Source organism: Hemiscyllium ocellatum, chromosome 28 (assembly GCF_020745735.1).
Source record: "Hemiscyllium ocellatum isolate sHemOce1 chromosome 28, sHemOce1.pat.X.cur, whole genome shotgun sequence".
Lineage (NCBI taxonomy): Eukaryota > Metazoa > Chordata > Chondrichthyes > Orectolobiformes > Hemiscylliidae > Hemiscyllium > Hemiscyllium ocellatum.
The window spans coordinates 13463308-13751665 of record NC_083428.1 but is presented as its reverse complement, the minus strand read 5'-3'; the positions used below and the strand labels follow the sequence as shown (position 1 = coordinate 13751665).

Below are 288358 nucleotides of genomic sequence, written 5' to 3'. Positions count from 1 at the left end.
CATGGTGAAACATTGCATGAATTTGGAGTCATGCTGTGCCAAGAGATCAGTGGGCAAGCACATTGAATCTGAAATATTCTATGGCTTGACTTAGATGATCTCAGCTGGGTTGTGGTGCTGCTGGAGACATTACCATTGGCTTCACACTGATGTGGGGCAAAGTGAGAGGAGAATTTTATAAAGATCTTTGCTCCTGACTGGCCACTCATTGAAAACTGTATGTGAATATCACGTGAGGGTAGGTTTATTGTCTGGAAGCTCCTCATGGTTAACATCCCTAACAATTGTTACTGCCAAGGCTTGCAAAATCCTACCAGGAAAAGTCCTGGAGGATGCTAAAGCTGCTAAAATTGTGTACCAATCCAGATGTTCACCATCTTTGAATGAGCAGGAGCGCAATTTATCTCCTCACCACCAGATGGCAGAAAGAGACAATGATGTTCTTTGTCTTGCTGACAGTCTGCAGTGTCGGAGGACAGTGACTGTGGAGCAAGGACTGAACAGAGATACTACACAGTCCTGCTGCGTCTGACCTCTTTCGCATCCATTTCACTGTGATGCTCGTTTAGTCCATAAGGTCAAATATGCCTTTCAAAAACAGGATCCTCTGGTCTCTTAGTCCATAGAAACATAGAAAAATACACTGCAGTACAGGCCCTTCGGCCCTCGATGTTGCACCGATCCATGCCCACCTAACCCACACTAGCCCACTATCCTCCATATGCCTATCCAGTAGGAAACCAGCCTAGATATATAGCACTGGGAGAGAAAGGGAGAAAGCTTGGCCAGTAATTGTCATACGCTTGTAAAATGCTGAAAGTGCAAGGTCCACATTGCATAAAATTGGACCTAATATTAGAAAATATAAATCTACAATTATATTTGTTCCTATCCTAGATCCACAAACAGTTGATGGCAGATCACACCAACAGTCATGTGCTGATTTTCCCTGACAAGGCAGACTTGTTATTTTCTCCAAATGTGTCTCCAAAAATTTCTCCAGCAAGTAAAGAGTTAAGTAATGTAACTGCTGCATTATATACATTTCCCTCCCTGCAATATTGTTGCCAGCACTTATCAGCAGTCCCAGCACACTGTCAGTCTCTAAAGACCAATTCTTCAAACTGCTGTCTGATTATGTCAGCCATAAACGTCTTTCAACTTAGAGCTATTTTCCGTTTTAATAATCAAATGCAAGCACATTTCTGACAAAAGGTAGGCTGAAGGTTTTATGACAGTGTTGTCATCTAGCTGGAAAATTAGGGGAGCACTAAGTGACACGTGCAATTTTGGTGTCTTACTCTTTTTTTTATGATGAAAGGGAATTCAAAAATTCTGAAATGGAACAAATGCAGAGCTCCAGTTTGAACCTATTGCTTTTATTTCTTCTCCATCACAAGAATGAATAATGGTATCTATTAAAATGGAATGTGGTATGAGACCTACAGGCTACGTGGTTGTGAAACTGGCCACCCACAAGTTCATCTTCAGCATTGACTTCAAATGCCACTCTCCATTGTCATTCTAATGTAGTCTTCCTCCTTGACTAAGGTTACTCAGTTGTCTTCCAGGTAACTAGCCATGCATAGTGCTTCCTCTTGAGGAGGGAGAGGGTCAGAGATTGACAGGGATTTTATTTCTGCTTCACGAAACATGCTGCCTTTTCGTCGATAAGAGGTGATATGAACAAGACTCCAGGGATTTGTATCGCCTCGGCTGCCCTATACTCCAGGCTATCAATGCTGCATAAGGGAAATGAGAAAGGAGAGAAAGATGAATGTTGAACAGCCTGCAACTAACTTTCAAGTTTGATTTCAGAGATAAATTTGGGTTTTGGATATGGCCAGAATGCATTGACCATGTCTAATTATGCAGTAGGTGGTGGATATTCTTACATCTTGGCTGTGGTGCAGCTGCCACAATGGTACTGCATCAGAAACTTCAGCATATTGATTTAGTAACATCAAGCAGCGATATTTACTCAAGTCGGTCTACAGGTTGAAAAGAACCCTGTGGTCATACAGTCACTTACTCGTAGAAATGTACATCAGGGAAACAGACCCTTCATCCGAACACGTCCATGCTGACCAGATATCCTAAATAAATCTAATCCCACTTGCCAGCATTTGGTCAAACTCCCTTCAAACCTTTCCTATACATATACCCTTCCAGATGTCTTTTAAACGTTGTTATTGTAAAGTACCATTGTTTGAGTTTTTTTTCCCAGAAGTTCCAAAACAATGCAACAGCTTACAAAAAAGCACTTACTGCTCCTAGACTTCGAAGAAATCAGCTCCAACATCTCAAAAAGGGAGTAACTCTCACAGCCACAGCCTATTCCAGTGTTCAGTCCTCCACCATGAATTACCTGGAACAATGGTGTATCTTTGAAGGAAGAGATTGGAGGGTTCTCTAAAGATTGGTCTGATGAACTACCAATTGTCCAATTGATCAGAGCTTACAGTCTACACTTGGTAGCTCTGATCTTCTTAACCAAGTGGCAGAATAATAGAGAGAAGGAAATAATTGGTCGAATATACCTGTGCCATTGCTAGATCCACAGGTACTATCTTCTTCCACCCCATTTCCATCATAACTTTATTTATTTTATTCAATTGTTTATCTATTTTTTTCAAACGCCATGATTGTTTTAGCTTGTATATATTTCAATGCAGTCTGCAATTTAATAGTTCTTGACCCAAATAAATGTATTCTAACGTAAAGATGAGGCGTGAAGGTTCAGTAGGGGCGATTGAGTGTTATAAGGTAGCCAGGAAGGAGCTAAAGAGGGAGCTAAGAGAAGCGAGAAGGGGACATGAAAAGTCTTTAGCTGGTAGGATTAGGGAAAACCCAAAGGCTTTCTATAGGTATGTCAAGAATAAAAGGATGACTAGGGTAGGTATCGGTCCAGTCAAGGATAGTAGTGGGAAGTTGTGTGTGGAGGCGGAGGAGATTGGAGAGACATTAAATCAGTACTTTTCCTCAGTATTCACTCAGGAACAGGACACTGTTGCTGATGTGAATATGGAATCACAAATAATTAGAATGGATGCCCTGGAAATATGCAGGGAAGAGGTTTTGGGAATATTGGAAAGGATGAATATAGATAAGTCTCCTGGGCCTGATGGCATTTACCCCAGGATCCTATGGGAAGCTAGGGAGGAGATAGCAGAGCCATTGGCCTGGATTTTTATGTCGTCGTTGTCAACAGGAATAGTACCAGAGGACTGGAGGATAGCGAATGTGGTCCCATTGTTCAAGAAAGGGAGTAGGGATAGCCCTAGCAACTATAGGCCAGTGAGTCTGACTTCAGTGGTGGGCAAAGTCTTAGAGAGAATGGTAAGGGATAAGATTTATGAACATCTGGGTAGGAATAACGTGATCAGGGATAGCCAGCATGGTTTTGTGAAGGGCAGCTCGTGCCTCACAAACCTTATTGAATTCTTTGAGAAGGTGACCAAGGAAGTGGATGAGGGTAAAGCAGTAGATGTTGTGTATATGGATTTTAGTAAGGCGTTCGATAAGGTTCCCCATGGTAGGCTAATGCTAAAACTTCGGAGGTATGGCATTGAGGATACATTAGAGGTTTGGATTAGGAATTGGCTGGCTGGAAGGAGACAGAGGGTAGTAGTTGATGGATTATGTTCATCTTGGAGCGCAGTTACTAGCGGTGTACCACAAGGATCTGTTTTGGGACCATTGCTTTTTGTTATCTTTATAAATGATCTAGAGGAAGGACTTGAAAGCTGGGTAAGCAAGTTTGCGGATGACACAAAAGTCGGTGGAGTTGTGGATAGTGAGGAAGGAAGTGGTAGGTTACAGCGGGATATAGATAAGTTGCAGAGCTGGGCGGAAATGTGGCAAATGGAATTCAATGTAGCTAAGTGCGAAGTCGTTCACTTTGGTAGGAATAACAAGATGATGGATTACTGGGCTAATGGTAGGCTACTTGGTAGTGTGGATGAGCAGAGGGATCTTGGTGTCCATGTACACAGATCTCTGAAAGTTGCCACCCAGGTAAATAGTGCTGTGAGGAAGGCATATGGTGTACTGGGCTTTATTGGCAGAGGAATTGAGTTCCGGAGTCCTGAGGTCATGTTGCAGTTGTATAAGACTCTGGTGCGGCCTCATCTGGAGTATTGTGTGCAGTTTTGGTCGCCATACTATAGGAAGGATGTGGAAGCTTTAGAACGAGTGCAGAGGAGGTTTACCAGGATGTTGCCTGGAATGGTAGGAAAATCTTATGAGGAAAGGCTGAGGCACTTGGGGCTGTTCTCATTGGAGAAGAGAAGGTTTAGGGGAGATCTGATAGAAGTGTATAAGATGATTAGGGGTTTAGATAGGGTAGATACTAAGAACCTTTTACCGCTAATGGAGTCAGGTGTTACTAGGGGACATAGCTTTAAATTAAGGGGTGGTAGGTATAGGACAGATGTTAGGGGTAGATTCTTCACACAGCGGGTTGTGAGTTCATGGAATGCCCTGCCCGTATCAGTGGTGAACTCTCCTTCTTTATGGTCATTTAAGCGGGCATTGGATAGGCATTTGGAAGTTATTGGGCTAGTATAGGTTAGGTAGGATTCGGTCGGCGCAACATCGAGGGCCGAAGGGCCTGTACTGCGCTGTATCCTTCTATGTTCTATGTTCTAACCTGTAACTTGATGTTTCTAACCACCAAATGTAATTTCTCACAATTTACTCTAAACCCTTTCTGAATTTTAAACACCTTTAGTGTCTTCCATTTATCTCAGGTGAGGATCATCTAGGGGTAGACAGATGGTAGGCTTATGTGGGGAACTTCCCTGCGATAGAATCAAAAAATCCCTACAGTGTAGAAACAGGCCATTCAGCCTATTGAGTCCTGCACTGACCCTCCAAAGAGCATCCTACTCAGACAAATTCCCTTACCATATCCCTGTAACCTTCATGGCTAATCCACCTAACCTGCACATTTTTGGACTGTGGGAAGAAACTAAAACACCTGGAGGAAACCTACACAGAGATGAGGAGAAGGTGCAAATTCAACTCCACGCAGACAGACACTAGAGGGTGGAATCAAACCTGGTTCCCCAACGCTCTGAGGCAGCAGACCACAAAGCCACCATGCCACAATTAAGTCTTTGTCAATGTCAATGAACTGGAACATCCTGCCTTTTTTGGGCAGGGGCAAAACTGACAAGTAAAAACGGCTAAGATAGGGAATGATTTATTTGTATGATTTAAACTCCTCTGCCTGACAGGTTATCAGTTCACCTCTCCCTGCATTTGTCATTTTTCTGCCTCAGTTCTCACTCCTTCACTTTTTAAAAATTTTTGTCAGTTTTATTCATAATTAGTTTCTAAGTTTATTACACTGCATTCATTACACAAATTCACATACGAATATCAAATGTAAAGTCAGGGCACAATAACATGCTTTGAAAAATTTTCTTTGAACATTAGGAAAGTTGTTTGAGGAGAAGGAGGTTATGATTATAGTGTGAACTGATGCATGGTTAAATTTCCCATTTCCCATTGCTTCGGTTCCTTATTATTATTGAAATTTTCCCAAGTGAAAGCAAAGGATTATTCCTGCCAGCATTATGTGTAGCACTGCCAAGACATGGAATCATAGAGTTATAGAGGTCTACAGCACAGAAAAGAACCCTTCAGCCCATTGAGTCTGCACCAGCCAGAAACAACAGCCTAATTATTCTAATCCCATTTTCTAGCACTTGGCCCAGAGCTTTGTATGTCTTGGCATCACAAGTGCAAATCCAAATACTTCTACTATGTTGTGAGGATTTCTTTCTCTACCACCCTTACAGGCCATGAGCTCCAGGTTCCCCACCTTCCTCTGGGAGAAAACATTTTTCTTCTCAACCTTCTGCCTTTAAATCTATGTTCCCGGTCCTTGATCCTCCATCAAGGGGAAATGTTTTTTCTTGTCTATCCCATCTATGCCCCCCCCCCCATAATTCTATGAACCTCAATCACACCCCCTCTCAATTTCCTTTAAACAAACAGAAAACAATCCTATTCTGTCCAATCTCTCTTCATAACTAAAACTCTACAGCCCAGGCAACATCCTGGTAAATCTCCTCTGCACCATCTCCAGTGCAGTCACATCCCTCCTATAACGTACATTCCAGAACTGCACACAATACTCTTGCTGTGGTCTAACCAATGCTTTATACAGTTCCAGCATCGCCCCTCTGCTCTTAAACTTCACGCCTCAGCTAAATAAAGGCAAGTATGCCATACCCTTTCTTAACCACTTTAGCCACCTGTTCCGCAACCTGAAGAGCTGATGGACAAGTACACCGAGGTCCCTTTGGTTCTCAGTGCTTCCCAAGGTTCTGCTGTTCATCATGTATTCCCTTGCCTTGTTCTTCATGTCCATTAATCTGCCACTGACCAGCCCGTCTCTGTGCTTCTGTAACCTAAGGCTGAGCCAGGTCCAGTATGACTTGCCAGTCTATTTGTTTCTCCACCCAAGCTTTACTATCCTCTCCCTAGTAAAGAACCATTTCTCCTCCTTCATCTCATCTTCCCAATGTGTTTATCTTGCTACTTACTGAACAGTTGGGCTAAGGGTTTTATAATAGTTGCATGTCATTGGGTTTAACAAAATAGAACAAAGCAAAATGAGCAATGTTTCATGGTTTGACATCTCAATTTTTAAATATTCTCAGGATTTACGTTTTTTTTTAAGAATAATTGTCTTTGTAAGGTCACCTCTTTGAACTATTGCAGTCCAGCTAGTATAAGGGTAGCACAGTGCTGTCAAGAAGGAGATAAGCCAGTTACAGGGAGTGAACAGCTATATCATAGAATCCCTACAGAGTGGAAACAGGCCATTTGGCCCAATAGGTCCACAATGACTCTCCAAAGAGCATCCTACCCAGACCCAACCCCCCCCACTCTCTGCCTGTAAATTCTGCACCTGCGTGCTTCTCTCTCACTTCACCTGATGAAAGAGCAGTGCTCCAAAAGCTTGTGATTTTAAATAAATCTGTTGGACTACAACCTGGTGTCATATGACTTCTGACTTTGTCCATCTAAAATCCAACACCGGCACCTCCACATCACGGTTGCAACGAAAGAATGTGTATTTTTGTAAGTACCATACATTCCCTCATCGGGGAGAAAGTGAGGTCTACAGATGCTGGAGATCAGAGCTGAAAATGTGTTGCTGGAAAAGCGCAGCAGGTCAGGCAGCATCCAAGGAACAGGAAATTCGACGTTTCGGGCATAAGCCCATTTTCAGCTACATTCCCTCATCACATGTTTAAGGCCACAAGACGCCAAAGCAGAATTACACCACTCAGGCCATGGAGTCTGTTTTATCATTCAGTGAGGTCATGGCTGATCTGATAATTCTCAAATCTGTTTTCCTATCTTTCCCCACTTAACCTTTGGTTTTCTTACTGATCAAAAATCTGTCCATCTCAGCTTTGAATATATTTAACCAACCAAGCCTGACCTACCCTCTGCAGTAAAGAATTCCACAGATACCCAAGGAGAGAAGGAATTCCTCCTCATCTCTGCTTTAAATGGCAGCTTCCTTATTCTTGGATCATCTCATCCAAGACTCTCCCACAAAGGGAGGCAATCTCCTGCATCTACCCTGTCAAGCCCCTGAGAAGCATGTTTAACAGTTTCAAATATGTTTCTAATCTTACATCCAGAAAAGTACGAGTCCAACACTGGATAATAGTTAGAACGAGCAATACTGTTAAGGGGTGAAATATTGGCCTGTGTTTCGAGATTTGCCTTAGAGATAATGCGTGTACATTCTGATGTTAACAAATCAATCCTTTTGCATCATTAAATTCAAAAATAATAGGCTTTTATTCAAAAAAATTACTTTGGGAATCCCACTGACATTTTGTAACTCGGCAGGTACTTCCTTGGAAAACTGGGCTGTCTGATCCAAACCAGAAAGAGCGGCGGCTGTATCCAACTTCCCGTAAGATCAAGTTTGGGAGCTCAGTGTGGGGACAATCACGTGCGCAATCTTCATTGAAGCCGGTTTTGCAGAGCATTGAAATACTGGCATTCTGCACCAATACAGACACACACCAACAGTACAGCATACTGGCTTCATCTGGTTTAGTCTATTTTCTGCAGAATTAATCATTAAAAAATCTCCAACATTAATATTTAATATGTTTTATTTTCTGAAGAATCAAGCCATAAAACATGATAGTCTGGTACACAGTCCAAGGGACATTGTGTACTCTGTGGATCTAACAAGATATTGTCTTGATAATAACCTCTTGACCTCTCTTGGTTGTGTCCCTATGTAATACATCATTCATGTGGAAATCAGTCAGTTTTATAGTGGGTTGTATTTCTGGGTATCGTAGCACCTCTCGCTGGTCTGTTGCAGGTACTATCTAACACAAGAGCTTGTTTCTCTTCTTTCATCTGTCTATTTCTACATTTCATCCATCTTTTTATCCATCATATGTTTATCATTTTTCTTTGATCTATGAAAGTAACTATATGTTACATCCTATTATGACCCTTTGACAGTAACATAGAAACTCCGTAGTAGGCTACTTAGCACCTCAAGCATATTCCAGCATTGATAGAGCCATACAGACATACAGCATGGAAACAGACCCTTCAGTCCCATCAGTCCATGCTGACCATAACCCCAAACTAAACTAGTCCCATCTGCCTGTGCTTGTCCCATATCCCTTAGATTAGATTACTTACAGTGTGGAAACAGGCCCTTTGGCAACTCGAAGCGCAACCCACCCATACCCCGACATTTACCCCTTACCTAACACTATGACCAATTCACCTAACCCACACATCTTTGGACTGTGGGAAGAAACCGGAGCACCCAGAGAACATGCAAACTCCACACAGTCAGTCGCCTGAGGCGGGAATTGAACCCGGGTCTCTGGGCACTGGGAGGCAGCAGTGCTAACCACTGTGCCACCATGTCACCCCTTATTCATGCACTAATCTAAGTGTCTTTAAATGTTGCAACTGTACCCATATCCACCACTTCCTCTGGAAGTTCATTCCACAAGTGAACCAGTCTTTGTATAAAAACAAATTGTTCCCATGTCTTTTTTAATCTTTCTCCTCTCATATGCCCCCTAGTCTTGAAATCACCCACCCTAGGGAAAAGACACACCTGCATTCAACGAGATCATGATCAAGCTGTGACCTTACTCTATATGAGGGAAGCACCATCATCCCATCCCATCTCATCACATCCTACCCAGAGATTCTGCAGAGAATCCTTGCAGACCTGGTTCTTGGGTTTCTCTCAGGGTGAGCCCCTCACTGGTTGAAGAGCAGGATGAAGGCTTGAAGTGGGCATTTCCCTACAGTGTACATCCCCTACCCCTACTCCACCCTGCCATTTCTCCTCACCTGTGACTGCGGCCTGTCAGCAATACTGGGCCTTGGGTAGGTGCATTACTGGCAGTAGTGCTTCTGACCAGCCATTGACTGGCTGCCATCTATAGGAGTGGGGCTAGGGGGATTTCCAATACAGGGGACACCTTGATCGCACTGACTAGAGAAGTGGGCTTAATACAACAGGTCTTTCTGACAAGATGCTTAGGGCTCAGGAATAATAGTGAGAAGACTGCTCAAAATCCAACTGGTTGAAGGCCCAGAAAATCTCATCCATCCACAGGTTGTGGAGGTTGTGTTGGCAGAGTCGTAATGTCACTAGTTTGGTAATCCAGAACCACCTGACTATAGTTTCAGAAATTAGGGTTCAAATCCCAACACCATAAAATCTGGCTTAATGATGACTATCATTATGCTGATTGTCACAAAAACCCATCTGGCTCATTCATATTAATTCAGGAAGGCCTACATGTGACTCCAGACTTGAGCCAAAATGATTGGCTCTTAGTTGCCCTCTGAGCACTCCGACTGCCCAATAAATGCCAGCAATGCCTACTCTCCATGACCAAAAAGAAACTGTACTCCTGCTGCACTGTTACAATCACAGCACAAGCTTGACATTGTCTGCATCAACATTTGAGATATTTTTAACCAAAAGACCCCACAAATTGAAAGAGCAGCATGATCCACGACACACACCAATGATACCACCAATTACATTTCTAGAAATCTATTAAAATGATATGAAATTCACTTCACCATAGAAACAATACCATTTCAAGCTTAGCACCAATCCTCTGTAGTTTATTTGTCAGGTCTGCAGAACAGATCGTGCACACTTCTATCTGGCAAGGTTTGTCAAGGTAATGTGGGTCATTCTACAGCACATAATAGTGGCAAGCTTCTAAATATTTACTTTGGTCACAAATATGTCTTAATCTACTTCTTTTCCGAAAAGTATTGCTCCTTGGGACATTCGCACGACATAATAATATTATACAACTTATTTCTACAGGTCCAAGGTTGTTTTTGGAACATTGGAAACTGACAAAAGGTAAATTGTAGGTTACACCTTAAAGGCAACTGCTGGCGTGCAATTTCCTGTTTCATTTCCAACTCTGCCAGGCCAACTGAAACAAGCACAACATTGGCACGAGATGAAGGAAGAAAAAAGCATCTTATTTAATGGGAAATTTCAGGTTCCAGGCAACAATTAATTGACATATCACATGTATTTTCCAGTACGGATAATTTATTTATTTGTTTGCACTGAGGAAGAGAGTTTGAGGAGTATTGTCAACATCCATTTTATGTGTTCTGTCATGGATTGGTGTTTATAATCTGGGTGGAGGATTGTTGAAACCGTGACAACGGTGTTTAAAACAAACAAACACTTGTGAAGGTGCCCTCTACTGATGGAATCTTGGTTCCTGGCACCTTATGGGAGGAAGAGTTAAATTTCTGATTGGCTTCATGGGCAATGTACCTGATTTGTGTAGCTGTGTGCCAGGGAGGGCTATTATTTGACATCTTTTAAAGGGAGTTGCATTCATATCTTTCACTGAGAGAGAAACTAAGTTATCAATAACTCAATTGTCTTTTAAAAAAAATTGGGGGAAGGAACTTCAGATGAGAAATTGTTGTTCAACAAATGGTGCAAGTGTATTGTATTTCTTTAACCAGTATTTCAATCCAGGCATTACCTTGTTTGTGTACCAGATACTAGGCAGCAATTTCCAGCCTTAACTACTTCAACCGAGATGAGGAGCAATTTCTTCACCCAGAGGGTAGTGGGCCAGTGGGCCAGAACGTGGTTGAGGCCAAAACATGAAATGTTTTCAAGAAGAAGTTAGATATAGGACTGAGGGCTGAAGGGATCAAAGGATATGGGGGAGAAAACGGGAACGAGGAACTGAGTTGGATGATCAGCCATGATCATATTGGATGGTGGACAGGCTTGAAGGGCTGAATGGCCTACTGCTGCTCCTATTTTCTATGTTTCTTATGTAGTTGAATAACAAAGTGGTGATGGAGGTGAAAGGCAGGATGCAGTGGTTGTGACAGAGAAGATGGGTGGAGTGAAGGGGACAATGAAGAACACAAACAAAATTCATCCACATGAACAAAGATGGTTCAGCCAAATGGCTGTTTCTTACCTCATACTTGTTTTGTTTGAAATTATCCAATAATTCGGAACTGAGAACAAATAGCCTGAAAGCAGGAAGTGATGCACATGATTAAATATTTAATAATTCTTCAATAAAACTTTCAATGAATGCAAGTATTGATCATTTTTCAAATAAATAATTGGCTTGTTCATTTCTTTCTTGCGGTGTTAGTAGGGCAAGGTTTGGGCTATTTGTAGTGCATCAATACAGATTAAAGAATCCCTACCATGTGGAAGCAGACCATTTGGCCCATAGAGTCCAAACCAACCCTCTGAAGAGCACCCCACCCAGACCAACCCCCACCCTCACCCTTTAACCCTGCATTTACCATGGCCAAGCCACCGAGGCTGCATATTGTGAGCAACTTCACCACAGCCAATCCACTTAACCTGCACAGTTTTGGACTGTGGGAGGAAACTGAAGCACCTGGAGGAAACCCATACAGACATGGAGACAATGTGCAAACTCCACACAGAGGGTGGATTCGGACCCAGGCCACTGGTGCTGTGAGGCAGCAGTGTTAACCACTGAGCCACTGTGCCACCCTGCTGAAGCTCAGCAGGTCTGGCAGCATCTGTGGAGAGAGAAACAGAGTTAACATTTCAAGTCTAGTACGAACAGTCTTCAAAATCAGATAGGAACTCAGTTTGAGATCTTCACTGTAGGAGGTGAATCAGTCAAGCTGCACTCTCTCGGTACTACACTTGCTAAAGTATTGAAATTCTTCAATAGAGCTTATATCTATCACCATTTGATGAGGAAGTGTTATCAATTAAGGTTAAATGGCATTCAAGAGGTTATTAAATAGTTTGAAAATATCCTACAAAACAACAATAGCTTGTTTTGGACTCTATTTTGGACAGAAGGCTGTTTCATAAACTGCCCAGCCAGTTATCAAACAGTAATTCAAGAATATATTGTTCCTGAATGTATGCAGATTACACAACATACAGACATTTTTAACATCCTGAGCCCTTTATCCTATTGTCTCAATTTAATTCAAGGAAATGCATTGCCTGGAGTGGTGGAGGCATTCAAGAGGTCATCAGATGAATACTTAGATAAAAATGGTATGATAGGTATGGGGGAAAACAACAGGAGATTGGCACTTGGTAATGAAGCTCGTTAAGAGCTGGTGTAGGCACAGTGGGCTGAATGGCCTCCTGCTGCACTGTCAGACTGTTGCGTTTCTGTGAATTGGTGAGACCTTAAAAGACAGCGGCTAATCGAATGGCTGAGTAGTGAGAATAATCTTCACTTTAAGAGCTGTCCGTTTGGGTTATGTTAAAATGGAATTGAGTAGTTTTCAGCCTGTGTGGGGACAAAACATTATCAAAAAATTGTTGGAGTTTTTTTTAAATTGTGACGGTCTTGGAATTCAAAATTAAGGATGTGATGCTTTATTTTTACCGAACCTTATTCATCTTGACTGTTTGTAATTCAGTTTTTGACACTGAACCTCAACAAACAGATATTAGGCTTTGGTGAGAACAACAAAGAACATTACAGGGCAGGAACAGGCCCTTCGGCCCTCCAAGCCTGCGTGGATCCAGCTCCTCTATCTAAATTTACGGTCTATTTCCTAAGGACCTGTATCCCTTTGCTCCCTGCCCATTCATGTATCTTAAATGACACTTTCATGCCCGCCCCACCACGTCTGCTGGCAATGCATTCCAGGCACACACCATCCTCTGCAAAAGAACTTTCCGCATATATCTCCCCTGAACTTTTCCTGTTTTGCTTTGAACTCATGACCCCTAGTAATAGAGTCCTCCACTCTGGAAAAAAGTTTCTTGCTGTCCACCCTCTCTATACCTCTCATGATTTTGTAGGCCTCAATCTGGTCCCCCCTTCAACCGCCTTCTTTCCAATGAAAATAATCCTAATCTACTGAACCTCCCATCATAGCTAGCAACCTCCATACCAGGCAACATCCTGGTGAACCTGCTCTGCACCCTCTTACAAAAGGATATGGATGCTTTGGAATATGGTGACAAAAACTGTAGGCAGTATTCCAAATGTGGCCAATCCAAAGTCTTCTATAATTGTAACATGACTCAACTCGTGTGCTCAATACACCATCTGATGAAGGAAAGTGTACTGTATGCCTTTTTGAAGATCTGCATTGCCACCTTCAGAGAACAATGAATCTGAACATCCAGATCTCTCTGTACATCAATTTTCCCTAAGACTTTTCCATTTACTTTATAGCTCGCTTTGCAATTGCATCTTCCAAAATGCATCATCTTGCATGAGGTAAAAACAATGACTGCAGATGCTGGAAACCAGATTCTGGATTAGAGTGGCGCTGGGAAAGCACAGCAGTTCAGGCAGCATCCGAGGAGCAGGAAAATCGATGTTTCAGGCAAAAGGCCTTCATCAAGAATAGAGGCAGAGTGCCTGAAGGTTGGGAGATAAATGAGAGGAGGTTGGGGTGGGGAGAAAGTAGCATAGAGTACAATAGGTGAATGGGGGTGAGGATGAAGGTAATAGGTCAAAGAGGAGGGTGGGGGAAGGTAGCAAAGAGTACAATGGGTGGATGGGTTGGGGATGAAGGTGATAGGTCAGAGAGGAGGATGGAGTGGATAGGTGGAAGGGACGATAGGCAGGTAGGTCAAGTCATGGGGACAGTGCTGAGCTGGAAGTTTGGAGCTGGGGTGAGGTGGGGGGAGGGGGAATGAGGAAACTGGTGAAGCCCACATTGATGCTCTGGGGTTGAAGTGTTCTGAGGCAGAAGATGAGGTGTTTTTCCTCCAGGCATCGAGTGGTAAGGGAGCAACGGTGAAGGAGGCCCAGGACCTCCATGTCCTCGGCTGAGTGGGAGGGGGAGTTGAAATGTTTGACCACAGGGCGGTGTGGTTGATTGGTGCGGGTGTCCCAGAGATGTTCCCTAAAGTGCTCTGTTAGGAGGCGTCCAGTCTCCCCAATGTAGAGGAGACTGCATCGGGAGCAACGGATACAATAAATGATATTGGTGGATGTGCAGGTAAAACTTTGATGGATGTGGAAGGCTCCTTTAGAGCCTTGGATAGAGGTGAGGGAGGAGGTGTGGGCGCAGGTTTTGCAATTCCTGCGGTGGCAGGAGAAGGTGCCAGGATGGGAGGGTGGGTTGTTGAAGGGCGTGCACCTGACCAGGTAGTCACAGAGGGAACGGTCGTAGAGTCACAGAGTCATAGAGATGTACAGCATGGAAACAGACCCTTCGGTCTAACCCGTCCATGCTGACCAGATATCCCAACCTAATCTAGTCCCACCTGCCAGCACCGGGCCCATATCCCTCCAAACCCTTCCTATTCATATACCCATCCAAATGACTCTTAAATGTTGCAATTGTATCAGCCTCCACCACATCCTCTGGCAGCTCATTCCATACACGTACCATCCTCTGCATGAAAAAGTTGCCCCTTAGGTCTCTTTTATATCTTTCCCCTTTCACCCTAAACCTATGCCCTCTAGTTCTGGACTCTCTGACCCCAGGGAAAAGACTTTGTCTATTTATCCTATCCATGCCCCTCATAATTTTGTAAACCTCTATGAGGTCACCCCATAGCCTCCAACGCTCCAGGGAAAACAGCCCCAGCCTGTTCAGCCTCACCCTGTAGCTCAGATCCTCCAACTCTGGCAACATCCTTGTAAATCTTTTCTGAACTCTTTCAAGTTTCACAACATCTTTCCAATAGGAAGGAGACGAGAATTGCATGCAATATTCCAACAGTGGCTTAACCAATGTCCTGTACAGCCGCAACATGACCTCCCAACTCCTGTACTCAATATTCTGACCAATAAAAGAAAGCATACCAAACACCTTCTTCACTATCCTATCTATCTGCGACTCCACTTTGAAAGAGCTATGAACCTGCACTCCAAGGTGTCTTTGTTCAGCAACACTCCCAAGGACCTTACCGTTAAGTGTATAAGTCCTGCTAAGATACGCTTTCGCAAAATGCAGCACCTCTCATTTATCTGAATTAAACTCCATCTGCCACTTCTCAGCCCATTGGCCCATCTGGTCCAGATCCTGTTGTAATCTGAGGTAACCCTCTTCACTGTCCACTCACCTCCAATTTTGGTGTCATCTGCAAACTTACTAACTGTACCTCTTATGCTCGCATCCAAATCATTTATGTAAATGACAAAAAGTAGAGGGCCCAGCACTGATCCTTGTGGCACTCCACTGGTCACAGGCCTCCAGTCTGAAAAACAACCCTCCACCACCCTCCTCTGTCTTCTACCTTTGAGCCAATTCTCTATCAAATGGCTAGTTCTTCCTGTATTCCATGAGATCTAACCTTGCTAATCAGTCTCCCATGGGGAACCTTGGTGAATGCCTTACTGAAGTCCATATAGATCACATTTGCTCTGCCCTCATCAATCTCCTTTGTTACTTCTTCAAAAAACTCAATCAAGTTTGTGAGACATGATTTCCCGCGCACAAAGCCATGTTGACTATCCCAAATCAGTCCTTGCCTTTCCAAATACATGTACATCCTGTCCTTCAGGATTCCCTCCAACAAATTTCCCACCACCGAGGTCAGGCTCACCGGTCTATAGTTCCCCTGGCTTGTCTTTACCGCTCTTCTTAAACTGTGGCACCATGATTGCCAACCTCCAGTCTTCTGGCACCTCACCTTTGACTATCGATGATACAAATATCTCAACAAGAGGCCCAGCAATCACTTCTCTAGCTTCCCACAGAGTTCTCGGGTACCCCTAATCAAGTCCTGGGGATTTATCCACCTTTAACCGTTTCAAGGCATCCAGCACTTCCTCCTCTGTAATCTGAACATTTTGCAAGATGTCACCATCTATTTCCCTACAGTCTAGATCTTCCATATCCTTTTCCACAGTAAATACTGATGCAAAATATTCATTTACTATCTCCACCATTTTCTGTGGCTCCACACAAAGGCTGCCTTACTGATCTTTGAGTGACCCTATTCTCTCCCGAGTTACCCTTTTGTCCTTAATATATTTTAAAAACCCTTTGGATTCTCCTTAATTGTATTTGCCAAAGCTATCTCATTTCTCCATTTTGCCCTCCTGATTTCCCTCTTAAGTATACTCCTACTGCCTTTATACTCTTCTAAGGATTCACTCGATCTATCCTGTCTATGCCTGACATATGCTTCCTTCTTTTTCTTAACCAAACCCTCAATTTCTTTAGTCATCCAGCAATCCCTATACCTACCAGCCTTCCCTTTCACCCTGACAGGAATATACTTTCTCTGGACTCTCATTATCTCATTTCTGAAGGTTTCCCATTTTCCAGCCTTTACCTGTGAACATCTGCCTCCAATCAGCTTTTGAAAGTTCTTGCCTAATACCGTCAAAACTGGCTTTTCTCTAATTTAGAACTTCAACTTTTAGATCTGGTCTATCCTTTTCCATTACTATTTTAAAATGAATAGAATTGTGGTCGCTGGCCCCAAAGTGCTCCCCCACTGACATCTCAGTCACCTGCCCTGCTTTATTTCCCAAGAGTAGGTCAAGTTTTGCACCTTCTCTAGTAGGTACATCCACATACTGAATCAGAAAATTGTCTTGTACACACTTCAGAAATTCCTCTCCATCTAAACCTTTAACACTATGGCAGTCCCAGTTGATGTTTGGAAAGTTAAAATCCCTTACCATAATTACCCTATTATTCTTACAGATAGCGGAGATCTCCTTACAAGTTTGTTTCTCAATTTCCCTCTGATTATTGGGGGGTCTATAATACAATCCCAATAATGTGATCATTCCTTTCTTATTCTCAGTTCCACCCAAAAAACTTCCCTGGATGTATTTCCAGGAATATCCTCCCTCAGCACAGCTGTAATGCTATCCCTTATCAAAAATGCCACTCCCCCTCCTCTCCTGCCTCCTTTCCATCCTTCCTGTAGCATTTGTATCCTGGAACATTAAGCTGCCAGTCCTGTCCATCCCTGAGCCAGATTTCCATAATTGCTATGATATCCCAGTCGCATGTTCCTAACCATACCCTGAGTTCATCTGCTTTCCCTGTTAGGCCCCTTGCATTGAAATAAATGCAGTTTGATTTATTAGTCCTACCTTGTCCCTGCCTGTCCTAACTGTTTGACTCACTTCTGTTCTCAGCTGCATCCATCTCAGATCGATCTCTTTCCTCACTATCCCCCCATCCCCCCCATCACCCCATTCCCCCCCATCCCCCCCATCTCCCCATTCCCCCCCCATCCCCCCCCCACCATCACCTTACTTGTTTAAATCCTCCCGAGCAGTTCTAGCAAATTTCCCTGCCAGTATATTAGTCCCCTTCCAATTTAGGTGCAATCCGTCCTTCTTGTACAGGTCACTTCTACCCCAAAAGAGATTCCAATGATCCAAAAATGTGAATCCTTCTCCCATACACCAGCTCCTCAGCCATGCATTCATCCGCTCTATCCTCCTATTCCTGCCCTCACTAGCTCGTAGCACTGGGAGTAATCCAGATATTACTACCCTTGAGGACCTCCTTTTTAAATTTCTGCCTAACTCTCTGTAATCTCCCTTCAGAGTCTCAACCTTTTCCCTTCCAGTGTCGTTGGTTCCAACGTGGCCAATGATCTCTTGCTGACCCCTCTCCCCCGCGAGAACATTCTGCACCCTCTCTGAGACATCCTTGATCCTGGCACCAGGGAAACAACACACCATTCTGCTTTTTCTCTGCTGGCCACAGAAACATCTGTCTGTACCTCGGACTACAGAATACCCTAACACAATTGATCTCTTGGAAGCCGACGTACCCCTCATTGCATTAGGGCCAGTCTCAATCCCAGAAACTTGGCTGTTCGTGCTGTGTTCCCCAGAGAATCCATCACCCCCTATATTTTCCAAAACAGCATACCTGTTTGAAATGGGTATATCCACAAAAGATTCCTGCACTAGCTGCCTACCTCTTTTACCCTTCCTGGAGTTAACCCATCTATGTGACTGTATCTGAGACTTTCCCCCCTTCCTATATCTGCCATCCATCACATACTGTTGCTGTTGCAAATTCCTCATCGCTTCTGTCTGTCTCTGCAACCAATCCACTCAATCTGATAAGATTCACATCCGACAACATTTTTGGCAGATATAATCTGCAGTAACCCTTAAACTCTCTTTAAACTCCCACATCTGACAAGAATTACATATCACTGCAAAGGCCATTTTTGTTCCTTCACAATAACACCGTCTTATTCCTCTACATACACTGCCCCAGGTTAAATTAATAGCTATGGCTTATATTTTAAGTTTAATCACGAGACTTATCTCCAAAAACATATCATCAAGAAAGAATCCATTATACTCACTACTGTAGCCTTTCTCTTGGACAGACTTAAAACAACAATTAGCTTATCTGATTCTGTGCTGTGAACTTCGCCCAACAGTTCCTCCAAGATTAGCTGTGAATTTCACTGTTTGTTCATTTTCCCAGATGCACTCCGATGTCCAACAATACACGAATTCAAACAGCAAAGGCAGTAACGATGCAGGTTTTCTCTCTCTCTCTCTCTCTCTGTCCTTTGCAGAAGGCAGAAAGGGCTGGGGAGGGAAATATATCCCTGGTGGTTGGGTCTGTTTGGAGGTGGCAGAAATGTTGGCAGATAACTTGGTTTATGCAAAGGTTGGTAGGGTAGAAGGTGAGCACCAGGGGCGATCTGTCCTTGTTACTGTTGGAGGGGTGGGGCTGAGGACGGAGGTGTGGGATGTGGATGAGATGCGCGGGAAGGGAAATTGCGGTCTCTAAAGAAGGAAGCCATCTGGTGTGTTCTGTGGTGGAACTGGTCCTCCTAGGAGCAGATACGGTGGAGGCGGAGGAATTGGGAACACGGGATGGCATTTTTGCAGGAGGTAGGGTGGTAAGAGGTGTAATCCAGGTACCTGTGGGGGTCGGTGGGTTTGTAAAAAGTGTCGGTGTCAAGTCGGTCGTCATTAATGGATATGGAGAGGTCCAGGAAGGGGAGGGAGGTGTCAGAGATTGTCCAGGTAAATTTAAGGTCAGGGTGGAATGTGTTGGTGCATTTTTCCAGATTGGACTCCAACAGCCATTTCTCTGCTCAACTTTCCAATCTATTTATATTCTTCTGCATTCTCTGACAGTCCCCTTCACTGTCTGCTACTCCACCAGTGTCATCTGTAAAGTTGATAATGAGGCAACCTATATATTCCTTCAAATTATTTATGTATATCATAAACAACAGTGGTCCCAGCACAGATCCCTGTGGGACACCACTGGTCACAGTTCTCCATTTTGAGAAGCTCCCTTCCACTATTACTCCCTGTCTCCTGTTGTCCAAACAGTTCTCTATCCATCTAGCCAGAACACCCTGGACCCCATGTGACTTCACCTTCTTCATCAGCCTACCATGGGGAACGTTATCAAACACCTTACTAAAGTCAATGTACAGGACATTGACATCCCTTCCCTCGTCAATTAACTTTGTCATCTCTTCATAGAATTCTATTAGGCTTGTAAGACATGACCTTCCCTGAACAAAACCATGCTGCCTATCACTGATAAGCCCATTTTCTTCCAAATAGGTATGTATTCTATCCCTTTAGTATCTTCTCCAGCAACTTCCCTACATTGACGTCAGGGTGACAGGTCTGTAATTTCATGGATTATCCCTGCTACCCTTCTTAAACAAGGGGACAACATTAGCAATTTTCCAATCCTTTGGGACCTCCCCCGTTTTCAAAGATGCTGCAAAGATATCTGTTAAAGCCCCAGCTATTTCCTCCCTCACTTCCCTCAATAACCTGGGATAGATCCCATCCAGTCCTGGGGACTTGCCCACCTTAATGCCTTTTAGAATTCACAACACTTCCTCCCTCCTTATGCCGACTTGACCTCGAATAATCAAAGATCTATCTCTAACCTCAACATCCGCCATGTTCCTCTCCTCAGTGAATACCGATGCAAAGTACTCATTAAGAATCTCACCCGTTTTCTCTGGCTCCACGCACAGCTTCCCTCCTTGGTCCTTGAGTGGGCCAACCCTTTCCCTCATTATCCTCTTGCTCATTACAGATGAATTAAAGGCCTTTGGGGGTTTTCCTTAACCCTGCCCGCTAAGGATTTCTCAGGACCTCTTTTAACCCTCTTAATTTCTCATTTCAGATTAGTCCTACATTCCCGATGTTCTCCAAAGCTTCGTCTGACTTTAGTTGCTTAGACCTTGTGTACTCATCTTTTTTCCTCTTCGCTAGTCTCACAATTTCACCTGAGGTACAGAATGATCCCATGGCTCAAAGGGTTAAATTATGAAGACAAGTTCACGTTGAATGGTGGAGCTAGCTCATTGTGCTGAGTGGCCTAGCTGATCCTGGTTTGTACATTGTTAAGTCACAAAAACTTACCTTTTATTCTCCCGAGGTTGAAAAACTGAGGTGTGATTTAAAACTTTGGTAGGATTACGCATGAGAAATTATCTTCTTTGGGGAAATAAAGATTGAAAACCTTGAAATTAGTATGAAAGAACAAAGCACCTGACTTCATCTCCTTCAGAAATTTTTCTTTCGACCTTTGCAATGACATTGACTACTGCCCCATTAGAAATAGGAAGTTCTGTAAAGACTCAAAAGGCTCCATAGTGTAGTGCTCACATCTGCTCCACATGTAGAAGGTCCTAGGTTTGAGCCCCTGCACAGCCACTATGTTTTGCTAGTTCAGTGGTTAGCACTACTGCCTCACAGCGCCAGGGACGCTGGTTCAATTCCAGTTTTGGGTGACTGTCTGTGTGGAGTTTGCACATTCTCCCCGTATCTACGTGGGTTTCCTCCAGGTGCTCTGGTTTCCTCCCATGGTCCAAAGATGTGCAGGTCAGGTGAATTGGCCATGTTAAATTGCATCTGGTATTCAGGGATGTGTAGGTTAGGTGCATTAGTCAGGGGAAATGTAGAGTAATAATATAGGGGAATGGGTCTGGGTGACTTACTCTTCGGAGGTTTGGTATGTACTTATTGGGCCAAATGGCCTGTTTCCTAACTGTAGGGACTCTGTGATTTTATGAAAAGGTCTGGCATCATCTATGAAAGTGAATCAAATCAACACTTAATGCTGACAACTTTTCCAGTGAAGGCTGTTGACCTGAAACCTCATCTCTTTCTCTGTCCACAGATTCTGTCTGAGCTGTGGAGCATTTCTAATATTGTCTGTTTTTGGCACAGTTTACCAGCATCTGCAGTATTTTGCTTTCACTTTTTTTTGATATTCCAGCGAAGTCCTGGTTATCCAGTATCTATGGTGCATGGTGAAATGAATCTGCAGGTTCTATGATAAATTCTCAACAGAAACCTAACACTGTGTATTAGTATTTTTTGAATACAAATTTTAAATCTAAATAGACTTTGTCTATTTACCCTATCCATATCTCTCATTATTTTGTAAACCTCTATAAGGTCACCCCTCAGCCTCCGACGGTCCAGGGAAAACAGCCTCAAATCCTCCAACTCTGGCAACATCCTTGTAAATCTTTTCTGAACCCTTTCAAGTTTCACAACATCTTTCCGATAGGAAGGAGACCAGAATTGTACGCAATTTTCCAACAGTGGCCGAACCAATGTCCTGTACAGCCACAAAATGACCTCCCAACTCCTGTACTCAATACTCTGACTAATAAAGGAAAGCATACCAAATGCCTTCTTCACTATCCTATCTACCTGTGACTCTAAACTAGAGGACATAGGTATAGGGTGAGAGGGGAAAGATATAAAAGACACCTAAGGGGCAATGTTTTCACACAGAGCGTGGTACGTGTATGGAATGAGCTGCCAGAGGAAGTGGTGGAGGCTAGTACAATTGTAACATTTAAAAGGCATTTGGATGGGTATATGAGTAGGAAGGGTTTGGAGGGATATTTGCTGGGTGCTGGCAGGTGGGACTAGATTGGGTTGGGATATCTGGTTGACATGGACAGGTTGGACCGAAGGATCTGTTTCCATGGTGTACATCTCTATGACTCTATGACTATGACTCTATAAATGTAGGTGCAACTTACCCGAACACAGGAAATCTGAAGAAAACAGAGCATGTTGGAGAAACTTTATAGGTCTGGTAGCATCTCTAAGAAAGTGAGGACTGCAGATCAGAGTCGAAAAGTGTAGTGCTAGAAAAGCACAGCCAGTTAGGCAGCATCTGAGGAGCAGGAGAGATGATGTTTTGAGCACAAGTCCTTCATCAGGAATCATCTGTGGAAAGAGAAACAAGAGTTAATGTTTCATGTTTGGTACAACTCTTCTTTAAGTCTTTTGATAAGGAATCATATTGGCCTGGAATTGTTAACTCTGTTTCTCTCTCCAGGTAGTAGAGAGCAGAAGAGGTGAGAAACTCAATCTTTAAAAAGTATTTAGATATGCCTCTTGAAATGTCATTACTGTACATTCAAGTCTATAGGCCAAGTGCTGGAAAGTGGAATTAGTGTGTAGATAGGTTAGTGCAGACTCGATGGAGTTAAGGGTCTCTTCTGTGCTCTATGACATTGCACAAAACCCTCTTTAAAATACAGATTTACCAACCTGGGTAATTAAACCAACACCACGCAGAATTGAAGGTTGTGGGAAGTTGCAGTAAAATTCCAGTAGATGTCACTGGAGGCCACAAGGTTCTTCTGCGCTTTCAGGGAGACAATCATCATTCCATCCCGATTATGTGATCAAACAAGATTCTCAGGAATGTGATATTCTGAGAGGCTGCAATGTTTTCAGGTGGTTACTGTGACTGGTGTTTGAGGATATAATAAAACCGAAGGTCCCTGTGTGCAGTGGGGTTACTCACATCTGTATTTATGCTGTCTGTGACTGTCACTGAAGCCATTAGATTATTTTGAAGTGTGTCATCCCTTGCAGCATTGTACTTTGGAAAAAGGTATGACCTTTGAGATTACAGGCATGCTTTTGTCTTGGTTCAGTTACAGCTGCTGAACAGGTTTCAGAAATCGAAAGGGCTGGATACATGCAGCAGCTAGTGGCAGCTTCTGGGTGAGAACAAGGAGATACTGTTCTGAATGTGAGGATCCTGTCAAGTGCTTCCTTCAGGCTAATCAGCACTAAGCACGATTACAGCTTTTAAGATAAGCACAGAGCAACCTTAAATTTGTGTTTAAAAGTTTCACACAATATTGAAAATTAAAATTCTAAATATAAACTTAGAATAAATTAAACATCTAGTCACAGTAGTATACATAATAATGAGGTTACAAATATGTGGACTAACAGGTAAATTGGAGAGGTTATCAGAAGGTTTCATTTCATAAAAAGCTCCTTAGTGCTAGTGTTATATATCAGGGACGAACTAGTAAAGGAAAGAGACATCAAGGTGATCAAACCACATGTTTAATGATGCTATGATAAACTGGCATATCCATTACACCAGTTTCACTGCTTCCTAAATTTGTTTCAAGAAACAATTTACAGCTGATCTAACAATGTGATGATATGAAAAGAAGAATCTTTGGAAATATGACATCCAGCTGAACAACAAATGACTCTTTTTATTGTTATAAAACTTGCTCAACAACTGGTTTACAAAGACCTGATCCTCAAGAATCTGATCTGTGAACAGGTCTTTGGTGTTTTTAAATATCTGGTTTAAACATTGGATATTGGAACAAGAGTAGGCCATTGAACCCTTTGAGCTTAGTCTGCCATTCAGTGTAATCACAGCTGATCATCTAACTCAGTACCTTGTTCCCACTTTCTCCCCTTAGTTTTGGATCTCTTTAGTCTCCAGAATTATATTTACATGTTTTTTGAAGTCTTTCTGAGTTTTGGCCTCAACAGTTCTGTGCGGCAGAGAATTCCACGGGCTCACCACTCTCCGAGTGAAGAAATTCCTCCTCATCTCTGTCCTAAGAGGCCTACCCCATATCCTTAGACTGTGACCTCTGATTTGCTGATCATTGGTAACGCCTTTCCTGCGTTTACTCTATCTCATCCTGTTAGAATTTTATAGCTCTTTATGAGATCTCTTCCTAATTCTTCTAAACTCCAGTGAATGTAGTCCTTAGCAATCCATATCTCTCCTTAGTATCTCTGCGTATGTTAGTCCCATCACCCAGGAATCAGTCTGGGTAAACCTTCTCTGCACTCCCTCAATAGCCAAAACATCTTTCCTTGATTTCAGGAATCACCGAAGATCTTGGGCACAATATTTAGGGTCTACCACAGCCTTTAGAAGAGTGGATGAAAGGGGGAGTCTGAAATGAGGGGGAGACAAATATTTTGTTTCCCTATGGCAGGTTAAAGCTTTGCTTCTAACTTACCAGAATACTTCAAATTTCCTGAATTTTCTTCTGCTTTTATCCACATACTTTGAATATTCATTAACAGACCAGCCCACTGGAATTATGTTACAAGTGCAATCTTGCAAACTGAAAATGGAAAAATGCTTGCGCTCATAACCCAACTATACTGACAAGGCCTGCACGCAGTGGATAGACTTTGTCTGTCAAGCTTTGATGAGTGCAAACTTCTTCCAATACTTGGCTCTGTCATAACTGTTGCTTTCAACAAATACTTAAGGGGTGAAGCCTCATCAAGTCAATTGATTCGTAAGATGCCTCAGTCTGATATAGTCTTGCTTTTTCTAATTAAACTCTTCCTGTGTAAGGGGTTAAAGCTAACTAGGCCCATTGGCCTACCCAAGTGAGGCAGTGCATTTGGCTGGTGCCTACAAATCTGACCAGAGCAGGTAAGTGGGCTCAACTGAAAAGAGAGCTGTAATATAAGAGAAGCTCAATTTATATGGGGATCTCGGCAGAAATGGCTCTTAGGAAATTAGATTGGGTAGAAAGGAATAGTGGAGAATGGATGAATGTATGTAGTTGTCAGGGACACTGAAGTCATACTGGGCAATAGGTGGAGCTAGATACTAACAGCGAATAACACAATGAGATAATTAGATCATGGAATATCATAGAATCCCTACAGTATGGAAATAGACCATTTGGTCCGACAAGTCCACACTGACCATCTGAAGAGTAACCCACGCAGATCCATTCCCCTCCCCTATTACTCTAAATTTCTATACACATTGCATTTTTATGAATGGCTTTGATAATTTCTGCTATTTTTTCCTCAGATTTGATTCCCACTTAGTTAAACACTTAAGAAAATTTTGCCTCAGTTCATCTGCTGCTGAAACTGCACTTTGCTACCCTGAACTCTACTCACCGAATCCCTACAGTGTGGAATCAGGCTATTTGGCCCAACTAGTCCACACCCACCCTCTGAAGAGCAACCCACCCAGACATTCCCCTACATTTACCCCTGACTAATGCACTTCACCTACACATCCCTGAACATTATGGGCAGTTTAACATGGCCGATTCACCTAACCTGCACATCTTAGGACAGCCGGAGGAAACCCACGCAGACACAGGGAGAATGTGCAAACTTCCCACAGACAGTCAGCCGAGGCTGAAATCGAACCCAGGTCTCTGGCACTGTGAGGAAGCAATGCTAACCACTGTGCCAACATGCCATCTTGAGCAAGTGAACTAAATCAGGAACTCTGTAAGAATAAAGTTGGGCTTAAGTATCTGTATAAGAGTGAGATTGCGGGAAGAGCAATAATATCACAGGTGTTAGTGAAAGAGCTGGTATTCATATGGAAAGATTGAGGATGGGACATTCTTGTTATTGAGGGAGTCCAGAGAGGGTTCACTAGACAGATTCCTGGGATGGCGAGACTGACATAAGAAGAAATATTGGATTGATTGGGCTTATACTCACTAGAATTTAGAAGAATGAAGGGGGATTCCATGGAAATATATAAAATATTGACGGGACTGGACAGGCTAGATGTGGGGAGAATGGTCCCAAAGTTGGGACGTCCAGAACTAGGGGTCACAATCTAAAAATAAGGGGTAAGCCATTCAGGATTGAGATGAGGAAGAATTTCTTCATTTGAGAGTTTTGAACCTGTGGAATTCTTTACCACAAGAAGCTATTAGGGTCAGTTTGTTAGATATATTCAAGGGGGAACTGGACACGGCACTTGTGGCTTAAGGGATCAAGGGATATGAAGAGAAAGCAGGGAGTGGGAGACTGAGATTGCATGATCAGCCATGATAATAGTGAATGTAGTGCAGGCTTGAAGGGCTGAGTGGCCTACTCCTGCACCTATTTTCTATGCTTCTATGAAGCGCAGAGGAAACACCAAAGGAAAGGACAAGGTCATTTACAGAAATTGGGCAGAATGTATATTCTAGAGGTTGAAGAGTAGCTGATGAGTGACTGAGCACACTCATGCTTATTGTCAACATCCCTGTCCTGCACAAGGAGAGAAGCATTAACAGACATGAGCATGGTTACATGAGCACTATTCCTACATTGATAGAGATGTCAATCTTCAGTGCTACAACCGTATTTACCAAATCTACCAGGCTTTTTCTAGTTTCTGACTTCAAATGTTTGCTTTCCGCTATGTTTAATGGCTGTGGATTAAAGTGTTTTTCCAACTTGTTGATAATTGTTTTGAATGGTATATAGTTGCTTTACGAGGAGCATTAAGATTTGTTAGTCAGCCATAAAATTCCCAAGTATTACCTAATGAAAATCTAACGATCAATCTCATTCTGTTTTGTTTTCTTAATTATGCTTCCAATATTATCTGAATGGCATTCCTGATTGTTTACTCATCTTTGGATGTTATTAAATTTGATAAAAACTTTTCAGTAACTCCAAAAACAATTTTATCTCTTCTGAAGTCTACTGTAAATCTCCACTGTTGGATTTTTCCACTACTCTGTGGAGATCATTAATTAAATTATCAATGAATGCTGAGCTCTTATTATTTCTTGTTCTTCACAGAATTTGTTTTTGGTAACAGTGAACAGTGCCCCTTCTGGAGGCCTCTGGCCGAAGTACAGAGAAAAGAGGATTTGCCGTAGTAAACTACTTCAAACAACAAAAACAGAAAGTGTCGGAGAAATTCATCAGGTCTGGCAGCATCTGTGGAGAGAAACAGAATTAATGTTTTGAGTCCAGTGACCCTTCATCTCTATCTGATGTTCTTTGTTTAATTTTATTTACCTCAACCAACATTGGCACTGTACTTATGTTGTGGCTGTACTGGACGTTGGTTAGGCCTCTTTTACTATAGTGCATTTAATTCTGTTACCCCTGCGATAGAAAAGATAATAGAATCCCCAGTGTAGGAACAGACCATTCAGCCAAACAAATTCACACTAAACCTTCCACCCAGACCCATTCCCCTAACCTATCCCTATCACCCTGCATTTCCCATGGCTAACACACCTAATCCACACTTGCCTGAACACTATAGGCAAATGCGCATGGCCAATCTACCTAACTTGCACAGCTTTGGACTGTGGGAGGAAACCAGAGCACCCAGATGAAACTCATGCAGACACAGGGAGAATGTGCAAACTTCAAGGTGGCTCAGTGGTTAGCACTGCTGCCTCAGTGTCAGGGACCCGGGTTTGATTCCCATCTTGGGCGATTGTGCAAACTCCACACGGACGTTCTCACAGTGTCTGTGTGGGTTTCCTCCAACAATCCAAAGATGTGCAGGGCAGGTGAATTAGCCGTGCTAAATTGTCCATAGTGTTATGTGCATTAGTCAGAGGTATATATAGGGTAGGGAATGGGTCTGGGTGGGTCACTCTTCGAAGGGTCAGTTTGGACTTATTGGGCCAAAGGGCCTGTTTCCATATTTTAGGGAGGCTAACTAATCCACACAGACGGTCATCTGAGGTTGGAATCGAACCCGCTTCCCTAGTACTGTGAGGCAGCAGGGCTAACCACTGAGCCAACATGCCACCCTCAAGCTGTTGTTAAACTTGAAAGAGTTCAGAAAAGATTTACATTGCCAGGGTTGGAGGGTTTGAGCTATCGGGAGAGGCTGAATAGGCTGGGACTATTTTCCCTGGAGCATCAGATGCTGAGGGATGACCTTATAGGGGTTTATAAAATCATGAGGGTCATGGATAAGGTGAATAAACAGGATAGGTGAGTCCAAAACTGGAAGGCATAGGTTTTAGCTGAGAGGGGAAAGATTTAAAAGGGACCTAATGGGCAACTTTTAAGTAAAAATGAGCTGCCTGAGATAGTGGTGATGGCTGGTACTATTACAACATTTAAAAGGAAGGGTTTAGAAGGATAAGGGCCAACCACTGGCAAATGGGACTAGATTAATTTAACATTGCTGGTTGGCATGGATGAGTTGAATCGAAGGGTCTGTTTCCATGCCGTATATCTCTATGATTCTGAAATGCACACTGGCAGGTATGGCAGAAACTATGAAATGCCAATTGGGGACAATCATGTGAATATCATAAATACCTGTCTGTGCTTCCAAACTGAAACTCCATCATGGGAGGAACATAACATTTGGTAACTCAAAGAATTATTTCAAGTTATTATGTTTCTTTCTTAACTGCACATTCTGTAAACATTGTGAGGCGCTTCATTCAATTCCTATGTAGAGGCCGGATTATACACGGAGTTCCCTTCACCAAAGCAATCTAAATACATTTAATAAATCAGTGAAAAAGATCCTTATTGATAGAATTGGATTTTGCTCTCCTGTGATGTTTGTCATTAACCAATCAAGTTTTTTATGTGGGCTGATTTATGCTGGAACAGCCTGAGTGATGTACATTTTTTGATTGTGAGCATTTCAAATTCAAGGCATTCTAAGCTTTCGTTCACTCTTGATAGCAACAACTGAAGTAGCTCGTTCTCATTTCATGAAATTCAAAAACAGATATTTGGAAAGAAAGGGCTGTTTTCAGAGGTGTTGCCTCAGGTTCAAAAAGCTTGTAGACTGCTGCTTTACAGAAAGGTTACTCACTGTCCCAGGCATCTTGCTGCAAATGGTGGTTGAGGCCATGACAGCAAATCACACATGGAACAGTTGCATGATGTCGTGGGAATTAGAGGGCCATAGTATTCTGCTGAAATGAGCTGGAAGGCCTTTGTCATCAGATCCTATCCTGTGATCCTCTGACCATTGAGAAGCTGCACATCAGCTGACAAAAAACATTGCTGATAGGCGTTTTGGAAACATGGGAAGAGGTGGTCTCACTGCAGCTTATTCATGGATTTGCCACCAGTTTTTGTTGCTCAAAGCAACTCCCCATCCGTGGTCACTTCAACTTCCCTCTAAATTCCAGCGCTCGTCTCCGGCTCACTGTTTTTCCAAGTTACTAAATCCCAGTTTAAGGCTGAAATGACCCTCGCCCTGGATGTGAAAAGGACAGTGGAGGGAAGGGTGAATATTCAACAAGTTGGCTCTGGGGAGATTCTAGCTGCCTTTCCACCAGCTCAGAAATCATTCTGGATGAGAAAGCCCAGGGTCAACCTGCCACCAATTAAGGCCCTCACTTAACAATCAAGTAAGGGTTTCCTGGCAAACAAAATTCCGCCTTCCTCACTGTGACAGTGGGGCAGCCTGATTCCAGGTTTGGGAGCAGCCTTCAATTTGCTCCAATATGCAGGCAATTGTTGGGGAGGGGCCTTACAGTTGTGGGGCAGGAGGGTGGCTGCTGAAAGCCAAACCCCTGCTGTTGCCTCTGACCCCCGACCCACCTGTCTCTGTGACCTCCACCCATGATCACTCCCACCCCCAAAAACAAAGTCACAACTGCTCTCCTACCCCCGATGTTGTTGCACAGCCTGTGCTCACAATGCTCAGATTGGCTGGCAGGTTTAGGCTGGTGGGACATTGTTGTTTTACTCCCAGCTTATTATTTTGATTCGTCTTGTGAGGACTTACCTTCATGTATTTGCCATTTCTCAGCTTTCTCGAACAAGACAATTTTGAATTATTTCCTGGGTATTGTGTTATTGCACAATGTGCTCTTATGCTCCAATAAGTGGTTTTCTGTATGTTAGCCCGTGTAAAATGTACCACAAGACTTGGGTCGCTGTGGAGTCTGATGTCTTGAAGTGTATTAACAACACCATTTATATAGCTCCAGTATCACTGACGTACACGTACAGTCTACGTCCTGTGCTTACTGATGTCACTGTATAGTTCATGCACATAGCTGACTGACGAAAGACACTGTGACAGGAAGAATATGACTGAAGGGGAGGTGGGCATGTTTACACTAGAATGTTACATTGTCAAGATTTAATGCCTGTCAGGTCTTGGATCTATGCCAGAATTTAACAGAAATATTGATAGTACAGAGATCATGACTTGAAAGCCCATCTCAGGCAGGAGCTGCTATGATTGTTCTGCATTCAAACAAAGCATTGGCTTCAAAAAGGCTTTACCAGCATTAAAGGTCATGCTCACAATCACTCAAATAAGGACTTTTCTTGTTACTTGAATTTACTGATTACTGAATCCTACCCTCTGATGGAACACAGAAACTGATCTGTTGATTCTGAACAGTAATTCCTACTGCTGCTTTTTAAAGCATTTGGAAATGGTATTCAGTGGGTATTATTCCCACGGAGCAGCAATCCTACCTCCTGGGTTAAGTTGACAATAGAGCCTGCAAAAAAAAGTTTTTGAATGATTGTCAGCACTTTGTGATAAATTACAGAGCTTAGTGATAAAAATATGTCTTCGCAGTTCTATGTTGATTTCGATAGCTATGTCAAGAGTCATTATAAAAAGTAGGTCATTCAAATACAAATCCCTGAAAAAGCTCGGAATTAAGCTGCCAGTTTGGTTCCTTTCGCGAACACTCTCTCCTCTGAAGTAGGTGATTATGAGGCCAAGAGCAGCTCCTAATTGCGGTAGATTCTTCAGTGCAGTACTGTGAGGGTGCTGTAGTGTTGGGAGGAGCCAATCTGTGGGTTATCAACAAAAATCTATCAGTCTGTTGGTAGATGTAACAGCTTCGATAGCACTAATTGAAGACAAGCAAAGGGTAATACAGTACTAGTGTTGTGCAAATACCCACCCATACACATTTGAATTTTTTAGAATTCAAGATTGCAGCAGAGGTAGGGTAGGAAGTACTTGGGCCCCAGCTGCCACTCATTGAGCCAGCCACATTCTTGCTTTTTGTTTGTTTTTCTTCTTCATTTCTCTTTTGTATCAAAGTTCACCTTTTCTTCTTTTCTGCGGCTCCAGTGGAGGAAGGGAATTGCAAGTGCCCGCTGCAGCAATGGCAGCGTGACGGATCTGGATGCCCATTCTTCCTGGCCATAGTGTCTGTGGCTTTATTGAAGGCTGCATCATTGATGGGTCTGGTCCATTCCCCCTTGCGGTGGTGTAGCGGTTTTAGCAATGGCGGCATGGGGCTCTGGTTCATTCATTCCTCATGGCTCTGGCGGCTTTGGGAGGTGACTGAAGTGGTGACAGCATCAGCATCAGTGATGTGGTGGGTTTGGTCTGTTCCTCCTGGCTATGGTGGCAATACAGTAGCTTCATTGACCGCTTTGGTAGTGACAGCACCGTGTGTTCAGTCTGGAAACCCTTGCTGTGGTGGCCTCACAGGCAGCTTCTGCTGCGGTCTCCTGCAGCCACTCCAGAAACCCAGGAATTGTGGAGGGAACAAAAGATGAACTTTGTCCTAACTTTGTCTCAATTATTTCTTTTTATAATTTCTGTAATTAAAATGGCACCAAATTGTGGTGACTTATACATATCTTACTGTATTCCTATACATACAGGTGACAATGAATTGTTATTCTATTCTACAGTGTCTGCCCAGCCCTTTCAGGCCTAAAACATCAGCCCTTGCTTTTCAATTGATGAAATTAGTTTTCCATGACCCCACAGTAGTAAGCTGCATAGCAGCCAGCTCTTGGAATCTGAACTGGAAGAATGGTATCAAAGTAGCTATTTTAAAAAATGCTCATATCTTACACCTGTCAGAACAGGCTGCTACATGGATGACTGAACAAACACATAGCTGACAGCTGACAATGCAAAACATCGCTTGGTTATTTATGTAATTAATGTGCTTTCTTAAAATATTTCACAAGAAAAAAAAGAAAACTAATTGGTCATTTTGGCTTCATTGAATGGCTTATCCATCCAGTTATATAGATTTAAGGTGAACTTTTGCAAAGTATCATTTTATTACAATATACATTAGTCTCAATACACAACAAGTATGCAATGACAAAACAATTTATGCACCAATTATAAATAGGTCATTAATGGAACTGTTATATCATTCTGTATGGTATCAGATGTACTACTGGTATTTCTGTCCCACACCCTGTGGGAATTGAGTACAGTCTCACATTTTGGCCTGAATAAGGTCAGTATCTTCTTATTTCTCCTGAAGTTTAGTTTACAAAAGAAATAAAGATAAGATAGAATAAACTCAAAATATTTACACGTAACACAGATTTAGAGATTTTAAAACTCATTAATAGATATTTATCCCAAATGCACTATTTTATGTGTCAAAACATCTCTTATAAAGTACTCAAAAACACCCCTTACAATACTTACATCAAAGAAAAATCACTTTCTCTAACACCTTGATTGGTTGAATTTAATTGTTACTTCAAATTTGGGTCTAGAAAATCCAATTACCTTTTCCTCAAGGTTATACTCCTAAGTTTAAATGTTCTCAGCTTCAATTAACTTCTTCAGAGTTTTATCTAAATATCTCTGAACTGGAACTATTACAAAATTCCTTGTTCTAAGGTAATCTTTTTTAAAACTTTATTTGCCCTTTCTCAAGAGCACCATTTCATACACCTATCTTCATACAAGGACTTCTGCAGAACTGAAACTAAAAAAAAACTTTTTTTCCCAAGCTATGGTTGCTTCCCTTGAGTTTAAAAGAGATGCTAAAATTTTCCAGTAGACCCCTGGTGTATAATCGTTTATTTTGAAAGCTACTCCCACAAGCTGTTTTAAAAGAAGTCAGTTTGGCTACAGAAATATCTACAATTTAATCATTAAACTCTTCAGATACAGACAAAATTCATATGTCATTGATTCAAATTTCAAAAATCTAAACTTAAACTAAGTGATATGGAGAATATTTATAAATATTCTCACATAGTCTACATCATACCTATCAATGGTCATGCATCAATAGGTCTTGCACAGTCTTTTTGTGTGTAACATCGAAGACCTCTGCTTGAACACACTTCTGCACCCCTCTTCCCTTTGATCTATTTGGCCAATATCAGTGTAATACCATCAGTTATGTAGTCATCATTTGCCTTTTCCATTATACTACTAGCATTACATTGTATGTTCAAGTCCTGGGATGCATTTGAATCTGCAAATTCAGAATGCTGCCAATCAAATGAACCTGCCACTCAAACTAGATGATAAGACATCAGCAGAGCAAGATGGCGTGGTCTGCAGACAATCCTGGGCATTAAATTTGGGAGGATCAATGAGATTGAGTTGTGCTCCTTTGTTTGACTATGCAACTGCTATCTATGGAGCTACTGTCTGCCCCTTGGCTTGTTATTTCTTACATTGCTATTTTGTCAGACTTATATTGCTAGCTGGACTTATACTAACAGTGCCAACTATCATTATGAAACCAAGATTGGTGGAACATTGGCACTGGTGAGAACACAAGTAGCACTTTCACAATAATCAAAAGGATATCCTACTTATTTCATGTGCACAGTGCTGCTTTTTATAGAATCTGAGACCAATGAGACAGTTATAAGCACAGTGCAGCACAGAACACCCACTCATCTTTTTGGCCTCAAAATGTAAAATGATTCACATTATTTTTACCATCCCAGTTAGTTCTAGACAACAGAGTGTTCATGTTATATTGCACACGAAGGGCAAGTGTCACACAAAAGTGAATTAGCTCATGATATATGAACAATCTCATACCCAGGGGAGGTGATAGCCTAGTGGTATTATCATTGAACTTTTAATCCAGAAACACAGGTAGTGTTCTAGGGACCCAGATTCAAATCCTGCCATGGCAGACGGTGGAGTTTGAATTCAATAAAAATCTGTAATAAAGAGTCTCTGGATAACCATAAACCATCGTTAATTGTTAGGGGGAAAACCTCATCTAGATCACTAGTGCCCTTTGGAAAAAGAAACTGCCATCCTTGACTGTGGTTAACACTTAACTGCCATCTGAACAATTAGGAATGGGCAATTCGTGATGGCCTAGCCAGCAATGCCTTTATCCTGTGAATGAACAAAGGAAAAAATCCCCTTTTGACACTCAATGCAAAATCATATTAAATACTTGCCTCTATATATTGAGTTAGCATGCTCATCAGATAAATTATATCAAACTTCATACAGAAGAGAGAATAAAGTTGACTTTGTGTGATAATGTGAAACAAGTTGTAATGAATCGGCAGCCTTTATTTTATAATACATTTTATGAAGAAAACATAGATTTTTAAATATTACAAATACAAAACTATGCAATTCAAAACAGTACAGAAATAGTACAAAAATAAACCCAAATAATAAAAGAAATTCCCCAACCCACCCTCCTGTATGAATGTATAAACATACATAGAGAAATATAAAATAAAAAAAACCTAAACTAGCTATTTAACTAAATAAATAAACAACTATCAACAAACAAATAAATAGTAATAATTCAGCCCAACCAAACAAAACACTCATGTGTTCTCAGTTCCTCCTCCCTGGATATTGGATTCATGAAACACAATCGTTACGGCTATATAAAAGCCCTTGTTAGTGTGGCAGATAAATCTGTGTCCAAGTATTTCAAAAAGGGTTGCCATGTCTTGTAAAAATTCTCAATTTTGCAGTGTAGCATATTTATGAGAAAATCCAGGGGAATATACTCCATAACAATCTTCCTCCCACCCGACAGGCCTGGGGGTTTTTTGGATATCCAACCTAGCAAGATAGTCTTCCTTGCACAGCACGTAAGAATATTGAAAAGTTTTTTCTTATGCACGTCTGCAGGAAATACAGTGGGTAGGCCCAAAAGGAGAGAAATAGGGTCCTTCTCCACCCCTACACCCAAAATCCTCTTCATTGCACCCACCACAGCGCTCCAATATGTTTGAAGCCTGTCACAAGACCAAAGACAATGGGTAAGAGTACCCGTACAGACCTTGCACTTGGGACATGCTGAAGATACCCCTGGTTTAAATTTTGACAAACGGTCTGGGGCTAAGTGGACCCTGTGGAGAATCTTCAACTGTAAAGCATGGGTCCTATTGCAAATTGATATCTTCCTTGCATTCTCCCAAATATCCTCCCATGCCTCTGAAGAAACTTCAACACCCAGCATTCTTTCCCATACCTTGCAGAGTCGATCAGACTCATCTGAGGTTGCACCCCCCCAATTGGTGATATAAAGTACTGACAGAGAGTATACTCTTAACCCTTAGTACCCCTCTTTCTATGTCAGATTTGTAGGAATCAGTCAAAAGTGTGTTTTTTTTAAAATAAAATCTCTAACTTGAAAGAAACGAAAGAGGCCTCTATTATGTAACTCGTACTTCTGTACTAACTGATTGAAGGACATCATTACATCTCCCTCAAATAATCGCCCATGCAAGACACAACCCTAGCTGCCCAACTTTTAAATCCTGAATCTATCACACCCGGTTGAAAACCCAGCATATCCACTAAAGGTGTAAACAAAGATGTTTTGCCAATATTACCTTCCCTCTGCCGAATTGTTCACCATGCTTTAAGAGTATTGATGACTGTTGGGTTCTGGCAATATTCCCTAACTGCCCTCACCTTGTCCAAAAACAGCAAACTGGTAAGGGGTACCTTGCCTGGGAGACTTCGATATCTAGCCATATTGAAAGAGGGTCCCCACAAACCCAATCACTCACGTAGGTCAAAAGCGAGCTTAACTGGTAATTTTTAATGTCCGGAAGGTCTACTCCCCCAATCTGTAAGGCAACTGCAGTTTGGCTAATTTAATGAGGGGCCATTTACGGTGCCAGATAAAGGAGCTGAACCAACCATTCAGTCTCCTGAGTGTTTGCTATACCCTATATGGGGAGCATCCGTATAGGGTATAGCAAACGAAGGAGAATATTCATCTTTATAAGCGCTATCTGACCCAACCACGAGACTGGAAGTAACTCCCATCTTTGGAGATTCTTGTTTAATTTTTCCAAATTAAATGTCGTGTGACATCTATGCGGATAGGAGAAAAACGTGAAATCCTTACATGTAGCGTGGAGACATTCCAGACATCCACCAACCCTAATTCCCCACACAGACCCAATAACTGTTTAGTTTGTGCAGAGTGTATCGATGGACCTTTAGGCAACCTGCCTACTGTGGGGTCCATGAGGCAGTTAAAATCTCCCCCTATTATGATGTGCCGAGACTTGAGACTTATCAGTTTAGAAAAAAGCATCTACCAAGAATTTAAGAAGATGAGCTGGGGGACAATAAACATTTAAAACACTATATTCTTCCCTATTTATCAAGACTTTAAGAATTACAAACCTCCCATATGTGTCTTTAACACATTCCAACAATTTAAATGGAGATTTTTTCTAACCAATATAGCCACTCCCCTACTTCTGGTATTAAATGATGAAAAATAAACTCGGTCAAAGCCATTCTACTGTAATTTCAGATGCTCCTTGTCATCCAAATGTGTCTCCTGTAACAAAGCAATACCCACCTTCTCCTTTCTAAGACTCAAGAGTACTTTCTTCCTCTTAATTGGTGAGAGACTTCCCTTGATATTCCAGGTACACCATTTAATCAAATCATTAGCCATAATCTTCTGCAATTACATTTAAATTCCAGAGAGGAGGAACCCGAACCACAAATTGCTGAGCCTTAGTGTTGCATGGTCCACCAAATATAAAAACTACATAAACTGAAACCACCACATTTAACAAACATACAAAATTATTAAAAATAAAAAATAACAAAAACTAGAAAACAAATCAACATATAAAGCGTCAATAGTGCTGAGTAGGGGAACTCACCCCCTGCCCGGAGGGGGCAACTACCCTCCCAAACTGCTCATAAGTAGGCATCTAACCATCTCAACCACTTTCGCTTCTCCCAGTTAGAGCTGCATCGCAAGCACAAGCTAAAAAGAATAAACACCTCATAGAATATCAATATGAATAAAAAAGCATTATTTTATTAAAAAAAGGGAAATAAATACCCCACCCATCCTTTGGAATGTCCTAACTTAGAAATTTAAAATGTACATCTTAACCACCGGCAGACATAGTTTAAACCAAATTATTATCAATAGAGGAAAAAAAAGGGAAAAACAAATCTCCAACTGGATTTCCTCCATTTCTTTTACAGAAGGATAAACACATACCCAAGCAACAATATTTATACATACTACAATTGTTTAACTTGGGTTAGTTTGTCCACAAAGTCTCTTTCCTTCTCCGATGTGCCAAAGAGATGCATGGATCCATCTAAGTTGATCCGAAGCACTGCCGGATATCTCAGGGAGTACTGAATCCCAAGCTCCCTCAGTTTTTTCTTGACACCATCATATGATTTTCGTTTCTGGATCACTGCCACTGAAAAGTCCTGAAAAACCATTATCTTAGACCCCTCGTAAATTAGGGCCTTTGGATCCTTCACCTGGAGTCTGGAAGCCTCCATGACTCTCCCCTTATCCCGGTAATGATGGAACCACACCAGGAGAGGACGAGGGCGTTGACCCAGACCCGACCTCCGTGCTGCGACCCGGTGAGCACTCTCTATCTTCAATCCTCTCATGCCAGCCTCCAAGTCAAGGAATTTCGGAAGCCAATCTTCAACAAATTCCGCAGGCCGCTCGCCTTCCTTACCCTCAGGCAGACTGATGATCCGAATATTTTTTCTCCTGCTCCGTTTTCAAGATCATCCAGTTGGTCGTGCAAATTACGAACCTGCGTCTTCATGGCGTGGATTTTTTCCTTGAATGAACTGACATCAGCTTCCACCACTATGACCCTGTGTTCCACCTCATCCGTCCTCTTCTCCAGGTGTCCCAGCTGCTGCTCATGCTTCTGCAGCATGAGAGAGACTGGAGCCAGCTTCTCTTCAATCGGTTTCCCCAGCATCTCACGAATCTTCCTGAGCTGGTTCATCAGGTCCTGGAGAGTAATCGGCTCTGAGGCTGCTGCAGGCTGAGCTGCAGACCCGGCCTCGGATGCTCTGCCTCCCTTTTTAGGCATTTATGAACAGCTGAAAATACAGGTAAGTCAATTTTTAAATGTTTCTTGGGGGCTCCACAATCTTTCCAACGCCCCAAGAAATCCCGATGACCTGGGTTGGGTGGGTTAAAGGACCGTTCCGCTCCTGCTGCGATGTCAAGCTCTGCAGTGTGATCTTCTCAGATGGCCAACCATCTTCGATCCCACCCAGCAGCCTGTCTTACAGTTGTCCCAAGTTTTTATTGCCATTAACTTCAGTTGTACCAAAAAATGCACAAAATCAAACTTGCTCCTAATAAATTATGTTGTAGCACTATGCTGTGTGCAGGAATATACAGCTGCCATGCAATGTTCTGCACACAGCATAGTGCTAAATGGCTGCAGAGTTGGATTTTGGTGCAATTGAATGAAGGAGAGTGGCTGGTCAAGACAATGACAAGGCAAATTCTCAGTGCTTAAAATACAGCACATTGCATCAGCCTTACAGTGCTTGGTCAAAGGAAATTGAAGTTACTGCACAAAGAATGGTATCCCATCACCAAGTCATCCTTTATGTGCATGCGTATTGAACATAGGTTGTGACCAGCCAACTCCAAGCCAGTCCCTAAACTGAGAATACTTCTGAATCTCCTGTTTATATCAGTCAGCTAGGGCTCTCTGATTACCTCGGGTTAAGAACCTCAATCAAGGATCTCATAGTCAATGAGATTCACCTGGCCCTGGTTCCGATCACTACAGAAGCACAGCTCATAAAAGTGTCACTAAGCCATTTGAGGGGAGGTGCTGGTGTGGTGGCAATGCCACTGTTCTAGTAATCTAGATCCCTCCCAGGCTAATGTTCTGGGGACATGGGTTCAAATCCTATCATGGCAAATGGAGAAATTTGATTTCAACTAAAAGTTGGAATTTAAAAACCGAATCAAATAGTGAGCAGTTGTGAATTCTCATTAAAGAAAACCCAACTGTTTAACTAATGACCTTTAGGGAAGGATATCTGCCATCCTTACTTAGTCTGGCCTAATTGTGACTCCTGACCCACTGCAATGTTAGACTGTTAAATGCCTTTGGGGCAATTGAGAATGGGTAATATGAGGTGTAAGCATTGCTGGCTTAACCAGCACATGAATAACAACAAAAGGAAATGACCCACACATCTGCTGAACATGACGTAAAGTAATCTTAAAGAATTGTCCAGTGTATGGCTTTCTACTTCAATTCTTTTCTTGAAACCATTTTTCAATCTTCCTAAATTTTATGTTAATTTCCTTCCCCCACTATCTTGTCCGAGGTACTTGCTCATTGCTGGGTTATAGGTGCATGGGTATCCTCCATTAGGCTATATATGCGGCCATTCTTAATAAATAGATTTGGATGCTAGTGTTGGGAGGCTAAGCCTTGCCTGCTGATCTGCTATGTTGATATTGTCTCATGTATGTATGCATTCCCACACACACTCTCTGCCCTGGTCTCTTGACAGAATGAAAGTTGTGATATGCATGTACATTTCTTATTTCTTAAAAGCCAGGAGTAAGATCACTTGTCAATTTTCCCTGTTTTAAAACAGTACGCTGACACCATAAATAACAAGGGTAACACTATCCCAGTTGAAATAAGCTTGCCTTGCACAGGCAAAGGACCACTGCCTGAACCTTTAGGATTATTGCCATTTTGACATTACAGGTTTTAAGAAAAAGAAAGTACAGTAAATGACCTTTATGTTTTAAAATCTGTGCACTCAAAATTAAGTTTAAAAAAATATCTGCAAAGCCTTTTGCGACATAGTGGTACTGTCGCAAAATTCAAAAGTATACTGAAGATGGAGGCCTTAGCAATCCTTGTCTGGTACACTGCACCTTTCCAAAACCCACTGAACTATATTAATCTCATGTCTTCTACTGAGATATTGAGATTTTTAAAATGCGCCTAGCCCTTTGCATCACAATGCATCCTCAGGTGGGAAAAAGCTCTTTCTTTCTCAGCAAACATCAAACTGGAATCTCTTCAGCTTATGACCAAGGCATTTGAAAAACTGCTTGTCCAGCTAATGTGTCTAGTTTAGACCTTGACTACCAACCCTCAGTTGGTAAAATGACTCAACATTATGGGATAGCTGGTACTAAAAGATGGAAAAATATAAAAATTGACTGTACAGCCATCCTAGTGTGCAAAACTCAAAGAAGAAGTTGGGGGTGAGGACTTTGACTGAAGGTGACCAAAGAGAAAGATATATAGCAACAAAACATTATTCTGCCGCAAGAAAGCTAGACAAATTGAAAGTGAAGAACACAGAACCTTATCATCAGGCATCTGAATCTGCCAACCCGTTGAGTCCTCTTGTAATCACCAACTGTTCAACTATAGAAGCTATCACAACTGCTGAATCTGACTCTGTGTGGAACCTAACAATGACCCTGACACTGCACTTTCTCTTCCCATTGCTCCCAAAGGTGCCTGATTCTTCCTCTCCCAATAAACCCAGACTTCCGTTAGCCCAGTGCCCACATTGCTTACTTAGGTCTGGCAGTGCAGGACCTGCCAGCCAATCGGAATGGCCAACAGCTCTCATTGGCAGGACATTATTCCACTGGGTGGGGTTTGTTGTGGCTACCCACAATGTATTATCCTACTGCACAGGTGCTTTTAAAGTTGACTTGTTCACGATATAAAGGTTCATTCGTAAAATAGTACATCCTTGCCTGTTGCCCTTCTAACAGTTGCATGGTAAAGAGAGGTGTTATGAATGAAGCTTGTAAGGATTGGCCCTCATTCATTTTAGTGCATGAAGGAACACAATGATCTGTTTCCCTCCTCTCCCTTGTTTCACATCTGTTAACTGATAGGTGCCCTTTCACTTTTCTGTGCAGGCTTTGGTATAGGAGGGATACTGAGGCCTGGGGGCAGGTCATCCATGATCTTGTAGAACAACAAGGTATGCTTGAGGGAACGAGTGACTAATCTTGCTCCTGTTTCTTATGTTCTCATAAAGAAGTGTCTGCAGTTGGAAAGTTTCAGGGGAAAGTCAATATGAACTGTAGGCTATGAAGTATCCTCGGATTTTAGCGCTGGGGAGCTTTGGAATTTTGTTGATCAGCGGATGTAAGGTTCAAATCAGTCCACAATCTAAAGATTAAATGCAACCATAAACTGTGGACTTCCTGAATACACTCATCATACCAATCTACATATTTGCATCAAATGTGTTTGCTCTTTATTTCCTTCACCACACATTTTCATCAAAACAAGGGATGGAATGCATCATGCAAATGACCAAGGGGTGTGGGTATGTTTTCCACAGGAACAAACTATGAAGTAACTTCCTGGTTAAAAACGATCGATGCTGGATGAAGACTGATGGTAGGATAGAGTAAAAAACCCCCTTGACCACGACCCCACCTCCCACCACCAAACCATCATCTCCCAGACCATCCATGACCTCATCACCTCAGGGGATCTCCCATCCACCGCCTCCAACCTCATAGTCCCACAACCCTGCACCGCCCGTTTCTACCTCCTGCCCAAAATCCACAAACCTGCCTGCCCCGGCCGACCCATTGTCTCAGCCTGCTCCTGCCCCACCGAACTCATCTCCCAATACCTCGACACGGTCCTGTCCCCTTTAGTCCAAGAACTCCCCACCTACGTTCGGGACACCACGCACGCCCTCCACCTCCTCCAGGATTTTCGCTTCCCCGGTCCCCAACGCCTTATTTTCACTATGGACATCCAGTCCCTGTACACCTCCATCCCCCATCACGAAGGACTCAAAGCCCTCCGCTTCTTCCTTTCCCACCGCACCAACCAGTACCCTTCCACTGACACCCTCCTTCGACTGACTGAACTGGTCCTCACCCTGAATAACTTCTCTTTTCAATCCTCCCACTTCCTCCAAACTAAAGGAGTTGCCATGGGCACCCGCATGGGCCCCAGCTATGCCTGCCTCTTCGTAGGATATGTGGAACAGTCCATCTTCCGCAACTACACTGGCACCACCCCCCACCTTTTCCTCCGCTACATCAATGACTGTATCGGCGCTGCCTCGTGCTCCCACAAGGAGGTTGAACAGTTCATCAACTTTACTAACACCTTCCATCCTGACCTGAAATTCACTTGGACTGTCTCAGACTCCTCTCTCCCCTTCCTAGACCTTTCCATCTCTATCTCGGGCGACCGACTCAACACAGACATCTACTATAAACCGACTGACTCCCACAGCTACCTGGACTACACCTCCTCCCACCCTGCCCCCTGCAAAAACTCCATCCCATATTCCCAATTCCTTTGTCTCCGCCGCATCTGCTCCCAGGAGGACCAGTTCCAACACCGCACAGCCCAGATGGCCTCCTTCTTCAAGGACCGCAGATTCCCCCCAGACGTGATCGACGATGCCCTCCACCGCATCTCCTCCACTTCCCACTCCTCCGCCCTTGAGCCCCGCTCCTCCAACCGCCACCAAGACAGAACCCCACTGGTTCTCACCTACCACCCCACCAACCTCCGCATACAACATATCATCCGCCGTCATTTCCGCCACCTCCAAACGGACCCCACCACCAAGGATATATTTCCCTCCCCTCCCCTATCAGCGTTCCGCAAGGACCACTCCCTTCGTGACTCCCTCGTCAGATCCACACCCACCACCAACCCAACCTCCACCCCCGGCACCTTCCCCTGCAACCGCAGGAAATGTAAAACTTGCGCCCACACCTCCACACTCACTTCCCTCCAAGGCCCCAAGGGATCCTTCCATATCCACCACAAGTTCACCTGTACCTCCACACACATCATCTATTGCATCCGCTGCACCCGATGTGGCCTCCTCTATATTGGGGAGACAGGCCGCTTACTTGCGGAACGCTTCAGAGAACACCTCTGGGCCGCCCGGGCCAACCAACCCAACCACCCCGTGGCTCAACACTTTAACTCTCCCTCCCACTCCACCGAGGACATGCAGGTCCTTGGACTCCTCCACCGGCAGAACATAACAACACGACGGCTGGAGGACGAGCGCCTCATCTTCCGCCTGGGAACCCTCCAACCACAAGGTATGAATTCAGATTTCTCCAGTTTCCTCATTTCCCCTCCCCCCACCTTGTCTCAGTCGGTTCCCTCAACTCAGCACCGCCCTCCTAACCTGCAATCTTCTTCCTGATCTCTCCGCCCCCACCCCACTCCGGCCTATCACCCTCACCTTGACCTCCTTCCACCTATCTCACCTCCATCGCCCCTCCCCCCAAGTCCGTCCTCCCTACCTTTTATCTTAGCCTGCTTGGCTACTCTCTCTCATTCCTGATGAAGGGCTTATGCTCGAAACGTCAAATTCCCTATTCCTGAGATGCTGCCTAACCTGCTGTGCTTTAACCAGCATTTTCAGCTGATGGTAGGGTAGATAATGATAAATTGGGTAGAAACTTACTCTCTCTAATGGAGGCACAGACAGCATTAAATTGGGAAGGACAGTGTCAGGTAACCACCCACCGTTTCTACCAAAAGTAAGTCCATGGCAGAAAGATCTATAGTCAGCCTTCCTACTTTACTACCAATTAAGGACCTGAAATAGATCTTTAAAAACCACTTAAGGGCCTTATCTCCATGTTGTTCCACAACAGTGTTTCCATGTGGGGATTACGGCAAATAATCTTGCAAAAGCTACTTATTGATGCCTGAGAGGGGAGGGGTGCTTTCTCCTACAAAGGCACTGGGTTCCAAGGAACCTGGAACTGGGGTGGGGAGATCAAGAAATCAGAAGAAGTGGTCAGTTAAATTATCTTTTCTTAAAAAAGATAAAATTCTCCCAGCAACTAAATTACTCCACTGTTATACCACTGCTGAAGCTGACACCTTTTTAAAAGTGATGGAAGCAGAGGATACTTGCTTAATAAAAAGGACCGTTGAAAACAAGCACGACCGCAGGTGGGCGGTAGCTCGGGGATAAAAAGGAAAAAAAAGAAAAAGGAAAAAAAAGGAGATTTAGAATCTTAAAAAAAAGCACCAATGAAGAATATATTAGGTGTGAGTGGGGAATGGGATTAAAGTAGATGGTTCATCTGAAAGAAAACACTACAAACTGCATGAGCCAAATAGCCTGCTGCTGTTTTGTAACTGTGACTTTACAAATTACTTCCTTTCAAAAAGTATTGTCCTAGTACTTAGTTAAGAATATAACTTAAGGTTTTCTGGATAAACATGGATTGTGATGTTTGAATATACCATGGAACCTCATGTTTCCTGTACTGTTTGGTGAACCTGACAGGGTTTAAATGTTGGCGTATGAGGATGGATAATTAATGAGGAATTTTCACTTGATTATTTTTGCAATTAAAGACTTTTCTGCTAAACCTTCCTTGGGGCTTTAAATTTGTCAGGGAGGGTAAATGCACATTCGGTGATTCATCTGTAGAAAAAAAAGGGCTTGAAAAATCAAAAGCTTATCTTTGTTCTTTTGTGACTGAGGCCTAACCACACCTTTGTCACAGTAAACCACACTCCAAATTGTATCCTTTGTTATAAAGGTTGGTGCAGCTGCCCCGGTTAGTCGCATTTTTATCTGTCTAATCATACCTGTAGCTTTATAAGACTTTGGTTAGGTCACCCTCAGAGTATTGTGTTTAGTTCTGGTTGCCACATTACAGGAAGAATATGGAGGCTTAGGACAGGGTGCAGAAGAGGTTTATCAGATGCTGGTGGATTAAAGGGTATGAACTTTCAGGAGAGCTAGAAAAAGTCATGATTTGGAGATGCTGGTGTTGGACTGGGGTGCACAAAGTCAGATTGTTTTCTCCGGATTGGTGGAGGCTGAGGGAAGATTTGTTAGAAGTCTATAAAATTCTGGGATGCATAGATTGGGAAAAGGATTCTGACCATCAACCCTGAGTTCAAATGTGCAATACGGGGTGGGGGGGGGGGGCATGCATTAAGATGAGACGGAGAAATTTGGAAGGTAATGTGAATTTTTCGGAGTGGTAGGAATCTGGAATGTACTGCCAGGGGTAGTGATGGAAGCAGATATGATAGGGGTGTCTTCAGGGAATTTTAGATAAGCACCTGAATTTGCAAAGAATGGAGGGATATGGACCAAGGACAGGCAGAAGGGATTAGTTGAATTTGGTGTCATGTTTGGCACAGCATTCTGGGCCTAATGGCCTGTTCCTGTGCTGAACTATTCTCTACCCAGAGGATCACTCGACAGGCTCTTTTTCCTCCTCCCATTTGCCATTACCTCTGGAAGATTCTCAATTAATTATTACTGACCCCCCTTTCTCTTTCTCATTCCCATGGAACCCTCTGCCATAATCGTCCAAAAAACATTATGTTGCATGTGCAACAACTAGACTTCCCTCTTTCCTTTGGTCCCCATCTTCCATCATCATTTATGAGCAAGAATGTTTGTAATCTCTCAAACTGAACTCTGAGTTAAGATTCCGACTGCATGGATGTGCTGTTACCAAGACTGCCCAATTCTGTAACTCATAGCCCATCTCTGCTGCCTCAACTCATTTACTACCGAAACCTTCATGAAACCTAGACATGATTAAGCCAATTCCTTCCTGGCCAGCTTTCCCTCTTTCACTCTGCATAATCTTGTGCTCATCCAAACCTCTGCTACATGAATCTTAACTCATTCCAAATCTCATTCACTTATTGTCCTGTGTTCACTAGCTTGCACTAGCTATCTGTCTGATACTGCTTCAGTTTTAAAAATTGCATCCTTGTCTTCAACCTTGCCAAAACTGTATAGTCTTCTCCAAATCTTAAAAAGCCTTCAAACCACTTTGTTGCTCAGATTCTGGCCACCTGCAACATCCCTGATTTTGATCACTTCACCATTGAAGTGTTCTCAGCCACATCAGCACTAAACTTTGGAATTTCCAACTTGAACACATCTCAGTCTAAGTTTGGCTGTACTACTTGGTCGTCTTTCCTGATTTCTTTTTCCGTGGCTTGATGTCAAAAATGTTGCAACTGTATCACCCTTGTTAAGTGTCTTGAACTACCTTTACTATATTAAATGCGTTATAAAAATAAAAATTAGTTTTATTCCATATTTTACGTCTGACAGGCAGTTCTTAATTCTTTCATGGAATGTGGTTATCACTGGCAAGGACAGCATTAAACGCCCATTCCAATTGCATTTGAATTGAGTGACTAGTTTATTTCAGAGGGCATTAAGAGTCAACCACATTGTAGTTGCTCTGGAGTCACATGTTGGCCAGGTAAGGATGGCAGTTGTCGTTAAAGGACATGAGTTTAACAACAATCAATGAAAGCTTCATGGTCACCATCATTGAGAATGGCTAATAACTGCAGGTTATATTCCTTGAATTTAAACTGCACCTGTTGCCATTGGGCCTCTAGCTTTTAGGTAAAAATGTGTTGCTAGAAAAGCGCAGCAGGTCAGGCAGCATCCAAGGAACAGGAGAATCAATGTTTCGGGCATAAGCCCTTCTTCAGGTCATTCCTGAAAAAAGGCTTATGCCCGAAACGTCGATTCTCCTGTTCCTTGGATGCTGCCTGACCTGCTGCGCTTTTCCAGCAACACATTTTTTGCTCTGATCTCCAGCATCTGCCGTCCTCACTTTCTCCTCTAGCTTTTAGTCCAGTTCCCATTACCACTATCTCCCCACGTAGACAAACCAGAAGACCATAAGATCTAACATTGCCTTTATCAACATTCTTTTAACCTTCTTGGTCATAGAATGTTTTGGAGATGCCAGTGTTGGAGAAATTTGCCCAGTAGGTTAGAGATCACAAAACACAGCTGGAGGTGAAATTGACAAACCGTTTATTGCAAGCGATATTGCTGGAGGAGAAAACAGACTAGCGGACACAGAACTGACAGTCTGCACAGAGAATTTGATTTCTCCTCTCAGAGCTGAAGATGAGGCCAGTTTTATAGTAATGCTGCAAAATGACACTGATCAAGAAATGGGAAAATACAATGTTTCTGAAAATGGAGTAATTTAGTTGCAAGGGTGTGAATTGGAAAACAGTTTATTGGATGAATGTCCTATTCCTTCACACAATGTAACATCCTGACAGTATCATGATTCCATTCATCTTCCCAGGTAGGTGTTAAAGGCTTTTCTGGAGTGGTGAGGTACTTCCGTTGTCCAGTGGTGCCTATCTGTCTGTCCTGCTCTTTGTGTGGCTTTCCTGTTGATGGGTTGTGAAACTGCCCTTAGGACTTTGAGATCTCTTGTCATGTCCATGGGAGCTTAAAGTGGCTGCGTGTTGGCTGACCCAGTTCGTGAGGTGCTCGGGAATTCTGGGTGTCCTGGTACAATTTGGCCAATTTGCTTTTGTGGGCCTATCGTGCTAACAAATCTTTTCCCACAGCCAGTTTTGGACTTGGGTGGACAAAGTTAAAAATCAGGTTGTAGTCCAGGAGGTTTATTTGGAAGCGCTAGTTTTTTGAGGCACTGCCTTTTCATCAGGTAATTGCGGAACTGGATCAAAAGACAAAGAATTTATAGCAAAAGGGTAACACTGACCCCACCCTTACTATTTAAAATCCTCCCAATCGGCTCTAGCAAATCACCCTGCCAGTATATTCATCCCCTTCCAATTCAGGTGCAATCCATCCTTCTTGTACAGGTCACTTCTACTCCAGAAGAAATTCCAATGATCCAAAAATGTGAACCCTTCTCTGCACCAGCTCCTCATCCACACATTCATCTGCACTATCCTCTTATTCCTATCCTTACTAGATTGTAGCACTGGGAGTAATGCAGATATTACTACCCTTGAGGACCTCCTTTTTAAATTCCTGCCTAACTTTCTGTATTCTCTCTCTAGAATATCATCCTTTTTCCTTTCTATGTCATTATTTGCAACACGTACAACAATCTCCTGTTGGACCATCTTCCCTTTGGGAACATTCTGCATCCTCTCCGTGATATCCTTGATTTCTGGCACCAGGGAGGCAACACACAATTCTGACTTCTTGTTGCCATCCATAGAAACATCTGTCTTTGTCTCTGACAACAGGGTACCCTATCACAATCGATTACTTGGAACCTGATGTACTCCTCATTACATTGGCCATTTTCAGTATTGGAAACTTGACTGTTCGTGCTACATTCCCCTGACAGTCCATCATCCCCTACATTTTCCAAAACAGCATACTAGATTGACATGGGGATAGCCACAGGAGACTCCTGCACTACCTGTCTCCCTCTCCTACCTGTCCTGGAGTTTACCCATCTACTTGACTGTATCTGTGGCTTTTCTCCCTTCCTATAACTGCCATCCATCATATCTCCTTGCTCCTTAAATTCCTTATTGCCTCTAACTACAAGTCCAACCAATCCATGTTATCTGTTAGGACTTGCAACCAAAGATACTTCCTGCAGACATAATGATCAGTAACAAGGAAACTCTTCCTAATCGCTGAAAATGTGTTGCTGGTTAAAGCACAGCAGGTTAGGCAGCATCCAATGAACAGGAAATTCGACGTTTCGGGCATAAGCCCTTCATCTCTTCCTAATCTCCTACATTCGACAGGAAGAGCACATCATTCTACTGAAGGCCATCTTTACACCTCAACAATCTACAGACCCAAGTTGTTTAGCTGTAACAAGAAACTGCCAGATCCATTCATTTAGTATCGTCGACATATCAATTGGAGATCGCATTTGGACTCTCTACTCGTGAGTTAGCCAACAGAGCACAAGTATTTATTGAGTTTTAATAATTTCTGATACTTGGTCAAGGATTATGCAAGATACATCGATCCATACACTTTTGTACTGTTCCAGCCGAACTGCTGTGATGAGGTCTAGTTCTATACAATAGAATATCACAAAAAAATTTTCAGTCAAGCTGAACTGTTGTCAGTTGCCGATCAGGTTTTAATATTCAGGAGATACAGTGCAACTTGAATTTTAAGGAAATATGATTGAAAATTTAACCCATTTCTGGAAATCAAAATCAGAAGTAACACAATCTTGTCCTGAAATAACATTTAGTGTGACTATACAATAGACATCAAGGAGATCTTCAACATTAAAGCAGCCCATTAAATGCACAGAAACAAAGGAAGGACTGTCTATTCACAATTTTGAAACTACAGTAAAGCTGGTAATTTTGTGGGTCTAAAAATATTTGTGCTATTCAAGGACACAGCCTCACCCATGAATATTTTTAGATTTGGTCTCTGCCATGTAATGTTTACCGCACTCAACAAGAAATACAGGCAACAAAAGATAGCATAAATCACAAAACCAAGGAATGCCATTTTGTTCAAATATAGACATTGCATGAGAATAATATTTTTACGATGCTTTTGCACTTCATGACATTTAAAAACATCGCAATAAAATTCTTTAAAAACTTTGCTCCAGTCATTTACAAATTTCTAACTGTCTTACCCTTCTCCCTCTCCATTCAGTATGATATCCGATTTGCTCAATTGAAAGCCCACTGGATTTGCATCCCATCAACCATCATTAACATTCTACTGGAGCACAGTGGCACCAATGTGTAAGAAGTAACTCAGCAATGCTCCTTTGACAACATCGCCTTATTCCATGACCTCCAACACCTAGATTTATATTGTCATGCACTGCATAATGCAACGGGCAGCATATACATGGGAGCACCATCATCTGCAAGTCACACATTATCCTGACTTGGATCAATATCACCTTTCCTTCATTGTTGTTGAGTCAAAATCCTGGAATCCAACCAGCCCCATCTGATACTGTCTGTCTTAGGTGCATGGTTGCAAGTTTAAAATTCTGATCCTATTGTTTAAATTTTTTCACAACCTCCCTTCTCTTCACTTTGGAGTCTTCCTGCACACCCCGACTCTCACTTACTGCAGTCTTTTTCTATCTCTCATTCTGGTAAGACATTTTTCAAGACATGCCTCTCTGTCAAACTTATCGAACAGCTTACTTTTTATTTTCTCATGAACAGTGCATTTTGTTTTGATTCAGCCTCTCTGAAGACTTTTAAATAGTCATAGCAACATAAAATTGAAAGTTGTTGTTGAAAACCATGGTCTATATCAGTGCAATCAAGTTTATATTATTATCAAGCAACCTTTGCATTATACAGTACATAACATAAATCTAAACATTCTGACATTCATTTTAGATGACAAACCATTATAGATTAGGTAAAAACAATGACTGCAGATGCTGGAAACCAGATTCTGGATTAGTGGTGCTGGAAAAGCACAGCAGTTCAAGCAGCATCCGAAGAGCAGTAAAATCGATGTTTCGGGCATAAGCCCTTAATCGGGAATAAAGGCAGAAAGCCTGAAGGAAGGAGAGATAAGCAAGAGGAGGGTGGGGGTGGGGAGAAAGTAGCATAGAGTACAATAGGTGAGTGGGGGAGGGGATGAAGGTGATAGGTCAGGGAGGAGGGTGGAGTGGATAGGTGGAAAAGAAGATAGACAGGTAGGACAAGTCATGGGGACAGTGCTGAGCTGGAAGTTTGGAACTGGGGTGAGGTGGGGGAAGGGGAAATGAGGAAACTGTTGAAGTCCACATTGATGCCCTGGGGTTAAAGTGTTCCAAGGCAGAAGATGAGGCATTCTTCCTCCAGGCGCCAGGTGGTGAGGGAGCAGCAGTGAAGGAGGCCCACGACCTCCATGTCCTCGGCAGAGTGGGAGGGCGAGTTGAAATGTTGGGCCACGGGGCGGTGTGGTTGATTGGTGCGAGTGTCCCAGAGGTGTTCTCTAAAGCGCTCTGCTAGAAGGCGTCCAGTCTCCCCAATGTAGAGGAGACCGCATCGGGAGCAACAGATACGATAAATGATATTGGTGGATGTGCAGGTAAAACTTTGATGAATGTGGAAGGCTCCTTTAGGGCCTTGGATGGAGGTGAGGGAGGAGGTGTGGGTGCAGGTTTTGCAATTCCTGCGGTGGCAGGGGAAGGTGCCAGGACGGGATGGTGGGTTTTAGGGGTCGTGGACCTGACCAGGTAGTGGGTGGGGAGGTAAATATATCCCTGGTGGTGGGGTCTTTTTGGAAGTGGCGGAAATGTCATTGGATGATTTGGTTTATGTGAAGGTTGGTAGGGTGGAAGGTGAGCACCAGGGGTGTTCTGTCCTTGTTACGGTTGGAGGGGTGGGGTCTGAGGGCGGAGGTGCGGGATATGGACGAGATGCGTTGGAGGGCATCTTTAACCACGTGGGAAGGGAAATTGCGGTCTCTAAAGAAAGAGGCCATCTGGTGTGTTATGTGGTCGAACTGGTCCTCCTGGGAGCAGATATGGCGGAGGCAGAGGAATTGGGAATACGGGATGGCATTTTTGCAGGAGGTAGGGTGGGAAGAGGTGTAATCCAGGTAGCTGTGGGAGTCGGTGGGTTTGTAAAAAATATTGGTGTCAAGTCGGTCGTCACTAATGGAGATGGAGAGGTCCAGGAAGGGAAGGGAGGTGTCAGAGATTGTCCAGGTAAATTTAAGGTCATGGTGGAATGTGTTGGTGAAGTGGATGAATTGCTCAACCTCCTCGTGGGAGCATGAGGTGGCGCCAATGCAGTCATCAATGTAGTGGAGGAAGAGGTGGGGAGTGGTGCCAGTGTAATTACAGAAGATTGACTGCTCTATGTAGCCAACAAAGAGACAGGTGTAGCTGGGGCCCATACGGGTGCCCGTGGCTACCCCTTTGGTCTGGAGGAAGTGGGAGGATTCGAAGGAGAAATTGTTGGGCCAAACGAATGAGAGTGTAGGTGGAAGGGTACTGTTGGGGACGTGGGGAGAGGAAGAAATGGAGGGCTTGGAGGCCCTGGTCATGGTGATGGAGGTGTAGAGGATTGGATATCCATGGTGAAGATGAGGCGTTGGGGGCCGGGGAAACGGAAGTCTTGGAGGAGGTAGAGGGTGTGGGTGGTGTCTCGAACATATGTGGGAGTTCCTGGACTAGGGGGGAATAGGACAGTGTCGAGGTAGGTAGAGATGAGTTCTGTGGGGCAGGGCCATGCTGAGACAATGGGTCGGCCCAGGGTGGTCAGGCTTGTGGATCTTGGGAAGGAGGTAGAACCGGGCAGTGCGGGATTCCCGGACTATGAGGTTGGAAGCTGTGGTTGGGAGATCTCCTGAGGTGATGAGGTTCTGTATGGTCTGGGAGATGATGGTTTGGTCATGGGGGGGGGTGGGGTCATAGTCGAGGGGGCAGTCAGAAGAGGTGTCCTCGAGTTGGCGTTTGGCTTCAGCGGTGTAGAGGTCAGTGCGCCCTTTATCTGCTGGCTTGATGGTGAGGCCGGGAATGGACCAGAGGGATTGGAGGACTGCGCGTTGTGAGGGTGAGAGGTTGGAGTGGGGGAGGGGGGGGCGAGACTCTCTGCTTATATTTCTGATGAAGGGCTTTTGTCTGAAATGTCGATTTTCCTGCTCCTCGGATGCTGCCTGAACTGCTGTGCTCTTCCAGCACCACTAATCCAGAACCATTATATATTGCCCATCTCGGGCAGGGTAAAACAGAATCTAAACATCTCACAAATACCATGAGAACAGAAATATGACATTTTCTATGCTTGAGAAAGAAAGACTTCAAAGTATTATTTCTATATTTCATAAAATCGAATATTGAAGGCTCTTTTGCATTGCAAACCATTTTTATCTGAATGCAGGTATGTAATTATGAATTGTATATGACAGGCCATCTGCGTTACTATTTTTAGGGCACATTTTAGCCTTTTGGCAAATAAATTCCATGGTAACACAATCAGTAGTGGCTGTCGATGTATGCAACAAATAGAAATAACAAACAGGATACAAAAGAACATAGCCCATTAGTGAGCTTCCTGAATAATGCAAAATTGTGAGATTAAATATTAATATTAAAAAATATGCATTTATATATTGCATCTTACCAGGGTGTTCCCAGTTGCTTCACAATCAATGAATTGTTTTTGAAGTTCGGTCATATATGTAATGTTGGCAAACACAGAACCAATTAGTCCACAGGAAGGATACATACCAGCAAATAAACACAAAAAATGTTGTATCTTTTGGCTACTAAGCACTGGTGACTTGTGGTTTGTCTATTTTAATTAACAAAATTAAACAATATTATTAGCACTGACAACTCCTAAAGGGAAATCCACCTTTCTAGTCATTCAAATGAAAAATAATGGTTCAGACAGCCCTTAGTGGGGCACTGTAAGAAAATGTTAAAAGGTCAACAGAAACTTACAAACAGAAACTCAGCAAACTTAAATCAAAATGTCATTACAAGGGATGATGTTGCTCCCCAGTCCCTGTGGGGCTCACTGATCTCTAAAGGCATCTATTGTGCTGGTGGACTTGCATGTTTCCTTTCCACAGATACTCAAAACAGAAGTAATCCTGGAAGAGAAGCAGGCCGTCCAGTACTACAACCCCCTTCATAGCCTGGTGCTTGAACTTGTTGATAGCTACACTGGCCAAGCCCTGAAGGAGGCTCAGGAGAAAGTCTCGGGTCTGCCCAGACTCCATCCCCCTGCACACAGCGTTCCCATAATTAGGAGCATGGGACTGAAGTACAACCAAAAACATAAAAGCTGTCCATTCAATAAACTGAGCAGTGAATGCAAATGAAACCATTTAAATCAACTGTGAAATAGTTTTATGGTTGGAAGAAATTATGTGTAAACCTCCTACTTATACAAAGTCTAAGGACTTATCAGTGGCACAGCATACACCATAGTAGAGTCTCAATAAGAGGAGGCAGTTGTCTTTATATATTCAAGCTGTAATTTATTGTGTGATAGTAATGGTTACAATTAAAACTAACTACGTTGGCACAGTTACAACTATCAGTAGAGAGGTGTGGCACATCTGTCTCCACTGTGAATTCTTGCAAGACTAATTGTTTCTCCACCCAATGATTGTGTGGCATCATCACGCTGGATAGAGTGAATTCAACTTCAACATTAACTCATACAATAGTTCCCTTTAGTTAACAATCACGCATTCATGTATGTGACTACATTTACGACTATTCCATTCTCAACTTCATCCCGCAACTCAATCTCACCAAAATTCTGACTTCACAACTTCAGGCAGTTTGGAGACTTGTTCTTCCAGGTTCTCTTTGGAATTGTGATATTGGTAAATCTTTTGCTCGAGTACTACTGATTGTTATGTGAAACATTATCATCATGATTTTTTAGTTGGGTTCATTCTAATGAGCATTAGAGAATGATTGTTCTACAATGAGACAAGGGTCCTGCAGTTCTTCCATACAATTCACTCAGCTGCACGGACAATATACCATCTATGGTAGTCCACTGACTTTTAGATAAAGTCCATATCTTTTGCCCTTAGTCCAAGTGGGGAAACCATTGTGTACAGTGACATTTAGTAGAGTAACCCACTGTTCCCAATGGAACAATTTTTAAAATGTCTTTGTCGTCATTGGACTCAACGTGCAGACAACCTCTTCAGCAGGATAAGGGTTGGGTCTTCAGTGTTCTCTCTATCAGCAACTCTGATGGTGATAAACCACATTGGAGCATTAATTTAACAAGACTGTATAAAACTATTTTTCTCCAAAAGGAATTTAATTGTATGTGACCTGACCTCTGTGAGCTATACACTGAAATCCAGAACTGGCTGCGAAATGGCTGCAAGACCTGATAGCAAACTATGATCCTTTGTCTGACGCAACCACATTAGGGATTCCATGTAGTGAACCTTCCATGTAAGACCCTGTAAGTTGCCTCTGGAGTGGTGAGAACAACGTTTTCACTTCCATCTACTGAGAAAAATAGTCTACAACAATAAGGTAAGACTGTCCATCAAACATCACCAAGTGTCTTCTCACTCACTCTAATGGTCAGCTGGAGTAAGGGAATGAGGATTTGTTGGCTCTCAGTGATCAGACCTGTGCAAGTTTTACAGTCAGCAATGAGGTCACCAATTCTCTTAGAAATATCTTGCTAACACATTGACAATTGAACTCTGAATGTATTCTGTGATCCCCAAGTATCCATAATACCATGAAACGCAAAAGCAGAAGTAGGCAATTCAGCCATTTGAGACTGCTTCACTAGTCAGTGAGTGCTTTGGTTGATCTGATAATCCAACTGCCTGCCTTAACCCCATAAGACTTGATTCCTCTACTGATTAAAAATCTGTATCTTCTATAGGATATCTTTCTGCAGTGAAGTTGAAACAGTTAGCTTTTCACCTGACACCAGTAATGTGTCAGCAATTGTTAACTGCTGTTAATACTCGAGAAAGGTCTTCAAGGCTAACACTAGGCCTTTGGTCTAGCTAAACTTTGATATAGTACCACCAATGGCAACATATTCTTGGTCTTTCTTTGGTTCCTATTTATTAGTTTGAGCCAGTTTTGAGTTGCTATATCACTGTGATGAGCATATGGCACAACTTTATCAATTAATTCCTCATAATAAATTTTGAGGCTGTCACTTGTTGCTCTGGAGAGCATATCTGCCATTGTTTGTAATGTCCTTTGCATGGTCTTATTTCTCATAAGGCTGAGCCAGAATTTTGGCAAAATGCAATTTTCATTGAATTTCATGGAATGCCTCTCTCCTCAAGGCCTAACAGGTTTTCTCATGCTATTGTCCCAAACTCACCTCATTATCTATTTACCCTTTCGTCCCTCTGGTCAGATGTTACCTTGATTCTTCCACTTGCTACAACCAGGAGTACTCAACATTTAGGGATATTCTGGAATAAGCTGGAATCCTTAGCACGAGTGCCATGGTGAAAAGGCTGTGGGCAGAGCTGCACTGGATGATTTGTGACATTTGCCCCAGACATGGCACAATAAAAGGAAATTGGTGCCCCGCTTTGTGGATAGGAGGTTCTAATGTATGGAAGGTAGGGAGGAGAGCCTTCCTCTTCCCCCAGGGCAACCAGAGAAGGCCCTGCCAGTCCAGTCAGTGCGTTTCCAGGCATCTGGAGAAATGTCCAGGAGTGTCAAATGAGGGTATTGACACGTCTGCTCTACTCGGATAAATTCCACCATCTTCTCTGTCCTACTACACACACCTCCGAGCAACACTCATGCTCTACCACTATTCTATTGCCTGCATTATTTTCCCTCACTCGCTCTTACTTATCCAACTCCCCAACACTATTAACTCTGGATGTCATCTGCCTGAATCAACACTAACAGTTGTATTTTTATCAAACTATACCCCTGCCTTTCTCTCCATTTTAGGAGAAAACAGCCGACAATAGGGCATAAAGAATCATGACAGACAATTGGCTAGTTATCCCCTGTAGGGAGATAGTTCCATTTCTGACCGCCTCAGCGGCTGACTGAATGTCTCAAAGCTCCAGGGCAGATATCAGAGGCTGCACTTGGCTCAATGTGCTGAGATCCTCTGATTAACTAGGGCTTCCCTGGATTTCACACAGGACCACTCCCTTTCCACTTTGAGATGTGGCTATTATTTGCAGCACATACAGTATGTTACATAAGCTGCTGGCACATGCTGCAGGGGTGATATCAAGGCAATAATGTGCAGTACAGCTGGCAAGCATAACATACCTTGCTTTAAGTCTGTACTAAACAGATGGAGCCTGGTCCAGTCCATGAGATGGTTTTGGACAGGTTGTTCTGCTATAATTGGCTATAACATGATTGGTGAATTGTGGATTCTGCTCGAATAACACAAACTTTCTACTGTACAGGTACAGTGATTTTCTACAGCCTGATTTTCTATAGCATAGAGTAATTTTTGATAGTGCGAGGTTGCAGAGGACCACAATGGTCATGTTATAGCAGAATGACCTGTCCAGCATTAAAGTGCAGTAGTGTACTGTAAGTGGATTGGAGATGAGCCATGATAGTGCAGACAGGCCACCATGTGTTGGATGCCAGTTTCCATGGACACTGTGCATGTGACTGTTACCCATGGAACACGTTCTGAGAGACTGGTTCCAGGTGTTCAAGATGGGAGGTCCAGAGGAGCAGGTGGCAAACTGCATTTGCAAGATTCCAGCTTTATCTTTCATGTCAGAAATTCTCAGCATCTAACTTCTACCAGATGGGAAATAGCATGGGAACTGGTATATTAATGAGGCAAGATTATGTCTTTTTTCATTCATTCATGGGATAAGAATGTCGTTGGCTAGTCCAGCATTTTTTGCCCATTCCTAATTGCTGAGAGGGCACTTAAGAGTCAACCACATTGCTGTAGGTCTGGAGTCACATGTTATAATCTGTGAGATAATGAACAATAATTACTATTAATAGGCCTCAGTCATATACTAGAGTTTTATCTCCATGTCCAGAATTCCATTGAAAAATGTGACTTCTTTGCTCCTGATGTTGAAAAAAGCCTCACTCCACTTCTCATTTAATTCTTCCACATTTCTTGCCACAGCCCATGTCATTCATGGCTCTCTCCTTGCCAACCCTTTCTCATCTAATAGAGAACTCAATGGTTGACGGTCAATCTCTATGTGGACCCTTAGCTCAATGTTATAGACTGAAAACCTCTCACAGACTCCTGTTTCTGTACAATTGTGTAGCATGTTGCTATGCCTGAAAATGCCCTGAAGATATTTTAATATCATTTCCTGAGCCCTATGAGGTTGCTCCTGAAACTGCACTGTTCTAGACCCATCCCTAATGCATCCCCAATACATGATAGCTAGAAAGGATGAACATGAAAAGACAGAGTAAATAAAGATAAACTATTTCCACTGGTTAGGGATTTTGGAACTGGGTAATATCACTTAAAAATTAGGGCCAGGCTGTTCAGGAGAGATGTTTGGAAGCATGCCACACACAGATGTTTGGAACTATCTTCCACAAAATGTCCGAGGGTTTGCATAGTCTACTCCTTTTCCTATGTAAGAGTCAGGACATTTGTGTATGTCAGCACTTCCTTGAATTTTTCTGTGAAATAGGAGTTCCAACATCACCCTTGAGTCTTGAAATGGTGCATCAGGCATTAAATCATTATTGTCAAGTGAGGTAAAAGTTTCACCAATTGGTTTACTTTGCCTAGAAATTTCCACAGGTCAAGACTGATTTTACAGTCGGAAACTGTAAGAGCTATCAGTTTCTGTGGATTTGTCCTCATTCCAACTTGGTCAATGATATGTCCCAGGAAGCGAATAGATTCCTTGGAAAATTTGCACATCTCATTGACAGGAAGTCATTCATCTGTAGATGTTTAGAACTGTATAGATCATTTGGTCATATTCCTTCCATCTCATCCTGCATTAAAAGTTATTTATAGGCAGCATGGTGGCTCAGTGGTTAGCACTGCTGCTTCACAGTGCCAGGGATCTGGGTCCAATTCCAGCCTCAGGTGACTGTCTGTGGAGTTTGCACGTTCTCACTGTGTTTGGATGGGTTTGCTCCAGGTGCTCTGGTTTCCTCCCATAGTTCAAAGATGTGGAGGTGAGGTAGATTGGTCATACTGAAATTACCCATAGTATTCAGGGATATGAAGGTCAGATAGGTTAGCCAGGATAAATGTGGAGTTACAGGCTACAATAGTAGGCAGGGTCTGCGTGGGCTGCTCTTTGGAGGGTTGGTGCAGACTTGATGGGCTGAATGGTCGCCTGACTGTAGGGGTTCAATAACTCTATGAATATGTTATAGGTGTGGCATATGATACCTTCTAAACTTTAATATATTGGACATAGTTCTTTGGAAGATATCTGGGGCTGAGGTGATCCCAAATAGTGGTCTGTTGAAACAATTTCTCCAAAATGGAGTCATAAATATCGTCAGCAGCCTTGATTGCTCATCTAAAACACCTTCTGTTGTCACTGAGTTTGGTGAAAATTCTACTTTCAGATAATTTGGCTAATTTTAGTGGGCGGCCCGGTGGCACAGTGGTTAGCACTGCTGCCTCACAGCACCTGAGACCCGGGTTCAATTCCCGACTCAGGCGACTGAATGTGTGGAGTTTGCACGTTCTCCCTGTGTCTGCGTGGGTTTCCTCCGGGTGCTCCGGTTTCCTCCCACAGTCCAAAAATGTGCGGGTCAGGTGAATTTGCCATGCTAAATTGCCCGTAGTGTTAGGTAAGGGGTAAATGTAGGGGTATGGGTGGGTTGTGCTTCGGCAGGTCGGTGTGGACTTGTTGGGCCGAAGGGCCTGTTTCCACACTATAAGTAATCTAATCCAGCCTTCTCAACTGTCTGTGTGTGGATTTCCCTTGCTATGTGAGTTTATTGGACTGTTTTAGGTGACACATACCCTGATGGACCTGTTGACTCTGGGTACTATAATCCTGCTTGAACACCACTTAGTTGGTTTGGTCAACAGGGCAATGGCTCCTATTCTGGTCATTTCCTCAAGTTGCTTCTGGATTAATTCAGACATGGGAGAATCTTCCGGGGTAGGTAGAGATATATTGGCCCTAATGTTGTGCTATATTTAGTATTTAATTTGACTGAGAACATTTTGGGTCTCCCATTCCAAAGAAAGTTTTAGTCCTGTACTACTGGAATTTTCTGAATTCTTGAATAATACTTAGAGCAAAACAAACTTAGAAAAAGAAGAAGTACGTTTCCTGATTATCAATGACATATAGATCTGAAACTCTTCATATGGTACCAATAAAGAACTGCCATTTGGCCCCTCAAGCCTGCTTTGCCATTTCACAAGATCTGCCCATACATACGAACAGCACGAACAAATTATTCAGTGAGTAAACTATTATTTTAGTTCAGATTTAACACAAAGATGAAAGCACTTGCATGAAAAAAGATTCTACAGTTAATTTGAGAACTAAGGAATAAGGTAAAGAATAATTCACATAGATGGCAATTCCTGCATGTCTAGATAGACAGCCCTTAGCTCCTGAGACATTGGAGAGTAGCCAGGCTATTTGGATTATCTGTTTTGTTTTTTAATCTATATGTCATCAGAATGGTTTTCAAAATAATCATATTCCATCCCAAATCATTGTACATTGTAATAGGAAAATACAAAGATCATGTTTCAAACTCCACATTTCCATCTAATCTTAATAATCTTTGATTCAATTGCCTAACAACGATCAATCCACCTCCATCTTAAAACTAATCAATGACCCACCTCCACCACTGCCTGAGGCAGGGAATTTCAAAGTTACACAATCCTCTAAGAGAAAACAAAGATTCTCACCTGTTAACTTGTGGTGTATCTTTAATGGGAGTTCAGCCTCCTATATCACATAGATTCACATCTGAAATTTCTGTTCCCCCAGTTACGGTATTTGATCTGAAATGACAATGACACCCACACTTGTATCAAGCCAAACATTTACAGGATGTCCATAGATAAAAACTGTTATTTCTGAAAAAGAGTCATATCAGACTCAAAACATTCACTCTGTTTCTCTCTCCACAGATGCTGCCAGGCCTGCTGAGATTCTTCAAATTCTATTGTCTTTCCAGTTACATTTGCCTCAGCAGATAGATAAAGCCTCTGTTTTAAAAGATGACAACTGAGTAAATCTGATCTGGAAGCCATTAGGGAGAAAAAACAATTTACTGTGTGGATTCTGTGCTCAGGTTCATGATGAATTTCAAATCCACATCTCACTTTGAGGTAAGAGCAGTACACACAAAACCAAGCTGACAGTATAATGATTATGGATTTTGCCAAAACAGTTGTGCACTCCAGAGAACCCTTCTAAGCCCATGCACACAGATTGGAAATTAATCCTTGTGATTATTTACTAATTTGAGGTATTTAACAATAAGAAGTACTGTTGTGCTCAATACTTAATTATATGCATATGTCTTATTTTGGGATGCCCCTTTGATTAAGTTAATCATAGGATATTGTGTGTTTGAGATGTTATTGTATTTTCCTATTACAATGTACAATGATTTGGGATGGAATATGATTATTTTGAAAACTATCCTGATGACATATAGATTAAAAACAAAACGGATAATCCAAATAGCCTGGCTACTCTCCAATGTCTCAGGAGCTAAGGGCTGTCTATCTAGCCATGGAGGAATTACCATCTATGTGAATTATTCTTTACCTTATTCCTGGCTAGTTCTCAAATTAACTATAGAATCTTTTTTAATGCAAGTACTTTCATCTTTGTGTTAACTCTGAACTAAAATAATAGTTTACTCACTGAATAATTTGTTCATGCTGTTCATATGTATGGGCAGATTAGATTTTGAAAAATTCTTTCACAGTCAATGAAAAGGAGGAGATTTATCTTCACACTTTCTTCCTCCATTATAGTTTTTGTCACAGTAAGAGACTGCAGCCTTCACCTTTATTCAATATACCAATCAGTTGAATTACGAAGAGCTTTTCCTGCTGCTTCTCTGCTTTTATTTTAGAAGCAACAGAGCTAACAGTCCTGAAATTCAGTAAATTTGACTTCCCTTGTGTCCATATTGCCTGTTTTCCTCTCTCGACCCAGAGATTGCTTCATTGTTGTCTTGGGAATGATGTGAATAATCTGTTAGGAGAATGGGTCTAGGTGGTTTACTCTTCGGAGGATCGGTGTGGACTTGTTGGGCCAACTGGCCTGTTTCCACACTGTAAAGATTCTATAACTATGGGACAAGTCACAAACACGGTAGTTACGATATTATACATTTTGCAAATAAAAATTCATCTATCTTTAGAACAGACACAAGAAGCCTGAAAAGAAATGCCAAAAAATTCTTGAGTTTCTCTTGTCGATTCAATGGTGGTCAGCCAGAAGAGGAAACCAGACTATGCTTATCTTAAAAAGGATTACAAAAAGTCCTCTGAGATTCAATGAGTCTTGTACAGCACAACTGGAACTTCTAAAAGTGTGAAAAATAATATATTTTGGCAAGGAATCAGGTTGATACTTAGAACAGAGTCTAACACATTTGATGTTCTTGACATTTTTGGAACAATCAATCAATGGAGTTGAACAACAACCATATTTGAGTTTTGAACTGTACAAAAGTTTGGTTGAAACAAACCATAATGGCGCAGAGCTCTCAGGAGAACCGAGACAGGCAGTTCCAGGCCACAGTTCTCAGCTGAGCTAACTGTGAACGGCATGTGAGAGCTGAGTTTTCACTCTGTCACTACAATTCTCAGAGGAAGACCTCCAAATATAATCTTTGTTCTGCTGAAAGGCAGTCACTGCGCTGGCAGAACCAGTAAGGAAATGCGAATTTCACTCAAACAAAAACAAATTGCTGGACAAACAGCAGGCTTGACAGCATTTGTGATAGAAAGTAGTTAACGTTTTGGGTCCAGGACCCTCCTTCAGAACTGATTTTAGCTTGGAAAAGGTTGGTATACCATATACGCTAAAGAAGGGTTAGAGGTAGGATGAAGGAGGAAACAATAGGTGGATCTCAGGATGCGGCACCAGCTGTTGGCTGAGAAGAATCGTACATCACTGAGATACCTGTGATCCTGGATGGATTCAAAATGTGAAGGATGGAAGTTGAATTGGAATCCATGTGGGATGAGCCTAAGCCAGGGGCAGTCACTGAGGAATGTGATGTGGCTATGGAAGCGTGACGATGAACAAGACCGAAGATTAGAACAGAAATCCTGTCAGAATCTGTTCTAATTTTTTGTCTTGTTCACCATCCTGACTTTCATTGTTGCTCCTGATATTTGTCAAGGTATCTGCCAAAACTCACTTCCAAGGCGAGAGCTGGGGTTTTAACAGATGTCTTTGCAGCATCCTTGAACATGGGAGAGGTGCCAGAGAACTGGAGAATTGCTAATGTTGTCCCCTTGTTTAAGGGTTGCAGGGATAATCCAGGTAATTACAGACCTGTGAGCCTGACGTCAATGTTAGAGAAGCTACTGGAGAAGATACTGAGGGATAGGCTACATACGAATTTGGAAGAAAATGGGCTTATCCATGATAGGCAGCATGGTTTTGTGCAAAGAAGGTCTTGTCTTACAAACCTAATAGAATTCTTTGAAGAGGTGACAAATTTAATTAATGAGGGAAGTGATGTAGGTGTCATATACGTGGACTTTAGTAAGGCATTTGAGAATGTTCCCCATGATGGGCTGGTGAGGGTGAAGTCACATGGGGTCCAAGGTGTTCTAGATAGATAGAGAACTAGTTGGGCAACAGGAGACAGTAGTAGTGGAAGCGAGCTTCTCAAAATGAAGGTCTTTGACCAGTGGTGTTCCACAGGGACCCATGCTGGGACCACTGTTGTTTGTGATATACAGAAATTATTTGAAGGAAGGTGTTGGTTGCCTCATTAGCAAGTTTGCAGATGACACTAAGATTGGTGGAGCAGCAGATAGTGAAGGGGACTGTCAAAAGATACAGCAGGATATAGCTAGATTGGAGAGTTGGGTAGAAAAATGGCAGATGGAGTTCAATCTGGACAAATGCGAGGTGATGCATTTTGGAAGATCCAATTCAAGAGCGAACAATACAGGAAATGGAAAAGTCCTAGAGAAAATTGATGCACGGAAAGATCTGGGTGTTCAAGTCCATTGTTCCTTAAAGGTGGCAATGTGAATCAGTAGAGTGGTCAAGGAGGGATACAGAATGCTTTCCTTCATTGAACAGGGTATTAAGTAGAAGAGTTGGTCAGTCATGTTACAGTTGTTTAAGACTTTGGTACACCACATTTGGAACTCTATGCACAGTTCTGGTTGCCACATCATCAAAAAAATGTGGATGCTTTAGAGAGGGTGCAAAGGAGGTTCACCACGATGTTGCCTGATATGGAGGATGCTAGCTATGAGATGTCAAGTAGATTAGGAATTGGAAAGGAGGGAGGAAGTTGGGGGGACCTAATTGAGGCCTACAAAATAATGAGGTGTAGACCAGCAAGAAACATTTTTTCCCCAGAGTGGAGGACTCAGTTACTAGGGGAGATATGCGTGGAAAGTTCTTCATGCAGAGGATGGTCGGTGCCTGGAATGCATTGTCAGCTGAGATAGTAGAGGTGGGAACAATTCTTCCATTTAAGATGTACCTGGACAGATACATGAATGGGCAGGGAGCAAAGGGATACAGGTCCTTGGAAAATAGGTGGCAGGTTTAAATGGAGGATCTGGATCGGTACAGGTTTGGAGAGCTGAAGGGAGTGTTCCTGTGCTGTAATGTTCTTTGTTCATTCTTAGTTTGATACTCCTCCTCAGTCAACTGCTTTAGCCCCACCTATAGTTTACTCCTTAGCCCTTCCCTCACTTCTCTAACATCATATACACCAACCTTTTCTGAGCTGCAATCAGTTCTGAGGTCACTGGACCCAAAACATTAACTGATTTCTCGCCACAGATGCAGCTCGACCTGATGCATTTTCCCAGCAATTTCTGTTTTTGTTTCTGATTTTCAACATCTGCAGTTCTTTGGATTTTTTTTAAGAGAATTTCACTCTGTCCCCTAACATACTGCCCCTGAGCCTACTTGAAAAGGCAAAGTCTGATTATTGATTCTTTATTATTTAAATGACGATTATTCAACATCACACCTGTTGAATAACTTCAGCTCTTCATCACAAATCGCTAATTCAACTTCAATACTTCAACTGCAAGTTACAGACCTACATTATTTTTGATGACTGAATGAAATTTAATCTTTATACTTTACCCTTATCTGCATTTAATCTTTGTACGCCTTAAGTAAAAATAATTAACTAACTTACAACACTGCTTTGCAATAAACTAACCTTTATCTTGTTTAAAAATAAAGCTCTGCTATTGGGTTATTTTCAAAATTAAGTAACTATAAAGATAAAAAGGGACTACATACGCACACAATTCTTAGCTGTGGACTGCAGAGGAAACACTAGTTTCATGTGGTTGTGACAAGGGCATATCTAAAATAACTCCACCAATCACCAAGTCACCCTTTATTTACACATGGAGAGTACTTGATACTAATCCATCTCCCTCAAGCCAGCTCTGAATGAACAGTATTCCTGATGCTCCACTTTATTTTATTAAACAAATTACAAAATGCAGTTTACAAAAAGCAGTTAACATTTACAGCTGTATGCAACAGCAATTTTACAAGGGAGAGGAGCAGCAAAGCCAGGCCCCAAACCCTACCGTTCAACCAGTTTACAGGGAGATGAGGACAAACCTCAAATCTCAGTTCCACATAGGACAAGACAGTGACAATGACATTTGTACATGAGACAATACTGTTACATATAAAAGTGCAGACAATACAGACCCAGCAAGCCCCTGTATGCTCCAATTTATATCTGTCAGCCAGGTCACCCTGATTGGATCAGATTAACAGCCTCAATCAGGGAACTCAGATTCTATGAGGACCAGCTGGTTGACCTTGTTACAATATCAATGCACCAAATTGGTCTTTTCTTGTCCTTATTTTCCTATGTACAGATGGGTGTAAACTAACAAAGTAGGTAAAATGCCCAAAAATGGAGAATCACCTTCGTGATTTTGGAGTTGAGGGGGCAGGAAGGTGAGAAAGCTGGAGAATCATCATGGTCTCAAATAGGATTTTAAAAATCTGGTTGACCACATTATTAACTTTAAGCATTACTATAATTTGTCTATGAAATCTGATTCAAACAAGTGAGCTATGGATCAACTATCATAGTCATAAAATGGTAAGTGATAGATCATCTGTGAATACACAGAATATGATGGAGTCAATGTTGGACTAGGATTCACAAAGTCAAAAATAACAACATCAGTTATAGTCCAACAGATTTATTTATAAACACTACCTTTCATAGCGCTGCTCCTTCATCAGGTATTTATGGAGCAGGACATACTCCATCACACTCGTACACTCTATCAAGCTTGCATACAGAAACACACACACTCTCGTGCACACTCACACATAGACTCTCTTTCCTTTGCATGCACACACAAAGTTTATGGGATGAATTTGTTTTTACAGAATTATATTTGCAGGTACATTCTATTTTGCTTAAAAAATATGCAATCTGCAGGCAGTCAATGCAGGCATTCAATCCATATAATATTTTTATTAACTTCACTTTGGAAATAGAACCAGTCTGATTCAAGATTGGTATACAGACAGTCTCTAACCTCACACCTTTAATGCATTGTCAGAGCTAAGATACCCCTTTTTTTTCTTCAAACCTTAACTTATCTCGAGAATGTGACTTAAAAGTAGTTCTGGGATTTACAAATTTAATGAACTGAAACCTACAAACCCATTCTAAAAGATGGGAGATTTAACAACAATCTAGGCTTGTTCAACACATAATTTCAGTTGCATGACACTCTTTTCCTATAAATTCTATGTCTTATGGTCCTACTCCACAACCACCCAATGAAGGAGCAGCGTTCCAAAAACTAGTGCTCCCAAATAAACCTGTTGGACTATAACCTGATGTTTTAACTTTACTCTATTCTGAATATAAGCAGTTCCACTTTGACACACCCAAATTTTAGTGGATCTAAAGCCTTACAAATGGCCCAACTACTTACCTATTAGTTCTAATGAGTAACACCTTTTGGACATCAAGGAAATCAACAGATTTATGGAGCAATCTTAAACTAGAAGTTGAGGAAAAATGTTCAATCAGGTCTGGTTGAAATGGTAAAGAGGCTCAAGGGGCTTACATCTTCTGTTTTTTTTGTATACACTAATTCACTGCCCTTTTAGTGTCCTATATTATTAAAGATCAATTTCACTGATAAATTTGTAACTTTTGAATTGTTTCCATTTCATTTTCTCAATTAACTAAAATGAATATTCCATGTTCTCAAGAAAGATACAATATGAACAAACATATTAGCATGCTCTTTTAGAAGGCGAGGACTTTTGTGCGAATTGTTTTAGTTCAGTCTATACCTATCTAAAAAGTAATGCTAACGGATCATCTGTGTTCACCAATTCTTGAGCATCAAGAAGATGCAGGTTCAACAATTAGTAGTAATACTTAACGTATGAAACCATTGCCATGGGTAGAACCTTATATGGAAGATTCACCTCCTGTGTCTTCTGATAAAAGGACCTGATCTTTTGATTGCTTTTTCGATAAACAAATGGAACACCAGTCCTGTCACATTTCTAAGAAAGAAAGGATAGTCCCACATAAAATGCAACATGAACTGCTGTTAAAATGGTGCGGTACAATCACAGATATACATTACTGCTTATCATTATACTCCAGACAGAAAAGCAAAAACACACAAAAAAGTTTAAATTAATGCAGACTATGTTGATTGATGTCTTGTAGAATGTTCCATTTGAGGCTAATAAAATATTTGAGCTTTGCTCTTGTGATTATGCCTTCTCAAAGCATTTCTGTTTTACTGCTTGTGACACAGATATTGAGCAAGGTGATATATAATAGGATTGCCTTTGCATGTGAAAGAGCTTTGAGGATCTCTTTCCAAGTGAAATGGGTAAAGGGGTGTGTGATTAATTAACTTTGCCTATTGAAATATTTCACAATAGAACTGGATAAAAATGAAAATGCCCTGAGACACAAAGTTCTTTACTACCATGTCAGAGATTAAATACTCAGATATAATAATTTCATTGAGTTTTATATGGAGTAATTGCTAAGAAAGTTGAAAAACCAAACCTTAGACGGTTAAATTTCACAGCAGGGCAGAGCAGCAGTATCAAGAGTAACGCGGATGGAGATGAGGGTTTGGAATTGTTGCCATGGGAGCAGCCATTAGCATTGGGGGAGCATTGGATAACAAATTTCCCAATTTGAAGGACTTATTATGAGACCACAGGGCACTACCCAGGTGAAGAAGCTGCTAAACTGCCAACAGTGGCAGGTATGATCTTAACTGTTCACCGGAGGGGCACAAATAGCCACTGGTGTTGGGGCCATCTTTCACCTTCCCCATCACTGGCATTATGTCATGGAAAAGGGAAGGCAGTGAGCATACCATTCTCCTTCCCAATATTTCAGTTTCACCAACCAGGTCACCATCTACCAACGTGCTCGTTATGGCCCAATAGAATTCAGCACCAGGAAACCAGAGCAGAAATTTAACATTGAATAGAAGACATTAAGACTCCTCTGCTTCAGAGTTGATGCAGCAGATGGTTCACCAATCCTGGGAGAGGCAAAGTTAAAGCCTGGAAATTTGAGAGATTGTTTTTTAAAAAAAAGCATCATTCTTAGGATGTGGGCTTCAATGCTGTGGCTTGTATTTATTACGCGTTTCCAGCTGCTACAAGAGTTAATGGTGGGCCTTCTATTTAAATGACAACAACAGGACACTTCATGGAGACATAAAAACCAGGAGCAGTAGTCAGCCACTCGGCCCTTCAAGTCTGATCTGCCATTCGATATGATCGTTAGTATGAGAGTGTGTTGCTGGAAAAGCACAGCAGGTCAGGTAGCATTCAAGAAGCAGGAAAATTGACGTTTCGGGCCAGAGCCCAAATCTATTCCTGATGAAGGGCTCTGGTTCGAAATGTCGATTTTCCTGCTCCTCGAATGCTGCCTCACCTGCTGTGCTTTTCCAGTAACACACACTCAATTCTGATTTTTAGCATCTGCAGACCTCACTGTCTCCTATTCAATATGATCGTGGCTATCATGCAACTTAGTACCCTGTTAAGTTTGATCCCCTTAGCCCAAAGAACTATATCTAATTCCTTCTGAAGGCAGGTTAAGGTCAACGACAGTTATGTGCAACTAAAGCCATATCTCGGCTCAGACCAGATACAATGGTAAGTTTCCATTCCAAAGGAACTGAACAACAAGTTGTTTTTAACTATATTAGATTAGATTACTTACAGTGTGGATACAGGCCCTTTGGCCCAACAAGTCCACACCGACCCGCCGAAGCGCAACCCACCCATACCCCTACATTACCCCTTTACCTAACACTACGGGCAATTTAGCATGGCCAATTCACCTGACCCGCACATCTTTGGACTGTGGGAGGAAACCGGAGCACCCGGAGGAAACCCACGCAGACACGGGGAGAACGTGCAAACTCCACACAGTCAGTCGCCTGAGTCGGGAATTGAACCCGGGTCTCAGGCGCTGTGAGGCAGCAGTGCTAACCACTGTGCCACCATGCCACCCACCAATTGATGGTCACTTTTACTCATTTCAGCTTTTTTATTTCCTGGTTTCTTTCTTAAACTGAAATGTAAGTTCCAAATTGACAAACTTTTTGCTAGCTGGAGAGGATAGGGCATTGAATGGTGGAACAGCACAGTTAATTGAGCAAGACAAAACAGTTAGCAGAATAGGGAGAACAAACACTTGAGAGACACTAGTCATGCCATGAACTAATTTGTGGCCTAAAGCTTTTCAGCTAACTACTTTAAAAGTTCTTTGAATTATAACCAGGTTCTTCATTTGGATTGGCTAATAAATTAAATTTTAACACAAACCAACCACTACACTAAATAGTTTATTTCCAAAAATGCACCTGATGTGTACTTAAAGGTCAGAATTTTGTAAACTTGTAACATAATAATGATCTTCTAAATAGAAGAGAGAAGAAACTTTGCTCAGTCATTTCTTTTATTGGGGCTTAAAGCTCATTTAGGTACCACTTTTAATTGGCTGATGAACACATCAAATTCTAGATTGCCTTGGCTGAATGAAATCATTAATTCTTTCAGTCAACAACTTACTGAAGGGTTTAGATATGGGCCAAATGCTGGAAAATAGGACTAGATTAGTTTAGGATATCTAATCGGCAAGGAAGAGTTGGACCAAACGGTCTATTTCGGTGCTGTATGACTCTCTCTAATAGAGATCATCCAGGAACTTAACAAGCCACAAGTTAACCATTGAACTGATAATAGGAACAATACTAATGGTGCATCAAAGGAATTTCAAACCACAAATGATTTTTATTTAGCCCCGGGTAATCCCTTTCATTTAATAGTGACAGCAAATTAAGTTGGTTATTCCCCCAAGATGTATATTTATGGTTTGATTTTGTTCATGTGTTATATAACACAAATATACAGTCTTTTCCATGTCACTTTGTTTTATCATTTTACTACATTCTGTCTGTCTTTCAACATTCCTCAATTAAAAGTGAATTTAGCTTTTTCACCTGATCCTCAAGACATTAAAACCAATAGTCGTCACACAAGGAGGCTGATACAATTATAATATTTAAAAGGCATCTGGATGGTTACACGATTAGAAAGGGTTTAAAAGGGGTATGGGCCAAGTGCTGGCAAATGGGACTAGATTAATTTAGGATATCCGGTCAGCTTGGACGAGTTGGATCTAAGGATCTGTTTCCATGATGGACATCTGTGACTCTATAACATAGTTAGCCATTCTCTCCCAGGACCTCGAATTAACCTCTTGATCTTTCCTTTCTCTTATAATCTTGCGCCTTTTTTTTCAAACCCAAAAGTTTCTCATTAATCACCTGTCCCTCAGTTACTCAACCTTGATTTACACCTTATGAAGGGAGATTGGATAAACTGAGCTTGTGTTATCTACAGTTCAGAAGAATGAAAGAGAACTTCATTGAGACTTAAAAGGGATTGATAGGGTAGATGCAGGTAAGGTGTTTCCCTTCGAGGAGAAAGTGGGGTCTGCAGATGCTGGAGATCAGAGCTGAAAATGTGTTGCCGGAAAAGCGCAGCAGGTCAGGCAGCATCCAAGGAACAGGAAACTCGACGTTTCGGGCATAAGCCCTTCTTCAGCCCTCCTTCAGGAGGGCTGAAGAAGGGCTTATGCCCGAAACGTCGAGTTTCCTGTTCCTTGGATGCTGCCTGACCTGCTGCGCTTTTCCAGCAACACATTTTCAGCTTAAGGTGTTTCCCTTGTTTGGAGAGTCTAGAACCAGAGGACACAATTTAGAAAAAAGGGGATGCCATTTCAGACTAAGATCAGGAGAAAATTTTCCTCAGAGATGTGTGAATTCTTGAAATTCTCTGAAGGGCTGTAGAAGCTCAATCCTCGAGCATGTTTACAGTGGAAATTGATAGATTACTGATTGCCAGTCGCATTAAGGGTTGTGGGGATAGTGTAGGTAAAAGGCATTAAAATGCTTGATCAGCCATGATTGTGTTAATTGGGGGTCAGTTAGTTCATTTTGCTGGAATGGCTGGTTTGGACCACAGAGTGACACTAACATTCTCATACTGATTGAGGTTATCATAACAGTCCCTCGTTCTCAATCCCTCCCTTAGCCGGAGGCAAGGTGACCGTAAGGTTAAACTAGCACCAGTTACATTTCTCTCTTTCTCTGAGACAGCAGATCCACAGTTCTCTGTGACTATTGTGATTTGACTAACTGAACGTCAAAACAGAACTGACAGATTGAACGGGCTACTCCTGTTCTTATTTACACCCTTTTGCATTGCTTTGCACAGTGGGTCATAACCCTTAGATTTTCAATTTAAAAGAATTCCTGAAACAACCCAAATGACTAACCATAGTTATGGTTAGTACAAGATAATTAGATGACAGATCAGGTTAATTAGCAGCCAATCAATGGGAGTAAATAAGATTTAACATGTTATTGCAAGGTTTCTCACTTACCTTTCTGGGTTCAAGACATCTCATTTATGAATTACAATGTCACAAGTTAACTGCAGCACTTTGTCTAGATTGAATAGAAGTTTTGGTTCACTGTAGGTATGAGCAGGGTGGTGAGAAAGGGAAATAAGTGGGTGAGCTTTCATTGAAAAGAAACTCATCCATGTCTCACCACAAGACCAATTAACCATGAGGCAAGAAGGTCCATTAGGGGCTTCATGTCAGCAATTATGGCCCTTTAGTGGTCAATTAAATACTACTTAAGGGTTTTACCTTGCCATTGCCACTATTTAAAGATTAAAGAATGCATTTGGTGACCTGACCAACAATACAACCTCAAATGAAAACAAATCCACTGATTAATTTATGTGACATTCACCTTTGGTTTCCTGCTGAACTGTGTATATAAAAACTATTTCAAGGTATGCCTACATAATAGTCACTGCTCTTTATTTTTGAAGTGTTATTACTGCATCTTTCTAAAGTATGGAATGTGCTACCTAAATCCAACTTTTTTTTTGTTTGTTTGTGCAGTATGTTTAGGAGGAAGAAGGGATCAAGGAACACTTGTGCTTTCTTATTTAGTCCATGGTTTGCCTCAAAGTTGACATAATTACTTAACACTGTGTCAACTCTATTCCCTTTTACCCTTTTCCCAGGATTAATTTGACAGAATATTTAAGTGACAATATAGCGACAGGCATTGGGAAATATCTCCAGCAACGGTCCCTTGCCATCTCCACACAGGAAAATCCAGGCCATTATTACTTAAAAATATCAACACTTTGGGGAGAACATAGCCATTAGCAATAACCTACCTGGTGATTTCTGGAAAATGAGGGCAACTTTGGGTACTTAGCAAAATGAACTTACAATGCTGCATACTTTTTAACACATCAACTTTGACGAATTGCTCCTTCAATTTCAGGCTAACCAGTCAGATTTGAACAGAAATCTATGAACTACGTTGGAAACATGGGATAATGATGAGGTGGTTCCCTTGGAAACATTTTCTGAAATGAACAACTATAAAAGCTCTATCAAAGTTGTTTGTGTTATGTATGATTTATAGAGCTTTGTCTGATGTATACGAACTGTTATTAAAAATAGATACTGTTGATGAATTCAGATCTGTTTTGATTTACTGGGTATATTGCCTACTGGCAGCAAGCAAACAATATCAGTAACCAAGAAATCTATTTTCTAATGGGCAGCAATAATAAGAATTGAATAAAACTTGCTATTTTCACATTTCTAAAGGACTGCCAAATGATGGGAACTGATAGGACTCACGGCAGGAAATCAGTCAGTAATCAACTCAACATATTCATGACCTGGATTAATGGAATTTGCAGAAAGGTCAACTAAGGCCTTGCTTTAATTATATATATATAGACTTTACATTCTGAATGGGCCTCTAACATTATTGGTAAAATAAATTTAATTCTGGGAACTGGTCTTTTAATGAGCATTCATGAGATGCAAGTACATGCAAAGGGACTTCCTGACCTTGTCATCACAAGCTCAGCCCACCTATAAATTTCGAAAAACATCACTGCAAAATGTCATCCTGTTATTGAGATGTTGAATTTTGACTTGCTGCCCAATTACGTTGCCTGTCTTGCTTCCCACTTGCAGAGATTGCATTAGATTCTGCCCATTGAATCTGAGATTATATACCTTGATCCCTAGAACATTTCTCCTTCTATCCACATGTGAATTTGCCCCATAATTAGCGCATCTTTCAACTTGAAAGTATAATCCCTATGTCTTTCTCCAAGCCATTAGCATACATATTTAAAGCTGAGGCACCAATAAAGATCCCGGAGGTACATCACTTGTGACATCCTGCCAATCACAGAAAAAACTACTTATCCTTACTGTCTGTCTTCTGCTTTCCAAGCAATTACTAGTTCATGACATAAGCTTATCTCCAGTTCTACATCATCTTCAAGAGACCTGAGAGTTTTATATAACTGGCAGCAATTCAGCTAAAGAACAGATTTATATTATTGATGAACTACCAAGAATTCAATTCGTTAAAGATGGTTTTCTGTTATTCAGAGCCTGATCTTTAATGAAATGAAAGTTAGCATTACTGAAGCAGGTTTTTCCAAGTCTGGTATAAGTATTTTCCATCTTCCTGCAGTTATTGGCAGAATTCGCATAGCTGAACTAATTTGCAAAGGTTAAGTAGCTGACTTTTCAATTAGTTACTTTGAATTATTATATTTAATTGGTCAACTTAACTTGGCAACATTAATATGAATGCAACAAACAACAATACATACCATGACCACAGGGTTTGCCACCAAAACGCTGTTAACAATTAGAAAAAGAGAAGAGTCAGGCAACTATTTATTTGAATTGGAGGGGAAATGATTGCAACCTTTCAATGAAAAAGCCCATCTTAGCTAAGTTAGTTAATAAGTTAGCTTGGTTAAGCTAATAACAAGCTTACCAGGCTGGATAAATGTCAGTGACACAGGTGTTTATACAGCAGTTCAGAAAGTTTGAGTATTTTATATCCTAAATATCATCACCCCTGTACTACAGTTGTTGGATGGGGAAAATGTCATTACATAATTAATCAAGAAAAATTAAAATAATTCTGGTCAGCCAAGAAACCTTGGAATTATTGCAAGATTGTCGATTACTTCGTAACTTGTATCAAATTCTTGTCTGGTGTCTGAAATTAGTTGTTTATTTTTATTGTGTTGATATGTGGGTGGCATGGTGGCACAGTGGTTAGCACTACTGCCTCACAGCGCCTGAGACCTGGGTTCAATTCCCGCCTCAGGCAACTGACTGTGTTGCGTTTGCACGTTCTCCCTGTGTCTGCGTGGGTTTCCTCCGGGTGTTCTGGTTTCCTCCCACAGTCCAAAGATGTGCGGGTCAGGTGAATTGGCCATGCTAAATTGCCCGTAGTGTTAGGTAAGGGGTAAATGTAGGGGTATGGGTGGGTTGCGCTTCGTTGGGTTGGTGTGGACTTGTTGGGCCTGTTGGGACGGACCCGTAGGGCCTCGTCTCCACGTGTTCTTTGGAAGGAGAGATCACACCGGCTAGAGTTTGGAGCAAAAACACCGTTTATTACAGAATCAAGACTGGCAAGCTATACAACGAATTCAAGAGCATGCAATTCGTTCTGCCTTCCTCTACAGACCTGGAGCAGTTATACTTCGCGCTTCCTCGAGTTCCCGGTCAGGTTCCCCTCGTTCGGTTCTCTCATTGGTCGGTTCACCTGTCTGTGAAGGGATTAGTGTCTCTATTGGCTGCCCCGAGATACCTGTCCAGCTCCTGCTGTGCTGAACAATGGGTAGACATCCTGGGTTCAGCAGTTTCCAATCTTGTAATTTAAAAGTTTATTGTTTGGAAGGGTTTCCTCATTGCTATGCGTCTGGCTGTCTGGGCGTTCACAATAGTTCTCCATAGTTGAATATACAGGTATTATCATTTAACACAGGACCCGAATGAGTTTGACGTCAGCGGAGGCATTAACAAGTACTTTATCAATCAAGTGTAGTATCGGTGCGATTTACACTATCCGATAGTTACCGGTTTCCTTTATTAACAATGAGATTGTAACAGGATGATCTGAAACTGATGGACATGTTCTAATCCCCAAGGAATGTGGCCTCAGGCAGTCAGTCCTGCAGTGGCTGGGTTTACTTTACATGGCTGTGTTTTAGCTGTTACCTGACAATGTCTGCTTTAATAATGGTGTTCCCCTCCCTAGCCCCAATGTAGGTACCCCAATAGCAGATTATCCCCAACAGGCCAAAGGGCCTGTTTCCACACTGTAAGTAATCTAATCTAATCACTGTTATAATAGCAGAGAGGGAAACTTAAATATGTATGTTAGGAGTTCATTGGATGACATTGTCAATGATAATTTCTAGTTTCAAATGTGTTGGATTCCAATCACTTAGATATTGTAAGCAAGATAAAAAGCACAGGCCCAAATGTTTATCAGGATGTAGTGATTGTAATGAGGTCAGCCAAATCGACTTGGTAGAATATTGGTTCACAGAGTGGGGTTATTAATCTCTTCCAATCATAGAGCTCTGGCTTACACAAAAAGACTGACAGTCTACCCTCCCCTTCACTTTTTTGATTACACAGCATTGCCCATTTTCTTGTCACTGATCACTCGGCTGTTTCCTTTCTTCCTGATGGTAGAATGCAAATAAAGATTAACACACCTGTTGCTTTTCACTGTGTCCTACACCTGCACACACACACACACACACACCATGGGTACTGGAGAAAAATAAGCACTACCGCAGTAAGGCAGTAGTGTGGGGCTAAAGAGGAAATAAGAAGAATGAGAGTCAAGGATACTGACACATTAGTGTATGACTCTGTATGTGGCAGTACTATAAGTCCGAGGACTGTTCATTTGTAAGTAAAGGGTGACTTGGCGATGGGGTACCAGCCTCTGTAGAGTTATTTCAGTGGGATTCTGTATTTTTCCAGGGTCAATTTGGGTTGTGGAAGGGGAAGTAAAATTCAGAAATGATGGGGCGGTGGAGGGTCAACCAAATTTAAAGGCACTACCTCATTATTATGCCCTTACCCCATTTCCCTTCCTGTCAGACTCAGAGGCTGGTTGGCAGTGAAGACACGAGTCTAAGGTTGTCATCAAGCCCTGCTAAGAATGGTCTCCTTCAACAAGTGACACAAAGAGAAGCCTGGAAAGATTGCTTGAGAGGTCAGAGCAATAGTACTGTTTCCCGTGCCTTGTAGATAACACGAAAAGCGATGACTCGCTGAATCCACTCCTTCCATGTAGATTAACAGATTACTTAGACTCTTTGAAACCCGCTGTGTTTCAAATGGAATGGCAGGTTCACAGCTGTCATTGAGAGGAGAGGAGAGTGACAGGCTTTAAAAAAATACTCTCATTACATTCACTTACGAAAACGAATTATATGTTCTGTCTATGATAAACATAAACCATATGTGCAACCACAAACAACAATTTAAAAGCTTAACTAGCTATCACAGCTCCTTGTCTAATATGTTCATGTTCAGTTCCATAAACTAAATTGGTATTATTAGCCTAATAATTTACTGAATTGAGAAATATATTGATGAGAAAGTCATTGAGTATATTATACTCTTTAATCAATATCTTCATTGCAATGGAAAATTAACAAAATTAACATTTACTCTGAAGTCTAAAAGAGAATGCTTTACTAAATTTAAAACTTTTCTGACACTTTGCAACTTTGCTGAAGTCTGCAGTCGAGAGACAGCTTGTCTCTGCAGAACTTTGTAAACATTCAAACTGGCCTTGTGAGCAGTTGATTTCAGATTTGAGCTAGGGAAAACATAAAGACAGTTATGTCCACAGCAAGGGAATGGAAAAAACAAGGACTGAAATGTTCTTAGCCCTTGTCCTTGAGCGGGTGATAAGAATGGTATAAGAAGAATATGTGAATCTAGTTTGAGGCCCTTACATGTGGCATTTCTGCCAAGTGCATTGGCCCTGCATGCAGTTTTTAAGAAAGCTATTTCTTTGCTCTTGCTAGCATCTGAGTGAAGTCAGTTTAATTTCCACGACATTCATATATGGAAACAAATTCACGTGCACTTTATTGAATGACCCTGTGTAATCTTCTGGAATTCAGGATAGTTTTACAGGGCAGCAATGCTGCAAACTAAATTAATTGTTCTCAAATTACTTTCACATGCAGTATGGTCGATCAACCTCCATTGCCCTAACTTCTTATTCTCAATACTGACAGCTTGTCCTTCACATATTGTAGCACTACTACAATATAAGAAACAGACAATGGAAGACACCTTCTCAAACCTACACTCTTAATTGTGGAGCTGCTGAACAGTCGAGTTTATTGAAAATTGTAGTTTCAAACAGGCAGGATCCAGCAGTAATAGGAGGAAAGCACGTCTCTGTCAGGATTTAATGTTAAGTCTTCAAATAAGAGACAGAAGTGAAGAGAGTCCAGTGTGTGAATGTCTTCCTTATAGTTTTAGCTTTAAAAGGTATGTAAATGCATTGCGGCACGGTGGCACAGTGGTTTGGCACTGCTGCCTCACAGCGCCAGAGACCCAGGTTCAATTCCCACCTCAGGTGACTGTGTGGAGTTTGCACATTTTCCCTGTGTCTGCGTGGGTTTCCTTCAGGTGTTCCTGTTTCCTCCCACAGTCCAAAGATGTGCAGGTTAGGGGAATTGGCCTGGCTAAATTGCCCGTAGTATTAGGTGAAGGGGTAAATGAAGGGGTCTGGTGGGCTGCACTTTGGCGGGTCGATGTGGACTTGTTGGGCCGAAGGGCCTGTTTCCACACTGTAAGTAATCTAATCTAATAATAGAGTGCAGTAAAAGCTATCGAGAAAAATGTTGAAAGGAATGGGGGAAAGAATAAAGAGAACACACATTAACATTGTAACTTACAGATACCACTGTATTTTGGCTGGACCTTAGCAAAACAAATTATTAGAACACAATAAAAGCGTTAATGTTTAGGCAGCATAGCTGGTTTAGCACCAGATTGTGCATTTTGCAAGCATGACATGTCTAAAAGGTGGTGAGACACCACCACTGTGCTTAAACTAAAAGACCCAAAAGTGCAAATACACATCCACAAATTCTAGACTCAATGCATACATGTTTGTAACAAAGATATTTTTTATGTTTCTGTGATTGAGGAACACATTATTTCTTTAACATTTCTGTAATTTATCAGACATGTCCTCCCTGTTGTTCTAATGCAATTATAGCATGATATAAATATATTAAATCCACATTTAATGCCGTTTAATATTAATCAAGGTGAATTAAACTCCACAGAACTAAGATCTATATCAGTGATTATGTCAATAAACATGCAAACTGAGAAAATACAGAGTCTTAAATCACACTTCATTCCTTGCAGATTGATCGGTTTGCTTGAATAAATAATTAATTTGGCTTGATTCTTGGTAGTTTTTTTGGAAAAGATTTAAATGCAGACATGCCTCTTACATATATCACATAATTCAGGGGAAATTGCGAGTAGTACAACTCAGTGCATAAGAATGAAATGCTCCATTCTCAGAGTACAAGTCTCTCGGATGTACAGCTCTGAGTTTGCAGTCGTCCGATTTAGCGGTAGATCCAACCCTTTGCAGACAGCCAGATGATTGTACTATGGAACTTGGAATCACAGACTCCAGACAGTGCAGAAAGAGGCCATTCACCCTATCCACTCTGCATCGACCCTCTGAAAAGCATCCCACCTAGACACAAACTCCTACCCTATCTTCATATTTCCTATATCTAATCCACACAGCCTGTATATTCCTGGACACTATGGACAATTTAGCATGGCCAATCCACATAACCTATACATCTTTGGACTGTGGGAGGAAAGCCACACAGGCACAGGGAGAATGTGCAAACTCCACACAGACCATTGCCCAAGAGTGGAATTGAACTCGGGTCCCTGGCACAATGCGGCAACAGTGCTAACCACTGAACCGCAATGCACACAATGTGCTGAGGAAAAGAAGAAAATCTGTTTTGGTATCACAAATATCTCAAAGGGCTCTGTTTTTAAATGAAGTGCTTTTAATTTCAGAATAAATTTAACGAAAGGAGATATAATCAAACTTTGTGGCCTCAGTCCTTCTTTAAATCAAAAATTGCACTAGGTAGGTTAAGAATTCAGATGCCATATGGGTGTATTTGTCATTTACTGCATCTATTGACATGCTGTTACCAGTTTGAATGGAGTGAAAATTACATTGAGTATTCGTTTAAGAATCTTGTCCTTCAGTACTAACACCGAACATTGAGGATTTTGAAGTAATAGTGGGTAATAGAGTGGAAGGAGTATAGTCCATAGGGATACCATCTTCACGGATAAGAACTTAGCAATTTTTACATTTATTTATAAAAATAACGTGGTAAAGTAAATCACATTGTTCAAAAATACTTTCATTGAAATAAAAAAACAAGATCATTCTTCTTACCTGAAATCACCGGTACAAATTCAGGGCAAGTTGAGTTTTGTCTCTCAACTGGCTCGATTCTTTGTGGCAAATTAACACAAGTTGACAATTGCACTCAAGGGAGATCACAAACCACTCAGCTCACTGGTCCATGTGGTATTCAGGGTTTCCTACAGCCTTCTCTCACTCTACTCCATATTGGCTATTTCCTTCCTCTCCATGTATCTATCCAGCTTCCTCTTATGTGCATTTCTGTCTCCACCTCAACTACATTCCATAATATCAGTGCTTTGGGTAAAGAAGTTTCTCCTGAATTCTTTATAAGATTTATTAGTGATGATCTTTTATTTATGATCTTTTTATGGAAGTCCCAGGATGTGGAAATATGTTCTCCATGTCCCACCTATCAAATCCCTTCACAATTTTAATAACTTCTATTATATTGCTTTCTTTGTACTGAAGAAAAGTTCCAATCTGTTCAGTCTGTTCTGATAGTTAAAATGATTAAACTCTGATGCCCTTCTTGTAAACCTATTGGAAAATGTCAACAAGGTACAGAATAATCCAATATTCAGGATATCGTAGGGATGCAGTTCCTCATATTGTCATTTTATAATCTCAACTCGCCAAATGGGAGGTGGGGTTTGTTATGGGCCAGACTAAACCCCCTCAAAATATATTAAGGCAGCCGAGACCCCAAAACCTTCTTATTTTTAAAGGCCAGTATAAGAAGTTAAGTTCCAGATGCAGTTCAAATGGTTGAACTCCATGCAGCTTCAAGACCCCAGCAATTACTGAAAGATTAAACTAAAAGTCCTGGTTCTGTGGAAGTTTGACCTCACCCTTCAAACTGCTTCTATTGTTCCAACTATTTTTAAAAAAAAACAAAGCCTCACAAGCTGCTTACTTCATTGGCTGGGAACAGAATGTTCAACCTTTGTTCATTGAAAAAAAAGCCAGGACACAATACACCTCTTCAAACCATAGTATACCCGAAAGCATGCAAATATCATGAAGGGTTTATGACCGAAACATCGATTCTCCTGCTCCTCGGATTCTGTCTGACCTGCTGTGCTTTTCCAGCACCACACACTGATCTCCAGCATCTGCAGTCCTCACTTTCTCCCAATATCACTCACTGACCAATTTGCTCTACACCAAGTTGGTTGATGTGGAGTAACATTTTCTAACTGTTCCCATTGTCCAGGAATTACGCACACTACAGAAATACCTAAAACTCCATAAAAGGGATTAGGGTGAAGGAGAGAGGAGGGGTGGGGGGCACCTAAGTTTTAGATTTGGAGCTGTATTTTGTGTGGAATTTCAATGAGTCTGTTGGGTTGCTTTCCCATTGAAGAAATGTTGCTAAAATGTACCAAGGATTGGGCTAGCAGCTTAGACCTAAACTGAAAAGGGCAAATGCAAATTAATGGCTCAATGCCCAACTGTTTTTGAGTTGCACAGTGCTTCCTGCTGAATGTTTTAAAGATGTCTGCAATATTCCTTTCTGCTCCGTTTTGTTCTCAGTTTCTCCTTTTTATTAAAGGAGATTATCCCTTTAACTTTTGCCTTCTTATCAGAACCACTCTCCTGTACCATTCTACCTGCCAATCTTGGATATTCTAATTACCTAATTCCTTAGATTTGGGGTCAGCAACAGTGACCAGAGGTCTTGTTATTAGAATTAGAATTAGAATCCCTACAGTGTGTGGAAACAGGCCCTTCCGCCCAACAAGTTCACATCAACTCTCCGAAGAGTAACCCACCCAGGCCCATTCCCCTACCCGATTACTCTATATTTCCCTTCACTAATGCACCTAACCTACACACCCCTGAACACAATGGGCAATTTAGCATGGCCAATTCACCTAACCTGCACATCTTTGGACTGTGGGAGGGAAGCTGAAAATGTGTTGCTGGAAAAGCACAGCAGGTCAGGCAGCATCCAAAGAGCAGGAGAGTCGACGTTTCGGGCATGAGCCCTTCTTCAGGAATCAGGGAACTGGAGCACCCTCCATGTTTACTTCTTTTGTGAGCTACTTTGGTGGATTTTAACCCTCAAACCTGCAAAAATGTTACTAATCCTCATGTTTAAAATACTTCACAAATGTTGCATGAACATAATCTACAGCTGTCATCTTATCGTTACCCAGATGATGCAATGTGGGAAATTATTTCCTTCCAGTTAGTTGGCTTATTGAAATTTATTTGTGCAGCACAGCACAGCACATTCCTTTGACTTTGCCAATCCCCATGCAAAATGATACCATAATGCCATCTGTTAGGTCAAATGCCACCTCTGAGATGCATTCTTCAAAACCTTAAAATATGCTCAAGTTATTTCAGAGCATGGAGTTTGTCAATCATTGGCATTTTCCCAGGTAAACCACCGCAACTCAATAAGATACATTAGCCTCCAGAAACATTATTTAGGATATCTTTTGTGCAATTACACACCCTTGTAGATGAATATAATCCACCGATAATATTTTATCTTCTTAATGGCCCTCTTAATTTCATGATGCACTGCATCATAATCCATCTTCCTGGTAGCACTCAAATGCTTTGAAGAGGTTTCAAGGACTGCTCTAAAGCACTCTGCTTTTGCCTACAAAAGCTTCCCTTTGCAGTTAGTTAATATGACCCGGCTTAGTGGGCGAACTGTTAGTGGGTTCTAGTTTTAGTTCTGTTTATGGATAACTTTGGGTGCAGTGAAAGAAAATTCTGGGCTGCATCATGCCTCATTGCCAATGGAGAAAATGCAGTCACACAAACTTGGTTGCTTGCATGGTGGTCGATAACATCCCAGTTGTGGCATTTTTAACATAAAGGCTATCAGCCACTTCAAATGTGACAGCTGTCCTTGTTGTAGGAACAAAAATAAGTAGCAGAACCCTCCCAAGAAAGGCAGCCATATAGTAACCTGCTGGGGAAAAAAAGGATGCATCAGACTTATCATAATGACTAATTGTAAGACAGATTGGTCTGAATTCCTTACATTTTCATTGTTAGATACATAAAGGAAACCAAAAGTATTAATGATTTGCACAACCTTAGAAGCAGGTCTTGCAGGAAATAAATAAAAACAAAAAAATGCTTGACAGGTCTGGCAGTATCTGATGACACAGTAACATGTTAGCAGTACGCATTGATGACCTTTCACCAGAGTTGACAGGAAACCTAATAGCTATCCTAAGATGTATCTACTATAATGGTGGTAAATACTGGAAGTCTTCCATAGAGGTAAGCTTTGGGAGGTCCGTTGGCAATGAAACAACTATTTTTATTGAAAAACATCAAGCCCAATCAACCGAGTTCAAGAAATTCCCATGCCCTGATTTAATTCATACTTCAATGATAATTTCACCTATTGAGCTATGAAAAGCTCAGTCACTTTGGAAAGACAATGGGGCTTGAATTAGGAATATATATTGAACTAAATTTAACAGCTGGTTTTGAGCAGCAAAGGAAAGAAAAGGAGAAATGTACTTATAAGTAAGAACCGAAAGAGACTCTCATTATCTTGGAAATATGACGTACAGTGGAATGAGCTTACTTTACTAAGAACTTAAAGATATCGACGGATTTCGCTCCTGTTGAGAGACAATCAATTGTTAAACAACTATGGTCTCAGGCTAAGGATCCAAGGCCTCAAGGACTCCAATTCTTTTTTAACTGTACAATTATCATTCTCCCTGTCTTAAGATCTGTGTATGATGAATGTTGTGATTTTATTATTTTCTCTTTGGTTAGTAAGTCCCTTTGTGCTATCCATTTCTGAAGTTTTTCCCCATTTAGAAATTAGTGTACACCTCTGTTTTTCCTACCGAAGTGCATTGTCTCACACTGTCCCACACAATATTCCATCTGGCACTTCGTTGCCCACTCTCCGATTCTATCGCGGCACCACTGCTTCCTCAAAGCCAACTATCTCTCCACCAATCTTGGTGTCATCTGCAAACTTAACAACAATGCCCACAGTTCCTTCATCCAGTTCATTAATGAAAATGAGAGTAGTTGTGGTCCCAACACAGACCCTTGTGGAACGCCACTAGTCACTGGCCGCCATTCTGAAAAAGACAAACTCTGCCTTCTGCCAGTCAGCTAATCCTCTTTTTATAATGTTGATACTTTACTGCTCACAATTCTCTGAGTCTTCATGTTCATTCCGTGACATCTAATTATGGAATTAAGTATTGGTTGGACATATTAGTTTATAAACGTACTAGCCCTGAAACTTTATTCGAAACACTTTGGTGAATAAAAGTAGAAAATACACAGCCTTCTCATCATTTCCTGAAGGCACTGACTGTCGATATTTTACTACAGTCACAGAATCTTAGGACGTTTTTAATTGAACAAAGTAGCACTGTGTAGCATGACTTACAGCCTTGAAAGGAACTTTGAAAATACAAGAACAGGAACAATATTGGCAAGACTTGGGAGATTCAGCTTCTTAATTAGCAGGTCTCTTAGACTTCTCATCACTGAATGTAGTTTGATTACTGTAGATGGATTATCTTCTGGGATTACAGTGAGTAATTATGTCTGCAGAGAATACACCAAATGAGGATAGGATTTCTAACTGACCTCATACTGCTGTGCTTGAAAACAATGATTAATGTCCAGGATAAGACACTAAAGAACTTGAAATAACTTTTGAAGCGGGTAGAAAGATTGCAGATGAAAGTCAACATAAGATAATATAAAGTGGTTAACCTTAGGTCAAAAGGTTTGAGAGGGACTTTAAATTAAGAGAAAATAATGTGCATGGAAAATGAAAGAAATCTGGCAGTGCTGATTGACAACCAATTGGAACTATCAACAACAATACTCCATGAAACGAAAAGCAAGGGGTGCCAACTGTAACTATCTGACAGTTAACATATCATCTCAGACGCATCAAGCTATGTTATGTTTCTTTACCCACCCCCATGGCCCCTCATACCCTCTATCCTCAGTATGCCAGACAGCCATCCTCATCGCCCCTCATAGCCTCGATGCCTAACTATGGCACTTTCTTGTCTGTTCACTGACTACAAAGAATCAATGAAGTTTACAGCGACAATAGGATACATTGTTTATTTGTAAAATTCAAGATTAAAACTTATGCCTTTCCTCGAAAACTTTCCATTCACTATAAGCTAATAAATGAGTCAATTATCCAGACCCTCTAAACCACACAATCGGAAACTGCGAACATGTCAAACCGCTTAATTTTGTGCAAATAAATATTATGCAATTTACAGGAAACATCAGAGAGACACAGCTGACAATCAAGCAATATTGTTTCTGGGGATCATCTGTTCCAATGGATTTTTAGGCTCTCAGCACAACCCCATTATGTATTCTTAGCTAAATGGTACGCAATGGGTGAACAGACAAAGAAGAGCTGGTTGAGGGGTCAGTACAGAGGGTAAGATGGACCACTTAGAAGTAGATGGTGGACATTCCTTGGCACGGGGAGTATACAGGGAGTTAGACAGAATGTTGGTTGAGGGTTAGTGGCCTTTGTATTTTAGTAGGACAGGAATGAAGTCCCATAGCACTGCGATGACTGTTTAAGAGGCCCACTTCACACCCAGCAGGGTAGCTTCTGTAACTGCCTCCAAGTTTGATTCTGGATTGGTTGGCAGGAGTGCGGTAAGTATCCACGAGCCATCCCTAACGGCGCATTCAAAATCCCATCTTTGTGGGCACTTTCTCCCAGTCGGGACGTGCCAAGCTGGGAATTTCCCTAACTCCTGCTGACTGCATTGAAGCTGAAAATCCCTCCCAATGTGGCTTTTGAGGAGAAACAAATAAGAGTAGTGACAGTCACTGAGGGGAAGGGGGTTGCATTCTAAGTGATCAGATAATGTGCATTACTGTCATTCTCATATAGGGCAGGTAATAAGTACTAGCCTTGCCTGATGTGAGAACCGCAGGCAAGACTTGCATTTGTTACCTGTCCCTCACTGCCCTTGAGAAGCTTTCTCTGGAAGAGAAAAGATGCAGGGTAATAGGTTTGCCATTTTTGAAAATCTAAAGGGACCAAACAACATGGACAGTTACAAGATGTCTCACCTGCAGAACTGGATGACATGAACCTCTGTTTAAAAATGAGTAAATTTGTGTAAAATCTGCAGAAATTTCAACTCCACAATTTAAGGGGTGGCAAGGATGTCAGCCTGCTGCCAGGAAATCAAGAAATGGCAGTAAAACAAAGATCCTGTAGAATTTAGATTTTTTTTTTAACTCTGTTTCCAATTTGGCAGTTGTTTGAGAAAGTCTTATTGAATGGTGGAGCAGATTGGAAGAACTGAGGCAGGGGTTGAAAATGGACACACACCAACAAAATATGGGTGTTTTTGCAGGACGAATCTTCACCATAGCTCATCATGGTGTAGGATCCAACTGGCTAATTTGCTATCACCATCCTCTTTCCTGGTAGGGATCTACAAGGCATGCATGCCCTAGTATGATAGAAGAAAATCACCAAATACACGACTAAGAGGAGGCTCTTATCGTTAACAAGATGTCGTCTATACCAATGATAGCCACTAAATATGAGTGACCTACATTACAAACAAAGGAACGTATACAAATGAGGAGGTGAACACAACTCAGCTTCTTGAGTCTGCTCCACCATTCAATAAGACCATGGCTGATTTGATAATTCCCTATTCCTGCTAACCAGTCATAACATTTACTCCTTCACTTAAAAATGCTTTAAAAACATTCAAGAGCTCTGCTTCCACTGCCTTTCGAGGTAAAGAATTTTAAAGACTCAGGACACTGTGAGAAAAAAAGAAACTCATTATCTCTGTCTTAAATGGATGACTCCTTATTTTGGAACACCTTTCCCAGTTCTTCATGCTTCCATAAGTGGAAACATTCTTTGCACATTCACCCTGTCAAGATTCCTCAGGATTTTACGTTTCAAGCAAATCGGATTTACTCTTCTAAACTCCGCTGATACAAACACAACCTGCCAAACATTTCCTCATGACTCACTTGCCAGCTTCAGATATTTGTATAGGAAATACTCATTGAACTGCTTCTGCACATTTATATACTTCTTGAAATAAGGAGACCTATATTCGACAGTGTAGCCAAGATGCAGGTCTCAACAAAGCTATGTTTCTATTTTTGTATTCAATACACAATAAAGTTCTACAAGCTTTCCTAATTACTTGGTGTACCTGCTCAGCAACCTGTTATGATCCATGTAGCAGGATACACAGATGTCTTTCCATCTCAAGGCTGTGCAAATTCTTATACTCAAACAATATGCTTCTTTTTTATTCTTCCTACCAAACTGGATGATTTCAAATTTTCCCACGCAATGCCAGATCTTTGCCCACACAGTGAACTTCTTGAAATCTCTTGGTAGTCACCTTACATCTCCATTACAACTTACTTTTCCACCTATCTCTGTCTCATCAGCAAGTTTAGTAGCTATACTTGCAATCCCTCCATGCACATCATTCATATAAATTGTAAAAAAAAAAGAGGCTGTTGCATCTCATGATATAATGCCATCCAGAAAATGAACAATTTCTGTACATTTTCTGTGTGCAAGCCAGTCTTTCATCCATGCCAGTATGTACAATACAGTGCCTGCATTGTATGCTCATATTATCCACAATAACCTTTGATGTGGCTTTTCATCAAATACTTTCTGGAAATGTAGTACAGTACGTCCACCAGGTTCACTTTATGGACAACTCATATTGCTTCCTGAACCAGGAGTCACAAACAAAGGGTACGTGGTATTTCATTTAGAACTGAGATGAGGAGAAATTTCTTCATCCAGAAAGCGGTGAGCCTGCGGAATTCGCTGCCACAGAAAATGGTTGAATGTTTACAAAAAGTTAAACATAGTGTTCCCAACCTAATCTAGTCCCACTTGCCAGCATCCGACCCTCTCCCTCCAAACCCGTCCCATACATATTACCATCCAGATGCCTTTTAAATGTTGCAATCGTACCCAGCCTCCACCACTTCTTCTAGAAGCTCATTCCATACATGTACCACCCTCTGAGTGAAAAGGTTGCCCCTTAGGTCTCTTTAAATCTTTCCCCTCTCACCCTAAATCTATTCCCTCTAGTTCTGGACTCCCCCACCCCAGGGCAAAGACTTTGTCTATTTATCCTATCCATGCCCCTCATGATTTTATAAACCACTATAAGGTCAACCTTCCGCTTCCGACTCTCCAGGGAAAACAGCACTAGCCTATTCAACCTCACTCTATAGCTCAACTCCTCCCACCCTGGCAACATCCTTGTAAATCTTTTCTGAACCCTTTCAAGTTTCACAACATCCTTCCGATGAGGAGGAGACCGGAATTGCAGCCAGTATTGCAGAAGTGCCCTCACCAACATCCTGTACCGCTGCAACATGACCTCCCAACTCCTATACTCAATACACTGACCAATAAAGGAAAGCATACCAAATGCCTTCTTCACTATCATATCTATCTGCGATTCTACTTTGAATGAGTTAGGAACTGCACTGCAAAGTCTCTTTATTCAGCAATACTCCCTTATACATTACCATTAAGTGTATAAGCTCTGCTAAGATTTGTTTTCCCAAAATGCCACCCCTCGCATTTATCTAAATTAAACTCCATCTGCCACTACTCAGCCCATTGACCCATTGGATCAAGATCCATTGTAATCTGAGGTAACCTTCTTCACTATCCACTACACTTCCAATTTTGCTATCGTTTGCAAACTTACCAACTATACTTCTTATGTTCACATCCAAATCATTTATATAAATGATGTAAAGTAGTGGACCCAGCACCGATCCTTGTGGCACTCCACTGGTCACAGGTCCCCAGTCTGAAAAACAAGCCTCCACCACCACCCTCTGCCTTTTACCTTTGAGCCAGTTCTGTATCCAAATGGCTAGTTCTCCCTGTATTTCATGAGATCTAACCTTGCTAACCAGTCTCCCATGGGGATCCTTGTCGAATGCCTTACTGAAATCCATATAGATCACGCCCACCGCTCTGCTCTCATCAATCCTCTTTGTTACTTCTTCAAAAAACTCAATCAAGTTTGTGAGACATGACTTCCCATGCACAATGCCATGTTGACTATTCCTAATCAGTCCTTGCCTTTCCAAATATATGTACATCCTGTCCCTCAGGTTCTCTCCAACAACTTGCCCACCACCGATGTCAAGCTCACCAATCTATAGTTCCCTGGCTTGTCCTTACCACCTTTCTTAAATAGTGGCATGATGTTAGCCAACCTCCAGTCTTCCAGCACCTCACCTGAGACTATCGATGTTAGAAATACCTTAGCAAGAGGCCCAGCAATCACTTCCTTGGCTCCCCACAGAGTTCTAGTGTACACCCGATCAAACCCTGGGGATTTATCTACTTTTATGTATTTCAAGACATCCAGCATTTCCTCGTCTGTAACATGGATACTTTCAAGATGTCACCATCTATTTCTGTACATTCTACCATGTTCTTCTCCACAGTAAACACTGATGCAAAATAATCATTTAGTATCTCCCCCGTCTCCTGCAGTTTCACACAAAGGCTGCCTTACTGATCTTTGAGGGGCCCTATTCTCTCCGTATTTACCCTTTTGTCCTTGATGTATATGCAAAACCCTTTGGATTCTCCTTAACCCTATTTGCCAAAGCTACCTCATGTCCCCTTTTTGCCCTCCTGATATACTTTCCTCTTAAGTATACCCCAACAACCTTTATACTCTAAGGATTCATTCAAACTATCTTGTCTATACCAGACACATGCTTCCTTCTTTTTCTTAAACAAATCCTCAATTGCTTTAGTCATCCAGCATTCCCTACACCTACCAGCCTTCCTTTTCACCCTAACAGGAATACACTGTCTCTGGACTCTCATTATCTCATTTCTGAAGGCTTTCCATTTTCCAGCCATCCCTTTACCTATGAACATCTGGCCCCAATCAGCTTTTGAAATTTCTGCCTGATACTGTCAAAATTAGCCTTCCTTCAATTTAGAACTCCAACTTTTAGTTCTGGTCTATCCTTTTCCATCACTGTTTTAAAACTAATAGAATTACGGTCGCTGGCCCCAAAGTGTTTTTCCACTGACACCTCAATAACCTGCCCTGCTTTACTTCCTAAGAGTATGTCAAATTTTGCACCTTCTCTAATAGGTACATCCACATACAGAATCAGAAAATTTTCTTGTACACACTTAACACATTCCTCTCCACCTAAACCCTGAACACTATGGCAGTCCAAGTCTATGTTTGGAAAGTTAAAACTCCCCTACCATAACCACTGTATTATTCTTCGAGATAAGTGATATCACTTTATAACTTTGTTTTTCAATTTCCTGCTGACTATTTGGGGATGTATAATACAATCCCAACAAGGTGATCATCCCTTTCTTATTTCTCAGTTCCACCCAAACAACTTCCCTGGATGTATTTCCAGGAATATCCTCCTTAAGTACAGCTGTAAAACTACAGTATATCAAAAATGCCAGTCTCCCTCCTCTCTAGCCTCCATTTTTATCCTTCCTGTAGCATTTGTATCCTGGAACATTCAACTGCCAGTCCTGCTCGTCCCTCAGCCACATTTCTGTAATTCCTATGATTTGCCAATCCCACGTTCTTAACCATGTCCTGAGTTCATTTGCTTTCCCTGTTTGGCCTCCTGCATTGAAATAAATGTCCGACATTGTTCTCTGCTTTATCCCTGCCTGTCCTGACTACTTGACTTACTTCTTTTCTCAACTGTACCAGTCTCAGGTTGATCTCTTTCCTCACTACCTCCCTGCATCCCACCCCATCATACTAGTTTAAATCCTCCCGAGCAGTTTGAGCAAACCTCCCTGCCAATATATTAGCCCCTTCCAAATCAGGTCCAATCTGTCCTTCTTGTACAAGTTACTTCTACCCCAAAACAGCTTCCAATGATCCAAAAATGCGAACCCTTTGCCCATTCACCAACTCCTCAGCCACGCATTCATCGGCTTTATCCTCCTATTCCTACCCTCACTCGCTTGTAGCACCATGAGTAATCCAGATATTAATACCGAGGACCTCCTTTTTAAATTCCTGCCTAACTCTCTATATTCTTCTTTCAGAACTCATCCTTTTGCCTTCCTATGTCATTGGTTCCAACTTGTACAATGACCTCCTGCTGGTCCCTCTCCCCTTTGAGAGCATTCTGCACCTTCTGAGACATCCTTGATCTTGACACTAGGGAGGCAACACATCATTCTGATTTTTTGCTGCTGGTCATAGAAACATCTCTCTTTGGCTCCGTCTAGAGAGTCCCCTAACACAATTGATCGCTTGGAACCCAACGTACCCCACATTGCATTCGACCTGTCTCGGTACCAGAGATTTGACTGTTCATGCTACATTCCCCTGAGAATCCATCACCCCTACCTTTTCCAAAACAGCATACTTGTTTGAAATGGAGATAGCCACAGAAGACTCCTGCATGACCTCGCTACTTCTCTTATCTTTCCTGTGTGATAATCTATGTGACAGTATCTGCGACTTTTCTCCCTTCCGATAACAGCCATCCATCACACCCCTTTGCTCCTGTAAATTCCTCATTGCCTCTAACTGTCGCTGCAGCCGATCCATTTGCTCTGGTAGGATTTGCAACCAACGGCATTTGTTGCAGCTATATTCCTCAGTAACATGTAAACTCTCTCTAAACTCCCACACCTGACAAGAAGAGCATCTCACTCTACTAAAGGCCATTTTTGTTTCTTCCAATCTACTCATCCAGAAAATAGCACAGTCTTATTCCTCTACAAAACACAGCTTCAAGCTAACTTAGTACTTATGACTCCAGAGGCATATCTCAATAAAACATATAATCAATAAAAGAACTCACTCTACTCAGTATTGTAGATTTACAACAAGGCTATACTTCAAACTGTTCACTTATCTGTTTCTGCGCTCTGACCTCCCCCAGCAGGTTCCTCCAAGATCAGTTGCGAATTTCACCTTTTGTTAAATTTTCCTAGATGCACTCCAATGTTCAGCGATGCATGCATTCAAACAGCAAAGGCAGTGACTGTGCAGATTCACTGCTGTGTCAGTTTTCTTTCTGTCTTTCCTTCACTGACCATGTGCTGCCTTTGTCTGTTCTTCTCCCTTTTAAAAGTGTAATTGTTATGGCTTTTTTATTCTCCAAACTTCCAAAACAATGCAACAGCTTATAAAACAGTAAATGCTGCTCCTGGAATGCGAGAAAATCACCTCCAACACCTAAAATACCTCAAAAATAAGGAGCAGCCTGTTACAGCCAGAAATATTTCTTGTCCTTCAACTTGGATTCATGAGAATCCCTCCAAAGAAATCCAAAAAGTTGGTGAAATGCAATTTTCCTTTCATAAAATCTGTGATGACTGATTATCTTGAACTTCTTCAAGTGCCCTGCTATAACGTGTCTAATAATAGCATCTAATACCTTCCTTGTGATAGCGTGAAGCTAACTGGCTTGTATTTTCTTACTTTGCATCTCATACCTTTTTAAATAAAGGGGCTGTTTTGCTGATTTATTGCTAATCTTATGGAACCTTCCCTGAATTAATGGAATTTTGAAAATTTAAAACTAACATCTGAGCTATCTGACTCACAACTTCTATGAAGACCCAAGGAAGAAGTCTATGAGAACCCGGAGTGATTAACTCCTACAATTTGATCAGTACCATTATTAGTAAGTTCCTCCAATGCCGACTTACAGCTGTATTCGGGATGTATTAATATTCTCCTTTGTAAGGATCAATGCATTTGCATGATCAAAATTATTACTCAAACCACCTTCATGTTCGCTCTCACTCCTTAGAAATCCAAAGCTTTCCCCCGCCCAAGTCCATGTGGAACATTTAGTTGAGCTTAATGCACTCTTCAGTATGAAAACCCTTTTCAACCCTTACATCACGGTGGCACAGTGGTTAGCACTGCTGCCTCACAGTGCCAGGGACCAGGGTTCAATTCCCACCTCAGGTGACTGACTGTGTGGAGTTTGCACGTTCTCCCCGTGTCTGCGTGGGTTTCCTCCGGTTTCCTCCCACAATCCAAAGATGTGCAGGCCAGGTGAATTGGCCATGCTAAATTGCCCGCAGTGTTAGGTAAGGGGTATGGGTGGGTTGCGCTTCGGCTATTCAGTGTGGACTTGTTGGGCTGAAGGGCCTGTTTCCACATTGTAAGTAATCTAATCTAATCTTTATGCACCAGGTGGCTAAGTGAATGGTGTGTCGAGATGAGGAAAGTGATTGGCTGATGGGTGGCAGATCATAAGGGGACCTGATAGATTAAGTGTTGTGGTTGGGACAAAAGTATGGAGTTGGCTTATCAGGTATCTTAAGCAGTTTGAAAAGCACTTGCCTTTTCGATCTTCTTGCTCCCACTTCCCTCAATGGCCAGATTTCCTGAGCTCTGAGGGATCAGTCCACAGCACTTAAATCTAAATGGCCAACCCTCTCTTTGAGAGTGGTTACTCAGCTCGTTCAAAACTCTACAGCAGTTAAACCCCAAAGAGTAGGTTTGACATGCTGAGATTTGGTTTCATAATTTTTCCAATGTTATTGCCCTCCATTGCAGCCCCAACAACACCCCTCCAGCCAACCCCAACTCTGTCTCTAGCATTGCTGAATATTTACTGCTTTATTTCAGAAAGTGAATGATAAGTTTTTGTAACAAGCTTCATTGGGAGATGATGGAAGTGGAAATTTAGTATGTACGCAGATGCAGATTGGATGGATTATTTTCTAGTAATTGCCCTCAGAATGTACACAACTAAAAAGTGAAGTAAAAGCAGTCTCCACAGAACTACTAGACCACATGGCAGCTGTGTCATTAGAGAAACAACCGATGGTGGTTCAACTCTAGGTCACACCTCAGGTGAAGGGATAGGCTAAGAAGGATAGACCTTCATGGTAACCTCAGCCGGTGTGGGAACTGAACCCATGCTGTCAGCATTACTCTGCATCGCAAATCAGCCATCCAGCTAACAGACCTCTCCACCCAAGTGGAACTGTTCAGACTATAAGATGTGAGTTTGCAGCAATTAAGCTTTTACAGCAGATTGCTATGTGCTGCACTGTATATACTTCAGGCCTTGTAAAACTTAGCTATGTGCAAAATCTGAGCATGCACTAAGCCATGAAATAATAAATATGACATCAACAATGGCTTCTATGGTGTCATCTGAATATTTCCTCATCATTCCACTATTATTCCTCTCTGTGCATAATGAAATCTTTCGAAGTCACTGAGCAGCTTTCCAACTGGAAAGTAGTACAGCTTATTTTGTATTTTAGCACTGTGAAGAATGATTGCTAATTAAGTATGTGCAGGTAACATTGGGAATTGTGTTAATACAAGGTACAACTGTTTCTGATTATCACCTTCAGGTTAACAGTAGGTCCATTCCCTCTGAGAGGAAAAAAAAGTGTATATCATATTAAAATTAAATACAGTAAACTCAATTTTGAGCATAATCACTGGAGATGACAGAAGGCCATTTGTTAATCATGCATATCTAAGAGAATGAATGCATGTCATTCACTATTTTCAGACAACAGGAAGCAACATAAATCAATATAAATAAGTTATAAAGCAAGACGCATTGGCTTAAACGTTAACTTGAGAAATGCTTGGCACTTTCCAACCAAATTTGGTCCATTTTATTTGATTGTGTAAACTATTACAAATACGCAAGCTTCCATCTCGCTTTTGTCCAGCCTCCCCACTTGAATGCCTTGGACTCCCTACTGGGTATGGTTCTGTGGGTGTGCACCACTATCTTTTCCAAACAGCATTCTTCTTGTGTGAGCAGGGAAAAATGAAAGAAGGTCTTGGACCTAAGTTCTAATCTGCACTTAACTGATGTTCGCACGTCTTCCTTTCCCACAGTGATTGGTCAAGGCAATCAGGAGTGAGAGTTCTGAACTTTGATGTTTCTCTAACACAGACACACTGGACCCAAAAACCCACAAAAAAGGAACATGTTGGCATTTGTGACTAGGTGTATTTTCTCAGGCCATTTTTTTCTGAATCTGACAGAGGTTTACTGGGTCAATACAAAAGTTCCTTGCTTTGCCCAGTATTGGCAGTAGCTGTGTCAATAGGGTCTGCCTGATGCTGTCTCATTAATATTGCTAATAAATTTCTGGTCATCCAATTTCCCTTCCTGGTTTCACATTGTAGCTGTTAATGTTAACAGTTTCCTCTTTTCTGGTGCTGCCCTCACCTCAATTTTGACATAATCTCCTCAGACTCACTCTTGCGCAATCTATGCTTTCAAACTATTATCGCATTGCCCACCTCCTTTTCCTCTCTAAAGATGTCAAACATTGTCACTTCCCTAATTCACGCTCAGTTTCCTATAATTCCATACCATTACCTCTCCAATCAGTTTACCACCTGCCACAAGACTGAAACGATGCTTTCCTTAGGACCATGTTTTGACCAGAATCATTCTGCCTGGTTTAAATTTAAATAAAGCTTGGTGATTAACTCATCAGCTAACTGATGCATTCTCCTTGGCAATGCGTCTACTAATCTTACTAAAGTCACAAGTGACATCCTGTGCTACTGTGACAACGGGCAATTTTCTAAAATTCAAAATTCTCCACATTGTATTCAAATTCCTCCATGCTCTCAACCTTCCCACATCAACAATCTTTTTCGGTCCTGGAGCCTTCCAGGAATTTCTCACTCCTCCAATTCTGGTTTCATACACCATTGTAATTTCGTATGCCCCAACATTAGAGGTCTACAGTCTTTTGAACTCTCCTCCTTGAAAGGACGTGGAAGCAGACCCTTCAAGCTTAAGACAGAAATCGATAGATTCTCGTCTGGCAAGGCATCGAAATATTGTTGAAGGCAGGCAGGATTGTAGAATAATCAGAGTAATTCAGCGATGATCTTGCTCAATGGTGGAACAGACTTTGAGGCCCCAGTGGTGTTTTCCTAATCCTAATTCGTAAGATTGCATCTACATCTTTAGAAATTCCTCTTTAAAACTACGGCAATCCAATCTCTCTCTCCTTTTCAAAACCACTTAAACCTATCCTAATGTCACCTTATATGGTATGGTGTTAAATTTTGTTTGATAATGTTCCCGTGAAGCACCTTGGGATGTTTTTGCTACACTGAAGACATGACGAAATGCAAGTTGATCTTCAGCAGATGCCCCACCAAAACTACACAGTGGTAGAATGAAGACTGCTGAAGAATTTCTGGACCACCAAGAGTAGTATTACAAGTACTGCTGAGATAAGTTAATTTAGCACAGAATATAAACTTGAGCCCTTGAGTAAGTTAGCAGTCATTTATTGAATCACAAGCATTTTATTGCTGTGCTTAAAAAGTTGAATGTTCTAATGGTGACTCACTAATGCATGCAGACACAAGAAATAGTTTGTTTCATTTAGCACCATGTGATGAAAATCTTCAGTCTTGCAATATTGAATTACCAGTTATCTTCATACTGTTTGTGCTGTCTTAACATGAATCACAGAAATTTAACATTGCCGGCACAGCATGCAATTAGGAAGCCTAATAGTATGCTAGATTTTCCTATAAAAGGATTTGAGCATAAAGAAAATAAGTCTTACAACAATTATAAAGGGTACTGGTGAGACCACACCTGGAGCACTGAGGGAAGTTTACTTTTCCTTTCCTTCCTTTGGTGAAGAGACATAAATTATGCAGAGTACTTCAGGTACGGTCTACCAGTGCCTTGCTCTCCCACAGCAGGATCAGGCAGAACTTTCTCTCAACTGGGGTGCAGGTGAACAAATTTCAGAAAGATAAGGTTTATCACCAGTAAACTTGCATTGCAGGGAAAAAGACAAATCCATTGCAATAAATTGATCATTTAAATGAGTAAATAATAGAAATGAGCTAAAAAATAATATCAAATCTGCAGAGCTAACAAACCTTTTTTCACTTTTTGGCTAAGATGCAGAGCTAAAAACAGAAGTATACTAGGTACAACGTCTTCATCATGAGGGAAGGATGTGGGGGACTGAGCTGAGCTAGTTTCATTCACTCATCCCTCCATGAGGCATCCCGAGTCTGTCAATCACTCACTTACCTATCCGGAACCATTCAGTCTCTCGCTACCCAGCATTTGGTCAGTCAGTCACCCACCCAGCCAGCCTCACCAGTCATCTGATGAAGGGCTTTTGCCCAAAACGTCGATTCTCCTGCTCTTTGGATGCTGCCTGATCTGCTTTGCTTTTCCAGCACCACACTCTCGACTCTAATCTCCAGCAACTGTAGAGCTCACTTTCACCTCACCAGTCATATACTCATCCACCCATCCAGTCTTATTTCCAGTTAGTCAGTCGGTCACTCACTTCTCATCCAGCCACTAGTCATTCTCACATCACCCTGAATAATAATAAGACCATGGTCTTTCTTCACTGTTTCTTGGCAACAGCTCCAAGCTTTCATACATTCCTCAGCACATAGCCCTGGACCCCGGAACAAGCAAGTTTGCAACACTGGCCGAAGGTAGCTCTTTACACTGGGAAGACAAGAAGTTTTGGACAGACCAAAGAGCATGTCTCATCGAGTTGATGGTCCTCCAGTTGCAATTGACATTTGTCATGGTGTGCCTCCATTCCACAGACTCAATACCATGGACCTCAAGTAAATCAAATCACTCATGTTGGGTTGCTCACTGCTCTTCCAATTATAATCACCCACATTTTTTGTTGATTGGTTCAAAGCAAATCTGCAAATAACTAGATTGATTAGTGAAACAGCAGGTTTAAAGAATCTATCAATTCAACTGCCTGATAATTTTGAACAACATTCTCACTCTGTTGGACAAGCCTGGAGAGGGAATGCAATATTGGTTCACTGGACCGGCTCCTGGGGTGAGGGACATGTTCAATGAGGAGAAAATGAGAAGACTATATATATATAAAAAAAAAATATATATATATATTCCCTAACTGTTGACATAAGAGGTGATCTAATTGAAATTTGTAAAATTCTTAGAGTTTAATAGGGTAAATGCTGACAAAATAGATTCCCTTGATTTTGAAATCTAGAACATTAAATCACAGTCTCAGAATAAGTGGTCAGTCATTTAGGACAGAGGTGAAGGGAAATTTTTCCTCATCTAAGCACTGGTGATCTTTGAGAGTTGAGAAATGTTGGTAGAATTTTAGACAGTAAGAAAATTATGGGCTATGGGGATGTAATGGTGGAGCTAAGGTACAGGGTCAGCAATGGTCTTATTAAATGGAAGAGAAATCTTTAAGCCTCAAATGGCCTACCCAAGCTCCTACTTTTTTTGTTCATGTTCTGTCACACAATACCGATAATAACTTCATAGGGATAGGGTGTGTAGGGGTAGTTCAGGCTCAGAATTACTCAATACTGGATCCATTGTTGTTGTGGAATTCTTTTTACGTGAGCTTTACACTCGTGAAGTTTCTCATTTCTTTGGTCTGTCAAAAGAGTGTACTGTCGAGAACTTCTCCCATGGAAACAAAAATAAGTATTTATATGCACTCCATCATGAAGTTATGTCTTTCTATCTCGAATGTCTGGAAGATGTTTTGGCTACACCTTAATTAAGTATTTTATTTTATGCTTGTGATGACATGGTAAAGGACTGACATTCCATTACAAATAGAAGCTTTTCTCAACCTTCTTCCCCAAGAATATTGTCACTGACAGGAGTAATACACCCCTTGCATAACAGAAATATTTGTGTTTCAGACTCTCACATGAGCGCATGTTCCTCAGTGTTCCTTCTATTGCTTTCTAACTGTATCAACATTGTGCTATTTATGCTCAGTGAGGTGTAGCTGCATGACATATGTCCAGGGTTTTTTCCAAGGTCCTAAAGCCATTATACAACAAAAAGGAGAATGACTGTCCTTGATATCAGCATTTAACCTAGATGGCATCTGAGGTCCAAGCAAAACTTCATGCAATGGGAATAAAAGAAAAAAATTCTGTACTGCTAGGAGACATACCTAACAAAAGGAAGATATTGTGGTAGTGGAGGTCAGATATTGATGTCGGAGATCCTCAGGTTAGTGTGTCCTAAGTGCAATCATTTCCATCCACTACATAAAACATCTTCTTTCTATCCTAAGGTCAGATACTGGATGATCATAGATGATTAGATATTGTTTTTGACTCTTTAGATACTGAAGCAGCCCATGTTCAAATACAACAATACCTGGACAACATCCAGACAGGCTGATAAAAGGCAAGTAACATTTATGCTGTAGAAGTGCCATATCACGTCCAATGCCAGTAAGAACAAATCTAACCATCACTCCATGACATTCAATCATATTACCACTGCTGAATTCCCCATTATTAACATCACAGGGTTCCCATTGACCAGTATCTGAACTAAAATAGCCATACAAATAACGTGGATACAAGAGCATTTAAGAAAATAGGTATTCTGCAGTGAATAACTCACCTCCTATCTTCCCATGCCTGTCCACTACTTACAAGGAATATGTCAACAGTATGCTAGAATAACCTCCACTAGCCTGGAGAAGGACAGCTCTAACAACATGCAAGAAGTTCAACATCATCCAGAACAAAGCAGCTCAACTGACTGGCATCCCACTTATCATCTTCAACATTCACTTTGTTTACCACTGATGCATAATGATAGCATTGTGTACCATATGCAACATGCACTACAGTAATTCATCAGGCCTCTTTAAAAAGCATCTCATAAACTTCCAATCTCTACCACAAGAAGGATAAGGGCAACTAATACATGGCGATACAACCATATGCAAGATTCCCCCATTCTCCAAGCCATACAACATCCTAGCCTGGAATAAAATTGCCATTTGTTCACTGTTCCTTGGTCAAAACCTTGGAACTTCCTTTCAAATTGTATTCTGGGTGTCCCTGCATCCAAAAACTGTAATGGTTCAAAGGAGGCAACTCACTTTTTCAGAGAAATTAGAGATGGGCAGCAATACCTGGCCACAATGGTCACATTCAATGAACTATATAAACATAAGAGAACTCACATTGTAATTCTCCAGAGTCAAGGTTGTGCACATTTGAGGCATTGAGGACCTGTGTAGTGACAGTCTCTTTTATTTTCAATAGGTCAATCTGAAAAAACACTCATGTGCATAACAACAAAATCTAACTTGATACATCGCTTACCACTTGTCAGGATGAATATAATCTTTACAGTACTCAAGAGGAAGAAGAAGGCTTATGTTAGGACGAGATGTGAAGGCTCAGTTAGGGCGCTTGAGGGTTACAAGGAAGCCAGGAAAGACCTAAAGAGAGAGCTCAGAAGAGCCAGGAGGAGACATGAGAAGTTGTTGGCGGATAGGATCAGGGTAAACCCTATAGTTATCTAGGGAATAAAAGAATGACGAAAGTAAGATTAAGGCCAATCAAGGATAGCAGTGGGAAGTTGTGTGTGGAGTCAGAGGAGATAGGGGAAGCACTAAATGAATATTTTTCGACAGCATTCACTCTAGCAAATGACAATGCTGTCGAGGAGAATACTGAGATACAGGCTAGTAGACTAGATGTGATTGAGGTTCACAAGGAAGAGATATTAGAAGTCCTGCAGAGTGTGAAAACAGATAAGTCCCCTGGGCCGGATGGGATTTATCCTAGGATCCTCTGGGAAGCCAGGGAGGAGATTGCAGAGCCTTTGGCATTGATCTTTAAATTGTCATTGTCTACAGGAATATTGTCAGAAGACTGGAGGATAGCAAATGTGGTTCCCCTGTTCAAGAAGGGAGTAGAGACAATCCAGGTAATCATAGACCAGTGAGCCTTACTTTAGCTGTTGGTAAAGTGTTGGAAAAGGTTATAAGAGATAGGATTTATAATCATCTAGAAAAGAATAATTTGATTAGGGATAGTCAGCACGGTTTTGTGAAGGGTAGGTCGTGCCTCACAAACCTTATTGAGTTCTTTGAGAAGGTGACCAAACAGGTAGATGAGAGTAAACAGGTTGATGCGGTATATATGGATTTCAGCAAGGCATTCAATAAGGTTCCCCACAGTAGGCTATTGTACAAAATGCGGAAGAATGGGATTGTGAGAGATATAGCAGTTTGGATCAGTAATTGGCTTGCTGAAAGAAGACAGAGGGTGGTGGTTGATGGGAAATGTTCATCCTGGAGTCCAGTTACTGGTGGTGTACCGCAAGGGTCGGTGTTGGGTCCACTGCTGTTCGTCATTTTTATAAATGACCTGGAGGGCGTAGAAGGGTGGGTTAGAAAATTTGCAGATGACACTAAGGTCGGTGGAGTAGTGGATAGTGATGAAGGATGTCATAGGTTACAGAGAGACATAGATAAGCTGCAGAGCTAGGCTGAGAGGTAGCAAATGGAGTTTAATGGGGACAAGTGTGGGGTGATTCACTTTGGTCGGAGTGAGCGGAATGCAAAGTACTGGGCTAATGGTAAGATTCTTGGTAGTGTAGATGAGCAGAGAGATCTCGGTGTCCAGGTACACAGATCATTGAAAGTTGCCACAGGTTGATGGGTTGTTAAGAAGGCATACAGTGTTTTAGCTTTTATTAATAGAAGCTGGACAAAACTCTGGTGTGGCCGCACTTGGAGTATTGTGTACAGTTCTGGTCACCGCATTATAAGGAGGATGTGGAAGCTTTGGAAAGGGTGCAGAGGAGATTTTCTAGGATGTTGCCTGGTATGGAGGGAAGGTCTTACAAGGAAAGGTTGAGGGACTTGAGGCTGTTTTTGTTAGAGAGAAGAAGGTTGAGAGGTGACTTAATTAGAGACATATAAGATAATCAGAGGTTTAGGTAGGGTGGACAGGAAGAGCCTTTTTCCAAGTATGGTGACGGTGAGCACGAAGGGGCATAGCTTTAAATTGAGGGGTGAAAGATATAGGACAGATGTCATAGGTAGTTTCTTTACTCAGAGAGTAGTAAGGGTATGGAATGCTTTGCCTGCAACAGTAGTAGATTCGCCAACCTTAAGTACATTTAAGTCATCATTGGACAAGCATATGGATGTACATGGAATAATGTAAATTAGATGGGCTTCAGATTGGTATGACAGGTCGGTGCAACATCAAGGGCCTAAGGGCCTGTACTACGCTGCAATGTTCTATGTTCTATATTAAGCCTAATTGCATTCAGGCCAGATCTGTTCTCTTGATCAACTTCCTATCAGTGAATGACTGGCAACAGTGACCACACTAAATATCTTCAACAGGATACATTATAGAAATTCACTACAGTTATTTTGACAGAATCTCTTTTCCCTTACACGGGAGAGAAGGTCATAGAATGCAGTCACCTCCAAACCCTCTTCCAAGCAACACACTGCCTTGACTTGGATGCATAACGTAATTCTTCCAAGCAAACAACTGAAGATGCTGGATATAAGAGATAGAGAAAAAAATGCTGGAAATCCTCAGCAAAGTCAGATAGCAACTGTCAAGAATGAAAAGTTAATGTTTCAGATCACATACCTTTCATCAGAATCATTCTACTGCACAGTTTTATTGACAGGATTTCTGAACTAAATGAATCAAGAAAAATGGGTTTGCTTGCTGATATGTAGCCAGATGTGTACATCGACAGATACTTAACTTGATCTAAAATGTTGCTATTTACATTGCTATTGACAACAATTCAGTCAGTTGACCAATCTGATTAAAGATCCATTTCTACATTTTGGTCAAGGAACAGAACATTTTTGATTTCCCATTCAGAAGCAATGTCTAAACATAATTAAGGTTGAACAAGCAAGTTTAGCCATCTGTAAGATCTTAAATAAAATTAAAGCACAACTGATAACTATTGCAAGTAAATAGGTACATAGAAGATATAGTTATACTAGATCAAAATAAAATGTACATGATTCAAGAAGGATTGTTAAAGGAATTATTGAAAGTTAATGATATATGCATGTAGTAAGTTTACTTCAAATTATGGGTAGCACGGTGGCTCAGTGGTTAGCACTGCTGCTTCACAGCGCCAGGGTCCCGCGTTCGATTGCTGCCTCAGTCAACTGTCCGTGTGGAGTTTGCACATTCTCCTGGTGTCTGCGTGAGTTTCCCTCGAGTGCTCCGGTTTCTTCCCACAATCCAAAGATGTGCATATTAGGTGAATTGGCTCTGCTAAATTGTCCATACTGTTAGGTGCATTAGTCAGGGGTCAATGTAGGGGAATGGGTCTGGATGGGTTACTCTTCGGAGGGTTGGTGTGAACTTGTTGGGCAAAAGGGCCTGTTTCCATACTGTAGGGAATGTAATCTAATCTAAATTAACCCAAAATCTTACACTGCAGATAAAAACAAAAAAAGTACAAGAATTTATTTGGTCAAGAACTAAGAAAAAACCTATACAAGTAAGAAGCATTTCAATAAGTTTAGTGAAAACAGGGAAAAAAACAATTTTATGGCTGCAAGCTCAGATTTCATGCAAAAACTTTACACTGAAAATGTAGCTATATATTACAAAGTAATGCGACACTGCCTTAAAATGCATGGCATTAAAAGTAATTGCGAACAACATTTTAGAGAGTGCTGAAAATGTGTTGCTGGAAAAGCGCAGCATGTCAGGCAGCATCCAAGGAGCAGGAGAATCAACGTTTTGGGCATGAGCCCTTCTTCAGGAATGATTCCTGAAGAAGGGCTCATGCCCAAAACGTCGATTCTCCTGCTCCTTGGATGCTGCCTGACCTGCTGTACTTTTCCAGCAAAACATTTTCAGCTCTGATCTCCAGCATCTGCAGTCCTCACTTTCTCCTAGAACATTTTAGGTAGTGGCTTGCTACTAATTACTGGAGGATGACCTGTTCCGAAATCATGTTAAGGGACTTAATTGAATTAAGCGTAGAACAAGAAATTTCAAGTGCATATATTAAGTACGAAAAAAACTAACCCATCTTGAGCTTAACTAGCAATCTTACAGGGAAAAACAATTACTCCAGTGTCAGAAAATTTACTTCAGCTTGTTATTAGTTGGAGAAATTAAATCTACTTTTTCTACAATTTTTCTGCATTGTAAATGTTATTGTTTCCAATCCAGCTGTGTCTGTCTGACTATTCAAAAAGCATCACCACTGATGTACTCTCACAACTTTACCTTTCACTCATCAAAACAGTGTCCCTCTCCAAACATCTGATCATTCAAGGCATCACTGTAAAAGGTGTCAGAGATAGCAACCTACAAACCGCACGAGAATTTGTAAATATTGGGGGCACATTCCCTCTCTCTGAAAGTGACAAGGAAGGCGGCAAGAAGGGTAATTAATTGGTTAAGTTCGCTCTGGAGAGATGTCTGACATTTCTCCACCACGTCAATAATTAAGTGCTAGAAAGAAGGTCCACTGGGGATTTTCTTTATTCTTCAGCTATTGAAACCCCTAAGTGGTATATTAATAGCCAGTTAAAATCCTTAACTCACCATTGGACCAGGTTAGGAAAGGGTATCCTGCCGAAGTAACCATGGTGACCAGAGTCATAGAGTCACAGAGATGTGCAGCATGGAAGCAGACCCTTCGGTCCAACTCGTCCATGCCGACCAGACATCCCAACCCAATCTAGTCCCACCTGTCAGTACCTGACCCAAACTCTTCCTATTCACATATCCATCCAGGTGCCTTTTAAATGCCGTAATTGTACCAGCCTTCACCACTTCCTCTGGCAGCTCATTCCATACACGTACCACCCTCTGTGTGAAAAAGTTGCCTCTTAGGTCTCTTTTACATCTTTCCCCTCTCACCCTAAACCTATGCCCTCTAGTTATGGACTCCACCACCCCAGGGAAAAGACTTGTGTATTCAGTGTTTATTTCAGATTTTCAGCATTTGCAACATTCTGCTTTTGTAGATAGAGCCAGGAACAAAGGGGTATAACCTTAAAGTCTACTCCTACATAATTCAGGGATGCTGCCAACAAGCATCCTCCTACTCAGTTAAGCTCACATTTAAATGACGAGCAGCATTGAGCAACATCGGCTGGTCCACCAATGCCGACGTGAATGAACAAGGGTAACCTTGCACATCATAAGTAACAAAGTACTCAAGACACGAAGGCAAAGTAATCTCATGAATTACAGAATCCCTACGGTGCAGAAGCAGGTCCTTCAAGTCCACACCAACCCTCTGAAAAGCATCCCACCCAGACCTAATCCTATTCCTGTAATCCCATGGCTAAGCTATCTAGCCTGCACATCCCTGGACACTACAGGGCAACTTAGCATGGTCAATCCACCTAACCTGCATATCTTTGGATAGGGTGGTGGGAAACCAGAGCATCCGGAGGAAATCCACGAAGACTCAAGGAGAACATGCAAACTCCGCACAGTCACCAGAGGGTGGAATCGAACCTAGGCACTGTGAGGCAGTAGTGCTAATCAACTTGCCACCATGCTGTCCTTGCTCTCTGTTTAGCTGAAATAGAGAATCCATCTGCCACTTTCTCAGCTTTTCGGGGCATAAACTGAATGAGTCAAAACTGAAACAGACTAAATTCCATTCCGAGTGACAGAAGTCAAGACAGAGATCAGCCACAGTCTAACTAAAGTGAAGGAACAGGCTCAAGGAGGTTGAAAGGCTTCTTGGTGCTCCTAGACAGGATGCATTTTCCTTCCTCTATTCCTACATTAAAATATGACTCAAAAATTAAAGCTAAAAACTAAGTGGATTTTTAATTGTGATCCAGCACATAAATTAAATAAGTTAAACTGAAAACAATGCAAGAACTTATATAAGTGATCTGCTGGAGGTTGGCTGGCTCTTTAAGTGGCTCAACTTTTGATTGCCTTTTAACAGCTCATCTCAGTATTCATTTTTGCATCCTTCTGAAGGTGTCATTTCCAAAAATCATTGAGATGTCGAACTATCGCATTTTAGTCCTAAGAACGTAGTGTACTATCTTTTGCTTCCCCTTTGTATTAGTTGCAATGGATTACAACTTTGGACAACATTACCTTTGTATTCATATTCTGAGAAAACACTAGAATGGTATCCACCCTGGTCCAAGCATCAGAATGTTCTTTTAAATGGGTTAATATATCGTTGATCCATAACCCGAGAGCATGGAAACAGACCATTCAGTCCAACCAATCCATGGCAACCAAAATGCCAAACTAAACTAGTCCCACCTGCCTGTTCATGGCTCATATTCCTCCAAACATTTCTTATTCATGTACTTATCTAAGTATCTTTTAAATGTTGTAACCACACCCACACCCACCACTTCCTCATGTAACACTTCAAACCTTCATCTTCCCACATTTCGCGTATTGCTGACGTCTACCCCTCATCCACTGTCCCTCCTACATCATTGACCTCAACCCCACATATATCACTGTCCTCTAACCCTCATCCATCCACCTTCTTGTGTATCACTGACTTCAAACTCTCATCCAGTCATGACCTTGTTCATCAAAACCTGAAGCGTGTTCTATTTACCCTGGTGCCCTGGTAACATGACTGACAGATGGTCAAGAATTAGCAGGCAGCTGCCATCTTCAGGCCTTGTTGTCATTTTTAGGAACCAGAACCTGCCATATTCTGATTGAACTGAAACTTCTGACAAGACCTGTCTCCACTGTTGAGGCCAACGATTGGCTGAGAAGCTAATACGTCAGCTCCTTCCAAATAATTGGAGCTTGATTCAGTGAGTTTCCCGAAAGTTGAAGTGATGGTGCAGTCACGACTGAACATGCCTGTCCCTACATGAGTCACAACCTGAAATTCTGGATATAAGTTAATCTTTTCAAAACCTGAAGAAAATGTTTTAAGGATGCACCCTCTGTCAGAATCTAAAAGGACAGGCATCCCCCCCAGTGTTTTAGAGAACTGTTATAATTCCAGCTGATGGACAAATCAGATCCAAGGCTGCAACCTGACTTGATTAATTACAAATTTGATTTTTTCAATTTGATCACCACGTTGGTTAACCTTTGAACATATTTTTAAGAGGCTGTCAAAGTGCATTTAGAGAGAGAACTTCAAAGTTTATTCGACACAAAGGAAAAAGAACATCAACTATTTTACACTGTATAAGAACTCGTTGAAAGGACTTATTACTAACACAACTAAAAAATCTAGCTCAATTTAATCCTTAGCTGGAATCAGAACACTCCCCTCAAATATTACTACTTTTTTTTCCTTACTGTAAATTTTTCTTGTGTTCAGTTACACTGTCTGACTTTCCTCCTTGTAATGAAGCATTTTAATTCTGTTTTACTTCCCATTTTGTTTACCTCCGTCCATTTCATTTTGCTTTCCTAACTCCTCTCTTTCCAATCGAAGTTTTATTTTCAGCTCTTTTCCTTTCTTTCTCTTCCCATTCCATTACTCTTTTCTTTGCATACCAACTTTTCCATTTCTCTACTTTTTCTCTTTTTCTTTCTCATTCAACTTTTTCCATTTCAGTTCTGAAGAGTCACCGGATTTGAAATGTTAACTCTGCTCTCTTTCCACAGATGCTGCCAGATCTGTCGAGTTTCGCAATTTCTGTTTTTGTTTCAAATATTCTAAGTATTTAATGAGCACTGCATAGTTTTATCAAAGTCTTGAAAGGATAGAAAAGTTATGAATGATATGAAAGATAATTTAAATTATATTGATGACGGGTAACAGCATGACAAAAAATGACTTGCACTCCAGTGAATGCCCACTGATGTGAATGTTATGGAAAAGAATTGGCTAGAAAATGCCACAGAGTGGTGCTGTATGAAATTGAATGCAACACCTTCAGAAGAAACAATGTCCATACCATGACTACTTGTCTCCAGGTAATCATTTTACCTGGTTATTTAGGTTTACTGAGCAATAGTCAATGCCATGATTCTACAATGTTGCAGGGTAAGGAGCTAGGTTCCAAATCTAGCCCCTCCTGTACGGGGATCCAATTTCATTTTCTTGATTTGGAGACAGTAAGGACTGCAGATGCTGGAAGTCAGTAGATGTGAAGCTGGAAAAGCACAGCAGGTCAGACAGCTTCTGGGGAGCAGGAAAGTCAGGAAGTTTCAAACTATACACTCAGAATCCATCAACTTATCTAACAAGCCTCCTAACCTATAACTTTGAGGTTTAATATTTATGACTGTTTTTGAAAGTGTATGTTGAATTTGGATCAAACAAGTAACTCAAACTAATAATGGAAATTTAGATGTGGCAACAGGAAGAATGGATAAATCACAGGCAAGTCTGAATTATGCTTGCAGATAAATCACTTTATGCTTTCAATCCCACCAGCATATAAGTCAGCAAAATATACTGTGAATATGGAGGAAATAGAGAAATAGATTGGAAAATTTATATCTAATTCAGACTGACTATGTTTAGGGCTGTGGGCAATGGCATAGAAAGAAGTAATTGAAATGTACAGTATGTTCAGTCATAGTGGGTGTCGGCTGCCAGAATGGAAGTTTTAACAGGTTAGTCTGGATTGAATACATCATTAGAAAACTGAAAGCAGAAGATGTATCTGACTGTGGTCACTGTGTAGATAGTTAATTTTGCTAAACATGGAAATGGCTGAATGCAAGATGAGTGCAAAAGGAATGCTGTCTTACTACGAAGTAAGCAAAAATGATGAGCAGATTAAAAACGTAGATAGGCCCATGACATTTCAATTACAGTCAAGAGGAAATCTCAGTAGAACAAACAGTGTATCTCAGACACTGACATATAAAGCAAGCGAAATATTGAAAGTTAGCAACTCAATGCATCAAGATTTTGTTGGAATAACAGTGAGAAGACACATTGATTGTAGCATCTATGGGCTTGTAATGGTGACAGCATGAATGTCCATTCAAAGTCCTCTTATGTGTGCGAGCAGTGAAATAGAAATAGCATATTTTCAACAGGTAGCGCTTGACTAAATGCTTGCTCTCCTTTTGACACAAGCTTGGCAGACTGAATGACTACCGAGCAATCCTAATTAGTAGTATGCTGCTCACGTCCATTACGAAGGGCTTGAAAAGTTGTTCATAAATGCTTCACTAACTGCTGGCACATTTACAGCAGCTAAGGGGAAATCTACAGATGTGATCAGAGAAATAAAAGAAGCAAATATTTAATTAGAGCCAAAAACCACAAGAATTGCGAATGCTGGAAATCTGAAATCTGTGAATAAAAATCAAAGCTAAAATTCGGGTCCTGTTGACATCTCTACACAAACCATGAAAAACTTGGATGAATCAAAAATTCTGTGGAGATCCAGAGCATGCCATCTCATTGATTGATATACTGAGCAAATCAGAGGAGAGTTATTGGTAGGCATATTACCAAACATCCGACTCAACACTGCCGTCTTGAACTGTCCATCTTCCTTCCCACCTATCCACTCCATCCTCCCCACTCCTCCAACCTATCACCATGACACCCCCATCTGCATCTACCTATTGCCTTACCAGCTACCTTCCCCTCACCACCACCCTCCTATTTATCTCTCACCCCTCTTCCACATCACCCGCACCTCCCCCCGCCCCCACTGCCACATCCCTGATGAAAGTCTTATACACGAAACGTCAACTCTCCTGCTCCTCGGTTGTTGCCTGGCCTACTGCGTTTTTCCAGCGCCACACTTTTCAATTCTGACCTCCAGCATCTGCAGCCCTCACTTTCTCTCATATTAAAGATGAGTCCAACAGTTAAGAAACACTATTGCTCGGTACAAAATCTCACATGTATGAAATTCTGAAGGGCATAGACTGGAAAGCGAGGGAGAAATTTATCCCCATTGTCGATGGGTCAATAACCAGGGGCTCAATTTGAAGGCAAGCAGCATGTGGTTTTTTGGGGATGAGGGGAAAAAGAAAAATCACTCAGCATGTTGCAGGTCTCTGGAATTCACTGCCTAAAAGAGGTAGAAGCATATAAGAACTATTTTGATGAACACTTGAATCACCATAGCACAGAAGGATAGAGATCAAGTGCGAGAAAACATGATTGGAATAGATGGATATTTAATGACTGGCATGAACATGAAGGGCTGAACAGCCTTATCAGATGCTGTGAAAACTCCATGACATTTAACAGATTCCTGCACATAATGGGTGGCTGGTATGTTATGTCAAAGAACACGAATAGCATGGATTCAATTTCCACATTAGCTGACGCTATTAAGATTGGGGGAGAGGAGGGAGGTGGTGTGGGTGTGGGGAGAGAAACAAAACAACTGCAGATCCTGGAATCCAAAGTAGACAGACAGGAGGCTGGAAAAATACAGCTAGCTAGGCAGCATCAGGAGATGGAGAAGTCAACGTTTCGAGTGTAATCCTTCTTCAGGACTCTTACGATGGACTCTCCTTTTCAACCTCTCCTGCTTACCTGAGGTGTGGTGACCTTCAAGTTAAACCACTACCAGTCACCTCTCTCTAAAGAGAGCAGCCCTCTGGTCTGCTGGGACTCTGGTGACTTCACTGAAAGTAAATCCTGGAGATCACAGCAGGTCAAATAGCATCCACAGAAAGAGAGAGAGAGAGAAAATGCTAATGTTTCGAGTCCAGATGGCTCTTTATCAGGGCTGAGGGAATGCTGTTTATGCTATAGTTTGGGAGAGGTAGGGGTGGGGTTATTGCATGCAAAGTGCTGATGCAGAGACGATGTTGATTGATCAGTTTAAGTGATTGGAATGTGAAAATGGTAGAACAATGGTGTCTGCTTTCTGGATTAGTGGTGCTGGAAGAACACAGCAGTTCAGGCAGCATCCAAGGAGTAGCGATGCTGCCTGAACTGCTGTGCTCTTCCAGCACCACTTCCAGAATCTGGTTTCCAGCATCTGCAGTCATTGTTTTTACCAATGGGGTCTCCTGCCAGACTTGAAAGGACAGTAAGTGGAATGGGGGGTGGGGTCGGGAGGAAAGGATATGACGACAAGCTAAAAGAAAAAGAAGAAATGGGAATTGATTCACAATTAAAACACATTGAACTCAATGCTCATCTTCATCTAGTCTGAAGAGGACATGTTGTTTTTCCAGTTTGTGCTGTGATTCACTGGAACACTACAGCATGCAGAGGACAGACATGTGGACAGGACGCTGCATTAAATTGACTGACTACAGGAAGGATGGGGACCTGCTTCAGACCATAAGACATCGGGGCAGAAATTAAGCCATTGGGTCCATTGACTGGTGGAACAGATTCAATCACGGCTGATAGGTTTTTCAATTCAGTTTTCCCCCTTTATCCCCATAATCTGTGATGCCGTTGGCAATCAAGAACTTATCTGTTTTAAATACATTTAACGACCTGGCCTCCACAGCCTTCTGTGGCAATGAATTCTACAGATTCATCACTCCTGGCAAAAGAAGTTTCTCCTTATGATTAGATTCCCTACAGTGTGGAAACGGGCCCTTCGGCCCAACAAGTCCATACCAACCCTCCGAAGAGCAACCCACCCAGACCCATTCCCTACATTCACCCCTGACTAATGCACCTGACATTACCGGCAATTTAGTATGGCCAATTCACCTGACCTGCACATCTTTGGATTGTGGGAGGAAACTGGAGCACCCGGAGGAAACCCACGCAGACATGGGAGAATGTGCAAACATGGGGAAAAAGTTGCCCAAGGGGGGAATTGAACGCGCGTCTCTGGCACTTGAGGCAGCAGTGCTAACCATTGAGCCTATCTCCATTCTAAAAGGTCTTCTCTTCACACTAAGGCTGTGCCATCGGGCCCTTGTCTCTCCTGCCAATGGAGGCATCTTCCCAACATCCACTCTGTCCAGGCTGTTCAGTATTATTTTGTAAGTTTCAATCAGATTCCCCCTCATTCTTCTAAACTCCATCAAGTATAATCAGAGTCCACACAGGTCAGATGTGTTCTGCAAAGCGGTCACGCAGTTTGCATTTGGTTTCTCCAATGTAGAGTAGACCACATTGGGTACAGCAAATACAGTACGTATGATTGGAGGAGGTACAGCAAAAATGCTGCTTGACCTGGAAAGACTGTTTAGGTGCGTCAACGGGCAGCACAGTGGCTAGCACTGCTACCTCACAGCACCAGGGTCCTGGGTTCGACTCCCACCTGTCTGTGTGGAGTTTGCACATTCTCCCTGTGTGTGTAGGTTTCCTCCAGGTACTCCGGTTTCATCCCACAATCCAAAGATGTGCAGGTCAGGTGAACTGGCCGTACTAAATTGCTCATAATGTTAGGTGCATTATTCAGGGGTGAACGTAGGGGAATGGGTCTGGGTGGGTTGCTCTTTGGAGGGTTGGTATGGACTTGTTGGGCCGAAGGGAGTTTCCACACTGTAGGGAATCTAATCATAAGAAAAAACTTCTATGCTAACTTACCCACAGTGTTAGGTGTGTTTGTCAGGAGTAAATACAGGGTAGGAGAATGGGTTTGGGTGGGTTTCTCTTCAGAGGGGCGGTGTGGACTTGTTGGGCCGAAAGCCTGTTTCCACACTGTACAGAATCTAAACAGAGTAGGGAGGTGGTGAAAGGGCAGGCTACATAGCTTTGGAAGTGTGTGCGCACACATGCGTGTGTGTTGGTGGCTGTGGAATGGACTAGGGTGTCCCAGAGGGAACAATCCTTGCAAAATGCACACAAGGGGAATAAGGGGAAGATGTGTTTGATTGCAGCATTCTGCTGGAGTTGTCTGAAATAGTGAAGAATGATCCTTTCAATGTAGAGGTTGGTGGGATGAAAAGTGAAGACAAGGGAGGGTGACTTCACCTTTACTCAGAGCAAATTAGATACACGGGCAGCATTTATTACTCAACATGTTACAGGTGAGTCAAGACAGTTGGTCAGGGATAATCTCAAAGAACATTTTCAGGCTTGCAAACAAATACAAAACTATGTAAACGTGTTCTCTGCAAAACAAGTTACAAGGGAAGTTGGTTGGTGGCTGCAGCATAACTTTTTGTTCTTAAATCCACTGGTCCAGATACACACAAAGAAAAATTCAGCCAGTCTGGCAGCATATTTGGAGACAGAAACAGACTTAACATTCCAGATGCAGTGACTCCTCAGAATTGATAAATTTCGCCAGCAGTTTATGCTTTTGTTTCAGCGTCCGAAATTCATTGTTTTATATTATTACACACCTTGGAAATAGGCTAGGACTTGATACCAAGGAACTCCTGGTCCAAATATTACCAGAATATCACACAAACTCCTTTGACGTTATCTACACTGAGCTCCCCTCCACAGCCCGTACCTAAACGAAAGCTTAGGGACGCGCCTCCACCCAACACGCATGCGCCAAACAGCAACGGTCGGAGCTCGCGGGCGGACATGCCGCCTACCCCTTCCCGATTGGTCGGTGGGCGCCCGCCAATCCCCGGCGCCATTGGTTGGAAGGTGACGTCGGTCAAATGCAGTTTCCCCGCCTCCTCTCACCCCACCCTCCGCAGACTCAGACACTCACTCGTTTCCCCCCACTTCCTTTTACCCACAGCATTCCCTTTCTCCGCCCACATTCCCGCTCAGGGCTCACGGCGCGCCTGCGCATTGTCTTGTCTTCCCCCCCACCCACTCCATTAGCCTTCGCTTCCGGCCGTCAAGTTGGCTCGAGCGGGTGGGGGTGTATGTATGTGTGTGTGAGAGAGTAAGAGTCCGCTGAGGAGGGGGAAGACATTTTATTATTGTTTTGGTTTTTAAAAAAAATATGTGTGGATAATTAGAAGAAAAGACGATTTTTTTAAAAATCTGAAGAAAAAACATCAAGGGAAAAGAGGAGGTGGTCAAGAGTTTGAGAGGGAAAAATATTTGACGGAGGAGGGTTATGTCTCCACAGTGAAAAAAATAACCCGGGGGTCTTTTGTGAAGTGTTTTTTTTTGGAATTCCTTCCGCCTCCCCTTCCCCTCTTCCCTTCATGTTTGCCTTTCTGTGAGGAGAAAATCATCCCCAAAATACCTCAGGCTTCATGACTCTCGACTCTATCATGGCGTGCTGCCTTAGTGAAGAGGCGAAAGAATCCAAGAGAATTAACGCCGAGATAGAAAGGCAGCTTCGCAGGGATAAGCGGGATGCACGCAGGGAGCTGAAACTGCTACTCTTGGGTAAGAAAAGCCATGAGGAATAAGGTGTGGAGGGGATTGTAAAGAGAGGGGGGAGGGAGTGCCTTCATTGATTCCTTCATGTTATATTGCATCTTTATTTTTGTTTGTTGCTAGTAATCCCCATGATTTCAGTCCACCTACCACCGCCCCCACCTCCTTTCCTTACCATCGTCCTGGTTTCATTTTTCAGTTTGGGAATTAACACACACCCCTCAAGATTAGTAAATCGAGGGTGGCTTCCATTTTTTTTAAAACAAGGATTTTTTTTTGACATTTCATTTCATCTCACTCCGTCTTGGTGTTTGCAACTGTTAGCCCTCCTGCAGCAGCCGAGGGGATTGGTAATAAGTCATAGAAAGGCCTAGGAAAGGCCTGGGGTTTTCAATGCCATCAGTTTACAGATACCTAGCTCTTTTCTTTTTGTTTTAATTTAATATAATTATATTTTAAAATGTAATCAATTTTGTTCATTTCTAAAGAGTTTTGGGAATAAAATTTAATTTTTTAACTGAGCTGCTTTAATGTTTAATTATTTTGCTTGTCAAGTTAATTTTCTTTTGCTTGAAGTTAAATTAATATATATTTTTAGCTGATTATGTAATTTGCACTTGAATTCTTTGGGATGTATTTTTGTGTAGTGAGCTCTGCCATTTTTATGTTAGGACATTCACTATTTCTGTAAATCTGTTACGTTGTGGTTTTGACATGCTGGAATAGAAAAAATCTAGATGAAGGCTTTTTCCAGATGTTTTGCGATTTGTAATAGTGTGGGATCAATTTGTTGTTATGCAACTTAAAATACTAAAAGTTTAAAGTCTTTGCACTTACTCTTTTTGGTTGGCATGTGTGGTTTAAGTTTTTCAAAGGAAGACTGTAGGTTTTGTTTTCTGATGACACCCTCGAAGTCTTACTCAACTTATCATGATTGCACCTTAAAGACTTTAAATTTAGCTATTAAATCAGTTAATTCAAACAAGACTTGGAAATGTTATTCTCCAATGTTCCAGCCTAATGTTTGAAAATGTGAAAATCCAAGGAGAGCAATGTTTTCATAATACTGATGATACCTACAATACTGCACTATTGCCGTACCAGTGTTTTTAGTTGTACAGGTGCAAAAAAGTGAATCATATTCTAGAGTATCAACTAAGTGAGACTCCTTTCAAGTGATGTTCTTTGTACAGCAGTTAGAGGAATTAGAAACAGTTATTTAGCTTGCCTTTATGAAGAGGTCTAATAAATCAGGCTACCCTTGTGTGTCTGGTGATCAGAAAGATTGACTTTAACAAGAAAACTGACTAAAGTTGAGATTGGTTTTCATGATAGATATCGAAAGTGTGAGGAATACTGCCTTCCTTCAACACTCAACTGATAGTGTTACCAGATGCTCACAGTGAATTCAATATTACAAGCATATATATTTCAGTTTATATAAATATGAGATGTTAAAGCCCATTCCTTGTCATTAATCAATTTTGAACAGGAGCCGTATTTTCATTACCTTTCTTGTGACTCCAGACTGTGTTGATCTGTGGTAATAATTAAGAGAAATCGGTTCAACATTTTTGTTTTCTAGGTTTAACTTTATATTTCTTCCCTTGCAGTTTGTCTTGGTGCAGATTACAGTTTGTTCCAGGAAGAGGATGCGCATACAGCTTGCTTTTGGGCTTCTGTCAGTGTGACTGGAGGTGGACCCAAATATAGTTGTGTGGGAATGATGCTGTCTGAATTTCCCCCAACCAGAAATGTTTAGTGCCTGTCTTTCAGTTAATGACATGAATGTGCATCGAACTGAATGAAAAGCTACAGACCCCACTCTGTGGCGCATCATGTTCTATTTCTCTTCCTTTTTTAAACATATTGTTTTAGAAACCGCATTAAGTAATTTCTAATCATAGAAGTTGATTAGCATTTTATTTAGTTTCAACTGTCATTTTGCTGAACAGAAAATATCTTTTGAATGTTATTAGATTTCGTACTCAATGAACCAATATAAAAGAATGGTTGTAACTTGAAGTTTGCAAATTGTAAATGAGTAATGTTTATTGTAATTATATGTAGTTGTATATTTCAGAACACAACTACAATTATGTATTTTGGGGAATGAAGAGGAGGTACAAGTGCTGCCTTTTTGCCTTCATAAAAGAGAAGGGAGATAGATTTATGTTGTGATTGGTGAAATGTTTGTGCTTTCAATTCAGATGTTCAGAATTTAGTATGAAGTCTATTCCAGACAAGTGAGTGATGACAGATCCATAGGGAACATGTTTAAATCACGTTATGTCTGAGATACATAAGTTATAAGATGTAGGAGCAGAAGTAGGCCATTCAGCCGATCAAATCTGTCCACACAAGATATTGCATTGCTCAGTGTTCCAGTAACTGGACACTCTCTTAAACTACAGAGCTGCTGTGAGAAGTCTTTTTACTTAGTATGTTGAGATGATTTTAAGCTGAACTTGAGGCATGTTGTTGAACTGTGCAAGCAGAGTTTTACACTCCAACTGATCATGCACTCCCTGATTTGTGAAAAATGTCAAAGAAATTCCATTTAATTCCTAGCAGTAACATGTAGCATGTCAAAAACAAATGCTGAATCAAAAGTTAAATGGACTTTTACCGTGTGAAATTACACCATTAATGTAAAAATATTGATATTTAAATGGCCATTTCTCATCATTCTAATTTGTTGGGAAATTCTCATACAGTTCCTCCTTACTAGAATGAAATCAGTATTCCAGTTAGATTTTTTTCCTTCTGAATGTTGTCTGGTAATCCCATTTTGTACATTATAACACAATGAAATACAGATGATTACTGTTCATTTGTGATTATGGTAGAACAGTTTGAAATGAGAAATTAGAAGTATCATGGAAAACTTGAACTTTGGCACATATTTAAGTCTTTTAGATTTGATTTTTTTTGTAGTGTAATAATTTGAGTTCATAACAACGAAGTATTTTCGCAAACTTTAAAAACTAAATCTTCAGTTGGGAAGATCTGTGTAAACAAATTGTGTTTTGGGAAGTTATGTGTTTGATCACCTAATTGCACAAATTTGGTGTTCTAAAGTATTATTTTAAGAATTATAATTGGGCTTTGAGGTCTGTTTCACTTGTAAAATAAGTTTCTTTTTTTGCCGAGTGTTTTGGGCATTGTCACAACTACTGCAATGAAAATTTGAATTTAAATTCAATATTTTCATATTATTGTATTTACATTTTTAAAAAGTGTAACAGACAACATAATATGTATCAAAGTGTGTTCTAGGTGGGTTGGAATGTGTACACATATTTTGGTTTAGAAGTGATACAATGTCCCTGCTCTAAGATTGATTTAAAGCCCTTAAGCAAGCATATGTTTGAGAAAGGTCAGAGTTTTTATTTAAATTTGAAGAACTGTTTAGATGGAACATCTATGGATGTTTTATATTGAGATTATTTACTAATTTTTGGGGCAGTCTCCGGAATAATGTTTCTTCACAAAGTCATTTGCAGATATGCTAGGAATTGCATCTAATAAGTGTTTAATATTTTAAATGTCCTGCATGGTCCAAATGTCAAGTGAACAAACAGGGTTAGGGTTAAAATTAAGGCATGAGGTGGCAATAATATGTATTCTGTTCCACTGTGCAACAAAAGAAGTTTTGCAGTAATGAAGTGATTGGATAATTTTGGGAAGGGAGAGACTGTATTGATACAGTGCTTGGTGGAACAAACAAGAGCAATGGCATTTTTATTGCACCTCAAATGTAATAGAATATCCAAGGAATCCATAAAAAAACACTGAGCTGCATGAATTGAGAATGGATGACCAAAGGTTTAATCGAAGGCATATCTTTAAAGCTGAATATTTTAAAATTGAAGGTGAAAGAGAGGGATTTCTAGAGCTTTAGGACCCTAAGAGCCGAAGGCATGGCCACCAGTGTGCCACAATTAAAATTGACTATGTTCAAGACCAAAATTGGAGAAGAGTTCGGTGGAAGGTTGTTGGGCTCCAGGAGGCCGTGGCTTGGAAAGCAAAGACGAAAATTTTAAAATAGGCATTGCTTAATTGTGGACTTATGAAGATCTTTACGTAGAATGATTGTAGCTGCACAGAACCTAGTATGAGTTGGGTTATGGACAGAATCTTGAATAATTGGAATCCTGAGTAAGGTTTTGTTGAATGTTGGTCAATGATATGATGCAGTAGTTCAGGGTAGCAAAGTCCAGTTTCAGCAGCAGATGAGCTGAGGCAAAATTCTGAGGTGTTTAAGTGGGAATCCAATCTGAGGGAAAGAAAGGAGAAATTGTCAAACCCATGAATAAAAATGCAATGTGTATGGAGGTCTTTGAAAATAGAACAAGATGTGCTAAAATTGAGGATTTTGGGGAGATATTTAGAGTGTAAAAATGGCAGAGACTCAATGGATGACTCGAGGGAAAGTCAAAATCAATGGTTGAATGAAGCTGTTGAGAGTTCTGTAACCTTGGATGAGAATTTAGAAACATGATAAAGGCATTGGGGGAGTAGGAAGTCACTGGAGACCCAAGAATTGTAGAATTACATTTTCTGCGTCCTTGACATTGATGGAGTGATATGGACCTTGTAAATGCACCCTGTAATTGTCTTTCATGAGTGCAATTACTTTGCATTATACAGCAGATTTGGTGAACTTGTGTATGGTGAAGCACTTGTGTATTTAAGATTTGTTGAGAACTGTCTTTAATAAATTGTGCTGAACAGGTGTTCCATTATAGTTGTAGTTCCTTGGTATTGAGGATTAATTTCGTGTATGCATCAATTTGGTTGTTGTAATAAAAAGTATCTTACTGTGCATTGTGTTTGTATTTTGACTGAAATACACACAGTTGGGGAAAGTGTTTGAGATTTTTCAGATTACCATAAAATATGATTATATCTTTGTATATAGATATCATTTACAAATTGAAACAAAAGACAGTTTTGTAAAAATCCCAGGATAGAGGATTGGCATAAGTTCATGGTTACAATTTTCTTGGTATTGATTTTTTTAAAAATGCATTTTCTAGTTTTCTAGTATCACGGTGTATACTGTTTTCCATTTGCTGGATGACGATTTTAAATGTGTGGTGGATAATTTTCTCTCTTGAAAGTTAATAATCATGGATAACTGAAGGTACACCAAACATTATGCAGAAATTTTGCAGATGGTTCTTGTATGTTTTAAGTATAGAAAGCAGTTTGAGGAGACGAATTTGTAGACATTAAGTGTCTGTAAATGTGAAGTTCTTCCAGTAGGAATGTCACATTGTTTGAAGAGAATATGAGTGCATTTCAAAAAATAATTCGTGATGCATGAAATGAAATGGATACTGCCGAAATGTAGCACTTTTGTAGTTTTATGTGAATAACTTCAAATCGACTAAGTCTGTGCAAATGAGTTAAATGTTAATTATACAGCATGTGGTAGTAATATCAGACCTTAATCTATATATGTGGAATATATATTTTTTGTTTATATGGATTATGCTGCCAGAATTTGGGATTACGTAAAAAAGGGTAGGAGAATGCTCATACAGAGTATAAATGCTGACACGGAAGTGTTGACTGAATACCCTGTTTCTGTTCTATAAAATACTTCTCTAATACTTGGAATAACTTCTGCATGAGTATGTAAGATAAGAAAAATTTAAGCAATTAGGTGTTTGCTTTAAGCATTGGTGGGCTTTTTCGTGCTATACATGCACTTTCAGTACTATTGGCAGAATGTTAGAACTAAGTAATTTAATGTTAGTTGTCAGCATCCACAGTGACTTATGGCATTATGTATTAGCTGATTTTAGTGAGACAGTGTTTTCCCCCCTACCTGTGAAGGGAATGGTCACCTCTTATTTGTGATTTTGACTATAAGTTACTGGTTATGATTTGTGGGAGTCAGTTAATTCAGTCGGCTGGATAGCTGATGCAGTGACGCCAGTAACATGGCTTCAGTTTCTGTACTGGCTGAGGTCACTGGCCTTCTCAACCTCACTCCTAGCCTGAGATGTGGTGACAGTCAAGTTAAATCACCACCAATTATCTCTCACTGTTGTGAGAGTAGCCCTATGGTCCTTTGAGACTATGGTGACTGTAAAAGTTATGGTATGCACAGAATTCAACAAATTCGCGTAAATGTTTTCTTGTAAATGGTTTTATGTAACAACATAATTTTAGTTCCCTTTGCTTCATAAACTATTTATTTCCCCTCCCCAAAGGCTACTTGCAAGTCTATTTTATGCCTCAACTGTTTTATCCCTTGTTTGACCTGCTGAAAGATTTTAGTTTTTTATATTTAGTATATTTATGAATTCTTTTGGATTTTGCTCACTGGAAAAACAGGTTATCTCAAGAATACAAAAGTTTTGTTCCCAGATGAATTAGATTTTTAATAAATAGTTATATTAGTTTGGGAAGCTTCTATAAAGCATACTGTGAGCATTGGTTCCAGAATAGATTTGAACTATGAACAACTTCATTAATGCTGCTTTGTGGTTAGCTAGCAGGCTTTGTTGTGGATTCTGAGGTTAAGTTTTTTTACACAAAGCTGAAGCTGATATCTTGCTTAGATTGTCATTTAGTACTTTTTTCAAATGAGGCTTCAATGTGAAAAGATCGAAACTTGTACATTCCTACAGTAAGCACAAATTCCCAAAAGTAGTGGTCTCCCATAAGACAAATCATTGACAAAAGTTGTTTTGAAGACAAATTTGTGGATGTAAGAATGGTCGTGATGAATTACCAGTTAACCCATTCGTCTCCAGTTTCATATTTTTAAATCTTTTCTCCTTGCTTCAAATCTGTGCTAATTCTCCTGACCTCATCAAATCCAAGACATAGGCCTCTGCAACTGGATCCTCAATTTCCTGATCCACAGACTGCAATCAGTAAGAATAGGCAACAGTACCTAATTAATGACAATCATCAACACTGGCACCCTGCAAGATTACATGCTCAGCCCCTGCTCTCCTCTCTGTACCCTTGTGACTGTGTGGCCAAATTTCATCCTAACTCCATCTACAAGTTTGCTGACAACACTTCTGTTATAGACTAGATTTTAAACAATGGCGAGACAGAATGCAGGAAAGAGAGTGCATGTTGTGGAGATAACAACCTCCTTACACAGCAGAATGAAAGAGCTGGTCATTGACTTCAGGAAGCAGGGTGGAGTTCATATTCCTATCTGCATCAATGAAACTGAGGTGGGCATGATAGAGAGCAATCGTCAAAAATCTCAAGGAAGCACAGCACCACCCCTTTCCTCAGCAGGCTAAGGAAATTCAGCATGTCCATAAAGACTGTTGGCAATTTTTATAGATGCACCATAGAAAATATTCATTCCAGATGGATTATGGGTTGATATGACAATTGCTCTGCCCAGAAACTAGAGTTGTGAACACAGCCCAGTCCATCATGCAAGCCAACCTTCCATCCATTGATTCCATCTATACTTGCTGCTTTGGAAAGGCAGTCAGCATAATCAAAGACACCTCTCACTCTGGTTATAATCTGCTCCAACCTCTCCTGTCAGGCAGAAGATGCAGAAGCTTAAACACATGGATCAAAGATTCAAGAACTGCTTCACTGCCATTATTAGACTTCTGAATGGACCTTACAAATTTCAAATTTAATGTTCATCTCTCACTTTGTGCAGCCGTAACATTGTATACCCTGCTCAATTCTACTACCCTTATGCACTTTGTTGGTATGATCTGCTTGTACTACATACAAAACAAAACCTTTTACTGTACCTAGGTAGACATGACAACAATACAGGCATTTCTTCTACATTGCAATTATTGCGTACTTGTACAACCCTGTGCCAAATAAAAATCGCACAATAAAAATAGCATTTAAAGTGGTGGCAATGCAATCGCGTTATAGCCAACACGTGTTTTTAAATTTTGCTCTTTAGAAACGGCGTCCCCTATTCGTTAATCATGTTACAGCCAATTCACATTGACAAAACGTGTATTAGAGTAGAACGACTTGTAAATCGAATCAAATCATAAATTGATGCAGCTTTCCTCAATGATTACAGTGAAATCTACTTTGACGGCTCGCTTGTACATTTTTTTGTCAAGGCCATTGGCTCAGTGGCAATATCCCTCACAGCCAGAAGTTGTGGGTTCAAGTCCCATTCCATAGCTCATTGGCAGCAGAAGGAGCATTCATGTTCAAACAGCTTGATAATTGGTATGGCTAGTGCTCCAACCTCTTTGCCAAATATGTCCTGTAAGGTTGGAAAAGTGTGTGAGAAGATAAAAACAAACGTACTAATCCTCTATGCATAATGTTTTGAAGTATTTCTCAACTTTTAGATATATTTTAAAATAAATACATAAAAGTAAAATATTCATTTTGGTTGAGAGAGGAATATCAGAATCTTATCTTGCTAGTTAATGCAGTTGACATTTGTAAATTCAGTCTGTTGGTTTGAGTTTGGAATTTTCTCTTAAATGAGAGCATAACATTGTCCAGCAAAGTTGTATTGTGATACCAGTCCATGTATGGGGCAAAAGTTTCAAATAAAATCAACTTTGACTTAGGTAGTAAGTACTAGAGTTCAAAAATCTGGTAGTTGTAGATAAGTTGCATTTCTGACTAATTTTTAATTTTGGAGCTATGCCAATTACATGTAAAATTTTGAGTACTTTGACTTGTTTTGGCCCACAGATAAATATTATTTAATCTTGCGTAGAAAAAAAATCTGATTCGAGAATTAGTGCTTTCCACTAATGAGTAGTGTTCGATGTTGGCTGAAACCTGTAGATTTAAATAATTTTAAATAGTGTAAATTTGTGCAGGTGGACTCTCTTTGCTATAGTTGAAGACAGAAATTCCACAACTATTATTGTCAATTTAAAATCGTGGTTTCCTGCAAACATGATTAACCTACCATTATTTACTTGTAAAGGATAAATTGACTTTCATGTAATTAAACCACACTATGACATAGATTAATATAAGTTTAGGAGGAAGAAAGAGCAGCACATCTGACATTTTCTAACCAACTTGCTGCCACATTGTGGTTGAGCTTAATATGTTAAAATGTGCTTTTAGATTGATTTACATATTTAATTACATTTAGTATCGATATTAGACTTAAGGGTCACTTTAAAAACGTAAACAGTAGCTTGATCGTATCATGTAGTAATAATCCTTTCTATATTATAATTTTTGTTTTCTACATGAATGGTTTATGAATTTGTCAGGAGATGGAATAGAGCATTCAGAAGGATCATTGATATCATGAAAGAAGCTTTATTTAAGCCAAGTTTTCAGCCTTTTTGAGTTAAGCCTGACAGCAATAACTCATTTATGTTGGACATTCTGCATTTGAGCAGATCTTCATGAGTGCAGAAAATTGGAGATGTCACTGAAGAAATAATAAAAGGTGAATTTTGAAGTGGCTTTTTGAAGATGAAGAGAGATGTAATTCAATGAAAAGAATTCCAGAAATGGAAGGATAATGGTGGCAGAAGGTTTTTCCATCAGTACTGGGGAAATTAGATATCTGCATTTACTGGATAATGGAATGGTAAAAATGTTGGTCTAAGGCTGCATGAAATTGTAGACCTGGAATCAAGCTTTGACTGAAGAGATTTGAAGAGGAAGAATTGCATCTTAAAGTCCTTGTACTGATTGCATAACTAACTGGTTGATACTGAGGGGTTGAGGTGTGGGATAGTATATGATGTGTTAGTTGAGGATTTGTTTAAGATGAATGAGGCTGATGAAGATAGTGTTGTAGAAAATGAACCTTCAGAGAGTGAAAATGTGGACTAATCTTAAAGCAGCATTTCGTGATGATAGACAGGTGCTGGAAATTGAAGAAGACATAGAAAACTTATTTCATCTAAGGTGATATTAATGCATTAAACACGTTCAAATTCTTTAAATAGAGGACCACTTTGTAAAAAAATATTCAGTAGATATCTAATACTTATACTAAGGATGACTCCAGAACGTTTTAATAAAACATTTATTTTCTTAAGTGACTACGCAACAAAATGTTGAAAATCTGTCTTTGTCATGTGAATTGCTATGCAATTTCTGCTTGCTTGGCTGCGAGTGGAATTGATACTTGAGTCCACGATGTTTTGAATTTGATGAGAAGTTGTAAAACACCGCATCAGCAGGAGAAGGAAAAGCAGAAAATCGGAAAAGTGTGGACCTAAAAATGAAAGCAAGCAAGTCAATGAAAGCAGTAATAAAACAAAGAACAATGGATGCTGGAGATTTTAAACCAAAACATATTTCTGGTGAAATTCCGCAGGTCTGCCAGCATCTGTAGGAAGAAAGCAGAGATCATGTTTTGAATTCCGTGACTCTTCAGTGATACACTCTCCTCACAGATACTGCCAGACCACCTGAGTTTAACCAAAATTTCTGTTTTTGTTTGATGAAAGGTGTTAATCTGAGTGCTAGACACCGACATGGGGTGAATTTTTTTTCACCCTCCCAAAGGGCTTTGTTTGTTCTGCATTGTTAATCACATGACTAAAATTGTTTTTATATTGTTAATATTGCACTGTTTTTAAGACTACACCCTTTGTATAATTTTCTGGTAAATCAACTGAATTTCCTATGCATATACCTGAGTCATACAGTTGTCCACGTTTCTGATGGGCAGATAGTTGTTTCAGTGTTGTAGATGGGAATTGCAGGTCAGGCCCACATGGAAGCCCAATACAGCTGATTCCATAGTAATTACCTGGAAGGTTGAAAATTGCACCATGACCTGATCTGGAGACTTCCAAAAATTTTCCTAAAATTTAGTTGAAACCTTGGATTGTTGAAACTCCCTGAGGAACATAGGAACAGGAATGGTGCATTCACCTCCTTGAGCCTACTGTCTCATTAAATAAGATTATGGCTGATCTGTCTCTGAACTCCATATGCCTGCCATGAGCTATGCCTTGATGCTCTTGCTTAATAGACACATTTTTATCTCCGATTTAAATTTAACAATTGAATTAGCATCAATGGCCATTTAAGGAAGAGTTCCACATCTCCATTACTCTTTGCATATAACAGTGATTTCTAACATCTCTCCTGAATAGCCTGGCTCTAATTCTTATATTGCATCAATTCATTCTAGAATCTTTAACCCTTGGAAATAGTTTATCTTCGTTACGACTTGAAGATCTCAATTAGATCAACCCTTAGGCTTTTATTCTCCTGAATTTAAAAAGGCTAATTTGTTTACTCTCTCCTCAATTTAACCCCTAAAATCCAGAGTCCTTATGAACCTGCTTAAATATGATGCCTACATTTGCTGCCAGTACTCGGAAGGATTTTGTATAACTGCAGCATTACATATGAATCGTTGTACTCCAGCCCCTTTAGATGCAAAGGCCAGTATTCTATTAATCATCTTGACTATTTTCTGTACCTGTTCATAGTCTTTTAAAGAGCTGTGCGCCTGAACCCCCAAAACATTGCTAGTTGTGTCTTGCCAATACCAGTAATTACCCATTATTCCAACACCATTTGCAGTTACTCAACCAATTTCCTCCTCTTGTCAGTAATCTATGTTTAATTCCATTGGCTTCCATCTCCGCTAACAGACTTGTGGGACTTCATCAAAAGCCTTCTGGAAGTCCACATAAAAAAAGTCCATCAACCTAGCTCATTACCTTTGTCATCTCTTCAAAAAAAAACTGAGGTTTGTCAGACATGACCTACCATTCATAAATCCTTGCTGACTGTTTCTGATTAACTGAAATGTTTCAACTTTATCAATTACCATATCCTTGATAATAGACTGCAACAATTCATATCAGGCTAACTGGTCTGTAATTCCCTGGTTTCGCTCTGTCACCCTTCTTAAAGAGCAGTGTATCATGAGCAGATTTTCAATTCATAGGTTCAACTCCTGAATGCAGGAACTCTGAAAGATTGGGGCATTGGCAATGTGCTTTACTATGTCTTCCTTTTAATACCTGTAGATAGAAACCATCAAATCCTGGATTAAAAATCACACAACACCAGGGTGTAGTCCAACAGGTTTATTTGGAAGCACTAGCCTTCGGAGTAGTGCTCCTTTAACAGGTGATTGTGACAATCACCTGATGAAGGAGCAGTACTCTGAAAACCAGTACTTCAAATAAATCTGTTCGACTATAACCCGGTGTTGTTTGATATTTTTTTAATCACCCTAATCTAACACCAGATTCTCCAAATAAAGTCCTGGGGGTTTGTCACTCTTCAGTTCCATTAATCTCCACATTATTGGTTATTTACTTAAACTAACTTTATTTATACCCTATCCCTGATCCTCTATTAATCTGTTGGGGACTTCTGGCACTGAGTTGACTAATTAATTAGCAATTGTCAGAGAAACTGAAACCAACTGAACTCCTGACTAGTTATATAATTGAACCCTTGACTGACCACCCTGGTTCACCCACACAGCCAATGTGATCTTGCCCACAAGCCCATCTGAAGTCTCCTCGTGTCTTTTCAGCGCCAATCCATTCTGCTGTTGGTTGCCAGGTTTCTTGAATTCTTCTGCTGTGCTTCAGCTCAGAAGTTTACTCAGTGGGTAATGTTTAGTTTGACCTGAATCTGAGATGTGGTTTCCAACCCAGATCAGAAGATTTTACTCACTTTTTCAATGCTCAGTCTTCATATGTAAAATGACTGCATCACTTCGCAGGTTCTGATGCAAGCAGGATAAGAATCTCGCTCCATTTGATGAAAAGCATGAAAAGCAAATAAGAAATCGGGGATCAAATTCAAAACAATAATCTGTGGAGACAAAAGAATCGCATTTAGTCATTGCTTATCCTGTTATCTGAATTTCTTGGAAAAGCTGGCTTTTGATTTCTCTTTGATTCCTTTTCCCTGACTGTTTAAGGGATTGAAGTTGTAAATATGATTGGAGATATGATAGATTTCAGCATTGATGAGAAACCCACCTGGGTAAGTTAGTGGCAACTAAAGCAAGTAAGAGGCAAGTTATTCAGTATTTTTCAGGGTTATCCCTAATTCCAAAAGAATTTTGGTCTGCAAGGCACGTCAAGAATGCAACTTCTAGATGGTTTCAGGTATAGCAACAGTTGAGAAGCTTGACACCAACCTTAGCAAAACACATGCTTCAACATTCTCTGCTTCCTCCACCAGTATACCATGGTTATGGCACATAATATGATGTGGGAAACCTTGGTCTTTGAGCGGATGCAATTGAGAATTGTAGCTGACGTAAAGGTTAATTAAGTGTGATGTTACTATAATCATAGTTAAGGTTGTGGTAGCATTGGTTTTGATAAACTATACTTGAGAAACAAAATAGAAATCTCTGTATGACCCAGGCCTAACGATGAAGCATTGTGCAGATACGGAGAAAGGAGACCATAATGTAGTCATTATAATGTCACTGTGGTTATGTGAGAATACTTAAATAGGCAGAACTGTTGTGTTGATGGCACAATTTCATCAATGCTAATCCATCAGTCAGAAAGTTTGCCTTCTAGCCCACGCCGCATTTACTAATCTGAAGTGATTAAGAAGCTGCAGGTACCCGAGAATGCTACTGTCTTTGAGGTCTGTAACAGTATGTGTTGATAACCAAGATTCACGGTAGCCTCACGAATAAGGTTAAAGAACGATTGATGCTTGAGTTATGATTTCACGTCAAGAAGCGGAAGCCTTCTGCATTGAGAATGAAAATAAGCAGAAAATCTAATATCGTGTAAATTACTAAAGAATTCATGGGCTGTAATGTAGTGTTGCATTCTTTGAGGAATTAGCTGTTAACTGACCTATTTAAATAAGTAACACCCAAGTTGTGAGGAAAGATGAGTTAATTAGAATATCAATGTATAATGAAATGTACAATTCTAATCTGCAGAGTTTTGTGTTTAAATAGTGGTTTTTTTGCAATTATGTGAAATTAATTTCAATTTATTTTATACCAGATGGGCTCTACAGTGACAAGTTAGTCTATTATAGCTAAACAAACAAATTTCATCAGCAAAAGCAGAAGTTGCGGGGAAAGCTCAGCAGGTCTGGCAGCATCCATGAAGAGAAATCAGTGTTAATGTGTTGGATCAAGTGAATCTTCCTCAGAACTTCGGGTCATCGCCCACAAAACATTAACTTTGTTTTCTCTCCATAGATGCTGCCAGACCTGCTGAACTTTTCCAGCGATTTGTTTTCATTTCTAATTTATAGCCTCTGCAGTTCTTTTGGTTTTCTAACAAATTTCATAAGTGACATGTCCACTGCACTTCCAAATGTAATAGGATTTGAGGATGCCTAGTTTATGGTGTTGGACATCCAGAAAATTAAGTTGGATTTTTATGCATAATATTTGTTATAAACACATTTATAATAATAATTTGGTGTTTTTGAGAATGTGGCACAAATGGGTTGAAAGGTATGGTTTTTCTTTTTCTCCAGCTATTTGACGTGGTGAAAATAACAACATTAAAACATTGAGTAGTGGGGTGAATGTTCTGGGCAGCATTTATATTGGGGGCCCCAGTTGCTCATGAGAACACTGTACTCTGTAGTGAATATAGGTCCGCAGTACTATTGAGGTAAGGAGATGAGTATTTTCACCCAGTATTGATGAAAAAATAGCGACAAACTTTCAACACAAGGTGACTTATAATTGGGAGTTGATTTGCATATGGTGGTGCTAGTTATTATTCTTTCCAGTTAGGAGAGGAACTATTGTAGTGTTGATGAGTTGTTGCATTGTGTATTATAACAACTTAACAGAAGAATAAGAAGCATGAGTAGACAATTCAGCCCCTTGAGCGTGTTCTGTCATTTGATATGATACTGCCTGATCTTCCCTTGGCCTCAACTCCACTTTGTTGCTCACTCTCCATAAACCCTTCAACTCATTACTAATTAAATATCTGTCCACCTTCTTAGATTTAAATCTATGTTCCAGCATCCGTCTCACTTTACAGATTCTGGATGATACAAACTTTGTCACTGTTTTGCAGGTGGTGAATGGGATTCCTGTGAAGCATTTTGCTTTCTTATTGATGATGTTTATTTGAGTGTTATGATGCCAACCAGACTCCAAATTTGTTACAGCCTGGTTAGGGACTTGTAAAATTTGATCCAAGGTTCATGGTTTTGAACAAACAAACAAACAAACTTTGCAGTACAGTGTTAAATGGTAGTGCAAACTGCATTACATGTACAACTTGTATTCTAACACACAAAGACAGAAATTGCTGAAAAATCTCTGACATCATCTGTGGAGAGAAATTTTAGTTTCAGAATTATTTAGAGTCAGAGATATACATCCCAGAAACAGACCCTTAGGTCCAACTTATCCAGGCCAAGCAGGGATCCTAAATTCGCCTATTCCCATTTGCTGGCATTTTGCCCATGTTCTTCAAACTTTCCTATCCGTATACCTATTCAGATATTGGAAGTAAGTTTGGTTACTAAGCTGGAAGGTTCATTATCAGATGTTTTGTCACCATACTAGGTCACATAAACACTGAGCCTCCGGTGAAGCACTGGTGTTAGTGATCTGCTTTGTATTTGTGTTTAGGTTTCCTTGGGTTGGTGATATCACTTCCTGTGGTGATATCGTTTTCTATTCTTTTTCTCAGAGGGTGGTAAATGGGATTCGTTGATATGTCTGTTGATAGAGTTCCAATTAGAATGCCATGCTTCTAGAAATTTTTGTGCATGTGCCTGTTTGGCTTGTCCATAGATGGGTGTGTTGTCCCAGTCAAAATGGTGTCCTTCCTCATCTGTATGTCACGATACTAGTGAAAGAGGGTCATATCTTTTTGTCTAGATTAGAGTGGCGCTAGAAAAGCACAGCAGGTCAGGCAGCATCTGAGGAGCAGGAAAATCGACGTTTCGGGGCAAAAACCCATTGTGTCTTTTTGTGTCTAGTTGATATTCATGCATCCTGGTGGCTAGTTTTCTGCCTGTTTGTCCAGTGTGCTGTTTGTTACAGTTGCAAGCTATTTTGTGATTTACATTAGTTTTGCTTGTTGCCTGTATAGGGTCTTTTTACATTACCAACAAACACATCCAATTTAGATCCCATTTACCACCCTCTGAGAAAAACAACAGGAAATGACATCACAAAGTGACATCACCAACCCAAGGAAACTTGAACACAAATAGAAAATGGGTCACAACAACCAGTGTTTCATCAGAGGCTCACTGATGATGTTACCCTGTTTGCTAACAAAAAATTTGAAAACAAACCTTCCAGCTCAGTAAGCAAACGTTTTTATCCAGAACCTCAACCTGAGCTATAAATCTTCTCCAAACCCCCTCTCCAAATGTCTTTGAAAAGTTGTAATAGTACCCATTCCCGCCACTTCCTCTAGCAACTCAATCCCCACACACAGCAGCGTCTGTGTGAAATGTTTCCCCTTTGGGTCCCTTTTAAATCTTTTCCCTCTCATCTTAAAGCTATGCCCTCTAGTTGGGGACTTCCCCAATAGACCATGTCTATTTAACTTATCCATGCCCCTCATGATTTTATAAATGTCTATAAAGTCACTTCTCGAACTCTGCCGCTCCAGGAGAAAACATCCCCAGCCTATTCTGCCTCTCCCTCCAACCCTGGTAACATCCTTGGAAATCTTTTCTGAACCCTTTCAAGTTTTACAACATCTTCCTGATAGGAAGGAGACCAAAATTGCACACAGTATTCTAATAGTAGCCTAATTAATGCCCTCTACAGCTGCAACATGACCTCCCACCTCATATACTCAGTGCACTGACCAATAAAGGCAAGCATACCAAATTCTGAAGAAGGATCACTGGATCTGAAATGTTAAATCTGATTTCTCTCCATGAACGCTGTCAGACATTGAGCTTTTCCAGCAATTCTGTTTTTGTTTCAACATTTCCAGCAACTGCAGTTCTTTTGGTGTTTGTTTTTTACACGGAATGAATTTGTTGTTCCTACGTGTAACATGGATACTGACATTCCACAGTGCACATCAAACAGATCCATTAGATTTCGTAATAAATCCCCCCCTCCATACATTAAGTGAGCGATTATGAAATATCTCAGTTTCACAAGGGCCCACAATTCACACTGCTCATATGATCTTGAAACTCAGTCTTGGGTGTTCTTCCACCTTGACTGTGTAAAGACTGTTCCTGTTCTGGTTGATCATTCTCCTTTCCTAGTTCAACACTCCCCTGGACACCAAAACTGCACTTCAGTACTTGTTGATAGGCACAGCTTCAGTTTTTTAGCCGGCGGTCATTTTACCAAACTGGAACCTCACCTTTTACTTCACCTTTTCCAAGCTTTAGTCTTGTTCAGTTGGCTCAAGCTGATTTTGTCTGGCTGTGTTGAGCACATTGGGCAGATTGAAGTACATGAATGGTGAAAGATATTTTACCCCTTGATTTTTTTTTAAGAAGATGGTTAATTTGAATTACATCTTGAAATTCATCCGAGATGAATTGTGATAACTTGTGCTTTGTTCTACCTGTCTCCAAGTTATTCATGAAACAAAAGTAAGGGTTGGTAGAAGTTCCTAAAATTATTTTACTTTGTCAAACATATACTTGACAACCAATACAGAATTTGAGCTGCAGTTGTCTGGCTGATAAACATATGCAAACATTCATGAGCATTGTCATTTATTTGTTTTCTTGATATAATTTTTGTAAATAAAAAGTACACTTGCGTTAAGGCATATAGTTTGTGCTGATATACTTGACAAAATTGCAAGCTAATGTTTGCATAGGATACTAAATTTGAATAGTGTCATGTTCTGCTAACACATACTGGCTAGCTTGTCTTGAAGGTTCTAACGTGATTGCATGGTTTGAAACAGTAAAATTGAAGTAAACAACACGTATATGAAAAATTAATATAACGGAGTACCTTATGAAAATTAATTTCTGCAATGCTGTATCAAAATACTGAGTTCTTTGTTTCCCTTTCTAACCAAAGCATTGGTGTTACACTACCAATTTATGTGAATTTGCTGTGATATGTATATTACCATATATACTTGTATATAGGTTGATCCCATATATACGTTAATGCCTTATTTTGGCCAATAGTTCTGGTATTTTTCATATACCTCATGTATAAGTCGACCCTAGTTTTCAGGGTTCTATTCCTGACTATCCCATAATATTTGTGATATATGGTCTGAAGTTTTTTGCTGTGAAAATTAGTTTTTTTGATGTAAAGTATTTATTGTATATTAACAAGTTCATGCAGTCCATTTTAATTAAACACTATCAGTCTTTTTGCTTTTTTTTTTACTACTACTCTGTTTTTAACTTCATGAATTGTGTGTTGCACAAATAGACCCGGTAGATAGCCTGACCACCTGCTACTATGCCTATTGACTTATGTTCATATATGCAGACCTGTATGCACTTTATGGTAATAGTTACTAGAATACAGTGTGACAGTACATTTCTACCATAGCAGGGAGAATGGAGACAGTTATTTTGTAGATAAATATTCAATAATGGCCATAACACTTTTTTCATTTATTGATTATTTAATGTAATGATCTGGCTCTTGTTCGTCCATTTCTTGACTCAGGCCAAGCATGAATTTTATCCCCGCAAAAACAATACCTTGTGTATAAGTCGATCCCCTAATTTCAGCTTAAAGTCCACAAAACTTGACCTGCACACTTGATATATGGTAATTCTGAATCATTTGGGTAAAATAATAGCACAGATAATTTGAAAATTGGTGCTGCAGACCAAACTGAAATCTGTAGGCTAACTTTCTGTCCACTTTAGCATGTCCCCGATCTCACGGGACTGCTGTGCAAGTATGCAAATCAAAGCAAGTATATGCCTGTATGTGTGTAATGATAGTTGAACCACTGATTATTACAAATAAATGTTGCACGGTCTGTAGCTGAAGAAGTTTCTCCTTATCTCCATTCTAAAAGTTCTAATGAAGTCAGTGTGACTACGGAGAAGAGTAGGCAGGAGCAGATGATGACCACAAAGGGACAGGTGGTCTAAGGTGCATTTGTTTGAATGAGAGATGTGTAATAGGTAAAACAGATGACCATAGGTCTTGGATTAGTACCTGGGAGTACGATGTTATTGCTATTACTGAGACTTGATTGATGGAAGGGCATGATTGGCAATTAAATATCCCTGGATAGAGAGGAGGTAACAAGGGTGGAAAAGTTGCATTACTTCTCAGAGAAAATATCTCAGCTATACTGAAGGAGGGCACTATGGAGGACTTTAGTAGAGAGGCCATTTGGGCAGATCTCAGAAACAGGAAGGGTGTGGTAACAATGTTGGGGCTGTACTACAGGCCTCTCAACAACAAGCATGAGAGAGAGCTACACATATGCAAACAGATTATGGAAAGATATAAGAGCAACAGGATGGTTGTGATTAGTTTTTAATTTGCTCAACATTGACTGGGATTCACTTAGTGCTAGAGCTCTAGATGGAGCAGAATTTGTAAGGAGCATCCAGGAGGATTTTACAGGGCAGTATGTAAATAGTCCAACTTTGGCAAAGGGCCATACTGGACCTGGTGTTGGGGAATGAGCCTGGCCAGGTGGTTGAAGCTTCAGTAGGAACTTACTTTGTGAATAGTGATTATAATTACATAAGTTTTAGAATACTCATGGATAAAGAAGAGGTGGTCCTAAAGGGCGTGTACTAAATTGGGGAAAGGCCAACTGTAGCAAAATTTGTAAGAGCTGGAAATGTGGATTGGAAGCAGCTGTTTGAAAGTAAATCTACATTTGATATGTAGGCGACTTTTTCAAGAGAGGTTGATTAGAGTGCAGGACAGACATGTCCCTGTGAAAATGAGAGAGAAATGGCAAGATTAAGGAACCATGGTAAAATTGTGGGACCACTTAAGAGGAATAAGGAAGCCTACACAAAGGTTGAGATACTGAAAACACAAAGCTTTGGAAGAATATCGCGAAAGTAGGACCAGTCGGAAACCAGGAATTAGAGCTAAAACTGGTCATGAAATATCTTTAGCAAACAGAGTTAAGGAAAACCCCAAAGCCTTTTATTCGTATATAAGGAGCAAGAGGGCAACTAGAGAAAGGGTTAGCCCACTCAAGGACAAAGGAGGGAAGTTGTGTGTAGAGTTAGGAAAATAAAGTACCGTACGTCGGTATTCACCAAGGAGGGGGAAATAACGGATGTTGAGGTTTGGGATAGATGCTTGATTAGACTCTCAAGTCGGCATAAGGAGGGCCAAAGTGTTGTGTATTCTAAAAGGCATTTAGGTGGGCAAGTCCCCAGGTCTGGATGGGATCTATCCCAGGTTATTGAGGGAAGTGAGAGCGGAAATAGCTGGGCATGAGCAGATATCTTTGCAGCATCCTTGAGCATGGGTGAGAACCTGGAGGACTGAAGAATTGCTAATGTCCCCTTGTGTAAGAAGACTAGCAGGGATAATTCAGGTAATTATAAAAAGATGAGTCTGATGTCAGTGGTAGGGAAGTTGCTGGAGAAGATACTAAGGGATAGGATCTCTTTACATTTGGAAGAAAATGTGCTTATGTGATAGGCAACTTGATTTTGTGCAAGGAAGGTTGTGTATTACCAAATTAAGGAAGTGACAAAGTTGATCGATTAGGGAAGAGCTGTAGATGTCATATGCATGGACTTCATTAAGGCATTTGACAAGGTTCCCCATGGTAGGCTGATGGAGAAAGTGAGGTCGCATGGGGTCCAGGATGTACTAGCTAGATGGATAGAGAATTGGCTGGGCAGCAAGAGACTGCGTAGTAATGGAAGGGAACTTCTCAAAATGGAGATCTGTGACCAGTGGTGTCCCACAGGAATCCGTGTTGGGACCAGTTTTGTTTGTGATATAAACAAATGATTTGGAGGAAGGAATAGGTGGTCTGATTAGCAAGTTTGCAGATGACACTAAGGAAAGCAGATAGTGAAGGGGACTGTCGGAGAATGCAGCAGAATATAGATAGTTTGGAGAGTTGTGCACAGAATTGGCAGATGGAGTTCAGTCCAGACAAATGTGAGGTGATGCATTTTGGAAGATCTATTTCAAGAGCGGATGATACAGTAAATGGAAAAGTGCTGGGGAAAATTGACGTAAAGAGAGATCTGGGTGTTCAAGGTGGCACTGCAGGTTGATAGTGGTCAAGAAGGCATACAGTATGCTTTCCTTCATCAGACAGGATATTGAGTACAAGAGTTGACGGATCATGTTACAGTTGTATAAGACTTTGGTTTGGCCTTATTTGGAATACTGTGTACAGTTCTGGTTGCCACATTACCAAACGAAGGTGGATGCTTTGGAGAAGGTACATAGGAGGTTCACTAGGGTTTTGCCTGGTATGGAGGGTGCTAGCTATGAAGAAGTTGACTAGATTAGGACTGTTTTCATTAGAAAGACAGAGGTGGTGGGGGGGTGGGGGTGGTGACCTGTTTTGATGACCGCAAAATCATGAGAGGTATAAACAAAGTGGATAGCTAGAACTTCCCCTTCCCCCCCCCCCCCCCCCCCCCCCCCCCCCCCCCCCCCCCAGAGTGGAGGACTCAATTACTTGGGGTCATAAATTCAAGTTGAGAGGGGAAAAGTTGAAGGGAGATGTGCATGGAAAGTTCTTTACGCAGTGGGTGGTGGGTGCCTGGAAAGCGTTGCAAGCAGAGGTAGTAGAGGCGGGCACGATAGCGTCATTTAAGATGTATCTGGATAGTTACATGAATGGCAGAGAGCAGAGGGATACAGGTTCTTAGAAAATAGACAACAGGTTTAGACAGAGAATCTGGATCAGCACATGCCTGGAGGGCCAAACAACCTGTTTCTGTGCTATAATTTTCTTTGTGGTTGGTTCTTTGTCTTCCCTTTACTCTAAGGCTGTGTCCTTGGATCCTCATCTCTCCTATGAATGGAACATCTTCCAACATCATCTCTGTCCAGGCCATTCAGTATTTCTAATGTTTCAATTCGATCACATGTCATCCTTCTAAACTCCATAGAGTATAAACCCACAGTCCTCAGACATTCCTTTTATGTTAAGCTTTTCATTCCTGGGACCATTCTTGTGAATCTCCTCTGAACATGCTCCAGGGCCAGTACATTCTTTCTGAGATACAGAGCCCAACCCTGTGCACAGTACTCCAAATGTGATCTGACCAAAGTCTTTTAGAGCCTCTGAAGTACATTAAAGTTGGCGAGTTTACTATTGGAGGCAGTGTAGTCCATGCCCCTACTACTGAGTAAAGAAACTACCTCTGACATCTGGTCTATATCCATCACCCCTCAATTTAAAGCTATGTCTCCTCATGCTCACTATCCGAGGAAAAAGGCTCTTACTGTCCACCCTATCTAATCCTCTGATTATCAAATGTCTCAATTAAGTCACCTCTCAACCACCTCTCTAATGAAAACAGCCTCAAGTCCCTCCACCTTTCCTCATAAGACCTTCCCTCTGTAACAGGCAACAGCCTAGTAAATCTCCTGTGATCCCTTTCCTAAGCTTCCACATCATGTCTATAATGCGGTACCGCAACTGTACGCACTACTCCAAGTGCAGCTTCACCAGAGGTTTGTACAGCTACAGCATGACCTCATCGCTCTGAAATTCAATCGCTAAATGAATAGGGATTTCAAAAATCCATAAAAGTTAACACTGTATGCCTTCTTAACAACCATGTCAACCTGGGTGGGAACTTTCAGAGATCTATGTACATGGACACCAAGATTTCTCTGCTCATCTACACTGCCAAGAATCTTAATATTAGCCCAGTACTCTTTATTCCTGTTGCTCCTTCCAAAGTGAATCACCTCACACTTTTCTGCATTAAACTCCATTTGCCACCTTTCAGCCTAGCCCTGCAGCTTATCTATGTTCCTCTGTAACCTGCAACATCCTTCGGCATTATCCACAACTCCACCGACCTTAGTGTCATCCACAAATTTGCTAACCCATCCTTCTACGCTCTAATTCGGGTTGTTTGTAAAAATGACAAACAGCAGTGGACCCAGAACAGATCCTTGCAGTACACCACTGGTAACTGAACTCCAGGATTAACATTTTCCATCAACCACTGCCCTCTGTCATCTTTCAGCTAACCAGTTTCTGGTCCAAACTGCTAAATCACCCTCAATCCCATGCCTCCATATTTTGTGCAATAACCTACTGTAGGGAACCTTATCAAACGCCTTACTGAAATCTATATACACCACGTCAACCACTTTATCCTCATCAACCTGTTTGGTCACCGTCTCGAAGAACTCAATAAGCTTTGTGAGGCATGATCAACCTTTCACAAAACTCTGTTGGCTATCTATAATCAATTTTTTCCTCTCTAGACGATAAAGCCTGTCTCTTATAACTTTTTCTAACACTTTACCCATAACCAAAGTAAGGTTCACTGATCGATAATTACCAGGATTGTGTCTACTCCCCTCCTCGGACAAGGGAACAACGTTTGTTGTCCTCCAGTCTTCTGGCACTACACCTGTAGACATTGACGACATTAAAGATCAAAGCCAAAGGCTCTGCAATCTCCTCCTGGGTTTCCCAGAGAATCCTAGGATAAATCTCATCCAACCCAAGGAACATATCTATTTACACATTTGCCAGAATTGCTAACATCACCTCCATGTCAATCTCAATCCAGTCTAGTCTGTTCTTTCTACCAAAGTGCATGATCTCTCACTTTTTCCCACCTTGTATTCTATCTGCCACGACTTTGCCCACTCTCCTAACCAGTCCAAATCCTTCTCCATCCTCCCTGCCTCCTTGGGGTTCGCTGTACCTCTACTGATCTTCGTGTTATCTGCAAACATAGCCAGAATGCCTCCAGTTCCTTCATCTAATTCATTAATGTATAAAGTAAAAAGATCTGTTCCCAGCACTGAGCCTTGCGGAATACCCTTGTCCACCCTTGGGGATGGACTGTTCCATCCCCACTCTTGACTTTCTGCCAGAGAGCCAAGCTTCTATCCGTGGTAGCATTGCCTTTAACACCACGGGCCCTTATCTTACTCTGCCTCCTGTGGCTCCTTGTCAAAGGCCTTCTTGAAGTACGGTTAAATAACATCCGTTTATTCTACTTGGTCTAACCTGCTCATCACTTCCTCAAAGAAGTCTAGCAGATTTGTCAGGTATGACCTCCCCTTGATGAAACCATGCTGACTTTTCTCTCTTACCATACTCTTCCAAGTATTCCAAAATCTCATCCTTTATGGTTTCCAGGATCTTACCCACAATCAAGGTTATGCTAATTGGTCTGTAATTTTCTGTGTTTTGCCTTACTACTTTTTCAAAAAGGGGTGTCAAGTTAGCAATTTTCCAGTCTCTGAGACCCTCGCTCATTCTCGGATTCCTAAAGATCACCACTAATATCTCCATGATCTCTTCAGCTATCTGCCTTAAAACTCTGGGGTGTAGTCTATCTGGTCCAGATGATTTGTCCACCTTCCGGCAATTCAGTTTTGATGACACCTTTTCCTTGTTGATGGCCATTATACTCTGCCCCCTCACTCTTGAATTTTTGGGATATTACACGTGTCTTCAACCGTGAAAGCTGACAAGTAATTGACCACTTAGCTCGTGGCTCAGGTAGTAATCCAGAGATTATTAACTTTTTTGGTTCTATTTTTTAATTTCACTTTTAGTTGTTCGTACTTAGCAGGACCTCTGCCCTCGTTGTATGCATGTTGTTGGTACCTATGTGAGCCATGACCACTGGATCTTTTCTATCACACTTGCAAGTACTTCTGCAGCCTGAATGAGAGATCCCGAACCTGGGCACCAGGCAGGCAACACAGCCTTTGGAACTCCCAATCCTGGTCGCAGAACAGTGTCTATGCCTCTAACTATACCATCCCCAATTACAACAACTTTTCTCTTCTCTTCCTCCGATTTGAAGGTGCTGTGGTCAGTCAGCAGTTCCCATTCCCATCCACACAGAGCGAAACTCTTGAACCTGTTGGACAAGGGCAAGGACTGAGGCTCCTGCAACTCTGCCTCCTGGATCCCTCTACCTGCCTCACTCAGCCACACCTTCCTGTCCCTGACCACTAGCCAAATTCAAGTTAGTTAATCTAAGGGGTATGTGACTGTCTCCTGAAACACAGCATCCAGGTAACTCGATCCCTCCGTGATGTGCCGCAATATTTGAAGGTTAGACACCAGCTCATCAATGTTGAGCCAGAGTTCTTCCAGCAACCAACATTTACTGCAAACATGGTCACTGGGAGTCAGTAGGGTGCACCAACTTCCACATCATGCAACAAAACATATCACCTGACCCTCTATTCTTATTTAATTAGTTTTGAATTTGCTTTTTAAAACTTCTAATTGTTTTTATATCTTGGCTAATGCAAGTTTTAACCAGTGCATTAAAATTAAGCTCGCTCTCTCCATTCAGGAATGTTGAACATTTTAAACTTGCCACTTTTGAGTTCGATACCTTGTCAACAGTTGACTGAACAGTGGGAATATGAACCCATATTCAGTTTCTGACGTTTTTTCATACTGCAATGATTAAAAATTTCAAAATTATTTGTTATGATTGATCAGGACTTTCTAGCCTTTGTATTTAAAGCAACTAAAAAATATAAGTTCAGCAAATTTTCCTCTTTTTAATATTTTTTCCCATAAGCCTTTCGGATTTCAGAGAACTTCTTATCTTTACTCTGAGAGAACGGCTTCTAGGTTGAGCTGAGGATGTTATGTTTTCAGGTTATATATTGTCCCTCTGTTCTCGTTCCCATAATGGGCTAAACAAAATTTGATTTGTTCTTCCTTTCTGTCCTTCACCTCCTCTCAGGCTGACACTTAATCATGATCAGTAATTGATACGCATTAAATCTCCAGTGGGGCATTTTCTAATGCTATAGCAAGTTTCAATATATCCAATAATCTATATTTCCTTTGTACAAGTATTAAGCTTTGCTTGGAGAATTTGAAATATGATATACCTACTGGATATCTTTGTGGAACAGGTTATCTGACTGAGAACGCTGCACACTTCAAATCTGCATCCAGTTTTCTATTGAAGTATTTTTCACTGTCATCATTGTGCTTGTCATGACTTTGGAATGTGTATAATAAACAGATCCTTATCCTGGTGTCGTCCTCTTAAAACAAAAGTTTAGTTAAAGCAGCTAGTAAATACTTAGTCTAACATGAGGTTTTTTGGGTATAAGCAAGGAAGATAATTTTAATAATAGGTTTTGTCATTAGGGTACTCGTTGAAAGGTACCTTGCAAAGCTTGCACTTTTGTGGTTAGTGACTCCTCCAAGTCAAATAACAAGGCATAGTCTGCAGTGGAGATCACCAAAATATTCAACAAACAAAGAATAAGGCATAAGGTTTTTTAATTGTCTTTTAAAAATTGTTTTTAAATGTGGAAAAACTTTGCATGAGACTGCCATTAAATTATAGAAGAAAATCACTTCGTAGAGAGCACACTTCAGTAGGGCAAGAAAAGGGCTAGGCAGGCTGACTGAACTGAGGTTGGCAGGAAAAACTTAAAAGCGATGAAGTGTCATAAGATGTTTTGGCTGTACTCAAGGTATATTTCCTCAATGCGACAAGTCAAAGAAACATCCAGCGATGTCTGGATGGCAAAAGAGCTAAACATAAAAATAAAGATGAAAATGTGCTTTTGACATGTGTCAGCTAGAAAGTAAAATTAAGAACTAAAAGGAATATCGACAGTTGAGACAAGGTGAGAAAGCAAATAAGAGAAGCAACGTGGAATTATGAAAAATATACTGGCTGCCATCATACAGGTGTCTGAGCCTTCTATGATCATAGTAAAATAGGAGTAAAAAGAGGAGTAGGGTCAATTTGATGAGGAAGGGGGCATGGCTGAGTTGTTACATGAATACTTTGCATCTGTTTTTACCAAAGAGAGATGCTACCCAGATCATGAGTACAAAATTGATAAGGCAGAAGTGTTGGACAGACAGTTGGCATTTAACGAAGCTAAGGTATTGGGACTGGTTGGGATATGTCCAAGGATTTTGTGGAAGTGAGCGGACATGGAGACACTGTGCACAAACTTTAAGTCTTCCTCTAGGCTTAGGGAAGATGTCAGAAGACTTGAAAAATGCAACAATATGGCCTTGCTCAAGAAAAATTGTAAGGATATGCCCAGGAATGACAGACTGTCTGTTTATCTTCAGTGATGGGGAAGATTCTGAAGATAGTTATTCGCGATAGAATTATTAGATGGATGAGATAGTTGTTTAGGAAGAGTTAGCATGAAACTCTACATGGGTAATCATGTTTAAGTAACTTGATGGCATTTTTTTTGAAGTTGTAATTAAATCTCAGCACTGTTGGTGTGTATTGAACTTTGAGGTCTTTGATACAGTGCCACACAGTAAAGTTTGTGAGGATAGTTAAGGATAAAAGGGTCAGTGGTAACCTGGACACAACTGGCTGAGTGGTAGTGAACAGAAGGTTCAATGAATTTTTTTTGGTGGGGCTGCAGCAGTGTTTGTGGGGGAGGTCCTTTGGAAAAGCAGTAGTCCTGTTATATAAGGATGATGTGGATCTTGGTGTGTAGGCGGCAGTTTCCAAATTTTCGATGACCCGAAACTTGGAAGAAATCCAACTACCATAAATCTATTAGTTTTAACATGGTATTGGAAAAGGAGAAGCCGGATCTAAAAGTTGAAGTTATAAATTGGAAGAAGGCCAATTTTGATGGTATTAGGTAAGAACTTTTGAAAGCTGATTGGAGGTAGATCTTTGCAGATAAAGGGACGGCTGGAAAATGGGAAGCCTTCAGAAATGAGAATCCAGAGATAATGTATTCCTGTTTGAATGAAAATAAAGTCTGGTAGGGGCATAGAATGCTGGATGAATAGAGAAATTGAGGGTTTGGCTTAAAAAAAGGAAGGAAGCATATGTCCGGTATTGACAGCAGAGATTGAGTGAATCCTTAAGAGTTCAAAGGAGTTATGAGTATACTTAAGAGGGAAATCAGGAGGGTAAAATGGGAACAGTAGCTTTGACAAATACGGTTAAGGAGAATCCAAAGTAATTTTATAAGTACGTTGAAGAAGAAAAGGGTAACTAGGAAGAGAATAGGGCCCCTGTAAGATCAGCAAGGCAGCCTATGTGTGGAGCTGCAGGAGATGGGGGAAGACACCAAGCGAGTATTTTGCATTAGTATTTACTGTGGAGAAGGGCATGGGAGATACAGAATATGGGGAAATAGATGGTAACATTGAAAAATGCCCATGTTACAGAGGCAAAGTTGCTGGATGCATAAATCCCAAGGACCTGATCAGATGTATCCTTGCACTGTGTGGGAAGCTGGGGAAGTGATTGCTGGGTCCTTTGAGGTACTTGTATCATCAATAGTTATCGGTGAGTTGTCGGAAGTCTGGAGGTTAGCTAACATGATGCCACTATTTCGGAAAGATGGTAAGGAAAAGCCAAGGAACTATAGACCGGTGAACCTGACATCGGTGGTTGGCAAGTTGTTGGAAGGAATCCTGAGGAACAGGAATTACATGTATTTGGAAAGGCAAGGACTGATTATGGATAGTCAACATAGCTTTGTGCGTGGGGAATCATGTCTCACAAACTTGATTTTTTTGAAGAAATAACCAAGAGAATTGATGAGGGCAGAGTGATGGATGTGACTTATGGATTTCAGTAAGGTATTCGACAAGTTTCCTCTTGGTTGACTGGTTAACAAGGTTAGATCTCATCGAATATACAGAACTGGCTCGAAGGTAGAAGACAGAGACGGTGGCAGGTTGCCTTTCAGACTGGAGGCCTGTGATCAGTGGAGTGCCACAAGGATCGTTGTTGGGTCTACTGCTTTTCATCGTTTATATAAATGATTTGAACATAGGAGGTATAGTTAGTAAGTTTGCAGATGACACCAATATTGTAGGTTTAGTGGACAGCAAAGAAGGTTACCTCTGATTACAATAGGATCTTGATCAAATGGACTAATGGGCTGAGGAGTGGCAGATGGTGTTTAATTTAGGTAAATGTGAGGTGCTGAATTTTGGAACGGCAAATCTTAGCAGGATTTATGTACTTAATGGTAAGGTCCTGGGGAGTGTTGCCAAACGAAGACCTTGGGTTGCCGGTTTGTAGTTCCTTGAAAGTGGAGTTGCAGGTAGATAGGATAGTGAAGGTGGTGTTTGGTATGCTTTCCTTTATTGTTCAGAGTATTCAGTTTAGGAGTTGGGAGGTCATGTTGCAGCTGTACAGGACATTGTTTAGGCAATCTTGTGTGCAGTTCTGGTTTCCCTCCTATCGAAAGATGTTGTGAAACTTGAAAGGGTTCAGAAAAGATTTATAAGGATGTTGCCAGGGTTGGAAGATTTCAGCTGTAGGGAGAAGCTGAATAGGCTGGGGCTGTTTTCCCTAGAACATCGGAAGCTGAGGGTTGACCTTAGAGAATTTTATAATGTCATGAGGGCATGGATTGGGGTTGGGGCGGCCAGATCCAGAGGGCATAGGTTTTGGGTGAGGGGGGGAAAAATTAAAGGGATCTAAGAGACAACCTTTTAATGCAGAGCATGGTGTGTGTATGAAATAAGCTGCGAGAGGAAATGGTAAAGGCTGGTAGAATTGCAACATTTAAAAGGCATCTGAGTGGGTATATGTGCAGCAAGGGTTTAGTGGGATATGGGCTAAGTGCTGACAAGTGGGACTCGCTTAGGTTAAGATATCTCGTTGGCATGGATGAGTTGGACTAAAGGGTCTGTTTCTGTGCCGTACGTCTGTATGACTCTATTGTAAACTGAGGATGACAGCACTGAAATTCAGAAAAATCTGGGCAAGTTGCTAGATTCAATAGTTATGTTGCAGGTTTTCGATGCCAAGAAGTGTGAGATAGGAAAAAAGTGCAAACTCCACACAGACAGTCGCCTAAGGCCAGATTCAAACCTGGGACCCTGGTGCTATGAGGCAGCAGTGCTAACCACTGAGCCACTGTGCTGCCCTACACAGTATAAAAGCGAGGAGTGCTGTTGAAGTTGTATATGATACTTGTTACACCTCAGTTGGAGTCAAGCTATTAATTGCAGTTCTGGGTGCCATTTTATAGGGGATGTAGATGAACTGGAGAGCGTACCGAAGCAGTTTTATGACAGTGAGTCTGTTGATGAGTAGCTTTAGCTATGAGAATAGATTGAATAAATTTGAAGAGTTTGGACAGAAGAAGGCTAAGAGGAGATCTGATGGAAGTTTCCAAAATTGAGTGGGCAGGATAAAGGAGATGGGGAGAAACTGTTTGCTTTTGTAAAAGAATATAGACTTCAAGTGATCTGCAAAATAAGGAAGAAATAAGTAAGGAGACAGTTTTTCATTCGGTCAGTAGGTTGGGGTGTAGAATGCAGTCTTGGAACAGTGGTGGAGGCTCAATTAAGGAAGTTAAGAGGGCATTAAGCAATTATTTGAATCAAAGTAATATGCAAGTGTGTGTGGGAAAGCAGGGAATTGGTATTTGGTAATCACTCAAGGAGCTGGTGCAAGCATGGTGAGTCAAATGGCCACCTTCTGCATCGTGATACTTCTAAGTCTGTGAAACTGCCCTGCTGTTCATGAATATGCTTTTATTTTCATAATTTCATTCTTTTCTCTTCCTGTGCTTATCATTATCGAGATTTAGGGTGTCTGAGAAGAACGTGTGCATTTAGGTTACCCCTGTAAAGTGCCAAAATGCTTTTGCAGTCCACTTATTGCCCATTTGTATATAGCACTCTCCCTTAAGTGGCAGTAAGACAGATGTCCAGATGATACATTTCAGCAGTATTGGTTGAGGATGAATGGTGACCAAGGTTTGGGGAGTGTTCCTGTATTTGGAGACAATGTTTAGATTTTTTTATTAATGCAACTTCTTAATTGAGAGTTGTTAGGGTTTGGAATGAACTGCTTGGGAGAGTGGTGGCGGTGGATTTTGTCATTTTCAAAAGAGAGCTGGAATTGTACTTAAAAGTAATGAATTGAGAGGGTGCTGAGATAGGGCTGGAGAATGGAACTAGCTGGGCATCTCTTGCAGGAGCTGGTGCAGACTTGATGGCTCAAATGTCCTTCCCTGTACTGTAAACTTCTATGATCCTAAAGACAAAAGCCCCTGACAGTGCAGTACTCCCTCATTGGATTATGTACTCAAATTATGGACTAAGACTTCAAGTCAAAATACACTCAGTCTGAGGTTCGGGTTCTCCAGCTGTACCAGACTGGACTTAAACATGACTTCAACCCGCAGGAAGAAAAGTTAGAACTGCACCTACAATACTATTTACCCTGCTTTTTTTAAACTCTGAGCTCTTGTCGATTTTGTGTGCTGTGTTCTCTGTTCCTGATGACTTGATGAGGAAGAGTACTGAAACTTTATGCAGCGACATGGCATCTATTTGTTTTCTTTTGCATGTCTGATGAAATTTTCAATATTTTCTCAACTGTCAATGTGGGAGATTGCAATTTTAGTGGAGGATCTCCTAATCTATATGACATTTACTACTGATGTCATGCTCATTAAAGTTGTAGTGTGAATGTCTCTTGTCAGTGATGCAGAGCATATTAGCATTTAGTGTCACTGATGTCAGCTGCTTCTAGTGCAAAGCAAAACGTGAACTGATTTAAAAATTCACCTAACTTGATGCACTGCTTTGGTTTAAATTGTCATCGCTTGAATTTAATTTTTTAGATTATGTTCCTGAAAACCTATTGCTTAAATTTTGGACTTTTTTATTCTAGATGTTTTGGCCCAACTTGTTCAGTATTACTATTTTACAAGTAGATTTCACATTCCTCGACTTCAATATAAGATGTTTCCAAAGTGAATATTATCAAATAACTAATAATTTGTAAAGCCTTGACTGTTTCACATACATTTGTGTTGTTGTTAATGGAGATAATATTAAAAGCCGTTTACTTATTATTTTACAGCAAAATAAGGAATGCTGCATTACTCAGTATACTATTGCTGTATTTTTCGTGAGGCAACATGTAGTTTACTGTTGGATTTTCTTCTACAGTTTCTGGCAAGAATTCAGATATTTTAATCAATACGTTTTGCGTTGAGTGAACAATACTTTTTGATTTATCATCCTTTTGATATCATCTTCAGCTTCTTCATCAATGACCATCCCTCCATCACAAGGTCTGAAGTGGGGATGTTCACTGATGATTGCATAATGTGGTCAACGTCCAAATGCAATATGATCTGCACAACCTTCAGACTTGAGTGAAAAACTGTGGTGCTGGAAAAGCACAGCCGGTCAGGCAGCATCTGAGGAGCAGGAATGTTGGCGTTTCAAACATAAGCTCTTCATCAGGAATTCCTGAAGAGCTTATGCTCAATGTTGATTCTTTTGCTCCTCTGATGCTGCCTGACCAGCTGTGCTTAACCAGCACCATACCTTTTGACTCTGATCTCCAATATTTGCAATTCTCACTTTCTCCTAATATCCAGACTTGGGCCGACAAGTGACAAGTAACATTCACGCACCACAAATGCTAGGCTACGACTGTCAGTTATAAGAGACAAACTAACCACTGCCCCTTGACATTCAGTGGTGTTACCATCACTGAGTTCCCCACTAGCAGTATTCTGGGAATTATCATTGATCAGAAATTCAACCGGATTCAACACACAAATGCAATGCCTACAAGAGCAGGTCAGAGGCTAGGAATAACGCGGTGAGTAACTCACCACCTGACTCCTGAAAGCCTGTCCATCATCTACGCGGCACAAGTCAGGAGTGTGATGGAATACTCCCCACTTGCCTGAATGAGTATAGCCCCAACAACACTGAACAAGCTTGATACCATCCAAGACACAGCAGCCTGCTTGATTGGCACCACATCCACAAGCATCCACTCCCTCCTCTACCGATGCTCAAAAGCAGTAATGTGTATTGTCCATGAGACGTACTGCAGAAATTAACCAAAGATCCTTCCAAACCCATGGCCACTTTCATCTAGAAGGACAAGACATGAGAACACCACCACCTTCAAGTTCCCTCCAAGCTATTCACCATCCTGACTTAGAAATGTATAAGCTTCCTTAATTGTTGCTGGGTCAAAATGCTGGAATTTCCTCCCTAATGTTAGCCCACAGCCGGTCGGTTGCATTGGTTCAAGAAGCCAGCTCACCACCGCCTTCCTAAGGGCAACTAGGGGCAGGTAATTCATGCTGGCCAGCTAGTGATGCCACATGCCACAAAATAATTTTAAAAACTGGACAAATGAGATGCACGTTTGAGTTTGTTTTACACAGAATTAATGTTGTTGAAAAGGGTGGTGCTGAAAGGGTGCAGCAGGTCAGGAATGTCCTGATGAAGGGCTTATGCCCGAAAGGTCAACTGCCCTGCTCATCAGATGCTGTGCTTTTCCAGCACCACATTTTCGACTCTGACTTCTCCAGCATCTGCAGTCGTCACTTTCTCCTAGCTATTGAAAACCTAACTGCGAAACCTCTTCCAAGGGTGTCCAACTTGAAGTTCTCCTCTTCTCTCCATAACTACCTCAGCGAGTATCTTTCCCACTGAACTCCCCAGATAATGTCCTCTGCCCCTAAGCTCTACAACCACATCCTAAAGCAGACCTGCTGTTACAGCCACATCTCCTTCCTCAGCACCTGCATGTGCAATTGACTCATCCCCTATGGACTCCAGACTGCATCCAGACTAACATTCCTGATGAAGGGCTTATACCCAAAATGCTGACTCACCAGCTCCTTGGATGCTTCCTGACTTTCTTTGCTTTTCCAGCACAACCCTTTTTGACTCTTTCTCCAGCGTCTGCAGCCCTCACTTTCTCCTTAGAATTAGCATTGTTTTGTTGAAGTGCCAAGCCCAGATTTTTCTTTAACCACTAACCCTGTTATGCTGTGCCCCTACTTCTATATCAGCTTAGAGTCTACAACGCATTGAATGCTTGGATGCATTTTTAAATGTTTACAAAAAGAAGCAGTGTTCTGTGAGAATATTGTAGGAAATTCTTGTCCGCTGCATGATGGTTGTGTGATGGTGTGTCTTTAAATTTAGTACTGTTCCGTTTCTGTCAAAGAGGAGATTTTGAATCTGGTGCCAAGGTATCATCTCCATGGAAAACAGTAAATAGCTTTGGGTTTTTTTAAACAGACAAATGAAGCATGTGTGGGTGGAGTTGCTCACACTTCCAATGTAGACAGTCATAGAGTCGTAGTCATAGAGACATACAGCACAAAAACTTCTGTCTATTTACCCTATTCATGCCCCTCGTGATTTTATAAACCCCTCAGCCTCAGGCACTCTAGGGAAAACAACCTCAGCCCATTCAATCTCTCCCTCTAACTCAAATCCTTCAACCCTAGCAACATCCTTGTAAATCTTTTCTGAACACTTTCAAGTTTCTCAACGTCCTTCCAATAGGAAGGAGACCAGTATTGCACGCAGAATTCCAAAAGTGGCCTAACCAATGTCATGTACATCCGCAATGTGATCTCCCAACTCCTATACTCAATGTTTTGAAAGCATGCTCTTTGAATAAGTTCATAAGTGATTTAGTTAGTTTTAAAATATCGCTTGTTTCGTCATTGGTCTATACTGTACAGTGTAATCAGAAAGAACCTATTAGGCAAGTGATGTTATGAATCAAATGACCATCTAAGTTAACAGTATGTTATGCTCTTCACTATTCAAAAACTGCAATTTTACATGAAAATTCACAGAGCAGTAAAAATGCTTAAGAGTTTGAGCAATAAATTATGTAACAAATGATTTTGTCTTAAATATAATTCAAATGTAATGTTTGCTTTATACATTAATTCAATATATGATGTATTGCAGGGCAGTTTTAAGATCTAATATATGGGTAAAAGCCAAATTGAAAGTGTTTACAATGTAAATATATGCTAACCTGATCAGCTGAGTCATAAATCAAATGCGTCAGTATCTCTAAAACCTCACTTATTCCTTGCACACTTCCCCTTTTGGTGATCACTATTTCCATTGATTCCACTGCTGAGAACAAGCTTTCAATTTCTTATACCAGAAAGATGTATGAAATTTGAGTAGATAGTGGTAGCCAAGTGTTTCATGGGGTTATACGTCACTGATTTGTGATCCTTCTATTTATCACCTGTTAATGTATTATGGCAAAGCTTGGTAGATCCAACCAGAGGGTGCTGAGTTGTTGCTCGTTTGCATTCTGGGAGTGCAATCAGGGTAGGTGTGAAAAGTATCCTGGAAGAACCTGCTGTTAAGGAACACTTTGCCCCAAATATTACATGACTGTAGTGTTTCCATCCTTCCTTCCTCCTCTAACCAAATGAAAGGGAAGAGGCAAGGTTCAGAGGAGATAGGACATTGAGGGAGGAAGGTAGATAGTGACAGTTGCAGCAGGTAAAGGAGCACAAGCCTAAATTGTGTCTTGAAACTGTTGTTAATGAGTGATAGGTAGGTTTTGAGAAATTGTTATTGGAGCAGAGAACATCAGAAGCTTTAACTTAGTATTAAAAGTATTTAACACGGTCAGGTTTAAGTAACCTAAGAGGGTGGTGATGGACGGTTGTTTTTCAGACTGGAGGCCTGTAACCAGTGGAGTGCTGGGTCTGCTGCTTTTATTCATTTATACAAATGATTTTGATGTGAACATAGAAGGTATAGTTAGCAGGTTTGCAGATGACACCAAAATTGGAGGTGTAGTGGATAGCAAAGAAGGTTACCTCAGATTACAACGGGATCTTGATCAAATGGGCCAGTGGGCTAAGAAGTGGTAGATGGAGTTTAATTTAGATAAATGTGAGGTGCTGCATTTTGGGAAAACCAATCTTTACAGGACTTGTACACTTAATGGTAAGGTCCCAGGGACTGTTGCAGAACAAAGAGATCTTGGAGTACAGGTTCATAGCTCCTTGAAAGTGGAGTCGCAGAAAGATAGGATAGTGAAGGCAGCGTTTTGGTATGCTTTCCTTTATTGGTCAGAGTATTGGGTGCAGGAGTTGGGAGGTCATACTGCAGCTGTACAGAACATTGGGTTAGGCCACTTGTGGAATATTGCATCTAATTCTGGTCTCCTAATCGGAGAGATGTTGTGAAATTTGAAAGGATTCAGAAAAGATTTACAAGGATGTTGCCAGGGTTGGAGGAATTGAGCTCTAGGGAGAAGTTGAATAGGCTGGGGCTGTTTTCCCTGGAGCGTCGGAGGCTGAGGGGTGACCTTATAGTGGTTTACAAAATCATGAGGGGCATGGATAGGCTAAATAACAAAGTCTTTTCCCTGGGGTGGGGGAGTCCAGAACTAGAGGGCATAGATTTAGGATGAGGGGAGAAAGATATTAAAGAGACTTAAGGGGCAACGTTTTCACGCAGAGGGTGGCATGTGTACAGAATGAGCTGCCAGAGGAAGTGGTGGAGGCTGGTACAATTGCAACATTTAAAAGACATCCAGATGGCTATATGAATAGGAAGGGTTTGGAGGGATATGTTCCAGGTGTGGGCAGGTAGAACTAAATGGGGTTGGAATGTCTGGTTGGTATGGGCATCCAAGGAGCAGGAGAGTCAGCATTTTGATTTGGTATTCACCAAAGAGAAGGAATTAGTGGGGATGATCTCTGGGAAGGGAGTGTCGAATTTCTAAGCCAAGCTGCTATTAAAAAGGAAGCGGTGTTGTGCATCCAGGAGCAAGTTATTGTTGAGCAAGTGCTACTGATGACTTCTTCCATAATATTGCTGAGTGATATTTTGAGCATTACGTGCTATGAAGTGTTTTCATACTCTCAACTTTTTGAGATTTAAAAATGTCTTGTTCATTGTTTCCCAAACTAGACAGCTGCAATAAAATTTGTCTGACAAAATCTAGTGAAATTGTATTTGGTAAGCTAAGTGAAATTTAGAAGAAGATTAATTTCTTTTAGATAGGAACATTGAAACAAGAGGGGACCATTCAGCCCATCAAGACTATTCAATTAGATTTGGATCATCGGTTCAGTGATTAGCGCTGCTGCCTCACAGCACCAGGGTCCCAGGTTCGACTCCAGCCGTGGGCGACCGTCTGTGTGGAGTTTGCACATTCTCCCCGTGTCTGCGTTGGTTTCCTCCCACAGTTGAAAGATGTGCAGGTTAGGTGAATTGGCCATGTTAAATTGTGCTTAGTGTTAGGTGCATTAGTCAGAGGGAAATGGGTCTGGGTGGATTACTCTTCAGAGAGTCGGTATGGACTAGTTGGGCCAAAGGGCCTATATGTAGGGAATCTAATCTAATTAATTCACCTCAGTACCACTTGTACTCACTCTGTCCAATTTTCTTGATGCCATTTACTAATAGAATCTATTGATTTCTGTCTTGAATGTTCTCGAGGGCTGAGTTCCAAATGCCTGCCCTATTGCTGAGTTAAAACCCAGTTACACTGCTTTCACCAAAAGTTGTAATTTTTCCACACAGTTTACAGCAAAGCTCAATGTTAAAGTGGAAATTTTTGTCAGTTAAAGCTATGTCCAAAGTTTCCATTAGTGCAAAATTCAACATGCGTTCTGAAGCATCAGGGAAACACCAACATCAATGTTTGGATTTCAGCAGTGGAATGTGCATGTCTGGTTTTCATTTTCACAGCTCAAACGATGACATGCTGAGTTTTACCATTATTAAACTGCAAATTCCAGCCACATGTATTCCATTGGATTGGGATGAATTTTTGTTTGTGTCTGGTCAGGCTGTTCCTTGCACTAAAAATAAACACCACCATAATTAGATGGATTGTCCACTAATTTGATAATCTGACACTGTCAGAAACACAGTTATGGTTTATTTTCTAGAAGAAGAAAGGCAGTTATTCACAAAAATTATTGATGGTATTCCATCTGGCATGGTCTGATTTTTGCAAGTAAATAACTGGATATTTTCAAAATACCATGCACTTGCTGTTAGGTATGTGTCTTCTATCAATGTTGTCATCTGAGCAGACACCATAAAATAAATGCACACCAACTTGGGTATTAAAAAGAGACATTGAAGGAGTAGATTTTTAGGTACATATTGTCAAAACTTGGTACAGTTTGACACTGAATCAAGAAAAGGCCCTAAATTTTCGAGCTCAAGTAGTGGTTAACATGATGCTTGTTTTACATCAGTACAGTTTGTACTGTGCAATTTCCATTGTACTTGCAGAACATGGATTACAATTTCAGATCATTCACTTTGTTTTCCATTTATAAATCATTCATAGCTAATGAAGTAATAAAATTTTTATTTTTTAAGTGATGCCTATATTTAATTTCTAAATGGCTGTCATAGCTGTATTATGCACTTGTGAATTTTGTTTTAGGGATGTTATTTGATTATCTATAGGAGGTGATCAAATACCATTTATATTTGCTGCTTCAAGTTTTCATTAGTCCTTTTGTAGTCAAGTCTACTTGTTTTTTCATGTTAAACTGTTGGATGATCGAGCCATTATCACAAGTCTATAAGGTTGAAAACGAGGGCACTGTTACAGTGTATACTCGTGTATAGGTTGAATTTTGAAGGCCTTCTTTTAAAGCTACAATTAGGGGGTTGCTTAATATACATATTGTTTTCGAGAGGATGAAATTCATGCTTGGTATGAGTCAAAAAATCGACAAACAAACCAGATCTTTTTACAAAATAATAAACAACAAAAAGAAAAAAAACTTATGGCCATTATCGAATATTTATCTCCAAAATAACTGTCTCAATTCTGCCTGCTACGGTAGAACAGTATTGTCGTACTGTATTCCAGTTACCAATAACATAAAGTGCATACAGGTCTACGCATGTGTACAATAGTTAATAGGCATACCAGCAGGTGGTCAGGCCATCTACTGGAGGTATTTGTACAAGACACAATTCATGACAAAAATAAAGTTTGATAGTATTTTGTTAAAAAAAACTGCATAAAACTTAATACAGTATACAGTAAACACTTTACATCAAAAAACTGATATTTACAGCAAAAACCTCTTCTCACCGTATATCACAAATATTATGATATGGCTTCTGAAAACAAAAATTACACAAATTCAAATTCACTGTCCTCATCACTTGCAGTACTGAGTAATTTATTCCAGTTGGCTGGGTCAAGCATATCGTTGTATGGATCACCTTCATATCCAATTTCAAGGGGGTCGCCAATTGATTTGTCATCACTCCATCTAACCATAAAGTCGTCTTCCATACCATCTAAAGTGTTAAAAATTCCACATTTTTTTGAAGGCTTTCACAATTTCAGTTTTCATCTCCTTCCAGGTTTCAATCCACTCATACTGTTGCAAGTAATGGAGCACTCATGTTGCCACCCCTCTGTGAAGCTTTTTTTACCCTTCTTGCATCCAAGTGTCCCATTTCTTCCGTACTTAGTCCTTAAAAGATTTATTGATGCTAACATCCAGTGGCTGAACCAGGCTCGTAAGGCTTCCAGAAATTATTGCAATGTTAGTATTGTTAGCTCAAAGTTCACTGATAACACTTGGCTCTGTGTGATCTAAACATATCCCAAACCAGTAAGCTTTTTTTTCCCTTTTTAAATCCTCCTGGTCACATATTCCAGACCCCTCTAATCCAATTCTTGCAGCTACCTTCATCCATCTATCCTTTTTCATGGATGAGGACAACAACACTTTTTGGAAATTTCTGTTTGGGCAGGGTTTTCTGCTTGAAAATCACCATAGGCTTTAATTTTCTTCCATCTGCCTTACAACCAAGTACCACAGTGAATCAACTCCTTTCATGGCCAGTAGTCTTAACCAAAACTGTTTTTGCTCCCAGTCTTGTCCACAGTTCTGTTCCCTGGCATTTCAAAGTTCATTTGGGTTTTGTCCATATTGCTGATGTATGAGAGCCTGTACTCATTTATCTTCCGACTTCTGATTACAAAGCAATGGAACTCAATTAAACCTGTCATTAGTTCTGGTAGATGTTGGGCAATCTTGGTACTAAATCAAAACTTTTTATAAACTCACTGCACCATTCAGCACTGGCTTTGAAATCACTGAATCCATCTTTTTTTTTGCTTCGTTTTTAGCGTGTATTCTTGTCGAGTCACAATGCTTCCATTCTGAATTACCCAGTCAGCAATCTTCCAGTTTTGGCCGCTTGTTCAGTTTTTCTCAGTTGGCATACTTCTGTTTAAGGATTGCCTTTAACTGTGTGGCTTTTTTCCTCCAATCTCAGACAAGTTTTTCAGAAACACAGAACTCCCTTGCAGCTATGCTGTTGTTGTTCCCTGCAACTTCAATAACTTTTAGATTAAATTGTGATGTATACTTGTTTCTTCATGATGCCATTTTGTCAGAAGTAGTTTGGGGAGTTTTACAATAAGTACAGAGCACAACTGTATGTAACACTACTTCTAAGAAACTGAGGCATAGGGAAGACGAGGTCTAGGACTGGCATAAGGTAGATATTTGCATATGCAAGTCGAATATTTGAATGTAAATATTACATATTTAAGTATAAAATTCAGCAGTATTTTAGTTATCGACATTCAATGATTTGAAAATAATGTTGCACAGATGTATACTGGTGCATGTAACGTGATGATGCAGGTATTACATTTGAATCATAAATGTGCAAATCATGCCCTTTCAGGCTGCATATATGGTCAGAAAGAGAACCCTGAAAAACTAGGGTCGACTTATGAAAAATACAGGATTTTTTGGCCAAAATAAGGCGTTGACTTGTACATGAGATCAACCTATATACACACGTATACGGCATATGGGCTTGCCACCTCATTACGCTGTGCAAGCTGCTACTCATGAGACGGGCTGCACCCACCACCCTCAAGACCCTCACCAGGCCTGCTTGGTCCAGCAAGCTAGAGGAAGCCACTACTTGGCCTAGCAAGTTAATGAGGCATAGGTTATCCAATGGTGGTAACTAGTTACAAGTCACATTGATATGATTGACACTATCTCAAAAAATGAGAATCAGATGCTCGATCTCACTCCTTTGAGATTCCAAGCAGTTCTTTCCACAAGTCCATTTGATGATATTGTAGTGGGTGGTGCATAAGACATTCCTCCTATTAACCCCATCAGATCCATTTACAACTACTAGTTTCCATTGAGTTCTTGTGCTGGGACTATTGCAAGATCCCACTCCAACATAAGTAAAATGTATTGGAACTCTTTGGGAAGTTAATTGAGGCAGCATTTTCCAGGGCTATTATGGAAAATTGGTAGTATTTGGTAGTATTCTTATCTTTGAGCCAGGAGGCTCAGGTTCAAATCTTAACTGTTGCAGAGGTGTGCAATAACATCTTTGAACAGTTTGATTAGAAAATAGTTTTTTTGAACACAATTTGTGATGCAGTACTTGCTGTATTTGCAGCTACATTGATAAAAACTAAAGCTTCTGTTCTCAAGACAAAATGTTGTCTTGTTTCATCTCGAAGAGAAAACAAATGCATTTACGTAGTGCTCTGTATGACTGCTGAGCACCTCAATGTACTCTTGATTCAGCTAAGTTCTTGTCTAAACTGTTCTAAGTCACTTGTAATGTAGGAAAAGCAGCAGCTGTTATGCAAAGCAAATTCTCTCAATATGAATGTGACCGGTCAATCTATATTACATAATATTATAATCATACAGTGCAGAAACAGACCCTTCGGTCAATTGCTGACCCAGTTGCTCAAAATAAATTGGTCCTATTTGTCTGTGTTTGGCCCAAATCCCTCTAAATCTTTTTTTACTCATGCACCCATCCACATGTCTTTTAAATGTTGCAACTGTACATGCATCTATCACTTCCTTGGGCAGTTTATTCCACATACAAACCACGTGTGTGTAAAAGTTGTTCCTCATGTCCTTTTTAAATCTTTCTCTTCTCACCTTAAAATTATGCCCCCTAGTTTTGAACTTCCCCCAGTTTACAGAAAAGGCCCTGTTATTCGCCTTTTCTTTGCCCTTCGTGACCTTTATAAGGTAGCCCCTCAACTACCTCCAGTGAAAAATGTTGCAACCTCAACTTTGAAATCCACCAATCCTGACAAGGTTCTTAAATCTTTTCTGAACACTTCGAAATTTCACAACATTCTTCTGATAGGAAGGAGACCAGAATTGTGCACACTATTCCAAAAGTGGCCTAACCAATGTCCTGTATAGTCACAGCATGACCTCCCAACTCCTGTACTCAATACTCTGACCAGTAAAGAAAAGCATCCCAAACGCTGCCTTCACTATCCTATCTACCTGCAGTTCCACTTTCAAGGAACTATGAACCTACACTCTAAGTTCTTCGTTTGGAGCCTCACCATTAAGTGTATAAGTTCTGCTCTGATTTGCCTTTCCAAATGCAGTACCTCATTTATCTGTATTAAACTCCAGCTGTCACTCTGCAGCCCATTGGGCATCTGATCAAGATCTTGTTGTACTGAGGTAACCTTTGCTGTCCACTAACCCTCCAATTTTATCTGCAAACTGAGTAACTATTACCTCCTATGTTCATATCCAAAGTATTTCCATAAATGACGAAAAGCAGTGGTCCCAGCACTGATCCTTGTGGCACACAACTGGTCACACGCCTCCAGACTAAAAGGCAACCGGCAACCCGCAACCACCACCCTCTGTCTTCTACCTTTGAACCAGTTCTGTATCCAAATGGCTAGTTCTCCCAGTATTCAATGAGAACTAACCTTGCTGACCAGTCTAGCATGAGGAACTTTGTTGAATGCCTTACTGAAGTCCGTATAGATTATGCTCACGGCTCTGCCCTCATCATTCCTCTTTGTTACTACTTCAGAAAACTCAATCAAGTTGATGAGGCATGATTTACTATGCGCAAAGCCATGTTGGCTATTCCTCGCCTTTCAAAATACATGTAAATCCTGTTCCCTAGAATTCTCTCCAATAACTTGTCCATTATCCGTGTCAGGTTCACTGGTTCCCTAGCTTTTCCTTACTACATTTTTTAAATAGTGACATCATGTTAGCCAACCTCCAGTTTTCTGGCACATCACCAGTGACTTTTGATTCAAATATCTCAAGGTGCCCAGTAATCTCTTCCTTAGCTTCCCACAGAGTTCTAGGGTGCACCTGATCAGGTCCTAGGGATTTATCCACTTTTATGCGTTTTAAGACATCCAGCACCACCAGCTCTGTAATATGGACATTGTTCAAGATGTCACCATCTACTTCCGCTCATTCGATACTTCCATGTTCTTTTTCACAGTAAACACTGATGCAAAGTATTCGTTTAGTATCTCTCCCATCTCCTGAGGCTCCACACAGAGGCTGCCTTGCTGATCTTCAAGGGGCCCCATTCTCTCCCAAGTTGTCCTTTCTTCTTTAATGTACTGTATTTATGAAATCCCCTTGTATTTTCCTTAATCCTATTTGTTAAAGCTATCTTATGTCTCATTTTTGACCAACTGATTTCCTGCTTAAGTATACTTGTACAGTATTTATAAGAATTCGCTTGAACTTTGTTGTTTATAACTGACATATGCTTCCTTCATTTTCTTAACCAAAACCTCAATTTCCCTATTCATCCAGCATTCTCTACACCTACCAACCTTGCCTTTCACCCTACACAGAATATGCTGTCTCTGGACTCTTGTTATCTCATTTTTGAAGACTTCCCATTTTCCAGCAGTCCCTTTATCTGCCCCAATCAACTTATGAAAGTTCTTGCCCAATACCGTCAAAATGACTTTCCTCCAATTTAGAATTTCAATTTGTAGATCATAGATTGTAGATCTCTCCTTTTCCATCGCCATATTAAACTGTAGAATTATGGATGCTTGCCTCCAAGTGCTTTCCCAGCAGTTATTTGAACGAAGGATCTCTGAAGTTTGTCACTGAACATAAATGTTGCATGATAACAGAACTAAACTCAACTCATTGTGAATTTACCGGAAACTGTTGTCTAGTTCATTAATTACCAACACCTGAGGATCAAAAGTTAATTATATTTCTTGTTCATAACTAAATAATTTTCAAAATGTTTTCATTGGATAAGTGATTTCTGTACTCTCCATAGATTGCACATGTATACTTGGTGTATGTGATGGAAAAATGGCAAGGTAGAAAACTATGTGCAACAACTTTGTGACCACTGTGTGCTTTACTCATTTGATGTTGACTGGTGGTAGATGTTAAGTAAAATACACGCGCAGTATGTTCCCTTGTTTTTTATTTAAGGAATTTTCTAATGACATTTGATGCTTATGACCTATTCACGTACTTAGCCAAATGTCTTTTAAATGTTGTAACTTTACCTGCATCTACCACTTGCTCTGGTAGTTCATTCCACACACTAAACAATCTGTAAAAAGGTTGCCCCTCATGATCTTTTTAAAACTTTCCCCTCTCATCTTAAAAATATGCCCCCTAGTTTTGAACACTCCCACCTTGGGGAAAGCAGTCTTGCTGTCACATCTGTGACTAGTCAGTGATTTTTCATAAGCAGTTGTCTTTAAAATGAGATTCAGAAATACGGAAGAGGGAAGAAAGGGTTCAAAAAGGGCAAAGTCTCAATAAGAAACTCTACACTTAAGACCGGTGGAGAGGAAGTTCATCTGAGGGTTGTGAACCTGTGCAATTCTTCACAACATAGGGCTGTAGAGATTGAGTCATTAAGTGTATTCAAGGCTGAAATAAAATGACTTTTAAAAATGGAATAACGGGTATGGGACAAAAGCCAGGAAAGCAGTTCTGAATTGTCCAATCAGCTGCAATCTCGCTGAATGACAGAGCAGACTGTAGTTTGAATGGCCTATTTCTGCTCCTATGTCTCACAACATTTAAAACTAGAAAGATGGCTGTTCTGTTAGCAGTCGGAAATGTTAAGTGGTGGAGAAAGGAACCAATTCTCAGTTCAAAGTTCAGAAAATGGAACAGAAGGAAAACTGGTTACAAAGTGCTGTGGAAGGTCACTGTTTCTTAAAGTTTGGTTTGTATAAGATGAATATCAGTATTGGAATGTGCCAAACAATTCAGACTTGAATTGTTTTGTCGCCATACTGTAATTATACTCCCAATGTGCAGCTTCTTCATGAACAATATGTCAACACCTCTTTTGATTAAGCTCTTGTCACTGCTTTTGTCATGTCAATTCTGAACTGCTGCTATCTTTCATCCTCTAAATCTTATGAAAAATGTTATTGTTTATACCCTGTCTCGTACCAATACTGACTCACCACTGTCCACTGATTCGCATTGACTTCCAATATCTCAATTATAATTTTGTTTCCTCTCAACTTCCCACTCTGGCTCTGATCACTGGATCAATTCTCAGCACCCTTTTCTGCAAGTCTCCCAGATTGTCTATTTCTATGGAAACAAGATCATAACTGTAAAGCATCCCTATTTGGCTTTACTTCTCACCAGTTGTCATACCAAGACTCTGATGGCAGTGTGGCTCTTCGTACCAAATCACAGCATGGTCACACTGCTGCCCTTCAACTTTTCTCCTGTTTTGAGCTTCTGCAATTTTACTTTGGGCCTAAGAGAGGGCTTGGAAAACATTGCAGGTGTCTATCTGCAGGCATACCTTGTTTTGCATTTGTTCAACTGCACATTTATTTCCACATTTTGATGCCTAAGCCCCATAAATGCACTGGTCTGTCTCGCTTTGGCCATTCCCTTGAAACAACCTCTTGTCCACTCTCTTAAATCCAAGGAAGGCAGGCTTGAATGGGTATGGTGGGCAACTTCCTTTGACAACATTGCCAGGTCTGACTGCAACTCAAAGGATTGCAGGATCCTGTTCTGGTCTGCTAGAACATCTTGCTACTCTTGAATATTTGAGAATGCAAGGATAATCCCAGGCTTTTTTTAAAACCAAAAACTTCTTAAATCCCTCTTGCAGTCTCTTCCATCACTCGAAACCAAAGTACAAGGTGTTCGTGGATATCTTTGTCACTAAACTTAAAATGTCCAACCAGCTTTCTTTGCTGCTTTCCTTATTCCATTAACCAAACAAACATTGCAAGCTGTCCTGTGCCCTAACTCTTTTTATGTTTTCTCTCAGATCTCCTTTCTGTCTACTCAAAGCTCCTGTTCACAAACTTTATTTCCTGCTCTTTCAATTCCATTCCCACTAAGCTGTTAATTATCTAAATTTTCTATTTGTGCCCTACGTTGTGTGATACTGTTAGAAGCATTATTTTTCAGGTAGCATCCATCTGTCTAATTCTGTGTTCACACTTCTTCCAAATGAGGCCCTTTGACCCACTCATCCTGCTAGCTGCACTCTAAATTTACTTGTTGCTTCCAAAATCCATTTTCCAACTTTAACAGAACTCCCTTTTTGAAACTCATCAGTTTTATTTCATATCTTGCTACAGTACCGAATTCACGATAGCATAAGTCACAAATTACACTGTAACAGGGACAAAAGTAAGTTCCTCTTCCTCCTCGTTCTTTTCATCCTGTCAGTAGCTTTTGACCATGCCAGCCACCTCTTTATTTCATTTAGCCGAGTGGGAATTTTTATATCTCCACCATCTCTTTCAACTCGTGCATTGCAGCTAAATTGTCCGACTACTTTTCTGACTTCTGGATGAATAGAAATATCATTAATTTAACCACAAGCAAGGTCAAGTGCACTCATACCACCATGGACTCTGTTCTCTAGTCAGTAGCTCCATTCCTATTGCTCACCACTGTCTGAAGCTCACCCAGACCATTTGTAACCTTGTGATATGACCCCAAGTGAGGTTTTGGCCATGCACAGTCACCAAACACCACCACTAAAACATGCCTTCTCTTGTGCTCAATTTCTCTTCCTATAAAGGCCAACATTTGCCTTTTGCATGCTTATTTTCAGCAACTGGTTTCGAAGGGCACGCAGGTCTTGTTGCACCTCCTGTTTTCCCAATCTGTTGCCATCCAGAAAATCTGCCTTCATCTGGATTTACTCCTCATCTGTCACCTTCAGGTGCCAGCATTAAAATAATTTGACCTCCATAGGATGTAATTTTAGAACATATGCAAACAGTCTTTGTGATGCCTTGTTTTCTACAATTCGGCCAGTTTGTGCTTCAAAATTCTGTCTGAAGCAAATGATTTACTTTCACAGTGAGGAAGAGCTTGGTGTAGAAACCTTTTAATTGGAAATAAAATTACAGGGGACAGCCACAGAAATTGCTTGAAAAACTCATGGTTCATCAGGAATGTTTCAGAGAAGGGATATATCCCAAAATGAGTTTCTGTAGCAAAGGGGAGGAAATTATTTTTACTAATAAGTTGTACAGTATTTCTACTTTAGTTGGTGAGTAGGACTGATCAGTAAGATTAATACAATGTCAATTGATGCATGAAGTGCAAAAATAAATTGCCTCCATTAACTTATTGCATTAATTCATTTAATACCGACTCCTGTCTGTAGATGAAAGTTTACCAAGCCACAATGGTAAATTATCTGAAATTTGACAAAGATCTCAAGCAACAAATAGCCTAATGGAAGAGAAATGCCATCTCATATTGCTGAATGTCAGCATCACAGAAAAAATGTCCAGGGACCATAAAACACAGGAGCAGAAATTGGGCTATTCACCCCATTAAGTCTGCTCTGCCATTCAATCATGGCTGATAGTTTCTCAACCCTGTTTCTTTTTGCCTTCTCCCCATAACCTTTGATCCCTATAACAATCAAGAAGCTATCTATCTTAAATGTACTCAATGATCTGGTGGTCTCAGCCTTCTGTTGCAATGTCTTTTATAAACATAGGATGGGCCTACTTTAAAACAGTTGCATTATTTTGTATTAAAGATCAAGGTATTCCCAAATTTCATTACCTTGGCTGAACTGTGGGTGTCTTTAGAGAGATGGTTGACCTTGATTTTTCTAGGAAAGCAGTTTCAGTGAAAAGAGCACATAGAACCATTTGTTATCTACCAAACAGTGAAATTGTGCCAAGAAAAAATAGGCCATCTATTTATGGGCTGTGTAAAAGTAACTTCTATGTTCAATTCCTAATACCTTAGTATGGACATTAATTTAAAAATAAACAGAAGTCATTGCCAGCATGATGACTGACCTTTTGCAAATTATCGTTAACTAAGAAGTTCAACTGAGAGTCAGTTATGGCTTATTCAAATACTTAGCATTGGAGTAAAGCTGAGAAGTTGACCTGGTAATTTATTCAATGAGCAACACTAAAAAATAATTGATAGTTAAGCATACTATGGGCAAAGTGTCTCTATGATAGTGCAGATTATATTCCATGGTATTGCATTACTTGTAGAGGGTTTCAGAGTATGCTCACTGAGGATAGGATTATGCAAAGATGATAAACAGATGAATCACCAAGAATAACTGCTTGAGGCAGGTACACAGATTGAGAGAGTTGCAATTGAGCTATGATCCCCTCACATTAGGGGATTCCAGGCAAGATGGCACAATCTCAAGTGTAGAATACAAAAGAAGAAATGTCTTACTGAGGCTTTATATGGTTCTGGTCATTTGGAATATTGTAAGCAGTTTTGGATCACTTATCTAAGGAAGGATACGCTGGTTTTGAAGGATATTGAGGTGGTTTGCAAGAATGATTCTGCAGAGGAAGGGCTTGTTATTTGAAGAACATTTGAGAGCTCCAGACTTGATGGAGTTTAGAAGGATGAGTTCTATTGCTGAAACAGAAAATTAAGAGGCCTGGATAGAATGGATGTGGAGAAGATGTTTCCATTGGTAGGAAAGGCTAGGATCTGAGGGCACAGGCTCAGTGAACTGGTGACACTTTGGAACTGAAATGAGGAATTTCTTCAGCCAGTGAGTGGTGAATCTGTGGGACTCATTGCCACGATCGCCAAGTCACTAAGCATCTTTAAGATAGTGATTTGATTCTTGGTTGGTTTAAAGATTAAGGATTATAGGGAAAATTCAGGCAAATGGGTTGAGAAACATGTCAGCCACAGTCGAATAATAGTGCAGACTTAATGGGCCAAATGGCCCAATTTTACACCTCTGTTTTATGGTCTAACTCGGCCTTTCAGGAGTCAAATTGGAATTTATTTCTGCAGTGCAGTGGATCCTTTCCTCCAAAAGGCAGTGAATTCTGGGCTCGTGTGTGAAGTCCCTTTACTAAAGGGAGATTGAGGCAGCTACGTAATGAAGGTGAAGTATATTGTAATACAATAGGATTGGCTCCAGTAACTGACACACACCCCTTTCTATAGGCCACCGTCGAAGTCGGAAGGTATTGTAACAATTCATCCGATAATTGGTTTACTTATACTTTGTGGGAAGCTAGGAAAGAGATTGCTGAGCCCCTTGGTGCGATATTTGTATTATGAAGTCACGTATGAGGTGGCAGAAGACTGGAGGGATGCTAATCTGGTGCTATTGTTTGAGAAAGGTGGTAAGGAAAAGACTGCAAATTGTAGACCAGTGAACCTGACATCAGCGATGGGTAAGTTGTAGGGGATTCTGAGGGGCAGGATGTTACGTGCATTGGAAAGGAAAGGACTGATCAGGAGTAGGCAATATGGCTTTGCATGGGACATTGTGTCTCGCTAACTTGATTGAGATTCTTTTTGGCGAAGTGGCAAGGTTGAAGTCAGAACGGATGTTGTCTATACAGACTATTTCAAGGAGAAAGTGAGGTCTGCAGATGCTGGAGATCAGAGCTGAAAATGTGTTGCTGGAAAAGTGCAGCAGGTCAGGCAGCATCCAAGGAACAGGAAATTCGACGTTTCGGGCATGAGCCCTTCAGGAAGGCCTGAAGAAGGGCTTATGCCTGAAACGTCGAATTTCCTGTTCCTTGGATGCTGCCTGACGTGCGTTTTTCCAGCAACGCATTTTCAGACTATTTCAAGGCACTTGACAAGGTTCCGCATGGTAGCCTGGTTAGTACGGTTAGCTAGCATGGAATTAAGAGCAAACTAGCCAGTTGGATCCAAAATTGGCTTGAAGGTAGAAGACAGAATGATGGCAGAGGATTGCTCCTTGAACAGGAGGTCTATGACCAGTGGTCCACTGCTTGCTGATATTTATGTAAGTAATTTGGATGTGAATTTAGTGGGTATGGTTAGTAAGTTTACAGATGTCAAAACTGGAGGTGTAGTGGACAGCACAGAAAGTTCCCTCCGAGTATAATGGGATCTTGATCAGATGGGCTAGTGGGCCGCGGACTGACAGATGGAGTTTAAGTTAGATAACTGAGAAATGTTGCATTTTGGTAAGGCGAACCATGGCAGGACTTGTATAGTTAATAATAGGACCCTAGACAGTGCTGCCGAGCAGAGAGACCTAGAGGTGCAGGTGTATATTCCTTGAAATTGGTGTTGCAGATAAACAGGTGGTGAAGAAGGCATTTGACATGCTTGTCTTCATTGGTCAGCGCATTCAGTGTAGAAGTTAAGATGTCAAGTTGCAGCTATACAAGACATTGGTATGGCCACTTTAAGAATACTCTGTTCAATTCTGGTCTCCGTGCTTTAAGAATGGGTTCAGAAAAGGTTTAGAAGGATATTGCTGAGATTGGAGAGTTTGAGTTGAAGGGAGCAGCTGAATAAGCTGTGGCTCTTTTTTTTGCCCCTGGAATATTGAAGGCTGAGGGATAGTCTTGTAGATGTTTATAAAATCATGGGGGCCATGGATAGGGTGAATAGTCAAGGAATCCAAAACTAGGGTGCATAGATTTTAACTGCTGAAAATGTGTTGCTGGAAAAGCACAACAGGTCTGGTAGCATCCAAAGAGCAGGAGAATCGACGTTTTGGGCATGAGCTCTTCTTCAGGAATGAGGAATCTGTAGATTTTAAGGCTAGAGGAGAAAGATTTAAACAGGACCTGAGGGGCAACTTCGGGCCAAATGCTGCAAGATTAATTGGGACAAGATTAATTTAAGATATGTGGGTAGCATGGATGAATTGGATGAGAAGGTCTGTTTCTGTGCTGTAAATCGCAATGACTCTATTGGAAAAAGCATTATCAACAAACTTGGTTCTGAAATGGATGTCAGTAAGTGAAATTGAAGAGGAGCTGCAATTCATTTGTACAGGAAGTAACTAACTGAATGACTTTCAAGGAAACATATTGACCAGGGGAATAAATAAATGCTGACAGAGATCCAATGACATGAGAAAGAGAAAAGAATGGTGATTTTTATGGGGCTAGGAGCATTTGCAGAAAAATGTTGCCCTTAGTGGAACAATCTTTAAGTTAGTTTTTTTTATCCTACACCCTAAAAGGAGCTACCCACTCACTCCAGAAACAAATTGCTGTCAGATCAACAGAACATAAAGGGAGCAAAGACTTTGGCAGTTGACCAACTATACTTTGAGAACTTCATGTGTTAAAGGCTCCCATCAGCTTCATGAGTACCACACCTATTATCTGGACCACATGATAGAGATGTGAAAGCAGTAATTTTAACTATTCATGATTCATGTGAGCTGTTCTGTTAGAGAATAATAAAGATTTCTGATTTTGATTCTTTGTGTTTAGTTATTTTCCTTGAGGTAGTAGATCTTATCCATGTTAGTACAAATTTATCACCATGTTTGGGAGCTCCAACAGAGTCACTGCAATTATATCGGGTCTCAAAAGATTGTGGTAGTTTTGAACTTCAAAATTAAGGGATAATCTCATTGTGATTTTGAAAATCATAGGACAGTTATGTAGGGTAGATATAATGAGGTCTCCATGGGGAATCCAGAATAAAATTGGAGCTGAGGCAGTTAAATTGGAAATCAAACTTCACCCAGCCCGGCAAGATTGTGGTGATCTGCAACTTTCTCAAAAGGCTGAATCACTTGGAACTTTCTGGACCAGGATCAGTGGATACTTATTCAGTGAGTATCAAGAGCTGTGCTGCAAAGAGAAACTTGGCAGAGAAAAGTGTGGTTCAATGCAATGTTCATTACATCTGTAATCAAAAATGTTAACCTCTGTGCAGAACATTTTTCATTTTATGAAATAAATGGCTATACTACAAAGAGCAGAGATACAAGCCAGTCATGAATTAATTGGATGTTGGAACGATTTTACAGGGCAAAGTTGACCACTATATTAATAAGTTCTTTTGTGACCTGGAAGTGTTCTATGTGTTAGATATTCTAAGTGACAAAGTAAAATGAGCAATAAGCAGCATAATTTTAACATGTCAAGTCTTTTCTGTTTATTTCCAGTGAGTAGCACATGCTACTCTATTTCAGATGATTTTGTGCATGATTTTTCTTTGCTATCAATTGACTTTAGTGGTAGGATTGCTGAAATACTCCTATTAAATGTGTGGTTTTCAACCATGGTTGAATAAGGAAGTATGAAGTTACATTTTGAATAAACCACAGTTTCATTTCCGATGTTTGAGGTTTTCCTGTGCAAAAATATTATGCAGTTGATTGTTTTAATACTTAGTGTCTATGTATCTTTTATTATGGATATAATTAACATGACATAATCTCCTCATCTAGCAAATTTCTGCTTACCCTCTCTTTCCTGGAATTAGGTTAAAAATCACACAACACCAGGTTATAGTTCAACAGGTTTAATTGGAAGCATACTAGCTTTCGAAGCGACGTTCCTTCATCAGGTGATGCACAGAGCATCGCTCCGAAAGCTAGTGTGCTTCCAGTTAAACGTGTTGGACTATAACCTGGTTTTGTGTGATTTTTAACTTTGTGCATCCCAGTCCAACACCAGCATCTCCAAATCTTTCCTGGAGTTGTTTTCAACTTTTTCCACCCCAAAAGAGAAAATAAATGCCTGTCAAGATATTCATGAAAATGTGGTTCCTTTAAAAGGTTGCAAAAATCCAAATGTTGATGGAAAATTATTGTTAAAGGGATGAGCATTGTGTGCAGTATAAAAATCCAGAATGTTTGTCTATGATTTATTAATATACAAAATGTTAAATTGCAGTATGGTGCATAAGATCTCTCACTTTTAACAAAATCATAAACATTAGTAAATATTCTGGAATGCATTTCCACAATCCTGTATTTGTGGGTTCTATTCTTCTGTGTGATACAGCATTGAATGTCAGAGTTCGAAAGAGAAAGCTATCACTTAACTACCAACCTGTTGCCCTTATATGATACTGATCTTGAGGCTATGAAGGTATGACCTTTACAATAGGAGCGGTAGATGGCAACTTTCAATCTTGAGATAGTGGTTTAAGCCTTAGTGGTCATAATCTTTTGAATGCTTGGTGTCATTAAGGAACTGTCCTCTGCCAATGTGGCCTCTTGGATTTGGTATAAATGAAGATAGTAGGCTGAGAAGGTGCAGCTTTTCTGGCTTGTATTTTCTCTCTGCATTATTCTCGACCAGTTGAGCATTCTAACTTGGCTTGCTTTGACTGTTAATTTGTCACACATTCAGCCCTGAGAGGCCACTGTTGACAATTGTCTCTCCCTTTGTGTTAGCTGACAAAATTTCAACTGTAGTGACTGAAAAGTTAACTAGAATTCTGAAGACTCACTGTTGAAAAGATTCCCTTTTGAGTAGATTTGGGTAAAATAGAGAAATTGCTGGAGAAGCTATGCAGGTCTGGCAGTATCTGTGGAGAGAAAGTAGAGTTTACATTTATAGTCTAGTGACTCTCTCCATCAGAATACGTGCTGGGGCATATTCAGTTGCATGGAAGATTATGGAAAAAGTTGAAGTGAGAGAGGGGTTGCAGGTTACTAAAGTTTCCAGAACAAATAGTAGGAAAGAGTATGGAAAGGATCAGGAATCTAATTTCAAGGAAGCAGGTGAAAGGACCACTATGAGAAGGGGTGGGGGCAGTCAGTGCAGGACGAAGGGTGTTGTACTTATAATGCATGTAGTATATGAAACAAGGTAAATGAGCTTAAATCTTAAAATTGGCAGGTACAGTGTTATGGATATCACAAAGCTGTGGCTATAAGGGGATGAGGGTTGGGAACTGAATATCCAAGGATGCATGTCCTATGGAGTTAAGGTACCTCAACTCTGCCTGTCCTTATTTGTAAGAAATGAAATTAAATTGATAGTGAGAAGTAACATAAAGTTGGAAGGCATAGAATCTATACGGATATAATTGAGGATCTGCAAAGGGAAAAAGACCTAGATGGGGATAGTAAACAGGTCTCCTATAATAGCCAGGATGTGGGGCAAAAAATAAATTAGGAGATACAAGAGGCATCTAAGACAGACATTATTATGACAATTGTAGGGCTTCAGTATGTAGGTGGACTGGAAAAGCCAGGTTGGAAGCAAATCATAAGGAAAGGAATTTGCAGAATATGTATGAGATTTATTTTGGAACAGCATGTGGTCAAGCCCACAAAGCAATAGGCAGAAATGGATTTCATGAAGCGTATTGAAGCATATTTGATGAGGGAGCTTAAGGTGAAGGACCTCTCTTTAAAATGTGTGCATATATGTTCATAATATGATAGAAGATATCCTGCAGTTCAAGGGAGAAAAGCTGGAATCAGATGTAATGGTACTACAATTGAGTAAAGGTAACAACAAAGACACAAAGGAGGAATAGGTCAGAGCAAATTGGAAGAGAGCATGGTCAAGTAGCAATGGCAGGAGTTTCTGGGGATAATTCAGAAGACAGGGAAGATGAAATGCAATGAGAGAGGCTGAGGCAACCACGGCTAACAAGGAAAGTTAGGGGCAATGTAAAAGCAAAAGATAACGTATACAATGTGTTGAAGATAAGTGGGGAAACTAGAGGATTGTGTAGTCATTAAGAGCCAGCAATGGATAACTGAAAAAATGGTAAGGAGATTAACTAGAAGGCTAAGTTAGCTAATATGACAGAAGATTGCAAGAGTTTTTGTTTTTTTTTAGGTATCTTAGAAAGTAAGAGAGAGACAATAGTGGGCATTGGACTGTTGGAAAATGAGGTTGGATAAGTAGTAATGGGGAAGAAAGAAATGGTGGAGGAACTGGGGAAGCTGAAAGGTCTGCAGGTGGATGAATCACCTGGACCAGGTGGACTACACCCCAGGCTTCTGGAAGAGTTAGTTGAGGAGATTGTATAGGCAGTGGTGGTGATCTTTCTGAAATCACTGGAGTCCAGGAGTGACCCAGAGGACTGAAAAGTGGCTGATGTAACACCCTTGTTTAAAAAGGGAGAGAGGCAGAGGACAGGAAACCATCGGACAGTTAGCCTGACATTTCTTGTTAGTAAGATCTTCGAATCCATAATTAAGGAAGAGTTTGCGGAGTGTGTGGTCAGTTAGGGCAGAGTCATGCCTTGCAGATCTGTTGGAATTCTTTGAGGTGGTCACAAGCAGGTTTGCCAGTGGACATAGACAGACAGCATGGCAACAGACCCTTCAGCCCAACTCATCCATGCTGATCAGACATCCCAATCTCCTTTAGTCCCATTTGGCCCATATCCCTCAACACCCTTTGTATTCACATGCCCATCAATGACAAGATCCATTTGGATTTCTAAAAGGCCTTTGACAAGGTGTTGCCCAGCAGAGTGCAAAATAAGTTAGGTACCCATGGTATTAGGGGTGAAGTGATGGCATAGGTAGAAGATTGGTTGACTGGCAGAATGCAGAGTTCAGGGATAAAGGAGTCTTTTACAGGCTGGCAGTTCCACAGCAGTCTGTATTGGGACCACAGCTATTCATGTTATACATTAGTGATCTGGACAAAGGAACTAAAAGCATTGTTGCTAAGTTTGCAGGCACTGCAAAGATAGATGGACAGATAGGTGTTAAGGAAGTTGGGATGCTGAAAAAAGACTTAGACCGGCTAAGGAAATAGACAAAGAAGTGGCAGCCTCACACTCCCCCACATCATATTCTATGAACTGGGTTCGGAAGAACAGAGACATAGACCAATTTCAGAATAAGGAAAGGCTTTGGAAATCTGAAGCATAAAGAGGCTTTGTTCAGGATTCTCCTAGAGTTAATATGCAGGATCAGTTGGTAGTTAGGAAGACAAATGTAATGTTAACATTCATTTCACGAGAATGTGGAGGTGCCAGTGGTGGACTGGAATGGACAAGGTCACAAGTCACACGACACCAGGTTATAGTCCAACACGTTTGTAAAATCTCAAGCTTTCGAAGCACTGCTCCTTCGTCAGGTGAAGTGGAGAGACCACCCACATACAGTGCTTTATAACCAGCGCGATCAAAAAATGTTAGTTGATGTGAGTTGAGCGTTAACAGGTGGAATAATAGGTCTCTGCATGTGGTGAATGTTTGTTTTGAGAGGCCAAGAATACAAGAGCAGGGATATTCTGTTGATGCTGTATAAGGCTCTGGTCAGACCGCTTTTGGAATATTGTGAGCAATTCTGGTCCCTGTACCTAAGGTTGGATGTGCTGGCATTGGAGGGTGTCCGTAAGAATGATCTTATGAAGAAGGGCTTGTCGTATGAGAAGCGGTTGAGTACTCCCAGCTTGTACTCGGAGTTTAGATGGATGTGGGAATGGGTATCTAATTGAAACTTGCAGAATGCTGAGGGGCCTGGATAGAGTGGGTGTGGAGATGTTTCCACCACAAGGAAAGACTAGGATCCAAGGGCACAGCTTCAGCGTGAACTGGCAATCCTTTAGAACTGAAATGAGGAATTTCTTCAGTCAGTGTAATTAATTTGTGGATCTCATTGCTGGACAAGTTTGTGGAGACCAAGTCAGTGAGTGGACTTTGAATTGAGATTGAGTCTGAATTTGTGAGGGGATCAAGGATTCTGGAGGAAAGACGGAAGAATGGGGTTGAAAAACACATCAGCCATGAGCGAATATTGCAGCAGACTCTGGGCTGAGTGGTGTAATTCTAGGCATATATCTAATGGTCTTCTAATAGGAGTGAGGAGATATTAAAGATTTTGGTGTGCTTAAAAGTGGGCAAAACTCATTTAAACCTGGGTGTGTGTGTCCTGGCTATCATGGGAAATAAGGGAGGAAATTGCAGGTGCCCCCTTTGAAGAGCCATAATTTGAAGGTGAGATGCAGAATCTTAGAGAGGATTTTGGGAATATTGCTCTCACCTGGAGGATAGTGGGAATCTGAAATGCACAACTTGGTGGGGTAGTTGAGACAGGAAATCTCAAACCTTTTATTAAAAAAAAGTACTTGGATGATGACCTAAAATGTTGTAATAGTCAAGGCTACGGACCATGTGCTTGAAAGTGGGACTAGTGTCGATTTAGAGTAGTTTTTGTTGATGCAGTCTTGAAGAGCCTTTTCTGTACTGCATGATTCTGTGATTCTAGATGTCCAACTGTTTCGATGATAGGGCAAAATAAGCTACTGCTGTTGATGAGGCCATAACTGGTGGAATATTTAGGTCCTGATGGGTTATATTGGAGGAGTGTACAATATTTGGGAGGTATGAGGCCATGGAAGCATTTGACAGCAGACTGATTTTAAATTGAAGACATTAAGAATCTGGAGCTAATGTAGGTCATTCAGTGTCACAGTTAAAGGTAAAAGATTGAGTAATGCTTCGGCTCACCAAGATGGGAATAGTGAGGTTTTGAATTAATGTAGTTTTGCAGGATGGAAGGAGGGAGTCAGGTCAGCAGAGCTTTTGCTTGCAGGTAGCCAAAACATGGACAGGAGGTTTCAGCACTGCTGATGCAAGCATAGACACAAACAGTGCTGCAGAGATGAGTCTCAGCAGTTTTGTAATGGTGAGTTTACGTAGTCAAAATCTCAGCTTAGCCTCAGCACAGTTGGCTTCAACCAGATACCATGCTCTGGGAAAATCATGCAATTGGTGACAAGATAACATGTAATGGTTGAGAAGTCAGTGAATGGTGGCTTTGGTTTTACCAATATTCAATTTGGGGAAATTTCTATTCAAATGAAAGGAAATAAAAATTGAGCCATTTCTGCAACAGTAGAGGTTTTATGCTTGGCTGACAAAATAGAAAACCGATTCTTGAAGACGCAATTGAAATAAATAATGGTTAACTTTCACTCAGTAGTAGCATATTCACTTCTAAAGTGAGAAAATTATGATTTCAAACCACACTCCAGATACCTGAGCATACATGATCAGCTGGCACCTCGCTGCAGTGCTGAGGGAATGTTCCTTCTGAGGTACTGTCTTTCAGATGTATGTTTAAAATGACATATAAAAGAATCCCATAGTAAATTACAAAGAACAGTAACAGTGTTTTACTGGCTCAAAGGCTAATGTTTGTTCTTGGTCAACATCAAAAATAAATTATTTTAGTTTGCTGTTTGTAGGAGCTTCAGTGCATCATTTAGCTATTAACCACATTATAATAATGACAGCACTTCAAATCTATTTCATTAGTTATGAAGTGCTTTAGAGCAACTTGAGATGCCAAGAAGCACCAAATATACTCTGTTCCCTCAATTTTGATTGAAAGGATGCATACGATTCAGGACCCCCCACAATATTCTGTTGCTCCTGGTTTACTTTGACCTGATTAATCAGGCTGCACTTGATTATTTGGGATGAATAACCTAATCAAATGCAATGAATCTTGAGTTCGGACTGACCCACAGGCTTTGCAGAATAATACTGCAAAACAACTATATGGCTATAAGTGCACGGCTTCAAATATATTGAAATAGTAATGTGTGTGTGTGTGTGTGTCTGTAAACATGACCAAGGTTTGCTCTGCAAAGGCCAGAAACAGTTTTATTTACGTGGAGACTCTGCTAAACAGGTCTGAATAAGAAGTTTGCATTTTGTGAGTGAAGCATTTTCTGTATGTTTACATCATGCATTGGATAATTTTCTGTAAGTTTGTGTATCTAGGTTTTGTGCAGGCAGTTGGTTGTATTTTAAACATGCTGTAAGTTATTTACATAAGTTTGGTATGACTTCAAGATTAGCTTTGCATTGATAATACGAGTGAAACAAATGTAATATATGCAGCTATTTTATTAATATTCAACTATTATTGACAATGTTTTTTACTGATTACTTTAATATTTTTCTGGTAACTATAAATAGTTTGAACTTCCAATGTTATCTGCTCAAGTGTATTTGAATACAGAAACAGAAATGACATATTAGTAATTTCAGAAAGAGTTTGCAGAACAGCTAATATATAAAATTGCAAACTCAGTTATGTATCCATGGATCCTAGCTTGCCCAACTTGTGATTTTTGGCTACCAAATAGGAAAATGAAAAAGACTATTGCGGGTTAGTGAAAGCACCTCCCATCTCTCCACTACCACCCCACCCCCATTTTTGTGAGTATTCAGCTTTAACTGGAGGTTTCAGCCATTGAAACAAAAGTTAACATTCAGTCGTGAATGTCATGTTTAGGGACTAATGTGAAGTTTGAGTATTGCATATATATTTGAAAATCTAGGTCAAATCTTTCATGTAAATTGGCTCCAAAATCACCCTGACTTCCTTGTGCATTCTTTGGTTTGGAGAGAAAACATTCTCTGTTCTTCATTTTGTAGTGTGTGAAATATTCTTGTTCAAGTTGTTACTGTGTTAATCCAAAAGTCATTGGTTTTCGAGCAGTTGTATAGCCTATAATTTCCTGAGGATTAAATTTTACTTTTTCGTTATTGTCAAAAATAAGCAAAAGTTCTAATCTTCTAAAATTTAGATTTGCTCAAAAATAATGGACAAATTCACACTAAACGCAGTAATGGTGTAAATGTATGATACTAATTGAATGTGATTGATATCAATTTGCTCTCAAAGTTAAAAAGAAGTATGGATACAGCCCTGTTCCTTCTGGGCATTCAGCCTGAGAGCCCTAATACTGCCAGTTCTCATTCAGTTCCAGGGTGCCTTAAGTCTTAAGGAACTTGTAACACAAAAGCAAAATATTGCAGATTGTGGAATAATGATATCAAGACAGAGTGCGATAAATTTGTGGTGAGAGAGGTAGGGTTACATAGAACAGTACAGCACAGAACAGGCCGTTCAGCCCACGATGCTGTGCCGACCACTGATCCTCATGTATGCATCCTCAAATTTCTGTGACCATATGCTTGTCCAGTCATCTCTTAAATGTCCCCAATGACCTTGCTTCCACAACTGCTGCTGGCAATGCATTCCATGCTCTCAACTCTGTATAAAGAACCCGCATCTGACATCCCCTCTAACTTGACTCTAACATAGCTTAAGACTATGACTCCTCGTGTTGGTCATTTCTGCCCTGGGAAATAGTCTCTGGCTATCAACTCTCTGTATGCCTCTCGTTATCTTGTGTACCTCAATTAGGTCCTGTCTCCTCCTCCTCCTTTTCTCCAATGAAAAAGTCCAATATCAGTCAACCTATCTTCATAAGATAAGCCCTCCAGTCCAGGCAGCATCCTGATAAACCTCGTCTGAACCCTCTCCAAAGCATCTACATCTTTCTTTTAATAGGGCGACAAGAACTGGACGCAGTATTCCAAGTGCAGTCTAACCAAAGTTTTATAGAGCTGCAGCAAGATCTCACGACTCTTAAACTCAATCCCCCTGTTAATGAAAGCCTAAACACCATATGCTTCCTTAACAATCCTGTCCACTTGGGTGGCCATTTTAAGGGATCTATGTACCTGCACACCAAGATCCCTCTGTTCCTCCACACTGCCAAGAATCCTATTCTTAATCCTGTACTCAGCATTCAAATTCGACCTTCCAAAATGCATCACCTCACATTTATCCAGGTTGAACTCCATCTGCCACCTCTCAGCCCATCTCTGCATCCTGTCAATGCCCCCTGCAGTCTACGACAGCCCTCTATACTGTCAACGACACCTCCAACCTTTGTGTTGTCTGCAAACTTGCTGACCCATCCTTCAATCCCCTCATCCAAGTCATTAGTAAAAATTACAAACAGTAGAGGCCCAAGGACACATCCCTGTGGAACACCACTCACCACAGATTTCCAGGCAGAATATTTTCCTCCTTCTACCACTCGTTGTCTTCTGTTGGCCAGCCACTTCTGTAACCAGACAGCTAAGTTCCCCTGTATCCCATTCCTCCTGACCTTCTGAATGAGCCTACCATAGGGAACCTTATCAAATGCCTTGCTGAAGCCCAGGTACACCACATCCACAGCTCGACACTCATCAACTTTTCTAGTCACATCCTCAAAGAACTTGATAAGGTTTGTGAGGCATGACCTGCCCCTCGCAAAGCTGTGTTGACTGCATTTAATCAAGCCATGCTCTTTCAGATGGTCATAAGTCCTATCCCTCAGAATCCTTTATAGTACCTTGCAGACGACAGACGTGAGATGTGAAATCTAATCAAATCAATGAGTCTGACTCGGAGCCTCCCGGGTGTTGATGAATCCTCCCCCTCCGCCCCCCCCCCCCCCACCCCACCTCCCAGAGTTTCCTTCCTGGTCATACCCACATTGATTTTTTTTTGCCCCAATCTGCAACCTCTTATTTATTTCCCCCACTCTGACCTCTGATAAGAACCATCCTGCACACACTGGCCCAAATTTATATCTGGTTGAACTAAAATGAACCAAATTAGAACTCTATTTACAGGCCCACCCCTGTCCCTTTCCATAACATTCCTGAATCTTCATGAGTTCTGATAACTTTCTGCAAAATGCTTCCCCATTGATACTTTGACCACTCATCAGGATACCAGGGGAGGGGCCATTCCCTTGCGTCCTGCTTTCAGAGGAAGGAAGGTGCCAATGATAGATTAATCCCACACTCCCACAGCTTCCCTGGCACTGACCCATACTGCACATACGCTGACAATTGGCCAGCTCTGCGCCCGTGCACTGGTCTCCCCTCCTACAGCACATGCTGCAGATCATACAGGAGACTGGGTGATTGACAGCAGCTACTGCCCAATAGAGTGGAGGGAGTGGGGCTGGAGGACGGGTAATGGGATTGTAAACAATGAATGAATGGGGATGGACAGGTCAGTATGGGACAGGAGCAGAGCAGCAGTAGGAGGGGATCCTGGACAAAGTGAGCAATGGGAGAGTCTGATAGGAGAGAAACTACAGGAAGGTTCTGTTTAGAGGCTCAGGCAGGGACAACTGGAAGACAGTATGGCCTGGTGGCTTGGGCACTTTTTCCAATCAGCCTCTTCAAAGATGCTGTTACTCAACTCTGACCCCGATCCTCCTGGTCCAGAGTTAGGACACTACCACCATTTCTTGGTGGGCTAGTGGAAAGAAGGGAAGATTTTCTCAATCTCACTCATGGAAACTCCATGAGCTTCTCCCACTTACTGTCTACGTTGGGGATGGAGGAGACAGAGCAGATGGGAGCGAGGTTAGGGATATAGGGACTGCCTTTGAAAAGGAACTCACCTGTGTTGGTGATATTAACAAGACTCAATTCACAGTCACCAACACAAAGTTGGTGTACTTGAACTTTATCTAGAGTATTAACACCCATAACTGGGTGACAGAGACCCAATGTACAGCGTTAAGTCCTGGATATTAATAACGGCTTTGTATGTGAGAAATCACCTCTAATGAACTTGAGTCAATTTTTTTGAAGTAACAACAAAGAGGATTGAAGAGGGCAAAGCGGTGGAAATGATCTATATGGACTTCAGCAAGGCGTTCAACAAGGTTCCCCATGGGAGACTGGCTAGCAAAGTTAGATCTCATGGAACACAGAGAACCAGCCACCTGGACACAAAATCGGCCCAAAAGCAGAAGACAGGGCGGTGGTGGATGGTTGTTTTTCAGATTGGAGACACGTGACCAGTGGGGTGTCACACTAACACGGTGCTGGATCCACTAACCCCCACCACCCATATAAATGATTTGGATGTGAACATAGAAAGTACTGTCAGTAAGATGACATCAAAATTGGAGGTGCAGTGGACAGCAAAGAGGACCACCCCAGACCACAACGGGACCCCGACCAGATGGTTGAATGTGCTGAGGACTGGCAGATGGAGCTTAATCCAGACAAACGTGAGATGCTGCATCCTGGGAAAGCAAATATTAGCAGGATGCACACACCCAATGGTAAGGTCCCCGGGAGTGCCGCAGAACGAAGAGACCCCGGAGCGCAGGCCCACAGCTTCCCAAAAGCAGAATTGCAGGCAGATAGGATAGCGAAGAAGGTGCTTAGTATGCCCTCCCCCACCGGTCAGAGCACAGTATAGGAGCTGGGAAGACACGTCACGGCAGCTCAGGACACTGGCCAGGTCACTCCTGGAACACTGCGTGCAATCCTAGTCTCTTCTGTCTCTCTCTCTGTCTGTCTCTCTGTCTGTCTGTCTCTCTGTCTGTCTGTCTCTCTCGCTCTCTGTCTGTCTGTCTCTCTCGCTCTCTGTCTGTCTGTCTGTCTCTCGCTCTCTGTCTGTCTGTCTCTCGCTCTCTGTCTGTCTGTCTCTCGCTCTTTCCCCCACCCACCCCATCAAAATGACACCGTGAAACCTGAACGGGGTCAGAAAAGAACCAGAAGCATGCCGCCAGGAAGATCCGAGCTACAGGGAGAGGATGAAAACACTGTTTTCCCTGGAGCATCAGAGGCTGATGGGTGACCTTATAGAGGTTTATAAAATCAGTATTGATGTTTCACATAGTTACCTTCCTTCAGTTATTCATTCTTTGCAGACATTGCCAGACCTCCTGCGTGTTTCCACAATTTTCTGTCTTTATTTAAGCATCTCTGATGCTCAAGTTAGCTTGAAATGCATAACAAATGTGCTGTAAACAATGATGTGGCATGCAGAATAACTAAACAGCAAGTAACTTGGGTAAAGTGAGGATTATGATTAAAAATCAAGGTGAAATCTCATCAAATGAGCTGCCATTATAATATTGGATTGTAATCATTCAGAGTTTGCTGACTTTCTCAGTCACTTTAATGTGTGTTTAGCGTTTCACCATTTGAATTAAAAACGTGGAACTTGCTACACCAAAATACTTTTGGAATTAAATGCAGTAAAGCTAAAATAAGTATCACTTGTTTTGAGATACAATGGATATTTGTTATAATGAGGTAAAAGATATGTTGTTTTCAGAATGTAAGCCTCTAGGTTTATAATATTGTCCTTGATCTTGAATTGATTTCTTTGAATTTTTCACCAAACTAAACCCTCAGTTGCACTTGCTGAGAGCCATTGTACTATTAAAGCTCATTTCACTCTAATAAATCAGCAGTTGTAACAGATTTAGTTCATTTTGTGCCCAAAGCTTACATGTGCTTTCTTGAGAAAAGCATAGCTTTCTGTGATTTCTATAAGACTTTTGCATAGATTGCACGACTAGAAGTGGTGTGATGCGTTTTTTTTAAAAAAGCGTTATTTTATATTGGGGTGTTGGTTCCTTAGATTAATACGTTTTTCTCAAAGATCTCTTGTAAAATCAAACTGCATGGGAGATGTTTAAAAAAAAAATCCAAGGGTGCCAGAAGATAATTACTTGTATATAGATTCCTGTGTGGACTTGTGTTTTCATTCTGTTTAATTGATATCAAGCTGGATACAGGGAGCATCTCTTTATATTAGAATTCAGTTCAAATTTTGACTGTTGATAACTTCTTAATAACTAAAGGATTCTGAGCATTGAGTGGGACTTCTGGGCTAGCCAAGCTGCGAAAAGAGACAGGCAGTGTTGCAAGATGCAAGACTCCAAATTTAAGACATGTTGGAACAAGCATTCTAACTTGGAATAAGTGCGCTTAAAAATGCTACCAACAACTGGTTGAATTGGGACTATACGAGCCTTGGGTACAATAGTACACACAGGAGAAAAAGAGAAATTGCTGGAGAAATTCAGGTTAGCAACATTTGTCAGAAGAAAGAAGAATTAATATTTAGAGTCTGGTGACTCCTCTTCAATACAGCACAGGAGCAAGCCCTTTGGCCTACAGTGTCTGTGCTGACCATGATGCCGTTCTAAACTAATCCCATCTGCCTTCATGTAATTTGTATCTTCCTAGTGATTAAACAGGTGCCGTATTGAAATGACTAACTTCCTGCTCTCTCACTCTCTCTCTACCCCCTCTCTCCCTCTACCTCTACACAGAGTGGTGTACCCTAATCCCGCCCTCCCCAGATAATCTCTCCAAAATTGTCCTGTACAGGGCAAACACGGAACCTGTCAAAACGTTGCAGTAAAAAGTGCGTGTGTGCGCCCACAAAGCAACAGCAGTCTTGTTGGTGTCCAGCCCGGCTACCCCGGAGAGGGGTGGGGTGCATGTTATTGGTTGGGGTCGGTGGGAGGGGGTGGGAGCTTGCGTGTTGCGTTCTGTAGGGCGGTGTTGGTGGCGGGGGCTCGTGCGCAGTGTGCTGCTGCAGTCTCCTGAACGGGGAGCAGAGTTTAAAAACTCCGAGCCCCAGTGGAAAGGTATTTAATGGATTAACCGAATAATCGATTTATCTGAACGAAGTAGCGCCCAGCCATTTCATTCGAATAGTCGAGGTCCCCCTACAGGGAGAAAAATGCTTCCTGATTTCACTTTGAAGTGGCCCAGCTCAAGTGTCTTGGTTTTATGCACCCTTGTTTTGTTACCCACTGGAAGTTCCTCCATCTGTCTGTGACTTGTTGAATCCCTTTTAAATATTTTATTCAATCACTTTTCAAACATTTAAATTCAAGTTTGTGAGTTCATTTTATATAACTTTTCCTAAAAGATTTACCCTTTTTAAACCCTGGTGATTCTAGTGAATCAGCTCTTTATCCCTTTCCGGGTATTAATCCTAAAATTTGATATCTAGAATTAAATGCAGTAGTCCCGATGTGGTTTGACCAAGGCTGTGTGCTAATGAAGCATTATTTCCTCATTTGTATTGTAATTATTTTGAGATAAATGCTAGAATTGTGTTAGCCCTTTGGATTATCTGCACCTGTTCACTAGGTTTCAGTGACCTGTGTAATGAATGCTCAAATCTCTTGCTGAGACCCTTTTTATTGACTCTTAGGAATAGCTACCATTTCCTTGCCTCTTAGCCTTCCTTTCTTGTTCACCGCATTGTGCTGCTTTAACAACCATTGAAATAATTGCGTTTTAGTCCAATCATCTGTAGGAGCTACAGCTTTAATAGTAACTCTGTAGACCACACAGCTCATCTTAACTCTCTCTGGTTCTTCCTTTGTACTATATGCTGTAACATCTGAAATTATATTCAAAATTTGATTTGGTACAGAAATCCAGAAATTGTCAGGGTGGAAGTTGGAATCAGCTACTCTTTGCCCCACTCCTTCAGCCATTATAAATTTTAAGAGTTTTACCTGAGAGTCTATTGCTAACCTGCTGAGGTTATGACTACTTTAGTTTGCTGTTGATTCTATGCTTTATTTTATGGTTGATTGGGACCTGGACACTTTTTCCTGGGCAATCCGTTGCTGTGTTCTGCGCCATTGTTGTTATCTCTACCATTCCTGCTGTTTTCATCAGAAATTGTATTTTTTTGACCAATTTTGAGTGCAGTATCTGGTCACCTTTCTTCCATTTTGCTCCTGAGAATTTTTTGTTTTGCACTTGTATACGCAAAGACTGGTAGATATTTAGAGCTCTCTTCCATAACTGCAGTACTTTGGATCAGTTAATTTTTAAATTTGAGATGGATATAGTTTTGTTCAGTGAATAAGTTAAGGGATATTGATCAAAGGCAGGTATATGGAGTTAGACTATAGATCAGCCTTGATCTCATTGAATGGCAGAACAGGTCAGAGGGGCTGAAAGGTAGGAGTAGTAGGCCAATGTTTGCTATGATATTATTGATCTGTCCCTCCTAGTTCCAACTCTGCTGTGAATTCTTCTTTGCTGCGACAGGATGATATGCTTTGCTGCTTTTTGCCAGCATCCCATTTATTCCACTGTTGAATCCTTTGATGCATTTTACTTGTTGCTTAGGCCATTCCACAATTTCTGCTGGTCCTGGATAAATGTGTACTTGAGGTCAATTCCCCTAGCTCTTTGATGGAAAATGTGAGCCATTAAGGCACCCACTAATACTCTCCCTTAAGACTGTTCCTAGAACTACCTATAGTCCATGCACATTTTGAGCCCAGGCATCGATTTCAGCTGATTCCACTCATCTGCAAAAGGCCTTAACTCACTGTGGGTATCTCTTGACTATTATTGTTTCCTCCTTCCCCTCATTTACAGCCAAGACATACTGGTCCTACCTTTTGCTATGCTTCTACCATCTGAATTTCCTCCGACTATTGACTTTTGGATGATTACGACTGTGTAGGGATATTACTTGACCATGGGACACTTTTCCCCATTTTGACACAACCTCCAGATGTTAATAGGAAGCAATTTACAGCATAGTGCATGCTCTTACTATTTCCTGTGCTTGGATTGAATGCAGGCAATCTGCATGGCTTTACTCCTTTTTGACTTGTACAGTCTGGTACAATGGAGTGACTTTCCAAAGGAGAGTTATGAGTCAGCCACAATGTTGTGGTCTGGAGTCACATGTATGTCAGACTGAGATGGACCATACATTGCTTTACTAGAAGGTTATCAGTGGACCAGATTGATTTTGACAATGATTGGGTAATTTTGTAGCCACTGTTGAGTTTAATGATATTACTGCCATGCCACCATCTCCCAAGAACTTAACTATTTCACTGTTCCTTCATTGCCACTTTGTATAAAACCTGAAACTTTGTTCCTCCCTGCACTGTGGGTGCACCTACCTTACATGAATTGCAAAGTTCAAGCTTCTCAAAGGCAAGTAAGGATAGGCAATGTCCTTAATTAGTAGAGACATGAAAATCTCATGAATAATTTTGTAAAAATCCATTAGATCAGAATTTGAGTGAAAAGATTTGTTCACTTTGACCTGAAGCAGTTTACAATCTCCGGAAACAAAATTGTTTCTATATAGAAGTTTCACATACTTGGGGCTTCACAGCTAATGAATACTTCTAAAGTGCAGTAACTGTGATAATGTAGGAATAGTGGTAACACCACTGGATTAATAATCTAGAGGCTCCGAATAATGCTCTTGGGTATGCCAAGTAGCATGACAAAGCTGGTGAAATTGAAATAAAAAACAATTAATAGTTCAATCAATAAATTTGAAATGGAAAGCTAGTCTCAATAATGGTGCCTCAACATTACTTTTGATGGTTTTTTTTTAAGAAATCACAGCTGTTGGAATAAAGCCCTTCAGGAAGGGAGATTTGCTGTCTTCACCTGATCCGGCTCATCCGTCGCTTGTGATCTAGGTTTTTGTAGAATATTATTATTTGGAAACTTTGGTTCTAATGTAGAGGAAAAGTAAATAGATTTTTTTGTTTTAGTTCTGTGAAGGTGACTTATTTCTTTGAGCTCACTGTTTAGAATAACTTTATGAATGCTGATCGAAGATAATTTCAAGAAAGCATGTGTTAAGTTCACTGACTGGATCAACTACCTGGAGAGTTGATTCATAACGCTTACCAAGTCAAAAGTCTCTGACGTGCAGAATAACAGGCCAAGGGCCACAATCTGGTTTCTTTCAAGTAGAGCTGTTTTATACCACCAGCAGAAAAGTAGTTTAGTTTGTGGTAGTCTAGGCTTTCATAGGAAGAAGGAAGTCTTTAAACCTTTTCCTGTCATTTATGTAGATAGGACTTTAAAGTGCAGTTAAGAACGTCAGTGAATTATCTAGTGTTTGGGAATCACTGGGAGAAACAACAACTGAGAAAACCCATGAGAAAACTGACAAAGTTTAAGAATAAGTTTATGAATAATCTCAAGGTGGACGCGAAGAACTGTTATAATTATGATGGGGCCAAGGCCAGAGTGAACCTAGATCCCTTTGGAAAATGAGGCTGGGGAAACAACAGGGAACTAGGAAATGGCAGAAGAGTTAATAAGTGCTTTGCTATGTTTTCACAATGGAATGCACTATTATCATTCCAAAAATAATGAAAATCAAGCAGCAAAAAAGGTTTTGTATTTACTTCCTATCACAAGAAAAAGTACTAGGGAGCTAATGGGGCGAAACACTTAAGTCTCTTGGATCTGAGAGTTGCATCCTTACGTATTAAAATAAGCTACAAAGAAAGAGGCTTCACTGGTGAAACTCTTGCAAGAATTCTTAGTTTCTGGAAAAGTACTGGATGATAGAAAAATTGTCAAAGTAGCACCTTTTTTGAAAAGGAAAGATGATTTTAAAAAAAAGCTAACCATAGTGATCTGTTGTTTGGAAAATGATATTCAATGAAAGGAAATTTTATAGTTGAGCATTTAGAAAAGCCTAATATAACCAAGCAGCAGCAGCATTGCTTCATGATTAGAAAAACATGCCTGATAAATTTATTAGAACTTTTTGAGGGAGGAATAGGCAGGATAAAGGGAAGCAGTGAGGGTAAAATATATTTGGATTTTCTGAAACTGTCTGATAAGATATTGCATGTTGGGGTACTTAATAGGCTAAGAGCATATGGTGCTGGAGGCAATACTTGAACATGGGTAGAGAATTGGCTGATGAATAGAAAAGCATTAGAATAAGGGGGCATTTTGAAGATGGCAATCTGCAACTAGTGGGGTGCCATGGAGATCAGCACTGGAATCAAATTGTTTACAATATATGTTAATGACTTAGATGAGGAAGTGAATATGTTATAGCCAAGTTTGTGGATAGGCAATGAGCAAGGATGACAGTCACCCAGCATATTGACAGGTTAAGTGACTTGAAGATTTGGCAGATGGAATAGTGGGCTTGATAAGGTAGATGCAGAGAGCATCAGAGATCTTAATTTCAGAGTCAAGTGTCACCCATTTAGGCAGAAATGAGAGAATTTCTTAAACTAGTGACTATATGGAATTCTTCACAGCAGTGTATTGTTGAGGTTGCATCATAAGTCTATTAAAGGTTGAAATAGATGGATTTTTAATCAGTAAGGGAATCAAGATTTATGGGAATAGTGCAGGAATGTGGTATTAAGGAAAATCAGATTAGCTATGATCTGAACGAATAGTGAAGTAGACCTTATTTGAAAAAAAATGACCTACTTCTCCTGTTTTATGGTCTTATGGTGCAAGGAACTGCTTGCAACTTTAATTTAGCTAAGAAATTAATAGGGTTTTGAGTAGTGTTGTACAATAAAGGAACCTGGGGCAGAGACACATAATTCTTTGAAGTTTGCATGACATATAGACAGGGTGGTTTAAAAAGGTGTTTGGCATTGCTCAGTCCTTTGAGTAGAAGAATTTGGAAGTGATGTTGAGGTAGACAGGACAGTGGTGAGGCCTTTTCTGGAATACTGTGCCCAGTTCTGGTCACCCAGTTGTAAGAAGGATATTATTAAGCTTTAGAGGATTCAAAAGAGATTTACCATGATGTTGCCAGGTATGAAAGGTTTGTGTTATAAAAAAAGGCTAGAATGTTTTTCACTGAAGCATTGGAGGTTGAGAGACAACATCAAAATAATGAGGGATATAGACAGAGTTATTGGTAATTGTCTTTTCTCTAGGATGGGGGATTTGAAGACAGGCACATTTTGAAGGTGCCAGGAGAGAGATTTTAACAAGTGCATAAGGAGCAATTTTTAAAAAACCAGAATAGTACATGTGGAATGAACTTCATGAGGAAGTGGGTGATGTTGGTGCAGTTACAACATTTAAGTACATGAATAGGAAATGTTTGGGGGGTGTGGGCCAGGAACAGGCAGATGGGAGTAGTTCACTTTGGGATAATGGTCAACATGGACTGGTTTAACTAAAGGGTCTGTTTCCATGCTGTATGACTCTGACTGAATTAAAGCATGAAATAAGAGTGATACTTCACTGGGTTGATTGTCTGTGAAGGATAATGCTGGGAAAAGGGTTACCTTTTTCTTTTTGCTGTTTAAGATCTTTCTAAATTATCTCATTTTTTTCTTCGTGTAATGAAGCTGTTTTATTTTGAGAACATTCACAGACTTGTGTGAAATTGGTCAGTGACTGATCTCCACAGAAACCAAATTGCAAAAATAAAACCTGTGATTTATCGAGCCAGGTTTCACTCTATCTGACTTAGTCAGTACTGCCATCAGCTGGGATCTTCCAAATTGACAGTTGTGCCGTTGGTTCTTAACGGTCCTAAAATGACCCAGCAAGCAACTCAATTCAAGGGATGGGATATAAGAATTAATCTTGTATATGATGTCCACATCCTATACAAAAGAATAAACTGTGAAGATTGTTAGCAATCCACTTGACCCTACACTGAGTTTCTGATCCATGACCCTGACTGTTGCAAATGCTGTCGACCTTTAATATTGTCACCATTCACCCTACCTTAGTTAGTCAACCCCTCTCTAATGTCTCTTGTAATTCAAAATAGAATATTTCAGATTTGTAGCTCTTCAGATTTTCAAGCGTCCAAAATGTACGGTTAGAATTTTGTCAGTGTTCTTACTAGCCCAAAATCCCAACCAAAGGTATCATTGTGTATAAATGTAGTTTAATTGAATTTGTGGCAGTAGTAAATCAAAACTTACAGAAAACAAATGGGTATCTGGGCAAAATAGTTTGATTTGTTTTTTTTCCCCACATGTAGGTGCTTAAAAAAATACTTTTCTCCTTTGTACAAAGGACATTTAAACTTTATTTCTAATAAGCTTTCACGTTACATTGTGACTGAGTTGGTGTATTTGCCTTATTCCAGGGCATGCTGGGAAACTGAATTTGTGGTGTTTACACAGCCAGTTGATTTTTTTCAATGCTCAAAATTGAGTGATTAGTGTACTGTGGTAACAGAAATTTGTTCTTCTGGAATCTTATGAATATACACCATCCTGGTTTATTACTGTACAAGAAAACTAACCATAATATCTTACTATTTGAACTTCTTAGATCACTGAATTTGTTCTTGGTTGTCTTTAAAATGCTTTTAATATATTAATGTATTTTCTAGAAGAAAAGTCAGAATCCTATGTCTCTGAGGCAGCTGAGCAGTTAGATCAGGAGGAAATAAATATGCCAGAGTTGGTTTGATTTTTTACCCCTTCAACACTGCATGCTCTCCATTACAACATCTCCTGTCCTTCCACCCCCCCCCCCCCCCCACCCCCCAAACATTTTCATCAATGTGCATGCTAAACTAAAATTAATTTCAACCCATTACTTTCTTATGTTTCTAATTTACTCTTCATTTAAATGTTTTAGTAAAGATGTCTTCATTATGGAATGGATTTTAATAAATGTAATCAGCATGCCACAGGGTTTGAAGTAAAAATGATATGGTGAAATATTCAAATTTTCAGTCTGTTTGCTGATGTTGTGCAATTGTTCTTTCCTAGGTACTGGTGAAAGTGGCAAGAGTACATTCATTAAACAGATGCGAATTATACATGGGAGTGGCTATTCAGATGAAGACAAACGGAGCTATACGAAGTTAGTCTACCAGAATATATTCACTGCCATGCAATCCATGATCAGAGCCATGGAAACCCTTAAAATCCAATACAAATATGAGCAGAATAAGGTAAATTTCTAAAAGCAGGTAGAGCACTTGTTGCAGTAATTTATATTCAACTGTCAATGTCCGCAAACTGCACTTTTTGCCATAAAAAGAACAATCTCAAAGCTCGCCCACCACAGACTTTCACTTTTGTCAATCATTTTCTTTAATGATTCTTCCTCTTGATGAAAATAAAGTTCCCTTTTGTCTTTGTTATTCCTAGCAGATAGCAAACTTACACCCAAGTTTTTGCTAATATTATTTGTAAATGCTAGGAACTGCACAAAATTAGATTGGACTTTTTTTGAATAATCTGCTCCCCCTTCCTACAGTAGGAAAGTGACACTTTGCGTCACCTTAAACCTCATGCCTTAAAGTGTCAATATCACTGAAATCAGAAACCTGTTTCATCAAGAATTGATCCATGTGATGAATAATTCAAATTAGCATGGTAATAGAGATTTTTGAATTTATGCAGTTTGCATTTATCTCTGAACAGTAATCATTCAAATTGGTAAGTAGAATTTAAAATCAGATGATGTCAGGCATTGATTGACCAATGTATTGATCACTAAGGATGCAATTTGGAAGCATTGCACACTGGGAAAAGCAATGTCGATCTTAAAAAGGATTTTGAAACGATAGTGGAGTGGGCAGGTTGTGGCAATTGAAGTTCAATTTAACGAAGTTGAGGTGATACATTTATGTAGAAAGCACATGAGATACATTATGAACTAAACTAGCTGTAAATTGTGTGCAGGAGCAGAGACTTGAATATATGTGCGTGGAAGTTAATAAAAGGTAGTAGGATAGGTTTTTGATTTTGGTTTTATTGTCATATGTACTTAATTAAAAACAAAAATACATAAGTACAAGGAAAAGTGCATAATTTTGCCACACATGGCACCATCTTAGTGACATGTACCTAGGTACAGAATCTTAAGAAGGTAGAAAAGATTGCAGTAATTGTAATACAGTGACATCTTCTTAGTTTTAAGCAAATGAACAAACAAAAGCTTATAAGTGCAAACATTACAGTTTTCTTAAGTACTTAGTCACTGTTGGACTACACATCAAGGAATCACCTCGAGATTGGAAGTCCACACTGAGACCGTGTTGGGCTGAGAGACCGCCATATCGATCCAGGTGGCCAGTGCACTGGGTCTGCACTGAGTCCAAAGCCGGGAAAAGAAAGAGTATGCAGAAGAACGTAAATGTTATGCTGAACTTGTTACTAAATCCAGAATATAGTGTGTACCTCTGAGCGCCACACTGTAGGAAGAATGTGAATGCATTGGAGAGATCTTAAGACGGGCTTACAAGAATTATTCCAAGGATGAGAAACTTTGGTTATGAGAATAAATTGGAAATGTTGGGAATGTTTTCACTAGAGAGGAGAAGGCAAAGAGAAGATTTGATGGAAACTTACAAAATTCTGAGTAGTCTTGTCAGTGAAGACAGGAGGAACGATTGACACTTGTAAAGGATCAAGAATGAGAGAGAGCAGATTTAGTGATTTCATGCAAGAAACTGTTTCACACAGCAAGTATTAGGGTCTGAAATGCATTGTCTGCAACAATGGTGGAGGCAGGCAAATTCAGACACTTGAGAGACATTGTTTCTGTTCATTGAATCATTTAATGTGCAGAGATATGGGGAAATAGAAGGAGAATGACGCCAAGTCTTTTATTTGAATGATTTGGATATGAACGTAGGAGGTATAGTTAGTAAGTTTGCAGATGACTGCAAAGTTGGAGGTATATTTGGCAGCAAAGATGGTTACCTCAGAGTACAATGGCCCATCTGATCAAGATCCCAATGGGCTGAGGAGTGCCAGATGGAGTTTAATGTAGATAAATGTGACATGCTGCGTTTTGCAAAGGCAAATCAGAGCAAGACTCGGACACTTAATGGGGTGTGCTGCTGAACAAAGAGACCTTGGAGTACAGGTTCATAGCTCCTTGAATATAGAATCGCAGTTAGATAGAATAGGGGAGAAGGCATTTGGTATGCTTTCCTTTATTGCTCAGCGTATTGAGTACAAGAGTTTGGGAGGTCATGTTGTGGCTGATCAGGACATTGGTTCGGCCACTTCTGGAATATTTCATGCAGTTCTGGTCTCCTTCCTATCGGAAGGATGTTATGAAACTTGAAAGGGTCCAGAAAAGATTTACAAGGATGTTGTCAGGTTTGGAGAATTTGAGCTATAGGGAGTGGCTGAATAGGCTGGTGCTCTTTTCCCTGGACCTTTTGGAGGTTGAAGGGTGATCTTAGAGGTATATAAAATCATGACAGGTATGGATAGGGTAAATAGACAAAGTCTTTTCCCAGGGATGGGGGAGTCGAGAACTAGAGGGCAGAAGTTTAGAGTGAGAAGGGAAGATTTAGAAGGGAAAATTTAAAAGGGACCAAAGGACCAACTTTTTCATGCAGAGGGTGGTACGTGTATGGAATGAGCTGCCAGAGGAAGTGGTGGAGGCTGTACAATTAGAACATTTTAAAAGGCATTTGGATGGGTATATGAATAAGAAGCATTTAGAAGGATGTAGGCCAAGTGCTTACAGATGATACTAGATTAATCTAGGATATCTGGTTGGTATAGACGAGTTGGACCGAAGGGTCTGTATCTGTGCGGTACATCTGACTCTATGCTAAATGTAGTGGGTTCTGATATCACGTGATAGTTCTGTTCGTTCTTGATCTCTCAAAATAAGAAAATCGTGTAACGGCCATGTTATTTAAGCTAATGGTGCCTGAACTGCGTTATAGCCAATCCAAGTAAGGTAAGCTCATGTTTGAAGAATTTAGACTGTTACTTGTCAAACATGTTGAAGAAACACGCGTTATAGCAGGAGGGACTCTACTCATTTGGAAGTCTGATGTAGACATTATCGGCTGAATGGCCTCCTGTACTGTAATTATTCTGTGATTCATTGCAGTATATGGCCCCAGTTAGTCATGAAGGCATCACCAGTGTTGATATTTTTAATTAGCCTGTTCATGGACCTTATTACACACCTGGAGCAGTCGAAATTGAACTCCGGTCTCCAAACATGGGCAGAGACACTAACAGAGCTGTCCATGTGGAGTGAGATTGTAATAATATTTTAGGTAATGTTTGAATTGGCTTTGTTTCCTTGTGAATGAATCATGTCATTTTGGTGTGGATTATTTTCATCCATTTTTGGATGTTATCGTTGCTGGCAGGGCTGGCTTTTGTTGCCCATCTGTAATTTGCTTTATGACATGGCAGTGGTCTTTTTCTTGATTTTCCCCATTAGCATGTTGATATTACTGCCTGAAGTCATCCAGCAAAGCCTTTGGTTGTAGGTGTCATCCTTGGTGTGTCATAGCTTTCTTTCCTAAAGGCCTTCCTAACTGCCCGGCCTTCAGGTCAACATACAACCCTATCACGGTGGATGCTGCAAGACATTCCAGAATGTTGAAATGGATACCACTATTACATGTGGGTGCACCACCCACCATGTACGCGGCAGGTACTATAACTCGGCCAATGTTGTCTATCTCATACGCTGTAGGTAAGTGTGCCCTGAGGCATGGTACATTGGCACGACCAAGCAGAGGCCACGGCAACGGATGAATGGACAAAGCACAACAATCAGCAACTAGGAGTGTTCCCTCCCAGTCGGGGAACACTTCAGCGGTTTGGGACATTCATGTGACCATCCTCCAAGGTGGACTTTGGGACAGACAAAAGAACAGAGTGGCCGAGCAGAGGCTGATGGCAAAGTTCGGTACCCATGGGGATGGCCTCAACCAGGTCTTTGGGTTCATGTCACTCTGAGCTGACCCCACTGCGCTTCGCGCGCACGCACTCGCGCTCTCACACTCGCTCTCTCATGCACTTTGGCCCTCTCACCTGCAGTGCAGACCTACACAGTCTCAGACTGTGTCTCATACAAGCTCACATTCACACCACCCCATATGCACCCTCTCACAGACGTATACTCCTTTACACTCAGGCACACGCATGCACACTCTCATAGATACTCTCACCTCCCCGTGCGCAGGCGCACCCACATGCGTAAACACACGTACATTTGTGGGGTGAATTTGTACTTGCGGAATTACATTTTATTTTGCTGAAAAACTGCACGAATCCATGTAAGATTCTGTAAATCCCTTTTTTAGAAATAGATTTAGTTTGAACATTGGGACACAGACTTTAACTTTAAACCTTCAATGCATTATCTGAGCTGACATGGCACCCATTCTTAAAGTACTTGAAAATGTAACTTTAAAAAAGTTTTGGGATTTACATATGAAAGAATTGAAATTAACATGGTCATTCTAAAAGGTGAGAGATTTAACAATCAATCCAAGTATTTTTCAATATATCATTTCAGTTGTATCACAGTAAACTTTTGTTCTAAATTCTGTCTTACACAACCACCTGATCAAGGCGCAACACTCCGAAAGCTAGTGCTTCCAGATTTACCTGTTGTACTATAACCTGGTGTTGTGTGGTTTTTAACTTCATAAAGGACAATAGCAAATCATATGACTATTTGCAAAAGTTCAAGAATTTCCTGATTAGTATTATTTGCAAGTTTTTCAAATTGAATTCTAACTTTTCAACTGTTAGTGGGATTTAAACATAGATCGTTACAGCGCTTGATGTTCAGCCCTTGATGTTGCGCCAACTTGTGAAATTAATCTGATGCCCATGTAACCTGCATTGTTCCATTACTATCCATATGTAGGTCCATTGCTCATTTAAATACCCTTAACATCGGTGAATCTATTACTGTTGTAGACAGTCTGTTCCACGCCCCTAAGTAAAGAAGAAACCCCTCAATTTAAAGCTTTGTCACTTCATGTTAGCCTTCACCATCCAAGAAAAAAGGCTCTCACTATCCACCCTCTCAAACCCTCTGATTATTTTATATGTCTCAATTAAGCCACCTCTCAACCTTCTGTCCAATGGAAACAGCCTCCATTCCCTCAGCCTTTCCTCGTAAGACCTTCCTTCCATACCAGGCAACATCCTAATGAATCTCCTTTGAACCCTTTCCAAAGCTTCCACATTCTATAGTGCGGTAACCAGAACTGCACGCAGTACTCCACATGCGGCCATACCAGTGTCTTGTACAGCTGCAGCATGACTTTGTGGCTCTGAAACTCCATCCCTAAATATATAGGGATTTCACAAATCCTTAAAAGCTAACATAACTATTGGGTGTTCATATCTTGTAGCACTTAATCTGAATAATTAAACATTTGGCCCCTCAGCTGGTTCGTAATGTACCGATGCAGCTGGAATGGCTTTAATTCCCATGTCAGTTGAGATTACCTTGAAGATCCCTGATTCTCATCCTTTCCCCTCCCCTGAGGATTGGTGACCCTCAGGTTAAATTCTCTATAAGAGCAGCTCTATAGTCCTCTGGCAACTTACTCTGTAAGGTCCTGTTAACAGCAGTAAATGGTTGGTGTTATTGGCTGAGGAAAAGATATTAGCTAGACTATGAGATGAGCCCCTGTTTGAACAGTGCAATATGTACTTTAAATGTTTATCTGAACCACTGGAGCAGCAGACATAGAGATGACGCCATCTGGTGTCAGCCGAGGTTGTGATCAAGTTCTAGCATAGAGTTTAATTATGAAATTGAATGGCATCGGATGGACCCCTTATTTGTAGCAGGATGCAGTGTGTGTTTGCTAAATGTTCAAAACTTGCTCAGCGGCAGAAAACAAAGGGTACTGGTTGACACCTGATTTTGCATCACTTTCAAATAAGTATCCACAGATCTCTGTCTTCTGATGTGGCGCTGATGTTGTTGGAATGGGCTGGACACAGTCTGAAGTCATATGACACCACGTTATCGTCCAACAGGTTAATTTGAAATCGCAAGCTTTCAGAGCACTGCTGCTTCGTCAGGTGAAGCGCCGTCAGATGAAGTGCTCGGAAAGCTTGTGATTTCAAATAAACTTGGACTATAAGTTGATGTCATGGGACTTCTGACTGGCGTCTTGTACACGAAGACACATTTGAAGAAATTATCAGATCAAAAGCTTGCTTAGAGTAGTAGATCAGTTCTTTTATGGGATGTGGATGTTGCTGTCAAGTTCAGCATTTGTTACCCATTGCCAGTTCAGTGTAGCTTGTTGAATTATTTCACAGGGCAATTGAGAGTAGATCTCAAAGCTAGCAATTAATGAACCACATGGGTTTGTACAACAATCTCCGTTTTTCATGACACCATTTCCTTTCCAGATATCTTAATTGAATTCAAATCGCACCAGCTGTCATGGTGGAATTTGAACTCATTTCCAGAGTCTGGGCCTGTGAATTATTACAGCAGTGTCATTCCTATTATGCCATCTCTTCTCTTCACAGGTTGTGCATGGGAGAGAGGTCGGGCAATATAGGAAGGCAATTCCAGAGCTTTGAGCTTAGGCTTCTGAAGACATGGCTAACCAAGGTGAAGCAATTGTAATTGGTACTGCACAAGACTCCAGAATTTGAAAATTGCAGCTATCTTTGAGGGTTGTGGATTAGAGGAGAATGTAAAGACGGGGCATGGTCATGGAGAAATGTGAAGATGAGAATGCAAATTTTAAAATCAAGACATTGCTTCTTTGGGAGCCACTACTGGTCCAGAAGCTGATTTGGAGTACAAGAGTTGCTGAGAGTTAAGACATGAGCATTAGTCTTTTGGATGACTTCAGTTTGATGGAGGATAGACTATAGGAATCTGAATTCTAATAATCTTGTAAAAATTGCAGTCTGTTAAGATCAGTTTGAGATTTGATTGTGTTCTTATTCCTGTTTTCAATCCTTGGGAATGTTCGATATGTAAAACCAGTTTCAGGTTGCACTGTTTAAAGGATTTGTTTCATGAACTCGATGACGTATTGGTAGAATTTTCGTATTAGTCTAATGCAGTACAGCCCTAGATGAGTATCCTCTGTTTAACTGACCTTTCTTGCCTGAAATTAAGCAAAGAGTCTCCAAAGGCTATCTAATCTTTGGAGATACTGCAGCTAAGACACACTGACACAATTACTTCCAGTTAGCATCTTTCCATTTGTGAGAGATGATGAGAATTCAGACTCAGAACTTTACTGAAGTCCGATATGATTAGCTGCACTATGTTTGGGTGAACAAGCTGATTCTGGAGCGGTAGAAGTCTGCCACAAGGCCCAGAAATTCAGTTTCTCCTTACCAACTCTGAGTCACTTACTCTCTCCTTGAACACCATAATGATTTCATGTTGTTCAAATGTCGCTACACCTTATTTCTTAATTATTGTTAATGCAATTGAAAGGACTTTTGGCTTTGACTTTGAACACTGTTATTTCAATATTATCAGGGATATTTTCTTTTTCTAAAGTTATGCCAAATGCTAATATTAACACCAGGCCTTGTTTTGCTTCACCATCCTTGCACTCTACCAAGTGTAAAATTAATAATAATTAAAAAATGGAGGGAGGTGCAAGTGTTTTGAAACCTCCAAGTTGTACCTCATTTGTGATAAACCTATCTATTCAGCTGAACTAATAAATTTGACAAGAACACTAAACATTTTTATTATAGTACAATTAGAACAAATTCATCAATGTTTTATGTTTGGTGCTGCCAGATGGTGTTTTCATGCTTTCAGACATTGTTCTTTCCGGCCTCTCCAGCCAATTCCTGTCATAATTGTAAAACAGCCACCATCTAACTTCAATAATTTTATTCTTAAAAATTTGTACTTCCAATAAATGGATAGCCTGATGTTCTTCCCTGTCTAATCTCTCTGGCTTATAGTCCATCTAATAGATAAATGACCTGAATATTAAGAGTTGGATGACCAACTTGGAAAAAGGTGTACTGGTGCATTTGAGTCTGAAACAAATATTCAGAAATTAAGGAATTTGATATAAGCTAGCAGTATTTTGCTCTTTATCCCTCCTGTGAAATATATTCATATATACGTCACAGTTGCACAAGTATGCAAAGTTTTAAGAATGTACAGATTTGTATAATGCTCTCTTCAGAAATTAGGTTTGACTGCTTGACATTGAACTATCTGTGTGTAGAGACATTAACCATTTTTAAAAAATTTAGTAAGTAGCTGTATTCAGGAGCAAAAATTCCAAGTATTTCTTCATTTCAAATAATGTTCAATTTCTGACTTCATAAAAATTTTTTTTACTAATATTTGGCATTAAGGTCATCACCAATACTAAATGCCTGCTTTAATATCATCTTAACAAATTGACAGGTTATTTTTCTTCACATTCATTGAGGTTTAGGTAATAATGAAAAGCAGAGTACATTCGCTTGCATTTGAGCATGAGGGTTTAGCTCCCCTACATTTATTGGATTACTACTGACCTACTCAGATACCTTGCATATATGGGCTGTGCCTGAAGATAGCCATTTTACTCATTGTCTTCTGATGCTACTTCGTGAGGCACTCTGGATAGCTTTTCTCTGTGGGAATTTGTCAATCCAGTTCAGATCAGTATATTGTAAGGATATGAGGGCATTACATAAATCAGGCACTAAAGTGAAGGAAAGTTCATCAGCAAGTTGGCTGGAAGATAATTTTTCATTCTTGCTATAAAGATGTCTGGTTTAATGATTTTTCTTGTAATTTGTATGTTAGTTAATAGATCTCCACAAGTCCAAAGCTTTCCAAAACTTAGTTGTCGAGACCTGATAATTACTATAACTGGAGTAGATCTGGCAAGAATCTTTGTGAAAAAAAAACACAATTTGTCCCTGCTTGTGAGTTTACTATTTATTGAGAGGAGGTGAGGTTAAGTGATTGCACCAACCAATTACTGAGTCAACTGTATTTAAGAGGTAATTTGAGTCGACCTGTAAAACATTATTAGATTTATTAATACAGTAGTAACAATAGTGATGTTAATGGTGTTAAAACATTCCAAGTATTGATCCTGAATTCAGAGCTGGGAGTTAAATTTCAAGGGAGTGTAAATTAGAGAATCATTGCTAATCTCTTAGTTCTTCACCCTGTTTTACCTGTCAGTTTAGTTCCTCATAGCAAGAAATTACCAAATTCCCCTTTAAAAATTGATCATATCATTTGAGACTCAATCTGCTTTCGGAATCAAGACTAATTCCTCTTTTTAAATTAATTCTTGCAAGGGGTGTACTGTTTTTTCTCATCACTGTCTGGCAATTTTCCCATAAGAGGTAACATTTACTAAATGTTATTGTTTTGTATATTTCCAGCTTGAAAGTGCGAGTTCTTTTGATCTTGAATTCCATCTGTTTTCAATCAAATTCGTTGCCAAACCCGTCTGCTTCGCAACTAAGTATCACCGACACCTAGTATTTGGTCTACATCTGCCTGTTTAAATTAGAAATTACTACTTTTGTACAGGGAGTTCACATTTAAAATCAGAGTTGTGTTCCTGAAAATTAAAATTTTAATTGAAAAGGCTTTAAGTGAAGCATTGGTTTCTATAGAGATTAATGTTAAAACCAGAGTTGAGGTTCTTCAAGATCTTCCTTAGAATGCTTTTAAAATACACTGGTGCACTCTACTTTGAAATGCACTACCACCCATGCCTTAAACGACTAAATTTCTACGTTGCTAAATGAAGTAACAGTTAAAATAAATTATGTTTAAAAATAGTAAAGAAAACTTCTACTTAGTGTGCTCCCTGCAGTAAACCTTCCGAGTGGAGCCAGGGTGGTGGTTTGGCTATCTGTGCTAAAGGGGTTTACTCTTGTTCGTTAGACTCTGGACCAGCTGCTCCGGCCATTATTTGTTCTTTGGTAACTTATTAGGGTACCGTTGCCACCTTGTTCACCTCAGTGTGGCTGTGCTTCTTGGTTGGCTGCAGTTATTTCCCCGTCCTCTCCCTTCTCACCACTACTTCGTGGTTGGATTTACTAGCATTTATTTCTCTCTCCTTCTGTGGTGTTGGCCAGTGTCACAAGGTTAAGGTTCCTGCCTTGGGATGATGACACACAGCTCATTGGGAAACATGGAGGAGTTATCTGGGTTTTGGAATGATAGCTACTTGGTCTAGATGGAGTTTGATGGCTGTTGTTCATTTTGTTGGCAGGAGGCACACCTGTCCAGTTCCCTGTGGCAGGGAGAGGGTGGGGGTGCTGAGCACAGCTGAAACAGCGCCCTTGCCAAACTCAACAATAGCCAGTACATTGTATGTTGGGAGAGGTAGCGCAAGCGTGTCTGGGTGGGATCCCTCCTGCATCCAACGTAGCATCTTGGCTAAATGGGTGGCAGTGTTTTTTGCAGGACAGTGTGGAGGCTGATGAGCGGGGAAATCCTGGTGAAGACCTGAGGCAGTGATGCACCATAGGGAAAGTTTGCATGTCAGAGGGGGAGTGGTCACTGCGAAATTACCCCATTTCGGTCAGTTTCGTTATTGCAGTAAATTGGATTAGTATAAATCATGATACTTGGTGATATTTCTGGTTCAAATAACTCAATTTCATGAAGCACCTCTAAAAGGAACAATGTTAGTCGTTGATTCCCTGTAACATTAAAAATATGTTCTTTAGGTGTTTAGTTTAATTGAATATCTGCAATACTTATGACCAGATCAATGGCATCCACCTTTTAAAAGATAGCAACTTTCTGTTCTATAATGAAAATATATCATGTCCTTGAATTTTCAAACTCCGATGCTGATGAGATAAAGAAATTGAGGCCTAATATTCATGAGTTTAAATCATAGATGTACACTGTTTGAAGTTATGTTGAAAAATGTCTTCAAGTAGAGAAGAAATGTACATATGGCTAAAAGTACTGATTGTTTGGTGAATGCTTGTTACCATGTTTTCCCTAATTTCAGATTTGTTTAAGGATTCCATTGAATTTTGGATTTGATACTAGATTTTGAATCCAGAGTTCCAAAATGGTCAACAGGAATTCTTTCACAGATACTTACTTAAAGAAAAGAGTACTGTTCAACAGTAACTTGAATTTATATTCTAGTTTAAGCAAAATGGTTTAACTTGGAAGGGATATGGTGCACATGTTAAAAATGTGCAGCAGATTGTGTAAATTTAGCTTGTATTGTTTTGTATTTGCAAGATTGATGAGGGGTGGATAAAAAGTGTTTATAACGGATTTGTTAGAATAAAAGAAAAGCGTTTTCTTTGGTAATGGAATTGTTAAGAACTTGCATTGCTTCAGGCTCCAGCAGTGAATTCTGGCATTATGCAGAATGGTACCATGATAGGCTAAGTGTGCTTTGTGTGTTTGTCTTTAAGCAGCTGAGGGGTCTACACGTTAAAATAGTAGTGCATTTCTATTAAGGAGGCTGAAATGAAAGAGGAGACTTTGGTACTGAGGAGGACCTGAAGGGAGAGTTGAATCTAGTCAGGTGTTCAAAGCAGAAAGTCACTCCCTTCAGGCTGTTGCTTAGTCAAGTACTTATAAGAGGAAAAGTCTCCATATAGCAGATGTGTCTTGTTAGCTTGAGAAATGTTCTGAAGAATTGAGGACATGGCAGAATGTTGCTGAATCTGTTCTGGGGGGAGAAAGAGCAGCCAAAGAAAGTGTTACTACAATTGCGAACTGCTGTGAAGAGTGGGGAGCTCATTGAAGCCCAGGAGTCATTTAGTAGCTAAAAATGGGAGAGAAGGCAGACCGCATATGGTATTTGAACCATGCAAATATTGGATTTACAGAAATGCAAGGTCAGCATCAGCTTTATGAAACTAGTAGTTTGCGAAGAGTTTGAATAGTGTTGTGCATAGGTGTTAGAGTGCAGTTTCGAGAATTCAAAGGAGTAGAGTACAGGGAAATATAGTCAACCACTGGAAGGTGAATAATAGTTAAAACAGTCCGTAACCAGCAGCTTTGTGAAGCGTTCAAGGATGGATTTTCAGATGTGAGGAATTGTAATCCCCAATAAAGGAGGCCAAGATTGGGTTGCTTAACATCTGGATAGATTGCAAAGAAATCCATGGAGTCCGTTGAGACCACATATGTTACTTGAAGTGATCCATGGGTTGTTCTTTGTACAAACAGTAAAATTCATGGGATGTGGGTGATTTGTTGCCCGTCCCTATTTGCCTGTGAACTGAGTGGTTTGCTAGGCCATTTCAGAGTGCAGTCAAGAGTCACCCACATTGCCGTGGATCTGCAATCGCACACAGTTTAGACCAGATGAAGATGGCAGTTTTCCTTCCCTAAAGGACATCAGGGTACCAGTTGAGTGTTTACAGCGGACAACAATGGTGTCATGGTCATCTTTAGACTTTTAAAACCACATTTTTTTATTGGACTCCAATTCCACCATCTGCCATGTTTGGATTCAAGCCAATAGTCCAAAAAACATGAGTCTTCGGATTACCTTTCCAGCAATGAGCCATCAAGCCACTACCTTCCTGGATGGTTTGCCTTTGACACACATTTGTCTGATTAATTTTGGATATTAGAACATAAGTCACATGTTGTTTTACACCTCTAACTCTGTACCTAATAGAGTTCATTTTAATTATTCACTTTATTCCCTTGATGGAGCTCAAACTTCAACTTTTTTTTAAACCTAAAAAGATACTGGTCCCTAACCACATGGTAACATAAGTTTGGTGATCCTGACTGAGATTGTAAGAGTTCAGAGCAAGTGGTCTTAACACAGGATTAGAACATGTCAGACATACAAGTGTCTTCAACCTTAAGACCAAGAGAGCAGGGTGTGGAGTTAGATAGTAAATATCTGCCTATCCTGCAGTCAGAGGAGTGGTCCTTATCATTCATGGTTTTATGCTTAGTTTTTGCTTTTACATAATCAGTGCCTTATGTATTTAGCTTGATGATGGATAACAATACAGAGGAGCCTCGATTATCTGGCATTCGATTATCCAAATATCGATTATCCGGCAAGATCACAAGATCCCGATGCTCAGTTAAACTATGCTATCTGGCATTCGGTTATCCAGAATTCGATCAACCAACTGAAATATTCCCTGCCCGTGTCCTTCGGATAATTGAGGTTCCTCTGTAGATGGCAATTCCTTTTATTGAAGAGCCAAGTAGGGAACCAATTATATTTTCCATTTTTGTTCTTTAGGCGAATGCACAATTGATTCGTGAGGTTGATGTAGAAAAAGTAGCATCGTTCAATAGTCCATATCCAAGTGCAATAAAAACTCTGTGGAATGATCCAGGAATTCAAGAATGCTATGATCGAAGGCGAGAGTATCAATTGTCAGACTCTGCTAAATAGTAAGTACATGACTCATTTGGAGCAACTTGAGTGAAACCAGGATTCGAGACTCGCAAGACTTCTAAAGCCAATGAATATGATCTCTGAATGCTCTCGCAAACTTATATTTATAACTGCTTTAATTATGTAATTGTCATTTTGACCTCAGTAGACGTCCTAATGGGGTCATCCACATACCACAAATTGTGAAATCCAACGTAGCACTACATTCTCTGAACTGGTTTTAGACTTGACTCACACCTAAACGAAGAGGGTTACCTCTGATTACAACAGGATCTGGACCAGATGGGCCAATGGGCTGAGAAGTGGCAGATGGAGTTTAATTCAGATAAATGCGAGGTGCTGCATTTTGGGAAAGCAAGCCTTAGCAGGACTTAATGGTAAGGTCCTAGGGAGTTTTGCTGAACAGAGACCTTGGAGTGCAGGTTCATAGCTACTTGAAAGTGGAATCGCAGGTAGATAGGAAAGTAAAGAAGGCATTTGGTATGTTTTCCTTTATTCGTCAGAGTATTGAGTACAGCAGTTGGGAGGTCATGTTGCGGCTGTACAGGACATTAGTTAGGCCACTGTTGGAATATTGCGTGCAATTCCGGTCTCCTTTTTATCGGAAAGATGTTGTGAAACTTGAAAGGGTTCAGAAAAGATTTTCAAGGATGTTGCCAGGGTTGGAGGGTCTGAGCTACAGGGAGAAGCTGAACAGGCTGGGGTTGTTTTCCCTGGAGCATTGGAGGCTGAGGGGTGACCTTTAGAGGTTTACAAAATTGAGGGACATGGATAAGATAAATAGACAAAGTCTTTTCCCTGAGCTCGGGGAGTCCAGAACTAGAGGGCATAGGTTTAGGGTGAGAGGGGAAAGATATAAAAGAGACCTAAGGGACAACTTTTTCTCTGAGGGTTGTACGTGTATGGAATGAGCTGCCAGAGGATGTGGTGGAGGCTGGTACAATTGCAACATTTAAGAGGTATTTGGATGGGTAAGGGTTTGGAGGGATCTGGGCTGGGTGCTGGCAGGTGGGACTAGATTGGGTTGGGATATCTGGTCAGCATGGATGGGTTGAACTAACGGGTCTGTTTCCATACTGTACATCTCTATGACTCTAAACAAATAGAAAAAGCAAACTGAAATGATGAGGGTCCAAATTCAAACATGAGCAACAACTTCTAGTTTAATCTTTTGTGCAATGCTGGAGGCTAAAATGTACTGCAAATAATTATAATAAAAACTTTGAATTCATTCCTTTGATTTAAATAACAAAATCTGAAGAACTTTGTGAAACCCACTGGAACCAATGTGTCCTATTCCCTGTTGATAGACTTCAAATTTAATCATTTAATATGTTTGTAAATCTCTAAAAATGACATGATACTTCCATGTCTCAAACAAATCAAATTTTGTATTGAGAGTTCTTTGGTATGACTTGGCTTTAGACTTAATTGACTCCTTACTTCCCATTGCTCTGCAAGATAGGCTGTGTTGGATTATTTTGAAATTGATCAGAAATATTAGCATATGGCACCTTTGTAAGTTGGATAGTGTGATGCGTTCTATATAGTATTATTTATTTTTAAAATGTGGAAGCATAAAATTTCACCTGTTTATACAATTTTTAATGTGCCTACTTTGCAAGCAAAGTTATTGGATGTACTAAACTTGAGTATTGTTTTTAAAAAAAAAGACTTTGTTGAAATCTTTTGTCTTGCATTCATCAGAACAATACAGTGCAAGTGTTGTTTCTTTTTGGCTCATAATCATAAGGACAATTGCATGAAATCTCAGAGGTTTTACGAAATGTGCCTTGTTTTCAGCAATGCCTTTTTGGGTAAAAAGGCAATCTATTGCAAACTCTACTGAATTTGGGCTGCATCTAAAGTATCGGTTTGGTTTTATTAAATAATATAATCTACAGATTCTACATAGACTGAAGTGTGATGGTACAAAAAAGAACTGAAAAATAGAGACTTGTTACATTTTGATATAGATCTATTTCCACCCTCATCAATAGCTGTCTGTCAAGTGCACTTCACAGAACTTGCAATCATTTCCTCAAGTTTGTTGCCAATCTTGAATTCCCAAACAATGCCTATGTGAGATGACCTTTCTGTTGGGGTTCCCTTAAATGGCAGATCATTAATCCTATGCCATTACAGTTCAATAGACAGTAACAATTGAGTAAATTGTTCATACAATTGTGAAGAATGACGCTTGTTTAAGTCACTTTATCAAGACCGTTGTAATACCTATCATATATTTTGGTAAAATAGGTTCTGGTGTACAGTATAAAGGAAAGAGATAATAAGGGAATACTGTGTGAAATCATCAAAATTGGTGTCAATCAGTATTTCAATGGGATATTAAAAATATATGCTGCAAATGTGTTGCTGGTCAAAGCACAGCAGGTTAGGCAGCATCTCAGGAACCTCCACCCCCGGCACCTTCCCCTGCAACCGCAGGAAATGTAAAACTTGCGCCCACACCTCCACACTCACTTCCCTCCAAGGCCCCAAGGGATCCTTCCATATCCGCCACAAGTTCACCTGTACCTCCACACACATCATCTATTGCATCCGCTGCACCCGATGTGGCCTCCTCTATATTGGTGAGACAGGCCGCTTACTTGCGGAACGCTTCAGAGAACACCTCTGGGCCGCCCGAACCAACCAACCCAATCACCCCGTGGCTCAACACTTTAACTCCCCCTCCCACTCCACCGAGGACATGCAGGTCCTTGGACTCCTCCACCGGCAGAACACAACTACACGACGGCTGGAGGAGGAGCGCCTCATCTTCCGCCTGGGAACCCTCCAACCACAAGGTATGAATTCAGATTTCTCCAGCTTCCTCATTTCCCCTCCCCCCACCTTGTCTCAGTCGGTTCCCTCAACTCAGCACCGCCCTCCTAACCTGCAATCCTCTTCCTGACCTCTCCGCCCCCACCCCACTCCGGCCTATCACCCTCACCTTGACCTCCTTCCACCTATCCCACCTCCATCGCCCCTCCCCCTAGTCCCTCCTCCCTACCTTTTATCTCAGCCGGCTTGGCTCTCTCTCTCTTATTCCTGATGAAGGGCTTATGCTCGAAACGTCGAATTCTCTATTCCTGAGATGCTGCCTAACCTGCTGTGCTTTGACCAGCAACACATTTGCAGCTGTGATCTCCAGCATCTGCAGACCTCATTTTTTACTATTAAAAATATATGGGCTTAGTTAAAGATATAGCATAAGACTCTTGCTTTCTCAATGTCAAATTACAGTCTTGAACTAGATATCGTAGCTCCTGAATGGATAAAGTTTTGAATTCTGGTGAATTATTATTGGTAGTCCATTTGGAGATTTCAGATACTTGATTTTCTTAACAATGTTCCAATTATTTCACAGATTGAGAATTTTCTGTCTGATTTCCATTTCACATAAGGAAATAAAGGGACAGCCACTCTACTAAAGATTGTGATAGCAACAGATTTGGCCAATAAAATATGTGACGTGTCCAAAAGCATTGACTATCCAATTCTGTCCGTTTATGAAATTTTCAACTTTTGCAGAGAACTTGGACCTGTTCATTGCTACTACAAGTGAAAGAGACTTAAGAAATTAACATACTCTTATGTGCAAGAATAATCCAATCTGGCCAACTACAATCTCGTCAACCAAGTAATGAGATGTCAGTTGGTGTTATTAAGCATAATTTCTAGCATTTATTGACCAGAACAAATTGTTTAATATGGGTTCCACAAGACCTAACACCTGCTGATCTCATTGCAGACTTGCTTCAAACATGGACTAAAGAGCTTTACTCTTTAGGAGAAGTGACAGAAGTTGCCTTTGATATCCAATGAACATCTGACTAAGTATGGTATCCAAGAGCCTGAGCAGAACCTGTCATTAGGATTTCAGATCAGCAGAGAAGTTCCTTGTTGCTTGGAGCCAACCTTGGCACAAAGCAAAGTGGTTGTGGTTAGGGGTCAGTCGTAGTCCTCTAGTATGACTTTGGAAGTTATTCAGAGTGGTACCCAGAAGGTTGTGAATCTATGGAATTTCCTGCCCAGTGAAGTAGTTGAGGTTTTGACAGTAAATGCTTTTAAAGCTAAGGTAATTTTTTGAACAGTAAAGGAATAAAGGGTTTTGGTGAAAGTGAGAATAAGTGAAGCTGAGGCCACAAAAAGATCAGCAATGATCTTATTGAATGGTGGAGCAGGCTTGAACATCCAGATAGTGTACTCCTGGCCCTAGTTCTTATATTCTTATGTATCCTAGTTTTTAGCTGTTTCATCAATGACCTGTCCTCCATCATAGATTAGAGTTAGGGATGCTTGTGAATGATTTTGCAATATTTAGGAGCATTTGTACCACAATGTCTGTTCACCATTCAGAAGATACAAATCAGTGGAGGGATGTAATACTCTACACTTCCCTGGATGTGTGCAACTCCAGCAATACCCATATAGGCACCATCAGGACAAAGAAGGCAAAGTATGCCAGAGGCACTGTAGTGACTCACCCAGGTACTCTTGACAGTACCTGTGACCTGTACCACTTAAAACAAGAGCAGCAGATTCCTGGGAGTCCTGCCACCTGCAAGTGCCCTTCCAAGTTCCACACAATCATAACTTGGAACTATATTGCTGCTCTTTCACTGTTAATGGATCAAAATCCTGATTCAATTTTCCCCCCCCCCCCACCTTTGTAACAGTGCTGTGGGTGTACTGCACTGTCAGTTCTACAACTGTTTGAGAAGGCATTTAATTCATATTTATTCATGGAATGTGAGTATTGCTGGTTGGGCCAGCATTGATTGCCAACATATAGTTTCACTTGAGATGGTGGTGGTGAATTGCTGTGCATTTCTGTAGCTATTCCTACAATGCTATTAGAAAAGGAGTTTCAGAATTGGCCTCAAGTAATGGAGATAAATTTCCAACTCAGAATGGCGAGTGACTTGTAGGGGAGCTTGCAGCTGGTGGCATTCCCATATATCTGTTGCCCATGACTTTCTGGATGGAACTGGCCCAAGGTTTGTTAGCTTCTAAGAGTCTTGCAGCACATGTTGTAGGTGGTACACACTGCTCCTACTGAGCATCACTGGAGGAGGTGGTGGATAATGATGTCAATTAAGTGGGCTGCCTTGTCCTGCTTCAGGTCAAGCTTTTTTTTTTCAGATTAGATTAGATTATTTAGTGTGGAAACAGGCCCTCTGAAGACCAACCTACCCAGACCCATTCCCCTACATTTACCCCTTCACCTATGGACAATTTAGCATGGCTAATTCACCTAACCTGCACATTTTTGAACTGTGGGAGGAAACCAGAGCCCCGGAGGAAACCCACGCAGACACGTGAAGAATGTGCAAACTCCACACGGACAGTTGCCTGAGGCGGGAATTGAACCCAAGTCTCTGGCACTGAGGCAGCAGTGCTAACCATTGAGTCCCCGTGCTGCCCATTTGCCACTGTGCCGCCCATTAAGTTTCTTGACTCTTGGAGCTATACTCGTTCAGGTAAATGAGTCTGCTATTAAACTACTGATATGTGCTTTGGGGAGTCAGGAGGTGAGCTGCTCACTAGGATTCTAGCCTCTGGCCTGCTTTTTATCCAATCTTTGTATGGCTAGTCCAGTTCAATTTGTGATCCATGATAACCCTAGTATGTTGCTAATGGGGCAAGTCAGAGATGCTAGCACTATTGAATGCCAAGGGCTGACGGTTAGATTCTCTCTTGGTAGAAGTGGTCACTGCTTGATGTTTTTGTAGCACAAATGTTATTTGCCATGTGCCAGTCTAAGTCTGAATCATTGTCCAGGTCTTGATGCATTTGGATATGGTCTGCTTCAGTGTCTGAGCCTCGCAGCATGCATCTTGTTGGCTTTCTGTGAACTAATTGAGTTTAACATTGTTAAACAAGATTTATTTTGCAGAAGTGATCTGCTAAAATTGAATTGAATGTTACATTTGTGGGAATCCAATCATTTATGCGCTGTCCATTGGGCCCTTAGTAGTTGCCTTGTCGTGTTGAATGCTTTGCTACTTTCTGATTAAATTTCAAGAAGTCTTCACTCCAATTTGAAAACCCATTTATTTTGGGAAGATAAAACTTTGCATATCTTTTGTAGCGCCCTCACTACAAGTGATGTCACTTTAATTATCTCAAAGAGCAGTGGAAACTGAACATTCTGAACCTGAAGATAACTTATTATAAATTAGCTTAAAACTAGTTGACTTCAATTTCAGTAATTGTGAAAAAGAACAGATTTCCTTAGTTCCTTTTGGTGCTTGTCCAGCTTGAAACTGCAATTTTATGCATTTAAATATAGACATTGAGTTTTGAAAACAAGCTAAAATTCAAATTGCTGTGAACAAACTTACTTACTTACGCCACAGATTTTTGTATTCCTGATTCATTTATTCAAATCTGATGCAAGAAAATGTCTATGCTTAAAATTCCAGCCTTTATTTCTGATTGAAGCTATCCTCTGTTATTATTTGGTTCCATCTTTTTTAAATTTAGGTAATCTTACACTAAAAACGATCACCCTCTGAGCCTTGTAAAGTGGCATTACATCATACTTCACTTTCTATACTTCAGGACATGTGAAATTAATTCATGCTTCCAGTAGCATGCATATATTGTACACATGCAAACAAAATATTGCAGTAGGCCACATAATTTTTTTTTTGCTTTTAGCACGGAGCACTTCTAAGAGATGCTTTTTAATTCTTTACTCTCAAAACCAGTTTGAGGTGGTGTTCAAACTTGAAGCATTCAGTTTTTATCCCCTGGCAGTGAGTAGAAATCATAGTATAATTTTGATGTTCTCCATAGCAACTGTTCTGTCAATTCGTGCAACAGAGGGCGGTAAGATTGGCTTGTGCTGTCTTTATATCAAGCTATTGTTGCATCATACAGTGATAATGAAAGTTGATGTTGAAGTGAAAGAAAATTTGACTGGAAAACTTTTGCGAAATAGGGAAACCCTCGTACACAATTGAAAATGGAAATAGAAGCAATTGGGCTGTGGTCAAAAATGAAGTGGAGTAGAGTACTTACTAAAGAAAGGAAGGTACCGGTGATGGCTGAAGTATGAAACACTTAAAAAAAAAATTAGAGGGGGAAAGCAGCAGGATACATTTTAAGAATACAATTGGTGAAATAATGGTACTTTTCAATAACCTCAAATGTAATGTGTATTTGCATCCTGAGGATGTTGATCAATTCACTGGCAATTTAAAATATCCAAAACTGTAGTCATACCATCTTGTTTGTTGAGAAGTTTCTTCTCATGTCCAATAATTTGTGAGATTTTAACTATAGGAAATGTTTTTAAAAAACTTAACTCGTTAGACTATACACAGAAACATGGTTGAATTGTTCGTAATGGAGACTTTGTTCTGTTCAGTCTTGGTTTCTGTTGAGATGTGCAATCTGATATCACGTGCAACCTAGCTATTAATCCCATATGCTGCCCACCCCCCTCTAACTCACTAACATGAGCCCTAAGTCATAGCGATAGTTTGAGCAAACAGCCTAATTTTGTTGTTAACTCCTTTGGAAGGCTCAGATCAGTGTCTCCTTGCAGAAGGACGTGTAAAACGTGTTTTGGCATAGTCAGCTGTTGTCTTGATCATCTGAGTTATACGCCCAGTTTAAGTCCACCTTCTGATGTCTACCAGCACACATGTTTTTCCGAAGATCCTCTGATCGTTGTGAACAAAGACCATGGATTAATTGGCTCAAAACTTGATTTTTTAAAATTTAGTTGCTGACACCCCAGTCTTGAGTGTAAGTCGTGGTGTCTGAATTAGTTGTGGTCCTTTTATTCCCTCACTGGTTTGTTTTCCATTGTGGTGGCTCAGTGCTTAGCACTGCTCCCTCACAGCACCAGGGTCTTGAGTTTAATACCACCCTCAGGCGACTGTCTGTGTGGAGTTGCACGTTCTCCATCTGTCTCCAATTGCCTTGTCTGAACAACTGACGGAATCTCAGACAGCAGACAGGTTGCAATACTTCTGCAGTCAGGAAACTAGCCACCTATGTTGCCTGCTGGGAAGTAGGTTATTGTCTGCATGGGTTTCCTCCGGTTGCCCCGGTTTCCTCCCATAGTCAAAGAAGTGTGCAGGTTAGGTGGATTGGCCATGCTAAATTGTCCATAGTGCTCAGAGACGTGAAGGCAAGGTGAGTTAGCCAGGAGATCTGTGGGGTTACAGGGATAATGTAGGAGGATAGGTCTGGATGGATACTTTTCAGAGGGTTAGTATGGACTTGATGGGCTGAATGGCCTGCTTCTACACTGTAGAGATTCTATGACCTTGAGACATAGCTCCCAGCCTTTGCATATTCTGTGTGTGTAATCTCCAGTCAAGAGATTGAGACCATTTTACTGTGGCAGGAAACTATAAAGTTAACATGACTAAAGCAACGTCATTATTTTGGATGTGGGTCTGCTCGCTGAGCTGGAAAGTTCATTTTCAGACATTTTGTCAAAGGACAGGAAAAGACATCACCACAGGAAATGACATCACCAACCCAAGGAAACCCAAAAATATAAATAGAAAGCGGGCTACACCACCAGTGTTTCATCTGGAGGCTCACCGATGTTATCTGGTATGGTGACGAAACGTTTGAAAACTAGCCTTCCAGCTCAGCGAGCAAACATACATCCCGAACCTCAACCTGAGCTACAAATCTTCTCAAAACTCGCCAACATCATTGTTTTTCAAAAATATTCTGTAGGGTACACTGTGGCACCATGAGTGTTAATTTCCCCACCCCTGGAGGTGACATGTAAGCAAAACAATTGGGCAGGTTAACCCTTGAGATTATTGCCATCTTACTAATTTAAGTTCTGAGTGGGAAGGTCCATGAATGATCCTAATTCCCCCAAAAAAAAACAATTAAGTAATACCGATCTAAGTGCCTCAACTTGCCAGTAACCTGCTTCCCAGCAGGCAACATAGGTAGCTAGTTTCCTGACTGCAGAAGTATTGCAACCTGTCTGCTGTCTGGGATTCCATCAGTTGCTCAGACAAGGCAATTGGAGACAGATGGAGAACAAGAATTTGTTCTCTGAAAGCCACCACTTGGCTATCTTTGCTCACTCTTGCAACCCTCAGCTAGAAAGAAAAGTATAAAGTGTACTTGCCTTGTTGTAACTGAGCCCACATTGAGCTCTCTAATTTGTCAGCACCTTCTGGAAACCTGAACACCGGTGTTGAGGCCTGTGATGGGCTGAGAAGCTCATCATTCGGCTCTTTAACTACTGTGCGCTAAGCAGCTTGAGTTTGAGTGGTCGGGGTGAATGTTCGTCATTGCCTTTCTCACACACCTCAACTTTTAAACAACATATTGGAAAATTCCACTGCATGTGTAAATATCATGAGCAGATTCTGGGACCTTTGGATAAAAAGGACTGGGCACCATTCTAGTGCAAACTAATTAACTGAGGTGCGTAGACATGGCTGAATTAGACTTTACTTTAACCTTCTTCCATCACATTTGACATAATTTAACATCACTGATGATTGTTAAGCCCAACTACTACTAAATGTGATTCTGCAGATTTTGAAATTACCGAAATGTAACTTCAAATACGTTTTTACAGTGTAAATTTCCTTTCAATATAAGGGTCTTCATGTCCTCAAAGGGAACCTCCACTATCAGCTACAGGAAAAGGGCAACAGGTACATGAGAACAACAGTACTTCCAAATCCTACTTTGTACATGTTCTGTTAACACTGGCGTAGACTGATTTTCTTTCATTGTCACTGGATCACAATCCTGAAATAAAAACATGTGGCAGCACCTTCAAAATTTGGACTGCAACATGTGAAGGTGACCTCATCCCCATCACTTTCACTGGTAATGGGTAATATAGACTAATTTTGCCAGTGACAGCCATGTGTGGGATGAGATGTGGATGGTAATTAACTGAAAGGTAGGACATTTCACTTAATGAAGTTGATCATGCAAGAAAAATAAACCAATTCCTTGCCTATTTATTCTCATTCAGTTCTGTGATCGCTTGGATAAAGAAGGAAACCGCTGTGTTACTTGGTTGCTCTAAAAGTTTTATCCAAGTTATAACTCCACCCCCTTTTTTACTGTTGATTTGCCCCACATAATTTTGTTCAGCATTAATTCACAATGGTTTCGGCCAAAGGCTAATTTTCCATTGAGTTTTTTTGTATTACTGTCTCATTTTTCCAGAAATTTGTTTTGCAGATGATGAGCAAGAAAATTTTAAACTTACATACTTTGTTTTCTTTTCTCTGAGCATTGTATTGTCAAGGTGACTGTCAACTGTTGTTAGACTATGTGGCTGCAGGTGAAATAAAATTTGTCGCTTGGTTGTCCTGAGAGCATGCTCCTTGTATCATGAGATGCAGCTGTACAATTCACTGAGATACAGAGGTCACCAAAGAAAAATATTCTGTCCACCCCTCTCCATATCTCTTAGAAAATAAAATAACCCCTAAGGGATATTCGTAACACACATTGAGAAGTTCATTCGCACGTTTATGGTTGGGTGTTTAATGCTATAATTTTTGTATTTGTTTTTCCTTCATTTGTAGCTATCTTAGCGATTTGGATCGTATATCGGATCCTGCCTATCTGCCCACTCAGCAGGATGTCCTTAGAGTTCGAATCCCAACAACAGGGATAATTGAATACCCATTCGACTTGCAAAGCATCATCTTCAGGTAGAAGGTGGTTCCTGAAAATCAGTAACTGATTTTATCTGCTGCATTCCATTTTCGTGCATGCTCATTCTAGAAATGGATGTTTTTACTGAAATCTGTCTAATACTTTTTGTAACGAATTTGGTCCCTTTTTTAAAATGCTGTGAATTTATGCCTTATTCTTCATTGTTTTCTGTAAGATGGTTTATTTGGTGTAAAACTGATTTGAACAAGTGAAGTTAAGTATAATTTAATAACAGTTCACATTTATACTACATTGGAAATATTAAGAGAAGTCGTCTGTACTGTGGATAAATAGGACACTTTTCCATAGAAAATTAGGTCGTTCAGTTTACTGTAGTGTTATTTTAGTCTACCTCTACAAGGCATCATTTGTCAAACTGGTAAGCTGCCATGTCCTATACACCAGGGACTAAAGACACTCTCTGCCTAGAAGCTTTCTTTTCTTTATAAGAAAGCTAGTATTCAAATTTCCTTGTTCTTTGCCCTTAAAACTTTTGATGTGTTGACTTTCATTTATGTTCTGGTTTCTGAAAACTTTTATGTCAGGGTCATGAAAGTTTAACCTACCCTCTTGCACAACACAATTTGTGGTGAAATGTGTGAGCAGCATTATTGTTTTGTAAAAATAGAAAAAAAATGGTCCTTCACCTAATCATAAATAGAGCTTGAAGAAATTTTTAAATTGCAGGGCCTGACCTTGTGCCAGGTTTTGTTTGCGGGCATATAACAACTTCTGCTGTCCAGTATGTTCCATATATGAAGCACCAGCTGCTAAAAAGTTGAAAGAAAAATTGGTAATGAATTTCTCCTTTTGTTTGCCTTTTTAATGTAACAGATTCACGTGATTTATAATTAAATACTTGAGTTTCATTTCAGAAAAGTTACAGGATCAGTGGAACTTCGTGCCATCTTTATTTTAGTATGAAGAACTTCCTGCCTACCATTTGAATTCATGCATTCTTCATGGAATATGTCATTATGACTGAGATAAAATACCTCAAATATAACTATTTCTATTTAATTATAGGAAATTGATTATCAACACTATAATTTAAATTATTGATAAAGAAGAGATGAAAGAACATATTTCAGTCCCATTTAAGCATTTATTTTGGATATTGGCATGGTTAAAAAGAATCCTGTGCTGTTTGTTAGATTTGTGGGTTGGCATCTTAAACCATCTCAATGTTAGACCCCTCATATTTTTATTCTTTTCATGTTACTTCCATTTAAATGTTGCACAATGAATAAACAGTTTAGTGTGACTGTTAAAACCATTTCAAACTTGTTACTTTTAAGTATTTTATATACATTAGCTGCTTGGATTGAAAGTTTTATTTTGCAGCCTGTGTTAATGTTTGCAGTAATTAAATTCAAATAAAATGTTTAACTGTGGTGTTAACGTAATTCCTTTCACAAAGTCTATGCCTTTGTACCTGCTCTGCATTGGTAATTGAAAAGTACCATTTTGACTGCATCTGCTACTAGTGCTGACATGGAATGGCACCTTCTTATATTAATGTGAATGTTTACACTTTCTTGCTTATTTATAGTTAATAATTTTGAGTGATTTGTGAGAAATTATTGTACTATGAGGCATAGAGCAGATGTGAAGCAACTGATTGCCTTAGCTGGTTTTCTCAGTAAGAAGAAAGAAAGGGTTATTCCTATCGCTGTTAGTAAAAGTAAAAGCTACCATTTTGGAGTATTTGCAAATGTTATTTGGGATTACTGCTCTATCCTGAGAGTTCTTTTTTGCCTTACCTAAGTAAGAACCATCATTTTAAGAACTTTTATTTCTTTTCCCTGCCTTTAAAACTTTTATATATGGCAGCATACTTTTGACTCCTCAACCACTAGAAATGCCTTACTTCATCTAGCTTGTCTCATCCTTTTCATGATATTGTACACTTTCCTGTCACACAATTATCTGCATTTTACAAATAAAAATAAGAACCAGTCATTCAAGTCAGTTTTCATAATCGTGTTTTCTCTTACTAAACATTTTCAATGTGTATTTTCAAAAAACTTAGTATTTTTTCCTTGTTATTTGAAGCTCTGCGCTGCAGACAGTACTCTGACTTAGTAAGAATTAAAATAGATTTATAATATTTTGTTTTAGATAAAGGCATTATAAATCAGTGGTGTTTAATTTTTTTTTAACTTTATCAAGTGACCTCTTTGGAAAGCTCGTCGTAGAAATATTGTGTAAAATCCTTTTTTAAAAAGAACTCATCGATCACTTTATACTGAGTGAATGCATAATTCTTTGTATTTAATGTTTTGTAGGATATTGGTTGATAATTTAATACTGTATGTACTCCTAAATATTACTTTGATTATGCCTTTTTTAGAATGGTGGATGTTGGAGGCCAGAGGTCGGAAAGAAGAAAATGGATTCATTGCTTTGAAAACGTGACATCCATCATGTTTTTAGTGGCACTTAGTGAATACGACCAGGTTCTTGTAGAATCTGATAATGAGGTACATCTGTTTTCCACGAAGGTCTTCAAGCCGGTGTTACATTAGATGCTAAAATGTGAAGTGAAAACTGCTTTAATAGATTGAAAATATTGTACGTTAAAAGTGAAAATATAGCAAAATAGTTTTTGTTGCCTGGTACCCATAAATTTTAGATCTTTTTGAATATTTAAATGTAAGGAAACTAATTTCCGGTGGTGGTGATATACTAAATACTACATAAGCTTTTGAATCGTTCTTGTTACTTAAAATCTTTATGAAAATTTATGAATGGAAGTTTACAATACACGCATCAGAACAACATTTGGTGTAGTTTTCAGCAGTTATTGTAACCATATTTCCAGAATCGAATGGAGGAGAGCAAAGCACTATTTAGGACGATAATCACATATCCCTGGTTTCAAAACTCCTCAGTCATTCTCTTCTTAAATAAGAAGGATCTCTTGGAAGAAAAGATTATGTACTCCCATTTGGTTGACTACTTCCCTGAGTTTGATGGTGAGTAGTGTTTCCTGCATGTAAATTTCCTTCAGAAATTTTTGACAAGTTGGAGGAGAGAAAAATAGTATTGATCTTTCGCAAGAAATGGCATAATCAGACTTTTAAAGCCGAGGTGTTTTGCTGTTTGTATGATGACTACAGAGTGGTAAATGGCAGAAAATGTAATTTTGTATATTCAGACGGCGATGAATCAAAGGTATAAAAGTATCAATGTAAGGATATTAAAAATGCTAGTTTTAGATCTGCCTTAGTTTTGCATTCTTTGAACGGCATGTTTCAACTGTAAATTTTGTATTAATAATTAATTTAAAGTTTGATTAGGCCAAACTTTGGCAATTGCCCTGAGAACTGAACCACAATATGACTCATCTATTTTTGTTTCATTCAAACAAGTGCAGTGTGTGCATGTCCATTCTGCCTGAAATGAATAAAGTCTTGTGTATTAATATATGTAGCTTGCAGTATTTGTGTGTGCTCCGTAGTGCAAGTCTGGCAATTTGAACTCTTTGTGCACACAGGATTATATATAAGAAATACTCAGTTGCAGAACCACTTCCAATCTGTAACACTTTGCAGTAAGTTTCATAAACATGGATTGTTTGGGTGGGTTAGTATCTTGATTGTTGCAAATAGCCAAAGGGATGTGCTAGTTGATAAAATATCAGTCTTTGGGACACATGCTCTACAAACTTAGAATTGCACTGTTACTGAGTTTGAACTCATCTAGTCCCAGCACAGTAGCTGTCACCCACTATCCACTGAAGATGGTGAATCCTAGAAAACGTGCTTAGCTGAACTGAAGTACGCATACTGCAGGATTCCAGACTACTTGTCTGATTTTCTGATGCATCTTAAATGTTGACAGTACTGCAAGACCTCATGGTCAACTCAGATATCCATATCAGAAATCCTGACAATGGGACTAGAATGGGAGAGAGGGAAGCATAGTTGTGATGTCGCTGTATGTCTGATGTCTGGTTTGAAAACTACCTAGGCAGATGGTAACATTTTTAGTTCAATTAAAAATCTGGAATAAAATACTGGCACAATAACAACATTTAAACTATTGTGAATTGTCTTAAAAACCATTTGGTTCACTCCTGTTCTTGGGGTGGGGTGGGGGAGATAGGGGAGGAAGGAAGAGAGAATCTGCCAGCTTTACCTGGTTTGATCGCCATGTAACTCCAGATTCTTAGCAGTATAGTTAAGAATGAACTGTCCTCTCCTCAATAAATGCTCACTTGACCAGCAATGCCCCAATGAATCTGTTTTGTTTTTTAAAAGTGTCATCCTTAACAGGCATGACTGGATCAATACAATCTTTATGACTGGTCCAAATTTGTATCCATTTTACCTATTGCTCAGCATGAGTAGATAGTCTTGCTTAAAGGAAAAGATTTGCTGGACTTGTGTAAGAGTAGTGAGCTTATTTATGACCGGTTCTGTGCAACATGAACTGGCCATATGGTTAGGTGAATTCCTATAACCAGTTTTCCACATGTAGTGAAAGGTTCCTTCATACTTGCCAAGAATACAAGACAGTTATTGATAACATTGCACTGTTCATGTGCACACCTAACATTGTTAGCCTATTCTCAATGTATCACTCGAGGAAGCCATAGACATTTGTACACAGCACCGTGCCATGGTGATCTAAACCAGCTACCTTTGAGAATCTTTGAACTTGTGCAACTCTCAGTTCAGTTTTACCAGCGCAAGGTATGTCAACTAGATGGTGTTGCCATGGATCCCAGCACAAACACCTTTGACACCCATGAGAAAATTGTCTTCAAATCTCCTACCTCTTCCATGTTTCTAATAGATTTGCTATGTTTGAATATGGTGCTGCATTTAAGAATTTCCTTCATGTTTTAATGGGCTCCATCCTGTATATTCAAACTCATCTTTGAAACAGAGCTGTCAAATAAGCTCCATTTCCTTGATGTCCAAGTTAAGAAATTAGCCAGGAAGTTCTTTACTATTGTCTACCGCAAACTTACCTTAACTGGTGTTGAGATTCCTACAGTTCAGTGTGCTATAACATTGGCTTTATTAGGAACCTTGTAAATTGGACCTGAGCCATTGGTTCGCTGTTAGTTCTATGGTAATATATGGCGAATCAAAACCATCCTGAGAGATAATGGCCACTATGATTGGATCATTTCTGTCTCTGTATTGCACAGAATTATGAGTAGGCCTAAAACTGTCACTTTTGGTCCTGAAAAGTGCAGTCTATCTCAAGATACCCTGAAAGGTAAGGTATTTTGAATGTTTGAGCAACCAGCTCCTACCCTAATAACATGAGTGATGTTAGCCATTAATGAATGCTACTGTCAAGCCAACAAGGAATTATGCCTAGTATTGAGTATTTTCAGTGCTGGTGTGATCCCTGATACGTATGCCATGCTTTCCAAAAACAGACCTATCATATCAAATAGCAAATCACTTTTGCTGTCTGGGGCAAGCAAAGTGTCGATTGTACCAAAACCAGCCCCATCACGGAAACAGTCTCACCATTGTTCAATAATAGATATCAATCTGCAATTGGACATCATTTGTTCCATAATCCAGAGTAGAGTCATAGAGATGTGTAGCACAGAAACAGACCCTTCGGTGCAACTGGTCCACACCGAGCAGATATCCTAACCTAATCTAGTCCTATTGGCCTGGACTTAGCCCATATCCCACTAAACCCTTCCTATTCATATAACTATCCAGATGTTTTTTAAATGCTATAATTGTACTAGTCTCCACCACTTCCTCTAGCAGTTCATTCCATACGCAGATCACCCTCTGTGTGAAAAAGTTGTTCCTTCGGTCCCTTTTAAATCTTTCCCATCTCACGAAAAATCTATGCGCTCTAGTTCTGGACTCGCCCATCCCAGGAAAAAGACCTATCAATGCCCCTTACGATTTTATAAACCTGGATATAGGTTTGCTTGCTGAGCTGGAAGGTTTGTTTTCAGACGTTTCATCACCATGCTAGATAAAATCAGTGAGCCTTCAGATGAAATGCTGGTGACATGACCCACTTTCTGTTTGTGCTTAGATTTTCTTGGATTGGTGACACCATTTCCTGTGGTGATGTCATTTCCTGTTCTTTTTCTCAGGCGGTGATAATTGGGATCCAAGTCAATATGTCTGTTGATAGAGTTCCAGTTGGATCTGACTTCACCACAGGAAATTACATCACCAACCCAAGTCATGCCACCAGCGCTTCATCCGGAGGCTCACTGCCGATGTTTCCTAGAATGGTGACAAAATGTCTGAAAGCAAACCTTCCAGCTCAGCGACCAAACTACATCCAGAACCTCAACCTGAGCTACAAATCTTCTTAAAATTCGCTAATGTTTTACAAACCTCTATAAGGTCACCACTCAGCCTCCAATTCTCCAGGGAAAACAGCCACAGCCTGTTCAGCCCCTTGCTATTGCTCAAATCCTCCAACCCTAGCAACATCCTTGTAAACTTTTCTGAACCCTTTCAAGTTTCACACCATCCTCTGATAGGAAGGAGACCAGAATTGCACGCAATATTCCAAAAGTGGTCTAACCAATGTCCTGTACAGCCGTAACATAACCTCCCAACTCCTGTACTTAATACTCTGACCAATAAAGGGAAGCATACCAAATGGTGCCTTCACTGTCGTATCTACCTGCGACTGTACTTTCAAGGAATGGTGAACCTGCACTCCAAGGCCTCGTCATTCAGCAACACTCGCTAAACCTTACCATTAAGTGTATAAACGCTGCTAAGACTTGCTTTCCCAAAATGCAGCACTTCACATTTATCTAAATTAAACTCCATCGCCACTCCTCAACCTATTGGCCATCTGATGGAGATCTCGTACTCTGAGGTAGCTTTCTTCGCTATCCACACCTCCAGTTTTGGTGTCATCTGCAAACTGACTAACTATACCTCCTATGCTCACATCCAAATCATATATATAAATGACCCAACACCAATCCTTATGGCACACCGCTGGTCACAGGCCTCCAGTTTGAAAGGCAATCCTCTTCTGTATCAATCCAGTTCTGTATCCAAGTGGCTAGTTCTCCCTGTATTCCATGAGGTCTAACATTGTTAACCAGTCTACCATGAGAAACCTTGTCGAATGCCTTACTGAAGTCCGTATAGATCGCATCTACTGCTCTGCCCTCATCAATTCTCTTTGTTATTACTTCAAAAAATCAGTCAAGTTTGTGAGATGTAATTTCCCATGCACAAAGCCATGGGAATTCTTGCCTTTCTGAATACATGTAAATCCTGTCCCTCAGGACACCAGTCTACAGTTTCCTGACTTTTCCTTACTGCCTTTCTTAAATAGTGGTGCACATTAGCCAACCTCCATTCATCCGCCACCTCACCTGTGACTATCAATGATACAAATATCTCAGCAAGGGGTCCAGCAATCACTTCCCTAACTTCCCACAGAGTTCTCATTTACACCTGATCAGGTCCTGGGGATTTATCCACTTTTATGTTTTTCGAGACATCCAGCACCACCACCTCTGTAATATGAACATTTTTCAAGATGTCACCATCTATTTCCCCACACTACATGAAGCATTATGCTGAAAACCAATTTTAGGCTGTCAGTTTGGTTTCCTTAAATGTACTGGAAGCTCCATATACACAGATGTTCTTCGCAGACAGGAAAAAAGCACATGCAGGCACTGCACCTGTTCCAATGCAAGAGGATAGGTGACTGTCTTGTGCAATGAAGCAGAAAATGGCAATGTCTCAACCAATCAGAATCTGTTTGCCAGCAGCAAAGATGATTTGTTTCCAACTGGGTATTTTTTGACAACGTGACCTTTGGGCCAGGAGGCAAACTGCTCTGCTGGCATTGTCAGACATGATGCTGTATGTGCCAATTTTTTTTTACATCTTCGCTAGTTAGTTTGCACATGCATGGAATGCAAGGTCTGAAGGTGGAGTTTGTTTATCAGAAGAAAAGTTGCATATTACAAAATAAGTGAGAACTCATCTTTTAGGCTCAGCCTCCCAAAATTTGAACTGCAACATTGTAAAGCAGTAGTTTAGTTGAGGTGACATTGCTATGCATTATTAAGAAGCTATTGGTTGCTTATCAGGCATTACAATGCTAGGTAATATTTTAGAACAGTACTATCTTATTTTCTAGAACTTATGGACAAAGAGGAAAGAAAATTGCCATTTTGTCTGTTTTATAGGTCCACAGAGAGATGCGCAGGCTGCACGAGAATTCATTCTGAAGATGTTTGTTGACCTGAATCCTGATAGTGACAAAATCATCTACTCTCACTTCACATGTGCCACAGATACAGAGAACATCCGTTTCGTCTTTGCAGCTGTCAAAGATACAATTCTGCAGCTGAATCTAAAGGAGTACAATTTGGTCTGACCAGACCAGAGAAAAGGAGAAAAGAAAATTTAAACCATAATGACCGCAATTGTTATGATCTGTGAAGTTTGCAAACTGCTAATTGTCATCCTGGATTCTTGTCTGTGTGTGTCCACAGAGTTGTAGCTTCTTCTAAAACAAGAAAATGGTTTTATTCAATACAGGATCGGGGAGGGGCAGGGAGACACCTTTTTAATGTGCATCTTTTTGGGTGCCAATCTACGTTTCCATATTTTCAAATATCACTTAATAACTAGCTGTATAACAGATAGTTGGCTTGAGCTACAATCTCTCTAATGCTTGTTCAAATGAAGAATAGCAGGTGTTATTCCACTTGCAAAATCAAAATGCAATGCCATCCCCTCCCCTCTGCTCTTTCAGTTTTGCTGGCCTTCTGCTCCTTCTGCTGTCTGATCGCAGATATGCTCTGTGATGCACAGTGGTGATGTTTCAGGGCTCTGTCTGACAGAAACCAAGCCATCACTTGCATAATTGATGTACTGTTTCTAGTTTATTTGTTTTTTTTTTCTGATCAATGAGAACGTATTGATACTGTGATTTATTTTTTGATTTTTTTAAAAATAAATTATTGATGTTATACATATAGTTTGCTACTTGCTGTATTTCAGCCATGGACTACAAAGATGGGAGCTCACGAAGCATTAGCAGGTTGAGCAAATATCATGGAAACTGGGAGGGGGGTGGAATTGGCTTAAGTACTTAGAAACCTGAGAAGTGGAAATAATGATTACTTGGCAAATAAATGAAGCCAAATCTAGTATAAAGAAATAAGTGTATTTATCTAATTTATGGACCAGTATACTTAGGCTTGATTTCAGATTAGAATGTTTCTGTATGAGTTGGTTTACAGATGCTCAGCTGTTGCCAAACTTTGATTTTTTTTTTAACTGCTGTACACTACAGTGGCAAGTTGTGGAGTTTTTTTTAGGGTGACTTGCTAAACAGAAGTTGAAAGTTTATGCTTTTTTTCAGCTGAGGGGTTTTAACCTTGAAAGTTTTTAATAGCAAGTTAGTTTTAACGTGGTCAGGTACTTTTACAGATTTTTTTTTAAAACATTGGTATGATATCAGGCCTGTTTAAAAAGAAGACCTCTGTGTTTTATAGGAATGCAGGTGGCAAGAAAGTTGCACTACACAGCTCTTAATTTGAGTGATTTCTCTGTACAAAAGTGAAAGAATGGCTTTAATACATGCTGCACAGTGCCATAAATATATTGTACCTTAAGTTGAGAAGGTTTGATCTCGCCAAACAAATATCAGGACTACTTTGTAATGTTAGAAGTTGTAGGCAGCCTTTCTGGTACAATTGCTACATCCCACACTCGTGGTTTAAATACTGTGGTTTGGTAGAGATGGCATCTATAGAAAAAAAACTGATATCTGTGCTTTTCTTTTTCTTTTCCTTTTAATGTAGTTGGCGATGCATGTTTATCCTGCATTCAAATCATCATGCTGCCACCTATTCAGTATACTTGGTGTATAAACCTTAATGATGCCTTTTCGTTGTACCTACTGACTTCACCAGCAGGGGTGCCCTGTCACTTGCTCCAGGCATTTGGCTACAAAAAGGGCTTCATGTCCAAAATTATCATAATTGATTTAGTACTCAATAGTTTTTAATCACACTAAAACAACTGGGATATGTTAAAGAGGATGAGTTCGAGCATCAACTGTTGAAAGTTGCAGCATTTTGCTGTTTGACTATAATCTAAAATGCTTTTTCAAGTATCACTGCTCAAACATATAATCTTAGCTAATTGATTTCTGTTTTATTTTATAATAATGGAATTCCAGACGAATGATTCAGAACTAAATAAATCTCAAATTGTAGACATTATTTCAAATGTGGTTGAAATTGTGATTTTGTCAGCTGTGAATTTGATATAATGAAATGTAATGGTGAGAGAGTGTTATTTGGTTTCAAAATGTTTTCATGTCTACTTAATAGTTTATTCATATTGCATGGAAGAGCAGATAAGTGTTAAAGGTTTTGATTGGCAGATCTATGTGAAAACAGGTGGTAGCAAGAACCTGTCATTCCAGCCCTTAATTCATCTTTATTAAAATATGATTAGTACTTGACTGTCAAATCAAGTAATACAACTATGTTTATATTACTGATTTTTATTTTTGGTGAGTATTATCATTTTGCATTCACCATAATGCAGTCACGAAGTTCAGTGCCCTTTTTGAAAAGGATTTTTAAAAATTAAACGTATGCCATATCAGAGCAGATGCATATAAGAGTATAAATGTGGCACCATTTAGCTTGTAAGATCTTGTGGGCCTACCTACAGAAAATCTAAGGAATTTGGAAATGCCAAAGCAACTTTATAGAGCTTTTTGAAAAGGTTGTTTCCAGAGTTTTTGCATATGGGAATAATACCTGCCATAAACATTTGGTTTCATTTAAAATACCTAACTGTCAGGGAGGGCTGATGGTAAATTCTGATTGTTTTTGCTAAGTTTTACATGTCCTTGGTCTACTTAGACCTGCTGCGAAAACAGCCAAATATTGTGTACACTACATACCATTGCTAAACACTCCAATATCCTGCAAAGCTATTCTGTAAAAACTAAATGCCATTGTTTTAATAAACCAGTATGGTAACATGGCATTAGGTTTCCTTACTCAAGTTTACATGAAAGGCCTTGGAAGTTTTGACAGGATTAGACTGTGTGAACACCTAATTTTGCCCAGTTAAAATTATTTTAAAATGAAAATGTGGAAATTGTCTGGGGAGAGATAAAATAGTGTTTATCTTTGTTGAATTTTATGGCAATGAAGTAAAGCAGAGGAGTGCCTTACCTAATCCCAAAATGATTTTTTGCCAGTAATATACACCCTGAAGTTTTATTCTATAGGGCTAGAACAAAGATTGTTACTCTGATTTGTCTTTTATTCCCCTTACATTTAAACTTACTAACAATTCAAAAATTCACATTTAACTGTAAGATATCTGTGCAATTCAAGAGTGAAATCAAAACATAATGAAATTTTAATTAACCAAGGGATGTGGATATGTTTAATAGTGATTTGTGGAAAACTAGGTTTGCTCAATAAAATTTCAAAATTGATAAAATACAGTTATCCTGACTGCAAGCAATCTAAATGTCTAAAATCTAACAGACAGTAAAGGTTTTACTTGTCAGCATGCAATAGATTGTTTCAGCTAAACATACCACATAATGGAATATGCGTGCTTATAATTGAGGATACATTTTAGATATTTGCCCTCATGCTACCGATGTCCACATTTCTAGAGCTGACTTTTGCAGAATTTAATGCAGCAGGAACTTAGTTTCCCCAACGTGGTTTTTTAAATGGTGGCAATCCTTTCACCACATGAGTTAATTAAAAATGAATATCATCTTGTGTACAATGTGTATACATGTTTTGTTTGAATGCTAGTGAACAAATTGAAATTTGCGGTGGATAATATTGTTTCAGATTACTATTGCAGATTTTCAGCGGTCACATTATGTTCTAATATTTTCAATATGTAGCAATTCTATAATTTGTTTCAAATTAACTATTTGTTTCAGTGAAAGCAAAATTCTGAGGCTGAATTTGTGAGCATACAGTTTTGTTTTATTCAAAAATGGCAGAAAAAATATTCTTGAATTATCCTAAGCAATCTTTTGAGTTGTTGGTGAACTTTTAGCTGAAAGTAGCTGACCAAGTCCCAAGTTCCTTAGAAAGAAAAAACTGACTTTTTTTTTAAAGAAGAGGTTTATTTGCAGTAGTTGTGGATTTGATAGTTTCAGAACATTTAGCTTTTGAATAAGTTTCCCACCTCCAGTCAGGATTAGTCAGTTGAAGTCTGCATGTATATGTCACAGTTGAAATTAAAATCTAATATTTTCAAAGCATTAATTTTCACTCAATATTTGACAAATAAGTGTAACTTGTTTTATCTTTAAAGCCAGCCAACCTGTGTAAATAATATTTTGATTCACTTTATACCTATTGTCATCTAGAGTTTCCAAGGAAAAATTCCTTTCACTTTGGATGCAAGAGTTTTAAGAATAAACGCAAGTTTTAAACTAACTGGGTGATCCATACTTGGCCTGGGTTCAGTGCAGTTTTAATATTGTTGTTATGCATAACTTGCAAGCATGTTGTTGAGAACATGGGCCCATAGTCAGAAAAGATTACATAGAATGCATAGTGTTGGGATTCCAATTTACACTTTTTGCACATTTACTTTTGTGAATATGGGTCCCTGTATAAGGAAAAATAATTTTAAAAATTGAGGGTGATAGGTAGTTTAAATTTTTAGCCAGATTTGCAAAAAATGTATAAAATGTATAGCATATGCTTGCATAATATAGGAAACTAAATGGGAAATGTCTCTTTTGTATTGTATTTAAACCAGGGGACCAAGCTTCTGTCAGAAAACCTATTTTAATTTGTTTTATTTGAGAACAAGAAAACGTTTGATTTTTAAAAATATACTGGCATATTAGTAATTGCATTATTGTAGTAATCTTCCTGGCTATCTGTTCTACAGTATTGAAAACTGTCTAGGCTATTTTTCCACATCACTTTCACTATCGCAAGCTTCTGCTTTTGCCACTGTTCTGTGAATATTTAGGGAAATTGGGGATTGAGTAGCTATGGTAACTGAATGTACCATGGTTCTTTACTGCTTGCTTATTTCTTAGCTTAGGGATTCTTGTGACATAGTGGTAATACCTGTGCCTCTGAGCCAGAAGGCTTGTGTTCGAGTCATACTGCTCCAGAGGTGTACAGTCACATCCCTGAACAAGTTAATCAGAAATGTCTAGATTATGATGGACAGAGTATTTTGTTTAAATATGAAACAATGCTTGTATACAGGTAGGCAAATGTTAGAGGATTGGGATTATTTCTGTAATATGTGAAAACTTTTATTACAAGCTAAAATCAATTAAATGTTTGTTCCTTAATTCGAGTATGCAGTTTGTTGAACTAACTACTTTTTTAAAAGCACAAAATGGTGCAACTTAAAACCTATTTTACAATTATTTGGGCTAACATTTTTAAAAATCTTAATTTATTTTTGTTACCTTGTCAATTGCCAAATAATCATTTTTATAACGTGGATTAATAATTGCTGAAAAAATTCATTTGTTTTGCAGTTTGCAAGTACTAATCAATCTCGCTTCCCTCACCTCCGCTTTGGCTGTTCCATGAGGAACAACAAATTCATGTCAACAGCTTAAGTCAGTTACCATGTTTAATTCATGTGCGTGAAGTTGTCCTTACACCTTGTAATTTACAGATGAATGTTTTGCTGTGAACTAGATTGTAATGTTTATAGTATAACATTTGTTATGTTGAAAGGTATGTACTAATGAAGTGCCAAATGGCCTTTTGCAAAAGGAGTTACTAACTTTCGATCAGAGTTCAAAGCACTGCATTTGAGTGTTGGAACATTGGCCTGTACCTGGAATTTCTCAATTTTATTATGACATTATGAAGAGTTCCCAAATGAAGGTCGAAGAATTCGCCCATTAGAAAGAGTGAAATAAATAAATAGATTGACCTGTATGGAACTTGGTGTCTCAAAATGGAATATTTTTGTGAAACCTTGGAATAAGTATGAAGCCCACAGTCCTACATGGAAACGATATGTAAAACAGGGGAGAAATTTAAAGTTCCTGGCAAGAATGGAGGAATGAGTATTTATTTAGTTTGTGCTCCTAGTTTACCAACTAGTGTCTTTCCATTTAATTTTATTTGTAGTAGCCTTATTTTCCAGACGCTTCTTTACATTCTTGTTCTCTTCATTGGATTTAGCCTTTGCTTCTGCTTATTAGAATTAGGTTTATTGTCATGTACTGAAGTAAACTGATGTTACAGCATTAATTATTAGGGGCCTGGCTATGCTCGTTTTCACAGGGACATTTAAGATTGATCTTACGTTAGAAATTCCATATTGTTTGAATGTTGGTTTTATAGTTGTATTACAAATGCTAGGATAGCATGTTTTTTCCTTGCAATGTTAAAAAGGGAACAGCACTAAATGTGAATGTGGCAACATTCCGCAATGTTTGAAGACTATAAAGAGAGAGCTTTAATGTAAAAGAGTAAGTCGGACTGAGGCTGTAGAGTTTGGTGGTGTTAGTGGGCGCAACTATTATAAACATAGCATTTGAGAAAGCAAACCATATGGATGAACTTAACTGACAAGTTTAGTAATAAGATGTGAATTTGAATGTTTTTGTGCTATGATGATAAGCAAACATTTGCATATCATTTTTAGTTAGCCATTGGTAGAGGAGTTGGTGGGAGAAAACACTCAATACATCATCTCTGGCCATTTTAATGGAGAAAGTGGTATCTATAGCTCCTGCAGAGCCACAAAGTAACTACTTTGTCTTAAGTTTCCAAATTGCATTGCTGAATAGGGACGTTTTGTAAGCAACAAAATGGGGTGACAGGAGAATTTAAATCTTGCAGCTTATTGCTTAGACAGCAAGTAACACTAATGAGCATCATCGTCAACAGAGATATATGCAGGAAGGGAGATTATGGAAACAACAATCTGATAAGACTTTGCCTAAACACAGCAAATCATAGAAGCGTCCTTGCTATATTTAAGGTACTAAAAACTAAATGTGGAAAAATAAGCCTGTTCAGTTATTTGGGAATAATGCATTTTGAGCTGAAAAGTTGTCATGGGCTTCAGTAAGGTTGTATATAGAATGAATATTATACCTCTGTAAATGTCCTGGCTTCATGCAAAGTAAATGTTCTGTCATAGACCTGGGTTGTTAACATTTTAGTATTCATTTGGTGGAATCTTCAAACTTCCATCTTTTGTTGTGTATTTCTATGCTTGTAACCTTTTGAAGAAAATTGAAGCATGGCAGCCATCAGCAGTGGTGTATTGAACTAAAATATGTATTACTGATCTTTCACAGACTTTTTTAAGTAAACCAAATGTAAATTATGTAGAATAATGAATTAAAGTGTGCCAAGTCCCTTCTTTGTAGTGCCAGACTCTCTACAAGTGCCAATGTGGTGGAAATTTAGGTTGGACTTGTATATTAAGTCCTGTTAAAAGGAAACTTTAAACTATTTAAGAGCTATATCTGCTGTTTTTAAATTGTGTCATTTTAATGCATGTATTGTTGTTTTGGAGGGGCCTAGTTTTTGAAGTAAAACAAATCTTGTACAATAATTACCTGAGAAGGGTCTTACTGGTTATTAATACAGTATTTTTCGGCCATAATTTTGTAATAGTTTAATTTGACCTCTGTTGCTTGACCCTCATGGAAACATGGACTTGATTTTCATATCCTTCTCCTGAAATTCTCTGTTTGAAATTGGAATAAATTTTGTTCCTATATCGCTTGCAATTTGTCGTTATTTTACTGCACAATTACATAGAATGTTAGAAGCCAATACTTGCTGATAGAGAAGAAAAAGATTTCACATTTCAAATATCTCAAAATGCTATGAAGTGCGGATACAAAAGATAGGCTAGGTTGTGGATACTTTTTATTTCCTATTGCAATAATTATCTTAGTGGCAACTTTATCCTATTAAACTTGTCCTTAATATGCAAAGAAAAATGTTTGTAGACATTGATTATTTTGAATGACCCCCCCCCCCCCCGGGCAGCGATTTGTGTTTTGTGGAACAATTTGCCCGTTCTCATTAAAACGTTTCATCTTGCTGTTCTGAAATCTCTTTTCCCTCTTCTATTTCTAAATGTTTTGTCTCCATTTACTTAGTTTTATTTAGTAAACAATATCTGTTTGAAGGAGTGTGGAGCTCTTCTAGGTGTAAAATTAAATTATACATTTGAGCTTTACAGCATGTGCTATACGTACAATTTTTTTAAACAAAGCATTTTAATTGGAAAGTTACTGATGTTCATTAACTTTGACCATATTTTGTATACATCTGCTATTCTGCATCGAGTGTTTAGATTTGTTTAAAGATTTAGCAAGTCTGCCTGACTCCTTGCTTTTAATCAGGTTTAAAGGTTCTCTGCTATGGTGCTTCTGTCAGTCATATTACATGTTCTGAATTTTCTGGTGCAGCATTTCACAACATCCTCTTGATTTCCAAAAAAAATTGTGATAAATCTTTAGATGTCAATTTTTATCAGTTGCTCATAGCTTGGTCATCTTAATGTGAAATACCAAAGATGAAATTGAGAATATGGATAGACTTGTACTTCTGTGCACAGTCACTGGAGCAACAATCAACAAAGCAAACAGAGCACAGTATGGCTGGACAGTAGCCAGAAGAGAGCACAAGTTAGATATCACAGTACTCTGATCAAACTGATGTATGAGTACACAGTTTCCAACATAAACATGCAAGGAACGTAAGATCCACTGTGTTGTTCAGATATTTTGGAGACAGGTATTGAAATTGGTCACTCATGTAACAGCATAAAGCCAAGCAATGGAGGTGGAGTTCATAGGAAAGGTGATATCTGAAAGATTGAGGGGAAAGATGGGAGCAAAGCTAGAGAAAGATACAAGTTCAGGTTTGGAAATGGGGATGTTGATTTGCTAGGATGAGCAAAGTGGCAGAGGAAGCTAATCGGATGGAATCGATTAGAAATTCACAAACTCCTTGCACTTGGTGAGGGGAGTGGAGACGAGAGTTTGAAAACTGGCAGGAGAGAAAAGTTGTCTGGGATTATCTTTGCATTCCATATTTGTAGCAAGAAGCAAGAGCTGACTAGTATTTAAGTAGTCCAACTAAATGTTATTGATTCTGGGGCAACAAGTTTCTTACTATACAAACACTGTTTTGTTTTTGTCATCTGATGGGGTGTGATTCTTATAAGGGTAATAAATTAACCTGCTCTACATTAGGATGGTTTGCAGAGTATCTGGCCTTGCACAGAATTATGTAACATTTATCTGCTACCAAATGCAGTTGAGCACTTTATGTCACAAGCATTTAGTTTCCAGAAGTACAAAAGAATATATATGCCATTGGAATATAAATGATTAGATAGATGGAGTTAGCATTACATCTGTTGTTCAGCTAACTTAATCATTAACTATTGAAACTTAATCAATTATTGGTACTTTGTTGCCCTTAAAGTGAAGTTCATGTGAGTAGATATTATACACCAGACCAGACCACTCAAATATTATGTTAAGAAGGTAGCCTCGACCCAAACTACTACTAATTTTGAAGGTAAATGTGAGGTACTGTATTCCAGTTGCAATTTGATTGGTCAAACTACTCCTCATTAAACAATTTACTAAAACATGATAATTAGCATACAACAAAAGAAAGAGGAACTAGAAAAGTTTAACAGAATAATAGATTATGTTGTGACAAAATAATAACTATTCCAATATTATAACCCTATATACCCACCCTTGGCAAAATGTAAATTCTGAAAACACAACTGTTTCACGTGTAACTCCAGCAACCCAAGTGGAACAGCATCCAGAGAAAACGGAGGGTAGCAGACTGGAGAGGTTCACTGCCTTCCACCCCTGCTGAGATCCCAGCAACAACTGCTGCTGCAAAAACTTAAGACTCCGCTTCTGTGGGGGTATGGCCACACATTCTGGTTGCTTCTATTGTTCCAACTTTTTAAAATAAAATAAGGCCCCTCAAGCTGTTTATTGGCTTTCCACCTGAACAGCTCAGAACCTGAATTGAATTGAATTTATTGTCACGTGTACCAAGGCACAGTGAAAAGCTTTGTCTTGCGAGCAATACAGGCAGATCAGAGTTTAAGTAGCATCGACAAATAATAGGTAAACAGTGACAAAAACAAAAACGCAGATGTAGGTGAATGTTAAGAGTTTGAGAGTCCATTCAGTAATTCTAACAGCAGTAGGGTAGAAACTGTTTAGAAGTCGACTGATGTGTGTGTGTTCTGGTTTCTGTACCTTTTCCCCGATGGTAGAGGTTATAGAAAAAACATGGCAGGATGGGATGGATCTTTGAGAATGCTGGTGCCTTTCCTTGACAGCGGGCCTGGTAGTTGGCCTTTTTGATTGTCTGTGCTGAGTTCACCACTCTCTGTAACTGTCTCCAATCTTAAATGGTACAGTTGCCATACCAGGTAATGATAAATCCAAACAGATTGCTCTCGATGGTGCACCAATAAAAGTTGGCAAGGATATTCTTCTGTCTTAATACCTCTTTTAAGAACAAGGATGAAATAACCTCTTAAAACCCCAGCACTATCACAATATATACATACAAATTTGAGAAAGAGTGAATCATTTGGTCCATCAGCTCTGCTCCATCATCCAATAAGATCATGCCTGTAATCTTTCAGCCCCTTGTTGTCACAGTCCTTTTTTTTTAATGATACACTGTTGTCTGTAAAGTAACTCATCCTTCAATGATCGATCAAAGTAGCTTTTCTTGTATTAAACTTTTAAACTTTCTTGGGTTTTTTGCATCTTGTCCACACGAGGGGCAGATGGATATGTTCTGGATGTTTCTTCCATTCCCTTAGCACCTCTACGTGAGGCTTTTTAATAATCTCTAGCTGAACCAGAGGGCTGTTTGGTTGAATGTTGTTAACTGTGATTCACCCCCTCCCCACCGCGCACACACTCTTCCACCCCATTGCAGCTGATACTTTGCATAGATCAACAATATATGCAGCACTTGATTTTCAAGTTGCATAACATCCCTGGTAATCCAGTTATAGCAGCCCAATATCCATTTCAGTTTAGAGTCCAAAAGAAAACTACTAAAGTGGTAAGCACTGGCTGAATGCTGAAATCAAAACATTGACATGTTAGCTGTGCTTCAATCAGTAGATCAACTTTAATTGCATGTTGGAATCCTGGGAGCTTTCAAATTCAGTCTCCAGCATTATACCTCGGTCTGCAATTCTACAAGAAGATAAACTGCAATTCTGTGTCCCAAACTGAATATACTAAATGCCAGAATAAAACGAAGAACTGCAGCTCTGGGGTGATATGGTGGCTCAGTGGTTACCACTGCAGCTTCAGTGCCAGGGACCTGGGTTCAGTTCCAACCTTGGGGGATTGTCTATGTGGAGTTTGCACATCCTCTGGTTTCATGTGGTTCAGTGGTAGTGTCCCTATCTCTGGTCCAAGAGGACCAGGTTTAAGTTACATTTGCTTCAGCAGGGTATAATTGATTAAAAAATATAAGATAAATATTGGCCAGGGCTGTGCGGAGAGAACTTCATTTTCTCTCTGACTAGTCCCATCTGGTCTCCTGCATCACAGCAGTGCTCCTTCAGCAGCAGTCTAAATAGCAATCATGTTTGGAGCAGGACATGAGGTTGGGTTTCACTTCCTCAAGTGAGTGCTTCCAATTGAATCATGGTAGGAATTAGTATCAGAAACACAGAAATTACTGATAAATCTCTATGGGAAATCACAGCATTTGTGGGAAGAAAGCAGAGTTATGTTTCAAATCCAGTGACACTTCATTAGAATGCCAGACTAAAAATGTTACCTTGACTTTTTATCCACAGAAGCTGCCAGATCTGTGGAGATTCACCTGCAATTTCTATTTTTGCTTCACATCTCCAGCATCAGAGCACTATCCTTATGGTGCAAAAGGAAGTCATCCGGCCCATCAAGCCTGCACCGACCTTCAGAAGAATATTCCACACTGACCTATCCCCACATTTTCATGATTAACCCATCTTACTCAGATACTGTGGGCAATTTAGCATGGTTAGTCCACCTAAGCTGCACATTTTTGGACTGTCGAAGGAAACAAGAGTACCTGGAGGAAACTCAGCAACAGCATCATGTCGTCCTTGACTCAGGCTAAGTGGCAGTGGTACTAATGCCAACACAGAACTCTGAATTCATTACCTCCTCTTCCTCTCAGTCATCTTCCACTTTCTGTGGGGTGTGGCTGACTTATTCCCACAATTCCTCCTCAGTCTGGAGTAGGCTCACAATGGAACAGATGATCTGTTGTGAGACCTTATTATCTGCAAATTGGCTGCCACATTTTCTGCACTACAACTTCTCTACAGAGGGATTCATTAGATGTTAAACATTTAGAACTGTCCTTAGTTCATAAAAGTTGTGATATAAATGCAAGTGTTAAATTTTTATCTCAACTACCAGATAATCTATAAATCTTGCTGTGAGTGAGTGAGGCCCCTTTCGGTCATGGCTGACTGTGGGTTGCATCCTCGTTGTCCTGGCTTTCTGCTTCCCTGAAAAAGCGTCACTTGTGAGTGAAGTGACCAATGCTGGAGTGACAGTCCCAGTTGCAGAGGTCATACCTGTATGTGGTCGTCGATCTGCTAGAGCTGGAGCTCATCAGCTTCTTTACCCCGGGTTTGAGGTGTTGGTTCAGGGTGCTTCTCCATCTCATGTGGTCAGCTGCAAGCCTTTCCCAGGCCTCTGTCACAATATCAAGCGCCTTCATGTCCCTCATGCAGATGTCCTTGTAGTGCAGCTGGGAATACCCAGTGCGTCTCTTTCTGGATGCAAGCACTCCATAGAGGATATCCTTTGGGATGTGGCCATCCTCCATGTGATGGATGTGGCCCAGCCAGCGCAGTCTCTGCTGTCTGAGCAGAGTGTACAAGCTGGGAAGACCAGCGTGAGATAGGACCGCTGTGCTGGACACTGTCTTGCCAGGATATGCTCATGGTTTGGTAGATGCCCCTCAAGTGTAAGGTGTTCAGTCTTGTCTTCTGTTCGGCATATGTAGTCCACGTTTCACTGCTGTACAGCAGTATGCTTATGATGCAGTTAAAAATCACACAACTCCAGGTTACAGTCTGACAGGTTTATTTGGAAGCACCAGCTTTCGGAGTGCTGCTCCTTCAGGTGGTTGTGGAGTATAAGATTGTAAGACTGAATTTATAGCAAAAGTTTAAAGTGTGATGTAACTGAAATTGTATATTGGAAAAAGGCCTGGATTGTTTAAGTCTGTCATCTTTTAGAATGACCATGTTAGTTCCAGTTCTTCCATATGTAAATTGCAAAACTGTTTTTTAACGTTACATTCTCAAATGTACTTTAACAATGAACAAATCCCAAGCTGAAATTTTTGTCTTCACTGTCAGCTTGGGATTTGTCCATACTCCAGTCGTGAGGCTAGCAAGAGTTGAGGTTGCTTTCCCGATTCTCTTGTCGATCTGTGTCCAAGGTGAGGTTATCAGTGACAGTACAGTCAAGGTAGGTTAACTGATGGATAACATTGAGTTCATATTCATCGATAGTTCAATAGTGATGACTGGTGGTGCCACTGTGTCCTGTCCCAGGATGCTCATCGTCTTCAGACATATAGCCCAAAATCCTTGAAAGCGTGAGAAAGTAACAGGAGTTCCTGCTGGGTGTGTCTTGCAACTGCAGCATCATCAGCAAACAGCATGTTCTTGATGAGCGCCACACCCACTTTTGTTTTGGCTCTGAGCGGGCCAAGTTGAAGAGCCTGCCATTTGATCTACTGTCTAGGTAAATCCCCTCTGTTGTGGTACCAAAGGCATGTTTCAGGAGCACAACAAAAATCCAAAAGTGTGTGGGAGCAAGGACGCAGCCTTGTTTGACGCTGCTGCAGATGTCAAAGGGCTCCGAAGAGCTGCTGTTGAACTGCACTATCCACCTCATGTTACTGTGGAAGGATTCTATCATGCTCAGCAGTTTCAGTGGACAACCAATCTTCGGGAGAAGCTTGAAAAGGCCCTTTCTGCTGACCAGGTTGAAAGCCTTGGTTAGGTCGATGAAAGCGATATGCAGGGGCACTTTCTGTTCTCTGCACTTCTCCTGCAGTTGGTGAAGGGCGAATATCATGTCTACTGTTGTCCTTTTAGCTCAGAATCTACACTGATTCTGGGTATACACATTCTGCCAGTTTCAGTAGGTGAGTCAAGGTAACCTGAGCAAAGACTTTGCTGACAGTGTTTAGGGGAGAGATGCATCTGTAGTTGCTTCTCTCGCCCTTGTTCTTGTCGAGGACAATGATCTTGGCATCCCTCATGGCCTGCAGTGCAGCTCCTTCTTGCCAGCACTAACAGAGGACTTCATGCGATGAGCAGTAAGATAGTCTTGCCGCACTTGATCGGATCAAGAGGAATCCCATCGCTAGCCGGGGCCTTACCTGAAGCCAGGCCGTCAGTGGCTTTGCTGAGCTTTTCTACTGATGGCTCTACGTCTAGCTCATCCATGGTCAGCAAGAAAGTGATGGCATCAGGTGCTGAAGTAGACACTGTATACTCTCTGGTGTAGAGATCAGACTAGTGTTCAACCCGCCTCTCCACCTGGACTTTGTGGTTACATCCCCAGTACAGGATTTGAGGGGGGTTGTCTTGCACTGAGCTGGTCCTAGTGCCGCCTTGATGCCTTTGTATGTTCCCCTAATATTCCCCATTATAGTGGCCGTCTGAATTTCCTGGCTTAGCTATGTCCAGTACTATGCCTAAGAGTTCTTCTTGTAACCATTCCAGTTCTTGGTAGTTTTTGATCTCCATTATCTGCGACTGTATTCATGGAATATTCTGAGTTATTTATCCCAGATTCCATTGTCGGATGTTTTCGAAGTCTCTAGCCATTGGTTCAACAAAATTACTTATTTCTAGTTGCTTGCTGATTAACAAGCTTCATTATTTTAGTTACATCTGTTTTTAATGTTTCATTTCTAAATTCTGTTTGGAGGACATTTTAAAAGACGTTTGCCTCTGCCTTTTATTGGCTGTCATCAGATTTGCCAGATACCATCCCTTTGAAAGGTATTATTGATGGATTGGTTTGGGTCTGCACTTCAAGATGGAGGATGGGAAAAATTTCTGGCTGTAACGCCTGTTCCTTTTTTGTGAGGTATTTCGGGTGTTGGAGGTGATTTCCTCTAATTCTAGGAGCAGCAATTACGGTTTTACATGCTGTTGCATTGTTTTGGAACTTTGGAGAATAAAAAAGTCAAAACAACAGCACTTTTAAAAGGGAGAGGAACAGACAAAGGCAGCACATGGTGAGGTCAGTGCAAGAGAGAGAGAAAAAGAAACCCACACTGCTAACTGACCCAGCAGTGAACCTGCACAGTTTGCCTTTGCTGTTTGAATTCATGTATCGCTGGACATCAGAGTGCGTCTGGGAAAATCACCAAACAGTGAAATTCACAACTGATCTTGGAGGAACCTGTTTGGGAGAGGTTGCAGCACAAAAACAGATAAATGAATATTTTTAAATGTGGTCTTGCAGTAAGTCTGCATTAGTGAGTACAATGGGTTCTTTCTTGATTATCTTTTATTGAGATATGTCTCTTGATTAAACTTCAAAATATAAGCTAGAAGGATTAAGTTAGCCTGGAGCAGTGTTTTGTAGAGGAATAAGACTGCTATTTTCTGGATGAGTAGATTGAAAGAAGCAAAAACGGCCTTTAGTAGAGCAAGATGCTGCTCTTGTTGGATGTGGGAGTTCAGGGAGAGTTTACGTGTCACTGAAGATTGTATCTGCAATAAATGCGATTGGTTTCAAATCCTATCAGACCAAATGGATCAGTTGGAGAGTCAGTTAGAGGCAATGAAGAACTTACAAGAGGGGATGTGATGGATGGCAGTAATAGGAAGGGAGAAAAGTCACAGATATGGTCACACAGATGGATTAACTCCAGAAGAGATAAGAGAGGTAGACAGGTAGTGCAGGTGTCTTCTGTAGTTATCCCCATTTCACACAAGTATGCTGTTTTGGAAAAGGGTAGCGGGTGATCGATTCTCAGGGGAATATAGCACGAGATTGGTACTGAGATTGGCTCTAATGCTATGAGGGGTGTGTCATGTTTCAAGGGATCAATTGGGCTAGGGGTCTATCTAGTCCGAGGAACAGAGAAATGTTCCTGTGACCCCCTACACTATCCCATTGTACTCTTTGCTATCTTCCCCCACCCTCCTCTCTGACCTATCACTTCCATCCCCACCCCCATTCACCTATTGTACTCTATGCTACTTTCTCCCCACCCCACCCCCTCTCATTTATCTCTCCACCCTGCAGGCTCCCTGCCTTTATTCCTGATGAAGGGCTTTTGCCTGAAACGTCGATTTTCCTGCTCCTCGGAAGCTGCCTGACCTGTGCTTTTCCAGCACCACGTTAATCTAGACTCCGCATTTATTTCAGGCCTAACAGGGAAGGCAGATGAACTCAGGACATGGTTAGGAGCATGGGACTGGGGATCATAGCAATTACAGAAATGTAGCTCAGGATGGGCTGCTTAATGTTCCAGGATACAAATGCTTTAGGAAGGACAGAAAGGGGGGGGAAACAGAAGAAGGGGAGTGGCATTTTTGACAAGGGATAGCCTTACAGCTGTACTGAGGGAGGATATTCCCAGAAATACATCCAGGGAAGTTATTTAGGTTGAATCTAGAATTAAAGGATTGATCACCTTATTGGGATTGTTTTACAGCCCCCGAACAGTCAGAAGGAAATTGAGAAACAAATTTTGTAAGAAGATCAGTTATCTGTAAGAATAATAGATTAGTTATGGTAGGGGATTTTAAATTTCCAAGCATAGACTGGGACTGCCACAGTGTTCAGGGTTCAGGTGGAGACAAATTTAAGTGTGTATAAGAAAACTTTCTGATTCAGTATGTGGATGTATCTACTAGAGAAGGTGCAATAGAACATAGAACAATACAGCACAGAACAGGCCCTTAGGTCAGCACAACATTGAGGGCCAGTGAACTATTCTCAGCTCGTTCCCCCTACACTATCCCAAAATCATCCATGTGCTTATCCAAGGATTACTTAAATCTCCCTAATGTGGCTGAGTTGACAACATTAACAGGTAGGGCATTCCACGCCCTTACCACTGTTTGCGTCAAGAACCTGCCTCTGACATTTGTCTTAAATCTATCACTCCTCAATTTGTAGTTATTCCCTTTCATACAAGCTGACATCATCGTCTGAGGAAAAAGACTTTCACTGTCAATACTTGGTCTACTCTTGGGAAATAAAGCAGGGCAGGTGACTGAGGTGTCAATGGGGGAGCACTTCGGGGCAAGTGATCATAACTCTTAGTTTTAAAATGAAAAAGGATAGACCAGATCTAAAAATTGAATTTTTAAATTGGAGGAAGGCTAATTTTGACTGGATGGGGGCAGATGTTCATAGGTAAAGGGACGCTGGAAAATGGGAAGCCTTCAGAAATTAGATAATGTGAGTCCAGAGACAGTATATTTCTGTTAGGGTGAAAGGAAAGGCTGGTAGTTGTAAGGAATGCTGGATGACTAAAGAAATTGAGGGTTTGTTTAAGAAAAAGAAGGAAGCATATGCCAGGTATAAATGAATCGATGTTTCGGACATGAGCCCTTCTTCAGGCTCATGCCTGAAACGTAGATTCTTCTGATCCTGGGATGCTGCCTGTCCTGCTGCGCTTTTCCAGCAACACATTTTCTGCTCTGATCTCCAGCATCTGCAGTCCTCACTTTCTCCTATATGTCAAATGAAGGCAGTAGGAGTTTACTTAAGAGGGAAATCAGAAGGGTGAAAAGGGGACGTAAGAAAACTCTATTTGCCAAAGCTTAGGAGAATCCAAAGGGTTTTTACAAATACATTAAGGGCAAAAGGGTAACTAGGGAGAGTATAGGGCCCCTCAAAGATCAGCAAGGTGGCCTTTGGAGCCACAGGAGATGGGGGAGATGCTAAATGAGTATTTTACATCAGTATTTACTGTGGAATAGGACATAGAGTCATAGAGATGTCCGGCTTGGAAACAGACCCTTCGGTCTAACCCGTCCATGCCGAACAGATATCCCAACCCAATCTAGTCCCACCTGCCAGCACGTGGCCCATATTCTTCCAAACCCTTCCTATTCATATATCCATCCAAATGCCTCTTAAATGTTGCAATTGTACCAGCCTCCACCACTTCCTCTACCACCCTCTGTGTGATAATATTGCCCCTTAGTTCTCTTTTATAACTTTCCCCTATCCATGCCCCTCATAATTTTGTAGACCTCTATAAGGTCACCCCTCAGTGTCCGACGCTCCATGGAAAACAGCCCCAGCCTGTTTAGCCTCTCCCTATATCTCAAATCCTCCAACTCTGGCAACATCCTTGTAAAGCTTTTCTGAATCCTTTCAAGTTTCACAACATCTTTCCAATAGGAAGGAGACCAGAATTGCATTCAATATTCCAACAATGTCCTGTTCATGACCTCCCAACTCCTGTACTCAATACTCTGACCAATAAAGGAAAGTATACCAAACACCGCCTTCACTATCTTGTCTACCTGTGACTCCACTTTCAAGGAGCTATGGACTTGCACTCCAAGGTCTCTTTGTTCAGCAATGCTCCCTAGAACCTTATCATTAAGTATATAAGTCCTGGTAAGATTTGCTTTCGCAAAATGCAGCACCTCGCATTTATCTGAATTAAACTCCATCTGCCACTTCTCAGCCCATTGGCCCATCTGGTCCAGATCCTGTTGTAATCCGAGGTAACCCTCTTCACTGTCCACTACACCTCCAATTTTGGTATCATTTGCAAACTTACTAACTATACCTCTTATGCACGCTTCCAAATCATTTATGTAAATGACAATAAGTAGAGGACCCAGCACTGATTCTTGTGGCACTCCACTGGTCACAGGCCTCCAGTCTGAAAAACAACCCTCCACCACCACCCTCTGTCTTCTACGTTTGAGCCAGTTTTGTATCCAAATGGCTAGTTCTCCCTGAATTCTGCGAGATCTAACTTTGCTAATCAGTCTCCCATGGGGAACCTTGTCGAACGCCTTACTGAAGCCCATATTGATCACATTTACCGCTCTGCCCCTCATCAATCCACTTTGTTACTTCTTCAAAAAACTCAACCAAGTTTGTGAGACATGATTTCCCACACACAAAGCCATGTTGACTATCCTTAATCAGTCCTTGCCTTTCCAAATACATGTGCATCCTGTCCCTCAGGATTCTCTCCAACAACTTGCCCACCACTGACGTCAGGCTCACTGGTCTATAATTCCCCTGGCTTGGCCTTACCGCCCTTCTTAAACAGTGGCACCACATTAGCCAATCTCCAGTCTGCCAGCACCTCACCTGTGACAATCGATAATACAAATATCTCAGCAAGAGGCCCAGCAATCGCTTCTCTAGTTTCCCACAGAGTTCTCGGGTACACCTGATCAGGTCTTGGGGATTTATCCACCTTTACCCGTTTCAAGACATCCAACACTTGCTCCTCTGTAATATGGACATTTTGCAAAGTGTCACCATCTATTTCCCTCCAGTCTATATCTTCCATATCCTTTTCCACAGTAAATACTGATGCAAAATACTCATTTAGTATCTCCCCCATTTTCTGCGGCTCCAAACAAAGGCTGCCTTGCTGATCTTCAAGGGGCCCTATTCTCTCCCTAGTTACCCTTTTGTCCTTAATGTATTTGTAAAAACTCTTTGGATTTCCTTAATTCTGTTTGCCAAAGCTATCTCATGTCCCCTTTTTGCCCTTCTGATTTCCCTCTTAAGTATTTTCCTACTTCCTTTATACTCTTCTAAGGATTCACTCGATCTATCCTGTCCATACCTTACGTATGTTTCCTTCTTTTTTTTAACCAAACCCTCAGTTTCTTTAGTCATCCAGCATTCTCTATACCTACCAGCCTTTCCTTTCACCCTAATGGAAGATATAAAATGTAGGGAAGTAGAAAACGTTGAAATAGGAATGTTGAAAAATGTCCATATTACAGAGGAGGAAGTGCTGGATGTCTTGAAACACATAAAAGTAGATAAATCCCTCGGATCTGATCAAGTGTACCCAAAACTCTGCGGGAAACTAGGGAAGTGATTGCTGGGCCTCTTGCTGAGATATTTGTATCATCAGTAGTCACAGGTGAGGTGCTGGAAGACTGGAGGTTGGCTAAAGTGGCGCCACTGTTTAAGAAGGGTGGTAAGGACAAGCCAGGGAACTATAGACCAGTGAGCCTGATGTCAGTAGTGGGGGGAATCCTGAGGGACAGGATGTACATGTTTTGGAAAGGCAAGGACTGATTAGGGATAGTCAACATGGCTTTGTGCGTGGGAAATCATGTCTCTCAAACTTGATTGAGTTTTTTGAAGAAGTAACAAAGAACATTGAGGGCAGAGCGGTGGACGTGATCTATATGGACTTCAGTCAGGTGTTCAATAAGGTTTCCCATGGAAAACTTGTGAGCAAGGTTAGATCTCATGGAATACAGGGAGAACTAGCCTTTTGGATACAGAATTGGCTCAAACATAGAAGACAGAAGGTGCTGGTGGAGGGTTGTTTTCCAGACTGGAGGCCTGTGACCAGTGGAGTGCCACAAGGATTGATGCCAGGTCCACTATTTTTCAACATTTATTCAACATTGATTTGGATTTGAGCATACGAGGTATAGTTAGTAAGTTTACTGATGACAACAAAATTGCAGGTGTAGTGGACAGCGAAGAAGGTTACCACAGATTACAACAGAATCTCGATCAGATGGGCCAATGGGCTGAGAAGGGTAGATGGAGTTTAATTGAGATAAATGTGAGGTGATGCTTTTTAGGAAAGCAAATCTTAGCAGGACTCATACACTTAAAGGTAAGGTCCTAGGGAGTGATGTTGAACAAAGAGACCTTGGAGTGCAGGTTCATTGTTCCTTGAAAGTAGAGTCATGGGTAGAGAGGATAGTGAAGAAGGCGTTTGGTATGCTTACCTTTATTGATCAGAGTATTGAGTACAGGAGTTGGGAGGTTATGTTGAGGCTGAACAGGACGTTGGTTAGGCCAGTTTTTGGATATTGCACGCAAGTATGGTCTCCTTCCTATCGGAAGAATGTTGTGAAACTTGAAAGGGTTCAGAAAAGATTTACAAGGATGTTGGCAGGTTGGAGCTTTTGAACGATAGGGCAAGGTTGAATAGGCAGGGGCTATTTTCCCTGGAGCGTCCGAGGCTTAGGGGTGACTTTATAGAGGTTTCTAAGATTGAGTGGCATGGATAGGATAAATAGACAAAGTCTTTTCTTGAGTAGGGGAATTCAGAACTAGAGGGCATAGGTTTAGGGTGACAGGGTAAATGTTTAAAACAGACCTAAGGGGCAACTTTTTCACGCAGAGGGTGGTATGTGTATGGAATGAGCTGCCAGAGGAAGTGATAGAGGCTAGTACAATTGCAACATTTAAAAGGCATCTGGATGGGTATATGAACTGGAAGGGTTTAGAGGGATATGGACCAAGTACTGGCAGGTGGGACTAGATTGGGTTGGGATATCTGGTTGACATGGACAAGTTCGACGGAAGGGCTTGTTTCTGTGCTGTACATCTCTTTGACTCGATGACCCGTGCCTAAAGTTGACCGATAGGAAGAAGATATTGAATTTTCCTGTTTCCTGCCAATTGAAGTTGGCTTTACAGTCGCAGAAAGTTAAAAATCTCTCAGCACCAGGTTATAGTCCAACAGGTTCATTTGGAAGCACTAGCTTTTGGAGCGCTGCTCCTTCATCAGATGGTTGTGGAACTTAAGATCATGCTCTGATAGCTAGTGCTTCCAAGTAAATCTGTTGGATTATAACCTGGTGTTGTATGATTTTTAACTTTGTTCATCCCAGTACAACACTGGTACTTCCAAGTCAGTTGCAGAAAGATTGTTTCCAACATTTTGCATTAATGAGAGACGGGAAAATACAAAACCTGTGGAATTGGTCCCTTTGGTTTGCAAAAAGTTATTTGTTGCCTGGATTGTGATATTTTGTGTCAGACTTTTCTGCCTTCTCCTTGAAAATACCAATTCCTCTTTCCAAGTTATTCCCCCTTGGTACAACGTTGCAATGTAAGTCTTCTTTCTCCTTCACTCGAATAGCATTGCTATTAACATCATTGTGAATACTCTGATTTCCTCTATCAACAGTTTTTCTTCTCTGAAGGTTTAACCTGCCTTCAGGCTTGGATGGTATTGAAGGTCCTAGAGTTCTTTTACTCGCTGACACACAATGTGAGTCTTATTAGTCTCATTGTTGTTATCCAAAGGCAATATTGACTATCTCTGTGAATCATGGGATGTAGGTTCTGAGAATCTTGCTGTACCTGCATTGAACAATAATAAGAATTATATTGGGAATCATCTCTCTCTTTATCATCAACAGGTTTGAGTGGACCTCAATCCAGTTCCTGTCTGTTGTTTCACAATGCAAACATCAGCCTTCACTTTATCATGGGTTGCCAGTCTCACTCATGGACGCCTGAATTTATGATTGACACTATTTGGATAATGGCACAAACCCAATGAACAAAAGGGGATTAGAATATCTAGGCCATTTGGATAACAAGAATGTAGAGCAAGTTTCTCCAAGTTAAATAGCTGTGGTATAATCTTAACTTTACAGAGGTAGGAGAACTTGATATAGTCAGTATCCAAAACATGTATTTCTAGGTGCCTCAGTGGCCCCTAAAGCACTCCTAAACACGAAAACATTTTGGGGACACCTGAGTGATATATTTTTTCTACTTCTATGTTTAAATGTAACTGCTACATGAGGTGATACTGCCATCTCTTGGTTGCACTTTTGTGTTCTGATAAAGATATTTTTTTAAAAATGAAAGCAACTTCCCGGTGAACTAAACTTGTCACATGTAAATAGTGTAGCCAAATCTACTTGGAGTCAGTTGTGCAAGTTTGATCACATGATATTAAAATGCCATATGACATCTGATTGCATGCTGTTTGTTCATGTGGCCTTTGCAAATACTACTGACTCTTCCACTCAACAGTGGAAATCATTTTTCACTCAACCTTTGGATCCTTTCCCTACTTTCATTCGCTATTTTACTGCTACACTTTCCATAGCACCTCGCCCACTCCCTATGCTTGACATTCCGGACTCTGCAGAGAATAGTAGTCCCCATGTCTATTCCATTCTGCAGTCGCCCTATTTTACCCCATTTAAATCCCAATCCCTTTACCTCCAGTCTGTCTCCTGCCAGACACTAATCCATGCTGAATCCATTCCCTGGTTTCCCTCTTTCCCTGACCCTTCTTTTACTCCAACCCATAAATCTATTCCCCAGGATCACTTGCCTGTGAACACTTTACATCTAGCAACAACTGTGGGACACAGGGAGAGAATTGGGCAAGAGATCTAGTTTACACTGATAGGAAAGAGCTGGTGTGACAGGGAGGAGATTTTTCTTTCTTAACTTTAACTCCCTTTAGCTGCCCGGAACTCTGCACATCTCCCAATTCTAGCCTCTTTCGCTTTTTCATTTTTAATTCATGCATCGTTGGTGGCTGTCTTTATGTATGCCTAAACATCTGCTATCTTTCTGTCCCTCTTCCTTCAAGATATCCCAAAACTATGCCTGTTTTACTGTGCTCTGGCCACCTGTATTATATGGCTGTCTCATATTCATCTGCAGTATTTTATTCCCCTTTAGGGACAAGTAGAGACTGTTGTAGACAGAGGGGGGTTGCCATGCATTCCTTATGAAGGGCTTTTGCTTGAAACGTTGATTTTCCTGCTTCTCAGTTACTGCCTGACCTGCTGTGCTTTTCCAGCACTACACACTCAATTCTAATCTCCAGCATCTGCAGTCCTCACTTTCACCTGCCATGCAATAGTTCAAAAGTCAGTAGTTATTATATGAAATATCCAAAATTAAAGTCAACCAGATTTGGCAACTCATTGTAGACAAACATTTTTTTCTGGAAGTACTGGCAACTTGGAAAGCAAAGGAACAAAAATTGGAAATGTAAATTCCCATTTCACATGTTCTGATTGTTGATGTTCTTGTTGGTAAGAAATGGGTTTTCCCTGACGTACAGACTCCTGTCTGCTTCTAGACAAGTATTAATTGCTGAGGTAGTCATGGATGCATGCAGGCTTATACAAAGCAAAGCTCCACTACGCTAACATCCATTATAGGCCCTGTAACTAACTCAATGGATTTAAGGTACAGGTCAGCTGTGACTTACATAAGTGACAGAAAAAGCTTAATGGGGTTCGTGGACTCTTCCTGTTCCTATTTTCATTGACTTAGATAAATTCCTACATCTGTGAAATGTTAAATATCTTGTACACAATTCATCCACATGTCACACTTTCCTGGTAATGTGGCAGATTCTGAGAAAGACTTGACACTTCTCTTTTCCTCAATCATGAAAGGATCACTTAGCCCACTGCAAGCCAAACTGCTGTGATCAAATTGTTCAGCATCCTCAGAACATAGTTATGAGGTTGTTCACTGCCAATCTTTCAAAGGGGAAGCTGTCCTCCAATCTATAAATTTGACTGGGTTCAATGGTGCTCATTATCAGTGGAAACAATTCCAATGTAGCTGCCAAGATTACAGGTTCATCATTTTGGGCTGGACATGTTTTATCATGGCTGACAATTAAACCCAAGTAATTTTTGAAAAAATCACTCATGGGATGAAGGCACTACTGGCTGGACGAGCATTTATTGCCCTCCCTAATCACCCATGATGAGGAAGTGGTGAGCTGCCTTCTTGAATCACTGCTGTCCTTTTGGTGTAGGTAGACCCACAATGCCCTTCAGGACAGCGTTCCACGATTTTGACCCGAAAGGAACAATGATAAATTTCCAAGTCAGGATGGTGAATGGAGGTGAAGGTGTTCCCACGTATTTGCTTCCCTCTTCCTTCTAGATGGAAGTAGTTGTGGGTTTGAATTACACAATACCAAATCTAAAGTAGCCTACTCCCTTGTTAATTCCAACATACTGCTCCAAGAAACAATCTCTAATACATTCAATGAACTCCCCCCTTGAATCTACCTTTGTCAATTTAATTAATCCAGTTTACATGTATATAATAATCACCCTTGATTATTGCTGTACCTTTCCTATAAGCCTGCAGGATTTCCTGTTTATACTGTGCCCCACTGAGGGATTACTACTTGGGGACTGATAGATTACTCCTCCTGGGGACTTCCTTTCCCTTATTTCTTATTTCTACTGAGACTGATTCTACGTCTTGATTTCACTATAGCATTGATCTCATCCTTTGTTGACCAAGCTACACCAACTCCTTTCCCTTCCTGCCTCTCCTTTGGAAACAGTACCCTTGGCTATTCAATTCCAAAACCTGGTCTTCCTGCAAGCATGTGTCTGTAATTGCTAGCAAATCATACCAATTTGTCAAGATTTGAGCTGTTAATCTATAAATATTACTCTAAATGCTTTGTGCATTCAAATACATATCATTTAAGTTTGTTCCATTGTCAAATACCCCTACACTCGTAGATTTCCTTGGTGTGATATAATGTTCACATATCTGTTGTTTCCTTTTATTTTCTGGTAACTATTTGCCTTATTAACCTATACTGCTGTCTTCTCCTTTAACTTTGATTTTCTAATTTTTGATGCAACTGAACCTTCTCCCACACTATTTAATATAGAGCCCTAGCTTGCCCTTTCAGGAATTTTATATACTCTAACATGAAAGCCAGTAATGATAGTTTCAAATACCTCTTCAAATTTGACCATTGTTTCATTGGTCAGCAATAACATCATCCGTTATACTCCCAGTGATGTATGGAAGTGTATTTACTTGTCCAGCTTCCATTTTATTATCCAGCTTTTAGCTATTGTATATCTCAAGAACTGTCTTCTCCCAGATGTTAATTTTATGCTCTATTTGGCCCTTCATTCAAATGAAATCTCCCTGACAATACTATTTCTAATTCCATAGATTCATAATGAGATTGTGAATTTCGCTTCCTTTGAAGATTTTCATTCTGTGGTGATAGCGATTCTCCCATGCTTTGCTGCTGTTCTAGAATGTTTTCCAACACTCCCCTGATATAATGGCTTCACAGTTGCAGTGAAGATTTTCCACAGAGCCTCGCTGTTACTCCTGCATTCTCCCAAATAATATCATTATGCCAGAATTGTGCACTTGTTTAAATTGTATAATACAGATCTGCTTTAATTGGTTTGGATAATGATTTCCATCTCCTGCTTCAGTGTTTCTCATACTTATTTCCAAGTATCCACATGCTACAATAATGTCTAATTGTAATTTCAATTTTTTAAAAAGTGACTGCTCTTTCAGCCTGAAGCACTGAACCTTTTAAGCTTTTCCCTTTGTTCAAGGGAATTTTCCTTTTAACACTCATGATCCTCAATATCAGGTTTGCCTGCTGGCTCAGTTTGAACTTTGGATCAGTTGTACAAGCCATCTGATGCTGCTCGTCCCCCTCTGTGGGTCTACTAGTTTCTTCTATTCCTGCCTGGCTTCTGTCAGTCCTGTGGTGCTTTCTGTGTCATTCTCAGATGAACTCTTCTGTTGCCATCAGGATTTTTGGGGTTCACTGCCACCAGCAATCAGCAATATCTGTTTCTCTTGAAGTTCTTCTCGGTCACAAATGTTGTTGTTTCCTCTCTGGCCCTAAGTTCCCATTTCTCTTATTTGCTATGATTCAGAAATGGTACTCACTGCTGTTTATTATGTCGTTAATAGGAACCTTTTGCATACCTTTACCTTTCAGTTGTTCGTCTGATGAAATTAAACTTCCAGTTAATATCTTGTGCATGCCCTCTCTTCTGGTACTTTATTGCCATGGTTGTAGAGTACACAGTTGGTGGAGTACTCTCATTTGGATGAGGTGTTAAACAAAAGCCCTGACTACCTGACCCAGATGGTTCTCTGCAGTATTCTGCTCAACATACATCCCTAACCCTAAACTACAACAGATTGACTGACCATTCATATCGCTATCGCTGTGGAAACTTGCTGTTCGCCAACTGGGTTTTGTGTTGCCTCCAAAACAGGAAGGGGTGCAGCTTAAGTAATTAATTCAGAGTGAGGTATCCCTTGAAATGGTGCAAGGCTCTGTGTGATTGTAGGTTAGAGTCATAGCATCGTTGAGATATACAGTACAGAAACAGACCCATTCCTTACTCTTCACTTGTCAAACCTGATCATATCCTTGAAATTCAATTGGATTCTAGTGTCATGACAACTAGACGGCCTTAACTTCACGGGCTATTTTCTGGTGTTTGTGATGTTACCTGATGCATGTCTTAGAGAAGGTGGCGTTGAAGTCAAGGTGGGATGTTATTGAGGTATTCCGGATTCTTGGGAAGATGTGAACTCACCTGAACCAACCAAGAACTGCAAAGTGGCTTTAATCATGAGCAAAGTAAAGCACTGAATTTACAACAATGTAGAATGACCTCAAGTAATATTTAAAATCTACCATTTATCAATCCCATGGCCAAGTTTAGAACAAGCTAGTTGGTATGCCTTTGAACAGATATTTTATCTGAAGAGAAATTATTCTTTAAATGATTGCAAATTTTGTTTTGGGTTGTAAATTCTACAGTCAGCAGGTCATGAAGAATACAGATCAAAAAAGCTGAACAAAAGTGCAATAATTTAGCTGTGGTCAGGAATTCCACCTAACACATGTAATTTCCTCTGATCTGCAAGTGTGCCTCTACATCCTAAATATTTCTTCCACTCAGAATGATTCGTGACCACTTGAGCAAAGGTGCATATAATTTGTCTAAGCCAAGTTTCAACAATAAATTATTGTTTTATATCATTCGTTACGTGAAAAAGGATGTCTCTGAGATATTTCCAGATCACTAGGAAAAGTGCTATTGGAAGGAAAGGAGGCTTGGTTAGAACATGCTGCAAGGTGACAGTGGATAAACAAAATGGGTTCTTTTAGGGGAGAAATGTGGAAACATTGGGAAATAGTCACTGAAGAAAAAGTTAATGATTAATAGGTAGAAATAACTGGGAAGAAGTTAGCATCAAGGCAAGTGATTTTTGAATATAGGGATGAAAAGCTGGAGAAACCATTATTGAGTTAAGTTATAGCTATGTCTGATAAAGTTCTTTAAGTTGGAAGAAAAAAGTGATCTTTTGAGATGGGGGATGCAAGTGGAGCTTGGTGAGGATGGGTCTAAAATGTGAGCAAAGGCACAACCTGCAAAGTTTTACAACGTAGCAATGTGTGGTGAGTAAGGCCAGCAAAGAGACCATTGCAGAAGTCTATCCTTTGACGTGATGAAGGTGCAGACAAGGTTTCATCAGAAAACCCACCGAACTGCAGATGTTGGAAGTGAGAAACAAAGATTGCAGGTCTGACAGCATCTATGGAGCGAAAGCAGAGTGAATGTTTCTGGTCCAATGACCCTTCTTTCAGAACTGATTGTAGTGAGGAAAAGGTTTTTTTTATGCTGCAGATGGGTTGGGGTGAAAGGGAGAAGTAAGCAATAAGTGGAAATGAACTACAGAGAGAGAGAAACAGTTGGGCAGATGGGTAACGATCAGCCTGGGAGAATGAGTAGCTGGGGATCATTCATGACTGGCAATGGGTTGTTTGTGGTAGCATTCTATGTGATGACAAAGCCTGGTGAGTGGGGGTTAGGATGTAGGCAAATGTGCTCAGGTCCTTAAATTGTTGGGAGCCCAGAAGAAGAATAAGAACAGAGAAAGTGGTAAAAGAGGGGGAGGTGTGGCATTGTTAGTCAAGGACAGTATTATGGTGCAGAAAGGACATTTGAGGACTCGTCTGCTGAGGTAGTATGGGCTGAGATTAGAAACAGGAAAGGAGAGGTGACCCTGTTGGAAGTTTTCTATAGGCGTCTGAATAGTTCTAGAAACGTAGAGGAAAGGATAGCACGATAATTCTGGAAAAGAGCGAGAGTAACAAGGTAGTTGTTATGGGGTTTTTAACTTTGCAAATATTGACTGGAAATACTATAGTTCAAGTACTTTAAATGGGAGAGTTTTTGTCCAATGTGTGCAGGAGGTTTTCCTGACACAGTATGTAGACAGGCAAACAAGGGGCGAGGCCACATTGGATTTGGTACTGGGTAATGAAACCGGCTTGGAGGTAGGTGAGCACTCTGATGATAGTGACCACAATTCAGCTATGTTTACTTTAGCGATGAAGAGGGGAACAGGTATGTACTGCAAGAATTATAAATAGGGGAAAGGCAATTATGATGCAGTTAGGCAAGATTTAGGATGCATATGATGGGGAAAGAAACTGCCCGGGGATGGGCACAATTGAAATGTGAAGCTTATTCAAAGTCCTTGATAAGTGCGTACTTGTCAGGCAGGGAGAAAGTGGTCAAGCGAGGGAGCCATGGTTTACTAAAGAAGTTGGATCTCTTGTCAAGAAGAAGAAGAAGGCTTATGTTAGGATGAGACATGAAGGCTCAGGCGCTTGAGAGTTACAAGATAGCCAAAAAACACCTAAAGAGAGAACTAAGAGGAGCCAGGAGGGGACATGAGAAGTCATTGGCAGATAGGATCAAGGAAAACCCTAAAGCTTTCTATAGGTATATCAGGAATAAGATTAGGGCCAATCAAGGGTAGTAGTGGGAAGTTGTGCATAGAATCTGAGGAGACGGGAGAAGCATTAAATGAATATTTTTTGTCAATATTCACACAAGAAAAAGACAATGTTGTTGAGGAGAATACAGAGATACAGGCTACTAGACTAGATGGGATTGAGGTTCATAAGGAGAAGGTGTTAGCAATTCTGGAAAGTGTAAAAATAGCTAAGTTCCCTGGGCTGGATGGGACTTACCCTTGGATTCTCTAGGAAGCCATGGAGGAGATTGCAGAGCCTTTGGCTTTGATCCTTATGTCATCATTGTCTACAGGAAGAGTACCAGAAGACTAGAATATAGCAAATATTGTCCCCTTGTTCAAGAAGGAGAGTAGAGACACCCCTAGTAATTATAGACCAGTGAGTCTTTCTTCGGTTGTGGGTAAAGTGTTGGAAAGGTTATGAGAGAGGACTTATAATCTAGAAAGGAATAACTTGATTAGAGATAGTCAGCACGGTTTTGTGAAGGTCATGTCTCACAAACCTTATTGAGTTCTTTGAGAAGGTGACCAAGCAGGTGGATAAGGATAAAGCAGTTGACGTGGTGTATATGGATTTCAGTAAAGCATTTGATACAGTTCCCCATGGTAGGCTATTGCACAAAATACGGAGGAATGGGATTGAGGGTGTTAGTGGTTTGGATCCGAAACTAGCTAGCTGAAAGAAGACAGAGGGTGGTGGTTGATGGGAAATGTTCATCCTGGAATTCAGTTACTTGTGGTGTACCACAAGGATCTGTTCTGGGTCCACTGCTGTTTGTCATTTTTATCAATGACCTGGATCAGGGTGTAGAAGGATGGGTTAGTAAATTTGCGGATGACACTAAGGTCAGTGGAATTGTGGATAGTGCCGAAGGATGTTGCAGATTACAGAGGGACATAGATAAGCTGCAGAGCTGGGTTGAGAGGTGGTAAATGGAGTTTAATGCAGAAAAGTGTGAGGTGATATCACTTTGGAAGATGCAACAGGAATAAAGAGTACTGGGCTAATGTTAAGATTCTTGGCAGTGCAGATGAGCAGAGAGATCTTTGTGTCCATTACATAGACCCCTGAAAGTTGCCACCCAGGTTGATAGGGTTGTTAAGAAGGCATACAATGTGCTAGCTTTTATTCGTAGAGGGATTGAGTTTCAGAACCATGAGGTCATATTGTAGCTGTACAAAACACTGATGTGGCCGCACTTAAAGTATTGCGTACAGTTCTAGTCACCACATTATAGGGAGGATATGGAAGCTTTGGAAAGAGATCAGAGTGATTTGCTAGGATATTGCCTGATATGGTGGGAAGGTATTATGAAGAAAGGCTGAGGGACTTGAGGCTGTTTTTGGTAGAGAAGGAGAAGGTTGAGAGGTGTCTTAATTGAGACATAAGATGATCAGAGTTTGATGGGATGAATGGTGAGAGCCGTTTTCTTCAGATGGTAATGGCTAGCATGAGGGGACATAACTTTAAATTGAGGGATGATAGATATAGGACAGAAGTCAGGTAGTTTTTTTACTCAGAGAATAGAGGGAACGTGGAACACACAGTAAACCTGCCAACTTCAAGGGCATTTATGTGGTCATTGGATAGACATATGGATGAAAATGGAATAGGGTAGGACAGATGGACTTTAGATTAGTTCCACAGGTTGGCACAACATTGAGGGCTCAAGGGCCTGTACTGCACTGTAATATTCTTTATTCCATGTAGAAGGTTATGGAGTTCTCAAGCAGAAAATGAGGTGCTGTTCTTTCAGCTTATGCTGAGCTTCATTGGAGCACTGCAGCAAGCCCAAGAGAGAGATGTTGGCCAGGGAACATGGTGGTGTGTTGAAGTGGTAGACAACTGGAAGCTCTGGGTCATTTCTGCAGACAGAACAGAGGTATTCTGCAAAGCCCATCTCCCTGTCTGCTCTTCATCTCCCCAAAGTTGAACAATATAGTGAACAGCGAAGGCAGTAGACTAATTGAATGAAGTCCGTGTAGAATGTTGCTTCACATGGAAGGTGTGGGTGGGACCTCTGATACTGAGGAGGGAGGATGCAAACTGGCCAACGTTACACCTACTGCAATTGCAGGGAAAGTTGCAATGAGGATATAGGGACATGTTGGGAATGGAGGGGGAGTGGACTAAGATGTTTCAGAGGGCATGGTCCCAGTGGAAGGCTGACAAGTAGGGGAGGGGCTTTATGTCTGGTGGTGGCAGAAATGGCAGCTAATGATCCTCTGGATGTGAATGCTCTTGGGAAGGTATGTGAGGACAAAGGGGGGCGTTGTATCTTTGTAGTGGGAAGAAAGAGAGGGTTGAAGGCCAAAATGCAGGAGATGCGTCAGACATGGCTGAGGACTCTATCAACTATGGTGGGTGGGGAGTCCTTGGTTGAGGAAGAAGGTGGGCATTTTGGAGGTCTTCTTGTAGAAGTTGGCATCATCCGAACAGATGTGACAAAGATGGAGGAACTGGGAAAATGGAATAGTCTTTACAGGAAGGAGGATGTATTGTGCAGGTAACTGTGGCAGTCAGTGGGTTTGTAAGGGATATTGGTGGCCAATCTATCCCCAGAAATGGAAACAGATGTCAAGGAAGGGGAAGGTAGAGTCAGAGATGGACCAGGTGAGAGCAGGGTGGAAATTGGAAGTAAAATAGATAAACTTTCCATTCCAGACGATACAGGGAGATAGCACCAATGTTGTAATTGATGTACTGGAGAAAGAATTGTGGATGGGGGCCAGAGGAATGTTCCATCTGCACCACAAAGAAACAGACATAACCATACATTCCCATGGCCAGCTCTTTGACCCAAGAAAGTGGGAGGAGTGGAAGGAGCAGTCATTCAATGTGAGAATGAGTTTGGCCAGATGAAGGAGGGTGGTCGTGGATGGGTTTGCTTCAGGTCTTTTCTCCAGGATAATGCAGAGATCCCTGACACCATCCTGATAAGGGATGGATGTGTAAATGGATTGCACGTCCATGGTAAAGAGGAGGAGGCTGGAGCCTGCAAACAGGAAATTCTGAAACTGATGAAAAGCGTCAGAAGAATCACAGCAGAAGCTTTAATCAATATAGGGGAGGGTACAGCAGCTGCACGGATGAAAGAAAATTGGTAGAACTGGAAGAATAGAGATGCAAATGAACTCTCAGTTAAGGAGTATCCTGAGGTTCTCCATGTACCTATGTTATAGCCTAGGAAGTTGATGAAGTCAGGACTGGTGGTTGTGTTTTAGAGGGCTTTAGAGGATGGCTTTGGTTTTGGTCAGATTTCACAGCAGGTAGTTTTGTTTCACCCAGTTTTTAATGTCCAGCATCTCTGGCTTCAATCAGAATTCCAAATTGAACACAACTGCTGAATTACACTGGAAAATTACACAGCAATGCTTCATGTGGGACAGAGAAAATGCTAGCAGATGTTACGAAGACACTGTCCAAAATGAATACTCTGCTTTTTGATCCTAAAGAACAAAATGTTGAAGTATATTTTGGCTTCCATGATTGCAAAATAAAGTTTCCTGATGAACGGCTTATGCCTGAAACATTGATTTTTCTTCTCCTCGGATGTTGCCTGACCCACTGCGCTTTTCAAGCACCGCACTCTCAACTCTGATCTCCAGCATCTGCCGTCCTCACTTTCTCCTGCCAAAGTAGTTCTTATTTGAAATTGTTCTAGGATTCACGCTTAAAGGAGGTTGATTGGTATTTTAAATAACATTATGAAGCTATGTTAATCATTAATATTCCTCTTTCAGGTAAGTGCAGTCGACTGGATTCCCCAAACCAATTATCATTTAATGTGAAACCTAGTGGACGAATAAGGTTCTGAGATGCAGAATATATTACCAACAGAAAATAAAATAGGTAATAAATAAATCAAGGTAATACTCCAGGAGTTCCTCAGAGTGTTGTCCTCTGCTCAACCATCTTCAGCTGCTTTATCAATGACCTCCCCTCCATCATATGGTCAGAAGTGGGAATGGACACTGATGCATAGTGTTCAGTTCTGACTGCTCAGAAATTGAAACAGTCTATGGCCATATGCAGCAGAATCAGGACAATGTTCAGGCTAGAGCTGTTAAGTGGTAGGTAACATTTATGGCACAAAGTGCCCGACAATGACCATCCCCAAAAAGTGAGAATCTAACTTTCTCCTTTCAAGGTTCGATGACATTAATATTGCTGTTGCCCCAAAATCAATATCCTGGGGGTTACCATTGAACAGAAAATGAACTGGATTAGCCATGTAAATATATTGGCTTCAAGAATAAGCCAGAAGATAGAAATTCTGCGGTGAGTAACTAACCTCCTTGCAAATCCACCATCTGCAAAGCACACATCAGGAGTTTGATGGAATATTTTGCACTTTCCTGGACGGGTGCAGCTCCAACAGCATTCAGGAAGCTTGACTCCATCCAGGACAAAGCAACCTGCTTGTTTGGTTTCCCATCCACCACCATCGATAGTCAGTTCCTCTTTCTCCAACACAAAGTGGCAGCACCTACAGGATGTACTGTAACAAATTACCAAGCCTCCTTCAATAGTCCTTCCAAACCAATGACTTCTATCAACTAGAAGAACGAGGGCAACATATACATAGGAACACAACCAGTTGCAAGTTCCTCTCTAAACCATTCACCATCCTGACTTGGAAATGTATCATCGTTCTTTCAGAGTCACTGGCTGAAAATCTTGAACTCCTTTCCTAACCACTGTGGTGTTGCTACATTCCAAGGATTGCAACAGTTCAAGAATGTGTCTCACCTCCAGGGCAACTAGAAATGGGAAATAAAATGTTGGCTTCGCCAGCAGCATCCAAACCCCATGAACTAATAAAAAGAAAGGGGGTTAAATGTCTGATCAGTCCATACTTGGGTTTTAAAAGCCTGAAAATTGCAAAACGAAGGAACTAAGAAGGGAAATGAGTTTAAAATAATTTATAAAATATTTGTCAATTACCAAAGCCTGCTTTTCAAGAATGCATGTTCTTGGAAGAACAGCACTATTAATCTAAATTATTTCAATGGCTAACAAATGAGAGAATTTTCAGAAGGGAGTTTCTGAGTTGCACAGAAATGCACTTTAATCTGTGAAACAGTGAGCAATATAGATACATAGGAATTCAAATTTCACGAGAGTACAGGTTATTTCTTACAGAAATATGACGAGTACAGTGTACTGAGGCAGCTTAAAATTCTACTGTTGATGGTACAGATCCAATTAAGGGAGTTGTCTCCACAAGGCTTTTCTGGTCAGCCACCAAATAGCTACTTCCAAATCCCAGTTTACACTGAGTCTGTGTCACTATAAATACTTTATCTGTTGCACTGAAACTTTCACAATCTGCTATTGAAAATTAAAGGTTCAAGGATTTACCAGTTAGTTTTTTTTTAAGCATCTTAACATGGAGGAATGATCCAGTGCGTGATCCTTGCTGGAAAAAGGGACCAGCATCTATAATTTTCACTATCATTATAGACAAAATCGTTTTATGTTAAATTCCTTTATCTTATTTATTTATCAGTTGTGAATAGCAATAATTTGCATTTATACGTTGCTACCTTTAGTAAAGTTAGGTCAAAGACAGAAATTACTGGAGAAACTCAGTAGGTCTGGCATCATCTGTAAGGGCAAAAGCAAAATTAATATCTTGTCACAGTCACCCTTATTTAGGATTCCTACTGTTCACAGTTTCTGAGTTTCTCTAATAATTTCTTTTTTTCTTTCAGATTTCTAGAATCTGTCATTCTTTTAGTTTAGTGGAATTAGGTCTGTTTTATTATCAATTTGAAAATTTTCTCAGCTCACTACAATCAAACAGGACCATCAAAATGTTGGTGAGTAGAACTTTTTCAACCATGCCTCAAACTGACTTTGAAGTTGACTCTGATATCATAACCATGTAATTGTCAATGCCCCTGTACTAAGGCAATCAAAACTGTTACTATTCCTTCGTTGCTCAACTCCCCGCTGAGAGTACAACTACGTGGATAACCAAATAACAATGGGATCTGGCTGGTTTGTGATGTTACTGCAGTCAAATAGCCTGCAAACACTAATTGTCAAGGTTTGACAAATCAGCAATCTGGGCTAGGCAGCTCAAGGGCAGGTGGGAACCATAGCTCAAGAACCTGCTAAGGTAGTCAACTCAGCCATATTAGGGAGATTTAAACAATCCATAGATATGCACATGGATGACTTTGTGTTAGTGTAGGGGGACGAGCTGAGAATAGTTCACAGGTCGGCGCAACATCGAGGACTGAAGGGCCTGTTCTACGCTGTGTTGTTTTATGTTCTTTGAAGAAATCAACACTTCGAGGAGTAGGAGGCAAGGGTAAAAATTGATGCCAAAGTAAGATCTGTGTTATTTTGTAATATGTTCTACAGTCTCAAACTGGAGTGTGTGCTGTCACTGAGTCAGTAGTAGGGGGAATAAGGCCAGCTGGAAATTTCTGACTGCGCGTGAGAGACCTCCCTGGTCTAGAATCAGTGCTGACAGATTTGTTTTATTAATTCATGGGATGTGGGCATCACTAGCCAGGCTAGTATTACTGCCCATCCTAATTTGCCCAGGGGAGCAGTTGAGAGTCAACCACACTTTGAAACCACTGACTGTATAACAGCTCAACACTGTATTCACTTCATTCCTATTAAAATGATGTTGCCCGTCACTTTTGTTCTCCCCAGGAATTAAGCGTTAGTTTCCAGGAGACTGCAGCAGGCAACATGAGATGAAGATCATGGGGTTGCTAAAAATAGTAATGTTTGCTTCTTGTTTTCTTTGAAAACTTTTATTATTTCTAAAACATTGGAGGCTTGAGGCATTATAGCTGTATGCATTAGATTCTTAATCAGGTAACAGATTGCTTATTCCACACCAACTGGAAATTATACAAACAATGAGCTGAAGCGGGTGGCACAGTGGTTAGCACTGCTGCCTCACGACACCAGGGACCTGGTTTTGATTTCAGCCTCTGGCAACTATCCATATGGAATTTTCATAGGTGCTCCAGTTTCCTCCCACAGTCCAAACATGTGCAGGATAGGTGGATTGGCCACGCTAAATTGCCCATAAAGTCCAGGATGCTCAGGTTAGGTGGATTACCCTTGGAAAATACAGGCTAATAGGGTAGGGGTTGAGTCTAGATGGGATGCTCTTCAGAGGAGCAGAATAGACTTGATGGGCCAAATCGCCTGTTTCCCCACTGTAGGGATTCTATGATTTTATGATATATGTCCAAGCAGAGTTGGCAACTCCAGGATAAACACCAAGCTCTGTGTTCTTGAGCAAGAGGGGTGAATTGTGTCACTGGGGATGAGCTACACATCTCAGGCCTGAAGGAAGGTAGCGTCAATTCAGTATTCATTGGGGTGACTTGTAAAGAGTGAGTGACATTCTTTCCTCCTGGCACATGATCCTGAATGTGCTGGGATCATGGTCTCCTTTGCCATTCCCGCCAGTTTACCTCTGATCTTGAGATCACTCAGTACAAACATCCATTCTTGAGTATAATAATTAACCTGGCTTTTAAAGACAAATTATAGATTGTCAAAATCATTGAACAAACCCTTGGAAAATTCATGAAGATATATTACAGTTTCTTCTTCATTTGACCATCCTTCTCCAGTTAATCTTCACTTTAAAGTTTGTTGATCTGTGTGAAGATTAACAGTAATATGATCACAAAAATAGTTCCAGAAAGGTTTCATTTTGGAAATAAGTGCTTTTCAAATCTATGGTGCAACAGCTGAAGAAACACATCATTGATAGGAGTGTTGATATGACTTCTAAGGATTTTTATGTTCTCAGCCAAGCTGTATTGGGAAAGTTAAAGTCACCACTTTTGTCTTTCTACAATAAATCCAGGTCTTGTAAGATTCCAAACAAGACAGTGTCCCTAACATCCAAGTACACTTTGCGGATGTTATCGGTGTCTGTGGCACAGGTGAAGTGTGAGAAGATTCTTCTCCCCTCTTCAACTTGGCGTAGATACATTTTCTCGATAAAGTTCATGGCGGCTTCAGCATTCCATTTAGGTCCTAGAGACAAAGAAAGACAGATTTGCACTTGTCGAGCCTTTGCATTGGTCACCACACATCTCAATATGCCTTAAAGCCAAGGAAGTGTAGTCAGTGTTGTAATGTAGGAAACATGGCATCTAATCCTCCCAAATCCCTGCAAACAGCAACATAACAGCAACCAAATATTTTTTTGGTGGAATTTTCAGAGATGAAATTTGGTCAGAACACCAGGAATAAATCCCCAGCTTCACTTTGAGATAACGACTTCAGGACATCCACCCAAACAAGCAGACAGGGCCTCAGTTTAATAACTGGAAAAACCCTAGGAAGACTGATCTTCCATCTTAGAGTGCATGGTTGTGAAGAACTGATGTTGTAAAGAGGCATCATTGGATCACCGTGGGCACAAGTGTCATTCATGTACATAATGCCCCTTAAGTCTGGAACAACACATTTACAAATCACATAGGGAAAGCCCTGTGAATATGTAGCACTTCAAGAAAGCAGATCACTCCCACTTTCTCAAGGACTATTAGGAATGGGCAATAAATACTAGCATTTCCTGTGAGTCCTCATCCTGTGATGGAATCAAGAGGAAATAAGCGCAAATGGGACCAGAATAATTGTGAAAACTAGGTGGCATTGACATGTTGGACCAAAGAGCCTGTTTCCATGCTGTAAACCTCTGACTCTAAGCACTCTGGATTCCTGACTTGTTGATGTTTTGTTCTCCAGAAACTGGTACAGAAAGAACCATATTCAATTCACTTAGATTGTTCATGTCTGCTTGCACATTAAGGCAATATTGTAAAACAAAACCAGCATTTGCAATCCTGAACCAAGGAAATTAAACTGCCCCAAACTTTCATTAGCTTTACTTATAGCATTCAGAAAATGAGACAAGTAATTTAAAATTTTACAATTTAAGGTATTGTGACACACTGAGGTGCATTCGAGGCATTTTTAAAAATCTGTATTCAGCTGTGGTTTACCTGACCCAGGAGTGTTTGATGCTGACATTGTGTTGCTGAAACAAAGATGTTCCATTCCCAGAACTAATATCATTTACCTTCACATCAAAGGGCACGTATTTAGTCTTATTTTAGTAAAAGAGAAGTAATTGAACAGTGGGGACTCTTACAATGAAAAGCCAAAGAACAATGTTTTCTGCTTACCATCAAATTCATGAAAGTAGTCCACTAAATGCGACTTTCTAATCTTCTCTTCCAAAATATCCTTTTTATTCAAGAACAGGATGATGGATGAATTGACAAAATAGTTGGATTTCAGAATAAAGTGAAAAAGACCCAGGCTCTCCCGCATTCGATTCTGGGACAACAACAAAAATATCACAGCACTTAATTTTTAAGAATCCTTTCAAATTTAAATTTTCTAAATCTTGTGCTTTGTTTTATCCTACCAAGATATAAATATGTTGCATTGAATTAGGATTTAATGTGAGTATGCCAGTGTCCATACTATATTATAATTTGTTTCTATAATCACCTGTAACATTTTTTAAATGCTACAAGCAGAATGTATTATAAATTCCTCAGAATGGAGATCACCCTTGTGACCCTGTCCTGTTAAAGTTATATCCTCCAGCCATTTGAGGAGTTGCTCATTTCATTCACTTTTCATATTGTTTCTTTATACCTCCCCCATTTCGCTCATTCCCAACTAATATTCAGCAGTATCTTTCATTATTTGTGGGTCACTGAACCCTGTTTTCCTATGGAGCATGATGAGGAATCAGTATCCAAGTTGGGACTGAACCATGCACTAAAAATCCAGCCAAATTGTGTTAGCTCAGCTAACCTATTCTCTATTTTGCCTTCTGTAGTTGAAACACATTTCGGCTCTATCTTTGCGTGTGTGGAATGAGCTGACAGATGAAGTGGTGCAGGCTGTTACAATTGCAACGTTTAATGGATGGATATATGAATCGGAAGGATTTGGATGGATATGGCTGAATGCTGGGACTAGATTGGGTGGGACATCTGGTTGGCGTGGATGAGTTGGACTGAAGGGTCTGTTTCCATGCTGTACATGTCTATGACTCTAGCAAAAAGTAATAGACACATTTACTGTCAAGTCAATTCTTTGAAAAGCTTGTTGACGTATGAATAGTACTTCATGAACATACGTATGAACTTGATGCAGAAGTGGGCCATCTGTCTGTTCACTGCCATTCAATGCAAGTGTGACTGATCTGATTGAAAAAAAAGAGAGCTCCTCTGAGAGGCTCAATATTGCACTAGAGCATGAGCTTTGATTTCTTTGTGCTCGAGCCCTAGCGGGACTTGAACCCAGAACCTTGTGATCCAGAGATAAATGTGACTGCAAACTGAGACATGGCTGACACAATCACTTGCAAACCAAATTTAGAGATAAGGAAACAAAAAACAGAAATTGCTGGAAAAGCCCAGCTGGTCTGGCAGCATTTGTAGAGAGAAGTCAGAGTTAATGTTTCGGGTCGAGTGACCCTTCCTCAGAACTAGGTTTTGACCTTCTTGAGTGTGTGCAATGCTGCGTGATCAACAGTGAAGGGGAGGATAGGGATTAAATCAAAATAGAGTTGTGGGGGGAATAAAACACTCCACTCCCTGTGGTGCCCATCTTTCCCTGAAAAGCTCAAGGGTGTTGGTAGACACCTGGGCTCCAATCCCCTGTTAATATTCCACTCTGGGCATTGCCAGGATTTGAACCCAGGTCCCCACTTGGGTCTCTGGATTATGAATCAAGTGATGATACCACTAGATCACTTCCTTCCCATCCCTGTGAATTTTGGTCAGCCTGGGATTCTTGATGGACCCAGGTTAATAACCCCAATTAAGGACCTCATAGTCAACAAGGTCCACATGGTTCCAATCATAACTCTAAACTCTAGCATCAAGAATCTGACTCATTTTCATTTGTACACAATCATTCTTGACAGGCCAGGCTCAAGGCTAAAGTCAAAGGTGGGAATATTTGCTTTTAGCTGACTTAGAGACAGGTTTATAAAGATTTTAAGATAGACTGATCAAAATGGGTCTGTCCCCGAACACGTTAGTTTCCTATTATAGCTTCACTACAATGGAAATGTGTAGTTTATTCAAGTGGGAACATACAAAATCCAGTACGGCCTCAGTTGTGAAGCTAGTAGGTTTGAGGTACTGAACCTGTATTTGAATTTGAAACAAGAGATGGTGATGAGTTCAGTTTTTTGTTACACCTTAAGCTGCCCATTTTATATTGCCTCAGCTAACTGGGATTTTATCTGACATGTACATTTTAAAGTATTGACTAACCAATCCAAACCATGTTAATTTCCAATAGTTCAACAGTGTCCGATGTCATCAGTTTCTCATCAGCCTTACCTCATTCTCACTCTCTTCTAGGACTTGATCATATTCACTGAGAGAGGCCAGGAATATAATCGATATGACTTTCTCAAAGCAGTGAATCCATTTCCTCCTCTCAGACTTCTGTCCTCCAACATCCACTAATCTAAGAATTAAGAAGGTCAATATTTCAATCAGTAACAATTGGCCATGGTGTCCCAAAGCATTTGGTAAGGAAACACATGTAAATTACTGCTCTCTTTAAAGCAGAACCACACTTGATGAGTTTAAATGTGAATCCAGAGAATTCTCAGTTGGCTGTCAAATGTTATTCAATAGATAGGTGAACATGAAAACTAAAGTTTGCAGCAGTTTTCAATGCTCCTTAAATTCCACTGAGCAGCACCAGTCAGATTTCCCACACCTTATTTAATACTCTATTCAATAAATCCAATACAGCTGGTTTTATGCCTGTAATCTGAGTCTTTAATGGAACAGTCCTGGAGCAGTCAGAAAGCACCGGTCAGGAAACTAGACCTGCAACAAACAGGCACCAAAATTGCTGCAGGAACTCCAGAAGTTTAACAACAGCTGTGGAAAGAGAATAGTATTATCCTATTGAGTCCAGTGACCCACAGCCGCCTTCAGAACTGTTCCTGGTTGTTTCAATCTACAGCATTTTGTTTTGCTTTACTTAGACCTGCAGCCCTGACTTTCCATCCTGCAAAGCTAATGAATTGACAGGCATGAGTTTTGGTCCTACCATCTTGGTCTTATTAACCCTTGCTGTTTCAGCACTGATTGAAAGCATGTGTGTTTCAATTATTGCAATGTATTTCTGCTCTGAGATAACCAGATAGCTGACACTTTTGACCTGAGCAGAAATGATCAATTCCACATTTTGTCCAAAAACTATTTTCTATTCACATTAACAATAGCCAACAGGATCTGTCAGCCTCCTCATGCAATGTTTCCCACAAAACCCTGCTTGAATCCTTTCAGTCCAGTTCTGTTATGCTTTTTGTTGCCAATGAAACAATTAAGGTATAAGTGACACAGAAACTGTGATTGCACAGGTGATGGTGCAGAGGAGGTTTACCAGAATGTTGCCTGCGCTGGAAAGTTTTGGTTATATAAAGATATTGGACAGACCTGGAGCAGTTATCCTTACAGGAGATTGAGAAGGGACATTGTTGCGATGTATACAATTATGGTGGACATAGACAAGATAGATAGGAAGACAAAATAAAAACTGAAAGAACTGTAGATGCTGTAAATTAGAAACAAAAATAGAAATTGCTCAAAGCTCAGCTGGTCTGGCAGCATCTGTGGACAGAAATCAGAGTTACTGTTTTGGGTCAAGTGACCCTTCCTCAGAACAGTTGAGTTATTTTTGTGTTATTCTTATAACTTGTTTCACTCAAGTTATTCAACTTTTACTTCTAATAACTTCTTTATTCCACAAAGTGATTTCTGCCTACCTTAAAGTTACTGTATGCATGTTAAATGAATACTCATTGATGCCTGTTGTTGGTACTCGAACCCTCAAGACATCTTGATCTGTTGGGATGTAATCACTGGCTGCAATACGATCAATGTCTGTCAGGTAACTGCAATAGAAATGAACAGATCCCTGTGAGTTAGAGCTTGGGTAGAATTTAGAAGATTTATCAGCAGCTCATTGTGCATCAATGCTATAAGATTGAGGACATTCCGGTGGGCTCATTGTTCAAGGAAAGAAATCATTGGAAAGTTACATCATTAAGAGCTCTACAGTGTGTCATATGATGACAGTCATGTGACCTTCCTAAATTTCATAGTCAGATTAGCTCCTATTTCAATCAATTTATAGAGGAGATGAGGACAACCGTTCTAAGGAGAACTTTCATTAAAAATTAAAGGTGGAACTTATTAAAATGCAGTTCAACTGTAGGAATCTTCCTTTGAAAATGGATCATTCCAAGTCTGTGAAAGTTGGTTAGTTATGTTGCAGATGTATAAAGCTATAGTTACACTTGGAGTTTGTGGTCAATCTGGTTGCCTTATTATAGGAAGGAGGTGGGAGCTTTTGGAGAGGGTGCCAAAGAGGTTTACTTGAGTGTATTTGCTATAAGGATAAAGTGAGGACAGCAGACGCTGGAAATCAGGGTCAAGAGTGTGTTGCTGGAAAAGCACAGCAGGTCAGTCAGCATCCAAGGAGCAGGAGAATTGACATTTTGGACATAAGCCTTTCCTCAGGATTCCTGAAACGTTGATTTTCCTGCTCCTCGGATGCTGCCTGACCTGTGCTTTTCCAGCACCACACTGTACTCTGTATTTGCTATAAGGAGAGGTTGGAGGACAAACTTGGATTGTTTTCGCTAGAGTGTTGGAGGCTGTGGGGCAAGCTAATAGAAATATATAAAATTATGAGGAGCATGGTTAGTGTGGATAGCTGAAACCTTTTTTGCAGGATGGGAATGTTAAATACTGGGGAGACCATAGGATTAAAGTAAAAGGAGAACTTTTAAAGGAGATGTGCAAGACAAGATTTTACGCACAGGGTGGTAAGTGCCTGCAACTTGCTGCCAGGAGAGGTAGGAGGAGGAGATATAATAAACATGTTTAAGAGACATTTAGACAGCCACATGAACAGGCAGGGAATACCCCCGAGGCTCCCAGCCTCATTCCTGATGGAGGGCTTTTGCCTGAAACGTCGATTTTCCCGCTCCTCGGATGCTGTCTGACCTGCTGTGCTTTTCCGGCACCACACTCTCGATTCTAATCTCCAGCATTTGCTGTCCTCACTTTCACATGGAGGAATATAGACCAAGTGCAGGCAGATAGGATTAGTTTAGTATGGTGTCGTGGTCGGCACAGACATGATGGGCCAAAGGGTCTATTCATGTGCTGTACCGTTCTATGCTTACATCTGTTATGTCTCTCAACCAAATTAAAAATCACACGACACCAGGTTATAGTCCAATAGGTTTACTTGGAGTACAAGCTTTCAGAGCATCAGGTAGGTACCTGCCAAAGGAGCAGCGCTCCGAAAGTTCGTGCTTCCAAATAAACCTATTGGACTATAACCTGGTGTTGTCTGATTGTTAACTTTGTCCACCCCAGTCCAACACTGGCATCTCCACATTATCTCTAATCCAAGGCTGTTGGAAACATAAGAAACAAAAAAAAAGTCACTGGGCCTGAAATGTTAATTCTGATTTCTCTCTACCAATGTTGCCAGACCTACTAGGAATTTTAAGCAACTTCTGTTTTTGTGTCTGATTCCCAGTTTCTTGATTTTTTTTTCTGAAATCTGACAGGAGGCTGTTCACTTCCAGTTTTACCAGAGGCAGCTTGGATGGATGGGAATACTGGAACTTGTTCTCCAGAGGTGAGGCCATTACTGAAATAGTTCGGTAAGGTAGCATGGCTTTCCACCAGACATTCTAATCTAATCCCATCTGCCTGCACATGGTCCATATTCCTCTGTTCCCAGCTTGTTCAAGTGTCTGTCTATATGCTTCCTAAAAGTTGCTATTGTATCTGATTCTACCATCTCCCCTGGCAACATATTCTAGGTACCTTCTGAGTACAAGGCAAGTTTTTAACATCTCCTTTAAACTTTCCACCTGTCACCTTAAACCTATGCTCTCAGTATTTTACACTTTTACCCTGGGAAAAAGATTCTTGAGTATCCACACAATCCATGCTTTTCATAAATTTATATACTTCTCTCTGGTCATGCCTCAGCCTCTGACACCTCAAACAAAAATGATGCATATTTGTCCAACCTCTCCTTATAGCTAATAGACTCCATCCAGGCTATATCTTGAAAAGCTTCTTTTGCACCCTCTCCAAATTTTCCACATCCCTCCTATTGTGTGATGACTGGAGCTGCACACAATACTCCATGTGGCCTAAAGTTTCATACAGCTGCAACATAACTTGCCAACATTTATACTCAATGACTCAATTAACTGGCCACTGGCTGGTAAGCCAACAAAAAACACAGCAACTCAATGTATGTGCACCTCCACAAGTCCACGTCCCTAAATTTCTGTTCCACCATGAACTTTTCCCCTGCTCTCTGCCTCCAGCCTCAGCCCCTCCAAGCCTCCCCATATATATCAGGGTCACAGGTCAATTTCTAAATGGGTGTCAGTGACTGCTCCACCTGCCCTGATGACTAATCATGCATCATGCTGTTTTCAGGCAGTTTGCTGAGATGGGCAGCAACAACTTTACTGTGTGGGGACCAGCTTTACATAGCACCAATGGGGAAATACAAAAAAGTATGCAAAGCAGCAGCAGGGAATCTACCTGCAGGAAGTGTCGAAAGCTTAAAAATCTGAAAGGAATGAACAAAATAACAACAGCACTACCGCCTCCAGCTTGGCGTGACAGCAGTTTATAATCCCTTTCAGAGAGCACTGCCAACGGCTACCTCCCAACCTGTCACACCCAGCACTCAGGACACTGAGGTAACAGTGTTGATTGACAGGAAACTTCTACAGGGCTTCTAACCATCTCATTTTTTGTATTTGAATGAGGCCACTACCTTGTTCCTGTGGGAGTGCTGACTGCCTAAATTGTGGCTCGGATTCGCATTGGAAGAGGCAAAATACAAATGCCAAACTCTCTGTGATTCTCCTTTCCTGTAAGAGTGAGATGAAAATCCAACCTTTTCTTTCGATTACGGAATTCAGGGAAGCCAATTTCACACAGGGACTGTTGCTGATGTACAAGGACATGGTGGTTCAGATTTAAAATGCTGGACAAAAAAAATAACAGGGGGAATGTGGAAAAGAATTGTGTTTATGCAACAAGGGGTATAAATGAGCTGGAACTAGCTAACTGTGACAGCAGTGGAAAAACAAAGGGAACAAAGAACGGCTCTTTGGCCAAACAAATTTGTGCCAACTCATGACATCTTACTAAACTAAAAACCTATCACCTCGACAGCAGTCCATATCTGTCTATTCCCTGCCTATTCATCGTCTGCCAAGATGCCTTTTAAATGTTGCTACTGTATCTCCCTCCACCACCACCTCCGGCAGTGCATTCCAGCCACTTATCCCCTTCTGTATAAAAAAAGAATGTTTGCCTCCTACATTTCTTTTAAACTTGTCCCTTTTTGCCTTAAACCAATGTCCCCAAGTAATTGACATTTCTACCCAGAGAAAAAGACACCAACAATCCATTCTATCTATGACTCTACCCTTTCAATCTCTACCCTCTAAACCAGGTCACATCCTGGTAAACCTCTTCTGTACCCTCTTCCACAGCCTCTACTTCCTTTTGGCAATGTGAACACCTGCACTGTATACAATATTCCAAATGTGGCCTTACTAAAGTCCTATGCAGCTCAGCAATTTCAAAAGAAGGTTGGATGGGTATTTAAAAGAAATAAACTTGCAGCACGACATGGACCAAGCAAGGCAGTGATGCTTCTTGGATTGCTCCATGGGAAGCTGTCTTTCACATGATGGGCTGAATGGCCTTCCATGCTATAAATGACACTATGATTTTATGATACTCAATAGTTATCTTGGAAGGCCATCAAGCCACATTGTATGAATTAGTTCAAAAGGTAACTTGGTGCAGTTCTGGAGATCAGAATAGAGAGTGTGGTGCTGGAAAAGCACAGCAGGTCAGGCAGTATCCGAGGAGCAGGAGAATCAACATTTCGGGCATAAGCCCTTCACAAGGAATGAAGCTTGTGGGTCGGGGCTGAGAGATAAATGGGAGGAAGTGGGGTTAGGGGGAGTTGATTGGGAAAGCAATAGGTGGATGAAGGTGAGGGAGAAGGTGATAGGTCAAAGGGGGCAGTGATGGACAGGTCCGGAAGGTGGTGTCGAGTTGGAGGCTTTGGGACTAGGATAATGTAGAGGGAGGGGAACTGAGGAAGCTGTTGAAATCCACATTTATCCCATGTAGTTTCAGGGTCCCAAGGCCATCCTTATCTTCTCGTAGCAATTTTGGAGATGCCAGGATAGACAGGCTGGGTACTAGGTGTTAGTTTCAAGCCAAAACACCAATGGAATTGCTAAGGCATCACAGACAGAACAAAAAATAATGTACTGCCATGGTGGTTAATTCAAATTGAAATGTGCACAAGGGAACTTCAGAAATGAGAATAAAAAATAATAAAGGCTTACTAATTTGTAGAGTCAAGCAACTGATACTCCCGACGTCGTTCATAACACATTCTCACTCCTGGATCATTCCATAAGCTTTTAATCGCATCCACATGCTGTTTGTCAAGAGTCGAGACTTTGTAGGCTTCCAAATCCTTTATTTTATACAAATTTTTCTGTTGAATGAAATAAAAATGTGAAGGGTAGCATTAACATAGATCGGATTCCCTGAATGTTGCAGTTAAACAGAAAGACACTAAAGCATCGTAAATGGAGAGTCAAAGAGATGTACAGCATGGAAACAGACGTTTTGGTCCAACCCATCCATGCCAACCAGATATCCCAACCTAATCTAGTCCTACCTGCCAGCACCTGGTCCATATCCCTCCAAACCCTTCCTATTCATATACCCATCCAAATGCCTTTTAAATATTGCAATTATACTAGCCTCCACCACTTCCTCTGGCAGCTCATTCCATACACGTACCACCTTCTGTGTGAAAAGATTGCCCCTTAGGTTTCTTTATTAATTTCTCCTCTCACCCTATGCCCTCTAGTTTTGGACTCCCTCCACCCCATGGAAAAGACTTTGTCTATTTACCCTATTCATGCCCCTCATGGTTTTGTAAACCTCTATAAGCTCAGCCCTCAGCGTCTGATGCTCCAGGGAAAATAGCCCCAGCCTGTTCAACCTCTCCCTGTAGCTCAAGTCCTCCAACCCTGGCAACATCCTTGTAAATCTTTTCTGAACGCTTTCACAACATCTTTCCATTAGGAAAGAGACCAGAATTGCATGGAATATTCCAACAGTGGCCTAACCAATGTCCTGTACAGCCGCAACATGACCTTCCAATTCCTGTACTCAATACACTGACCATACCAAACGCCGCCTTCACTAACCTATCTACCTGCGACTCCACTTTCAAGGAGCTATGAACCTGCACTCCAAGGTCTCATTGTTCAGCAACACTCCCTAGGGCCTTACCATTAAGTGTATAAGTCCTGCTAATATTTGCTTTCCCAAAATGCAGCACCTCACATTTATCTGAATTAAACTCCATCTGCCACTTCTCAGCCCATTGGCCCATCTGGTCAAGATCCTGTTGTAATCTGAGATAACCCTAGTCACTGTCCTCGACACCTCCAATTTTGGTGTCATCTGCAAACTTGCTAACTGTACCTCTCATGCTTGCATCCAAATCATTTATGTAAATGACAAAAAGTAGAGGACCCAGCATCGATCCTTGTGGCACTCCACTGGTCACAGGCCTCCACCATCATCCTCTGTCTTCTACATTTGAGCCCGTTCTGTATCCAAATGGCTAGTTCTCCCTGTATTCCATGTGATCTAACCTTGCTAATCAATCTCCCATGGGGAACCTTGTTGAATGCCTTACTGAAATCCATATAGATCATACCTACCACTCTGCCCTCATTAATCCTCTTTGTTAATTCAAAAAACTCAATCAAGTTTGAGAGACATGATTTCCCACACACATAGCCATGTTTACTGTCCCTAACCAGTCCTTGCCTTTCCAAATACATGTACACCCTGTCCCTCAGGATTCCCTCCAACAACTTGCCCCCCACTGACATCAGACTCCCTGGTCTATAGTTCCCCTGGCTTGTCCTTAACACCCTTCTTAAACAATTGTACCACGTTAGCCAACCTCCAGTCTTTCAGCACCTCACCTGTGACTATCGATGATGCAAATATCTCAGTAAGAGGGGCAGCAATCACTTCCCTAGCTTCCCACAGAGTTTTAAGGTACACCTGATCAGATCCTGCAGATTTATCCCCTTTCCTGAGGATGTAAATTCAGTGTGACAAGTTCACACATGCAGGGCCATTTTAAATGTAGAGATAGGGTTAATGGTGATTGTCTTTTCCTAAGGATGAGGGATTTCAAGACCATGGGGTATATTTTTGAGATGTGAGGAGAGCAATTTTAAAATATATCAGAGGGAAATCTTTTACACAGAGGGTGGTTCGTGTGTGGAATGAACTTACTGAGGGAGTGGTGAATGTGGGCACAATTGCAACACTTAAAAGACATTTAGATAAGTACATGAATAGGAAAGGTTTGGAGGGACATGGGCCAGGAGCAGGCAGGTGGAGTTTGTTGAGTTTGGGATTATGGTCAGCATGGACTGGTTGGACCAAAAGGTCTGTTTCCGTGCTGTCTGACTCTGACTCTGACTCTGACTCTGTAAGTAGGACAGTGAAACTAACAACCAGAGCATCATTTCAGCTACGTGTATGTTGGCAGATGTTTGTATTTGACTTTAGTATTATGTCTGGGTGGAGGCATTTTCCTTGGGATATTCCTGCAATGAACTAGCAAATGGTAGAATTGCCAACAGCCTCGCATTCAGTCTCAGTTATGTGCATGCAAAATCACCAATTATTTTCTATTCTCTAAATACAGTTCATTCAAAGATTACAAATGATCATGATATTGTACATAAAGTGTTACAGAGTATGACTGAAGAATTAATACATAATCTTGTACTTGGAACACTGCTTGTTAGTTTTTCTTCCTTATATTCCTATTCCCGCACTCATGACAGGACCATCATGTGACAAAAATGACCTGGCTGCAGGTGAGATTGATTTCACAAAAATAACCATTTCACAATGAATATTCTAACATCCAGTGAGAAGACTCCAAATGCCAATCTCACACAGAACCTGAACGTTGCCCTTAAACTCTAATCCTGTAATCCTGAAATCCCTCTGACCCTCTTTTCACTTCTGCCGAAATTCTGGTCCATGGACCTTGTCAGGTTGAGATTCAATGGGGAATCTTTTCCACATTCACTTCCTTAGAAATTAAAATTGAGTTTGGGTGTATAACCAATGACCAATTCATTCCCACCACTCACTGCCCCATTAAACTTCGAGATGACCCTACACTACTCTAAACAGTTACCTGAAGATCTACCACTGTTCAACAGTCAACTTGTCCAAAAATAAACCCTACTCACCCATCACTCTCATCCCAATCCACCATATTCCTTGTCTGTGCTTTCTTTATAAGCTCTTCAGTGTAATACACATAGGCTCTGAAGCTGGCTGTTGTATTAGCACAGTGCATAGCACTTGTAGCAATAGATTGAATTGTCATATGGTAGGGATCTATGGGGGTACCTCACCTGGAAATGTTTTCTTTCCTTACTAGATGTTAATCCCTTACTGAAGGCTTGCTCAGTGGAATGCAGAGGCAGCAGTTATTCTCCACTCCTTTACCCAAAATTCACACTTCATCATAGCAATTAGGCTTTATCAACACTGAGGAGATCACTACTGAACCCAATCGTGCTGACTAACAAATGACATCTGCATTAAAGGTTGCTATGAAACAACCATTTTCCCTCTATAATGTCAACATCACTTCCACAAATTATAGTCCACTTTCTAACTAATCAACATTCTCTTCTCATACATATAAAATGTTATCTCCCCTCTGTGTTAGTATTTCTTGTGAATGCCATGATGAATGCAAAAAAAAAAGCTTTGGCACCATGTGTTTTTCAGCAACACCAATTTTAGTTAAATCAGCATTAGCCAGAGTCATGGAGTTATATGGCATGGAAACAGTCCTACCAGTCCATGGCGAACACATAATCCCAAACTTAACTAGTCCCACCTAACTGATCCTGGCCCATTTCCCTCCAAACCATTCCTATTCATGAACTTACCTAAGTGTCTTTTAAATGCTGCAACTGTGCCACATCCGTCACTTGCTCAGGAATTTATTCCATATGCTAACCACCTTCCATGTAAAAGATTTGTCCCTCATGTCTTTTTTTTAAAATCTCTTTCCTCTTATCTTAAATACATGCACCCTGGTTTTGAAATCCCCCATCCAAGGGTAAAGATACTTACCATTAACTCTATTTATACCCCTCACGATTTTATAACCCTCAAAAAGGTCGCCTCTCAACCACTGATGCTCCAGTGATAAAAGAACCAGTCTATCCAATCTTTCTTTATAACTCAAATCTTTCATATCAGGCAACATGCAGGTAAATTTCCTCTGAACTCTCTCTAGCTTAATATTATTCTTCCTATAACTGGGTGAGCAGAACTTCACATAGCACTCCAGAAGAGATCTCACCAATGTACAACCTCAACATGATTTCCCAACTGAAAATGTGTTGCTGGAAAAGCGCAGTAGGTCAGGCAGCATCCAAGGAACAGGAGATTCGACGTTTCGGGCATAAGCCCTTCTTCAGGAAGGGCTTCCTAAAGAAGGGCTTATGCCCGAAACGTCGAATCTTCTGTTCCTTGGATGCTGCCTGACCTGCGCTTTTCCAGCAACACATTTTCAGCTCTGATCTCTAGCATCTGCAGAACTCACTTTCTCCTTGATGATTTCCCAACTCCTATACTCAAAGGACTGAACTAATATTTTGAAAGCAAAATGGTTTGTGAAACACAATTTGAATGGTCATGATGATTACTTGATAGTAAAAGTACATATCATGAATTTTGTATGAGTTTTTTCTCTAATTAGTTCCGATTCCATATCTATATTTCTGGTGTGCAAAGACTATTTATCTGTATTTCTACAAAATGTTAATGTAATTAGAAGCAGAATCGAATGTTTAATGCTAATTTAAATCAGGATTACCGTTAAGTAAACATTTTCAAAATTCTTGTCATCAACTATTTAACAAGATGACAAATCCTCTGGAGCTGATGGTTTAAATCCTCAGGTGTTCAAAGAGTAGATACAAAGGTAGTGAGCACATTGTTCATTCTCCAGAATTCCCAAGATTTTAGAACTGTTCCCATGGATTAGAAGGTAACAAATGCAATTGCTTTATTCGGGGAAGCAGTGAGAGATAAAACAAGGAACAGGTAAGGAGAATTATCGTATCTATTATTAAGCTGAAATTAACTCTATGAACACTGAGAAGCAGAGATAAAATAAGGTGGGAAGAATTTAGGGAAAAAAAAAGTTGAAATTCACATTAAAACACTTTCCTTCCCAAATGCTGCCTGACCAGGGACATAAGCATTTTTTCTTGTTTTGTTACCATTGGCTTGCAGGTAAAAAAAATGATGTATCACAGAGTGGGTTTGAGAAGTCCTCATAAAACATTGCCATTTTAATTAATGGAATCCTTCTGTTTAAATTGAAATGTTGTATTTCATTAATATTTGAATGAAATTAATATTTTACTATCTTCATAAATAGTTTTTTATTTACTAAACTACCAGAAAATATTCAAAACATATTTGTAGTTAAATAATTACATTCTTCAACAATTACCCAACATGTTCACAAATATCTTGAGAGAAATGTTTCTTAGTACCATGTACCTTCCCTATATGGTCAATACAATTATCATTACTGGATTATCAGGAATGGTTTCCTGTAAAGGTTGGCATGCCCACCAACTGGAAATTCCTGCTTTATCCTCCACAGTTATTAGTGGGAGGAATTTCAAAAGTCATTTTTTTGAACAATAACCAATGCTTGGCTATCTGGTTAACCATAGGCTACTTTAACATTTCAGCCCATTGGCAATCTCTCATCAAAATCGCATTCTTCCAATATCACTGATACGTCTACACATGCCCTGAGATTCCAGCACTGCTGCTGAGTTCTAAACCATACCTTAGCATTTGGTTCCTTCACTAACATCCCTTTGGCAAACTCCCTGCTCTCTCTGTCCTGTTCCTTATGACATCTAATATTCCTCTCACATTAACCATGGCCAAACTCCACTCCTAGTTCTGAAGCAGGATCACTGGATACAAAACATTAATTCTGTTTGCTTCCACAGATGTTGCCAGACCTCCTGAGATTCTCGAATAGTTTCTGTTTTTGTTTGTATCAAACTCTGCGATTGTCTAAATACATTTCAAGATCCTCAGTTTCAAATACCACAACATATTTTGGCCACTCTGAACTTCTCCAATTGTGCAAAGCTCACTTTACTCAACAACACTCTCAAGTTTAGTTTGATTCCTGATCCCCTTGCTTCAATACGGTAGGATTAAACATGTACTACACTCTTGACCTCAATAGTTCTTTTCCAAAATCCTACCTCTCTTTCTTCTGTCAAAGGTTTCCTAAGACAACACGATGGATAGGTTGGACCAAAGGGTCTGTTTCCATGCTGGACATCCCTATGACTCTAACTAAGCATGAATAGTGGCCAACCATGGCTTTCAATGTAAATTATGGAGAGATTAGATCCAAGAAGGAGAAAAATAAAATTGCTAGAAAAGTCAGCAAACCGGAGGATTGGGAGCAATTTATAACTCAGCAAAGGAGAAGAACAATTTGATCAAGAGGGGATAAGAGAGTGTGGGGGTAAAATTGCAGAGCACATATGAACTGTAAGAGCTTCTATAAATATGTGAAAAGAAAAAAAAATAGCAAAGACAAACATAAGATCCTTACAATTGGAAGCTGGGTAAATTGTAATGGTGAACAAAGAAATGGTAGAAGAAGTGAATACATTTTCTGTGTTCAGAAAAGAAGGCACAAGTAACCTTCCAGAAAATAGCAAACCTAAGGTCTAGTGAGATGGCAAATTGAAGGCAGTCAGAATTAGTACTAAAATTGTGCTGGGGAAATTAATGGAGTTAATCATGAGGCAACTGATAAATGAAGTGGCCCTGGAAATATTGAATATGTTGGTTGTCACCTTCCAAAACTCAATAGAATCTGGAGCAGTTCCTGTGACTGGAGGATGGCAAATGTAGCCCCACTAATCAAAACAAGGAGAAAGAGAAAAAGCAGAGGATTATAGATCAGTTAGCCTAACAATAGTGGGGTAAATTCTACAGCATTATGAAAGACAAGAAAATAGAGTATTTGGAAAGCATTAATGGAATTGGTGAAGGAACAGTGACGTATTTCCAAGTCAAGATGGTGAGTAGCTTGGGGGATCTTGCAAGTGGTGGTGTTCCCCTGTATCTGCTGTTCTTGTCCTTGTTGAAAGAAATGGTTGTGGTTTTGAGAGGTGCAGTTGGCAGAGCCTCAGTGAATTCTGCAGTGCATCTTGTTGTTTAATCACTCCCATCTTCCACACCATCAACAGGGTTTCCCTGAAATGTTAACTGTTTCACTCTCCACATATGCTAACAGATTTATTGCTCGGTATATTGTACAGAGCATGCCTCAAACTGTACCATAACCATTTCAGTTGGGGAGTGCTTAATGCTAACTTTGGAAAGTGTTCCATTCCCAGTTTTGACATTCACAAGTGTAAAAAAAATACCAAAAAGGTTCATTGGACCATAACACAAAGTAATGTCTTGATCTTTGAATGAAGATATTTTACGTTTAGTATAAGTGAGCATGGAAGAGAGACATCAACACTGTCTGGTTCCAGAACACTGACAACCTTTCAGGATGTTAAGTATTTTATCTTTCCATAGTCTCCATCACAATCGTTCTTACTGAATGGAATAATTCAGAAGTGAAGCAAGAATGGCTTTCTCTCCTATAATGTGATTTCTGAAGCCTCACTGTTCCTGTATAGAACTTATAAGAGACATACTTTATGAATAAGTCTCAAATGAAATATTTCCCTTTCTATCTCCCTTTCCATGCTGCTTGTTGTCACAGCTGACAAATGCTGGCTACCTGAACTAATACACTTTACTGGCAAAAGCAGATCGAGGATATATATGGTGTGGGATTATCTACTTGAGATTGTCTGGCAAGAAAATAATTTAGTCTGAGAAATTACTTCATTCTGCCAAACAGATAATATTTCTGTCAGGATCCTGTTCCTTGTTGCACATACAATTTAATATTGAAACAAAATTGCCTTTTGTCACTGAGGTTCCCTGACCTCATCTTCCTCCTTTTTCTAACTACCTCTTGTTTATAGATACATTCTGCAGTGAAAAGTCACATCTTTAATGGTACATTATTCATTCCAAATGTTTAAGAAAACATTCTAATATTTTATCAAGGAACCTGTGCTATGAATCAAAATGCTGAACTTTCAAAACAAAATGATTTTGAGGATGTGGGCCTTACTGTGAAGGCCTTGTTTATTGCTGACTGTAGTTGCCCTGACAGTGTGCTGATGGTCCTTCTCCATATGAACCACTGAACCACCCAGTGCTGATGGTAATGACTCTCCAAAGATGGTGCCAGACAAAGGATTCCAGGACAGTGACCAACCCCAATAAAGGAACAGGAAGAATGCTGGGTGAGTGTAACCTGGGGATGATGGAGTTTCTGAAGTGCTCTTGTCCCTCTTGATGGAGACGTTATTGGGATGTGAGGGACTGTCGAAACAACATTGGCAGGTGCTGTTGTGCATCGTATAGATCATACATTATATAAACATTGGCAATGAACAGCTTGATGGATTCCATTAGCGAGGGCATCTGTAAATTAAACTGCTGAATATTGAGACATTATAATGTTGGAGTTGAGGGGGGAGAGGAAGGTCTGGTCCTTTAGCCAACTCAGTGTGCCGAGCTACTATCTGCCTTTCTCAGGTGAACGTTCAAATAGCTCCATGAGATTTTTTAGAATCGGCAACCAGTTCTCCTGGTGTCTGGCCAACACTCCTCTTTCAAATGAAACCAAAAACAAATTATTAATTCACTATTTCCTGTCTGGTGAATACTGACAGTGGCTGCCTTATTACCTACACTGAAAATACTCATTATATAGGGCAGTCTGAGATGTTTCTGTGATAGTTCAAACTGCTACTTCTGGTGCTTCTGACAGATAAGGTACTAAAATGAGCTTCTTTGGTCTTTATGCCATTCACTTTACTTTTGTTTGAAACACTCTTCTAATTCCGAAAGCATACAAAAGGTTCCTGCTGATTTTCAAAGCTCATAGAACCTTACCGGCAAACACAGAAAGTACAGAACTTTTCACAGCATTATTTCAATAAATTGTGGATTGTGGATTGTAGCATTGTGCCAATATTGTTTTGCTTGTGCTTTCCCGATCGGTGAAGTTGACGAATTTCTCAGGAATAAAACAAAGTGCTATAGAAGGTTGACATCACCCTCAACATGTTTTCCTCTCTCTCTCCCTCTCTCTCTTTCTCTCCCCAAAGATCCTGCCAGATCTCTGAGGTTTCCTAGAATTTTCTGTTTTTATTTCCATTTTCCATAATCTGCAGTATTTTAATTTTAAAGTTTCCAGGCAGTTGCTTTAAAACCTAGAAATTCACCCCCACTATTATTTTTGGGCTAGTATTAGTAATAGTATTCTGAATCAGTAGTGCTGGAAGAGCACAGCAGTTCAGGCAGCATCCAACGAGCAGCGAAATCGACGTTTCGCGCAGCCCTTCATCACTTTCCCCTGCCACCCACCCTCTCATCCTGGCACTTTCCCCTGCCACCGTAGGAACTGTAAAACCTGTGCCCACACCTCCTCCCTCACCTCTATCCAAGGCCCTAAAGGAGCCTTCCACATCCATCAAAGTTTTACCTGCACATCCACCAATATCATTTATTGTATCTGTTGCTCCCGATGCGGTCTCCTCTACATTGGGGAGACTGAGCGCCTCCTAGCAGAGCGCTTTAGAGAATATCTCGAAGACACCTGCACCAATCAACCACACCGCCCTGTGGCCCAACATTTCAACTCCCTTTCCCACTCTGCCAAGGGCATGGAGGTCCTGGGCCTCCTTCACCGCCGCTCCCTCACCACCAGATGCCTGGAGGAAGAACACCTCAGCTTCCGCCTCGGAACACTTCAACCCCAGGGCATCAACATAGACTTCAACAGCTTCCTCATTTCCCCTTCCTCCACCTCATCCTAGTTTCAAACTTCCAGCTCAGCACTCTCCCCATGACTTGTCTGGACTTGTCCAACCTGCCTAGCTTCTTTTCCACCTATCCACTCCACCCTCTCCTCCCTGACCTATCATCTTCATCTCCTTTGTGCTCACCCATTGTACTCTATGCTACTCTCTCCCCACCCCCACCCTCCCCTAGCTTATCTCTCCATGCTTCCGGCTCACTGCCTTCATTCCTGATGAAGGGCTTTTGCCCGAAACATCGATTTCGCTGCTCGTTGGATGCTGCCTGAACTGCTGTGCTCTTCCAGCACCACTGATCCAGAATCTGGTTTCCAGCATCTGCAGTAATTGGTTTTACTTCCTTAGTAATAGTATTGTTTAGGCAAGGACAGAATAGTCTTTACACAATACATAAAACAGGCAATCCAATCCCAAAACAGAACAATCAAAAATTTAAAAACTTACATTTGCCAATTTTTTAACATCAATCCTTTTATTCTCACCTTATTCTCCTGCAGCTGATATTGTATATTCAATGTGTCCATAGCTCTGATAAGGGACTGTACTGCAGTGATAATGTTCTGAAAGACCAACTTTGCAAATGCTTTTCTGTCTTCCTCTGAGTATCCAGACCCATGGATGATTCTCATCTGTTTGATGAATGTGCTCTTGCCACTTTCTCCAGTGCCTGGTTTAAAAGAGACAGTGAGGTACAAATTAGAATCCTCAATTGTAACAGATCACAGAAAACAGCCAAAAGCGGCTGCGACGAGCAGTGCATTGTTCTGTTGTATCATCCTGCACACAAATTTGCTACACGGTGAGTCCCTGGTTTAAGAGACAAGCTGACATTGGAAAGACATGGCCAGAAAAGGTGGTGTTTGTTGATGGAAGGCAAAGGGAATGGAAGTTCAGGGAAGTCCAGACCTTGGTGCATGTCTCTAGCCTGCTGTGTCCACTTGGAAAGGTACAATGTTGTGTGAGGAGGCCAAAGCTATAGAGCTATAAGAGTATAATTATTACTGCCCTCAGCACCGCCCCCCTAACCTGCAATTTTCTTCCTGACCTCTCCGCCCCCACCCCACTCCGGCCTATCACCCTCACCTTGACCTCCTTCCACCTATCACATCTCCATCACCCCTCTCCCAAGCCTCCTCCCTACCTTTTATCTTAGCCTGCTGGACACACTTTCCTCATTCCTGATGAAGGGCTTTTGCCCGAAACGTCGAATTTCCTGTTCCTTGGATGCTGCCTGACCTGCTGCGCTTTAACCAGCAACACATTTTCAGCTCTGATCTCCAGCATCTGCAGACCTCACTTTTTACTCTATAATTATTAAGAGTCTTTCTGTCATGGTGAGGATTGAGATATATGGCCCTTTATTTCTGCGATCCCGGGTGACCAGCCCAGAATCAAAATCTTAGCGAAGGGTTTGTTGTGTTAGATTAGCATTCTCAATGTCAAGTGTACAACGCAAATTATGGCAAACTATGAAATGGAATCATTAATTGTGTGTAGGCACCAAAAAAAACAATAAAAACAGCAGGATTGTCTGAAATACGTGATGCAAAGTGATGAACCAATGTGATTCCATTTAAAAACATAGCTCATTGGCAGCTCAACTACAAGTGGATAAAAAACCCCAGACTAGCCAACTGTGACCCATTTGGTTACACTTTTGCCTCTGAGTCCAGAACATAAAATCCAAGCTGATGCTCCAAATATCAAAACTAGAAGTGAATTGGAAAAGGAAATGAGTAAAATCTGATTGAAGATTTGTAGCTCGGGTATCCGTTGTTGTGGTTCTGCTCGCCGAGCTGGAAGTTTTTGCTGCAAACGTTTCGTTCCCTGGCTAGGGAACATCATCAGTGCGGTGGGAGCCTCGTGTGAAGCGCTGCTTTGATGTTTCTTCCGGTATTTATATTGGTTTGTTCTTGCCGCTTCCGGGTGTCAGTTTCAGCTGCAGTGATTTGTATCTGGGGTCCCGGTCGATGTGTCTGTTGATGGATGTTCTTGCCGTTTCCGGGTGTCAGTTTCAGCTGTAGTGGTTTGTATATGGTGTCCAGGTCAATGTGTCTATTGATGGAGTTTGGGACCAAAAGGACTAGCCACTCTACCATACGTCAGGAGTGTCTCAGAACTGACAGCCAGACTACTGCGACCCTTAGGACTCATAACAGCACACAAGTCAACATCCACGCTCAGACAACAACTCACTAGAACAAAGGACCCAATACCCAGCATGAGCCAAACTAACGTAGTTTACAAAATACCATGCAAGGACTGCACAAAACACTATATAGGACAAACAGGAAGACAGCTAACAATCCGCATCCACGAACATCAGCTAGCCACAAAACGACACGACCAGCTATCTCTAGTAGCCATACACTCAGACAACCAGCAACATGAATTTGACTGGGAAAACACCACTATCATAGGACAAGCCAGACAGAGAACAGCCAGAGAATTCCTCGAAGCATGGCATTCATCCCCAAACTCCATCAATAGACACATTGACCTGGACACCATATACAAACCACTACAGCTGAAACTGACACCCGGAAACGGCAAGAACATCCATCAACAGACACATCGACTGGGACCCCAGATACAAATCACTGCAGCTGAAACTGACACCCGGAAGCGGCAAGAACAAACCAATATAAATACCGGAAGAAACATCAAAGCAGCGCTTCACACGAGGCTCCCACCGCACTGATGATGTTCCCTAGCCAGGGAACGAAACGTTTGCAGCAAAAACTTCCAGCTCGGCGAGCAGAACCACAACAAAGGAAATGAGTGCAACTTTCAGTGTTTTGTGGGTAACATAGTGCCCAATTATAGAGCAGCAAAATATACTAATGATTGTCTCATATTGAGGCAGCAGAACATACCACCTTCCTTCACAGCAAATTCATGTAAAACATTTTAAAGAGATTTCTGATGCTGCTTTGGTCACTGTGAAGGTTCTTGTGTGTAGTCATGGTGTCCATATATCTGACCTAGAAGTCCCAAATTCAAGCCCACCTGCTCCTGAGGTGTCTAATAAGGATAACATTACCATTGTCAAACCAAACCTTTGGGCTGTTTTCTCATCAGAGAGAGATGACTGGTGATGGTTTAATCTGAGGGTCACTACGCTTCAAACGAGGGGAGAGGTTGAGAAAGTCACTCCTTCATGGTAACTTCAGTGGTGTGGACCACACTGTTAACATCACTCTTTGTCACAACCAGCTATCCAGCCATCTGAGTAATAACCTCTCTGAACAAGTAGATTGGAAAATATCTATTTCTTTGGTTCTTTTCCTCCTTCAAGTTCTAGGTACACAAAATGCCAAATGATCATTTCTGATCAACGTTCTAAAGTTAACAAATGAGGTTAATTTATTTGAAATTCAATTTACCTACTGCATCCAATAGACATCGCTCACTGCATAAATATACAGACTAATGAGATACATCACTAGCTAAAGTAAATACAATTGACTTGCACATAAGATTTGCATTATACTCTAAGGGCTAAAAATTGGATATGACCCATTTGTGAAAACAGGGGTTGCAATGCTTTCTTACCCTGCATCCAATCAAAGCAATGCAGGTAGCATTCAAACATAGAGCTGTGTCTGTGATTGTGACAAGGCCCACCTTTTCAAGTGGGGTTGTACTCCAGCAGTGGCAGGAATTGGGATGTTCCCTGAAAATGCTTCTTAAAGGGAAGAGGCTCAATGAAGCAGGTCACAGAGTTCTCCCAGGTTTCTGTAATCCAGTTATGGAGGCCTTCGTGGAAGAGAATAAAGATCGTGTTTCATCAGGAGCCTGTAGGCAGGAATGGGAGCAGATACCCACAAAGTTCAACGTGAGGAGTCTGACGTCAAGGACATGTCCATAATGCCAGAAAAATTCAGTGACCTCACACAAGTAATTAAGGTCAACTGAATGCATTTTCAAACTCACTGTCCAATCACCACAACACCAACCTCACCCACTAAGTGATGCACCACACCTCCATTTGCACAGCATCTGGCTATTTGGACTCATGACTAGCTTGCCCATTCTCTTCACTCTCTGTAAGCCTCACCCTCACATCTCACAGCTTCCATTTAAATCTAAGTCAGCCAAGAGCATCATTATGAGTCACTCACTGACACTCTTCCCTCTCTCTTACTGGACAAGATGACACATAATAAATGGGAGCAGCTGAAGACTGGTGGGTGTAGGCACGGCTGCGGCTTCAGAACTGTTCTGTGGAAAAGGAGTCTTACTAGACACGAAACATTAATTCTGTTTCTCTCTCCAAAGATGCTGCCAGACCTGCTGACTTTCTCCAGCATTCTATGTAGGTGTTTGTAATTTCTCAAGTTCTGCTTTCTCTTTTACACAATTCTAAGTCACCTGCCTAAGTGGCTTAGAATTTAAAGCCATCAGTGGTTGCTTTGCATTATTATCAATCTTTGCTCATGTGGTACTTTCTTAGTCTTTGAATTTCTATGATGTGGAGGTGCCAGTGTTGGACTGGAGTGGACAAAGTTAAAAATCACACACCACCAGGTTACAATCCAACAGGTTTATTTGGAAGTACGAGCTTTCAGAGCACTGCTCCTTTATTAGATAACTAGTGGGGCAGGATCATAAGACATAGAATTTCTAGCACAAGATCATAGTGTCGTGCAACTGTATGATATATTGAACAAACCTAGACTGCTGTTAAGTCATTCATCTTTTAGAATGGGTTGCAGGTTTTGAATCATTAATATGCAAATCCCAGAACTTTTTCAGGTCACATTCCCAAGACAGCAAGGTTTTATATAAAAAAGTGACATCTCAACTCAGACAATGCATTAAAGGTGTGAGGTTAGAGTCTGTATGTATTCAAATCTTGAGTCAGACAGGTTCTATTTCCAAATTTCCATTCTATTTATAAAATGCCACATGGGTTTGGAGAGGAAGCACAGGAGATTTACCAAGATGTTTCCTGGGATGTAAAATCTCAGTTAGGAAGATAGACCATATAGGCTGGGTTTGTTTTCCTTGGAGCAGAGGATGCTGAGGGTAGGGTGTGGCACGAGTAGTTGAGGGGGTTCGTGGGAATTGATTGAGGTATAGAAAATTCGAAGAGGCTTAGACAGGATAGATCTCAATCTATCACCCATGATAAACATGTCTAAGACCAAAGGGCATAAGTTCAAAGGGATGAATAAGTAGTTTTGAGAAGACCTGAGGAAAAGGCTGCAAATGTGTTGCTGGTCAAAGCACAGCAGGCCAGGCAGCATCTCAGGAATAGAGAATTCGACGTTTCGAGCATAAGCCCTTCATCAGGAATAAGAGAAAATCTGAGAAAAAGGCTGTTCACTCAGAGGGTAGTAGAGGCAGGTTCTCTCACAACAGTTAAGAAGCACCTGAACGAGCATTTAAAATATGGAAAAGTGAGCTCTGGACCAAGTGCAGACAAATGGTATTAGTGTAGTTGGTGTTTGTAGCTCGACACAGACGTGGGTTCTGTGTTGTATAACTGTTTGAGTCTAATGCTGAAAATGTGTTGCTGGTTAAAGCACAGCAGGTTAGGCAGCATCCAAGGAACAAGAAATTCGACGTTTCGGGCCAGAGCCCTTCATCCTGATGAAGGGCTCTGGCCCGAAACGTCGTATTTCCTGTTCCTTGGATGCTGCCTAACCTGCTGTGCTTTAGCCAGCAACACATTTTCAGCTCTGATCTCCAGCATCTGCAGACCTCACTTTTTACTTGAGTCTAATGCTGCCTTGTCAAACTGTTCTAGTCTTCAGAATGACCTTCAAACCTAATGGTGGAATCTCCCACTCTTCAGCAATGTCCACTTTGTTCTTTACAGCGCCACTTTTCCATTTGTTATAATTAATTCACTTTGTCACCAACCAGCAACGCTTTTAACTTTCTCACAGAGTTTGCACTTCAGCGTGACTTAACTCCATTCCAAGTGGTTGCTGTAGTCCTATGAAAAGCTGACGCCAGTTCTGTTAATGTAGAGTTACTAGTTATCCAGAACTTTGGTTTATCATTTATTCCCCTTTCGTCTGCAACAATGGTTAACAAGATGCTGCAGCTGGAGTTTGAGGTTATTTAATTTAGACTCATTGCAATTTCACTGTACTTTCAATTTTTGTTGATTGTCGAAGATGTAGGTTTTCAAACTGGATGCTTATTATGTTACGTTAGCAAAATGTATTGTACAAATTTATACTTGCACGACAAAAGATTCAAATAATGTCTCAAGGAAATGGTAGCAGGAATTTACAGCATTTATTTCAGCTGCCAGGAAGTTCCACCAGTGCTCAAGGCTGATGGAAGGCAGCCAGTACACTGTGTTTTCAAACAAGTACATAACAAGAGAACCTGTTAAACTGCATTGTGTTCCCTCAAGTTATTAAAAGAAAGCAGGTAGCTGAGTGTGATACTAATGGAGTTAAAGACATTTACGTGAAGCAATTACTTACTGGCGCAGGCACGTGTTCCTCATCACTGTCTCTGACCCTTGCCACTTCCCTGCTGGGAAGTGCATATGAGCCTTGGGTAAGGGTAGGTTCCTGCTTCACTGCAAAACGTCCTCGGATCAAATTGCAACCTATTTCTAGTTTCACTGCCCATGCTCAGGCATGAAATGTGAAGTATCAGAGACCTCTTACAGAAACACACCTCGGATTGAGTCAAAATCATTCAGAGGTGATAGAGCCAAAACAAATTATCTTTTTAACAATTAGGCTTTTTATTACTTTGCAGCCATTCTATGTTTTTCTTGTATATGGGATTACATTGGTAGAGAATCAGGCCATTCAGTCCATCTGTTGTTTATGATACATTCAGGCCACCTGCCATCTTTCTTATCTAAAGCTACCACTGTGGCCCTCTGTTTCCTTCTTACCGTGTACTTTGTTTTTTATTCCTCTGTGGGATGTGGGTATCACTGGCTGGGCCAGCATTTGTAGCCCATGCCTAGTTACCCTTAAGGAGATGGTGGTGAGCTGCCGCCTTGAACTGCTGCAGTCCATGTGCTATGGGTAGACTCACAATGGCAGTAGGGAAGGAATTTCAAGATTCTGATCCAGCAACAGCAGAGGAATTTGGTTAATTTCCTCTTAAATATAACTACGTTCACCACATTAACACTTCCTCTGGCACTGAGCCTGACCTTCCCACAACCTTCTGGACAATGTTTTTTTTAAACATCCCCTCGGATTTCTTGGTGAGTGTTTAATGTGGATGGCCTCCCGACACGCTCATAACCACATGCTGAAACATTCCCTCAGTTTGCATTCTTGTCAAAATATTTTCATAATTTAAAAGATATCTCTTAGATCATCCCTCAGTATTCTTTCCTCAAGAGTAAAGTAACCCAGCTGTCAATCCTTTCCTGATGCACATCCCTGTACGTTTTTGGGGTCATCTTTCTGACTCTCCCTTGGACAATTTTCAGTGCCTCTATTATTTTATAATATGATGACCAGAACTACATGCACGATTCTAAACTTAATCTAGCAAATGTTCAATATGGATTTAGCATAGCTACCATGCTTTTCAATTCTATTCCTCTCGAAATGAAGGCTTCTTGTTGGTTTGACTTTCATCATGGTCTTGCTAAAATGTAATGCTACCTTCAGGATTGATGAATTTGCACTCCAAGATTCTTCTGCTCCTCTACCTCACCGAGATCTGAACGTTCCAAATGATACATGAGCTCCCTATTCTTCCTATGAAATATATCACCTCACATTTAACTGTGCTGAACCTCATGTGGCAATTAATTGCCCATTGTTCATGTTCTCCAGCACTTTGTTGCATCTATCCACAATTTAGACTCTGACCCCCAAATGTGGTGTTATCCATGAATATAGCATTTGTGCTTTTGATTCCAAAGTCCAAATGATTAATATAACAGCATAACAGAAGTAACAGTAATCCCAGGTCTGATTCTCCTTGGAGCAGCAGTTCCCACCTTCTGCCACTATGAACAACTCAATTTATTCTGTCTCTGATTGAAGCCAGCTAACAATCCGTTCTGTGCATCTTCTTTCACCTTATTCATTAGTTTGTAGTGGGGACTTTATCAAAGGCCTTTTGAAAATCTAGATAACTGAAATGTACCATTACCATTAGCTTGTTTCTCTATTCTTACCTCAAAAATTAATGAAATGAATAGTTAATATTAAAGTTAATCCATTATTAAAAACAATATTGAATAAACAAATATAATCTAGCGAGGTTTTTTTGTTTTGAAATTCGTTCTGTCTATTCATATTGTATTTCTTATTTCTGGATGTTCTTTTATCCTTTTCTTTAGCAGGGATTCTACAGTTCTTCCTATCACTGATGTTGTAGCTACCTTTGCACCAGAGAGGCTAAGGTTCAAGTCCCACTTGCTCCAGAGGTGTGTCATACCATCTGTAAACAGGTGGATTAGAAAATATCTATAAATCCTTCAATATCTTTATTCTAGGAATGACACCTGTCATGTATTAGTGATCTGGTGTTACATCATTTTCTGATGAATTATTAACAATATGTTGTAATGTCACTGTTACTGCTTTGTTAGATTATTTTAAAACATGTGGTGGAGGCTGGTACAATTGCAACATTTAAGAGGCATTTGGATGGGTATATGAATAGGGAGGGTTTTCTCTTAGTCTCTCTTTGCCTTAATTGTTTTCCTTTGCTTTTATTTTAATCTCTCTGTATTCTCTCTTACCAAGCACTCCTTTGCTGTCTATGTAGCTAACCTGTGTTTCTTTCCTAACACTCCATAGTTCCTTTGCAGTAATTATGCAAAGATTAATATCGGGGTAAACACAATGAGCAGATTCCAACCTCAAGTGATCCTTGTTGAACACTACTTCCTGTATTTAGTGTATATGTTTGCTCACTGAGCTGTAGGTTTGATATCCTATGGGTGAGTGTATAATTTTACACCACTGATCAGTGTACTGGTTTGTCAGCAGCATCTCTGGCCCTGGGCCTTTTCTCTGTCAGCCAAATTTGGAGAGAAATTACTTCTGGCAGCACAGTTGCTCAGTGGTTACCACTGCTGCCTCATAGTGCCAGGGCCCAGGTTAAATTCCAGCCTCGGGCAACTGCCCCCGTGTCTGCCAGAGTTTCCTCCAAGTGCTCCGGTTTCCTCCCACAATCCAAACATGTGTAGGTTAGGTGAATTGGCCAGACTAAAATTGGGGAGAAAGTGAGGTTTGCAGATGCTGGAGATCAGAGCTGTAATACGTGTTGCTGGAAAAGCGCAGCAGGTCAGGCAGCATCCAAGGAGCAGGAGATTCGACGTTTCGGGCATAAGCCTGAAGAAGGGCTCATGCCCAAAACGTCGAATCTCCTGTTCCTTGGATGCTACCTGACCTGCTGCGCTTTTCCAGCAACACATTTTCAGACTAAAATTGCCCATAGTGTTCAGGGATTGTGTAGGTTAGGTGCATTAGGTTGGGGTAAATGTAGAGTAATTGGGTAAGGAAATGGATTTGGATGGGATACTCTTTGGAGCATTGGTGTGGACCTGTAGGGCTGATTGGCCTGTTTCCACATGGTAGGGTTTTGATGAATTCTACCTAAACCAATTAAGATAATTAAAAGGAGAAAGTGAGGACTGCAGATGCTGGAGATCAGAGCTGAAAATGTGTTGCTGGAAAAGCGCAGCAAGTCAGGCAGCATCCAAGGAGCAGGGGAATTGATGTTTTGGGCATGAGCCTGAAGAAGGGCTCATGCCCGAAACGTCGATTCTCCTGCTCCTTGGGTGCTGCCTGACCTGCCAAGATAATTAAAAGGCCAATTAATGGCAATGATCAGCAGTTATTAAGAACAGCTGAGTCTCAAATGCTTGCCCTTCCTCCATTGCTACATTTGTGCCTGCGTGTCCTTAGAGAGACAGCAGTCAGTGTCCACCAACACCTTTGAAACGTTCAGAAAGAGTTGGGTGTTGTGAGGTTGGACTGCATTATTTCTCCTTCTAACTCTATTCTAATGGAATACTGTCCCTCTCTTCCTATTCTCCTCTATTTGGATCATTCTTGCACTGCCCCTGATGGTAAGTTAGAATCACAGAATCCCTACAGTTGTGGAAAGTTGGCCCATTGGGTCTGCACCAACCTTCTGAAGAGTATCCCACCCAGACCTCCTCCATGTTCACCCCCACCCTCTTCACCATTTACCATGGCTAATCCACAAAATGTTCATATCCCTGGATACCACAAGGCAGTTTTTTAAAGTACTACCAATCTACCTAACAACCCATCTACTGCTGGATTGTACAGTATTGGTGGAGCAGGTGCCAGTCTTTCAGACAATATATCGGAAATGGGAGTAAAGTCGGAGTAAATATCTCGTGACTCCTTTCTCAAGCAGAACCCATCCGCCCCATTCTCAATGAGATTCTACAAATACATTACAGGCAAAAGGGTAACTCAGGAGAAAATAGAGCCCCTGAAAGGTCACAAAGGTTGTCAATGTGTGGTACCCCAGGAGATGGATGAGATTGTAAATGAGTATTTTTGACTCCGTATTTACTGTGGAGAAGGATATGGAAGCTATAGAACTTGGAGAAATAAAGAGTGATATCTTGAAACATGTCCATATTCCTAAAGAGTAGGAGCTGGATGTCTCAAGATACATAAAGATGGGTAAGTCCTCAGGATCTGATCAAATGTATCCCAGAACTTTGTGCGAATTTATGGAAGTGTTGCTGGGCCTCTTGCCGAGATACTTTTATCATTGATAGCCACAGGTGAGGTGCCGGAAGACTGGAGGGTGACTAGCGTGGTGTCATTATTTAAGAAGGGTGGTTAATAAAAAGACAGGGAACTGCAGATCGGTGAGCCTGACATCAGTAGTGGGTAAGTTGTTGGAGGCGATTCTGAAGAACATGCATTTGGAGAGGCAAGGACTGATTAGGGATTGTCAATATGGCTTTGTGCATGGGAAATCGTGTCTCACTAAGTTAAGTTTCTTTGAAGAAGTGACAAAGAAGTTGGATTAAGGTACAGCGATAGACATGCTCCAAACGGATTTTAGCAAGTCATTTTACAAGATTCTATATGTTAGACTGATTAGCCAATCATATGGAATCCAAGTAGACCTTGCCATTTGGGTACAAAATTGACTTGAAGGTAGGAGACAGACGGTGGTGGTGGAGGGTTGTTTTTTGGGCTGGAGCCCTGTGATCAGCAGTGTGCTATAAGGGCCATTGTTGGGTTCACTGCTTTTTGTCATTGATATAAATGATTTGGATGTCATTTTAGGAGGAATGGTTAGTAAGTTTGCAGATGATACCGAAATTGCTGATGTAGTAGTTAGTGAAAAAGGTTATCTCAGACTCTAAATGGACCTTGATAAGATGGACTGATGGGCTGAGAAGTGGCAGATGGAGTTTAGTTTAGATAAATGTGAGGTGCTGCATTTTGGCAAAATGGAGTGGGAATTATATACTTAATAGTAGGACCCTAGGGAGCCTTGCTGAACAAAGAGACTTTGGAATGAAGGTTCATAGTTCCTTGAAAGTGGAGTTGCAGGTAGACAGCATAAGAAAGCATTTGATACACTTGCATTTATCGGTCAGTGCACTGAGTACAGGTTGTTCTGCTATAACGTGCATTTCACTATGCCACGATTGGCAAACTGGAGACACTGTTTCTAAAGCATGAAATTTTCAAGCATGTGTTGGTTATAATGTGATTCTGGCCCGATCAGTTTGAATAGTGCTGCTATTACACAATTTTCTTATGACATAGGATTGCACAAAAAAGGAACTATCGCGTTATAGCATAACTGATTGTATAAGAGTTGGGATGTCATGTTGCAGCTGTACAGGACATTGATTTGGCCAATTTTGAAATATTGTGTTCGATCCTGGTCTCCCTGCTATAAGATGTTAGACTTGAAATTGTGCAGAAAGATTTAAAAGGGTGTGGCCAGAGTTGGAGGGTTTGAGCTGTAGGGAGAGCTGAATAGGTTGGGCCTACTTTCCCTGGAGGGTCAGAGGTTGAGGGGTGACCCTGTAGAGGTTTATAAAATCATGAGGGGTATGGACAGGGTGAATAGCCAAGGTCTTTTTCCCAGGGTGGGAAAATGGGACTAGATTAATTTAGGATATCTGTCTGCATGAATGAATTGGACCAAAGGGTCTGTTTCCATGCTGACTCTAGTACTTCATTGACTGTAAAGCACTTTTGAAGAGACTGAAATCTGCAAAATAAATGCCAATTTGTATGTCTTCCTCTCTCTGTGTGACACCTTTATTCATAGCTGATTTAAGGATGATGTTACAATTACTCCTGTTTGCCATGTCGGGATTGCATCTTGGATGATTAGATTACTTACAGTGCGCAAACACACCCTTCGACCCTTCCACAACAACCCTCCGAAGAGCAACTCGCCCAGATCCATTCCCCTACATTTACCCCTTCACCTAACACTATGGGCAATTTTACCATGGCCAATTCACCTAACCTGCACATTTTTGAACTGTGGGAGGAAACTGGAGCACCCAGAGAAAGCCCACGCAGACACTGGGAGAATGTGCAAACTACACACACACAGTTGCTCGAGACAGTAATTGAACCCGGGTCTCTGGCGCTGTGAGGCAGCAGTGCTAACCACTGTGCCAGCGTGATAGGATATGAAGGGACCACCAATGGACAGAAATGGAAGGCCCTAGCCTTGGAGGCTAATTGTGCTCGAACATTCCCCCCCCCCCCAACATAGAGATTTTTTGCAACAGAAATGCAAAGTTATCTCAACTGCAAGGTGAAAATCTAAAATCTGAAGATTATGCCTTATGTTCCATTTTAAAATGCAGTAAAACTTTGACAAACTCCTCCCTCCCTTCTGAAAGAAAAAAAGCTCAATGGACATTGCTTAACTCTGATAAAATATGAAGCAGTGTTATTCATGAATAAGTGAATAAATGAAACTGTTTTAAATTCATGGTGAAAAAGAGATACTGCACCAAGGTGCTTGATTCTCCACTTACCTAAAACTAGGAGTTTGAGTTCTCTCATTTGCTTCTGTTTCAGCTGCTTTGTGTCTTTGTCAATTTGATTGCTGATAGACAATGCAATTTTCTCATTCTCCGACAGACAACAGTAGCAGCGACCACAAAACAGATAATACAGACACGAAGCCATACTCTGGTGGAGATCCTCACTCTCACATTGAAACTAACCAAAGGCCAAGAAACTTCACTGAAACTCACTTAAAGCTAACTCAAACAACTGATCCACCAGTTAGAACAGGGTCAGATTTGGTCGGACTTGGTGCTCTTTAATCTAGCCTCAATCACAGTACATTTGTTCGTGAAGTAAATCCAACATTCAAATGACAAGAGCCAGCGAATTGGACAACCACCTCTAAAATTTAATGTGCAGGCGAAAACCGCAAAAGTGCGATAGAATTTAAAGTGCCAAGAATCTGGGCCACGCCTATTCTGGGTCATATTTAATTTGTGGTTACATGAATGAGTGCTATCAGTTTATTTAAACTAGCACTGGCTGACAGTGCAATGTTGAGAAATTTATAGAGACCCATATGAACGTTAGGGTAGAGTAGAATTTACTGTAAAATTAACTTTGTGAAAAATGAACACGATAAAATGAGTCAATTTTACTTCTCTCAAATATTTTAGACATGGTAACTTGATAGCTGAACTAGGAGAGAAACTAAACTATGTATTTGAAAGTATGGGTGAGGAAATTCAGAGCTGGTCAAAAATTTGATTTAAATGTTATCAGAATTTGCTGTCTGTCTCAATATAATGTTCTGCTTTGGCTGTATCTCAATCATTGTATTTTTCTGTCAGGGTATCACA

At 40.7% G+C, this 288358-nt stretch overlaps 2 protein-coding genes across 2 annotated transcripts; one reads left to right on the top strand and one right to left on the bottom strand.

Moving 5' to 3' along the window:
* Positions 1–113238: 113238 nt before the first annotated feature.
* LOC132829128 (guanine nucleotide-binding protein G(q) subunit alpha-like) lies at positions 113239–225435 on the top strand. The gene is made up of 7 exons (XM_060846451.1): positions 113239–113762; positions 185664–185848; positions 198860–199014; positions 209575–209703; positions 212061–212190; positions 212532–212685; positions 217884–225435. The coding sequence occupies exons 1-7, from the start codon at positions 113627–113629 to the stop codon at positions 218072–218074; spliced, it is 1080 nt and encodes a 359-aa protein (XP_060702434.1). The 5' UTR covers positions 113239–113626; the 3' UTR covers positions 218075–225435.
* Positions 225436–253120: 27685 nt separating this feature from the next.
* On the bottom strand, positions 253121–287891 carry LOC132829138 (guanine nucleotide-binding protein subunit alpha-11-like). Its single transcript, XM_060846466.1, has 7 exons — positions 287525–287891; positions 275037–275221; positions 264805–264959; positions 260146–260274; positions 258701–258830; positions 256514–256667; positions 253121–255356 (listed from the first exon to the last, which is right to left on the bottom strand). Exons 1-7 carry the CDS (start codon positions 287676–287678, stop codon positions 255169–255171), a joined length of 1095 nt encoding a protein of 364 aa, XP_060702449.1. The 5' UTR covers positions 287679–287891; the 3' UTR covers positions 253121–255168.
* Between the last annotated feature and the right edge of the window lie 467 nt (positions 287892–288358).

Coding starts and splice junctions, on each gene's coding strand:
- LOC132829128 (XM_060846451.1), top strand. CDS start 113,627: ATGACTCTCGACTCTATCATGGCGTGCTGCCTTAGTGAAGAGGCGAAA. Junction 209,704..212,060: donor TTGCAAAGCATCATCTTCAG/GTAGAAGGTGGT, acceptor TGCCTTTTTTAG/AATGGTGGATGTTGGAGGCC. Junction 212,686..217,883: donor CTACTTCCCTGAGTTTGATG/GTGAGTAGTGTT, acceptor TCTGTTTTATAG/GTCCACAGAGAGATGCGCAG.
- LOC132829138 (XM_060846466.1), bottom strand. CDS start 287,678: ATGGCTTCGTGTCTGTATTATCTGTTTTGTGGTCGCTGCTACTGTTGT. Junction 260,275..264,804: donor TTGCTTGACTCTACAAATTA/GTAAGCCTTTAT, acceptor TTTCTATTGCAG/TTACCTGACAGACATTGATC. Junction 256,668..258,700: donor TAGAAGAGAGTGAGAATGAG/GTAAGGCTGATG, acceptor TTGTTGTCCCAG/AATCGAATGCGGGAGAGCCT.